Consider the following 243,793-nt stretch of genomic DNA (forward strand, 5'->3'; position numbering starts at 1 on the left):
ATCATATGGTATTTGTCTTTCTTTGACTCACTTATTTTACTTAGCATTATACCCTCTAGATCCATCCATGTTTTTGCAAATGGCAAAATTTCATTCTTTATGACTGACTAACATTCCATTGAGTATATGTACCATGTCTTCTTTATCCATGCGTTTATCAGTGGATACTTGGGCCGCCATGATTTGGCTATTGTAAATAATGCTGCAGGGGAATATTGCCTTAAAGTACGGAGTCACTGGATGCAGTGACCCCAAAAGCCAGAGCAGGGATTTTAGTAGTTTCCAATGATATATGTCCCTGTGTCTTATTCCTTTTGGGTTTCACTCTCCTCCTGCCCCCCCTTCCCTCATCTAGTGGGGAACCAGGAAGATAAAGCCATTTGCTGAGTAACTAATGTATGGCAGGAATTGGACTATGTATTTTATATGTCTTATTTCATTGTAATCCTCTAGCCAACCCTGTGAGAGAAAACAAGGAGTCTATTTTATAGATGAGAAAACCGAGGCTTAAAAGAGTTAAGTCTTTTTACCAAGAGGTTAATTAGTGAAAGAGCTGGAATTTAAACTGCAACCCATTTGATTTCAAAAACCATGCTTTTCTCAACACATCATACTCCATGATTAGTTTAGTATTGTCAGATGGCCCCTGATTGGAATGAATTAAAGATTCAGAAAAGATCATGTTTGAAGCCTCTTGTACTGGTAAGCAATCGATAACAGGCTCAACTAGTCGACTAGATGTGGAAAGAAGGGGGAGATTGGCGGTTTTCCACTCTATTAGGAAAATCCATAGCACCCTTTGGACAGCATTGTTCAAAAACAGGATCATACTCACAGGGGCACCAGACGCTTTTATGAAATCTCCAATGTCCTGTCCTACATCTTCATTCAACATAATAGGTACTCAGTAAATGAGTCTTGAACAAATGATATAAAATTTACATAGTACTTTTATTTTTTTTTTGAGGGAATCTTCAATAATTTCTTGATTTGTTTGTTTTCACCCTGAGAGTAAGAATAAGAATACTAGACATTTGCATAATCTATACTTAAAGAACTCTTCAGTAATTTGCCATTCAGCTTATTTTATCTTTAGATAAAAGGTGAATTAGTGTTAAGTATTTTAATCAGTTCCGAAAGACATCTTAAGCCTCCCTTTCTGAATGACGTAAAAAGTAGCTATTTGGCTGGAACACTATAGTTCTGAAGATTATGCTTATTTAAGAGCCTTACATAAGTCATCCTGTGGATGTTCAATAAATGTTTGCTGCCTGATTGACTTTGAGGAGTAGAAGGATTCTCTAACTAGTGGGAAGCATTAGAACTGATTGTCACAGACGCTGTGTTCTGCTCTTATTCCGTTTTAAGAGAAAAACCAAAACCTTGTATTTGCTAGTATCAGCAATCTAAGAAACACAGAAGTTCAGGTTTGGAAAGCTATTACTACTTAACATGCACATGAACGAAGTATTACTAAATTGCATACCATATGAATCTATGATAATGAGTCCAAATTGGTATAAATAGAACTGGTGAAAAAAATGTACTATATCACCTAGAACCTGGAAAATCTGGAGGATATCACTACTGATTAATAAATATATTCATGTGCCATCAGCTGTCTGAATAATTTGGTCAATCCTGCAATTTATGGATTGTTGTGGCATGTCAAACACTTCCCTAGGCTCAAAAATCCTATGTGAAGTATCAGCAAGGTTACAAATCTTAGCCAAAAGTAGCAATTATCAATGAACTAGTCTTGTGCTCTGGGTAGTTATTTAACATGTGAACATCTTAGTAGATGTCACAGTAGATCTCTGTTTCTAAGCAAGGATTCAGCATTGTTGATCCTTGACTTTATTTCTCCTAAACAAGAACTAATTTACTATTTACTTTCCTTCTTCTCTCTCTTTCCTTTCTCCTTTTCATTCTCCTCCCCCTTTTCCTCCTCCTTCCCACTACATCTCTCATTCCCTTACTGTCTTTCCATAAGAATTTCTTGAATCTCTGTAATAGGCCAGATCCATACTAAACGCTAAAGATACAATGATGAGCAGTACCCTGAATTTAAGATCCTTACAGAAAAATGAAGGTGGCATAACATAAAAAGAGATGGAATTCCAAGTAAAACTCACTGATTACCTAGGGAGGTTAAAGGAGGTTATAAAATATTACCAGAGTAGAAAAATTCAAGTCACAATGGTAGCAAAGAGTAAAGAAATTCCTTCTGAATTTGAAGTTAACAGGTGTTCAATAAATTGAAACTGATGAAAACTTATTGAAATTACTCAATTTCTAATACTTAACTACTTTATAATGGGAGAGATTCATAAAGCAGACATTTATGATATCCAGGTCCTTAATGCCCATTATATTTGATTATCAGGAATACTTTATTGCTTAGAGTATAGCAAAGGATTTTACTAATACTTTGTGTAGCCATATTTGAGCATTATTCATTGTATTAAACACTTTTTCTTGAACCTAAAAGGTACACTAAATTATTTTCTGGATTCTCAATTCTGCTTTTATCCTATCTGCAAGGAAAATTTTTTCCCACAGTTAATTCATCTAACAAATTGTTACTGAATACCTCCTATCTGCTAGGTACTATGTCTGTGATTAAAAAAAAAAAACAACAGACAGACAGACATGGTCCCTGCCCTCATAAAACTTACATACTGGTCAACGGTCTCAAATTGTGAAATACAAATCATTGGCAAAGTTAAGAGTTTCCTTCAGAAAAATGCACTCTATAACAAACTTGGCTAAAACACCACTCTCCCAGGAAATAGGAACTCTGAAACCACAGAGCATGGGTTTAAAGCAAAATGGAGCTCAGTTCAAATTCAGCTCTGCTCTTTCTTGGATCTCATGGCTCCATCCATAGAATTAGATTTGTAATTCCAACTTCACAGGCATATTGTGAAAATTAGATGGTGTGTGTACAGAGAGTAAGCAGGTACATAGTATGTGTGCGTGTAGTAAACACCCAGAAAGTGATAGCTTAGTACTGCTACTCCTTCCCTTTGTATCCTATTTTGTCACTAAACCAGTAGATTGAGTTGAGGTCCAGTAAAACCTCAATGCTTGAAAAATGGTATGTCCTGTTATGTTTGTGTATTTATGATTGACTGAGGGCTATCTGGAGTTTTTTATTTAAATACCTTTGTAAAGTCTTTCTGAATTATAAGAACCACCATTCTTGCTTTAACGCCCTAGGTATAGTCTGAGGATAATGCAGTGTTTTTCGAGCATAGAAATTCTGGACCCTAAATTGAAGGGTGCTAGATTAGTAAATATTTGAACCTATGATTTTTAAGGGGTGTGTGTGTGTGTGTGTGTTTGTGTGTGTGTGTGTGTTTGTGTATAAATATGTGAGTGTTTGAGAACATTTCAGCACCTTGCTGCCAGGCTTCTGAACATGAATTAACTGATCAGTAACGAAGTTGTTGAGGTAGACAAGTCAGAGTCAAGTTGAAAATGGATTGACTCCCAGGGACATATTCTGATATCAGTAATTGCTTTCGGAATTCATAGGAAGTGTTCCGTGTGTCCACTGGTGATGGTGAAATCCCTAATTTGGCTTTTCCCTATTCATTAAAGAAAACTGCAATCGATCACTAATTATGGATCACTGTATTCCAGTTGAGATTTCACACCACTGCTAAATGACTCTTGTAACAGCTTGCTTCTCCCCCTCCCTGATCTTTTGACTTGCCTCACCACATGTTTGATAGTGATAGATGGATCACTTAAAATTAGTCTTTGAGAGGGAATCATGTACTTGAAAAGAATTATAGTCTTAATGCATTTAAGTTATGAAGCTTATTTGGTAAAAGTCTAGGAAAGACTAATATGTGGTAATACTTTCACTATTGTTTACATTACAGAATTTGCTGCTTTTTATGTATATGCTCACATGTCCCTTTCTTTTTATTTCAATGAAATATTTGTGTTTAATATAACAAAATTTAGTCTGTTATAAAATTGATCAAAATGAAATTTCTAAAATGAATCTAGCATTTTCTTCCTAAGAACAAGTACTTAGTAACAAATCTTTAAAATCACATAAAAGAACCTATTTCCAAACAATAGGATTTCTTTTTCCATTCCACAGATGATACTCCTAGCCAGAGCAGCCCACATGTCAGCTTGATTCTTTGACATAAGATTCACATATCGTGAATGCTCTGGGACCCTTTTATTCCTAAATAAGCAGCTTTATTGAAAGATGTATTACTTGTAAATCTGTATCATAAAAAAACCTTTTCCCCTCTTAACCTGACCTTCTCCCACCTTCACTTCCTTCATAAAGAACTTACTTCAAGGAGAAAGGGTCACAGGAAATAGGAGGGGTGGGGAGTGCTGGGGGGTGATCTTCAAAGAATAAAAAAGTGGTTTATTTGGCAGATGCTGGCTACTAATCCGGCATCTAAGTGGCCACGTTCTATCTTGATGTTTTCTCTTACTGCTATCTATCACTTATAATAATTATAAGCAAGCACTTTATATGTGGAAGGCGTGATTACTAACTCTGAGCAGCTCATAGTGTTTAGCAGGGTTTTTATTTTTTTAATAAATAATTTTAAAAATATTCCTGCAAAAAAAAAAAAAAACTACAGGTGAGACATCTCTTTTTTTTAAAGGCTGAAAGAAAAAAAATGCAGAGGCCATGTCCAAGAATATGCTCACAGATTAAGCTCTGGAACTAGAATAGTGGTGTGTGTGTGTGTGTGTGTGTGTGTGTGTGTGTGTGTGTGTGTTTGAATGTTTCTCAATTTCTGTCCTTACATCTCTCAGTTTTAAGATTTCACTGTTTCTCTGCTTCTGTAACTGGTTTCCCGCCCTCAGTGGCTTCATCAACCAATCCTTGACAAAGCTCATTTTCCCTTCTCTTGCCGTATACTCCTGAATTGTTCTTTCCCAGTGTGTCTTACACAAGCCACAGGTTTCATTTCTTGTCTTGAATCTCGGGGTTGACTCTACTGAAATATGGCAAAGTTGGAGGAATGCATTTGATCTGATGATTCAGAATGCCTTGACATGCACGTCAGTTTAACAGTAACTCCAAAGAGCATAGTTGTAGGACAGATGAAAAAGAGGTTTGTGTGTGTAGTGGTTTTTATATAGAGACTCTGATAAGAAATGTCTAACTTCCACCATGTCCAAGACAAAGGGCAAAGCGATGGTAGTGCCGCCTCAACTCCTATACAGTCAACAAACCCTTACTGAGCACCATAAAAGCTCCAGATATGGTGCTGAACCATATATGGGATGCAGAAACAAATGAGGGCATGTTCTACTTTCTTGAATTTTGAACTCCCATCCAACAGAAAGGATAGGCATGTAAACATGCCTAACTATAAAGTGAAATGAGTCATAGTAAACTATAACTTTAAAAAAAAAAAGGTATGGGGGTCTGCAGAATAGAATATCCAATCCATTCATAAATGTGATTTATCCCCCTCACCCCATTTGAAAGGCACTTTGGCCCATGGCGTGATGGCTAGTGTTTCTCAAACCTGGAAACTCTCACTCGTAACTGGGTAGACTGGGCCAGCAGTGTCGTAGGTACATTCCTCTCAACACCATGACAAGTTTTTTTGCCTCTGAAAAACAAGGACAGAGATGAAGCACTAGCTCTGTGGGTCTGTAGGTTGGTAGTTCCCATCTTCAAGTAGTCATTTAATTGAAAATATTTTTTTTTATTTATTAGAGAAAAAAGTTGCAAAGTTTTTCAGGAATATATTCACATAAAATGTCAATTCGTTAAGTGGTAACATGGAAAGTGGCAAGTGATTAATTCCTGACATGGCGAGGGACACTCAAGTAATTAAAGGTTGGTAGACACTCTGAAATACCCACAGGTGGATGTTGGGGAATTTAACATCTCCCAGTGTTCTTGGAGTATTTTCACTGAGCTTGTGCATGTGTCAAACTGGTTGGCAATATCCCAAAATCAGAATGGACTTATACCAATAAAGTACTAAGAATGGAGATAGGGTTTCTTAGAGAGCAAAGATACCAATCTGGTATTGTTCAACTAGTAAGAGATGAATTTCAGCCAAAGGAAAGGAAATTTTATTGGCTCTTGCAAATTGTGGTTCCAAGATTAATGCTGGATAACTTTGATTTCATTCCTTTTCCAAAGAAGCTACTTTTTCAGATGCAAGTTTCAAGTTTTTTGGCTAAGTTCCTAATTCTGAATGTTCAAGAAGGATTCAAAAATGTAAAGTATCTACAGAAGGACAAAAAAAAAAAAAAAGCACCTGAGAGAAGTTTTTCTAGTAAAGAGTTTAATAAGTGGTCACTTTGATATCATAAGATGCAATAAATTACTATGGCCTTAAGTTTTTAAGCACTAGATAATATTACCCTAATCAATATAAAAATTAATTATTATCTTATGAGATGATCCAGCAATTCCACTAGTGGGTATTTACCCAAAGAAAATGAAAGCACTAACTCAAAAAGAGATATGCATCCCTGTGTTTATTGAAGCATCACTTACAATAGCCAAAATATGGAAGCAACCATGTGCCCATCTATAGATGAGTGGATAAAGAAGATGTATATACTATGGAATATTACTCAGAATGAAATCGTGCCATTTGCAACAACGTGGATGAACCTAGAGGGTATAATGCTAAGCAAAATAAGTCAATCAGAGAAACCATATGATTTCACTCACATGTGGAATTTAAGAAACAAAACAAATGAACAAAGAATGAAAAGAGACAACCAAATGAAAAAACAGGGGCTCCTGGCTGGATCAGTCAATAAACCATGCAGCTCTTGATCTTGGAGTCATGAATTCAAGCCCCACATTGAGAGGTAGAATCTACCTTAAAAACAAAACAAAACGAAACAACAACAACAAAAAAAAACAGACTTAAGTATAGAGAATAAACTGGTGGATGCCAGAGCGGGGTGGGTAGGGGGATAGGGAAAATAGATAAGAGGGATTAAGAGTACACTTATCTTGACAAGCACTGAGAAATGTATAGAATTATTGAATCATTATATTGTACACCTGAAACTAATACAACACTGTATGTTAATTATACTTAAATAAAAAATCTACTGAATAATTATTCCATAAATTCTTCTTGAATTCCCACATGTTCATTATAGCAATAGTGAGAAGGCACTCCTTGTTTTGACATTAAAATCACCCTAATCAACCTAAGAGCTATAATCATGTGACACCCTTGCCCTATTCTACGCAAGTCTGAGAACCACACGCTTGCTTGCAGCTTGTCTCTTTGAGTCATTAGTCCAATCAGCTGCAAGAAAAAAATTCACAATATGACTAGAGCAAAATACACACACACACACACACACACACACACACACACACACCTAGCTTGTTGAATGTAAGTTGGCCCTAACGAGATAAGTAACTTTCGTACCTTTGAGTCTTTCACTAATAAATACTTTAAACACCAATCAAACCCTTGCTAAAATCCATTTGCCGCATTATAAATACATGTATGAAGGACATTACATACTCATTGATCTAGGTTTTCTTCCTTTTTAGAGTTTATCTAATGATCAGAATTTCATAATCCTAATCATTAAATAGTCTGCTCTCTCAGTGGTTATCAATCTATACAAGAGGGTGAAAATTCAGCAAGTCGTGGTGTATTAGGATTCTCCATAGAAACAGAACCAATAGGAGATATCTATATCCATATATATAGCTGAAAATGAATAGATATAGATAGATATAGATACAGATATCTTGGGACTTCTCAGCCTCCAAAATCATGTGAGCCAATTCATATATATATATATATATATATATATATATATATATATATATATATATATATATATATATGGTTGAGAAGTCCCACAATCTGCCATCTGCAAGCGAGAGAACCAGGAAAGCCTGTAGCATAATTTGGTCTGAGTCCAAAGTCCCGAGAACCAGAAGCACAGATGTCTGAGAAGGAGAAAATGATGTCCCAGCTCAAGCAGAGAACAAATTCTCCCTTCCTCCACTTCTGTGTTCTATTCGGGCCCTCGATTGGATGATGCCCACTCACGCTGGTGAAGGCAACCTTCTTTACTCTGTCTGCTGATTCGAATGCTGCTGTCTTCTGCAAACAACCTCACAGACACACTCAGAAATGTTTTCCTAGCTCTTCAGGTATTCCTTAGACCAGTGAGGTTGACACAAATCAAGTTGACACCCCTCACAGGTGGTGGTGTCAGCTTCAGTAACAGCATCACCTCTGACATTCATTTATAGCCTTTTATGTGCCTGGCACGGTGCTAAGCATTTTATTTGCACGATCTCAGTTAGTCCTCTCAACATAATGTGACAGGTGAGGTATAATAATTATCTCCATTCTCCAGATGACGAAACTGAGGCTTAGGGAAATTCAGCAACTTGCCCAAGATCCTAGGGTAAGAGGCAGAGTGGAAATTGAAGACACAGTTCTCTCTGATACCAGAAGACCACACCCAAAGCCCTAATCCTCTAATTATCCATTTCCAACTTGAAAACAGGTCCTTGGCTCTTTCAAACCATTCTATATAAAACAAATAGGAAAGTCAAGGGATATTAATGTAATTGGTTAAGTAAACAATGTAATTTATAGACTTTCTTGAATTGAGAGTTTTCATTTATTTACTTATTATGTATTTCCTACTTTGTTTTAGAGATGAAATGGAGATTTAATAAAAAGAAAATATCTTCATGAAAAGCAGTTGGTCAGAAAAGCCATCTGGCAAAAATAGAAAACGTTCAAACGAGAATTACACTGGCTGCCATGAAGGCATGTCACTCTACACCTTCTTTCTTCCCAGGGCCTAATAGGAAAGCATTAAATTGACCTCAGCTCCAAGTTTCCCAGGGTTTGGCAGGCCGTCTCTTACTGAGGGGTGGTATGACCACACAGGCCGTCCAAAGAGCTGCTCTGGGACCAGGCCACTCAGGGTGTGGCCATTTGGACCGCTGTGGATGGTAGCAGTGAGCAGACCACAAAGCCAGGTTCTTGCAGCAGTCTTCTCGGCATCCAGGTAGTCAAGGGAGGTCTCGGTATTCTCTTTCAGCCCTCTCATCTACAACCCCCTCTTATCCAGAAAGGTTGGTTGGATAAAGGTAGGTTTCCACTCCAACTAGGAGAACGGTTGAGGAGGCAAAATTGCACCCAGTGTGGGGGAGTGCCCGGCTTCCAAGCAGCCATGGGCCTATTTGCGGGAGCACTTGAGTACGAAACAGGCCTGTCAATATCCATGTCAGCGTTCATCCCACTGATGTGACTCAGCTGGGAGCTCACTCTGCTGTGGGGGTGGGCCTGTCCTTTTTATTCCTCTCAGGATTTCCTGTGAGTTGAAGGATCACGAGGAGCTGCCAGAATGAGCATGTGCGGATGGCAGGTAAAGTTGCAGGGCAGCAAAGAACGAGCACTTCGGGGTTTTTTCGGGAGTGGCAAGTCAAAATCCAGCTATTAACACAGGAGGTTCACCAGGGAAGTCACAAAGAAAAGCACACTGGCGTTCACATTAGGCAGAAAAGGACCCACGGAGCAGTTAGAAGACCCGGAGGGAAATAGAAGCTGAAGAACTTTTCCTACTTACACACTAATGATGTTTATCTGCACAGAGCCTGCTTTTGTGCTAGTGCTTTATATACTATTTAGGGGCCATTAAATTTTAATTCAAGATAATTCGTTAGAAATGTATTTTCTATTGGAAGTTTCAGAATAGTAACTGAAACATTTCAGAAACCTCTGTTTTTACTTACACTGTGTTTTGCCTCTACCACGGAGCCAACGGCTCAGATACAGTAACCCACCCAAAATAATTGACTCCTACCTCCGACCTTGCCTCCGAATATTCAGACACACAGCTGTGGGAGTGAAGTGAGAGGCAGGAAACCTGACAGTGAAGAAAATCTCTCTGTTTTACATAAACTCAGGCACACTGAGGTTGGGAGATGTGTTTCCCAGGGTGTTAGACACACTTCTTCAGTCCCAATTGAGAACGTTGTTATCAGCATCCTGTAATTGCCAATGCCAAATTTAAATATTCAATTTAAATCAAATAGGAATGAACAAAGAGAAAAAACTCAAAAACCCTCTAATAAAAATCTTCCATTTCTTAGATTATCCATAAATTGATCCCTGCCCGGATATTGCATCTTCGATATGAAATAAAGGAATCACATCGATGTAATGATGTGAATGAACATCATTGGGAATGAACATTAGAATCATAAAGATTCCAGTCAAATCCAGACCCTGTCCATTCATATGACATTGGACAAATCACTTACATACTCTAAGCCTTGGGTCCTCATCTGAAAACTGAGGATAAATAATACCTACATAATACATGTAATAGGGAATGTAAGTCTCCACCAGTTTGTAAGCTTCAGAGGCGTAAAGAATCTGAGATTTTTGTGTTTTTCCCCTCAATTGCTATATATTCAGTACCTAAGACTTTGTCTGGCACTCCAATATCTGTTGAATGGAGATGCCATATGTGAAATGTCTATCTCACAGTTAATTCATAAAAGTTTATTCCTTTGATAACCTCTACCTTACTCCATCTTCATTCCCACCATCTTAATTCAAATCTTTAAGGATGAATTCTTCTGACTCAATTCATATAATAGGTTCTTTTTCAAATATCCTTACACGTATACACTAAGAATTATCTTTAAGCCCTTCGTTTCTCTTTCCTGATCAAAGCCATTAGCAAGTACTTTTAATTCAACCTCCACAATATATCTCAGATCCGTTCACTTCTGTCCGCGTCCACTAAGCCATGATTCCCTAAATGGACCCTAGCAATAACCTCCCAACTTGTCTTTCCAATTCCACTGTGCTTCTACAATCCATAGCTGAATTGCCAGTCTGGTCTTGTACCATTTTCTTGCTTGCCCATGTTCCACCCATCCAGACTTTCTTTCTGTTCCTCACATATCAGTCTCTTTCTGTTCTTAAGCCTTCATGCTTGTTGTTCACTCTGTCTAGGAATATTTCTACCTTGGCTTTTCTGTACATGGTTCCTGTATGCCTACCAGGTTTCTGCTTAAACAACCCTCTTCAGAGACGCTTTCCCTCTTTACCACATTTTCTCTACCAATTATTTCCTGTAACACTTGGAATAAAATCCAGACTCCTTGCTGATAGCCCGAGGCGTGATCTACCTACTGCCTGCCTGACTCTTTCAACTCATCTACCACTCTGTTCCCTGGTGCCACCTACGTGCCTGACCCCCTCCCTACCAGCCTCACTCCTGCTGCTCCAGTCAGGAGAGAAGTAGAATTTACAAATCATATTAGAAATCAATATAAAATTGGAATGATAGCAAAAATATAGTAAAAGGTATCGAGATAAGAAAGCAAACAAAACGAATGAAAATAAAGGATAAAAAAGTAGTAGCGAGAAAACAGGAAAAATGGAGACTGACAGAGGAGATGCAACATTTGCATAGACAGAGTACCCAAAAAGAAAAAGAAAAAAATTTAACAAAACAAATATATAAAGTTACAATTTAGGAAAATTTTCCTTAAATATAAACTTGAATGTCTATGTTTCAAGGGCACACTGTGCTATGACAGAAAAAAAACTGATTCACCATAGTTAATGATTAGTCTTACGTTGTTAGTATAATTATTAAATACTCCAAATACAGAAAGAAATGGACAACCAGGCAAAAATATCAAGTTACTTACAAAGGAAGGAAATTATGTTGGCTTCAGAAATCTTCATAGCAATTATAAATACCAGAAACAGTGGAGCAATTCCTGCAAAATATTCCACAAAGAGAGGGTACATCAAGAGTCCTATATTCAGCCAACGTGTCCCTAAAGAATAAAAATTTCAGACGTTTTAAGTGTTCAAGAATTCATGGAGTATTGTTCTTAGGGACACTTCACAGGCAAACTACCAGAGGAAAAACTTCAGTCAACCAAGATATAATGGAGGAAACTAAAACAAACAAACAAACAAACAAAAACCAACACTGGTAGTGACCCTTGAATATATTTAACTGTACAATTAAAACAATTACACAAATTGCAGTTTATGGCGAAGGAACATAATGTAAGTTGTATATTGTCTGACAAAAAAAGAACTCAACTTTTTTTTTTTAATGGGAGGTAAAAGAGAAAGAATGTGAGTGGAATAGTCTTCCATCTATAACTGCCAAGAGTCAAACAGTATAATTTAAAATGGACTTACAAGCATATATAACTCTTTAAAAGAGAACATTAGGAAAGATAATTGAATAAAGTTGGGGAGTGAAAGAGCAAGGAAACAGAGTAGTAAACAAGTTACCTTCATCATTGTTCATAAAGGGAAACTAATAAATTCTGTTTAAAGATTAGGACTAATGGCATTATATAAAGATATAATTATGAAAATATTAAAAAACGTGAACCTCCCTAAATCCCAGCCAGATTTCTCACTGAAAACAATAAGCAGACAAAGCAAACAGGTCATGTGGTAACAGGCTTTTTTAAAAAAGTTATAAAAGAGAGGGACACCTGGGTGGCTCAGTCGGTTGTGTCTGACTCTTAATTTTGGCTCAGGTCACGATCTCAGAGTCCTGAGATGGAGCCCCACATAGGGCTCTTTGCTGAGTGTGGAGCCTGCTTAAGACTTTTCTCTCTCCGTCTCCCTCTGCCCCTCACCCCCACACGCACACGCACTCTCTCGTTCTCTCAAAAAAATAAAACAATGAAATAAAAGTTATAAAAGAGAAACATGATATAAGAGAATAACAAAATTAAGACCAAGCATTTTTGCCTATCAATAAGTGTAACTTGTCTTGATTCATCAATTTAAAGGAAAATTTTTACAAAATGACTCACAAAGTAAAACCAACTTCGTGCCAAATACAATGAAAAGAATCAAAGATAAAGGCTTACAATGAGTGGTCAAAGATCTCCCAAACCAAAACAAATAATATAAAGCAGAAGTCATCATCTTTATATCAAACAAGGTGGAAATCAGAACAAATAGCTAAATTAACACAGAAGAGAACCTAATAATGCCAAAGTGTTCAATTCCCTATAAAGATATAGCAATTATGTATATCTATGCACCAAAAAACATCAACATGTGAAGAACAGAAATTACAGGGGTGATAAAGGGGAATAAGCACAATGCTAATCTTGGAGGACTTCATTTCACCTCTCCACTGCATGACCAATCAGATGGCAAACCACCAGCAAAACCTAGCGCTGGGAATAGCATCCGGAGACTAGGTAATCCGTGGCCATGGTGAGCACCGTTTGCAAAGGGAGTGGTAACATATACAGCCACTTCCGGTTCAGTTTAAATTTCAATCTGCACTTGAACAGCATCATGCTGACACAACACAGTCATAAGAAGAGGGGAGCTTCCTCTTCTTTTGATGAAGCTTTGTAACCTTGGTTTCTGGGACTCCTTGTTTTGGAAAAAAAAAATCACTTCCTGATGATTTCTCTGCTGAAGAAAAATCTGATTAAAAACATAATTAGGAAATGAACATGCTTTAAATAAAGTTAGGCAAGTGATCTTTTTTTTTTTTTTTTTGCTTTGAATTCAACTTTAAATTCGAACACGCATTGTTTTTCTCTATAAGTATGCACAAGGAAAAAAGTAAAACACTGTTGCTTCCCGGGTGCTTCTAATAGGTGCTCAGTATCACAAAGACCACACAAACTACATGATTGTGACAATTACTATGGCAACTAATCCAGTTTTCAAATTGAAATACCCACTGTGAAGCCTGCCCACACAGAGCTCTGAGCTCTGGCATCCACTTCCACTTCGATGTACAGTGTGCAAATCTGGAAGCCCCTGCCATCTTGGAACCACAGTGAAGAAAACTGCCTACATGAACTCTGCTGCTTTATTTTCAGTTGACTGTTTCACATGTCAGTACTCCATTCAAAACTGGAGACCAAGGACTTGGATGCCCAGTCAGGAATACTGCATCTAGAGCCTGAAGCAAACATGATATTAAATTAGCAATCCCATCCATATGTTTTCTCCTCTGTGCACTCAGAGCCATGAAAATAAGTTCATTAAAAATAACTCTTCTATCACATAGTGGATTTTTTTTTCTTCTCCTGAATCAGATTGTCATTTCAATCTGTGTGATTTAATTTTCTAAAATCAAGTCCCTCGTCTCCAGAGGGCCTTTTCTCAAATAAATGCCACGCAGGAGAGTGGATCCATGATAAAACTGTAAAAGGTTCTGTTCAAATTTGGTCGGAATGTCCCTGTTTTGTTTTCAGAAACAACAGAACTTCAGGAATCTTTCAGCTCGTCATCATTTGCTGAGAAGGAGAGTCTCAGTGTGGAGATCTGGCTATTTGGGAAACGCTGGAAAGATGGGAAAAGTGAAAAAGAACACTCCTTGCCCTGGCAACACACCCCTCTAATTGAGGAAAAAAGAAGTCACTGCACTGATTCCTGATGCGTTCAGCAAACATCACTATGTAATTTTTTTCTTCCTGCTTCTGCCTCAGAAGAAACAGGAACTTCTAGGGCAAGAAAACCAGGGGAAGTGACCTGCATCTTCTTAGCAGGACAGGCACACGAAAAAGGCAAACTAAGGTCTCTTCTGCTAGGACATACGGAGTTAGGATGTATGAATTCACTATTGAGATAGAAATTTTCCTATCTGGCAGCAAAGATATCATCATCACCATAACAGTTAACCACCCAACATTCACTGAGTGCTTCTATGTACCAGGCATTGTTAAAAGTGTTTTTCATAGACTCATTTAATCCTCACTTTCAGTGTACTGCTCTTGTCTGCATTGTACAGATGAGAAAACTAAAGCCCAGAGGCAAGGCAACTCATAAGGTGTAGGGTAGAGCCACTGTTAAACCGAGGCAGTCTGCTTTCAGATTTTAGATCCTAAAGAGATAATAGGTGTCTAGGAAAGTATACAGTATTTCCCCTGAGAGTCCATTGGCTTACGAGGTCTGTAAACAAGGAAAAAAACATAATTTATCACAGGGATGTTTGATGGAACTAGTGTTGAATGAGGGGCTAATTCTACAGTCAGTGGAAAATGTCTCCTGTGTGTGGCCAGACTAGGGGACCAGGAGAGTTAAGTTCCCACAGCTGGTGGCCGCCTTGCACCTGAGTGGCCAGAGCAGCAGTTTAAAAGGTGAGGAAGCCTGAGTTTGCAAGACGGAAGGACGTGGCAATCAGAGGCAAAATACAGTCAGCTCATGATTAATTCTGATTTATGGCAGGGAAACACAGACCATTCAGACAGCACCATTGCCAGTAAATTCAGCTTTCTGTCCATGGAAACCTTCTGTATTCATTTTCTATTACTGCTGTAACACGGCAAACTTAGCTGCGTGAAACCAGTTGAGCACCTTTTAGTTCAGTCATTCAGCAGTCTGGTATACGTCTCACCAGATGAAAAAAGCAAGCTGTCCGCAGACTGCATTCTTCCCAGAGATTCAAAGGGAGAATTCATTCCTTGCTCATTTGGGTTATTACAGAATTTAGTTCTTTATGGTAGTAAGACTGAAACCCTTGTCTTCTTGCTTCCTGTAATGGAGGTCCCTTCCCAGCTTCTGGAAGCTGCCACAGTCCTTGTCTCCAGGCCCCCTTCCTCCATCTTCAGAGCCGCAATAGCAGTCGAATCCTTCAAATCTCTCCCACTTCTGTTTCATCTCTCTGACCCAAGTGGGAAAGTCTCTTCCTTTTTAAAGACTTGTGTGAATAGATTGGGACAATGTAACAAACTCAAGATAATCTCCGGAACTCAAGATGATATGTTTGATTACATCTGCAAAGTTCCTTTGTCATGTAAGGTAAAATATTCACATTCCTACAGAGCTCTACATATTTATATCTCCAGGTTATGTCTCCAGGCCCAAAGATAAAAACATGAATGTCTTTGGGACACATTCTACTACCACACTTAGGAATAGGAAGCACAACTGGAAGGTTTTATTTTTTTCCCTTTAACAGCTTTATTGAGGTATAATTGATGTACATTAAACTGAACATCTTTAAAATGTTCAATTTTATGAGTTTTGACATATGTATATAGTATATATCCATAAATCCATCACCACCATCAAGATAATGAATATATCCATTATCCCTCAAAGTTTCCCCATGCCCCTTTGTAATCCATCCCTCCCTCCCTCATCTCATCCCCAGGCAACCAATGATCTGCTTTCTGTCATTATAGATGATTATTCATTTTCTAGAATTTCATATAAATGAAATTACCCAGTGAGTACTTTTTTTTGGGGGGGGGGTCTGGCTTCTTTCATTCAGCATAGTTATTTTAAGATTCATCTGTATTGTGGCATGAATCAATAATACTCTATGACCTAGCCATTCCACTCCCAAATGCTACTTCTAGTGTTTCTGCCTGAGACAATGTGTTAGCAAGAGAAAAGAGACTAAGAAAAAACAGAGCTCTTCTGATCTCCAGTCCAGCTCAAAGAAAAGTACAAATCCCGGGATAACTTAGACACTTGAAATCTCTGACACTCAAACAAGATCCTGTTCTATCAGTTAGTTTTTGCTGTGTAATAAACAAACTGCCTGAAATTGAGTGGCTTAAAACAACAGTCCTTTTTCTGTGGATCGGTGATTTAGGCTGGTCTCTGCGGGGCAGTTTTTCTGCTAGAATTGGCTAGGCTCACTCTGTGGCTCAAGTCAGCAGGGGAATTGGCTAGGGGCTGACTCAATGTCTCACTCAATGTCTGTTGGTTGCGGCTGGCTGTCGGTTGATGCTGGCTCCCAGTGGGATGACACAGATGAGTGGTCCCAGGTCTCCAGCAAATTTGTCCAGGTTTATATTCACTTGGTGGCAGTCGCGGGGTTCCCCAGAGCAGCAAGAAAGGCAAGCCCCAATGTGCAAGGGCTTTTCAGGTTTCTGTTCGCATCACATTTGCTAATGTCCCAATGGTCATAGCAAGTCACATGACCAAGCCCAGATTGAAGCGTGAAGAAATCCACTCCACTTCTTGAAGGGAGTAACTATAAAGAATCACTGCAAAGAGTCATGCACACAGGTATGGGAAAATTCCCAACCATTTCTGCAATCTACCACATCGTGTCTCTTCTTCCTTCATTACCTCCACTTCCTCACTACCCATTCATGCCTCAAGCCATTTTTCAAATTCAATGTCCTTACCCATCACTCAGCAGAATCGAGTCTCTCCTAAGCTACTGATGACCTTCTTGCTTCTCACTAAATCTAGGGAACCCATTTCACTCACCATCTCACTTGGCATCCTGGCATCATTTGACATAATCTATTCCTTAGGCTTCGATGATATTACTCTTTTTCTGATAGTCCTCTTAGCTATTTCTCCACAGGTTCCTTTATGTAACATAATGCCTGGCATAAGACATACATTTAAAATTGGTTTGTTGAATGAATGATTAAATGAATAAATAAATAAACAAATAAAACGGGATTGTGTTCCTTTACCCACCAATTAAATGTTGCAGTTTGCCAAGCTACAGTTACTGTGTCTTTGCTGATGACTTCCAGTTTTATGACTCCAGCCCAGATCTCTTTCCGGGACTTCAGGCGTGGATATGGAACCTCTCACTGGACTTCTTCCCACTGGCACTCCAAACTCATCCTATCCAAATCTGATCTCACTAACCTCACTGCCAGACCTACTTTTCTTCCACATTCTTCCACAATCAGCCCAATCACCAAAGCTGAATATCTGAGTGTCATCCTGTTAGTTACCAAATCCTATTGTTTCCTCCTTTTGAAATTCGCCCCCTTATCTCCAACCAGACTGTTTCTAGTACTTTTGTTTAGGGCCTCATTAGTCCTCACCTAGATGCCTACCACCACCTCACTCAGTGTTTGCAAAATCTCCCTGAAGGCACGAAGTATATTTTACCAAGCCTGCCCCAAATCTTCCAAGTCAGAATCTCTCAGGAAGGGGCCTGAGAATCTATATGCTTAAGAAGCACCCCACATAATTCTCATCATTGGAAAACTGGGGGAAACACTGCCCTGATTTGCCTCCCTGACTCCAGAACTGCCTCCCACCCTACAATCCACTCTCCACAGCATTCCCAGAATGACCTGTTTAAAATACAAATCTACTCTTTTTTTTTTAAAGGTTTTATTTATTTATTCATTCGACAGAGATAGAGACAGCCAGCGAGAGAGGGAACACAAGCAGGGGGAGTGGGAGAAGAAGAAGCAGGCTCACAGCAGAGGAGCCTGATGTGGGGCTCGATCCCACAACGCCGGGATCACGCCCTGAGCTGAAGGCAGAAGCTTAACCGCTGTGCCACCCAAGCGCCCCTAAAATACAAATCTACTCTTATCACATCTTTGCTTAAAATATTTCCATGGTTCTTCATGGTGTATAGGATAATATTCACATTCTTTAACAGAACCTTCCTATCTCTCCAGCCTTATCTTTCAGTCCTCCCCAGGGATGGCCCCCAAACCTTATTCTTAACTCTTTCCTAAATGCAGCATGTATGCCTTTCAGGCCACTGCACCAGGTACTCCAGCTACCTAGGTCACGCGTCGCCCAACGCCTTTCTTCGTCACACGCTTCGGTAACACTGAAGTGAGAAAGGCACTCCTTTAAGCTGTTTGGAAATAACAACTCATATATTCATCCTTACAACCCTGGAATGGGTAAGTGGTGGGTACTGTTATGATCCCCACTCATGGAAGAAAGTGAGGGACATTTGCCTGGAGTCATGCAAGTTTCTGGCAAAATCAAGACTTGAGCCCAGACAGCCTGACTGTAGAATCTATGCATTTAACAACCCGGCTCTAGTGCCTCTCCTTCATCTGGTTAAACCCATTCTTATTCAAAGCTCACTTCACGCATTAATGCTTTCTGGAAGCCTCCTGAGATCCTCCAGTCTGAATTAGCTTTCTGGTTTTATTTTTGTCATAGCACTTATAGCACTACACCGTTAAAGTCTCTTTTCTTGTCTTACAAACCAGACTGTACATTTCTTAACAGAGGGAGACGCATTTTTTGTGTCCCTAAACGCTAGCATAAGGCCCAGCATGAAGTAAGTACTAAGTGTAGGATGAATTAAAAAAAAAAAAAAAAACAAAAGAATAAATGAATGAGTGAATAAATGCATATATTAACTGATCAGGAAGCAGCAGGGACTATCAACTACAGACAATCTGGACATTCTGCCCCTGAATCATCAAGTCATCTGTACATGAGTTCATGGGGCTTTTCAGTTTGGGGCATATGAGGTGGCCTACCTTGTATCAAAAATAAACTCTGGAGTCTTCTTACAAATTCTACAAATTTTCGTGGGAATTCAAATTAAATGCATGGTTGGACATTTATTTGTTTGATCTACTCAGTAGATGTCTTTTTTTTTTTCCCCTCTGTGTCAAGCATGAAAGTTAAAACTATTTCTAGACCTTTCATCTTAGCTCAGCTTTCCCCTTAATTTCTTCACTCCAAAATGTTGAACAAAACAGATCCCTTTTTGTGGTTGGAAAGTTTGGCTTTACATAGAACCTTTCAACACACAACTGTCAGCACCTGATTATGGGTCATTTTTTAGCCTCTGACTTTCACTTCCTTCCTTAAATAGGTCTTTCAGATGAATCATCTTCGGCTACTCTGTGATTATGCAGTGAACGGTATATAAATGAACAGAATGCCCTCAGCTCCTTCCTACATTTATCCTTGTGGGCTGGGATTTTGGGGGTTCATTTTCATTCAGTAAAAAGTTGAGTGACTACTGGGTGCTGGGTTTTGTGCGAGCCATCAGTTCATTAGCACTTCCAACAAGAGTGCGAGGAAACAAAAAAGTGGAGAAAGCTCACATTCACTAGTTTTCGGCCGTTTAGCGTTCCTGGTTTGAAGAAGAATTTAGTGGGAAAGAGCTTAGATGAGCTCTTACAATAGTTGTGCAATTCGTTTTCTATACTCCATGTCATTATTAAAACAGTTGTGTGTGTGTGTGTGTGTGTGTGTGTGTGTGTGTTATCACTCAACCAGCACAGTAGCAGAGCCCCAAGGCTATTCAAAAATTTCTCTCTCAGCCTATATCCATGAATACCTCATCAAAGTCATTGCTATAATATACATGCCAACAGTTGGAGCTATCTACTTATTGAATCAATTTTGGAAAACAATATATTTTGGTAAATAATCTCTTTAGTGATGGCTTATTGGTTGTTATAATCCGTATACATGTCCATAAATACTAATGTGAAAGAATCCACTTTTTTTCTGTATGAGAACAAGAAAAGTCAAAGGACCAAGACCTACGATAATGGAAAATACTAGAATGGATTAAGGAAAGAGGAAACTTACAATAGGAAATCTTGTCTTTTACCTTCCATATGAATGACACCCACATATGTATGGTCCTGACCTCCATTTCTGCCGTGGAAGGCTGTTTGCTGCGCGAATCACAGCTGCAGTGTCGTGTGCTGCAACAGGGCATATGAGGTGTGTGGACAACAGCACCCTGAATTCAACAGGCCAGAGATTAAAGCAATCATGTGCAGAACCTCGGATTTGGTAGGTTTTAAGAGTGATTTTGTACCTCCATAAAGGTGCAGAAACTACTCCTGTAAGTCTTTCCATCCCACTAAAGAAGATTCTGGCTTTGTGCAGCTTCTTCACTTTCCTCTACGTTGTGAGAAGAGAAAAGGATAAATGTCAAAGAAAGAAATGTTTTGGGCCATTAGTAATGGAGAACCATCTGAAATGGACAGAGAAAGCGTTGCCTCTGAGGTGGTAGGAAGAAGGAAGGACTTAAAGAGTCGGTTCTGATAGAGAGCAGGAGGGGGCAGGTGGGCAGAGGAAATGAGGACAGCCCAAACTAGGGGAGAGGAAATGGTTCAGAAAAGAAGCTGGGAGAGAGAATAGCTGTGGGGCGTGAAGGCAGCCTATGGGAAAGAGAAGAGGGGAATTTTGAGGAAGTTTCCGAGACCTACGTGTACCCTTTGTAATATATACAGTGATTCATTTTGTGCCATTGGTAGCTGATCTCCTTTGCACACGATAATGCCCCAAAGTTCATGGCTCATGACTTTATAAACATTACACATCTTTCCGTGCGGTGTTGCGAAAATCACCTTCGCCAGCATCTGGCCAGCAGGGCTTGCTGCCTCTGGATGACTTGATAAGAACCCCTTGCAGCGTTCAGGCTGACTCATCCTACACAGAGCACTTTGCCCTTGCTCCTTCCCCTATCTTCATTAACTGTTCTCTTGTCCCTCTTGGTAGACAAATGACATACTAGGTTGTAATGTCCTGGATGCCAGGAAGTGTATCTTTTTTATCTTTGTGTTTTGTGTTGTATCAGGCAGAACACCTGAGGTGTGATTGGATATTTAGTTAACTAATCAGTTAATTCTAGGGTACCTGTAAAGTTTTGCTAAATAAAATGAGTTAAAAGGTGTGAAGAGAAAGCCAAGGAGCTTTGTTTTTGTTGGTGGCATTTCTCCATCACCACTTTCTGATTGATCTCATCAAATACTCTGATTCTGCCGTATATGCGGAATCTAAGAACGATCATGGGCACATGTCACTGATGATTTAATTGCCACCACTTTCCTTACTGACCTTACCGAAGTATTCCCATTTCAGCATTACATTTAGAATTCAGTGGCTATTACTACATTTTAACACCTCAGAACATACCACTAACTTAAAACACTCTCCTGCCAGGAAGTAGTTATATAAATAGCATTAAAAACACATGCACTTCCACCATTCTTGTCTAAAACGTAACTATAAAATAGGCCAATTTTAATTCTCTTAATTTTATGAAGGTGACCATGAGATCACAGCTAGGTGGCCACACTACTTGTTTTCATCGTCGGGAAATCTTTGCTATCTTCCTAGCTGTTACCCATCTACAGAAGAACCCTACCACGCTGACATGCGGCAAGCCGTCTCTGGTGTCCAGCTAGTGGTGCGCTGCGGGCAGTAGACAGTGCTGAGACCTCATGGCTAGACAGGAGCAGCGGTTGAGAATCCTGATTGAGAGCCCTGGGGTCTGGTAAACGTAGGGAGTTAAAAAGAAGTAAAACCATTTGTTCTCTGACAACAATGAACTTACATACAACATGCACAAGGTAACTCGCTGTGATATGAAATGGCAGTCATTTCTTTAAATGTACATCCACACACCTTTCTGTCGTGCATTCCCAGACTTGTGTTTTCAGCGGTGTGGTTGCTAAGTGAACATACATGGCCAGATAGAGTTGTTTATGACCAAGTAAAGTGGGGGAGGCGATTTGAGCTGCCCTGGCTCAGGGCATGGTCTCATGGGGTTGTAGGATCAAGCCCCGCATTAGGCTCTGCACTCAGCTTGGGGTTCTCTCTCCTATCCCTCTGCCCCTCCCCTCTTTGTCTCTAAAATAAGTAAATAAATCTTCAAAAAAAATTTTTTTTCTGAAATCATGCTTTTTAATGGCTGCCTGTTATCCATAAGATACATGTATCATTACTCTGAATTTTGCCACTTACCTATTATTAGTCATTTATATTGATCCAGATTTTTCACTTTTAGCAGAATTTTACCTGATGAGAATGATGTATTTTAGTTAAAAGTAACATTTTTGACCAACATGACACACACCTTACAGAATGGACAATGAGGAGAAAGAGATGAAGGGGAACAGCTCAGAATAGAAAGCCAGCATGGAATTATGTTATCTTTAATATGCTGTCAGAACATATAACAATTCAATTGTACTTCTAAGTAAGTTAAAAACATCTTAAAGAAGTCAGAGAGCATTTACTTACACCAAGGAATAGATAGGAATTAAACAGTGAAAAAGGTTATGTTCTTTCCCAAACACTGATGAATGTGAGACTTGAACTGACTTTTGCTGTCATACTTGGTCTCTGGAAAGTGTCCTCTGTAATAGCAAGGTGCCATATTTAACAAACATCAAATGGCAGAATGACATCTGGGTAATAAAACAGATAAGGAGTCTATCTCATGCACAGGTTGACCTCAAGTGAACTCTGGCATGACCATCAAAAAGTGTGAGGAGGGTAGGCAAGGGGAGAGGGGCAGAAGAGAGGATTTCTTCCATTCCAAGCCATGCAGTTCCATCTAGCTGAGTCTTTCCTGGTTGTCGTCTTCTCCAATGTCTCCCTTCATCACAAGCTCTACACACTGTAGGTGTGCATACACCATCAGTTCAGAGACTCAACTAAGTTATAACAGGACAAGGACACTTTGAAGGACAAATTCAGTATTCATGGTTGTCATGCCTCCTTCCTCTTTTGTGAAACTGGACAGTCCCTTCTGGTGTAGAACCAAAAGATTGAGATGACTGTATTGGGTTTGGTAAAATAGCACCCCTTTCGACTTCCTGAAGCCCAGCAACTAATCTGTCCTTGAGGTTGGGGTTCTCCTATCTGCCCAGTCTCCTATTCACCAGTCTTATAGCAGGCAGGTCAGGCTCCCTTTTTATTTTTTTTTTAAGATTTATATATTATTTTTGAGAGAGAGAAAGAGAGAGCGCTCACAAGAGGGAGAAGAGAGACTCTCAAGCAGACTCACCTGATGTGGGGCTTGATTTCGTGGCCATGAGATCTCGACCTGAGCCAAAACCAAGGGTCGGATGCTTACCCAACTATGCCATCCAGGCACCCCTCAGGCTCCCTTTTGATCAATGACTTTGGCATAAGCTACATTCCTATGTAGGGTCCCCTGGTTTCTGGTTGAATCTGCTGTCTGTAGAGCCACCTCCTTCATCCATGAAGGAGACGTCTTGCTCCTTTCTGTGGGGAAGGGACACATGCAAGGCTATAGGGAGAGAACTGTCCTGGAACAAGACCTATATGTCCTCAGCTCATTTTAGACAAAAACAGATGCCCTTGCCATCCTTTCCCAGGGACGGGAGTGTGGGGAGAGCTTGAGCTATTCAAACCCTTCTTGCTATTTCCTTGGAGTTGAGGGAGAAGAGGATACAGGAAACAATATGGAGAAGCCAGTGCCCCTGGAACATCCGAAAGCACAGAAAGCTCCTTCCAAGAAATGCCTGTGTCCCCAGGCAGGAGGACTGCACAGCCCTGCATCAGCCCCAGGACCCTGGGACCCACCACATGCATGAGTGTCCCCTCTCTCTATAATACTTCTCAGGGGCTCAGAACCTGATCCGCTCATTCTTCCTCTAGCTTTTTAGTTACCGCAAAACACTTTGGAGCTCTTTCTGTTCTCCAGGCATAACTGAGGCTTTCCTCCTCATACCATATATTTTTATTTTTTAAAAAATTCTCATTTTGTGGATTCACAAAACATGTTTACTTGTGAAAGATAACCTCAAGAGGATTTTGGTACATTTACAACTCTTGAAGTATTTACGGCTTAGCATGAATAATAATGTAGTGCGTACTTAATGAGTCCTTAACTAGATGCCAGAAATTCTAAGTGCCTTATATTATATATTATATACTTTTTATACATTATATAATTGATTTATCCCAGTATTTCCAACATAGCAAGATTCCTTCTAACATACCTTATTCCCATTTCACAGAAGAGAAAATTGAGGATTACAAAGAATACATAATGGAGTCAGGACTGAAGCCCAAGCCCACGTGACCCCAACATCCATGCCCTGGCCCCTATTCTATATAGTTTCTTGCTCTGGATAACTCTGGTATTGCTGTCTTTGGCATTTCCCTGTCGGGGAGGGTGGCATTTTCTGACATCCTGCAATGAGGACTTAGCCACTGCACAATATGAGACTGTAGTCACAATAATTTAGCAGCTCTGAAATGGTTGTTTAGAAGCCTGGCTAGACTAAATTTTTGTGCTGGTCACCTTTTTTAAGTGGGCGTGGAAAGGGAAAACTGTAAAACCATCCCTTGACGGCCATCCTGGGAAGTAAAATGGCATTTTGAGTAGTCTTTCAATTTCCTTCAAAGCCTTTGTCCCAGGAATGAAAGGTGCTGTTTCCATCGAAAACCTCCTTTCACTTCACTGCCCCATTTCCAGATCCTCTAACATATACAATTAAAGCCATGCCCCTTGGCAGGACCTCAGGATGCTGCAAGCTCCTCTTACAGCCCTCACTGCCTTTCTCCCAAGTTGTGAGTTCTCACTGCTCCTGGGGCGCCTGCTGTCCCTCACACTTCGCTTCACTCCTCTCCACCACCTCCATCCCGGACACCCTTATCAGCCCTCACTCAGCACCCTCTTCAGTCCTACGCACTTCACCAGCATGCCACTTTGTAAATCATCTGAAGCCCCATTTTAAATTCATGGATTGCACGTCTCCCCAGCCAAAAAGTAAGGACAGTGGGGATAAACATTATAGTCTTCATATAATGCAGGTATTAGCTACAAGGATGCTGATTCAGGAAATAGAGATTATTTGGTGCCTGGCATAAGTAAACATCTGTATATTATAACTTTCATACTAATTTTAGCAATTCTTATTTTTGGTGTTTTTTTTTTTTTCATAAAAATATATACACGTGCTTAAAAGGTATTGAACCATGACAACTCTGGTACATCAGGCATGAGTTAAGACAAGCCAGAGAAGACTAGCTCACGTTAAAGCAGTGATTCTCAACTGGGGACAAATATCTGGAGACATTTTTTGGGGGGCCGGGTGCAGGGATCTAGGGGACAGAGACCAGGAAGTCTATTAAACATCCTAAAATGCACAAGAGACACCCTCCTCCCAACAAGGACATATCCATCTCAAAATGTCAGGCATGCTGAGGTTGAGAAACCCTGGTTCAGAAAGAAGAGGGTTATCCCGAGGACAGGTTATCAGCATTGCCTGACTTTGGGGCAGTTTACTGTCCCGAAGCAGAGAATGTTGCTTTTATTTTTAAAACTGAAAACGCCACCATTGGATTCTCAGTCATTTTAACTCAAGACACTTGTGGTGCAACTTGTTTCATCTTTATGTCCAAAATTACGATCTCAACTTTCAAAATTATTTTTAATAATATTTTTGTATGCAATATAGATCAGTTTTCCAATTCTTAAGTATAATCCTCAGGTTAGAAGAGTCCTTAGAAATGATCTAGTTCAGCCCATTTACTTTGCATGTGGAAAAAGTGAGGCCCAGACTGGTCCCGGGGACTTTCTAATGGAAGAGGCAGGACCGGATCCTAAGTCCCCTGACCCACATTCCAGTACTCTTTGCAGTATCACAGGATGCAGCCATTATGTAAGTGAGGAGCGCATTCTTCTTTGGGAGATTATTTCTTTCCGAGCTCAGATTTTAGACTCTGTATCCAGCGACTTTGCTCTGTTAACTCGATTCACTAATCTTAAGTCGGAAAATAATGTCCGCAGTAATATATGCTGAAACATTTGTCTTCTGAAGAAACAAGATCACACACTAAAATTCCTTTTTGGAAATGAAAATTCTAAAGCCATCTGGCATTTTTGACTTTTAAACTCATTTAGGTAATACATTTCAGAATACTACCGTGTTTGCTTCAAATAATTATGTTTTTAGCCTTTATCTTTGTTAGATGTTAGTGAATATTTTCTTGGCAAATGGATTATTATAAACATTTAGGTGAGGAAATCTTAATAAAAGTATTTCAAGAATAATCTGAAAAATTGTGTTCTAGGTAATTAACTCTGGTTTTCACTTCATCACCGAGGGAATTACTGGAATGGAGAGGTTAATTAACTTATTTATAATCATGCAGTATATTAGTGGTAGAGAAAGGATTAAAGTACTCATTTTTCTGGTTTGGTTTGATTTCTTTTGTTTTGTTTAACAAACTAAACTGCCCTTAAATTATGTGTTGGATGGAATTCCCAGTTTGCTGTTCAGCCTACACCTTGTCTGAGGGGTGTGAGCCTCTGAGCTCTCAGACAAATGTGAAAAAAAAAATGAGTAATAAAAATTGATCTCACTATTTCTTAATACTTGCTACTGAGCTAAGTTAATTGAAATATTTATGATGTGAGGGTTACAGATCAAGTTATACCTTTATTCCCCACATTCATATTTAAACTTGTGCCATTTGTCCCAAAGAAGACTCAGTGGAAATGCATGGAGAGATTAGTTTCAGGCAAACACTTCAACTCAAGGAACAACACAAAAAGGCTCCACTAATCAAGGAAAATGTCACTAGTTCCTATTTTGTTTCAAAATAAGGAACAGAAAGGAGGGTGAGCAGACTGGAACTTCTTGCAATGACTCGGTTGGGATTTATAGCAGAAGGAGGAAGTTACTTTCCAGAAGTTATGTTTGAAGTATAAAGAAATGTGTCGCTGGCATATGAATATCAGACAGGATGACAGCGCTATTAGAGGTAGAAATGATGTACAGAATAAATAGCCACTAAATGTAGTGACAATTTTGAGTGACAGATGAAGAATAAAAATGAACAATTTTTCTGATAACATGTCAGGAGACAAATGCCTCCTTCCTTCAGAAGAAAAGGATATGTATGGTTGTGAATTCAGGCAGCCTCCCATCTGGTGAACTTTTTTTGCCCTTACAGAGTTATAATTTGGGCCCAAAATGGAGCAGTCCCTTTGTAGAAATTGTTACCTCTTCACTTCATTGAAGGTTTACAACAGTTTATTCTGACTGTTTCTGTTCAATTTTAACAATGTGTTTTATACTAACATTGTCCTGTCTGGTGCATAATAAGAAATCCAAGAATAGGCTAGGCATTTTATCTTCGGGTAGGCTGGTGACCATCGTAAGTCCAGATGTACTAGTCAGAGCCAATTCGTATGAGTTCTTGCATCAAAGATATGTAACGTTTTAGAAGTCAACTGCCGATAAAATGGTAAGAGAATAAACTTTTGTATCAATTTAACTTTGTCCAAAATAAGTCAAGGAGATGATATGGAAAAACTTAGAATATATACACATCTGTCAGACAATCGATAAAGTCTTGCCTTTGCCAACAAAATGAACTTGAATAAATATTATTTAAACTTCCCCCAAGAAATTTCTGGTGTGGATCAAAGAGCAGAAAAGAAAATAATGGGCCTGTACCTCAGGCTACTATGCGCGTAGGTCCCCTGGATAATGGAAATCCTGTGGTGACAGCCTGTCATCATGGCTGGTCTTTTCAGAGATACATTCCTATAGAGGTCCCTCTGACCTTGGGAAAGAAAATATTAATTAGATAGTATGATGTACCGTGATCACTTTTAATTATCCCATGCTATCTGCGAAAACTTGAATCCAGTATTAGACCAATACTTGGTTTCAGCTAAGGAGAAATGGAATCTATTGTATATCACAAAGATCTATGAGTCCAAACAAAGGAAAGGAGGCCTATTACGGAGTTATCCGCCCAGTTATGGGAATTCTCGAGCTCTACAGAAGACAATTTTGATAAATATCTCTCAGGGGGCCTTTTCTATTTTTTTAAATAATTGATTATGGCCATGTTAACATATACTGTTATTGAGGGGATTCTCACTTCTGCCAAGAAATTCCAAGAAATAAGTTGAAGTGTTACTTTCATATGCTATTAAAGTCCACTATTTCTGCATTGAGGTTTCCTATTATGCATCATGGCAATTACTGTTCCACTTAGTGAAATGATTAGAAATGCACTTTGCCCAAATTTCAGTTTTGATATTGGCACAAGGTCAAAACTTCTCTTTGAGAAAACAACACAGCAACTGATGGTTGTTCTTTTAGGTTTAATATTCGAGTTAAGAGCATACAATGGACGAGACAGAGCCCTTGCCAAAAACTCACCTCTTTGTCCTCAGAGCTTCCCCTTCCCTTCTCATCTCCTCAGCAGGGTGATTTCTCTTTGATCCTTCCTCAGCTCCCACCTACTCTTGCCTGCTTAGCATTTGGAAGGACAGATTTGTTGCATGACCGTTCATCCTCTTCCTGACCTTTGGAGTTCACTCGCAGAACCTACATTATGATGTCTTCAAGTCTAGAGCTCAGTGTGGCTGTAATTTATTGAGCATATCCCACAAGCTGGCCACCGTGATAAACATTCGATAGACACCATTTCATTCAAATGTCATCATAACCCTCTGAGCTATGTTATTCCCTTTGGCCTATGAAGAAACCGAAGTTTAGAAAGGAAGGGAACATGCAAGTAGAAATTCAAAGTCTGGATTCAAACCCAGATCTGCTCATTTTTGCAAGAGAAAAGATAAACTACTCTCTCCCTTCCACAAGGTAAACACTGTAAGAAGAACAAAGGACTGGTTCAGAATGGAGTTGAGTATGTGCCAACTTGGGGTCTTTAAGGTTCCATTTGTGTGACCAGTGAAAGTGAGGCCTTAGGGGAAACGGAGCCAGCAAAATGACCCTTCTTTCAATCTCTGCAAGCATAAAGAGAAAAGAGGATGGGAAACAAAGAAGGATTCGACTTTACAAAACATTGAGAATTACTGATTCTACAGAGGGAGAAACCATTTGAAATGTTAAAAATTTACTAAGTAAACACAAAATATGTCAGCTACTGTTCTATGTACTTCATAAATATTTGCCCATTGACTTCTTATAATAACCTATGAAATGGGTATTATTATTATCTTCACAGATGAGAAAACTGAAATATGAAAGTGTTAAATTCCTTGCCCCAGACATGCAGTTAGTAAAGACAAAATTAAGATTTAAACCCAAGCCATTTGGCTCTAGGCCAAGCACATAAGCACGGTAGTATACTGCCCTTGACAGTTAGAAAAATATTTTCTTCCTTTTTATGGGCTTAGACCAGTGTTTCTCAACCTGGGGCCCAAGATCCCCTGGGACCCTCAAAATTTTCAAAGAGGCTCTCAGGTTCTCGTCAAGAACTTTAAAATTTTATGTTTAGTTCTCTGGTTAAGTGAGGTTTATGCTATAACCAACATGGTTTTCCCATTCTTTGGAAAGGTTGGTTGTTAAGAGCGACCTCGTGTTCAGAGGGGCCTCAAATTCAGGATCTGCCAGCCAGAAAGAAAGGAACAGACGGGACTGGGGTAGGCATCAGGATCTGATACACTACCCACCCTCCAGGTTCTCCTCAGTTGGTGTCCTTTTCATAAAGGCATTCCCCAGTATTCCCAACTGCATTTGCTCTCTGACCACGCATTGTCCTATGTGTGTACCTCTCTCGTGGTCCTTCACTCATGATGACCAGTGTTACCAATCTCTTCATATTGACCAACCGACTTCTCTACTGGAACTGCTTTCAGAGTGCTGGATAGACTGCTGGTCATCCACTCTCCCCTTTTATTGTAACAGAACCTCGAATTTTAGCTGGGTACATTGCCCGGCAGCTAAAAGACCACATTTCTCGGTCTTCCATGCATATATGAGCGACCCATAGGACTAAGCTCTGGCCAAATGAGAAGCAAGCAGAAATGTTGAATGAGACTTACAGAAACTTTCCTTTAAAATGGGACATATTGATAAAGGGGACTAATTCATGTGCTGGGCCAGAATTTATGTGAGAAGCCTCTGTGCCCCCCACTCAATTTTGCTGTGAGCCTAAAACTGCTCTTTAAAAGAAATTCTAATCATAAAAATTTTTAAATGAAAGGTGTGCGCATCTTTTCCTCCTCTCCCCTTCCTGCTGCTGACACAGATGGGATTGCAAAGTTCCTGAACCTATCATGGACCATGAGGTAGCCCAGGGAACAGAAGCCATATGCAGCAGAAAAGCAAGGGAGAAGAAGCTGGAACCCTTCATCAGGCCTGCACTACTCTCCTCCATCCAGACTGCTTTATAAATGGGAGGGAAATATATTTCTTTCTCATTTAACTTGAGGCTACTTTGGATTTTCCTGCGGCGTACACCTGGACTTGATCTTCCGTGGTGTGGAAATAAAGAGAGATGACATTTATTGGTTCTTCACTGAAATATGCAACATGGTTTCAATAGGGAAGATCCAATGGAAAAGCATATTTATTGAATTGAACCTCAAAAACCACTCAGTTCTCCACTGAGATATGCACCAAAGTTCCCTCTAGCCTTCTTGCCCACATCTAATTAAACTCATTCAAAATAAATTCTGTAATTGTTTTTTTTTCCAATCTTTTTTGATTGTAGGTTGCATAATAGGAAAAGATTTAATTAAAATGCTTTATGAATATTCTGTATGCTTAAATATAATTTATTAGCTTTAGAATAAAAGGTGTTATTAAAGTATTGTTTTCTGTCTTTTATTGAAAACATAAGATTTTTAGCTCAGATTAAATCAGCTTTGGAAAGAAGGGCTAACCTGAAAACAAGCCAGCATTTGCAAGACATTTTCTGTAAGAAAATTCTATCCAAGTCTCAAACTTGAGAGTTACAAGGAAATTTTTAGAAGACAACATATTTGTAAACTGGTGGGTAGGGCTACCTATAGACAAATCAGCACGGTAGTTTTTGGATTTTGGGGGGACTATGAAACCTTAGGCTATTCGACTCACTAATTGTTTTACTTTTATCAATTTTAATTAGTGAGTTTTCATCCTGTTAAAACACTGACCATTGTTTTAGCGTTCTTAAATAAACTCTGAGTGAAATCCTATACATATTTTAGACTTCCATATTATACAGGTTAAAAAAAAGTCTTTATATATGTTTAAATTTATAGAATGGAATATTTATAAAACCTCTGCATTCAAATAGAAAATGTTCATTAGTTCGGTAATATTTCTTTTGCATCCCTCACAGAATGATCTAAAAACATGTATTTTCAAGTTTTAACCAGTGTTGTCTAGCGCAAGCTTTAATCGATAATGATCATTGTTCAGAATAACAGTAGTTAATATTCGTTGAATATTTACTATGAAGTAGAAAGCATTTGAAGAACTTTACATATTTCACAAATAGAATACCGAAATTCAAAAATAATAGCAATATGCTCCAAATGATACAAATAAAAAATAGAAGAACTGTGATTCAAATCCAAGTCAGTCTGACTGAATCCAGTGCCTTTCCACAAGCATACACTAGGCTGCCTTCTGTTAATGACAAGGGGACTATAATTCCATTCTTTCTGTCCTTACATTTGTTTTCAAGTAGGAGTTAATCATATTAGTGCCAAAAGATTTGGCAGCCAATTTCCCAGAATTATGAGAAGTTTTAAGTCTTACCAGCATATGGGTAGTACAGTCAATTTGTCCATGTAAGTGAGTATAAAAGCTTGCATGACCCAAATATTGGGTTCTGCCTGATTTGACTACTTTTATATAGATGGAAAAACAAATTACTTCATTATATAAAGGCTGTACTGTCGCTATCATTATTTATCTTTGAGCTTCCTGAGAGCCAAGGCAATTCAAAGCAAATATGATGGGATGTATAATTCTTGTATCAAGACTTTGAGATGAAAAAATTTCTCTGATACCGAACTCTAAAATAAATGTATTATATTGGGTTCATGGAGAAATAAAATCAACACTGTCTTAAATACCAGTTTCACAGCAAAAAGAGAAGTGATATTGTCTGCCTGGCTTTGGGGTCATGCCTCTGTGAGAGCCCACAAGGCAACACTAAAGTGTGACATATCACAGTTAATATCTACAAATATTCTATGGGAATCAAATTTTCATTTCGCAGACAGTTACACTGTATGTGTAAGAGGTCGAAATACCAAGTTAACTCAGTCAAGCCATAAAATAATGTAGTCATCCAGATGTTTTCCATGATGTCTACTATCCAAATTGGCTCAGCATTTCTTTGAGTCGTATAGTATGGTACAAAATTACACAACGTCTGTGTATCCGATCTTTCCTTTCAGCTCAAAAACCTTACCAGCTACTTATACATCTAAACAAAGCATTCTTTGGCCACCCGGTGCCCTATTCCCTTCACGTAGCTGACACCCCCGAACATGCAGGTACAAATCATTATGTCTCCACGTCCATTGGCGCTTGCCAGCTCCCAGCTCCTCCCTAGGCCACAATCCCAGAGACTGGCAGCTGTAAAGTGCAAGCGCAAAGCCACTGAATTGACCTATTTGTGGAAAGCGCTCGCTCTCCCGGCTTCCAGCCGCAGGGCCCTGAGAGCACACAGAAACCGTCCTCCTGGACGGCTGTGCTAAGAGCGGCCTTTGCCTGCGCGTTTGCTCTGTGAACGAGGTCACTTGAACAAGCCCAGTGGAAGTGCCGTGATGAAGAGTTGTGGTCAGTTTCCTCATTAACACATCACATAAAACACAGAATTATATACGGTCCCTTCTGAGGAGACTTAATTAGACATTTTAAATTCAAAGCTGTCATTACATATTCGACGATCAGCAGCCCCAGACTTAGCTTGGAGAGATTGAGGCCCAAAGGGAAGACAGAGCATAGGACATGGCTTACCTAGTTCACATAGGTACTGAGAAGCTTAACGCTTCGGAAGCACTTGGACTGAAGACAGAAAGCTTTATCTTCTTACCACGACACTGTTAACAGACGTCCGTATGGTCCCATCTTCCGTTAACTGGATATAGATGTCATATGCATTTGATGATTATGATAATGGGTGATGTGATTATAGGAGCCTCTCCATAGGGCATTTTGTCCACAAGTAAAGTTGTCTATATCCTATAGGAGAAAATGTTTCTCGGCTTGAAATAATTGAATTTTGCCATCAGTGCGTTACAAACTGTGCCTTAGGCTTGTGGTGTGCAAAAATGTCTTTGAGCCTACTGCTTGTCTTAAGAGGTTTCTTTAAAAAAAAAGAATGAAGCTTCCATTTGTACCACATGACACTATCTTATCTATTGTCTAGACTGTGTTACCAGTTCAGATCCTTTACTGTTGGGTGAATTGAGTTTAAAGGCAGATAAAACAAAGCTACAGTTACACTATGTAAGCTGATCTGGAAAAAAAAAAATTTAACAAGCAGTTTACCTACCATGACATTATACACAGTACTTGTGTTCATTTTGCTTAGTTCTAGAAATCGTATATAATTGACGCTCAGCGTGAATGTGAGAATTTTTAAATCACTCCTTTTTTTTTTGAGAACAACAAAGAATCAAAATTTTATGAAGCTTGTTATAGAAGTCCCAGATTATGAAGTAAATAGAAAGGTCAAGTTTTTAGTGCTTTTTTTTTTTTTTACCTGTCAGTAAGGGGGGAAAATGTACAATACCTTATGACTTTGCAATTTTCCTATTAAATTTTTTATTAAAATCTGAGAAAAAATCGAAGTAAAAAATCTGCATTGCTTGCAAATCAATTTCCCTGTAAGAACTATACACCATTCAACCTTTTCGTTGCAACCTGCTATTATCGCTGAAGTATTTCTGTTTGAACGTTGAGCATGGAGCAGCATTTGGCTTCCCCAGTGCCACAGCCATTCTAATAGGAGGTTAAGAGATGAATTTAGGTCTCCCTTTAAACAGAGCGGGTATCGATGCTGTCCCATATATCTCAATGAATAACTGATGTAAAACCTCCTTGACTCCTTTTCCTGGCCACTTTTGAAAAGTGGAAGTCAGCCCCTTCAGAAAAGGTGATCCATTATCTTTGCACTGTAAGCAAAAGACAGATACAGAAACTCTCACAGCTCTCTCTTCACCCATCAAAAGAGAGATGAAAGATCAAGAAGATTGATATTATCTACAGCCTGTTCGATTTTCCTCAAAATGAAAAATACACAGCAGCTCAAAATGAGAAAAGGGTAAATCCTATTACTTTCCAACAAAGTAGCACACCACAAAAGGAAGTGGAAGGGTTTTTTGTTGTTGTTGGAAAAATATCTGCATAAATCCAATAAGGTTTTTCCAAAGAAAATTTGAAAAACTCAAGCTAACACAATAATTAAAAGATATCAGACCTTGACATATATGTAACTGAGGGTGGATACTTAGATTTTTCAGTGACAGAGTCATAACTTTGCCTAAACTTTTTTTTTTTAATCTCACTTAAATATTCTGAAAGGAATCATGGGGTTGGATTGGAAAGGAAAGATTAAAATTGTGAAAGGAAAAATCCTCATTTCTTTCAAAACACCCTTGACCTGTGTACAGTGCAGGTGGAATCTGCTTCCTGGTACTAGTCATCAGTTGTCTCTCATTGCTTTTCAAAACATAGCTGTGGTATCATTCTTAAAATGTTTTTTATAGCTATGGAGTCTCCGTCTGTTTTATACCTCTCAGCTAACTCAACTTTAGTATTTACCGTAGGTGGGTCCATAACTCATGGAACACTTCATCCTTTGCGATGTTTTCTTTTTTTACCTTTATCTCCTATTCCCAACTTTATTTAAAAATCCATTCATCCGACATTGTACTTACGCAGACACCCACGGCCTGGCTAACCAACAGATCCCATTGTGTTGCTGTAGCAGGGGGGTTTTAGGATTTATTTATTTAGGATTTATTAATGTTCCAGATCCTGCAGATGAGGATTGTTTTACTTCTGGAAGGATCAATCAGTGCAGTCCTTATGTGTCATGTTTAATGAAAGTGAAAGCTCCAATCATTTAAAAAGGAATAAACTGAGTTTGGGATCCTAGATTATTTTCTTACCCATCAAAACAGACCACTGTGATCTGCAAATCTAAGAAAATGATTCAAAAATGACTGTTTAATATTAAGTTTCGTTTTCTACAGTAATCCACCATCCATCATATACTTTCGGGTTTTTAATCTTATCGTGGGTCCCATAGGGCTGTCACACCATTTGGATAGCAAGCAAACAGAGCTATTGTTTTGTCAAATTACTCAATTAATATTAGTACCACAGATAAAGAAGCAATGGTGAAAAAGGAGATAAACTTCAGTATCTACTGGTATACTTCTGTTACATGCACCATCAATTATTTCAATCTTCATTAATTAGTTATATGAGACACAAACATGTGTTCTTCAAGGAGTTGGCCTCATTCTAATTAGATAAGTATGGCTTCATAGGGACCTACTCAGCATATTATATGACTCACATGCAGGGTAGTTTGTAATAACTCCATTCTTTATTATAACCTCACTGTATTGCTAAACCTGAATCTCATTAGGAGGGAAATGACAACGGAATAAAGTTTTCTCAGTATCAGATAGATCATTTTTGGAACAAAGAGAAATAGAAGAATCCTGGGAGAAAGTTCAGAATAAAAGACCATCAAATGTGATCATTTTTCATATGATCTAATGACTTAGTTATACATTAAGCTGGACACTAACAAAGCTTTAAACCTGATGGCAGGTAGTTTTTATTCAGCCTTCAGAGTGATAAGCTGGAGTCATTGCTCTTTTTCACTCTATTAAATATACTCCAGATGTAGGTAAATGAGTTTTTAACTTGTCCAAGCACCCTTTTAGCTTTCAAACAAACAAACAAAAAAATCTTAGGTCTTGCTCCAATTACTATTTAATTTTGGAATCATTACATTATAAGTGTTACTAGTTAATAGAAAAGGCAACCAATATTTTTTAATGGGGGGGGTGCTACTTAAGAAAATAAGACTTGTCTAGCTATTTCTCAAGTCACTCTTTGAAATCTAGAGTCTACTCACAACTTGTATTTAGAACCCTGCCACAGTCAAACTCCTAGTGGTCCAGGCTACATCATGAGACCCAACATCTTCCTGCACCAAAGGGAATGAAACTTTATCTCAGAGTCTGGGCTGTAAATGATATGAGCCTCCCTGACTTAGGATACAGCTCTACTGAATTGTTTTCTCTGTTGAGTATGACACACACTGAAGGATAAAATTGATTGGTAGCTTCCAGGAGAGAGATATAAATTTCAGATTGCTTAACCAAACCTCAGAAATTCTCTCTGGAAGTCAAATCCCCCTTCAAAGTCTCAGCTACCGATGATTAGCTGGAAGATTAAGACGCTAATAAGTTGATCCTAGAAGACCAATTAAAATGGTATTTATTTTTCCTTTTTTGTCAAAAAGATAAAAATGAAACCAAAAGATAAAATGGCCCGTTTTAGACTCTTTTTCCACAGAAAGATTCATTACAGTCATTCTCAATTTATTTTAAATTTTAAGGTAGTACCCAAGGAAATATGTATGTGGTATATACTATATACATATCAGATAAGTCACATAAAACAACACCCGTGTAACCATGTTAAAAGCACACTGCAACCTGTCTCCAAAGAGCAAATGGAAACAACATCCAAACTTTTTAGCAGTTTTTGGCTTTTGTCTTTGCAGTTTTGTGCTTTACTTCCTGCTTTATTCCTCCTTACCCTGCAAAATCCAGCCCATTGCTCTCTCGTTCCTGCAACCATATGTAACCCTCTTTTCACCCTTCCCTCTTCCTGGAACGCTCACCTTTCTTCTCTTTGGTGGGTTACTCACCTCTTGGAACTCGGCCTCAGTACCACCTTCCCAGTCGGGCCCTTCCTGATAATTCGTCAAAAGTGGGAACCCTCCTTGTTAGCTTCCATTCAGCCTCTTGTTTGTGTTTCTCTTAACACTTACCATAACATGTCGCTTTTCCATTTATTTGCCCTTCATCCGATCACATGCTCCATGGGAAAGGAATCGAAACGTCTTGTTCTATACTGTATCATGGTTACCTATCACTGCCCAGGCCCTTGGAAAATTTGTAATAAACATTTGTTCAGTGATGCCAAAAAAGAGGTCATAAGAGGAAAATACCTTATTTCTTTATGTTGAGATGCCATTTCTTTTTTAACGCGAATACTAACTGGTAAATCGTGCCCTCTTTTACTACCATAAAAAACGAAGTCCTTCTGAAGTAGTTCATTCCATAAAGTTAGTTTAAACTGTTCCAGGGACTCCCTATCACCAGTGAAGGGAAGTTGGAATTCCTGAGACCGACACAGAAGGCCTCCAGAACCAGCCTCCGCTGCCCGGCCCGGTGCTGTCTCCCTCCATTCCCCGCTGCCCTCATCATGCTCTCGCAATGGCAGGCTGTGCCAAGCCCTGTGCCTGGGACAGAGTGGGCACTGCGCAAATATTTGATGAATCAACTGCTGGCAGGCTCCCTGCACACACCTGCCTGTTTTGGTGGTGTCAGCTGAACTGGAGAGCTAGGCAGAGACCAGATCTAAAAAGATCTCCGTATGACGTGTTAGGAATTAAAGTCTTTCAAGCGAGGAGAAGCTGGAGGGGCTCCGAGCAAGGCAGTGACCTCAGGGAGGGACCGCTCAGAGGAGTGTGCCTTGTGCGTCCTTCCCGTGTCGGCATCACTTCGCATGTCTCTGAAGAGGTGACTTAGCCCACTACGAGGGTCAGGAGCAGACTCTGGAAAGGAGTTCTGGTTGGCAGTTTCCCCTTGTACCTCTGGTACACTCTCGGTTCTGTCTTTTATGGAGCACGTAAGTTTTGAGTAACTTCCAAAGCCACCCAAGTAAAAATAAATCAAGAAGGATTGTGTTTTACACTCCACTTCCCTGTGTGTCCTGAGGCAGGAAAAAAAGCCAGCTCGGGGGTCTGTATCTTTCCAAGTCATTTGTCTGTGAAACCCCACTGAACTCACAGGGCTTTTCATTAAGATATATTTTCCAAAGTAAAATAAACATAGGAACAAACAAACAAACCTCCCCTTTTGGGTACAAGTAGTTCTGAACTTACGGTGTTTGTTGAAGTATTGTATACTGATAGCGTATTGCTAATGTTTGTGTTGGTAATGGTTACATGTATTTGAATAAGAAATGCCAGGGTAAATTTTATTATCATCATCAAAGAACTCAGGAAGAAACTTTTCTGAGAGTCTTTTGATAACTTCTTGATAATAAATATGCACTAAATTAATCACGGATTGCTTATTTCCTCTGTGGTAAGGCGTGTTACCTGATGTCTGGGCTGCTTTTTTAATAGCTTAGGTATTAAAACTTCTTTGCGACTGAGTGTCAGCTGGGATCAGTTTTACTCATTTGTCAAAATAATCTCAAGCTAATTTGACAGCATAAACACAGTGTGTAAAAAAGAGGAAGGTACATTGTTCTTTAGAGATATCAGGCAGCTATGCAGCGGTGAGGCATTACATTTCTATTTTTTTCTAAAATGAATTCCTACAACTTTCATAAAATCTGAATTAAAAATCAGAGCTTTCCAAAACTTCATGAAATAATCTGCAGGCACGGACGTGTTGATAGCCTCTGAGCCAAGGAGAACAAAGTTATCATCAAAACAGGTTACATTTTGGAATATTCTAACATCTGGGCATCCAGTTGGACATAGTATCGGTACACCTCAGCTCTGCACACTCAGTGCTCGGAAGCGGACCAGTATGAACGAGAACTAGAAGCAATCAGAAGTTTGCAGGAGCGGGCCAGGCACCATCTGGGCTCTGTAGGAGGACTGGTGGGGGAAGAGGAACATGATGGCATATGCTATGAAAGTACAGATTGTAAAGAAGGGTAGCACCCTTGTTTTGCAGACGAGTTACTACATTTATGTTGCAAAACAGCCCTCTAAGATTTTGGGAGAAAGAAAACACTGTGGTTTCAGGTTAGCTGCGTGGCAATACTTTCTTAACACCCAAGGGGTAGGGATGGGAGAGGGAGTGTGCATCTATTATAGCCCGGGAGGTATAAATCAGTGTTCATGGGTGTAAATCTCTTAGCCGTTGAGTAACTCTTCAGGGAGGAACCATGTCTAAAATGTCTCCTCATTCCCCGCAGAAATGCAATGCTGGGCATGTGAGAGGGGCAGAAGCACTGTATTTGGGGCTCAACATCTGGGTTTAATTACCATCTGTGTTTTTCTAAGAAAGTCGACCTCTCAGCCTAACTTCTCATCTGCAGAAGAGAAAAGGGGTGGGGGGTGGGGGCTGTTAATGGCAGTCCAGCCTGGTTTTTTTTAGGGTTTTTGTCAGAATTCATAGATTAATGCATGTGAAGATGCTGCATGAGCTCGTAAAAGCTGATGGTGTTACACCTGGAGCACAAGAGCAGCAAAAACTTGTTGATACACTGCTTTCTTGATTAGGATTTATTCATGACTCATCTATGGAAGGATTCCTTTCCATTTACTTCAGAGTTTCACAACCTCAGCCCTATTGACATTTCAAACTAGATAATTCCTCGCTTGGGGGGGACGAGAATGGGAGGGTTACAGGTGCCGATTCCCAAAGTTTACAAATGAAACATCCTACTACCTCTACCCATTAGATGCCAGTAGCAACCTCTCCGCCCCACCCCCAACCCCTGCCATGAGTTGGGACGACCAAAAATGTCTCCAGTCATGGCCAAATGTCTTCAGGAATAAGGGTGAGAGTGTCCCCCAGTTGAGACCCACTGATTTAATTGAGAGACAAAAATCTGAAAAAGCCATATGAGTTTTGTTTGATCGTAAATGATAACCAGTGGTAGTTACCTGTGATTACCCTATAGAAAGCACTCTGTTAAGCTATTTACCTGTATTAACGCATTTAATCCTAGAACAATGAGGTGGTTCAACCCATCTTCACTTTACTGATTGAGGCTTAAAGGTTTTAGGTGACTTGCCCAGGTTCAAAGTTATGTAAAGGACGGCTTTGTGTCTGGATCCTGCTCTGTAGGATTCCAGAGTCTCTGCTCTTAACCATTCCTGCTATGCTTTCTCACAAGAGATAAGACGATCAAAACAGCCTCACTCTCTGCCGAACGTTTGACAACACTTGCTGGGCAAACCTGACTTTAGACCTCAGTAGGATTAAGCATGCAGCCAGCGAAGGGCTATCGCGCTTGGTAAGTATTATTTACGTGAGCCACAGAACTAGACAAGGCATAAAAAAGTCAGGAACGTCTGAAGGAAGAGAGGCAGCAAGTCCTAACATATTCGTGCTTAACCATGTAATTCCATAGAAACTAGTTTTTGTGGGGAAATTATATTTCTTTGTAAATACTTACATTTTTTACTTCAGTGACCTAGAAAGAGATGAAGCTGTCCAAAAGGAGGCAAAATTGGTAAGGATAAGTTGACTAAGGTACACATTGCTTGACAGATACGAGTGCCCAAAGCTTTTCTATGGGATTAGTAAACTTAGGCCGAGTGCTGTTACTCATGAAGCACCTACGGGGTTACGTCTTGCCAAGTACTTAACAAAAAGTTCACGACCAATGACTTAATATCTGGAATCCAAACTCTTTCAAAATACAGAAGCTGCTGCTATTAGTCCCAGTTTCTGGACCCGAAAATGTATACATGATAAGCAATATGTGTCAAGTCGCAGAAGTCAAGAGAGGGCAAAAGGAAATTTTAATTACAGAACGATGGACAACTCGGACCATCCCACATGGCCTGTCAAGCCTTGACGCCACTGAAAGGAACCTGGATAGCCAAGGTATTCCATTGCTTAAGAGATCCAACACTAGGGGATGATTCCTTCTCAGCTGACCGGAGACGAGATTGCAACTGCTAATTCACTCCAAGGAAGCCTGATTTCATTTCCCTCCGACTTCTACTCTGCTCCCCAAAACCAACCAGAATTCCCAACTCCTACAATTTGATACACATATGTCTTTCCTCAAATAATCATCTGGACTCTTACTAATGGGAGAAGCATTTCTTTCTACCAATCATAACACACAGTGTTCCCACCAGGGGCAGCAGACCTGGTACTGAACCCATCAGAGGTTTAGTCTGAGCACAGCCGGGCAGGGCACAGTTACAGTCTTGTTCTCAGCGTCAGCAGTTAGCCTCCCATTGTCCAGTGGGCGCACACCGCACCGCCTCCCTTGTACCTTGAGAGAGATTTTGGGAAAGCGCCTGACTCTGTGTCTGCTCCCCAAAAGACGTTCTACATGTGGTAGTTTTATTGGGCCATGTTGCCAATAAACATCTGATTCAGGCCAAGCATCAGGTGCTGAGTCAGGATTTTTTCCCTTACAAAAGACAGAACCCAACCCCATTTGTTTAGGCAAAACAGACAAGTTATTATCTTCCCTACATGAAAAACTTCAGGCAGGAGCAGGACTAAAGTACATTCGGATTCTGGGACCCTCCCAAACCAACTACACAGCCCTTTTGAGTTACAAAGAAACTTCTCATGTATTGGATTGTTTTTAAAAAAAAAAAATTTTTTTTTGAACCCTAAGAGGTAGGCAAGACAGGTGTTCTCTTCATTTTCTGGATGCTAATTAAATGATGTCCGCAAGGTCTCTCAGCTAGTAAGTTATATGGCTGATGACTAATTGGCCCCAGGAATCCTGAATCCTAAACACAGTGCATCTCCCAATATAGTGTATCTTGAAAGTAAACTACCAGACAAGCTCCTTATCCTCAAGACACCCAATTAATAGTGAAAAGGGACAAAAAGAATCTGATGTCCTTAAAAGCACTTTTTTGTGAAGAATTATTCAGTGTTTTAATAGTACTACTTCATTTTCTTTTTTTAAAAAAGATTTTGTTTATTTATTTTAGAGAGAGAGAAAGAGGGAGCAGGGGGGCATGGGTTGAGGGGGTTGAGGAGCAGAGGGGGAAGGAGGGGGAGGGAGAAAGAATCTCAAGCAGACTCCATGCTAAGCACAGAGCCTGACACCAGACTCGATCTCATGACCCAGAGCTCATGACCTGAGCCGAAACTAAGCGCCAGGTGCTTAACTGACTGAGCCACACAGGTACCCCTACTTCATTTTCATAAGAGGAATTCTACAGGACTGTTTCCTGGAACTCCTACTAAAAGTGTGCGCAAAGGAGAATTTGACACTTTATTTTGTCCCAATCATACTAAGCAGACAAATGGACTAAGGACCATGTCATTATCCTCAGTGTATTACTGTCAGGAGCTACCTGCAGCAGTACTCACGGGTACCTACCTAGGCCTAGGCCAGTGTGCAGCGAGAAGCCCCGCGTGTCTCAAAAGAAGGAACTCCATTTTGCTCACCATCATATCCCCGACAATAAGCATAATTTTGGTTGAATTAATGGAAAACAAGTTCTAATGAGTCATAAAATCTGAGGAATGAGTAGAGAAAAAATGGAACTCTGTAGACTTTTATGAGAGCCATGGCTATAGATATTATTCTTTTTTGAAAGTATAAATGAAAATCATTTCTTGAAATTCTGATTAGATATAAATGAAGATTACTAACTGATGAAGGACACATATGAATTATCCTACTATTGTGGAGCTGTATAAAGTTTCAATAGAACTAACATGGAAAGGTACTGCTCCTATCACCTTTGCTATGGATCCCATCCCCCCTCCCACACCTGGGGCTTTCTGCCATCAACTATCCACTCTTCACTTATAGGTTTGCTCAACAGAAAATTATAGATGTCAGTTCCCATAATAAAACAATTCTGCCTCCTTCGTGTGTCCCCCTATAAATAACTACTGCTTTCCTTCCTCCCTCTCAGAACCCGAAGTCTAAACTCATGGTCTCCCAATTCTTTTCCCTCATTCATTTTTCATACTGACTCAGTTTTAACCACCTCTGTTCTGATCAACTTGTCTTGATACCATATACCAATTTCAGATTCCGAAGCATTCTTTTTATTCCTTATCTTACTTGACCTCTCTCTGGCATTTGACATTGTAAACTAGTTCTTCCTTAAAACTCTCCCCTCTGAAGGCCACATTCTCTGGATTTTCCCTGTGTACCCATTCTCACGTAGATTAGCTCCCTCCCTACCATTCTCCCTCCTAAAAGCTACTATTCCTCAAGGTTCCATTGTCAACAACCTTTCCTATCTACATACTTTTTAAGCAAATCTTATCTATACTTATGCCTTCAATGACTATCAATGATTTAATGTCTCCCAAATCTTTGTCTCCACATTCCTGAACTTTAGATCAATGAATCCAGCAACAATTCAGCTGCCCACAGACATTACAATTTCAATGTGTCCCAAATCAACTGTACTGGATCAAATCCCACCAACCTTCACCTCACTTACTCCCTATCCCCATGAAAACCAGTATTATCCACTCCATTGCCCAAGTTGGAAACCTTAATCATTCCAGAGAGCTCTGCCAAATTCTCTCTCAATTCAACTTTCTAAACGTTTCTTGTATTTGGCCCATTTTTCCCATGCTCACTGACACTCTCAAAATATTTCTCCCAGTTGTTATGAAAAAACTCCTTACCTGGTCTGTGTGCAATCCTATCAGCTTACCTGCCCCTGTTTCCCCATCACCACCATAGATTCATCTCTTAAGTAGCTGTCAGAGTCCATTCCAAAAACCACATCTGATCAAGATATTTCTGTGCCTAAAATGTTTCAATGGTTCCCCATTGTCTTCAGGATGAAATTTTAACTCCACACCATGTCTCTCTTACAAGGCCCTTCATTGTCTGCCTCCAGACAACTTCTCCTGCCTCATCTCACAGACACTTCAGTTTATCTCTGTATCGATAACTTTAATATGAAACAGACCTTTGACAGGCACCTACTGAATGAGTAAATGAATGAATGAACTCTGAGAAGGATGTCTTTAGATCTTAAAAAATGTTATATGGCTTCTTTTTATCTTCAACAAATAATAATTTTTATATAAAAATTAATTCCATACCTCCTTTGTTTTGAAGCTTAACATGTATCATCCAGAAAATAAGGCCTTAAATTTGCTACTCTTTTTAGGAAATACATCTTCTAAAGAGAGCTTTAATAAGATATTTTAGAATACCCTCCCAAATATATGTGGAATTCCTTAACTTGTAAAAGAGTTTTGTTCCAAAAATTCTTTTATAACTTGGTTCTGTGAAGCTTGGAATGCATTTTGTCATAGAAACAATGTTTTATATATTTTATTTAATTTAGGTTTAAACTATTTTAAAAATGATTTAAGTAGTATATAATAAAATACACATGTCATAAGCTTTTAAAATAATGAAAGAAGGCCTATAGCAACATATATGGCCTACGGAAAGTAATTATATTATAAATCCCATAAACCTACACTAACCCAAAACCAAGTAGAAATTTAACTGAGAATCCTATCAGCTAATGCAATACAAAAGAGAGAAAATATAATGAAGGCTTTTTCTTCTTTTTTACCTCATTTTTACTTTTTTTAAGCTTCTTTTTTGCTTCTCATTGTCTAATAAGATGGCATATACTAATTCAGCAGAAGACTTTTTTTTTTTAAGATTTTATTTATTTATTTGACAGAGAGAGAGACAGCCAGTGAGAGAGGGAACACAAGCAGGGGGAGTGGGAGAGGAAGAAGCAGGCTCCTTAGCAGAGGAGTCTGATGTGGGGCTCGATCCCAGAACGCTGGGATCACGCCCTGAGCCGAAGGCAGACGCTTAATGACTGCGCCACCCAGGCGCCCCAGCAGAAGACATTTTTGTACGAAACTCTCAGAAGAAATTTTTGACATGGAATCTTATAAAAGGAATATTTAATAACCTAGTAGGCAGAGCTGGTTTAATAGAAAAGCAAAGATATCATGCATATGACCCATTCTCAGAGAAACCATTGATGAAACTGGTAAGACATTTAATTATATTCCAAAGGAGGCTTTTCCATAAGTAAATCAAGTAATATATACCTATCTTTCTGATGCTCTAACTTGATATGGAATCAACACTAATCATAACCAACACATATCACTTAGAGTGTGTTCACATGCATTATCTCATTTAACCTTCAAAAAAAACCGTAGAGGTCAGTATAATCACCGCCATCTCCATTTTACAGATCAGAAAACTGAGGCAAAGAAGTGAATGACTTACAGAGTTCACACAGCTACATTCCCTTTTTCTTTCTCAGATATTAATGATCTCATTCGGGATTTTAAAGGGAGTTGAATAGGACAGATTTTGAGTTTGAGCTCTCTGTTGACCTTAAAATGAGTTGGTCTACTCTTACCTTTTCAATGTTACCCTACTCTATTTTCTTCAATGCTCACTGAATTTCTTTATATGCATCTAACCAACCAAATTTGTTCCCCACATTAGGGTTTTACACTTGAGAAAAACCCTCTCCCAAGAAAATATTTTACCTCTTAACGCTACGTAGGACACATTTCCAAAAATCTTTATGTGACTGATGCTTTCATATAAATCAGGTCTCAGCTCAAAAGTCACACAAGTCCCTCCTGGCCACCTAATCTAGAGAAGCCTACTCCGACACTATCGCTAGATTTTATTTTTAATCATTTATTAGGAGTTCATTTATTCTCTTTGCCTGACCTTCAGAGCCGTGCTGTCTAATAGAAATATTACATGAATCAAGCCACAAGTGTAATTTTAAACTTCCTAGTTGCCTCACTAAAAAATGTGAAGAGAAACAAAGCTAATTTTATAAATTGTATTTAACTCGATATATCTAAATATTAACATATCACTGTGAAAACAATAGAAGATTAATGAGATATCTTGCATTCCTTTTTTCATGTTGAGGATTCAAAATCTGGTATGTATTTTACACTGGCAGCACACTACATATCAAATGAGACACATTTCAGGTGCTCAGTATCTTCGCGTGGCTAGTGGCCACCATACTGGACAGCACAATTTAAAATATAAACTGTTGCTCACTGGTGTATTTCCAGAACCTAGCCCGACAGTGCTGGGCTCTTCATGTATTCAATACGTTTTTTGAATAAGTGAATATTGAATGTATGGGCTATATCCTATTGGTGCCAAATTTGCAGGTGACAAAGATTAACATTTTCTTGTATTATTTTAGGTGAATCAGGCCAACTTTACTTAGCTTTTTTTTTTTTTTTTTGAACAAGGAAACAAATACGTGATGCTAGATAGCTGGACACTATCTCACAAGTACATCCCTTACGGTGGTCATCCAAAAGATATCTACATCCTGACCTGAGAAACCTATAAATGTTGCCTTATATACTAGAACAAAAGGACTTGGCAGATGTAATTAAGTCTTAAGACTTCAATGCAGTCCTATCTTGAGATGGAGAAATGATCCTGAATTATCTAGGTGAACCTAAACATGATCATAAGTACCCTTATAAGAGAGAAGCAAGGGAAATCTAACCATAAAAGAGGAGAAGGTAATGTGACCACGGAGGCAGAGCTCAGAGTAATGTAGCTACAAATCACTGAACACCAGTAGCCACCAGAAGGTGGGAGAGGGAAGGAACTGACTCCCCTGCGGCCTCTAGAAAGAATACAGCTCTGCTGACATGTTAATTCAACCAGGGAAACCGATTTCAGATGTCCGGCCTTCAGAATTGTAAGAGTCAATATGTGTTGCTTTAAGTTACTGATAATTTGTTACAGCAGTCATAGGAAACAAATATACCCACTGATTTTTTTCAAGCTACCTCCATAGGAGATATAATTCTCTGACACCTTGCAAAAATAGCCCCAATCTCCACTCCCTTCTGTATACCTGTCCCTTTGCAATGTGAATTAGCAGCTGTTCTCATTAAGAGGTTATAGTTGGTTTCTCCACCCTATCTGTGCTTTGACTAATAGAATGCCACAGAAGCAATGTTCTGCCAGCTCCTAGTCTAGGCCTCAGGAGGTCTTGCAGGCTTTCTCCTTCTTACCTGGAACTCTTTGCACTTCCATGTGAATAAGCCTGTTCTAGCCTGCTGGATGAACCCAGGTGTCTCCCATTGCCCAACCTTACAGAGAACCATCTGTTGGACATGCAAATGAATCATTTTAGGCCAGCCAACTCCCCATTCAGCTGCCAGCAGCTGACTGTAGACAAATGAGCAATCTTTATATAGACCAAAGGAACTTCCTAACTGAGCCTCGCCCAGATTGCCAAACTGTAGAATTGGGAGCCTGATAAATCCTTGTTGTTCAAAGCTACTAACTGTTGATTGAGGTAGCTTGTTACGCACCAGTAATTAACAAATATATTCCCATAAAGCGTATTCCTTCTACATGTGTTCAACTCTGCCATACAAATTCAGAGGAGTTTGTCAAAAAAAGAGCTATTTATAGTCTCACTTAGGGCCAGCACCAACTACTCCATTTCCTACTGGAACTCTACAGAGCTAAAATTTTCTTACAGAAGCAACATTTCATCATATTGAGTATCTCAGGGAATACTTGACGAAGTTCAACTGCTCATCGTACGTGACAGTAGGGGTAATACAGCCCTAGAATTTCAAGGTGGGTGTAGCTGACCTAAACATTTATTAAATACCTTGTTTCCTGCCAAATAAAATTTTGAGTGATATTAAATCCTTTTTGCCCAGGACAAACGAATTACTTGTAAAAGATGCCTCTGATAACTATAAGAACTAAACTGTTGAATAGGTAATTAGTCTGATCAATCTGAATCCTGAAGAATAGCTATCAAAAATCACGATTCTAATTTTGGCACAGCTGATATGAAATTGCATTTTCTGACAATAATCAACCACTCATTTCAGTTAGTTCTTATTCTTAGTCCTGAATAAGAATAAAACATGTCACCAGAATAGAAGAGGATGCTAGTAGTATCCCCTTTTTCTAAGGCTGGGAGATATGCACTCACTTTATCGGGGTGATATTCAGATAGGCAGTTAAGAGATACCAGGATATGACTTGTATACCAATGCTTAAAACTGAAATCCAGTGAAAAACTGACACTTGACTAGCAGCCCAGGCTGCAGACTGTCCCAAACGGCTTGCTAAAATACCTATGAAGGCAAAAGAAAGACAAAAATTGATGACAACAAAAACTATAACTGACAGCTATCCCACCACCAGAAACAGAAAATTCCATTAACTGCGGGAATGAGGGAGATGAATTGTAAATCGTAATCAGCAGCCACTTTAAATAGAGAAAGTTGACAACATAAAGAATATAGGATGAGCTTTCTTTCACTGTGTATCATGCAGATCAAAGACTCAGGATCAGTACTTGCCAGAATGCCAGGCAATGGATGCTATTCGGGACTCAAATAACCTTTGGAAGGAGAGATTGTGCTATACCCCAACCAGGCCCTCATCATTACCTTCATTTCTTTGGAGAATGAGACTCCCAAAACACAAAAAGTGTGTGTGTGTGTGTGTGTGGACAAAGAGGAGGAGGAGGTTGTGGTAACAATTGATACACTGCATGCTTGAAAACATCGCTTCAACAAGTAAGGTACTATGGGCAGAAATGAAAATAAGAACAATCCTGGGGGCGCCTGGGTGGCTCAGGTGGTTGGGCCTCTGACTGTGATTTTTGGCTCAGGTCATGATCTCATGGATCCTGGGATCTGGCTCTGCGCTCCGCAGGGAGTCTGCTCAAGAGTCCCCCTCTGCCCTTCCTCCAACTCGCGCACGAGCTCACTCTCTCTCTCTCAAATAAATAAATCTTAAAAAAAAAAAGAAAAAAGAAAAAAAAGAACAATCCTGTTAGTGAAATATGGGGAGTCTAGTTTTGCTTTTCCTCCCTGTGTTCAAACAACAAGTATCAAACAATAGATACTTTGAGGGGCATAGAATGCATCTCAATCCAGTCAACTTGCAGCACTTAAAAGAGTCTAGGACTTGCGAACATTAATTTGCTCCCCAACTGGAGATCTAAAAAGACAACAGTACTGACAAGCAATAAGCCATAAATCAGATAAGAAGCCAGCCAAAGACCCTATCTATTGGCAAACACCTTGTAATAGGATGAGTAAGCAGAAAACAAACACGAGGGCATATGTCATTCTTTAGCACAAGGGAAATCCTTGTCACAATGGAAGAAAAAGAAAACTTCTACAAGTGTTTTCAATAGGATTCACAGAAGATTAAAAAAAAAACCTTTGAATTAGGATTAGAATTCAAAAGGGGTGATAAAAAGAGAATTGGGATCAGGTCATATTTAAATGATACTAGAAATGAAAAGCCTAAATTAAAATAGAAGGCTGTAATAAACCTTCATTACCAAAACCGAGACAAAAAAGATACTGAATTAGTGACCTGAAGGTCAAAATTTAGAAGCCTTTTTCAAAAATGAAAAGAAAAAAATGTAAAAGATGATAATGATAAAGTCCAGAGAATAGAAATTCCATGAATGGCTAAATCAGTATTATTGAAGAATCCTGAACCAAAAGAGCAAAATCAAAATTGAAAATGTAATAGAAGAAAATTTTAGTGACTGAAATGAAGAAGTCAGTCTTTAAATTTAAAGGGTTTTCTTTATATTATAAAAATAATGGAAAAGGAACCATAACAAGACACACTGTAGCAAATTTTTATTATAAAGTTGAATAAATCCCTATAATTGTTCACATAGAAAGAAACAGATTTACAAAAATGGAATAAAATAATTTGGCTTCAGAGTTCTGTGCAATATTGAATATCTTAAGACAGCAATGTGATATTTGTAGTTTTAAGTGGCAAACTTTGTATCAGCCAAGGACTCATTCATGTGTGGAAGCAACAGAGGAAATATAGAAAATATAGAAGCCACATGGCTTAATTTATTTTTTATTTTTTTTATTTTTTTTTAAAGATTTTATTTATTTATTCGACAGAGATAGAGACAGCCAGCGAGAGAGGGAACACAAGCAGGGGGAGTGGGAGAGGAAGAAGCAGCCTCATAGCAGAGGAGCCTGACGTGGGGCTCGATCCCATAACGGCGGGATCATGCCCTGAGCCGAAGGCAGACGCTTAACCACTGTGCCACCCAGGCGCCCCACACATGGCTTAATTTAAAAACCCAAAAGACAAAACAATAAACAAACAAAAACAGAGTGGGTACTAGCAATGAGCTTAAGTCAAATTAAACATGAATTTATTTAAATAATTACAATTATTGCATAAAAGTAGAAGCAAAAAATCAAAAATAATTATTAACAGAAAACTAGTAATATTTAATAATCTATTTTTTTATTCTAAAAAAAACTGGGCAAGTTACAAATATATATCCAGAGATACTCACAAGATTATTGTTTATAAAACCAAAATATCTGAATCAACCTAAATAGTCATCAGTAAACATGAGTTTACATAAATTGTAATATATCCATGTATTAAATATGAATGTATTAAATAGTTTAAAAGAAAATATAGGTCTGTGTGTTTATTGAAATAGACATGTGCATTAAATATTACACGTACATGATTCCATTTCTTCATTTAAAAAATATGTGTGTGTGTAAGAACATAGGAAGCTATCTTAGCATGTGTATCCCTAAGTGTTGACAGTATTTAGGTAGAATATGGATGATCTTTGTTTTCTTAGTCATTTTCTGCTTTCTCAGAATTTTATATACTGCACAGCAAAGCTACATAGACAAAATTCTTGAGAGTATCAAGAAGATCTCTTAGAATTTTTTCAAGACTTTGTTTACCACATCATGTATTTTGTAATATCTACTTTTTCTGAACTGCCAGCATCAGATTAAAACTTTCTTATTTAAAATTTTAAAAAGAGACTGTACTAAGAAGCAACCCACAACTTAAACAAATAGACACTTGGTAAATAACGACAATGAGAACCCCCTGAATCAAAAACATCAGATGCTTTCCACAGTGTCATGTAAGAGGCAAGTTTACTATTGTAATTTATTATTTAATTAAAAAAAATAACTAAGCATTAAGTTCAAGAAGTTAGAGCATAGAAATCAGAAAAAATAAATTAATAATTGATTCAAAAGTATTTGAAAAATAAACTAATTTCTTGTGAATATAATAAAAGAAGTATACAAATTGACAAAATTAGAAATGCAAATAAGATACTCTAATTGCAGAGAATTTTTGAAACTGTATTATAGCACGTACAACTCTGCACTAGTTACTTATAAAATCTTGATAAAGTGAATTATTTTTGTGAAAATTTTAAATTCCAAGGTTGACCCAAGTTCACGGAGAAATCTCACCTAGAAGCAAAAGAAAGAAAACGCTTGAGGAACAGTTGATTTCCCAACAACTTTGCTTGCTTGCTTTTTTTTTTTTTTTTTAGAAAAAGCTATCGCCATGTTATACAAGCTGCTTCAAATCATAGAAAAGTCTGGACCCACTTCATCTTATGGTAGCATAACTGTCCTCGTAGAGTGTCAGTTTGTGAGCAGTTATTGTGAGTCATCAATAAATATGTGTGCCCGCACAATTCCTCTCTGTCACATCGTACTCTGGTCTCAAGTGACGAAAAATTGACATTCATTAGTAGTTATATCAAACCCAAAGTCATCATGGAGATTTATTATAATCCTTTTAAAAAAATAAATAAATGATGTATTTCTTCTACAGCTGGATTTGGGTGATACTTTCATAACTGTATAAATTACTAAAATTCATTGATTTGCAATGGATGAATTTTATATCTCAACATATAGTCTGCCTAAGAGAATCAAGCTAAATAAAGAAACTCCTTTTTTTAAGTTTTTTATTTTAATTCCAGTACAGTTAACATACTGTATTATATTAGTTTCAGGTGTACAATCTAGTGATTCAACAGTTCTATACATGACCCAGTGCTCATCATGACAAGTGTGCTCTTTAATCCCCTTCACCTACTTCACCCATCCCCCACCCACCTCCATTCTGTTAACCATCTTTTGTTCTCTATAGTTAAGAGTCTGTTTCTTGGTTTGTCTCTCTCCTTTTTTTTTTCCTTTGCTCATTTGTTTTGTTTCTTAAATTCCACATGTAAGTGAAATCATACAATATTTGTCTTTCTCTTGCTTATTTCACTTAGACTATACCCTCTAAATCCATCCATACTGTTGCAAATGGCAAGATTTCATTCTTTCTTATGGCTGAATAAAATTCCATTGTGTATCTATATCACAAATTCTTTATCCATTCATTTACCAATGGACACTTGAGCTGCTTTCGTAATTTGGATATTGTAAATAATGCTGCAATAAATATAAGGGCACATATATCCTTTTGTATTAGTGTTTTTATATTCTTTGGGTAAATATCCAGTAATGCAGTTCCTGAACTGTAGGGTCGTTCTCTTTTTAATTTTTTGAGGAACCTCCATACTGTTTTCCACTGACTGCATCAGTTTGCGTTTCTACCAACAGTGCAATAGGGTACCTTTTTCTCCACATCCTCACCAACACTTGTTGTTTCTTGTGTTTTTTATTTTAGACATTCTGACAGGTGTGAGGTGGTATCTCATTGTGGTTTTGATTTGCATTTCTCTGATGATGAGTGATGTTGAACATCTTTTCATGTGTCTGTTGGCCATCTGTATGTCTTCTTTGGAGAAACATGTGTTCATGTCTTCTGCCCATTTTTAAATCAGATTATTTGTTTTCTGGGTGTTGAGCTGTGTAAGTTCTTTACATATTTTGGATACTAACCCTTTATCAAATACATTGTTTGCAAGTATTTTCTCCCATTCCGTAGGCTGCCTTTTAATTTTACTGATTGTTTCCCTCGCTATGCAGAAGCTTTTTATTTTGGTGTAGTCCCAATAGTTTATTTTTGCTTTTGTTTCCCTGGCCTCAGGAGACAATTTTTTGTTGTTTTTTGTTTGTTTGTTTGTTTGTTTTGTTTTTAGTAAAAATTTTCACATGTTTCAGTATGTTGGTCTACTCAGGCTGTAATAACAAAATACCGTAGACCAGTGGTTTACACACCAGAAATATATTTTCTCTCAGTTCTGCAAGCTAGAAATCCAGCATCAAGCTGTGACAGGGTTCATTTCTGGTGGGACCATTTTTCCCAGTTTTGCAGATGGTTAGCCATTTCCTGGCAGTGTCCCCAGTTGTCCTTTCCACTGTGTGTGCTTGAAGAGAGCAAGCTCTTTGTCTCTTTCTCCTCTTATAAGGCTACCAATCCTATCAGGTTAGGCCCCAGCCTATGACCTCATGTAATCTCCCTCAATACCCAATCTCCAAATACAGTCACACTGAGTGTTAGGGTTTCAATGTATGAATTTGGTAGCGGGGAGAGGCACAGTTCAGTTTGTAACGCCGGGTAACTTCCTCAAAGTGCGATTTTGCATAATAGTTTTCTTCTGCCTTCTCAGTGTTCTTTACCAAACTAAGAGATAATGATGGACAGTCTTAGTAGACCCTGAGGCAGCTAGGAATCCATAGTACTGGCTTAGCAGAGAGTACTCTCCCCCAAAGTTTCTATGAGTAACATATTACTCCCTGTTTGCAGAGAGTGACTCCTTACAAGCCCCTCCTGCCATCTCAGCTTCCTCAGTCCCCCAGATCTGATCATGCCAGTTATGGGTAGTTTATATTAAGCAATGGTTCTCTTAAGGAAAGAAGAGTAAAGAGAAATGGGACTAACTTCAGAGAAGTTTTCTGTATCAAAAAAAAAAAGAAGATAATTAAAGGATTCTTCATTAAATAATAATATCAACCCTGTTGTTATACCTAGGGCCTGAGAATTCATAAATGTTAGGCGCGACTGGGTGGTGCAGTCAGTTAAGCATCAGACTCTTGGTTTCAGCTCAAGTCGTGATCTCATGGTCATTTTCTCATGGTCATGATCTCATGGTCATGAGACTGAGCCCCGCATCAGTTCCATGCTCAGTGCAGAGTTGGCCTGAGATTCTCTCTGCCCCTCCCCCCACTTGTGCTCACTCTCTCTCTCTCTAAAAAATAATAAATCTTTAAAAAAAATAGTTAATTTTATAATTCTGCTTTTCAGAATTTATCCTGAGGACATCACCAGAAATTTGGCCATAAATTTATGTAAAGCTGTCCATTTTTGCATTATATGTAACAACAAAAATATCAGTAACTTAAGGGAATGGCTAAGTCAATTGTGATATCATCCAACCCTTAAGTACTACATACACATTAAATATAATGAATGCCTGAGAACTTTGCATGAGCCAAGAACACATTCACAAAACAGTGTAAACAGGCATGTGTGGAGGTTGTTGGTTAACCAATTCATGATTTCAAGAATTAGTAAAGGAAAATGCATTTTTTCTCATTTTCCTGCATTTCCTACTCTAAATGTATTTTTGGTTAACTAACTATTGACGAAGGAAAGTTCTTCATAGAAGAATTCTAGCTAACAAATGCAAAAGGAATGACAGAATCAGAAAATCCCCATTTTGCAACTACTGGCACTCCTGGCTGGCTCAGTCAGTAGAGCATGTGACTCTTGGTCTTGGAGCCATGAGTTCAAGCCTCATGTTGGGTATAGAGATTATTTAAAAAAAAAAAAAAAAGACAAGGAAAGAAAGAAAACAAGCAAGAAAGCAAGCAAGCTCAAGGTTGATGAAACTATTAAGGGAGATTTAAAACTGGTAGATCAGGCTATCACCATGAAAAGAACTGATCAAGCTCAGCATCATTAAAGTGGGACAATCAGACATGTGCTTCATGCAGTAATGTAATTGGGATTACACACTGCTACCTATGAAGTATTTCATCAAAAATAAGTAATAATAACAATAAGTGAAATTGGACTCAAATCCAATCAAGTTTCTAGATCCAACTACCAATTATAAGAAAATATGGGCAATAAAGGAACAGTTAAATGACATGATGAGGAAGCAATCAGTCAAATTCAGATTGTGGAGTACTCTTCAAAACCAATGACAGGTTTTTCCTCAAACAAATGGCATTTTTAAAAAGGAGGAGGAGGAACTATTGTTGACTAAATTAGACATAGGACATACCAACCAAATGCAACGTACGGACTTTATTTGGATCTTGATTAACAAACCCCACTACAAAAAGTAGCTTTGGGATGTCTGGGTGGCTCAGTTGGTTAAGCGTCTGCCTTCGGCTCAGGTTCATGATTCTGAGGTCCTGGGATCAAGCCCCATGTCTGGCTGTCTGCTCAACAGGGAGCCTGCTTCTCCCTTTCCCCTGCTTGTGCGCTCTCTCTCTCTCTCTAATAAATAAAATCTTTTTAAAAAATTTTTTATTACATTATCTTAGTCACCATACAGTACATCCTTAGTTTTTGATGTAGTGTTCCATGATTCATTATTTGCATATAATACCCAGTGCACCATGCAATATGTGCCCTCCTTAATACCCATCACCAGCCTATCTCAATCCCCCACTCTCCTCCCCTCTGAAGCCCTCAGTTTGTTTCCCAGAATCCATAGTCTTTCATGGTTCATTCCCCCTTCTGTTTACCCTCCTTCATTCTTCCCTTCCTTCTCCTACCAATCTCCCTGCCATTCTTATGTTCCATAAAGGAGTGAAACCATCTGATAATTGTCTTTCTCTGCTTGACTTATTTCACTTAGCATAATCTCCTCCAGCCCCATCCATGTTGCTGCAAATGTTGAGTAATTTTTCTTTCTGACGGCTGAGTAATATTCCATTGTATATATGGACCACATCTTCTTTATCCATTCATCTGTTGAAGGGCATCTCGGCTCCTTCCACAATTTAGCTGTTGTGGACAATGCTGCTATGAACATTGGGGTGCATGTGGCCCTTCTCTTCACTACGTCTGTATCTTTGGGGTAAATACCCAGTAGTGTAATTGCTGGGTCATAGTGTAGCTCTATTTTTAACTTTCTGAGGGACCTCCACACTGTTTTCCAAAGTGGCTATACCATCTTACATTCCCACCAACAGTGTAAGAGGGTTCCCTTTTCTCCACATCCTCTCCAACACTCGTTGTTTCTTGCCTTGTCAATTTTTGTCATTCTAACTGGCGTAAGGTGGTATCTCAGTGTGGTTTTGATTCGAATTTCCCTGATGGCTAATGATTGTGAACATTTTTTTATGTGTCTGTTGGCCATTTGTATGTCCTCATTGGAAAAGTGTCTGTTCATATCTTCTGCCCATTTTATGATTTGTTTATTTGTTTCTTGTGTATTGAGTTTGAGAAGTTTTTCGTAGATCTTGGATACCAGTCTTTTATCTGTAGTGTCATTTGCAAATATCTTCTCCCATCCCATGGGCTGCCTCTTAGGGTTGTTTTTGACTGTTTCCTTTGCTGTGAAGAAGGTTTTTATCTTGATGAAGTCCCACAAGTTCATTTTTTCTTTTGTTTCTCTTGCTTTTGGAGATGTGTCATGAAAGAAGTTGCTGTGGCCGATGTCAACGACGTTGCTGCCTGTGTTCTCCTCTATGATTTTGAAGGATTCCTGTCTCACATCGAGGTCTTTCATCCATTTGGAGTTTATCTTTGTGTATGGTGTGAGCAAGTGGTCAAGTTTCATTCTTTTGCATATAGCTGTCCAATTTTCCCAGCACCATTTATTGAAAAGACTGTCTTTTTTCCACTGGATGTTTTTTCCTACTTTGTCAAAGATTAGTTGCCCATAGAGCTGAGGGTCCATTTCTGGAGTCTCTATTCTGTTCCATTGGTCTATGTGTCTGTTTTTGTGCCAGTACCATGCTGTCTTGGTGATCACAGCTTTGTAGTATAGCTTAAAATCAGGCAATGTGATGCCTCCAGCTTTGTTTTTCCTTTTCAACATTTCCTTGGTGATTCGAGGCCTTTTCTGGTTCCACACAAATTTAAGGGCTGTTTGTTCCAGCTCTTTGAAAAATGTCATTGGTATTTTGATCGGTATGGCATTGAAAGTGTAGATTGCTCTGGGTAGCATGGACATTTTAACTATGTTTATTCTTCCAATCCATGAGCATGGAATGTTTTTCCCTCTTCTTGTGTCTTCTTCAATGTCTTTCAACAGTGATCTGTAGTTTCTAGAATATAAATCCTTTGCCTCTCTGGTTAAGTTAATTCCAAGATATCGTATGACTTTTGGTGCTATTATAAATGGAATGGATTCCCTAATTTCTCTTTCTTCAGTCTCATTGTTCATGTATAGAAATGCTACTGATTTCTGAGCATTGATTTTGTATCCTGCCACATTACTGAATTGTTCTGTAAGTTCTAGTAATTTGGGGGTGGTGTCTTTTGGGTTTTCCATATAGAGTATCATGTCATCTGCAAAGAGAGACAGTTTGACTTCTTCTTTGCAGATTTGAATACCTTTTATTTCTTTTTGTTGTCTGATTGCTGTTGCAAGGACTTCTAGTGCTATGTTGAATAATAGTGGCGAGAGTGGACATCCTTGTCGTGTTCCTGATCTTAAGGGAAAGGCTCTCAGCTTTTCCCCATTGAGAATATTTGCTGTAGGCTTTTCATACATGGTTTTTATGAAATTCAGGAATGTACCCTCTATGCCTACACTCTGAAGGGTTTTAATCAGGAAAGGATGCTGTATTTTGTCAAATGTTTTTTCTGCATCAATTGAGAGGATCATATCATTCTTGACTCTTTTCTTGTTGTTGTGATCTATCACACTGATCGATTTGTAAATGTTTAACCACCCGTGCATCCCAGGGATGAATCCCACTTGATCGTGATGGATAATCCTTTTAACGTACTGTTGGATCCTATTAGCTAGGATCTTGTTGAGAATTTCGGCATCCATATTCAGCAGGGATATCAGTCTGTAATTCTCCTTTTTGATGGGGTCTTTGTGGTTTGGGGATCAAGGTAATACTGGCCTCATAGAATGAGTTTGGTAGTTTTCCTTCTGTTTCTATTTTTTGAAACAGCTTCAGGAGAATAGGTATTATTTCTTCTTTGAATGTTTGGTAGAATTCCCCAGGGAATCCTTCAGGCCCTGGACTCTTGTTTTGGGGGAGGTTTTTGATCACTGGTTCAATCTCTTCATAATTAATTGGTCTGTTTAAATAATAAGTTTCTTCCTGTTTCAGACTTGATAGTTTATAGGTTTCCAGGATGGCATCCATTTCTTCCAGGTTGTTTAATTTATTGGCATAGTTGTTGATAATAGTTTCTAATGATTCTTCCTATTTCTTTGGTGTTGGTCATGATCTCTCCCGTTTCACTCATAATTTTATTAATTTGGGTCATCTCTATTCTTTTGAATAAGTCTAAATAAAATCTTTTTTAAAAAAAATTTAAGTAAAAAGCAGTAGTCAAAGAACTTCCAATTAAATATGCCAAATAATAGATATGATTTACCTCCTTCCAACTCCCCAAACCTCCCTAAATAAAGGGAATAGAAGGGCATAAATCTATAAGAACAAAGACAGCAGGAAAGCAGCACAAAATTTTAATAACTGAAGCACATGGATAAGTGGTTATTGAGTTAGAAGAGTAGAAAAATCCAGCAATACATACTTCAGGATCCCAGAAGGACTCAGAAATTTTATATCTTTATATCTCTGAAAAAGAGGATATAGGTAGGGCTGAAAAGAAAATTGGTTGAAAATCTGTATAAGAAGTATATCTTCTCCCCAACTCCAACTATCCACAGAACCACCCCTTCCTGACTCCAGGAGATAAATAGAGTTTTACTGTCTAGAGAGGTTAATTAAAAAAACCCAAGTGTGGGGGTGGGGGACCAGGTACACCTGAGGACTGGGATACAAGGGATTGAATAAAACTCTAATTAACAAATGTGAGTTTAGAATTTGACACCCAGCTAAACTATCATTCAATCATATCATTCAAATGAAAGTGTACAGCAAAGAAATGTAAGGTCTCCCCAAATATGTTTATCTCAAAAAGCAACTGGAGGAAATGTTTCACCAAAATGAAGGAATAAACCAAGAAAACTGAAAATGTAAGTTCCAGGAATGCAGAATAGGAGAGAGCTACAGAAGACAGCTATGTGGCATGCCTATTCCAGACTAGGGCACCAGGCTTGAGAAAGGATGTCTTACCCAGGAGTGGGGGAAAGAGAAAAGGAAACTAAAAACTGATCTGATATGTTCTAATATCTTAAGGAAAATGTATACTGCTGGCAGAGAATTTGTGGATAAATTAACAAAGAGGTACGTGGAAAACTAAGCAAAAGGAAAAGTAAGATAATTGTTACCTCTAGGGAATATAGTCAATGACATTGTGATAGCATTGTACGGTGACGGATGGTAGCCACACTTGTGGTGAGCATAGCTTAGCATATAGAACAGTGTGTTGGTCCTTAGCATGTTTGCCCTCGTGTTCACTCCTCACTTGTCCCCTCTTCTGCTCTGCTCTGTATGCAGAGGGTCTCACCAACAGGCTGTTTTTCTCAGACTCTTGTTGGAGTTGACCAATGAGAAGTGTTTCTCAGAGATGCAGACAGAAGAGAGAAGGGAGGACGTGTCCCCTTCTCTGCCTTGAGCATCATTTCTTGCAGCAACTCTATCTCCTCCTTGACTCCAGCTACCACTAAAAAGCTCATCCTGGTTCCAGCTTCCCTCTGGTAACCCAGGCCACCAGGCTCTGATAACATCACCTCCTCCTTCTGTCCCTCCAGCAGTTGCTAATCTCCTACTTGACAATTTTTATTTTCTTGATTGGACTCTGACTGATAAAATCAGTGCAGAAATTCTTTTGTGTTCATCTGCAGTTCTCCTTGGAGCAAGAGATAGTTGATACTTGGCCTGTGAGTCTTCGGAGGTAATCAGCTTTATTAATTTTTTAAAACTTAAGTTTATTAATTTTTCCTAGGGAGATAGTATAGAGGGGGCAAGGAGTTCATTTGAAGTGTGAAAAAGAATTTTTTTTTAAAGATTTTATTTATTTATTTGACAGAGAGAGACAGCCAGTGAGAGAGGGAACACAAGCAGGGGGAGTGGGAGAGGAAGAAGCAGGCTCCCAGCAGAGGAACCCGGTGTGGGGCTCGATCCCAGAACGCCGGGATCACGCCCTGAGCCGAAGGCAGACGCTTAACGACTGAGCTACCCAGGTGCCCCTGAAAAAGAATTTTTCATTGAGATAATAAAAGGACCTCTGTAAGTATTTAATCAGGAGGTAGAAGCCAGCCACCCTCTTCTGTTTAGGACAGTGGTCTTCAACCTGGTTGTCCATCAGAATCATCTGGGGAGTCTTAAAAATCACCCCCACCTTGGAGATTCTGATTTAAATAGTCTAGGATGAATATGTTTTAGAGCAGTGGTTCCCAGACCAGCAGCATCAGTATCACCTGGAAACTAGTTAGAAATGCAAAATTTGGGGCCTTACTCTAGAATTACTGAATCAGAAACGTGAAATGGGCCCAAGCCTACCAGATAACCTGATGTACAGTGAACTTTAAGAACTGCTATTTCAAAACTACCCAGGCAAGTCTAACATGCAGCCAAGTTTGAGAACCACTAGTTTAGGCCTAGACTATCAATAAAATCATGAGTTTTATTAAATATATATTTATTAAATACCTACTGTTTTTTAATTTCCTATTACTCAACAAAAGACAAAAGTTGACATCATTAATAAAATTTGAAACTATGCAGAAAGATGATATGGTAAAAGGGAAAATTTAAAAGCCACAAATCTTCAACCATGCAGAACACAAAAAGAAAAATGAATCAAGAAAAGTTCCTCTTTCTGAATTAAAAATAGCTAATTAGATAATCAACGTACTTCAACTATAAGGCTGAGATCCACTGCAGGATGCCTGTCCAGTCAGCTCATATTTCTCCGACTTGCTTTCCATTACACTTCCTATTACCAGTAATAGAACAAAATCCTTACCGTCAGAAATGACCTTACATATCATGTAAGCCAGCATTTTGGAATCAGTAATTCATAGACTCTAGGGCTCACAGAGGTTCTCTGCAGTGTAGCAATTAGGATCATTTCAGATGCAATCACAGCAACTCCAACTCGAACTAGCATAAATAATCAAATATACTTTGTGTTCATTTAAGGTCCACAAGTAGTGACAGCTTCAGGTGCAACTTGATCCTGTGGACTCCAAATCCATTTCCCTGTGATTTTTTTTTTTTTTAATTTATTCTCCTCCTTGCATCAACTTTGACTTCAGACTTGAGATCTCTCATTGTAGCAAAAAGGCTATAGCAATATCAAGCCTCACATCAGGATCCCATACCATCCAGAGAAAGTGTCTCTCCAGGTAAATCCTGAGAAAAAAAACAAGGATTTTTTTTTTTCTTTTCAGAAATCTATATCCTGTTTGTGTTTAGCCCAGGCTGGCTCATGGGACCTGATCCTGGTGGTCAGATGGATTCACCGGGCTTTGGTCAATCAAGGCCCATCCCTAGAGCTAGGGATGAAGCTGTTTTCTCCTGAGACAAATGGAAAACTAGGATACTGTTGCCATGGAAGAGTGCAATGAATGCCAAGAAGCCAAAAATGGCAAATGTCTGCTATGCGTGGGAGGAGTGTTTTTAAATTGATAAGTAAAATAATTGTCCAGATGTTTTGCCTTAATTAGAAGCATCTTAGAGCCTCTAAGAGTTTACTAAATGAACATTCATGACGCTCAATGGGAATCAGATGGATAGTCTCATGACTCATTCTGTCAGCTTACTATCCAGATCAATACTACTAGTTGAATGTTTTATTTGTTCTTCGGCTTAAATTATTTATATTCTTAATGACTTATTATATCATATCACACCTATAAAGGACCACTGATTAGAGACAGAAAGACATACATGTTAACATATGTTGTTCATGTTCACCCAGCCCCTTCTGAGGATAGCACCATAATTTCTTGTGGGAGAGCAGCTGTACCTCTTTCCTACATTCAAGATGCCTGTCTCTCCTAAAGCCAAGCAAGGGGCATGGGACCCAGATCAGGCCAATCCAGTTCCCTTTCCTTGGACTTTAAATCTCACTTCAGTGGCCAAGGACAGAAGAGAGTGACAGAAACTGATTCATATTTATGATGACACGTTGCTAGGACTGTTAAATAGCTATGATCACAAGATCGAAGAGCATCAGATACTCTTGCTCTTTCTCATACGTGGTCCTTGAGTCTCTTCTGATGTTTGAGTCACCGCAAAGCCTTCCAGTCAATTCTCTCTCTGCTTGAGTTTTCATGAATAGGTTTCTGTTGTTCGCATCATATAATCCTGATAGGAATTATTAAAATGATAATTCTGAAATTTTTCTTCAAGATGATCAACACTGAATTCGTAAATTTCATGTCTAATCGAATTTTTTAGATGCACATCAACATACCTCTAGTGCTTTAAAAACCATTATTGAAAAGGAAAATATAATATTGTATCCAGTTTGACTTATAATTTGTTAGGAATAAAGACCTTCTAAATTCTCAATGTGTTATTTGTGGGTAAGTGCTTAGAAATCACAGCTTGAAGCCTTTTCTTTTATCCCATCATTTAGAAACAAAGACAAAAATGACAAAAATAAACTAGCTCTTTTTTGAAGCAAAATGTAAGAATTCTAAGTATAGATACAAAAGCAATTTCTGATAAAGATGTGCTGCATAATGGGCAGTTGAATTTTGCTATAGGTTTCAATGTCCATTCACTCCCAAATAAAACATGACATAATATTGTTTTTTGTTGACTCATTAATAAATTATGCTTTTTCTCATACAATAAAATTCAGGAAAATTAAGCATTTTCTAAAGTCAGAAGATATATTTAAATATATAGTGACTAATCCACAATGTATATAAAAACAATATTAAGAAAAGGAATAGGAATTTATACAGTAATCTTTAAAGACAAACTGCTCTGAAATCTTTACATGCCTTTAAAATCATTTATCATATATTACACAACTAATATATATATTTTTTAATTTCTAAGGAACTTCAGTAGATTATATATTTAGCTGAAAAGTGCTTGAGTCAAAAGAAAGAAAAGAAAGAAAGAAGAAAGAAAGAAAGAAAGAAAGAAAGAAAGAAAGAAAGAAAGAAAGGACAAAAGAAAGAAAGAAAGAAAGAAAGAAAGAAAGAAAGAAAGAAAGAAAGAAAGAAAGAAAGAAAGAAAGAAAGAAAGAAAAGCTGGGAAACACTGATACACCTCTTTACTTGACAGAAACCAGAGAGGTCACACAGATAACCCTGAGAGGTGAGACAGAAACAGGGTTCCTTAGAGTCTCAATGCCCATCAGACATTCTTGCTTCCTGCCACCATAGATGCACTTTGGTATGGTAGACAGGTGAATTCTCATCAACTGCTAGGCAGTTACTATATCCATTCCCACGCCATATATTTCTATGTCATTATGTGTGTGATGGCTTGTGTGCCTCTGGATGAGTCTTGAATTGGACATTTCAAGGCTAAAATTTAGAGCAGTGTCCCAGGACCCACTGCCTGTAAATTGTTTTTGGACATTCTCATTGTTGAATGATATTGCTAAATTAAGGGTTCCTAGATCTGAGTTTACAGAGATTGAATATCTAATATTCAATAGAGGTGGAGTACTGACTCCCCTCCTTTAATTCTCTGCTAGAAGTTTGCTCTCCCCCAAGGCAGAGAGAATGGCCAAATACTAACTTTCATTGTGTTCCCTTCGTTGTTTCTGTTGCCCCGACTAGTCACTTTTGAACAATTCTGCTATCTCCAGCTGCCTCTCATGCCACTGATACGTAAATGTCCAAGAACCCAGGATCCCATGACATTGAAAGACTGTAAGTAACAAAGAATAATTCAAAGTCCCTGGACACAATTGTTCCCCTTATTAAATCATCTGCCCTGATAAGCAGGGGAGGAAGAGCATTAGAAGGTTGAAGAAACTATACTATCAGACCTTTAAGATACTTTGTAGAAGTTTTATGTTAGCTTGAACTAGGGCCTTATCTGACTCCCATAAACATGATAAATGTCATGTGGTTAAGAAAATCTCATTCTAGACAGAGTTTCCATGTTCCTTTAAATAACCCAAGAATCCTAAGATCTACGGCTACAGAAAAATAATTAAGCGAGTAGGCAAATAAGAAGGGGAAGAGTGTTTTAATCACTGTCATATCTGCCAATGTGCTCCAGCCATTTGGTTGGAATTCCTGATGTATGTTGTTTCTGGGATTACAGCCAGAAGATACACTTTTCTTGTAACACTCTGCAGCCTGGCCTGACACTGAAGTGAGCTCCTCCAAGCCCATGTCCTCTCCTGCAGTTGAGGAGTCGGGCCTCATGTCACCTCTCTACCTCCTCCCCTTCTGATCAATAATGGCTTTCATTTAAATTCCAGAGCACTGCAGCGGACAGTTTTTCACCCCTCAACAATTCCATCTTTGTTCTTCTGTCTGCATGCAGTTCAAAAGAAGCCACCAACATCCCCCTTTTGTGATTTATCGATGTTGTACCTGACAGTTAGGTCCTTATGGCATCTCACAAAAATCTGCTTAACAGGTAATATCCCTGAACTGTGGTATCAATACCAGCATGCCTCTACATGCAGAGTTCTAGTTCCAGGTGTCAGTCTCACATCTTCTTTGGCTACAGTGGAAACATGAAATTCAAAATCTTTATGAAAATACGCCTTCGATTCAGGCCCACTCTATAGGTTGCTGTCTCTCCACTGTGTAGTAAATACCATAGATTAAGTAAAATCTCCCAAGATTTTCCTGCTAAATAAGCTCTGGGTTAGCTTTCAGTTCCCTAAGACCACCAAAGAGCCATGACCATTAAAAGAAGTAGGGATGTGTATGGTCACCATGATATTTGCTGCTCATAGGGTGTTCATTCTTCAGTATTCCGATCTTGGTGACTTAGGCATGAACATTACATATTAATTGAACCCGCCTTAATCAGGGGATGCCTATGCTTACTTTTTTAACTCTTAAACTCAGCTCTCTGATCTTGGAAGCTAGAGTTTTTGTCAGAGAAAGCAATAGAACAGACCACGATTACTTATAAATATCGTGGACTATCTGGAAGGCTGAGTGGAGCATAGGTAATACAAACACCATTCTAGAAATGAAACCACATTTCTGGAAAAGGGAAGCTTTCAGGGAGCAGAAACTCACTAGAATACAGAAACTACAGAAAATAGAGCTAGAATATGCTTCAGACATCTGTGAATAGCAAAGTTAATGTCTGTGTATTAGAAGACATTTAGAATTACAGAATAAATACTCGTTTTCAGGCTTCTACTATTTGTCCAGTTTTTCTTTCTTCTTTCCTTTTTCTTCCTTCTTTTCCATAATACAGGATTAGATAATATTTTGTTGACTTTCATCCTTTTAAGTATGCTTATGTTCCCCTTTCCTTGACTCTATGGGTATCAAAAATGGATTGTCTTTCTGATCACTAAATGGAAACTTTTTTTTTAAATAAATGCAGAAACCTTTTGAGCGTGTGTGAATGTGTGTGTATATATCTATATATAGATATAGATTGTAACACTTATATATATCTATATATAGATATATACACACACACACATACACAGTCTTTCATGAAGTCCAAAGTAAATGAGTTGTTTTATTCACCTAAAAACACTTAAAATAATAATGCCATTGAAAATCTTAACAGATATTTTAAAATTACAATATACCTCTGCACAATGGAATGTAATTTTTTTATCAAATGTTTCAGGATAATCAATTTATGAATTCGCTCTATTGCATACTCTTTAATCAACATGATTATCAAATAAATAAAATTATTTACCTGGGCATTTTAGATTTACAAAGAGAAGAACAAGATATTCCTCGGCTGCAGTTGCTAGTAAATTGTTCTGGATACCCTGTGTCCTCAGTCCATTTTAGCCGATCAGGAGGCTGGCTGACGGAAGGTCTCTCTCTCTCTCTCTCTCAGACAGCCGGAGAGGCATACTGGAAAGGCACTGGACTAGGAGCCAGAAAATCAGAGACCAGCTCTGCTGTGTCCCTGGGAAAATCTCTCAGCCTTTATAACGCTCAGTTTTTTCATCTGTAAAATAGGATAAAAATGTCTTCTGGCCTGCTGGATTATTAGAAGAGTCAGAGAAGACAATGCACAGGAAAGCATTATGTAAAAGCAAGGCATTCGTAATATAATTTTAATTAACTAGTAATTGATATCCTCCTGCTTGTAAGCCACTTTTTCAGAAGCTAAAGCAATAAGTTGTGGCAGTTCACATATATCCCAAAGCTAAATTTGACACAAAAACATCAAGTTTAAAGGCCCAAACCATGTGTCCTGTCCTTAGGCCTGAAAATTATTCAATGTTTCCTAATGCTGGGGTCAGTCAGTTGGTGCCTCGGGATGGTAGCAGCAGCCTGCCAGTGACACTCAGCTCTATCTGGGGACCAGTTTTCCCCTGACCTCAATATCACAGTGTTTCAACTGTCACATGTTAAAAGCTGGTTGGTAAGAAAAATGAGGCAGGGTACAAAGACCTGGGGCTCAGATACTGTAGTCAGGTGAAGTCACTATTGGGAGTTGGGAAACATTTTCAGCTATGGTTCTCATGTTTATTTAAATTGATTTTAGCCTTAAGGTAAACCATTAACCTACTTTAGGAGGGGCCAAGTTAGAGTAGCAATGTAGTTTCTCAATTCAGTTATCCACTGGGCCCACTCTGTACCTAGTGCACGAATGAATGTGCTATCACTTTGTCACCTAGGCATTCAGTCTGGGCGGAAGTTATTTTGCAGAAAGTCATCTTATATTTGTCTCATCTTTGATGGATGCAGGGGTGCAGCTCTATGAGAACAGGCCTGATGGAATGGAACCGGCTTCAACATTGGCATCAGGACAGCATTCGCATTTTGAGTGGTTAAAATTTCAGCTTTCAATTTTCAGATCTCAAAACGTCAAGAGAGTTTTCTATTATGAACAGATACGTTTCCCTGCCCCTGCCACTTCACAGCCACATTATATCTAGAAGCGAAGATATGGGCACGGGACTTTCAGTGTTTCCATTAGCCTCATCTTATATTTGTCTCATCTTTGATGGATGCAGGGGTGCAGCTCTATGAGAACAGGCCTGATGGAATGGAACCGGCTTCAACATTGGCATCAGGACAGCATTCGCATTTTGAGTGGTTAAAATTTCAGCTTTCAATTTTCAGATCTCAAAACGTCAAGAGAGTTTTCTATTATGAACAGATACGTTTCCCTGCCCCTGCCACTTCACAGCCACATTATATCTAGAAGCGAAGATATGGGCACGGGACTTTCAGTGTTTCCATTAGCAGGTTGGTTTGCACGTCTAGATAGAGGTCTGGGGGAGTCCAAATCTCATTTACCACGAGGCTCCTTGTTATTTTTCCACTTGCCTTCTGTATTGTATAACACAAGACAGGTGAACAGCATAGATTCCCAGGCCGAGAGTGAGCAATAAACTAGCCCAAGTGGACAAGAAGTCAAGCCGTGGAGAAGCAGAAATTGTAATAAAACCCAGGGAGCAGGGATGTAAAAAATACTACCTTTTAATTAGCTCTACCTCTTTCAGCCTCCTGACGTTTGTCCACTTACCCTCTACTTCATTACCAAGAGCTTGTTCAAGTAAAACAATTAAGAAAATATTAGACTGACTGACTCTCCTCCCAACAATTTAAAAAACATACCTGCGAGCAGAATTGATACATCTATCTATTCAGCCATTTAAAAAAAGATAGGATAGTAGTATTAGCAGATTGAGACGTAGTGATGCGGTGACTTGTCCAAGCACTTTTCTTTTTTTTTTTTTTTAAAGATTTTATTTATTTATTCGACAGAGATAGAGACAGCCAGCGAGAGAGGGAACACAAGCAGGGAGAGTGGAAGAAGCAGGCTCTAGCAGAAGAGCCTGATGTGGGGCTCGATCCCATAACGCCAGGATCACGCCCTGAGCCAAAGGCAGATGCTTAACCGCTGTGCCACCCAGGTGCCCCCACTTTTCTAATCTATAAATCACAGTTGAATCATTTCTAGGTCCCTTAAAGCACAAATATTCTATGCTTCTACCTCAAATGGTAAATGGAAGCATTTACAGCTCTCAAATTAATCGGGGCAAAATTAGTATACCTATTATAATGTAACTGATAATTCTAAAAATTAATTTTATCAGCTTATTTCAGGCTCTTCTCCTAAATGTTTTCTCTTATTCCTGGTTATTCTTTGTAAGTGACCAAATAGCAAAGAAACATCAAATCAATAAATCAAATAGCATAGACAAAAAGAGATGTAGGACAACGGGGACAAACTTTCAGTTATAAGAAGAATAAGTTCTGAGGATCTAAGGTACAACGTGGTGATTATAATTAACAATGCGGTATTGTGTGCTTGAGAGTTGCTGAGAGATCTTAACCATTCCCATCACCCATAAAAAAACAAAAAGTTAACTATGTGAGGTGAGGGATGTGTTAATTATCTTGATGTTGATAAGCATTCTATAATATATATGTATATCAAATCATCACAGTATACACTTTAAATATACATAATTATATTTGTCCGTTAATCATCAGTAAAATGAGGGTGGGGTTGGGGGTAATACAGTCACCCCCAGCTAACCTCTCAATATTAAAGCACTGACCATAATCACAACTCTACACAATTGCTTATAAAATCTATTGAAAATTTGTCCTATACCTATCTTTACTTTAAATGCATTGGGCCTTAAAACATTCTAAGTGAGATCCGAGATGTTGCTTGCCTTCCAACTAATGAATTTATTTAACATCTTTGATGGGTGTTGGTTTTTTTAATTCCACAGAATAGGGGAAACACAGCAGTGACAGTTTTGTTCCAGTACATTGTGCTACTAGTTGGCCTCAATCCTGACCTAGACAGAACATCTAAAAGCTGAAAATTAATTTACAGTCTATTCCAGGTCAGTCCTTGGCATCTTTGCTGAGAAGACCTATTAATGCCAACTTCAACAGAAATAAACACAAGCCCATTAAGAATTGGACTAAGACCATCAGTCATTTAACATAAGACAAATAGCAAAGCCTATCAAATCACAAACCTACCAACTCAAAACTGAGTACAAGTAGCAAGTCCAAAATGCCATGGTGGGTAATGATCCATTAAAAGGTATAGAGCTCACACATGACCAACAAACAAGTTAATATGCTATAAAAACAACAGACTAGAAAACTCTAAAAGTAATGATTTTATGATACAATTTGAACCAAAAGTGCTTCAAAGTAACGTTGTAATTTAGGACATTTCACTAAAAACTATCCTTTGTACTTGGCACAATTTAAGATATTCACAAAGGCACATTTCTCGATTATGTGAAAATGTTATTATCCTAAGAACAACAGTAAACTAAAAACATTACTTAATTTTTTGAACACCTTCAAATATATTCATAGATGGAGAAATGTATAAAGTTATCAAGTAAATACAGGATTTTCTCTGACAGCAAATCCTAGCAGAATGAAGCTCATTTATACTTATTTTTTAATATCTAAATACCAATTTAAATTAGCAAACTATATTATAGAATCATAATGCAGGCATGTCCTTCATGGTTTATAAATAAATATTTTAGACATATCTTTGCATCCACAGGAGAACTGGATTAGAAGACTACTTTTCTGGGGTCTGTCCTACCTTCAGAAGGGGCAGGTCCAGACTAAAAGTCTGTCTCATGCAGCTTACAGATAGGGAGACTAGTGTTTTCACTTGAACAAGTGTTGCTTCTGCTGCTAGGCATACTGATATTTCAACGTGTGAGTAAATGATAAGGGGAATGAGGCCAGAACTGGGCAGGGACAAAGCTGGGAGAAACTGACCCAGCTATAGGACTGGTGCCCAAGGAAGTAGTCTACAGTCAAATGACCAGTCCAAAAGGGCACAGTGATCCTCGTGCTTGGCTGCAGCAGTCATCAGTATCTGAGATCCACTGAGCAGGTAATGTCTGGCAAAATGAGGTTTTAGGCACTAGGTGATCTGCTGAGAGAGATGGGTCTGTCACCATAGAACCTGCATCAGTCAGGGTTCAAGAGGAATCAGTCATATGTCATACTCGGGATAATTCAAGAAGGTTTGATAAAGGGACTATTCTAAAGGTGTAGGACTAAACCACAAGGGAAAATGCAATACCCCAATACCCAGCAAGGCTGTAACCATCATAGGCCAGAAAGGGTGAGGAGTGGGAGTAGTTTCTGGAATCTGGAAGCAGAGGATCACCTGGAGAAGATCTCTGACCTTTGCCGGAAGGAGGTGGACAGCTAAAGGTAACCCCAGAGGGAAAGAACTGGTAACACAACTGCCCCTATCTCATCCGGTCACACCCTGAGATCTCCTACCAGGGCTCCCCCTCTCGTCAAACCCAGCTAGAAGCTGGAAGACAAGGATCAGTGGGTCTACATACGTCAGTATGTAAGTGGGGGAAGGGGAGAGATTCAAAGTGGAAAAGGGTGAAGAGGGGTCTGGCAGGGCAAACAGAAGAACGAAGCACACCTGGCAGGGCATTCTATTTCAAACAGCATCCCCCAAAAGATGTGGGAGTCTGGGGATGAGAGTCCAGATTCTGGAGAAAGAGGCCAGCAGAGTGAAACAGGATACTGGAGCTTGAGTAAAAAAAAAAAAGAGAGAGAGAGAGAGAGAAAGGTCAGAAGAGGACTCCACCCCCATAGGCAGTCAGGATGCTAAGCAGAAAACCAAGGCAGAAGTATGCTGGCACAAGTTATGCCAGGGGCGTGGGAGTAAGGAGAAGTCTCCAGGCATGCTGCTGGAGGACTGCCTGCAGAGCAGAAAAGCTCATTCTACATTGAATTCACTGATGTCTTTGGCATCAAATGTCCATCCTTCCTGGGTCAGGATGGACATAAGGACAAGTCAGGACTAAGGCTGTCTGCACCTGAGAAAACATGGGGAAGAAAGGAAGTGACAGCACAATTGAAGACTGTATCACAAGGGTCCTTGTAGGCAATGGATGGCACTTTCAAATTGGAAAAGGTGAGGAGAGTAAACAAAGATGTGGGAAGAACGTAGGAAACATAGCGACAGCGCAAGGGATGTTTGCTCCACTCCTCGGCTTGAGGCAACAAGGGTGCGGTTACAAAACCCCAAGTTGCAGCCTGAAGATGCCCTGACCTTCAGTTGAGGAACAGCACCTGTCACAGGGGAGGCAACCAAGGGGACATGTTCCTGGACCTCACCCTCTGACCTTCTCAGATCTCCTGCAGGATTCCCCATTGAGCAAACCCAGCCAGAAACCAAAGGACCAGGTTGGCGTGGACCACACTGGTCAATTTTGTAGGCCGTAAAGCAGGATGGAGAAGGGCTAGCTAGGAATGTGGCAGGGTTAACGGAAGATATCCAGCCCTGACTTACAATGGTGATAATCCTGGTGAAAAACGATGAGGGCCTCCCCATGAGATACTTGTTAATGACAAAGGGAAAAAAATCATAATTTCACAGTAGAGAAACCAGCAGACTCCACCTTGACAAGGTAATCAAGTTGATATCACTGCTAACGGGGCCGACTGACAGCACGTGCCTCCCTACACGATTCACTGCGAAGAACACACATCACATCCCTGTATGCCTGCCGGAGACGCATACCGGAATCTGATCGTGAAGAATCTGCAGACAAGCCCGAATTGAGGGACAGTCTACAAAATAATAGGCCTGTCCGTGTCAAAAATGTTAATGTCATGAAAGGCAAGGAAAGACTGAGGAATTGTCCCAGTGAAAGTTGGCTAGAAAGACAGGACAACTGTGTGCTGTATGTAATACAGGATTTTCTTCTGCTGTGAGCATATTAGAGGACAAACTCATGAAATCTGAATTAGGTATTAAATCAGATAACAGTATTATATCGATGTTAATGTCTGATTTTGATTCTTGAACTGTGGTTCTGTAATAAAAAAATTTTTTTTAAAAAGCCCTTGACTTTAGAAAATATACCATGAGGTATTGAGGGGTAAAGATGCCTCATGTCTGCTTTCAAACAGTGCAGAAAAAAATACATAGAAAGGAAGGAAAAAATATCATAAAACATTAACATTTGGGGAATGTGGGTGAAGGGTATGTGGGAGTTCTTTTACTATTTTTTGCATTTTTTCTTTAAGTCTGAATTATGTCAAAATACAAGAAAAAGTAAAAATGATGAGAACTCCAACTGGACCAATAGCAGTGGGGCTAGAGAGAGGGCCATACACAAGGAATACGTGGGAGGTAAATTGGATAAGATATAAGTGATGAATTATATGTGAGGAGTCCACAGTGACCATGAGATTGATGGTTTTGACCACTGCATGGTGTAGATGTCGTGATTTTGATACTCTTAATGTGCCCTAGCCAAAGAATCCAAATATCTATTTCTATAACGTATTTATTATATTTCTATTGCATTGACATTGGATTGGCATGGTCATTTAAATAGTAGTAGACCCAAAACAAGATCCTAAATTTCTATCTCATCAATAGTAATAAGAGATTAATTCCTTTCGCAGGAGAAGCAAGCAATTGTAGATTCGCCCAGCACAGAAAGAAAGAATGCCCCTGGCAAACCAGTATTTCTTCTCCAGCCTTCCCTGGGATATAGGAGTCAGAGATCTTTCAAAATAGCATATGAACATTTAGAATCCAAATGCAACTCAGACCTATGAGAGAGTGGTTAGCTGGAACCGATGGGGGAAGCAAGCTGTGAGAGAGAACATTCCAAACTCTTCTACCCTTATGGAAAACATTTTCTTCCAGTCCAGAGTTGAAAAAGAAAACACATCTTATAGGCTTCCATCAATCACTATTGGTCATTGATATAAGCAATTAGTACCATTTCTCTGATTCTCCCGTGTGTCCTATTGCAGCACACAACAAACGTATACATTCAACAAATGTATACTGAACACTACCATTAACATCAGCCTTATAACCAGTGTCAGATAACCCACCCTCTGCAGGAAATAGCATCAAGCATATAACATTTCTGCCGTATTTCTCAATTTGGCATAAGCTTTGTGGGACTAATTATGAATATGGATTTAAATGTTTAATGGATGTGAGTTATAACATGTCTGTTTTTATTACTCACAGCCCTAATAAGATGTTAATTATAGCTAGAATATCCCAAGTATTGGTGGATTCTATCAAACAACTAGCAACTAGTGCCTAGGAAGCTTGGCCACCCCCACAGTCGGCGATGGGGCTGGGAAGGGAACAATATTGAGGTGAAATAGGCAACCGGTTACTAACTGATGTTGTTTTGAGAAGCTCCAAGAAAGCATCGTTACCTATAAATTCTGCAGCGTTACCATTAAAAATCCCTACCTTTGAAATAACCACACCCCCCAAGGTCTCCATTAAAATGCCACTACCCAGGTGCCTGGGTGGTTCAGTTGGTTAAGCAACTGCCTTCGGCTCATGTCATGATCCCAGGGTCTCGAGATTAAGTCCCACAGCTCCCTGCTCAGCGGGGAGTCTGCTTCTTCCTCTGCCTCTGCCCCTCGCTTGTGTTCCCGCTGGCACTCTCTCTCCCTCTCTCTCTTCTCTCTCTCTCTTTCTTTTGCTCCCTCGCAAAAATAAATAAATAAAATCTTTTTTAAAAAATTTTAAAAATGTTGGGGGCGCCTGGGTGGCACAGCGGTTAAGCGTCTGCCTTCGGCTCAGGGCGTGATCCCGACGTTGTGGGATCGAGCCCCGCATCAGGCTCCTCTGCTATGAGCCTGCTTCTTCCTCTCCCACTCCTCCTGCTTGTGTTCCCTCTCTCGCTGGCTGTCTCTATCCTGTCGAATAAATAAATAAAATCTTTAAAAAAAATTTTTTTTTAAATGCAACTACCCTTAGGTATGTCAATAATACACGGTAAAACAGTTCTAGTATTTTATATTTATTTTATTTAATATTTAGTCGATATTCAATATTGTTAAGGGGGAGGGTAACAGAGTATTTGGGGGACTGAGAGTAGAAGATTTTGAGATGGAGGAAAGAGCCAAGAATAGGGAAGTGCAAAGTCGTAGGAAAGAGGAAATCTGTCTACTTCACCGCTTTCACTCGGGCCAGCCCTGCAACTAAGGTCATGAGTGTACGGGTGTGTTTTCTTTAACTTTGTCCAGCAATTTGTTTTCCAAGGCCACAATCTACATCCCCAAACTTAACACAAACACATTGTATCAGAAAGAGAATTGAGGAACAAGAATGTGGAGACTCAAATAATTACTAAAAAATTCAGAGCACATGCCCACTGACATCATCCTTTAAATGCGGAAAATAGCACCCAAATCATTAAGTAACCCAGGACATTTGCTTACCTTCCTATGACCTGCCATTTCCAGCATTCTCTGTCTATCAAACACAAAGTTTTTTTTTCTGACTGCATAAAAGAACATCACTGAAGTCTGCGACAGTTTGTAAGAATATCTCCAAGCGTGGGGCTGAACATCTTCAATTAATTTTCAAAGGACATTTTCTTCCATGGAGATATGTTTGGGATTTCAGGACTCAAAGCATTATACCTCAAGCCTCATTTTCAAACTGAGCATTCTTCTTCAATTTCTCTCATCACACAGAGTGTGCATATGACAGGCAGCTCCCTGGGACCTGTGTCTGATCACAGCCCGCAGTCCAGCAGGAGGGATCTTCCAAGCCGAGATCCAAAGGTAAACCGTGCATGTTCTCAGGAATGCCGCTCTGGAAAAGAGCTCATATGTAATCACTTTCAAGTGCTGCAACTCTTGCTCTCTGATAACTTCCATTTTAATTTTCTTCTTTAGTGGCCAAAAAAGAGCAAAGAACTTACAATCATTTTCTCCTCCTACTTTGCCACTGGAACTGTATTTCTAAACTTTTCCCACCTTGACTTTTTCCTGAGAGCAGATAAACCCTTAGAAATATAAATCTTACCTGAAACTAATGTAAGGCTATATGCCAATTATACCGGAATAAAAAAGGTTTTAACTTTAAAAAAATAAAAAAGAGAAATGTAAATCTTATAAAATCCAGCAGGGTCCATTTCCGGTCAGGCCCCACATATATAAAATGGTGTGATGCTTTCTATCTCATAGGGTCATGGTACCAGGGAAATTATATCACCCATGTCGGTTATCTTGCACATAGTAGGTGCTCAGTAAATGCTAGCTAAACTTGGCTAGCATTTCTAAACTTGGCAATTCAAAAGCAGGATCGAGCCTGATGATGCTGAAAACATCACTGAAGATAGCGAGACTGTGGGTGCTGCCTTACAATGTACAATGCATTTTTATACACGTGATCACGCAACACCCCTGTGAGGTAGCTGGAGTAGTATTGTCGTATTACCTTTCTAAGGTTGCATAACAAATTGCCACAAATTTAGTGAATGAAACAACACAAATGTATTATCTTACAGTTCTGTGGGGCAGAAACCCCAAAAGGGTTTCATCAGGCTGAAGCAACACGTCAGTCAGCAGGGCTGTGTTTCTTTCTGGAGGCTCTGGGGAAGACTCGGTTTCCTTGCTTATGCAGGTTGTTGGCAGAATTTCCTTCCTTGCAGTTGCAAGACTAAGGTCCCCATTTCCTTACTGGCTGTCATCTGAGAGCCATTCTAGCTTCTATAGGCTGCCCCATTCCTTGGCTCATGCCTTTCCCCTCCTCACAGCCAGCAACATTAGGGTGAGTCCCTCTCATATTTCCTCCTGCCTCATCTGTCATTTTTCTGATTTCATCCAGGAAAAGTTTTCTGCGTTAAAGGTGTGTGTGATTAGATTGAACCCACTTGAATAACCCAGGATAATCTCCCCATCTCAAGGGACATATCTTTAATCACATCTGCAAAGCCCTTTTTATCATGTAAGGTAACATATATACAGGTTCCAGGGATTAGGACATGGACATCTTGGCGAGGGGTAGGGGGTTGGTCATTAATTTACCTTCTACAGTCATCATGACCCACATTTTACAGAGAAGAATGAAGATCAAACAGTTAGATAAGAGACTTGCAAGGACACACAGTAAGTAGCAAAGAATGGACTCAAATCCCAAAATTATTTTACTCCAAATCCAAGTCAGTGTTCTTCCAATAGACTATCTTCTTTCTGAAAAGCAACTCAGCATTTACCCTCTTGCATTTTCTCCCCCTTCCCCACCCACATGTAAACCCACACTTCCATTAATTATATTTTAGGCTGGCATTCTTGAGGAATTAACGCACTTTCCAAAACTTCATGGAGAAGCCAAAGTTCAGATGCATTCCAACTCATTTTGTTGTAATTTTTTCCAAGGCTTATACCATGTGGAAAGTATTATTTGCCATCAATTGGACACTTTCATTTACAACTGTAAAGTGTTTCCTGATTGGTTGAATGTAAAATGTTTCCTGATCGGAAGTTCTTATCATGGTACATATGGGTTATTTCACAACAATTTTTCTCAAAAGATATACTTATAAGTTTGATAACAAAATGTTTAATATTCATTTAAGACAGTACCAGTCACTTTGCATTTCCTAGAAAATATCTCTAGCCTTTTTTCTTATTAGTGGAATTTAGAAGCGTAATTTAAATGTATTATAAGGGCACCTGGGTGGCTCAGTCGGTTAAGCTTCCGACTCTTGGTTTTGGCTCAGGTCATGATCTCTGGGTCCTGGGATCAAGCCCCACATCAAGCTCCACACTCAGTATGGAGTCTACTTGTCCCTTCACCTCCCCCTTTGCCCGTCTTCCCACTCATGCTCTCCTCTTTCTCAACCTCTCTCTCAAATAAATAAATAAATAAAATCTTTTTAAAAAATAAAAATAAATAGGTTTTAGTGTGATTTCAGTCAACTAGTGAGTGTGTATTAAGCCCATTAATAAATACAGAATGTCAGTCAGTGAGCAATTCAAGGCAATATGTAATTAAGTGGCAAATTGTGGGGCCCAGACTGTACTTTGAGAATAATTGTGTTCCTGAAATACAAGGAGACTCTTCTGATTAGAAGAGAAGATGCTCACTAAAGAAAGATGGACAATAAGTTCAAGTTCGTTGTATGCAGAAATCATAAAGGACTCTTAAAGCCTGGCCACCATCAAACGTATACAAGAATAATCATAAAATGAATGTTTTTATCAAAAAATCCTGAGAAGTAAAAGTCATTAACTTAACACATTTTGAAAGAATTATAAATAATTACAAAATAAAATCAGTAAAACTTAGTTTTTAAAAGGACCAGGCCTAAGAGTAGATGGAGAACGAAGAGGCTTTAAGATTTTTGAGACTTTGAGGAGGAAAGTGGGGCTTACGAAAAATTAGTCTGACAGCAGTACCTCGTCTGAGCTGTAAGGGAAAGAAAATAAGGACAGGTAAACAGCCAGAAGCTTTCCTGCTATCTAAGTCTATGATAATGAAGGCAGTGTAATCTTACAGTTGATGAGCTCTGGGAGCACACAGATGATTTAAATCCTGGCTTTGCCATACGTACCAGCTGTTTGTCTTTGGACAAGACACTCAATTACTATAAAACTCAGTTTTCTCATCTGTAAAATGGGGATGACAATCCACCTCATGGAATTGTCATGAGAATTAAGTGATATGATATATAAGAAGTACATAGCATCTGGCACATAGAAAACACTCAGTTTTCTTGCAGCTGTCATGAGCATCATGACTATTAAGAAGGGTAGCAATGGAAATGGAAAGAGAAGGACAGAGGTCATTTTGAATGCAGTGTGATGTGGACACAGTAAAAGACTCCAAACTTTCTAACTGATCACGGAAGCTGAATTATTCAGGAAGTTGATGGGGCCTAAAACCTGGCTCAAACTAGACCTTCACTCCAAATGCATCACCTTCAATCGGTTCTATCCTCTTGAGGCAAAATATAGTCAGAACCATACTCGGAAGACTTTGGACTTAACAGCATTGTCCAATAGAACTTTCCCCAGTGAAAGAAGTGGTCTTTATCTGAACTGTCCAATATGGTAGACACCAGCCACACAAGCCACATGTAGCTATTGAGCCCTGGAAGTGTAGCTAGTGCAACTGAGAAACTGATTTTTTAAGTTTAATTTCATCTTATTATTGTAATTAACAAATCTAATTATAATTCTATTTAAATGGCTACATGTGGCTATCATATCGCAGACAGTGTGAAGGCACACTGGGTATCACTGGCCACTGGCTGTGAGTACAGAAGATATATTTGAAGGATCTTGTCAAAAGTAGGAGTAGATCAGAACAAAAATTGAGTTTATGATCAACTTAGGGCTAGGAAGTTCAACTCCTCGTTTGACAATTCAAAGATAACTATTGAATATACTCACATTACCCAATAGTTTACACAAATTTGAAGGATGGGTAGAGAAAAGGAACTGAGTTAGGAGATAAGACAACATATGGGAGACACTGAAGACAAAAGACCACCTTCCAATCAGAAGAAGTTTGGGTCCATCTGCTCCTCTCAGTCCCTGGGTAGAAATAGAGCTAATGGTGAAGGAAAAGGGAAGTAGGTTGATTTCACTTCCACTTTTTGCCTTCCCTATCTATTCTTCTACTTCACTTCCAAATTTAACCCTTTAGCTAATGGCTTCCCTCTCCTACCTCCTTCCACAGTAGTGATAACACAGAAAGAAACACAGGCATTCTGGGAAGCTTCTTTAGTCTTTCCTAAGTAAAGTAGAAGAAACAGAACTAGAGAAATTGAACTGTGATTGGCAGTTGAAACAAAGGCTTTAGCTGATCTTTGGGGGAGCACTTCAGCTTGGAATGGCCCTGCCTCCTGAATTGAGGCAGAAAGTTTGGTCCTTTGAATTACCCCTGGCATCAGTCAGTCACTGAATGTAGGCTGTCCCTAGGGAGGAGTCATAGACTTGGACAAGGCAGCTGCCTTTGGCAGGGGACAATGCCCAGATGAAGAGGGATTCCTGGGGAAGAAACTGGCTGTTCGTCTCAGCAACCAACACTTCCACCAGCCAAAAGACAGCATGAGACCATAGGGTAGGGTGGGGTGGGGGGTCCATCTGGGCAGTGTGCCACAGGAGTCACCGGGGGTCTATCCCTGGCTTTGTCATCAGCCAGTGAACATGAATAATCCGCTGAGCTTTCTTAAGCTCTCATTTCCGTATCTGGATGCAAGGGAAGTGGAAGAGCTGAGTTCTAACTGATATATTTGGCACTCTGGCTTTTTATTTTGAGATTTATTCTGATTTTCTATTTTATTTACAAATTTGCAGTTTTTAAAGTGATATTTTCAAGGCAGGGCAAAGAGGGGAGATTTATATGGAAATTTTTTTTTCTGATTTTCATAGAAACAGATGGTTCTATCAATATACTGCTTCATTTAAAATAACTTCAAAGTCAGTACTTAGTTTCCATAAACTGAGGATTTCTGACTTTCTTTCATCACTCTGTGCCTTCACAAGGTATCTGCGTTGTGCTGTGCCACCTAGCTTTGTCCCTGTACTGTGGACTCCATCCCTTTATTTTGTGATCATGAGTTGTATCTATTCACCTTTAAACAGTGAATGCGTACACACACATACACACAAAAGCCAGCTTTCACTGATGAATCTAAAAAGGTCTTAAAAATACAGCCTTATCAGTGTCACTGTGATTGGGTGAGACTGCTTTTAAACCATCCCTTGGGAAAAAGTTTATATCCCATTCTTCAATGCCTCCAAGGAGCTCTTTAAGTTTGTGATATATCCTTTATTCAGTGATCGGCAGTCCTCACAGTGAGGAAGTTCTTTTTGATATCTAACCCAAATCTCTTCTACTGCAATTTCAAACCACTTCCTTTTCCATCCTTACTGAATTAGGAAAAGAGCTGGTAATCATTGTCACCTGCTTCTTATAATTTTCATATGTTTAACTTCATTAGAATTTATTTATACCTAAACATTCTCCCCATGTGACATTTTATCCCACTTAGCTAATGTCTGCTTTTTAACTCTTGAGAAAAATCATTTAATCTTTTCAGTGTATTTTCTAGCTTTATATATTCCATAAACTGTGGAGACCAAATTTAATGAGTCTTTAAAACACCATGAATGATGAAGTCTTTGTTATTTTGGCGTTTTGGCATTGTTACAATCTAACATGGGTTAGTTTTCACATTGCCTTACACTATCCCTACATTAAAAATGTATATCAGATTGTTTAACCTCAAGGAAGAAGCAGTTTTCCCACTAGACCTATTTATAAAGTAGGATAGTATCTTCCCTTGTATGGGAAGCTAATGTAAACTATTAATGACATGTATCAGGTGCAAAATGTTCTCAGTGCTAACTCTTTCCAAATAATCTTTAAAGTAACAAGACTCATTTGGTCCTATCAGAGTTTGGTTTTGAAAGACAAACATTTAAGTCTTACTAGTTCAACAATCACTACTAGGCAAGTAACTGTTTTCTCTGAATGCAGTCTTCATGACATCATTGGCTACTGTGGATTTCTTCACATGGTTCTTTGCATGCAACAGTCTGTTACATGTAACGTCTTTCCTGATATCTACAAAATCAGAAGAAAAAGATGAACGGAGCTGCTTAGCAGATTTTGCTTTTAGCGTATAAAGTTAAAAAAGAATTATCCACACAAAGGTGAAACAAATCTCAAATTGTTTTTGAAGAACATACGAAGAAAGTATAAAAAATTATAATTTACTTTCTACCTGATATGTCAAATGTAAAGACAGTGTAAACATTTGCAGTGGTTTCCATATTTTATGTAAAGCATAAATTATATAGTTTCATGAGAGTAAGTATATTATATATGCTGGGTCTTAGGATACAGTCCCATTTTATAGACCTCTGCTTGGTAACTTTATCACCACCTTCTAAAAGTTGGCTACCAACAAAGTCATGTCAGCATGAGGGTCTCATGACAGTGTAATTCAGGTAACCTCTGGTTAGTAGGTGTGATAACTGGCATCTCTGCCTCTAGGATTCGTATCACCGGACCTTCTCCTAGTTCTGACTGATGGGCACTGGGCTAACCCATCTGCTGCTGCTGTTACAAGCATTCCACATGTGCCTGCTCTGTATACTGGTTGGGAAGGGCAGCTGAGTGATTAGGCAAAATCCCTTTGCACAAAATTATCATTCCCATTTCCAACCAGTTGTACATTCCGACACTGAAGAATGCTTTATACTTTGGTGGTAGGTGTCTATATGCATTAATTTATTTAATTCTATGATAAACTTTTGATGTAAGTACTACTGTCACTCTTCTACATCTTAGAAAATTAATTTCAGAGAGTCACACACCCAGAAAGGGGCAGAGACAGAATTTAAAAGGGATTTCTGCCTCCAGGGCATAGGTGTCTCCCATAATTCTCTGAATATCTCCCCACCCCCATGTTTAGGGAGGATAGTTCCGTGGTTCAGAGCAAGGATTGTGAGGAGTTAAACAGTCTGGTTTCACGAGAGACTATGGACTATGAGAAACAAACTGAGGGCCTCAGAGGGGAGGGGGGTGGGGGAATGGGATAGACAGGTGATGGGTAGTAAGGAGGGCACGTATTGCATGGTGCATTGGGTGTTATACACAACTAATGAATCATCGAGCCTTACATCGGAAACCAGGGATGTACTGTATGGTGACTAACATAATATAATAAAAAAGCATTAAAAAAAAAAAAACACTTTTCAGTTTATGACCCACTTGGCATCTCTAAGCTTCACTTCATTTATAAAGTAGATATAATGATAGTATATAACTCATAGAGTTGGTATAAGCATTAAATGCACCAGTATGTGTGAAGTGTTTAGAATAATGCTTGCCATGCAGTAAATGCCATTAAATTAGCTATTATTATTTTATTTTTACCATACGATAAAAAGAGTCTACTGAAAAGCAAATGAGATACAAGGAGGAAGAAGGGTAGTAATACACTAACTCAATAGTCCATTGTACAGTCTCAAAATTGGTAACTAGTCACTCAGTAAGTAGATCCACAGGGAAATGGAGACACTGGGCAAGTGTGTTTGACTATTGGGCAAGGAGATGGAGAAGTGCTACAGTGGACAATCACTGCGGAGCAAAGGACACTTGAAGCCTAGGGAAGGTTGAATCAACGAAAAGAAAGCACACAGATTCTGCTTTGAAATTGTGCTGAAAGTCAGCTCTGATTGTATTTTATAGTATGCTGTCATTGGCAGTTTTATAGCACCATTTTGGTCCCCCCATTTTAGATATAACAATTGTCTATGTTGATTCCCCCTACTCTCCCAGAATGCCTATTTAGTAAAAACAAAACAAAAAAACCCCAAACTCTTGAACTCAGACACACTAATGGAATTTTGGAAATCACTGTTCATTTGTATTTAACATTAAATATGTGGGGGAATAATTATAAAACTACTTGGAGTTATAAATGGGACCTCTATTAAATCTAGGCCTTAAATATTCACTAGTTCCTAATTTGGGTCAAGACCTGGTGTCTAATAAAGCCCATAGTATGTTTGACGGCATTCCAAATAACCTTTTTTCTTCTTGATTTGACTTTCAGCTTCTTTATTTAACATTCTACTTCTTTGTCAGTTAGTGCCTCAGAGGACAGTATTCTGCCTAAATAGCAGACTTCAGGACAGCTTTCAACTCTGTATTGTGCCTGGTACTAAGATCTTAGCACACTCTAATCATCTTGTCACATTTTAAAAATTAACATGTTGGTGGCATGATCAAAGGCTGGGATTCCATTGAGAACTCTACCCAGGATTTAATCCGACTCTGACTCTCTATACGTACTAGTCGCAAACATCACAAATTTTATTGGTTTGCCATTCATGTTTATGCAAAGAATTGTATTATGCAGAAGAAAGGGTCATGAAAGTTACTAAATCATCTGAGTAAAGATAAATCCATTTATACCTTTACTCCTCCAACTGTTGCACAGAGAAATTCAGATTTCCCGCTACCATGGGAACGACTATGTTAGAACAGTGGGAACCTGAATGCCTGCTTCACAACACAAGACCAATGGGAGTATGCCGTATTGTTATAAATGTTTCCGTGAATTTTTAACGGTGTCTACTATGCACTCCTTTGTATCCTTCCAATAAAATAAATCCTAATACTGAGTATGCTATAATTACATGTGTGTTTGTTAGTGTATCAAAGATACAATATTAATTTAATCCAATTTTTTTGAGTTTATAGTAAGCCTCACTCAGTGGTTATCATTGTGCTAGCACTTTGGTAGATGCAAAGAAATAAAAAGTAAGATATTTCAAGTCTGTGTGGCTATTACCATTTACAAAGCATTTTCAGTAAAAAATGTTTCATTTATCATACATAATAATCCCGTGTGCTAGTTTGAATAGGATCAATAGTAGTTTCCTCATTTTAGAGATTAAAAATCAAAACCAACTAACCAAGGGGGAAAAAGTTACAACAATTTACCTAGAGTCACAGCTAGTAAGCTGCAGAGCTGAGACCCAAACTTTGGTCTTCTGTCTCAAAAAAATAACATGTTTTCTGCTTTTAATTGGCCTATAGGTTCATTGCTGTGGCGAGAGGTTCACAGAAATGTTGCCTTACAACCTCTTGAAACAAGACAGACAATAAATACAACATAGTTGCCTGAATGAGAAGAAAAGACAACAGACATTCATCAAGTTAGTAAGTAAGAAAAATCCTTGTGGCTTCTTTTGGTGGGAAAGAAACACCTTCCTAAGAGTTGGAATTTCATGGGTTCCAAGGCTTCATGTGACCCTAAAATGTGTAGAGACAGATGAGGAAAAGCCTGGATTCCACATGTGGCCAGGACGGATGAAGTCGTAGCTTTAGGCATCTCTTTGTGGCTAGGAGATACTGACCAGGCTGGCATGCCAGGGGAGTAGAAGGTACATATTAGAGAGTAACAGGCAGTAGTGGGAGATAAAGCAGAAGAGATGAAAAGGTTTTAGAGAGCTTTATGTCAGGCAGGAAGTTTGGCCCAGATCCAGCAAATCACACTGAGTTGGAATAAAGAAAAAGATAATCCAGCGGCATGGTGTCAGATGAATTAGAAGAGCCATCAGAATAAGGTAGGCACAGTGAAGCTTCACATTAGGGATAACACTGAGTCATTGATAAAGAAACCAAAGACTATTTGGTACATGGTGATCGGTAGGTGCTAAATGCAAAAAACAAAGACAAAAGTGATCCCAATGATTATAGTTACGTGTATCGATGATGGTGCCATTGACTACATAGGAAAGCTAGTTTGTAAAGCTACGTTTGAGTGTATTTGGGAGTAAAGGGGAGTGCATTGATAAGGTTTATAAAATGACTTCCCTTTTACTGAAAACAGGCTACATCCTGTTTCTAAGGTAGTTTCTTTAAATTGAAGACAGAGGAATGACTGAGCCATGATTAGTTTGATCTTTTACGAAACATCATACTTCCTACTATATCTTTAAGAGACAACCCTCGGGCATATTTTGAAAGTTTTAAAATTTGCAAATGGCAATGGTTTCAAGAACACAGGCACCAGACCAAGTACCCAGAGGCTCTGGATGGAACTATATTTCTAAGGATTTCTTCTTGCAGAAGAAAGAAGGAAAGACATTCACAGATATCAGGGACTAATATGCCAAGCATTATGTATGCGGGGTATCTGAATTTTTCTTCCTTTCCACAGCCCTAGGGAACCCTTATAATCACCATCAATAAGGATGCTAATGGTGTGGAAATGGAACCTCAGAGAGGCTGAGTAGAACATAAGAACTAGGAAGATCGGTAGGGGAAGAAAGGGATAAAGAAAGGGGGGGTAATCAGAAGGGGGAATGAAGCATGAGAGACTATGGACTCTGAGAAACAAACTGAGGGCTTCAGAGGGGAGGGAGAGGGGGGAATGGGATAGGCGGTGATGGGTAGTAAGGAGGGCACGTACTGCATGGTGCACCGGGTGTTATACGCAACTAATGAATCATCGAACTTTACATCAGAAACCAGGGATGTACTGTATGGTGACTAACATAATATAATAAAAAAAATTAAAAAAAAAAAGGCTCATGAGCAGAGGGATGAAATAATGAAACCATCAGCTCAGTCAGGCAATCTTTATATGCAGAGGAAAGTCCGGAGGCAGGGAGGCCAAGGAGGAGGCTTGAGAGAGAAGGTGGGCTAGGAGGAGGCAAAGAACACCCTTCTCTACTCATCAAAGTCCCATTCACCTTGCACTTTGGGAGAGGCTGGTCGGGTGTTTAAGAGCCTGCACTCTGGAGTTAGAGTAGCTGGGGTTTGAATCCCAGCTGAGTGTGCATGAGAGAGTCACCTAGGCTCTCAGAGCCTCTCTTTGTCTATGAAATGACGACAGGGTTGGCAACATAATTTTAGGGCCCAGTGCAAAATGTAAATGTGGAGCCCCTGTCTAAAAAATGGGGGGGGGGGGAATGTGCCATGGAAGGTACTAAAATAGAAAGCTTTTCCTTTCTTCTGCAGTCTCTGTTTTACTGGTCATGATGGAGTTTTTTATTTGCTATTTACTCTTCTAAGTAAAGAAAAATGCAAAATTAAAAAAAAAAGAGGCTGAGTAAAGTCAGTGTGGATGGAAGAGTGTGGATTCAAACCTCAGTCTTCTGCTTTTTTTTTTTTTTTTTTGGTATTTGGAAAAGAGTGTGGTTCTTCCTTAAATTCATAGTGATAAAAGGAAAAGAACCTGCTATAAAGTGTCCTCATGAAAGACAAAAGGAGGAAAAGGTACAAGATAGAAAAGGACACCACTATTTTTAAAGAGCAAAATCATATGTAGAAAATAAGATTAATTTTTAGGTAAAATAATAAAATATAAGCTGGATACGTTTACATTAAAAGGATATAAAAGAAAGATGCATTCAGTGGTATAACGTTGTTTTTAATCTATTATGTGTTGACACAGAATCTAAAAATGATCTCGTATCCCGTGATAACATTAAGAGTACTTCCTGAGGTTTAAAAAAAAAAGATTAAAGTAAGTGATAACATGTTTTAATCTGAAATTTCAGTATTTCCCATATTATATAGAAATCGGGTACGATTTTTTCCATCTTGGAGCGTCACACACCGTGTTTTGCCTCTCTACCTCAGTAGCCGTGTTGCTCTCCAGCACGGACCTCAGTCTAGAGCCATCATCCACTCACAGCTTAGTCAGGAGGTTGAAGAACGGAAGCTCAGGGAACTGTCCACACAAATGAACACGCTTGACCCATCCAGCACTCCAGAACAAAAAATGTTTCTTTCTAATGGATGAATCACAACATAATAGGGGCCTTCCCACAAAAGAGCCGGACTCTTTTCTAACTTGCAATTTTTTTTTTTAACTTGCAATTTTAAAGTGATTTCATAAGCACAAAAGATTTCAGTTAATGTTGGATGTAGGAGAAGAAATACTTCACAATAAAATCCCTCCTTGGAACTTGACTCAGTTTCAGCGGCCCTCCACTTTGGCCATGCATCAGAATCACCTGCGAAGTGTTATAAACACGCCTGCTGAATCAGAAACTCTGAAGGTAGAGCCCGGGCTTCTGGGCCTGGGGGAAAAAAGCTCCCCAAGTGATTCTAATGCGCAAGCAAGATTGAGAATCTGATATAAGTGATACGTAAATACTTCTTGGTGAGCTTTCTCTGGAAGGAATTAGTTAAGATATGGCCATACAAACTTCAAAAAAAAAAAAAAGTGCCCCCTGATAAGGAGAATCTGACCAGTAAGAGTGACCTCGGTTTCCTTGCTCCTCGAAACAGCTGTGGCTCTGCAACGTGCCCACCTCCAGGCTATTCCCCTTTCAGCAGCTGCAGTAAATTCCAAGCATATTTCCACTGCAAACCAACCCAACCTTTGAATCTAACTCCCTCCAAGTCTCTCCTAAAGTTTAACTGTAAATGTTCACTTCGGATTAACTTTCCATTTGCCTTGTATTAGTCAGCTGGTATGGTTTAAACATTTGTAGATAGAAAAGTGCAGATAGGATCCATATTTTATTGCAAACGTTAACTGGGTTGCTCATGCTCTCCAGTATTTGACAACTATGGACAGTTGAAAATAATTGCTGTCAGTGAATCTTGGCTCTTTTTCTTTAAAAACATGACAGTGGAACATATTCAATATTTGTTGGGACTCTACTGTTGCTAGACACTGTGATATGCACTGGGGATACAATAACGGCCTTGATTTGCTCATACTCTAGCAGGAAAGCATTCATTTGACAAATGTTGATTGAATGGGAGCAAAGTTGAACAGGATGAAATCTCTGCCTTCTGGGGCACCACAGTCTCCAAGAAGAGGCAGACATAAACAAACACTTGCCCTACGGTGTGTTAGGTGTCAGGATGGAAGTAGTTACAAAGTGCCACGTGGTCACAAAGGAAGAGCAACCTATATGGGGAAAATGAGTACAGGTCTTTGAGAGAAAGGCACTTCTGCACTGGAAGAATGCATGGAATTTTCCAAGCAGAGAAGAGAAGGAAGAGGATTCCAAACAGAAGTAGCACGTGCAGGTCTCAGAAACAACAAAATCATGGCACATTCAGGGAAGAATGAAAACGTCATGAAACATTAACACAAGAATCACTGACTGGCTCTCTGTCACCACCCTTGTCACCACTCTTGAGGACTTCACCAGACCTGTAGCTACCTGTCCAGTTGCCTGGCCTCTAAGGCAATTCACTGGCAATCACCCAACAAAAAGGCAGAGTGAGAGAGAATTTGCTCTCTCTGCCTGCCTGTCTTCAAGCTGAAACATCAGGTCTTCTGCCTTCGGGCTCTGACTGAACTTCCACCGTCAGCTCTCATGGTTCTCAGGCCTTGACACATGAACTGGGATGACACCGTCAATTCTTCTGGATCTCCAGCTTGCTGACCTCTGCGCTTGGGACTGAGCCTCCATAACTGTGTAAGCCCATGTCTTACAGTAAACATACATATACATGTATACATGTGTATGCATGTCCTATTGATTCTATTCCTGTTCAAGACCCAGAGTAATACAGTAAGCAATCAATAAACAAAATGGATGAATTAAAAATGCTATGTGTAGCTAAAATATGGCAGGGGAATTAGAACATGAAGCTGAAGAGACATCAATAATAATAACAAGAGGGGCGCCTGGGCGGCTCAGTCAGTTAAGCGGCTGCCTTTGGCTCAGGTGATGATCTCAGGGTCTTGGGATCAAGCCCTGGGTCAGACTCCCTACTCAGCTGGGAGTCTGCTTCTCCCTCTGCCTGTGCCCCTCCCCCCACCCCTGCTTATGTGATCAAACTCTTCCTCCCAAATAAATAAAATCTTTAAAATAATAATAATAATAAGAGTTAAATATCCTATACCTTAATTATATGCAAAATTCTCTGTCAAGCACTTTATTTTTTTCTTTAAGACTTTATTTATTTATTTGACAGAGAGAGAGAACACAAGCAAGGGGAGCGACAGGCAGAGAGAGAGAGAAGCAGGCTCCCCGGGAGTGAGGGGCAGGATGCGGGGTTCAGTCCCAGGACCCCAGGATCATGACTGAGCTGAGGGCAGACACCCAACCGACTGAGCCACCCAGATGCCCTGTCAGATACTGTAAATGGACCATCTCATTTAATCCTCAAAACCCTGTGAGATGAGTACTTTTATTATCTCCATTCTACGGACAAAGTAACTGAAGCCAGAGAGATGAGGTAACTTTCTAAAATCACATTATAAATGCTTTGTTTTAATTCATTTCCCAAACAGAAATATATTTTTCATTATTTCTGTCCTTTTAAATCAATCAATTAATCAATTAAACAACAAGAATATATTGAGCTTGCTCCTATGTGCCCTGGGTGATTTCCTTTAAGGAAATGAAGCCCCTGATGGTAAACATGGGAACCCTCCTGGCTTCGAGAAACACAAGGTCAAAAACATTCCAAACACATGATGCCTTTGGACAACCATTTCATTTGTCAGTTCTGTAACTAGTTATTTGCAATAGAAAAAAGTAATTATAAAAGCAAAATAACTACTAATCACAAGCAACTGTAAATAAGGAAAACTGAGTTCAATGAAGCATTTTAAACCATGTGTGCCAGTTCAGAAATGTGGAGTCTGGGTCATTAGTAATGTGGGAATTATGTTTTACACCACAAACGAAGAAATCTGTCCCTGGTAGACTTAATTTAAATACATATATATTTTTCCCCCTCACACAAGCCATCTAGATTAGCAATTTGGCAAACTTGTCCTATAAAAAGCCAGGTAGTAAATATTTTAGGCTTTGTGGGTTGTATAGTCTCTGTCACAACTGTTCAGCCCTGCTGCCGTGGCATGAAAACAGCCATAGACAATAACAAATGAATGGATGTGCTGGGATCCCATAAAACCGTGTTTCCATAAACAGCTGGTGGGCTGGCTTTAGCCTGATGATTGTGATTGCCCAATCCCTCATCCAGAATCTTAGGTATCATATTCCCAAAGTAGGAAACATAAGCATAGGAAGATAATCTACTTGCTCTGAAGCAAATTACTTTTAATCAGGTCTAACCTGGTGAATGCTAGTACTTACAAAGAAGAATAGGTTGAGAAAGGTAGATGCGTGCCGTAGTGACAAGATTGGGTCTTTACCGACACCTACCATAAATAAGTAACTGCAAAAGAACGGGTACCATTACAGAATCAGAGCAGTTACCACTTCAAGACAGGAATCCGCCAGTTTGCATATCATCATCCTCCATCGGCCAGCTCTTGAACATCATTGTTTCCCTCACGTAAATTCCATTTTGCTACAGATATCTGCCTGCCCTAAGCAAAGCAGATATGTTACTTCCAGACAATTACGGTGGCTAGTAAGCTGAGGCATAGATAACCAGTAGATAAAACTACCTGCTAATTACTTCTTAGGTTATTTCTAATTATTTACCCAATTCCTAGCCAAAACAATTCATTCAATGGGAAGTTTTCACAGCCAAAAATTTCAAGTTTGTTGATCCCAATTGAGTTCCAAATCATAATAAAGTGCTTTGGGGGATCTATAGTACAAATCTGTCAGATTGTCTTCCCAGTACCAATTTCTGAGAATCAATCTCCACCCACCTTCATGGTCCCCATGGTGCTACATAATCCCATTCAAGCCACCATTAAATGGTTTTGTGTTAGTTTGCTAGGGCAGCTGTGACAAAGTATCACAAAACGGATGGCTTAAACAACAGAAATGTATTGTCTCATAGTACTGGGGGCTAAAAGTTTAAGATCAAGGTGTCAGCAGGATTGGTTCCTTCTGAGGCTGTGAGGGAGAATCTGCGACATGCCTCTCTCTTTTGGCTGTTTGCTGGCAATCTTTGCATTCCTTGGCTTGTAGATACATCACTCCATCTCTGCTTTCATGTTCACATGGTGCTCTCCCTATATGCCCATGTTTCTCTGTGTCTAAATTTCCCCTTTGTATAAGGACACTAGTCCTTTTGGATTAGGTCCATCCTGATGACCTCATCTTAACTTGATTATCTGCAAAGACCTTATTTCCAAATAAAGTCACATTCACCAGTACTGGGGATAAGGACTTTAACATCTTTTATGAGGACACAATTCAACAAATAACAGGTCCCAATGTGTCCCAAGCTGGGCCAACAAGAGTCCTTTCTGGGGATTTTTCAACTAATCTAGAAATAGAGTTTAGACAGTCTGGATGGCTGAAGGGATCATACGTAAAATTCAAGAGCTATTGGCAAACATATTTTCCACTACACAGAAAAATCTCCGCAGCAGCAAGAGATAATAAAACTAACATGCACAGGAGGTGCCTGGGTGGCTCAGTTGGTTAAGCCTCTGACTCTTGATTTCAGCTCAGGTCATGATCTCAGGGTTGTGAGATAGAGCCCCATGTCAGCTCCCCACTGGGCGTGGAGCCTGCTTAAGATTCTCTCTCTCCCTCTCGCTCTGCCCCTCCCCACTTACTCTCTCTTGCATGTATGCTATCTCTCTCCTTAATAAAATGAAAACAAAAACTAACTTGCACAAGAAATGAAACACATGGAGTTGATGGCATCTGAGTCCCTAGTGCCAGCTGTGTCTCTGGTTCAACCTCAGACCCATCTACCGGATATCCATATAGGTTCTGGGGATCCAAATTCTTGTTCTCAAGTTGGAACTGTTATATTTTCATATGACAATATATTTTAATAGAGCTCCAGGCTTGACTATAAGGTAGTTTCATCCTAGGATTCAGGTGTATCTGGACATACCTAGAGAACTTGGAGGGCAGAAATTCTAGAGGATTATTTATTTGAGAAGTGAGAAGTTTTGGGGAAAAGAAATCAACCCAAGAGCAGAGAAAATCAAGACCAAGCAGATAGCAGTGCTCCCTAACACTTTTCCTCCAGGTCAGCCCCACAGAGTCCTGAATACGGTGAAGGGTAAAAACTAAAAAGAAGAGGCATTTCATTAACCGAAATCTCTACAGGTCATTGAGAGTACTGATCAACCTCACTGTGGTTGTTGGTGGCTTTGGCAACAGGAGGACAACACAGCCATCGCTATCCACATTGAACAACAACAACATTGAGCAACCCAAATAGGATGGTAAGGTTTCAACACCAGTGACTTTATGAGTAGGGGTGACATAATTGCCACTTTTGGTGTCACCATCCCAGTGAGCCCAGAAGAGAGAAAATGGAGTACCCCACATGGCAGTCAGGAGGACTAGTTCCCAGTATCACGTGAAAACATTTCCTGGGGATGCCCAGGACTATTTGAAGAAATGTGTGAGGACTGGAATTCTACAAAGAAGGAAGGGGAAAAAAAAACCAGACGACTCCTGTTCTATGACTATTATTGTCATCTCACTCTTGTCCTTGGGTTCGTTTAACCCAGGCAACAAGAGTTGATGGGAAAAAATGCATCTTTTTCTAAGAAATACTGAAATAATTTTTTTTATATTTTCAACTAATCTAGATCATTTATGCCCTTCCCAGCTCCTTGTATATTTTGATTACATAGTGAACCTATTTTGGCATCTGATTATAAAAAAGTCACAATAATATTTGTTAATGTTTCATTTGAGTGGTACCACAGATTTCAAAGGTAAGATCTAGACATCAGAACATCTGCAATGGCAGGTTTTGACCTTTGTTGTTTTTTTATTACAAAAGACTACAAAAGAATGCTTTTAAAAATTATAATCAAAACATGAGTCATAAACCCAATAAATATTTAGTTTATAATAAAATATTCTTTCAATTTAAAATGTCATTTTAAACCATATGATAAAATGCCATGTAGCTAAAACTCATCGTTTTAATTCCCCTTAAAATTGCACTTACATTAGTAAACAACACATTTATTTTTTTTTCATTTTATACATTTATAAAATCTATAATGTTTTGTTAACACTTCAGGTTGAATATGAGATCTTGTTAACACATTATACTGGAGTTTTATTGTTATAAGAATTGAAAGAACCTTCAAAAGCTATCTGGTTTAGGACTTAACCCCCAATATAGAGTCATTAAATTTTAATTTCCCAAGTGTATTTGCAGAATACAAGTGCCGCTATTTAAAAAAAAAAACACACATGCTTTTTGTAGTTTTGATTTATTCAGTAAGAGGAATAATTTCCAGGGTCAACTAAATTTGGAAAATCTTGGTTAATCTTTCAAAGCTGATTTTCAGATAACCTATTCTTCTGAAATATAATTTATTCTATTTGCCCAAATTTCTAGCGGCAGAAGGTTTATGTAGGGAATGGGTTAACATTTGGAAGAAAGCAACATTCCTTGTCTGGAAAAACTACATACAGATGCAGGGCCAATGATGTCCTTATAGGGCAGAGCAAACATCTCCCACAGCTCTCTTTCCAAACTACTGACAGAGATCCACAGGCAGGTACATTGGGAGCTGCCAGTGCAGAAGATCTTCTCCCATCCCTGCGCATAAGCCTCAGCCTCATCCCTAACTTCGTTTCAGAGAATTGAGTTTAAAATCATATGAATCAATAAAATTATGTTTATCAACTTGAAACTACGCCATACACTATAGTAGTGTTATTATTATTTTGAGTTATAAATTATTCAGGAAAGAATTTCTGGAACCTCTGGGATTTTTAAAAATAATAGTTAAAGCACACTGAGGGGAAAAAAACGAAATCTTTACTCTGTTTAAATTATGGAGTGGATCATTAAAATAATCTTTGAACAACCATAGGGCTGTTTGTGGGACAGGTAAGTGGATTAGAGAAAAACCTATTTGTGCGTCTTGCCATAGGAACTTCATGTTTGGAAAGTTAAATATACATTTTCTCAAATGTTTCACTCATTTCCATCCCTTATAAGCATGGCTTCTGTACACAACAACACTTGTCAGTTGATTATCAACAACTGCTTACATGAAAGCACTGTGTAAAAATGTGGTTAGAAATTATCAAGAAAACATGAAAAAAAACTTCCTATTTTTCAGTTTTATAAGAGAAAGAGTGTGATTAACAAAATAATGTATTCTAAAGTAACCAGAATATTGTTGAGACAACTAAATCCATCAGTGGCTGTTTGAGAATGTACTATAATATTTTTTTAAATGAGGATCTTCTAAAATCAGGTATTTTATTATATGAAGAGTTGAACCTCTGGCATTGTTATGTCATAATTTAAAACTGCTTTCTAATTTCTGAATCCCTCTCTCTACCTAGAAGAATAGGAGGGATAGACCAACTGGAAGGAAAGGGTAGAGACTGATCAATTGGAAGAGGCAAATTGAGAAAATAAAAAATTCAGAAAGAAATTTAAAGCAGATTTTTAAAAAGAAGAAGGCTTCTAGAGAGAAGAGAAGAGAAAATAAGGAGGAAGAAAAGGAAGGAGGATAGAGAAAGTAAAGAGATTAAAAATAGATCTTTATCAAATATATGTTGTCTTAACTCTTTTTTCTTCAAGAAAGAAAGAAAGACAGAAAGACAGAAAAAGAAACCATTTTGAAGAAAAAGTTGGCTACATTATGTAAAACACAAACTGTAACCACTCAAGAATTACAGAACTGAAACTTTTCTGTCACCAAAGTAACCCTTCTGCTTCACAGTAATATGCCCTGCAAGGCACTTCTAGAACATGGTGATCACCCTATCTGCTATCTGATCTGCTCTGTGATCCCATGGCTCACTTCCTGCTCCTTCCATCATTTCATGGCCCATGTGTACAGGGAAATATACTGGACAGAGTGGTCTCCAAATACTGGAAATACAGCTTCAGGAGTAGAAGAGTCCAGGTCTATAGGTAGCAGAGGGAGAAAATGGGAGTTCTGTAGCCATCAGTGTAATAATTAATGTAGGCAGGTATCAGTGATGGAGGCTAAAGCCTTGGTCTCAAAGTAACACTCCACAGATCACTTGCTAATTAAAAAGCAGAAATTTCATCTTTACTGTGGAGAAATCTGGCAGTCGCCATCTTAGTCCAGTAATTGAACGAAGCATCTCTGACAGTGGAGCAAGCTGACATTTACCTCTGTACTATTTCTGCCCCAAATATTTTAACCTAAATCCAGTTGTGAGGAAACAATTAAACAAATAGAGAATTTGGGGCACTCTGCATGACAAGTGACCTGACTTTTCAAAAAAGATAATGACATGAGAAACAAAAAGTGGGAAAACTGTCCTGTGCAAAGAGAGGACGTATACAATCCTCAAATGTTAGGCATGATCCCTAGCTCAGTTCCTAGACAGAAAAAACAAAAACAAAAAACCAGAGCTATAAAAATATTGGGGGGGGGGGCGGTTACATAAATGTAGGTGTAGCTGTTATGTTAGATGATGTTATTTCTTAGGTGTGAAAGATTTGTTACATGGGAGAATGTCCTTATTGTTAAGAAATGCAGGTTCAATATAGTTGGAGGTGACAGAATTCTGCAATTTGCTTTCAGAATAGGTCACCAAAATCTGTGTGTGTGTGTGTGTGTGTGTGTGTGTGTGCATGTGCGTTTAAGACATAAATCAAATGTGGCAAAATAACAATTGGTAGAGTAGGTAAATGGTATACAAGTGTTCATTGCACTATTATAAAATTTTTGGAGGTTTAAAAATATTCTAAGTAAAAAAGGGCGGGGGGGAATTGGAAAATTGTTGGCCTTGAAGTCAGAGAACCTAGAATCTCAGGCTGGTGTTTTCACCTTGGGCAAATTATTCCAAGCATGAGAAGGGTAAACTTACTGATCTACCCTATAAGATAGTTGTAAGGATGAATAATGTACACAAAGGGGTGTGTGTAAACTATAAAGCACTTCAGGGTTCTTACCCTGAGTCCAGGGATAGAAGACAGGGTTCCATGAATTTGTGGAGGAAAAACTACACCTTTACATTCAGGAGGCTCTAACTGAATGTAACGTTTCCTCCAAATCTCCACATAAGCATGAGTGAATATGCCATGTGTCTAATGCATGGTAAGAACTCAACAAATGTTAGCTCTGTTATCATTATGGTTAATTTTTTTTAAGTTGCACAAATGAAGGTCATGAGAAGTGTGAGTCAGTCACAGAGCTCTTACAATCCTGCATCCGCTTTTTCCTTCCACATCCAAAAAGACACACCTACTCTGAGCCAATACTATGGGACAGATGCTCTATCAGTGATTCATGCTTTCCGTGGCTCTCATCTGTGCAACTTAAAAATATAGATTGTAACGATAACACAGCTAATTCAATGTATCCAAAACGGAACTCCTGGTCTCCCACCAGGACTAAAAAAAAAAAAGTCTGCTTACTTAAAGCCTCTCCCATAATGGTGTTCTCTCTGTCCAGGTTCTCAGGTCAAACACATTGGAATCATCCTTGACTCCTCTTTTCTCCACTCCATCTCTGCTCCTGCAGGAAATTCTGTTGGCTCTCACCTTAAAATACATCTGAAAATCTAGGCACTCTGGCCGAAGCCACAATCCCGTTCGACGCAGACACTGACACAGCGGCCCCCTAACAGGTCTCCTTGCACCTCCTCCTGCCCCGAGTTCTCCTTTTACATATGTTACATCATGTCATTCCTCTCCTTAAAATCTTGCAGTGGTTTCCATTTCCCTCAGAGTAAACACCAAAGTCTTTCAAATAGTTTCAAGAACATACATGATCAGACGTCCCCTCACTTCTTTGACCTCAATTCCTACCACTCTCTCCCACCACCCCCACCCACTCACGTTGTCCTAGATACACTGGCTTCCTCGTGGTCCCTTCAACATACCAGGCGTGCTCCCACCTTGGGACTTTTGCATTGGCTGTTCCCACTGCCCTGGAATGCTTTTTCCCCAGATATTCATGTGGCTAATTCCATCATCCACATCTCTGCTCAAGTCACTTCCTTAGTAAAGCCTACTCTGACGATCCTACTTAAAATAGCAACCCAGCTCGTGTTGCCTAACCCCCCTTACCCTGTTCTACTTTTTGTGTCTATAGTGCTTATCACCTTCTAACATAGGAATAATTTAATTATATGTTGGCCAGCTCTCCCTGCTGGATTATAAGCTCCATAGAGGCAAAGTTTTTTTGTTGTTTGCTCATATATTTTTTAAAGATATGTTTTCATTTTTTATTTTTGTTGGGTTTTTTAAATTTTACTGTGATAAATCCACATAACACACAATTCACTATCTTAACCATTTTTAAATGTACAGTTCAGTCATATTAACTACCTTCCTATTGTTATACAACCATTGCTAACCTAAAGTAAGAAAAGGTCAAAATGTCTAAAATCTATCCTGTGATACCTGTTAATAGTAGGGAGGAAGAAAACTGTTTAGAAAGACATAGGATTGTGTCATTCAAAATTACTTCCTCCCAGTCTCTAGGAAGGGCTCCAGATTCTTTGGCAGAAGTGCTCATAAGCTAAGAGTCAGGCTACACTGGGGTTCAGAACAGAGCTATGAGCAGTGGTGAAGAGGGACCCCTCCACACCCATGAGAACAGAAGCCTAGCAGCTGGGTGAGGGGAGAGGTGGAAGGACCAGAGCCAGCTGGGAATGAGAGCTGCAACAGGAGCAAATCTCAATCAGCCCCTGGGGACATGGCATGAGCCAAGTATTTATTCGAGACAGAACACAAGGGGTAGGGGTGGGGAGGGGTGGGCAGCGGAGCTGCAGAGGGAGAGAGGGAGAAGCAGTCTCCCAGTTGGTCAGGGAGCCCAGCCCCAGGGCTCAATCCCAGGACCCCGGGATCATGACCTGAGCTGAAGGCAGATGCTTAACCCACTGAGCCACCCAGGCATCCCGACATAGGTGGACTTTTAAGTCAGACACTGGAAGCCCTTATTTATCTCTCCTACTCTCCAGGGCCATTATTCCAAGGAAAGAGGAAGCACAATTAGATCAATTCAATGAACTGTCTCTACTTTGAATTAAAGTTCTAGCCACAAAACGGGTCCTAGAAGGTCTATGTGTCCTAACTCATAGATATTCTGTATTCCAAAATCTCACACTGGTTGAATCTTTCATCAGACTGTGGGTTAAGTCTCTCCATATGATTAGATCTGAAAAGTTCAAACTGATTTCCGATGGCTGTTGAACAAAGTGATACTGTCTCCTTCATGTCCCAGACCCTTATTCCCTGTCCAGTGCTTCTATTTTTTAAAAGCTTCTCTTGTGACACCTAGATGAAAAGCTGTAGGATTTTGGAGGTAAAGGAATAGGAAATTATGTGGTGAGAACAATGTTTCTGCTCTCATAGGCTCTTTCAGCTGGCCACAGCCCAAACTCACAAGAAGTGCACAAAGATTCAGAACCTGAACACCATGGAGCTCAGAAAATTTATCCAGTATCCCCCCTCTTTCAACTGTTTCAACCCTTCTGAAAGATTGATACCTCTTCTTCCCTAGAATGTGCTGGTGTATCTTCTAATTGCTTACCGATAGCTCTGGGAGACACTTGTCTCTCAAGTTCCTTCGTTATCTTTGAGGACAGCAGCCTACACTCTGCAATTATGTGGTTAAGTAGGTTTTAGACTTTGAGCAAATCAGGGAACTTCTCTAAGATTTAACATTATGATCTGTAAAATCAGATCAATGTTTACCCATATGATATGCTAAGGAAACGTTGGTTTTGTGAGATGATTAACAGAGATATTTCACAAAGCAAGATTTCACAGTAAATGAAACTCAGTATATATTTGACACAGCACATCAGTTAGGACCAGCCTCAGTAGTAGCCCTGGTGTTCAGTAGCTACTTCCCACAATGGATAGAGCAATTCTAGAACAATCACGGTCCATCACCTGGGGCAGAGCTCGTTGCCAGCCCAATGAAATCAGGTTTTGTTAACAGGGGAGAAGAGAGGTTGCAATGGATATGAATAGAGGCAACTAGCAATGACTATTACATCAATGCAATTACTGAAATTATTATTGATTATCTTGAATTGTCAAATAAAAGTGAAATCAGATGGTTTCTGTTTAAGAATGTAGGGAAGTCCACAAACTAAAAGTTTTCTGTACAATTAAACTAAAAGTTTTTCTGTGTTCTTCAGAAAACTCAGCATAACAGATGGACTCATATCCCCAGACTGTATCATTTAACAAATGTTTACTGATAGCCTTACAGTATTTTTTTTTTCAATTTCTTCAGTGGCCTTTCTCTGTGACCTCTGGGTCTTTGCACATGCTATCTGCTCTGAATGGAATATTCTCCCCTCCAATCCTTCTTTCCCATCCCTAAATCTGTCTGACTCTAAGTCATCTTTCAGGTTTCGGATTAAATATTATTGCCTGAGGAAACCCTTTTTCTAACCCTATGTAATTATATTATATATTTTCATGGCTGCCTGTCATCCACCTATCATTATGTTCATTGTACATTACTATAATTATTTCTTTTATTGTCCATCTCCCTCACTCTATTATATGCCCCACAGGGTCTAAGATCATGTCTGTTTTTGCATAGCAAGATCTAGCAGACTGCCTGCCCTATGTTTAATATATACATTCAAATGGATAAATGGAATACTGTGTAAGCTGTGAAAAAAGAAAATACTACAGTGTGACTAAGGATACTACAGAAGCATGAGTAAAATGCTAAGGAATACAAAAAAGATGAGGTTAGCCTGAGTCTTAAAAAATATGTTCACCAGGTAGTCAAGGTGAGTAAGAGCATTTCAAGCAGAAGGGATAATACTCTGGCAAAACAAAAACAAACAAAACAAAACAAAAAACTAATAAAATCCTGAATCAAGGCAATTATAGTGGAAGAGGGTGATTGGAAATTCAAGATATACTTTGAAAGTAGAATCAACAAGATTTGTTGAGAGATCGGTTATGAATGTTGAGGAAGCAGAAGGTGTTAGAGACGACTTCTACAACTAGGTTGGTGATAATACTATTTATTAAGTAGGGATTAAAAGAGAAGTAAATGTTTCAGAAGACTAGAAATTTAGCTAAGCTTAGTAGAAACAGAGTTTTAGGATTGGGGAAACTTTTGGGTATAGGGGTAGGAAACTAGAAGTTTGAAGCGGAAGATATATTTGAGAGAATCTATGAAAACAAAGATGGTTGAAAACATGGGCACAAATGAAATCAGGCTCAACTTAATGAACATCCACAAGAACATGGCCTGACTATAAAGTAATACGATCGCTTCTTCAAAAAAAACCAGCATCACTTAAATATCCAAATGAATGATGCTTCCTTCAAATGAGTCACCTCAGGAGGCCCTGCACTCATGCTGGCTCCGCTTCTACTGTTGCTAAAAATATTTTCAACATTCCTTTTTTGGCCCATCCTTTAGAAAGTGAACAAGATATTCTTTTGAATATCCTCAGTATTGGCAAGTCTTCAATGTTTCAGGATAAATTTGAGGGGGGGAGCAAAACAAAATTCAGGGCCAACTCTGATGAATAAGGGGAATGAATGATCATATTATATAAAATCATTTGGGCTCAAACGAGAAGAGTAGCAAGTAGCAAGAAAGATTCTTACAGGACTTAGACCTGTATCTTGAAGCAATTTTAATTCAACAAATATTTCCTGCAGCATCTCTGGGCCAGGCACTGTGCTCCTACTTGCACAATAGCAAAAGGGAAGCTTCTGATGGGTTTTGAGCAATAGCACATTCGAATAAGCATCATTTGAATAAGTATTCAGTTTCCACAGTTGACTCCTTTGAAAAACGTATTACTTAAAAAAGTATTCTATCTCCCTGTGCCTCCAAAGCTCCACATGCATGTCTCTTTGGCAGCATATTCGTGGGATGCTGTTCGTCACTCCCCATGTCTGTTTGCCTCACAAGACACTAGGATTGTCTTATTCAGCACTTAGCACAATGCCTGACACAAAGTACTGGTTCATCATTGCCTGTTTTTTGAAGAGGTAGACAGGTTAATGAGTGACTGAGTGAATGCATAATTTTAACACTTCAAATTTCTGTTCGAATGAACTGTCCTCTGAGAGACCCTTCCTAATCAGCCTACCTAAATAGCCACACACACCGACCCCTGTCAGTCTCCTTTTTTTTCTTCTGTTTTATTTTTTCTCCGTAGTATTTGTATGCATCTGAAATTATATATATATACTTACCTGTTCGTGTTTTGTCGTGTGTCTCCCTCAGTAGAATGTAACCTCCGTGAGAGTAGCAGCCTCACCTCGGTTGTTCATAGACGCATTCCCCAGTGCCTAGAACAGGGGCTAGTATAATAGTTTCTTTTTAAATAAATAAATACATGTTTCAGCTACATATTGCTATGTAATAAATTACCTCCAAACGTAATGGCTTAAAACAACGATCCTTGTATTACGATTTTGTGATTTTGTGGCTCAGGAATTAGGGCAGGGCTCAGCTGGGAGATTCTTCTGACGACTGAGGAGCTTCACTGATACTCAGCGGGTGGTTGGCCTGGTCTGGAGTGTCTAAGACAGCTTTATTTACACTTCTGACTCCTTGGCAGGGATGACTGGAAGATCGGGCTTATGTTGGGCATGATGACTGGAGTGCCTACCCGTGACCTCTCCAACATGGAGGTGCCAAGGCCGTCAGGCTTCTTACTTGCTAGTTGAGAGGTTCCAAAGTGAGCGTTCAAAGAAGGACAGGCAGAAGATATAAGACTTCCTATTACTTGGTTTCAAAAGTCCCGCTCTGTCCTATTCTATTCACCAAGCATGTTGCTAAGTCTCGCCTATGTTCAAGATAAGGAGAATTAGACTCCATTTCTCAAAGAGAGGCTTAGCAAGGAATTTATGGCCATGTTTTCATCTTCTATATTGCATGAAGGAAAAAAATTAATATGTAAAATTGGGTAAGGATCTAAAACAAAACACTGATTACCAAATGAACCAGACATAAGTAGCCAAGAAGAAATTACAGCCCTGACTTCTTTTCTCTACCCACAGAAAGATCAAACTCCTGGAAAACAGTATCTATTAAACCTTGCAATGAATCGACCACTCTGCTGAGAGTTTTATGTGCATTCTTATACACAAACCACACTACTGAATGGATATTATTGTAATCACCCCATTTTTACATATGAAGAAACTGAGACACAGAGACAACAAGTAAGTGGTCAAAATTACACAATTAGTGAGTGATAGGAACCCTGGTAGTTCAACTCCAAAGCCCACAATCTTATCCCTCAAACTAGAGGGTTCTTGAAGTAGGCATCATAATATGTTGCAAGGCTGATATTTCTCCCTAAGAATGAAAAGGAGGGAACTATTTTAAGAAAGTGAAAGAGACATGAGCTTTAGAATCAACCATGTCATAACCCTACTTTTTACTACTAATAACTGTGCAACTCTGGGCAAGTTATTTAACCCTCATTACTCATCTGTAAAATAGGACTGATGATGTCTAGTTTGTAGGATACAGTGAAGATGAAAGTGAATATTTTAAAGTACCTAGAATAGAGCCATCACTTAGAAAGACTTTAAAAGTGTTAGTTCCTTTCTCAGCTACATAACACGTGCCCTACTTATAGGGGAATCAATCCCATCGTGTGTCGCAATTTTTCAGAATTTCTCCTGGCATAATTAAATATTTATACCAAGAGGGGAAAAAAAGAGATACTCCAGAAATTTAGATTTATCTATCTCCCTTAGTTGGTGCAGTCTCTGCCCTATCTAGTTTGGACAATAGAATCAATTCTAACAAAAGCAAGGTTACCACTGACAAAGTAGTAGGGAGCTGTCAACACAATTTTTCACTGGTAATAGAAATAGTTTTGGAAAAGGCTGACTTTTTAGTTAAAATTAGAATTAGAATGGCCTATAAAATAATACTGGAAAGAAAAATGCTCTAGATTTAGTATCCAGTTCCATGTTCTGCTGAGGTATCACGGGGTGGGGGGGGCGGAGGATGGTGATATTAAGGGCATCAACATTTCTAACTTTTCCAATCTTACCACGATAGTTAGCACGAATGTATTTTATTACCAATAGTATATAGTCACAGTTTTGTAAGAAAATTTTCTTCTTCACAGCTAAAAGCACAAGATTGGCACTCAGCCACTTACAACGGTTACCTATAATAATTTACAATACTATTTTAAGGCTTACATTAGCTACTTGCCTGACAAATAACAAAGAAAATCGATTGCATTTACCGTGCTCAAATTCCATATTCTCTGAAAAACTTTGAGAAATAAGCTTGGGTGCAAGCACCCCACCCCAGTATACAGAACATAAGTGCACCATTAGAGTACGGAAGAAGTAGAACAGCTTGTGGTAACCTATGGGAAAAGCTTGTAACTATTAGAAGGAAGAGGAGGGAAAGTTAGCTGGAGGTCAAGTGCAGAATAGTTTAGCATAGAGCCTGGACAAATGCATGGCAAACACAAAAGATGAAGACATTCTTGAACTCTAATAATGCTATATTTACAAGCACCTCATTTGAAGACCAGAACTATTCTCTAGCTTCCATTTTATAATGGCCTAAGAGACAAAATAAGAGTTTTGAATCTTGGGGTAGGAGGATTACTGTAAAGCAGTAAGATATGATAATTGTAGAAGTAAGAGAAATGGGTGGGGAAAAACGTCTGATTATTCCAATCTTCTTGAAAATTCTGAAGCTACTTTTTTACAAATGAGGAGACCAGTAGAAGCCCTGGGATCTTGAAGAGAACAGATTTCAGAGATAACCTGAAGAGAATACACGGATGATCAAGGACACTGCTTTGACTCAGAGAAAGCAGTCTCTGAAGGTGAGACTGTCTGTTGACAGCAATAGGATGGGTGACAGGCAATTAGGAAATGAAGGCTCCCATGGTCAATGACTTCCAAAGGCGGCACAGATCTCTGTTAATTATACAATAAGTGCATTTCTTTTTTTTTTTTTAAGATTTTTATTTATTTAATTGACAGAGAGACAGCCTAGGAGACAGGGAACACAAGCAGGGGGAGTGGAAGAGGAAGAAGCAAGCTCTCAGCAGAGGAGCCTGACGCGGGGCTCAATCCCAGAACACCGGGATCACGCTCTGAGCCGAAGGCAGACGTTTAAGGACTGCGCCACCCAGGCGCCCCAATAAGTGCGTTTCTAAAAGCCTCCTATGAATTAACCAGTGGAGACCAGTTAAAGCGATAATCGTTTACTCTTTGCCCATTAAGTCGCTATCACTAAGTTTGGCAGCCAAACAAGAAAATAAAAATCAGAAGAAATTGGACTTTTTATCATGGATGGTATTCAAATGCTATAAAACTCTATGACTCTTTACAGTCATGGAAAATTTTACAAATGATTGCACTAAGAATTTTTGTGATTAGCTCACACGCTAAATGAGATACAGTGGAAAAGTGACAGGGGGAAAGTCTGAAAGTCACATGTGTATCCATACCCTGAGTCATCATTGTGGCAAGAACGTAAGCCAGCTGATTGCTACACATCCTGGTGGGGTTCTGCTGTTGTTGTTTTTCTTCTTTTTATGGGGCCAGGAGAGTGACACATGTTTGCACAGGGGCAAATAATGAATGGCAACTCAGGTGTAATATTATAGCAGGCAGTTTTGAAAGGGAAGTGTTTTTTGTTTTTTTTTTAAGATTTTATTTATTTATGTGACAGAGAGACAGCCAGCCAGAGAGGGAACACAGCAGGGGAGTGGGAGAGGAAGAAGCAGGCTCCCAGCGGAGGAGCCTGATGTGGGGCTCGATCCCGGAACTCACGCCCTGAGCCGAAGGCAGACGCTTAAAGACTGAGCCACCCAGGCGCCCCTGAGAGGGAAGTGTTTTGAATGTAAACGTCTGCAGCTCCCTGAGTGCTCTGTGATTTGAAACCCACCTGCTCTCTGACCAAAACTGTCTCCAACTTATTGAGATGTGTACAGTCCACACCATCACTTACCACTTCAGGTTTACAGGCGGAAGGGAGGACCCTAGGTCTGTGGGTAAGTGAAGAAAGGGCGGAACACCGGGAAGAGGGAGTCTGGGCAGCACAGAGGGCTTTGGATGCAAGATGATACAGAAGGGTCAGCAGGCAGGAATGGAAGGGTACCCCAAACAGTTCTTCCTAATATTGTCCAAGAATTTGGTCCAAAGGGAATAAGAGTTTGATATTTTCTCTCTCTTTTTTTTTTTTTTGAGGTAAATTTACATTATCTTATTTATTTATTATTATTTTACCCATTGCAGGAGTTTGGAATTTTTTTTTGGCTTTTTATCTTACTCACTGAATTGGCCATTTTGGCCTCAATTATTTTTACTGCCAGAGTTGTGTTTTGTATATTTATTATGAAGGTTTTGTTTCTTTTTGGAAAGTGATTTTGCAGTTTGGCTCCTTTCCAGATCAATTCTTTCGAATTGCCATTAATAGCTATTGACTTTGACAACTTTCAGCTTTAGATGGAGTAAATGCTTTAATCCACAGAGATTTATATCAAATCCACAATATATTTTTATCTAACTCTTTGGAGTTCAGTTCACAGAGAGTGATATTAGAACCATGTGTATATACTATAGAAAATTTTATAGACGTAGAACTTTCAAAATTTGTTTTATGAATATATGTATATGTGTGAGATAGAAAGAGACAAAGACATGCATATGTACATTTTGAAATTTAATTTAACATCTTACGACAATCTGCCTAGATGGCTACTCTTGTCTAGATGAGGACTTATACCTACAGGATTATTGAAAAATCCCCATGGGCCTGTGTAAGTTACTAAAGAGATATGGGGAAACCTATAGATTTCATTTTTAGAGAAATTATTCATTTAACATGATTCTCTGATAGTTTAACTTTCTAGTAATACAAATGTAAATAAGACTTTAAGTTCTAAGGGTCCTTAGAGATCATGGAATTCCGAGTACCCACTGAGTGCAAAAGTCTCTGACATAATCATGCAGATTTTGCTTGAAGGATTCTCATTTCTAGAGATGAGGAACTCCCTGTTTTGTAAGCAGATGCATTCCAAGCCTAACTAGGAATGAGTTTGAATCCTTCTGTTATTTTTCTACCCCTCCAATTCAATTGATTTCAGAGTACTATAGAGTCCAGCTCCTTAATATTTCCCCTCATCTCCATCCCCATCACCACTTTCCTGGTTTGTGTTCTCATCACTTCCACTTGTGTTCCTGAAATGGTCCAGCCTTCTGGGAGAGTTGTCTCCACTCCTTGCAACCATTAACCCATAATGCTGTCAGAGTAACTTCTTAAAACACAAATCTGATCCTGTCACCCACTGCTTAAAACTAGACTTCTTGGCATCATATTGAAGGCTCTGATCCCAGCCAACCTCATTCTCATATCCAACTCCAGCCATTATGAATAACCTGTAATTTGTAAAGAGTAGCATTTCCTCACACTTCCCTATCTTTGTATGTGTTATTCCTTCTACCTGGAAAGCCTTCTCCTCTTGCCTCCTATGGCCAAGCTAATTTTTAAAAATTCGGCTTGGGCTTCATTTCATTTGTGAAGCCCCCACAGCACACATTCATACCTGATACATACCACACTGAATTCAAATTGTTTTCTGCTTTATTTTTCCCACTAGACCGTGAGCCTTATATCCCCGGTATCCATGTGACTGGTATAGTGCCTGAAATATAACTAGGTACTCAGTGTGAATGTGCATGAGAGATGCTTCTATTACACACACACACACACACACACACACACACACACACACACACACAAAACAGAAACAAAAACAAAAACAAAAAACACCTGTGCATGGGTCTCCTACATTTTCCAGATAATAACCTTAATATTTGAAGATAGTTGCAATGTCTAAATGTATCTTCTTATTCTCAACCTCACCAGTATCCACGTCCTGATCATCTTTACCTTGGTGAAACTCCTTTTGAACAGATTTCCTATCTAATCTCATCTTGCTTTCTGACCTTCCACTTGCAAAAATTCTTAACATACCATCTAAACTCTATCCAATTCATTTCCTAAGAGTAAAACTAGATATCTTCTGAACAACTCACTTCCTCCGTCACCTCTTACTCCTAAAGCTATTTCCACCAAGAAAAAATGCTGATATTGCATTTTATCAAGTCATCAAATCTTTGCCTCAGAGCCTTCTTCCGAACTACATCCTAAATGTGGCAAGACATTTAGCTCAACGGGCTCCAACAATAGTAGAGGGACGAGGGGAGGAGCTTACCATGGTGTCTTACCAAGGGAGTATCTGGCTTGGATGAGCTGTAAGATGATATTTGTAAAATTCCATGTCTTAGCTCAAAAAGTTTAGATGGCTGGAAAATCTACCAAGCTAATAAACTTTCTCTTTGTTTTACTTTAATTAGCTTTTCTTGCAAATTACCAACTCTCACAAAGGTCTTTCATTCCTGCTTAGGATTATTTAGGAAGGTATTTGGAGGATCTAGGGAGGAAATCAACTATTTGATCAAAGTATGGAACTCCTATAGCAGAGTCAGATTTGTTCCTCCATCTAGAAAGTAATATTCTGGTAGAACCTGTATGGAACAATAAGATCAGATACGTATACGTGCTTTTTAAAGAAGTCCTATAAGTCAACCCTGTTAACGAGGTTGCCATCAGATTTCCTTTGCCTCCCCAGTTTCAAAGCTGATATGGTACATAGGTACCCGTGATATTATTTTCTATATTTATCTGTATGCTCAAAATTTTCATAATCCAAAATGAAAACTAAAAATAATTTTTAAAAGATATGTAGAAAATTTCCCTCACATTGCCCTACTGCTTTCCTTAATTCATTATGCATCGATTGAATTTATAAATAGGAGTATATATTGTATGGAGGTTCATTTATTTGTTAGTATGAAGCGTCTCCCTAGGCTCCTGTTGGTTTTTTTCAGATTGAGTTTTACCTGTTACATCATAGATACGCAAACTATTTAGCTACTCAAAAGCTGTTATTTTGTTACAACACCGAAAGGAATGTAAAGTAAGTGCTCCTCTCTCCATTTTAGACTGGAGCGATAGGGTTGTAATGAATTCAGACTTGTTCCGTGTCTTCTTAAATCGCGACAATAAGGTGCCTGAAATGATGTAACAGATTTTATGGCCTCCAAAAAGTTTCCGGTCATTAAATGTCTCCATACCTTACTTCTACGCTTACTGCCCACATGTAATAACTTAAATAATGACAGCTTTCAAAATGTACTGATAAAGTAGTACTTCTGTTTATTATTTAGGTTTCTAGATATAAATTTTAAAGCCCAGTTATGAAGATTAATTAGAAGGAAAGTATTCTACTTTACAGTAAAATATTTAAATAAACTATTCTTTTCTTACAAATTCCAATTATTACTGATTTATTTCTGAGTTACTGAAGTACGGAATTGCTACATATTTTAGATACCTATCTAGCTGTTAGCTCCCAGTGTATTAGTGGTCACCAATCTGTCTTTTAGAATCTTAGAAATCATCATATAGAATATAAATTTATTTTTGAAAGTGCTCTCAGGCTATCTACAGTGCTATTTTTGGATTTAATGTCAGAGTGCCATAGCCTCATTATTTTGCTTAGAAATTTGTGGCTTAGTTTTTGCATCTATACGAAGGATCTCGTAGGCTCCATCTGTAATAAGCGGCTTATCCAGTATGTTAATTTTTTAAATGCTGCTCAAAAAAAGAGGCTGCCTTCTTCTGATAAACCCCAGACTTTAATAACATGTCCTCTGAATTAATTCTGTAAATGCAGTACTAAAGTTCAGCGCAGCGGTCTGGGCTTTTTAATTAGCTCGCAGCTGCACGGCCGGGATAACATTTCTTGTTGAGGAGGTAGCTTGGTATTCATTATTTGGGCTCTGGTTCAGAGTTCAGTGGTCATTTTAAGCTTTCTTAAAGAATTGCTTGTCTTTGTTTTCAGGGAAAGACCATATGTCTTTGCTTAATCATTACCCAGAAACACTTACAGTGTTCTTGCCATGACTGTGTAGCCATTGATTTGGCCTTAACATAACAAATGGTGGCAATCTTCTAGGCATGGAGGGATTCTGTATGATCCAAAAAAATCATCTGAGCTATTTAACTAGTATATAAGTCACACAAATAAAACCAAAATCTGAGCTCTTTTACTAAGCATTTCAAAGTTCTTTACATTTTTAAAATCTCCTTTTTGATGATGAATATCATTAAATGATGGCTTATAAAATTTAAAAATTCTTTTGAAGCTGTATAAATTTTAACTATATTTTCTACATTTGCTAGTAAATTGTATTATTTTTGTATACCCTAGAGAATATGAAGACTTAATAGAAAGTGTAGCAGATTATGTGGGACAATGAAGACTATTAAACACCCATTCATTGAGTGAATACTATGAAAAACCATATGATCTAATTTCATCCTCATGGCAACACTAAAAGATAATCCCCATTTTACATAGGGGGAAAACAAAAGAATCAGAGCAGTTAAGGAACTTGCCCAAGATCACACAGCTGGTAAAATTCAGAACTGGGGTTTGAATCCAGGCCTGCCTTACAACAAAGCTTGGGCATTTTCTAAATGTTATATCACCTCCTCCTCAAAGCCAAGTTTAAGATTAATCTTTCCTATAATAATCTTTCCAGTGAATTTTAATTCCTTCAGCATGAATTTATGCAGTGTGTACTATACCATCACATGTTTATATATTTCTTTGGAATTATTTTTCTTGCTATTTCACAGCTTGTCCAGTCTACTAGATGTCTGTATTCCCTAAGTCCAGGCACTGTATCCTCTACTTCCTTTTATGCCCTCACAGCAAGAACGACTCTGGACAAATTATACAACTTTTTACACTGGTTATGTCAGGGTGTGATTACACAATCTTTCACTTTTTTTTTTTAAGATTTTATTTATTTATTTGAGGGGGAAGGGGCAAAGGGAGAGGGAGAAGTAGGCTCCCCACTGAGCAAGGAGCCCGATGAGGGGCTAGATCTCAGGACCCTGGGATCATTACCTGAGTCAAAGGCAGTTGCTTAACTGATTGAGCCACCCAGGTGTCCCTCTTTCACTTTTTATACTATACTTATCCTTATTGCTTGAATTAGAAGGAAATATACAGGGGTGCCTGGGTGACTCAGTCCCTTAAGTGTCCAACTCAATCTTAGCTCAGGTCTTGATCTCAGGGTCATATGTTGAAGCCCCATATTGGGCTCCGTGCTGATGTGGAGCCTACTGTATTTTTTTTAAAGATTTTATTTATTTATTTGATTCATCTTAACCTACTGAGCCACCCTGGGACCGCTGTGGAGCCTACTTTAAAAGTAAGAGAGAAAGAAAGGAAGAAAGGAACCTGTAGATAATTATCTATACCTAGTATTAGAAAAATCTAATGGTAAATGTCCAATATTGAAGATATTAGGCAAAAAAATATAAAGAATATACACATTTATAGGACACTACATCTGGTTTTCCTTTTGAATTCTTACAGATTAGAAAGAGTTGAATGGGAGAAGCAGCTTAATTATTTTTCTGTTTATAATAGTAATGCATAAGGTTCCAAATAACTGGGAAAATCTGACTAAGGCTTGAAACAGGAAGAATATGAAGCTATTAAATATCTAACACTCTATTTTTAAAGATATGAAGAGGAACTGTAAAGGATAATGACAATATGTATCACCGAAAGGGATAGCAAGATGTATGGAAAATAAGCATTAACAGGATGATGGGAAACAAAGATACATCATATTTAAGAAAATGGGAGAACTAAAAGTGTTACAATCTGTAGTTAGACTAGAACTACCCCCCAAAATACTATCATAAATGCAAGTCATACATGGATGCTATTTTATCAGTAGAATAATGGTGGCTCAAAGAGAATTTAACATGACCAGATCAAAATGATTAAATCTTCATCCTTTTTTGGCAGATTTAGTGTAGACATGTTCTTGAGGTCCTATAAACAAGGTACTATTACTTGGGAAAAACAACTTTGCTCTAATAAACTCTGTTCAGTGGTGGCGTGAACTCATATAGCTTACATTGAAACAAGGAAATGTAAAAAAAAATTAGGTGACTAAAATAAGAAATAAAATGATAGTGGACAAACACACTGAACTCTAAATGCTGGGATTCTGTATGATAGAAGCAAAGCAATGAAGGGGTTAGAATTTGGAACTGGGAAAGTCAAAATTGCAGACGAGTTGAGAATCTTGACAAGACAAGGGAATCAGCCGTTAGGACATTTTTTTTTTTTTTTTTCCAGAAACAGGCATAATTAAAGTTCAAGATGAGCTGGTGAGGTCAGAAACTAAGCAACAAGCAAGCAGAAGTGAGTATAAATAGATGTGAGAAGTAAGTCTAATCATTGGGTCAGAAATTAGTAGGCAAACAGCAGATTAAGAGGACACAGTTACTAGAGTTCAGGGCAAAGAGTGAGAACCTTGAGCACGTAAGTTCCAAGAGAGAAAGGCAAAGCAATTAGTCTGCATGTGGTTGGTAGTCTGGAACCAGAAAAGTTGCAATAACCAGGCAAGTAGAGTAGAAAGAACAATTTGATTCCGTGTCAAGTTGTCTCCAGAAGTTTCTCCATCATTACCATAAAGAAATTTCATAAAGATCTAAGTATTTCTAGGTCTCAAGAGTAGAAATAGGAAGATGCATCTGACCAGATGCGGCTTGTTGCCAAGTTTTCATGGTGATAATAATTTAGCAGTTTTATCTACAAAATTTCAAAGTTGGTGCTCCCTCCCTGTCTCCACCCCAAAACAACTCCTTACCTGTCACCTCAGGCCTATATCTTGGAAAACAACCTAAGCTATTTTTCATTTCCTTTAACTACGATTTGAACTTGCTTTCTCTCTTTCAACTCCCTCACTTGATTATTCTTATTCTGATGACATTTGCCTACCTACTCAATTATGGCCTCAACTCAACTCAATGAGGTATTTTTCTTGAACTAATTTCAACCGTGATCTAATGAATCCCCCATACCTATTCCTAAATAATATCTGAGGCAGATTTTTAAAACTTTCGGGGGGAACTTTCAACTATAAACACTTAGTCCACTACCATTACAAAGTTGAATCTCCATCTGAGTCAAAGGTATTTTCCCTCTCCCCAACTCTGTGCACTTTTACTCCCCTCTTGTCTCCCTTCTCCAAGCTATGGCTCTTTCAGTGTTGAGGACAGGAGGAAGGAGGAGAAGGAAAGGACAAAATCTTTTTTCTTGGCTGGACTCCACTGCAAGCCTCTTTGGCAGCTGATGCCTTTAGCATGGCAGGTATCCAAATACTGGCTCTCTTTAGGTTCATGTGGGAGTTTTTGGAAAAGCCCAGCAAGGCCAGTGGTAGGAACTAGTACTAGCACATCACTGTCTAGAAGGCAGGATTTGGGGCTTTACATAGGGTTCAATTCCAGTTCCCTGCCTCACTCAGGTCTAGCCATATCTCCTATCATTAAAACGTCACACTAACTGTGATGACTTATTTCCAGGTTGAGTAGTCCCCATGGGCTGACATCTGCTTATTGCATACTCTCCGTTCTACCTATGAGTTCTCTATTTCCAGCACTGTAGATTTCTTTCCTCCTCCCCTCCTCCTCCTCCTTTTTCTTCTTTTGGTACTTTCTGGTATTCTTTTATTTTTTGTACTTGTTTTGTACTGTATATTAACATTGTTGGCTATATTTCCCCCAGCATTGGTTGGCTATATCCACCCCCTGCCATGCATACACATACACACACATTTGAGGAGTGGGGTTGTGTAACACAGGAAATCTGATCCAGTAGATCTGAAGAAAGACCCTGAGATGTGAATTCTGAAAAATGCTCACCAGATGAGTCTGTGTTATGAACTGACTTGTGTCCCCTCCTAATTCCTCTGTTGAAGCCCCAGCCCCTAAGGTGATTGGATTTGGAGAGGGCATTTAGGGAGGTAATTAAGATATTAAGAGTAGGGCCCTAATCCCATGGGACTAGAGTCACTATTAGAAAAGGATAAAACACCAAAGATCTTTTTCTCCATGTATATGCACAGAAGAAATGCTATGTAAAAACATAGCAAGAAGGTGGCTGTCTACAAGTCAGAAAGGGAGGCCTCACCAGAAACCAATCCTTAAAGCACCTTGATCTTGGACTTCTGGACTTCAGCACTGTGAGAAGATAAAGTTTTGTTGTTTAAGCCAACCAGGCTGTGGTATTTGTTATGGCAGCCCCAGAGGACTAATACAGTGTGGGTATCAGTGCCATGTCCATCCCTACTGAGAAGCTCTGTGCCAGATTCTCTTGAATTCTTAACAACTGTAACCGCAATGGGAAACCCCAACTCTGAGTCACCAGACAATATCATACAAACCTCAATTGCTGTAAAATCATACTCTACATTTATTGGGGCCTTGGATAACATTTTCTCTATCCTTTGCTCATCCTTTAGTTTCTTTAATCTCCCCAATCCAGTCCTTAGTCTTACTCAATTCTGGCTGATCACCATAAGCACCTATTATATAAGGAATATTAAGATGCCATTTATATGCCTATGTCATCCTTCCTCAAACTTCAATTTTTACCTTTCCTTCACACTTTTTTTTATGCCTTCTTCTATATCAGAGAAAGAGATGTTCTTTTTATTTTTAAGGCAAATTGCCTCTATTCACTTTAGATCCTACCTTCATCTGACCTCTGTACCCACTCCCCAGCATTTTCATCTTATCTCCCTTGCCGTCCTTTTCTCTGCCATAAAATATACATAAGTCAAAAAAAAAATTGACTTTCAGTAACTTGGTTTTTGATGACTGATAAATTGGCTTCTTTCCAACATTTCTATCAGTAAGAGAAAAAAAATGACACTGAAAGAAGTTCCCTGGGGTCACCGGAATAAAAGAGCAAGGCAGTGGATTTAAATTTAGAATTCATCATTGGAGAGGTGATAGTTCACTTGTTCATTCATTCATGTCGATGTTTTTATTTTAAGCACCTATTATGTGCCAGGTTCTGTGAGTTTGTTTGTACACGTGGGTAGGTGAGCTATCACCTTGATGCCAATGCCTCCTAAATAGACATCTTCCTTGTTTTCCTACTTTAGTAAGCTGAGCGGGCATTTGCCAGGATCAACAACTGGTTAATGAATTAATGAATAAGTGACATTAGTCTTGTCTTCAAGGGGCTGAAGTCATGAAAATAGGTGAGCTTGATAGAAGTTAGGATACAGAAAAATGCTCACGTACAGGAATTTAGTATTGGAACTAGCCAGGGAAAGAGAAAGAAGAATTAATGAAGGACACAACAAAAGAACATTGTAACAATGGAGAGAAAGAGATGATAAGGGGCTTCAAAAGCCCCCAAAGGAACTGTCCATATTGTGTTTTCACTGGATCCACTCTGAACAGATTTAGTCAGAAGGTCTGTGAGTATGGCCCTGGGAATCTGCATTGTTAAGCTCCTACAGGTGACTCTTCTGCACATTCTAATGTCACAAAAAACAAGAGTGTCTAAGAAAAGGTGAGCAACAATGAAAAATTGTAGAAAATAAGCACTAAAAAACTGAAAAATGTAAGATTCTCCCTGAATGTGAAAAAATCCAACTGATTTTCCTATTGTTGGCATAAAAATAAAGTGAAGTAAGAATACACCAGGGATAGTAGAGCAGAAAGCTGTGAGCCTGGATCCTTGATGGCTGTGTTGGACTGCTGAATCAGTCACACCATCATATACCTCTGGACTTCTCATGTGAGAATAATAAACCCCTATTCATCAAAGTAAAGTAAGTAAAGTGAAAATGTACATTTTAATTTGTATTACATTTATTTAGTAGTAAGGGATAAAGAATGAATGCTCATGAGTAATAATGACAACATTTGTTGGGCATTGGCTATGCATAAGCATTCCGTGGAGAGCTTTGTATAAATATCTCACCAAAACCTCACAACAGCACTATGATACACCATAACTCACCACTATTAATGGAAAAATAAATGAGTTCCTTATATGGAGGTAAATAATATCAAAGGTAGTAAATATATGTGTCATGGGCAATGAAAGGATAGGAAAATGGATGTAGTGAACTTGTTAACTGCCAGGTACTTTTCTGGATATTTCTCCTGCCCATCTTCTTTTGCATTAATTTAAATCCTATATGTCTTTTGTGGCACCAGTCAAGTCAAAATCCTCTTTTAGGAAAACTTCCTCGACATTTAAGTATGAGCTTTCCCTCTTGATTCTCTGGAATTTAAATTTAGGACCATACACTATGACCTAGATTATACAATATTTGGGGTAGAAAAAATCCTTATACCTAAAAGAGTACAGGGTGTTAAATAATTCCTGTCAGGGCTCCTGGGTGGCTCAGTCAGTTAAGCATCTGCCTTTGGCTCAGGTCATGATCCCAGGATCCTGGGATCAATCCCCACATCAGGCTCCCTGCTCAATGGGGAGCCTGCTTCTCCCTCTGCCTCTCCCCCTGCTTGGCTCTCTCTGTCAAATATATAAATAAAATCTTTAAAAAATAACAATTCCTGTCAAATGATGACAACTAACCATTTTCCATTTTTCACCTATGAAAATTTTCCATTATGTGACTTGAAAATGCTTGTTTTAGGCATACCCAAAATCATACTTCATTTAATTCAGCAAATGTAATTAATTTGTTACTAACAGATGACAGTTCTCTGTGGTTTTCAGCTAAGTAATGTTTCTCTCGACATCTCTCTGGTGATCCAGGTTAATGGACATTTGAGAATATACACAACTACTTTTTATGAAGTATTGAATATTTCTTTCCTGCCTCTTTACATGTGTCAATTGTCTTTAGCATTTTGCAATGATCGGAACTGATATATTCACATATGTATAAATTGGGGAAATTATATGGTTTTAAATATATGCTGGTGTTGGTATGTCTTTATTTTGTCCTACTGCTAGATGCATGTGACAGAATTCTTGAGGATAAAGATCTTAATGTTTCCTTTTACACATAATTACATTGAAGATTTTAGAAAACTGTCTCAGTGGATTATACTTGATTAGTTCATGTTGAATCGGTCAACTTATCAGAAAATAATCAATAGTTTAGATTTGCTCCACTAAATGGAATACACTTGAATAGTTTGCAAAATACACTATTTTGAATACATGGCCTATCTTCAAATAATGTTAATATCCCAAATAGTAACTTGCCATAGAATTTAAATACCTTTATAAATTTTGCGTTGTAACTAAAAAAAAAAAAGATATTTAGATATTCAAAGTGTATTAAAAGAACTTTGTAAAAGTACTTCAACAAAAATTGCATTATTTTATTGTTATTATGCACTGATATATCTCTAGTTCAATTAAATCCATGGGACAAGTAAGGTCCAAGATTAGAGAATATGGCTCTATCTTGTACAGTAGCATTTTTGAATTCCAAGTCGTTCCATTTTTAGGAAGTGCTAATTAAGCAATATTTTCTTGATTTTTACATTGAGAATTGTAATTAAGGTGGTTTCAGTAATAAACCTTTTGGAGAAAAAATGAATTTCCTTATGTAATGTGTGCAGTTATTTCTATATTGTTTTCAGGCTTTGCTATTTGAAGAATGAAAATATAAAAACCAAACTACACAGTACAATCGTCTTGACTATGACAGTGAAAGTATATCAGTGTGTGTGACTCACATTTCATTAAAATGCATGTAAATATGTTCTAGGATATATATGTATATAATCTCCATAAATGAAAACTCTATTGAAATCATGTCTTAAAATGAAGATGCTGAGTAATTTTTCATGACCACAGCACTTTAAAAGCATATATTTTATTATTTGGAATTGCAACAAACCCACAAAGTAAACAGATTCTAGTTTAATCTATTATCCATTTTGCTAGTGTACTGTACCAATGATTCATATATTACTTTAATATCAAATTCTTGATTAAAGTAGGATACATAATTCAATTTTCTACTGCAACTTCCTTGGAGGAAAAGTTGGACAAAAGCCAATGATTCTTAAATTTCTCCAAGCCATTTTGAAAACTTAATCTGTTCTTCTGTTAAGAAGTCTAGAAATAGTGTCAGGAAGGGCTATTGGTACCACACCAACCAATTCCTTAACAGTGATTAAAGGGAGGAAAAATTGTGTCATTTTGCCCAAGTGCTAATTTTGCATGTGAAGGGCACAGCTCAAAAGGTAATGTCTAACCTGGTAAGATATATAAATTGATGAAAAAAATATTTTTAACAGGGTTAACTTGGAGTTTTTTGCTTTTGAAACTTTTTATGTATTTTGTTTCTAAGCCTTTAAAATATTTCAAAATAAATGCTACCAGAGAGTGAACATAAGTAATAAAGTCTTTTGCATCGCCTGTCTGCTTTTAAGAAGACATTACAAATATTAATTTTTCCAGTCCTGGAATTTAGAGAAGGGAGGAGACTCTTCAGAACTTTTCTTTTTGTTCTGATTAAGTGATACTGAAAATAACACGAATAAGGTTTCTGAACGAGCGTCGATGCTTAGTTCAAGTAGAGGCGATTGGAGGAAGATGGAACACGGTGTCTTAGGCAGCAACCAAATCTTTACATCCATGTGCGCATGTTTGTGAAGAAGAAAAACACCTTTTATTTTTTAAGTAGATGTCTCTACGGATAGTTTCTTTTTTATTAACTTGCAAAAGCTCTCGAAGTTTGGAGCAAAGCAGGTTACCTTTTAGCATCTAAATCCCGCACGTTACTCCGTATTTTTTTCTTTTTTTTTTTTCACCCACACGAAAGAAGGGTGCAGGGTCGAGATGCTACGAAGTGAACTAAAAGAGCCAACGGCTGGTTATAGGAAGAAAAAGCAAACCCAAAACGAAAACATGGGGATTTTAAGCGTGGATCCTAAGGCACACCAGCGTTAACCCTTTGGGCGCTGCAGTGGGGATCCCCGCTGTCTCGGGCCCCACGGACAAGAACACAGGCGCCCCGCCCCCGTCGGGGGGAGTGGGCTCTCCTCCTCAAGGAGGGAGTAAGCTGAGGCACTTTTGTCGTCCGGCGCGTGCGTCACGATCCGGGACAGGCAGCGAGTCCAGTACGGAGTGGAACCGAGACGCACGAGGAGCCGCTCAAACGTCCGCTGGCGCAGGGTCAGCCTCAACCTGTCCTCGCCAGGAGCGCTTGCCCTCGCCCGTCCGCCGGCCCAGCTCCCAGGCTCTGGAGGGGCGCAGGCCTGAGGATGGTTCGGGCGGGGCCCCCAGGTGAAGAGTGCCCGCGTCCGCCTGCGGCAGTCATCGTTGTCCTGCCTCCACACTCGCGGCAGCCTCACGGCCCCGCGCCCAAACGGCAGCTGTGACTGACGGAGTCACCGCCCCGCGCGCCCGAGCCACCCCCTCCTCCCCCGCCGCCCCTCCCCCGCCCCGATACGTCATGGAAACACGGACGTCAGAGCTTCTCAGCCAATCGCAGGCAGCAGCAGGAGGAAAGGAGCGAGCGGGAGGGGGCGGGGGCAGAGGCGAACCGAGGCTCTCGGGGAAGGAAGAGAGGGAGGGGCGCGTGGAGGCGCGAGTCCCCCGCCCCTCACTCCGGACACCCTTTCCCGACCGCGCGGCAAGTTCTAATCGCCGGGCGCGCGCTCGCCAGCTGGGGACGCGCTCGCCGGGTCCTCCCCTTAAACGCCCTCTCCACGGCGCTCGGCTCCTAGTCCCCGTCCGAGCCGCGCTTCCTCCGCGCGCGCGCTTGCCCGCCCCCAGGCTCCCCGCGGGCTGCGTCACGTGACCGCGCCCAGCCAAGGCGGCAGCAGCGGCGGCGCGAGCTACGGCGGCGGCGGCGGCGGCAGTGGCAGTGGGAGCAGCTGCGCCGCCAGCGTGGAGCGGGAGGCGTGTGGGTGTGGAAAGAAGGGAGCGCCAGACCAGAACGGGTGAGCGTTCGCCTACCCCGGCAATCTTGCGGGCCACCCGGTGCAAACGGGGCCCCTGCCCCGAAGCTTTGCGCATCCCCCTCGTGCTCGGCCGTCCGCTCTCGGGTGGCCGCGGCCCCGCCCGGAGCGGACCGTGCTGCGGTGCTCACTAAGGGGTCTGCACCCCGCCCGCCGCTGCTGTTGAGGACGGCGGCGTGAGGCTGGCGGAGCTGCCCGTGCTGAGCGCGGCGCGCCCTGTGTGCGGCTCTGCGGATCCGAGGAGGCGGGTCCTGCGGGGACGCGGGCGGCCACTCGGCGGCTGCCGGGCTCTGGGCGGGGGCCGGGCTGGGCGCCGCCTCCTCCTCCGCCGCCGCCTCCTCGCAGTGCAGCGTGAGTAGGGAGCCCCGGCTGGTGGACGCCGAGCCTCTGGGCTCTGCGGCCGCCTCATCCTCGAGGTGTAGCCGCACCTCCGCGTGGCGCCCCGAGCCCTGCGAGTCGGCTGCGGACGATCGGAGGACCGAGCCCCCATTCTCCGTGCTTCCCGCTGCCCCTCACCGCTCCCCCCACCCCCTGACCCTCCTGCAGCCTCCCTTACCTTCCCCCCCCCTCGGAAAATGGTTCCTGCTGCCGGGCGAGGTGAGTGGCGGCTGCCGCCCGCCCGCGGCGGTGGCGGCGGGTCAGGTCACCTGCGGGGGAGGCCGGGTGGAACGCCGAGGTCGGGGCGTCGCGGCGGGGGTCCTGACCGCTGGGTGCTCAGTGGACTGCGGCGCAGTCCGAAGAAGTTGGCGGGGGCGTTCGGGGCACCCCTCGCAGGTTGTCTCCTGCCGCGCCCGCCCTGGGAGAGCATAAAGGTGAGCGGGTTCCTCGGCGTGCGCCTCAGCGCCGGGTCCGGCCGGGAGTCCCCGCCCAGAGACCAGGGCACTGGGCTCGGTGGGGCTTCGTGTCTACACCCGCAGCTCTTCGGCTTCTTCCAGCCGCCTCGGCCGCGCCATAGCCCATCCTGCCGCTGGCCGCCCCCGCCCCGGCGTGTGGTGACCTTGAGGGCAGCGGTGCCCGGCACTCTTTCCCCGCGCCCCGGGAGGGTCACCCTCTAATCCCCGACTTCGGCCCCACTGGAGCTTCGCGGGCTGAGGGCGGGGGCCCCTCGTCGGCCCCTGGCCGGGGCTGGTTGATTGATGCGTTGTCACACCGGACGGTGATTCCGCGGGAGTTAGTCGCCTCGCTTTTCTCCGGTGTCTCCTGCCTGGCCCCCCAGGATGTTCACGGTTGCTTCCGATTCAGATTTGTGGACTTAGTTGAAAAGGAAAAAAAAAAACAAAACCAGAAAACCGTGCGGTCCTCCACTGCCTCTTTGGAAAGGGTCAATAAGAAAGAACCGCATTCTAGTTGCGGGGGCGGGGGGTGTGCTCTTTATCCCATCCTGCTGGAGAATCTTGTGGCTAAGCTAGTTAGCGACCCCTGGTTCTGCGCCGCGGTCACTAGCCAGGTTGGTCTCCGTGCGCATTTCATTCACCAGTTTTTTGCGGGACTCGGCAGCGCTGGGAATGCTCGCATCCTGTGCGGTGCCGCGGTGCTTGGCACTGAGCGGGGGGCAGGGGGTACTAAGAGAGGGCTGAGGGGGTCTCTAAGTCTGGGGAGGGCTGGATCCTACTCCACACGCTTATTTTTACCTTTTCCTGGGGTTACAGCGCAGCAAACAATCACCTTTAGCTGTTATGCATGCTACTTTTATGGGTTTATTAATAATCTAACGGCTCCTGTTGGTATCGATTGCTATTCATGATGAATTAGTTATATGGATGTTTTTTTCTTATGTGTGTAGGTATATGGATATATCTGGACTGCCTTTCAACATGGAAGCCTTTGTTGTGTATAACCTCCCCCACCTGAGGACAGTCTTATTTTAAAATAAAGCTCTTGCTCAACGTGGGTGTATTTTATAATAAGAAGTACTTTTAAGGATCTGCTTTGTATGAGGCTGTCCTCGAGCAGAGGGTGTGTAACCCTTTGGATGGTGGCCCACGTGAGTCAATAAAGGGCCTTTACCGCTTGCCCTGCTGCTAGCCTTCCCCAGACTCCCTGTCCTTGTGTGTGGCAGAGGCGGATTGGGGGAATTAGAGGGATTGGAGGAGAGTCTGCTTTTTGTACTTGTGTGTTTCATTGGGGTACCCCCCCTTTTTTCTTTTTCATCTGGTGCGTTCAGATTTGAAGTAGATAGAAACGTTTTTCTTACAGGGAACCTTTAAAAACTAGTGTGTGAAATGGGCTTATTTAGCCATGATTTCAGGGGGACGTTTTAGTTTCTACCTTGCTTTGGATGAGACAGTTAAATTGCTGTAATTAAGGGTGGATCTCTGTCCTGATTTTGGTTTGGGTGTAACTGCAAAGATCTTTGAAAAGTAACTGTTATTTCCTACCATATAGTCTGCAAAAGTGAGTCACAATCGGGTGAGTTGAGGACAGAGCGCCACCTTTAATTTAAAATTTCGTGATTTTTTTTTATTAAAATGGTAAAAATTCAGAGTATGCCTTCTTGATTTTAATGGCAGCGGCTATCATTATGACATCCCCGTTTAGACATATAAGGTGAAATTGTCTGTTTTTCTGTATTAATGGGGAATTCCTGCAATTATGTAGGAAGTCTTGGTTTTTTCATTAAAGTTTGAGATTTAATGTAGGATTCTGAGATGAGGTGGGAAACTAGTTTTGATTTGTGCTTATGATAATGGGAGTAATGTTAGTCTGGACCTACTTAGGAAAAGAAATAAGGAAGTAGCTGCATTGTAAATAGATATTTAAAACTATGTACTGCCGCCAAATCAAGGTACCTACTGGCATGAGAGTGGTTTTACAGTTTGTTTTTAGCTTTTGTGCTATTAACAGATTCTACAGGAAACATGCAAAATATCCAAAATTATTAACCTTGAGTAAGGTTATAGTAATTTGGTTTGTTTTTCATCTTCCAACAGCTTTCCTTTTATGGCTTTACTGCGAGTTTTATAATTACTTGTTTTTAGATGATACAAATGAGGACTTGCAGCAGGAGTAGGTACATTCAAAGTTATTAAAGACCACGTTGGGAAAGGTGGTTTCTATATATGGCTCCTCTCAAATGCATCTCATACAAAAATAAATGGAGTTTTTAATGCTTAGAAAATAAATGCTGTAGTGACAGCTGAATTTCTTCCCTGCCCACATGCTGCCTCCTGTCCCCCTCTCTCCCAAATAAAAAAATTTAAGGTACACTATCTCTTTAGGCACAGGATGCTTTTTGATAATTGTGACTACAGATGTAACATGAAGAATCAAAGATTTAGCTCTCAAGGAATGAATGAATGAATGTGTCCAAGTTACCAAATACAGTTTTCATTACTGACCACAAGATAGTATTTCCCTTCTGTCTGCATTTACGTTTTAATTGAACACTTGCGATTTCTTCATAGACCACTGTAAAGCATAAGCTACTACGTTATGGATGTTTTACTAAGTTAAAATTGAATAAAAAATTTGCTTGGGGCGCCTGGGTGGCACAGCGGTTAAGCGTCTGCCTTCGGCTCAGGGCGCGATCCCGACGTTGTGGGATCGAGCCCCACATCAGGCTCCTCCGTTATGAGCCTGCTTCTTCCTCTCCCACTCCCCCTGCTTGTGTTCCCTCTCTCGCTGGCTGTCTCTATCTCTGTCAAATAAATAAATAAATTCTTAAAAAAAAAATTTGCTTGAGATGAAAGAGTGGCTTATGCTTTTTCAGTCTGTGGAATATGGCCCCATGTTAAGGACATTATTTGATTTTAGGTTTGAATTAGGTTGATGTATGCAGAGTAATTATACATTGTTATGCATAATTGATAGAATCTTTGATTTGGGGGTTAAATTTACTAAATGCCTTTTTCTGACACACATGTTAACTTCGTATTGGATGAAACAGTCTCTTACCATGTGAACAGAGTTGTATTAGATCAACAGGTTTTAAGAGGAATGGCCAATTACAGCTATCAGTGTTTTATGTACTGCCAACAACAAAAGTATTTGCCCCTTTTTTTCTTACTTTGTTACATATACAAGCAGTTTAAATTGGTTGTTTTCACTTTTTAATTCTTGAATTTTGTAATGAATGAGCAACACAATAAAGGAGTAAAAATATCAGGAAGCAGAAACTTAAGAATTAAATTTTTGCACCTTGATTAAAACATTACTTGTCCAGTTGGAGGGGAATATTATTTTCTAGTAGGTATCGTGATATAAAAAAGGGTACTGTGAGTAGGTTATTTTGGAATATATAGAATCTGTGGTAACATTGAAGGCAAATGATTCAGTGGTTGTTATGGGAAAAATTTTTTTTAAGAAAAAAACTTTTAAAAGATTCATTTTTTAGCTTTTACAGATGTTTTACATAAACACACACATACATTGTTTTGTTAAAAATTTTTATTTATGGAAATTAAGAGAATAGTATACTTAGTGACTAGTTTTTGACAGTTATCAGTTGGTGGCCCATCTGATTTCATTTCTGTCTTTATGCGTGAAATAGGTCTGTTATAAATGGGAACATTGGTCAGGTAACTGAAGTGAATTCATGTGTATTTTATTTGTAATTTACAAGTACGCGGTAATGTCTAATATGTAATTGACTCTGAAAGGTAATTTTTATGTTCTTCATTGTTTCTATAATAGTCTGTTTTACAGCAGGCTCCTAAAGATAGTGTCTCTCAAATTTTGCTCTCTTAGTAATAATGCTTTTGATTTATAAAGTGCTTTGCAATATTTCGGAATATATCACATACTACCTCATTTGAGTCTCACAGTAAATAGGACCTGTGAGATTAGTAAAATAGGTAGTTGTACCTTCCCCTATCCATCCCAGATAGGTAAAATGATTTTAGGCCCTAAGGTCACAGAGCTAGCAGCTAGATTAGCCAGTACTGGACTCTAGGTGGCTTCTTGTTTTTACTCCATTGCTCTTTCCATTATGCATGTTTTTATGTGCATTTGTGAAAGTTATGTAATTTTATGAAAAATCAGTTTCTGACCAGGGTAAATTTTATACTGGAATATAAACAGATTTGTTTGGGTTTAACTGTGTAAATATAATCTAGTGCTTATATTTGGTGTAATGTAAACAGTTCATACCCTGATCTACTTATTAACAGCTGAGTAAAATGAATTTGAACATATTTGAAATACTATATTTTTAATATCGTGGATTGGATTATCTTTAAGGAATTTTGTTTGCAAAGACCTGTTGGTCTTTGAAATGACTGGGGTTGTCTTAAATCTTGTGTCAAAAAGGCCTATCCTAAAAGTTTCTTCTTTTCATTTCGGCTATAATTTTTTTAATGCACTTGTTTTTCTGCCAAACATATGTATTCCATCAATCTTTTTGAAATGTTAATTTGTAATGACATTTAGTTTACAAAGGTCCCAAACGAGGAGATTTTAGTTCCTGAAATTCAAAAGCTTTTTATAAATCTCACAAGGAAGGTAGCGGTTCCTCCCCGTTTGTCTGCCTGAGGGTCACCTGGGGGAGTTACTGACCGGGCAGAGTCCCTGGCATGGCCCCGGCAACTCTGATTCAGCAGATTTGGGGTGGGGCCCAGCTGTCTGCATTTTGAGAAACATGTTAAATTTATAACTAGGTTAAAATTATATTATGTAGTAGAGATGCCTTTATAACAGCGTTGATTTATTTGACTTCGAGCATAGCAGAGTTAGTGCTTTTCAAATAGTTTTGACTCAAATCAAGCCACGCTTGATTTGTGGATTGGTGGTTTTTGTGACAGTTGTAAACCTGGTAAATTGAAAATACTTCTGTTATCTGTGTTCACTGTCTTCTTTCAGAACATCCATCTGTGGTTACTTATTAAGTGTCATGAACTAGACAAAGAATTTTCTTCTCTTTTTGTTTTCATGCCCGTGTCTGCCATTTCCAAATGACTTGAACATGGGGACTTACTTTGGTAAAAATAATGCGTTCTATGTCAGTACAGCACTGAGTATTTATGCTTTACTCTAGCTCTTATTTTTTGTTAGAAGGAAAAACTTGGGATATTCCTTCAGACTAAAAGGACATAAATTGTTGGATAAGTGGTGGTCCTTACCAATTTCAGTTAACAAGCAGCTGTTCCTTCAAAAGCAGCAGGTTAGTGCCTAATGATTTTTCAATAATATTAATGATCTAAGACTAATTGCTAATTTACTACTCTGTGTGTTGAAACAGAAGTTACTGCTCTTTTACTTACATGCTAAATAACAGTTTGTATAACAGTCTTCTATAAGGTCCAGTTGATGCGAACTGGTTTGACTTTTTAAACTATTTTATTTAATACTCTATGCTGCATATAGATTATTTAAGACCAGTTTTTGCTTCATTATAACAGGATACTAAATAGCCTGTATTGTGTTTAAAATACATTTTATGATGAAATTAATTTCGAAGTAAATCCATTTCAAGACTGTGTTGAACATTTTTTTGTTGTTTGTTCCAAAAGCTTTGGCTTGTTGGCTGTGCTTTAGGATATATTTAGGACTCCTGGGTTATAATTTACAAATGACTATGGAAATCGAAACTAATAAAGATTTCTGGCAGAGAGATCCAGATACACTATGGGTAAAATTTTCAGCATGTTCTTTTGAAATATTTTTTATTAAATTTTTCCTGGGATAGTGTTAACTGTTTTAAACAGTATGCAGTGTCTTTAGTTAACTCTTTGGTAGAAACATTATTTGGTATTTCTAAGTGCAATAACTTCCAAGAATATGGTATCTCAGCCTCTGGGATAGCTGCTTTGTATTAATATTATTGTCACCTGGGCCTCTGGGGGAAAGAATAAAGATGGTTTTGAATGGACCAGTGCTTGCTTACATTGTGAAATCTGAGATTGTACTGCCTAACTGTAAGCTGGTATGACTACTGTAAAGACCTGGTAACGTCAGAAGGAAAAGTTGTACTTTCTGAAAAATAGATCTGAAAAAGGATTTGATTGTTTAAAAGATGCTTTTTAAATAACTTGATTATTAACAGTGTGGATTTATTGTTCACTGTACTAACTCAGTGAATTTGCTCCCAGAAGGATATTAAACAGTCTTTTACTCTCATAATGCTCAGATCTGCTGCTTTAATCTGTTTTTCATATTTGTGCCAGAACTTTTTCTTTTGTTTTTAAATTGCTTTCCTGCTGTCATTTCTTCACTAAAACTTTTAACGGTTCCTCATTTTTCTCTTTATCAACATGCAACTTGACTCTGAAGGCCTTTTATAAAGTAGCTCAGTATTTTCCAAAGTGTGTTTTAGAACACCGGCTTCAAGAAATATTAATAGGGGATTCTTTAGGGGAAGACGGGCAAAACTAAAATCCAAGATTGCTGGTTTATGCAGTTTTCCCATTTGGTTCTTCTCCCATCCTTTGATAACAGTAATATGGGTGGAATCTATGTAAATGTGTTTAGTGTTTTGCTCCCTTATTTCACAGAAGCCCCTTTCTTGGATCATCCCACCTGTTACTTTTCTATATTACCTAACAGGATCACCACTTTTCTATATTACTTAATGGGGTCACCACTTTGCACACCTCCAGGGGGTGCTATTCACGTCGGTCAAACTGTGAATTGCGGTTCCTGGAGTTGAGAGCAGTGCTGTAGTACCTTCGTGCCGGTGACTGCCCGCTGCATGACAGTCTTCTGTATGCACTCTCCTCATTCCCTTTGCTGTGACTTCATTATTTTTTTCCTCTCGCCTGATAGGACCCTTGATCTTGTCTGTCTTTGTAAGTGGTCCCATCCTTCAAAACTTACCATTAGTCTACATTTCTCAGTCATCACTCATTAACTTCCTTGTCTGAATTTCTCTGTATTTGTAGTCTGGGTCATACACTTCCATTTATTATAAATCTTTTTTTCTTAGTCATTAATTTCATTTGGAGATAATATAGTAGAGTTGAGATAAGCACGTGGGTTCTTGAGGGTATATAGAACTTTATCTAGCAAATGTCCAGTCAGTGTTTTTTGGCGTATTGATTTAGGACTTAGATATTGTATGGCTTGGTTGTTAAGGTAAAGCAGATAAGGTTGAGGAGTTTTTCTTGATGAATTTCTGAAGCCTTTTTACCTTGGCAGTTTTAACTTATATGGACTCATAGGACAACCTGTTTTACTTTTGGAAGACAACTGTATTCCATAGAATGTTGCTAGGACAGTAGAATTTAGCTTCTGTATAGGAAGTCTTCCATTTGTTAATTTCAGTTTAGTAATTAATTTGTCTCTTAGGTTCTGTTCTGATTGTAATGAGTCATTGTACTAGCTAAAATTTATTATACTAGCTAAAATTTATATCTTAAAGTGACCAATTTCATTTTTCTGTTAGTTCTGTGACATCTTTTCTTCCGTCAGGATGGAGGTTCTTAAGATGCGTTTGTTGGATCTGTAGTCCGTTAACGTATTGCATGATGTAAAATGCCGTGATTTGAAACATATTACGGTTTAAAATTTAAGCTGTGATGTTCTTGTTGTTGCTCTTTATTGATAGAAATACTGTTGGAACTAAGTTCTTAAATGTTTGTTTGCTGAAGGTTCTAATTTTTCCAAGAGAGCTTTTCCGTGGACTGAGAATGAACTGTTTGCTCACGTCGTGGTGTGGGATCATTGCAGGCGTCAGGAAGAAGTGTAGATATATGGTCTCTGTTAAAGTTTAAAGCGTAGTATGATGTGGTTATTCTTCTAACTGCCTTTCTTAGGTCAAGAAAGGAAAGCCTGTACTTGACTTTATCATATATATTAAATGCTCATGTAATACATGAGTCATAATTTCAAACATTCAAGCAATTAATGATTTACATAGATTTTGTATATAAGCTGTTATGTTAAAAAAACACTTGAGAAAAGTTGCTCTCCAAAGCTCATTCATTTTCCAGTGATTGTTCTTCCAGCTCTTCTAAACTGTATGGACTTAACTGTTGGTAAGGTATTACTGCAGAAGGAATTCTAAGACTTGCTTCTGCTTTAACATGGCAGTAGTAATCATGCTAAAATTTCTGATCAAAAGAGGAGCGTAGAATGGCTTTGGCAGTGAAAAAAATAAAAGGAAATCTGTGAAGGCAGAAATCCATGAAACCAGTAAAAGTTGAAATGGGTTAGGGCATGATCTTTTCCTGCTGGGACACAATGTGGATGACACTGGCACATACTCCGTGCTGCCCTGCTAACACCGAGACGTATGCGAGATTTTCGGTTTCTTTGCTGTCATTCTTCCTTATTTAGTCCTAAAGTTAAGTGAGTGATGCTCGAAGTACTCTTTGTTTACAAAGTGAATCACAAACCAGGGTCTTTAGACGGTCCTGACAACTGATACCTGGTGGAGAGCTATAGAGTTTAAGGGTGGCAGTGCAAGTACAGGACTGAATACAAGGAAGATCAGTCAGTGCCGTGGGAAAGAGATGATGGCGATGTCTAGGAAAAGGAGATCCCCTAGAATCGAACTCTCTGAATGTCTGGTATCCGAAAAACGAGCATCAATCCGGCAGCCCTTCCCTTTGTGCAGAGTGGATTTAGGGTTAAGTTTCAATTCACCTGCATTTGGGCTTAAACTGTGCTGTATTTTTATATGTAATTGAATGATGGAACCTACCTGATCCGCTTTTGCTTCTGGACCTCTTGCTGCCTCACTCCTTTTGCTAGGAATACCTGCCTTTCTCAGAGCCTGTGTGTCTGGGTTTGTGTGTTTTATTTTTCTTATTTTATTTTTTTTTGTTTTAAGATTTTATTCATTTATATGAGAGACAGAGAGAGCATGAGGTGGAGGAGGCAGAGGGAGAGGGAGAAGGAGACTCCCTGCTGAGCAGGGAGGCAGGGAGCCTAACGTGGAACTCGATCCCAGGACTCTGGAGCTGAAGGCCGATGCTCAGCCAGCCGAGCCACCCAGGAGCTGTGTGTCTTGTGGTACGGTATTCCTATGTCTTTATGCTATGTGTGACTGGACCCAAATTTTCTGATTTGGGTTTTTATTCTATGATGTTTTGTTCAGATTTCTCCAGATTTAAATTTGAGTTTTACCTTGAGTTTTTACCTTCCCCAAGTGGCCTTGGGTTAATCACTGGGTTTGTTACCTCCTCAAAAAAGTGCAAAATACAAGGTTGAGGACTTTTATTAATTTTTTTTTCTTGGAAGTTTTGACTTAAAAAAATTTTGTGGCTGTTGTAGATCTTCTTTCCCCGCTCTGCCACCAAATTTTCAGCCATTTAATTCTTTTCGGTTTGCTTTCTAATTTCGTCTTTTAACTAGTTTATCATCATTTGATGTTTCATCTGTGATATGCTGTGTTTCATTCATGAAAATAATCTAAAGCTTTTCAATAAATGTATTTATTTAAGACTTCCAGGTAAAGAAGTGGAATATAACTGGCATTTAACTCTGCTCCCCACCAAAAGTATACTAGAATGTGAGAATGTGTTGAGTTTAAAGATTCCCAGCTGCCTTCCCTCTCTTAGCTTTCAGTCTCCAGAGTTGAAGTGTCTTCTCTGAGGACTCTGACCAGCTCAGGGAAAAGGACCTGAAGATTCTGGCCTTGGCTCTGTGTTTGTGTGAGGGGTTTGTCCAAAAGGAAAAAAAAAAAAAGTCCCAGTCTGATCACTCTACGGTGAACTCCATAGTCAGAAAGGCTCACATGTGAGTTCAGAACTCCTATTTAGTTTGTGTCCTATTTTTTTCTTTCATAATTAAAAAAAAATCGTTACAGCCCTATTAAGGAGTGATTGACGTGCGGTAAAATGCAGAAATTTAAAGTGAAAAACTTGTTACGTGAAAATATCGCCATGGTCAGGTTAATGAGCACAGCCATTCCCCTAAAAATTTTCTTGTGCCTTTGTGTAATCTTCCCTCCCTTCCCCTTTTCTATCTACTCCTTTCCCCAGGCAATCGCTCATCTGCTCTCTGTCATTAGAGATTAATTTGAATTTTCTAGTACACGGAATCATGCAGTATGCGTTCTTTTTGGGCTGGCTCTCATTGAGCATAGTTATGTGGAATTTACCCATGCTGTATATCTTAATAGCTCAGCTTTTGTTATCACTGATACAAGGATTTGCTTGTATGGCTATACCACACTATCTTTGTCCATTTACGTGTTGATGGACATTTTGGGTTCCAGTAATGTATAGTGTCCATTCAGATCTTCTGTTCACTTTTTAATTAGGTTGTTTGCCTTTCTTATTGAGTCGTAGTTTCTTTATATATTCTAGATAAAAGTTCTTCAGGAAATATTACTGTTTGTGTTGGGAGTGGGAGGAAGAATGGTATTGATTGCCAGTGATAACACCTGAAAGTGAAGAAGCAAGTTGGAGCATTGCAGTATTATTTGTGGAGGTGGGCTTAGGAACTAAAACGAATGATACCTATTCCCCAGTGCCTCCGAGTGGAGAGTGGAGTAGGGGAGCTAAAACAGATGCTAATATTAAAAAGGAAAAAAAAAAAAAGTCTTGTAGATCTCTTTCTCTACATGGATGTTACACACATACATGTTTGTCAAAACTAAAAACGAATACGTACATGGACTAAGTTTATGTGTGTGGATACCCCAGGTGTGCCACCTGTAATTCAGTTCTTGTGTCTGTTCACCATCTTGTGTGGCTTAGATGCAGAATTCAGTATTACTTTGGGTAAAAGAAGCAATTTTTACGAAAACATAAGTGAGCAGTGTGGACTTGACTGAAAAGAAAACAGGGGCCTTTATTTCTCCTGCAAGTCTTCCTCTACTTTGCAAGTTCAAATTTCTTCTCATTCCTTTATTATGTAGAGTAGTCGGTCGCCATCTTTGGTTTCTTGAGTTTTCCTGGGATCTTCCACACCACCACCACTCCTCCACACACACCCCAAGCAGCTCGTAAAAACCTGTAAAGACATTTTTTCCCCCAAATAATTACATATAGTGCTCTCCCTAATAAGAGTCTGGTATGTGATTTCTCCATTTCTTGGTCTGGATAAATATATGTTCTTCTTAGTGTTGAGAGTGCAATCCCATGAAATGTTGACGTGTGAGAGACTCTTTAATAAAATCTGTTAAGAAGTACACTTTTGTAGGTGTGTCTTAAGAATTAACCATGTTTCAGAATTCTGCCCCCTTCCTTAATTTCCTGTCTTCCCTTTGAGGAACTCGATATTTGACTGAATTTCTTCCTCTTGCTCTTTTTGGGGAAGGAAGTAGAATCTCAGAGGGAGATAGCAATCGTCTCTTAAGAGATGTTAGAATTCAGAAAGAAAGAAAGAAAAAAGAAAACCAAAAAGCTAATGTTCTTTTGCTGGGGTGCCATGAAAAATAGACCAGCTCTAAAACACAGTAGTGACTTTGACTTAGATAAAGGGAATTTAAAATTATGGAATAAAATGAACACCTGTGTAATTGCTTTCTACCCACCAGGTATTATTCTACACAATTTATAAAAATTAACCTGTTTAAATGCTTGGGTTCTGTGGGATTTGGGGGCAAGGTATTCCCTACTGAAAATGGAAAGGGTTATTAATGGTTTTAAAGGGAAATCCTAAAATACAGTGACTTATTAGCAATTTAACTTTTACCAATTTAAGATGTAACAACACTGAGGTGTAATGTCTGGGGAGTATAGACTAATGCAAAAATGAAACAGAATCACTTCTGATCTACTTCTGTTTAATTTTGATCCTTTAAAAAATTTGTACACATATTAACATGCTTGAGATAATGTAAGTATAATTGTGTGCTTTTAAGAAAACTATATAATTTTCTCATGTCATTATATTTTTTTCATTCATATCATTTTAATGACTGTGATATTCCATTCTCTGTCTAATTTCCTTGTTATTAGATGTTTGGGTTTTGAGATTTTTCTCTTATGTTAAATAATTCTCCAATAGGGGCACCTGGGTGGTTCAGTCCTTAAGCCTCTGCCTTCGGCTCAGGGCGTGGTCCCAGAGTCCTAGGATCGAGCCCCACATCAGGCTCCTCCCCTGGGAGCCTGCTTCTTCCTCTCCCACTCCCCCTGCTTGTGTTCCCTCTCACTGGCTGTCTCTCTCTCTGTCAAATAAGTAAATAAAATCTTTTAAAAAAAATTCTCCAATAAACACCTTTATCTTCATCCATCATTATATCCTTTGTAATTACTGGGTTTAAAGGATTCTGGTAGTTTGTTATCTCTTCATTAAAATTTTTCTTCTAGCCTCCTTTCTGTGAGGCTGGTTGGGTATCTGGGATTCTTTGTCTTTTCTTACTATGCGTACAGTTAATGCCATTGACTCCTAGGTCTCTGCTTTACTTTTTGAAATTCTCGTAACACTTTAAAAAATTCATATTTTGCTGTTGTTTCCTTTTTGACACCTCTCTGTGATGTTCGGTGTGCGAGCAGGAACTGTTAACTTCCTGTTGCTCGCTCTCGCACAGTACCTTCCACCTGTGAGGCTCATCGTGACTCTTGAATGAGCGCCTCGTGTCTACTCTGGAGCTCCAGTCCACCGACATTGGGCTCCAGCAAAATGCTTGTTTTGTTTCTCCTTAGAAACTGTAATATGCTTGTGGTGAGATTTTATCACAAGACACTCGTTCTTTTAAGTTCAGCAAAATAATATGTCAGCTGAATGACACTGTTGAAGATGAGAAATATTTTGTTGTAACTGTACTATATAAATTAATTCTTTCTGAAACAGTTCGACCGTCCCTGCTTTTAAAGAGTAGGATAGATAGATTTTACTAAGTGGAATAGAATACTAAGAAGCCCATAGAAATGGATGTTACTTCTATTTCAAAATGCCATTGATACATAAACTTTTTCTAAAAGGCTTCTTTACAGATTAGTGTATCTTTTTTTTAATAGAGGAGAAAACTACAGAAGTTTAACCTTAAAGTTTTAAGTGCAAATGGGTGTTGAGTTAATCCCCAGCAGTGAAGGTTCTGTAGTGTTTGGGAGGGCGTCCTAGCAAGCTCAAGTTATGACGTTGTATCTGACTTTTTTTTTAAATCTCAGATTTTGAGTGGAAAATTTAAGATTTTGGATGAATATATTCTTTCAAAAAATATCTATGTGATCGCTGTGCTAGATAATAACAACTGTGACCTGCCAAGAAGAGAGGCTGTTATGCAGAGCTTTAAGTCAGCCTCAGTCAGTGTCCAGTGTTCCTTCTTGGTTTCTTTTTTTATGCGGTGATTCATCAGGTGCCGTGTGCTTCCAAGGAACCCATGTAAGTGTGTGCACATGTCTCCTTCCTGGTCTTTGATCTCTTCCTATAATGAATGGGGATATATTGTTTCCAGTCATTCTTATACAAAGAAGAAAGGCATTTTGGAGCCCGCTGTCATGTTTTCAAACCTCAGTAGTTTTGCTGCCATCATGGGCTATTTTTAGAACTCTTGCTAGCGATCTCTGTCCTGGTGTCACTATCACTTTTGGAGGTTTTTTTGAGTTGTGCTGAGCTCTGCTTGTAATTCTACATACAGCCAGGCTATCAGTTTTGAGTTGTGTCATAATCTTGGACTTGCCCTCACTGTCTCCATTCTTGATGGGTATCTGTACATTCAGATGGAATGTTTCACCAAGGGAGGCTGTATTGGTGAAGGTCTTTGTCCTGAAAAGCGGGAAACCGTTTTTTGACATTTTTTTGGCCATGCCTCTCCAGTGTTCTCAACACCAGGTAGCCCCATAAAGCAGATGCCCCAGGGAGTTAAAAAGGAAGACATTTTGAGTGGTTTTGGGGGTCTAAACAGATGATAGTTTAGCTGAAAGTTGTATCTGTACACAAAGAATTTTGGAGTCATCATTAAAAGATGCTAGATTATGGTGGTGTTAAGAACTTTAAGATGACAGCTACAGAAGTCTACAGAGGAGGGAGAATAGGACAGTCGATTGTAACTTTTAAATGTTTAGTAGTTATACATCTGTCTATATGTATTTGAGTATTAAAAGCAGGTGTTATTTTTTTTTTCTTTTAAGTACTATCTCTTAATTACTTGGAAAAGTTACTGGTGTAAAAGGATAAAATGTACCAAAATAACTTTATCATGGCATTCTATAGTGTCGAGTTCCATGAGTAATGGCAGTCTTGTTGTGGAATGCAAATCACTGGGCTAATTGCTGTCCGGAATGCCTCTGAGAGGGGAAGGAATGAAAGAGGAAGGAGACTAGAAGAATGGGGAGAGGTGTGGAGTCATTTCCCTCCTAGCCTGAAGGCTATTATTTATCTGGCTTCCTGAACCATGTAAAACAAGTGGAGAACCAGGAAATTGGCAGGGACTTCGTGGTAGAAGCCAGAAGTCCCTGCATCAAAACTCCCAGTGCCTCACCTCCCTTGTAGGTGTTTACTAGGTGTGTTCCCTAGCATTTTACATATATTCCTGTAACATTTTGATAACTGGTTTCCCAGAACACTGCAAATGAGAACAAAATTGGAGAAACGGGAAAGGTTGTTCAGAGGCAGGAGCAAGTATCTCAGGAAAGAATTGAAAATTGACATTTGATGGTGGAAAGGAGATTTTTAAAATCAAAGATAAGAATTCACAAAACTTATGAAAAAAGAGTCATGGAAAATTTGGTTCAAAAACAATAGCTCTGTGCTGCTCTTCCCATCTTTTAGGACTCCTCATGAAACTCCTTTATGAAGCCTTCCCAACCTGCCCAGAAAATTAGATGCTTCTTTCCTGGCACCTGCTGAATTCATGTGTGTCCAGTAGGACTCGGAGCCCTTATGCTGCCCCATCTCTGCTGTCAGAGTGGTCACGTTCAGTCATCCCAGCAGTTCTTACTGTATTACAGATATGCCCAGCCTGCACATTATTCTGTGACATACTTTGGACATCATGTTCCCCTTGCCTAAATTCCTCACTTTATAAAATACTGCTCTTCCTTCAGGACACACTTCAGTCAGTTCTTTGATGAAGCATTCCCCCAGCTTCCCTAGGCAAGGTCCTTTCCATGTCTGTGGCCATTACTTTGTACTAAGTAAATGTTTCCTTGATTCTGAAACACGGGTTAGGAAATAAATTGATTTAATAATAGTTGTGGGGAGTAAAATGAAAAATACACAGAAACACCTTTACTTACTGACGGAAGCATATTATAGGAATATTGCACTTTATTCAATATAGAAAAATTTGAGCTCCAGCCTTTTCTGAGTTACAAGTCATGTAAATCATTTTAGCCATTGCTTAAGAATAACAATATGGTGGCGGCACCTGGGTGGCTCAGTCAGGTAAGCATCCAACTCTTGGTTTCAGCTCAGGTCATGATCTCAGGGTGGTGAGGTGGAGCCTTTTGGGCTCGTCGACGGGCATGGAGCCTGCTTAAGATTCTCTCTCTCTTTAAAAAAGTAAAACTAACTAACTAACTAACTAACTAACAGCATGGTCACATGTTGCTTTTTATAACCTGTGTTCTAAGATCTTAGCCTCCTTAACATCTTTGCAATTGACCTGTAACTTTGAGACTTAGTATATAGGTTTTGTTTGCATTTCCTATTGATTAAACTCAAGATTTTTTTTTAATGGTCTTTATGTTTTTTAATTTTTTTTGGCCTTCATGTAATAGTAACTTGGAGTGCTAATGCATAAAAAAGAAACATTACCCTTTCTTTGATAATTGTGTGATTTTTCTGAGAGGTGGCAAATTCTGTTCCTTTTAATTGCTCTGCCTGGTGTGTGACAAGCAGTCTGTATAAACTAGCTTTTGGTTTCAGCGTTACTTTTTAATTATAGAACTTTGAAAGATCTTTTAAAAAAGCAAAAATTAGAGATTCAAATTCCCATCAACTCAACATGGAAAAAAGGGTGGAATTATCTATTTTATGGGCTAAAAATGCTGGGAAGTGGAAAGCATGATTCCCGAAATATATTTGAGCCAGGAAAATATGGCATTTTTTTTTAAAGATTTTCTTTATTTATTTGACAGAGAGAGAGACAGCCAGCAAGAGAGGGAACACAAGCAGGGGGAGTGGGAGAGGAAGAAGCAGAACCCTGGGATCACGCCCTGAGCCGAAGGCAGATGCTTAACAACTGAGCCACCCAGGTGCCCCGAAAATATGGCACTTCTAAAGTATTATTTATTATCTATATCTGTTTGCAAGTCCATAGATAGAGTTCCTCAAGGAAACAAGGTCTGGGTTAGTTCCTTCCCAGCACTAGTGCCTGGTACATTGCAGGTCTTAAAAAAAATGAACAGTACTCTTCAGTGATTACTTGCCAGTTTAATTATGTTTGACTTTTTAAAGTTGTCCAAGATAATTTTGTGGTATGTTGTTGGAAGGTTTTATGTAAAATATTTCAAGTTTTTTCTTTCTAAGGCTAAGTTTCCGCTTAGGGCAAGTATCTCATAACCTGATTCTGCTGCATAATTAAGGGCTTTTGACATGAAGCGTGTGAGCACCCAGAACAGTCACAGACTTGAGACCACTGCATTAGTTAAGGAAAATGGATTTGGCTTACTGGCTTTGTATTTGAAGTCATGAAAGTAAAGCATCTTGGGGGTGCCTGGTGGCTCTGTCGGTTAAGCAGCTGCCTTCAGCTCAGGTCATGATCCCAGGGTCCTGGGATTGAGCCCCGCATCTGGCTCCCTGCTCAGTGGGGAACCTGCTTCTCCCTCTCCCTCTGTCCCTCCCCCTCTGCTTGTGCTCTGTCTCTCGCTTTCTTTCTCAAATAAATAAATAAAATCTTAAAAAAAAAAAAAACAGCATCTGATTTCGTTTCATAGTTAAGTGGATAGATTGTGTCAGAAGTGTGCTGCGTGTAGCATGGTATCATTTACTTTGAATAGCAGCCCTCCAGATAAGGTGGTGACTCCCTGTAAGGTAGAGACGTGAGTCAATTTACCTTCCGAAATGCTGATGACCAAGAAGGTATGTGGGCCCAGCTCCAGCTCCCTGGTCCCCTCTTTTTCTGCTGTAACGCACTCTTGGGCCTCTGACTTATTACCAGAAGTTTAAAGTGACATCAAGAGGTACATTTGGGGGAGGGGGTTAAATTTTTTTGGATGAATCTTGAAGTGCTTATCTGTTCACCTAAGGTTTGATGAAAAATGTACAGGAGGCTAGGCATTTGATTTCTTCATACTCTAAATACTGACAGCAAAAAGCCACATTTAAATCTAGTTTGCTTAAGTTGTGGGAAGGTTGTGCCACGTATTTAAAGTGACAAACAATGAAGACTTGATATCATCCTGACCTTAACAGGAGATTTTATGCTGCCAGCAATAGTAGGAGGAAAGAGTAACTATTGGTGGAATGTGGTATTTCTGATCTGTTTAGGGGAAAAAGTGATGGTCTGTAGTAGAAAAGCATTAACACTCAAGATCCAAGAAAGTGCTGATGTCAGAACTAATAAGTGATAAATAATAAGTGGCAAAATACATGTTTACTCATTTTTTAAAAAGCATAGTTCTGTTGAATTTGTCTTATGAATTTGAGGAACTCATTGGGGCTCAGGATGTTGACATTCTGAATTGATACTGGAAATTCCATGTTAAAAAATAACTTTCATGGACACTTGCCTCAATAGACAAGTTTCTGTGATACAAGTTTTCAACCAGTATCCCTAGAACAAACACTGTGTGAGCCATCCACCTTATTAATGAAATTTATTACAAAGTTATTCTTGATGATAGATCTTCAAAAAAATAAAGATTTGCTGCCATTGAGGATATTTTCTTTAACGAGTGACCTAGGCTCTAAAGGACATTTCAGAATAAGAGTGCTTGAAATGTTTTTAGCATTGGCAGCCTTATTAGGATGAGATAAGGTTATTAAATCTTGGTACAAAAATAAATATTTTTAGGCTATATGTGTTCTGATACGTATTTTGACATATCAGTTATTTTATAGGCATACTGAATAGTAAACAGTATTTAGGGCAGAGTCTGGTTTTATTAGATTTTCAGTAAATGCTTACGAGAAAAAAATCCACGTATTCACAAAGTTCATAACTGGAATTCCTAGCCATTTTATGCTTATACTGTAGAAAGTCAAGTAGCCAATATGAATTTAAGTCAAAAAGTGAATTCCGGGTTTGTCATAGGATTGGTACAAATGCAGTGCAGACTGTCACAACTTCTGTATTTATACTACTCTACAGTGGCACTTAATATTTAGAAAACACTTGCTTAACTTCTGTGTGCATAACGCTGTGTACACTACAGGAGAAAGGGTAGGAGATGAAGATGAGGATCAAAAGAAGTATCTCCTTAACTGGTTTATGAACAGCTAGGTAAGACAGATGAATTTAAGTACAAATATAGTAGAGTAATAGGTGAGGATTAAAATTATGTTGTGTCAGCATAGTTTCAAGTATTGCAGTGGGTGCAGGGGTCAGTGTTGGTTAAAGTAGGTAGCCTCGGTCCTATATAAATGGAAATGTATTGTCTTTCCATTTATTTATTGTAAATAGTGATACTAAATGAGCAAGACTTAGGATTAAATGCTTTCATGAATTTGAGTAGTCCAGAGCTTGACCTCTGACCTCTGATCCTTGTAGGTCAGTTCTCTGTTCTGCAGTTTGTAATAGTTGTGCAAAAACTCATGTCAACCTCCAGATATTTTATAATCTAAAGGATTTGTGCAACTGATAGGCCTTAACTGTTCCTTTATGGGTCACTCAGTTATCCTCAGTAATGAAGAAGAACATAAAATGATAGCTCGGTGGTTAAATGAAAGAAAGTGCTAGAAGTTCATCCTCTGGTACAATAAACATACAGAAATGACCTTGTCTGAGGGCCTCATCTTCTCCTTGGATTAGATGCTTGCCAAAGATTTTGATCTGATCATGTCTAATTTATAAGAAGGTGGGTGCCTTTGGGGGCTAATATCGGAGCTTCTCAATTGGTCAGCAGTTTGGTCCTTGTTTTCTTCTCCTAATACTTGGAAGAACAGTGTTCTTACAGGTTTTTAAACTTTTTTTTTTTTAACACATCTCACTTAGTATTCTCACATGACTAAATTGATACAAAGAATGATCTTGCATGCACTGTATGAGTTTTACCTCCTTATTTTGACATCTTTCAGTGACTTCCAGATACATGAAGCATTTTTGTTTAAACGTTGTAAAAGCAATTATTATGATAACTTACAAAATCTAGCGAATGAAATTGCGAGGTAACATTTATTTCAATCCCTTGTTGAAATTTATCCCCAAAATATTAATATTTTTCTCTCTCGGCAGATAGAGTGTATGGGATAAAACTGAACATTTCTTTTATTCGGGTACCCCAGTTTTATAATTTTTACCATCAAGTCTTCATCGGATCATGTACATTAAGAGGAAGAATGAGCTGAATTTATGCTTTTCAAGAATATTTGGACTGTATTTTTAAAGGAGGTCTCATTTATAAACTTGACTGCTTCTTTAAATTGGAGCAGAAATTTTTTCATTAAGTAAATATTCAGGTTAAGTTTTAGTTAATGAGAGTTTTATATCATTTTAGAAAGGCATTCTGTGTAGTAGTGTCTTTATAGGAAAATGGTGCTGTTCGTATTATGTAGATGGGGAAGGGACTAGGTGATTAGATTGGCCACTTTGTTGACCTCACTGCCTAATATGTTCAGAGGCTAATTTGTATTTCTAGAAAACATAAGTAACCCCAAAGGATATAATGTTAAAGTACTTAGGGATATTAGGGACCTATGGTAGCGAGGGTTATGTTTTTATTTGGATATTCAGTTGTTTTATCTTAGTATCTGTGCAGCCGCTAGAGTGACACTTACTGTCAGTTCAGCTAATGTACATCTGCTACATGCATCTGCGCGCTCACGCACACCTCCCACGCACATCACACGCTTGGAACACGAAACCCTTCCCAATCATGTAGTTTTGTGTTGGGATTGAACGCACATACGCTGTGCATTAGTGTAGGCGTAGTAAAGCCCGTGGAAGTGGCCTGTGCCTGGAGAGTGTTCTTAGTCTGGTTAGGTGTCGATGAATGTGATCGGTAAGCTAATGTTCCTTTATTACATGTCAGTAGTTCTTAATAAAGAATGTATTCAGTGTAGCACCATTTTTGCTAAAGTTTCCTTTTAGGAGATTATTTGGAAGGTTTAATTATGTGCTCCGTTACATTGGATAAAAGAGGAAATACAGTTGTGATTTTTATATCCTTAATTACAAACTAAAAGTGAATGTCCTCAAAAGCATATGAGTTATCAGGCGTTCAGGGGGAGAATAGGGGGCAAGAGAAAGGGGTCCAGTAAAGAGTAGACCAAAGTCAAACTGGGATGGATTGTAGATCTTGGAAGGCACACCATTTTGTACTTAGAAATAGACTTCTAACAGCTTAAGCGGGTATATGCCTCTGGTTTATCTTCTCAGGAGAGTTAGGGTATAAAATAATCCTTATCATCTAAAAAGGGTGAAAGATTGAGTTGAAAAATGAGTTTTACAGATGCTTAAGGGAATTTCAGGGAATTTTCTAACAGTGGCCGGTGTTTTCAGTTCATACCTAGAGAGAAAAAGCATTAAAATTAAATATTGCTTGAAGTAAAAGAGAATATATTAGTCTGCTAGGGCTCCTAGAACAATATGCCACAGGCCGGACGACTTAAGAAACATTTCCCCCCTCAAAGTTCTGGATGCGAGCAGTCCAAGATCAAGGTGTCGGCAGGTTTGGTTTTCTCCTGAGGCCTCTTTTCTTGGTTTGTAGATAGCCGAGTTGCTGTTTCCTCTCGTGGCTTTTCCTCTGTGCTCACATCCCTGGTGTCTGTTCCTCTTATAAGGATACCAGTCCTATTGGAATAGGTTCCCACCTTTATGACCTCATTTAACCTTAATTATCTCTTTAAAAGCCCTATCTCCAAAGACTGTCACACTGGGGGTTAGTGAGTCAACATAATGAATTTTGAGGAGGCACAATTCCGTCCCTAACAGGGAACACAAATAAATTGACAGTTAAGTGTTATTTTAGTCAAAGAGGACATGGTTGTCAGACTTCAGCATGCATCAGAATCACCTGGAAAGCTTGTTCAAACGCATTGCTGGGCCCCACCCCCAGGATTTCTGATTTAATAGGTCTGGAGTGGGTCTGAGAATTTGCATTTCTAACAAGCTCTTAGGGATGCTGATGATGCTGGTCTGGGGACGGTACTTTGAGAATCTCTGATGTCCTATCTTCTGTTTGGGTTGAGAGAAATTGCTGAAGAATGCCCCTGAGATAGAGGGAGCAATCTCCTTGGGGATGGGAGTGATGAGATGGGGCTGCAGGGGGAAATAGAAGACAGTGAGAATGTTGAGGAAGTATTGTTGGTTTTGCTTATCTGCTATTCTATTTGCTCTCAATTCAGTGAGTTAAAGAGATGGTATTTGATTGGAGGTTGAAAGCGAGTACTTCGTTGTTTGTTATTGGAGGCAAACTGACTTCAGACTTCGTTAGTAAGAAATTCAATTCCCAGAATATTTATCATCTCCTTCAAATCTTTGCTGAAATGTCTCTCTCTTGATGAGGCATTCCTTACCTATTAAATTTTATCTATGAATTTGGAGGACTATCCCAAAAGAGGGCAGACACTATGATGAAAAATCGAAATTAGGTAGAGTGGTGCCTGGAGCTCAAAATTTAATGTTTACTTACTTTAAACAAGCTTTTGTGTTAAAATGTAGGCAGTGAGGAAAATTGTGTTATGCTTCAAAAGTTCATTTTTGTTGATTTAGAACTTGAAACAAACTTTCCCATAGAAATGGGGTTATAACCAGTTGGTCATCAGAATTCTGAGATGAAGCTCAGGTGCTAGTACTGCGCGTCTGAGACGTGGGAGCCCCTTACATTAATGCAGGGTAGCAAGCAAGAAGGAGAGAGGGTGGGACACCAAGTTCGTTCTCCCGTCCAGTCTCAAAGGGACTGACAGAAGATGAGGCTCTGCGGAACGAACACCACTCTATCATTAGGTGCTACAAAATCGCCAGTTTCTTTGAAAACGTGCTCTCCTCTTGGTGTTGATTTTTGCTGGATATCAAAAACAGCCCTCATTCATTTTATAGTTCTTATGTGAATGATCAGTGTTTCCCTCATGCTTAGAGATTCTTGTATTTTAAGAAGTGTATAAACATGTACACGTTATTGGTGTATTTCATATATATGAATACGTATGTGTATATATGTACGAAATTCATACTGATAGCTCCCGTTCCAGTCCAGTCCACATTGTTCTTCTTTGCCTTCCCCCATTCCTTTTTTTTTTTTTTTCCTCCTTTGGTCTCTCTTTCCACAGTGAGAACTGTAGCTTTCGATATTAACACTTTGCTTAGTCTTGTCGTACACATGATATAATTGGAGAACTTCTATCTTCATGCCACGATGATAAAAAGAGCTACTAAGAGAAGTTTAAGGTTTGTTTATATTCCCGTTCCCCCAAGACTCTAAGGCTGTATAGTAAAAATAAAACTTTGTCTAAAAGTTATTTGCATTAGGTTCTCCCCCATCCCCTTCAGTGTGGCCATTTTATTCATTTGAAATACAGTTGGGTGGGGGCGCCTGGGTGGCACAGCGGTTAAGCGTCTGCCTTCGGCTCAGGGCGTGATCCTGGCGTTATGGGATCGAGCCCCACATCAGGCTCCTCCTCTATGAGCCTGCTTCTTCCTCTCCCACTCCCCCTGCTTGTGTTCCCTCTCTCACTGGCTGTCTCTATCTCTGTCGAATAAATAAATAAAATCTTAAAAAAAAAAAAAAATAGAGTTGGGTGCTCCTTAATTACGTTTCCAGTTTTAGCTTCTCCCCCCAACCCTTTTTGTTTCAATTTTATAGTTTGAATATGTAGAACGTCCGTGTGACTTCAGAAGTCAACACTACACATAAACAATGTATACTCAGGGGGCACTTGGGTGGCTCAGTCAGTTAAGCCTCTGCCTTTGGCTCAGGTCATGATCCTGGGGTCCTGGGATCGAGCCCCACATTTGGCTCCCTGCTCAGCGAAGAGTCTGCTTCTCCCTCTCCCCCTGCTCCTCCCCCTGCTCGTGCTCTCTTGCTCTCTCACTCTCTCTCAAATAAATAAATAAAATCTTGGGGGGGGTATACTCAGAATTGTCCCTTCTTTTTTTCCTTTCAGCCCTCCCAACCCTGCCCTTTTTGCAGGTAATTAATTTTCTTGTTTTCTGGTGTATTCTTTGTTTGTTTCTTTTCCCAAAATTAACAGACTTATGTATGTTTTCTTATTTCTTCTTTCTTAATACAAAACATTTTGTATGTTTTGCACTCTGCTTTTTTCCCCTTCTTGATAGATCTTGCACATCCATATTGCTTACAGAAATCTTCCTCTTTTTTTTTTTTTTTTAAAATAGTTGCATGATATTCTGCTGTATGTGCTCTTCTCTATGCAACCACTCTCCTATGTTTGAACATTTAGGTAGTTTCCAGCATTTTGAAGTTACAATTAATGCTGCAGTGAGTAGTTTTTTGTGTATGTATTTTCCTGTTGTTAAGATATATCTTCAAAGTAAACTCCTGGAAGCGAGATTTGCTGAGATGGAGGGTAAATAATAGTAGTTTTATTAGCTATTATCAGATTCCCTTCCATAGGGATATGCTGGTTATTTATTACTGTTTAACAAACTCACACCAAATTTAATTGTATAGAACAATCCTTTTATTATATTCCTAGATTCTGGATGAGAAATTTGGGCAGGGGAGAACGGGGTATCTTGGCTCTTGCCCACGGTGTCTGGAGGGTCCACTGGGGCGGGGGAGGGGGTCTCACATCACTGGGAGATAGGGACTACGATTATATGGCAGCACCTTCACTCAGCCCTGACTGAGATGACTGAGGCTGGGCTTAGTTCAGACTGTCCGCCAAAATCTGTACACGTGGTCTCTCAATGCAGTTGTAGCTGCTTCACAGAATTGGCAGCCTGGGTTCTCAGAGGGTATGTCACGAGAGTGAGTGTTGCAGACAGCCGCAGAAGCTTACATGGGCTTTTATGACCTAGCTTTGAGTCCACTGATGTTACTTTGGTGGTACTCTATTAGTGGAAGCAGTCCCAAAGTCTGCCCTCTGTTCAAGGGTAGGAATGTAGACCCCACTTCTCCGTGGGACTAGTGTTAGAAATTTGTAACTGCGTTTTAGAACTGCCCCATGACATTTTGCATACATTGCTGGTGAATCCATTGTTTCCCCAAAGCCTGACTAAATAGTATATTTTCCAGCTTTTGAATTTTTGTTAATATGTTCGGTAAGAGATGGTATTTCACAAGAGTTTTCATTTGCATTTCTCTAGAAGTGACATTTTCCTGTTTTTTACAGGCTCTTTTTATATTTTTGGGAATTGTCTCTGACTTTTGCTTATTTTTCTATAGGACTATTTTTGTCTTCCACTTAAAACATTTCTTTTAGGGGAAGTAGGCCTTTTTCTGTGATGTTGCAGAAACTTTCTCCATATTTATTATTTATGTCTTGACTTTGCTTAAGTTGTGTTTTGCCATGTAGAAGTTTAATTTTGTGGTCGTATTTATCATTCTTATTTTAATGCCTCTGACTTTTAAGTCATAGTCAGAAAACTTTTCCTTACATTCCAGTTGTGGAGGGATTCACTTATGTTTTTTCTAGTTTTTGTATAGTTTTATGTCTTTGATTCATTTGGAGTTTATTTTTATATGGTATTAGGGATGGATAGATACAGTTTCACATTTGTCTAAATAACTGTCCAGTTGTCCCAATACAATTTATGAAACAGCTCATCTCGGCTTCCCCTCCCTGTCAAGTAATCTGAGTTACTACCATTATTATATACTAATTTCAGTGTGTAGTTAGGCCTCTTTCTGGACTTTGTATTCTAGTCCTTTGGGCTTTTCATGTATCGGTACCACACTCTTTATTCATAGAGGCTTTGCAGTACGTTTTACTATCTGGTAGAGCTGATCTCCCCATCATAGTTCTTCCTTAGCTGTAGTTTCCTGACTAATCTTGTGCGTTTATTTTTCCATATAAACTTTAGCATCAGTTTGTCTAGTTCCAGAAAAAAGCTTGCTGTTTTTATTTGGATCACATTACATTTACAAATTGATTTAGGGAAAACTGACGTCTTGATGATGTTGAGATGTCCTAATCATAAATAAGGGATGTCTCTCCAGTTCAAGTCTACACTGCTGTCTTTCAGGAGTGTTTTAACAGGATTTTTTTTTTTAATGTAGATTTTGAACATTTCTTAAGTTTATTTGTAAATATTTTCAATCTTTTTTGGTTGCTATTGTAACGGGGCTTGCATCTTCTCCTTGATTATTAGTTATGTATGTGGAGGGCATTGATTTTAACCCTTAAACCATATCCATTTGTTTCACTGTTAGGTTTTTTTAAAGATTTTATTTATTTGAGAGAGAGAGAGAGAGACAGCATCAGCAGGGGAAGGGGTAGAGGCAGAGGGAGAAGCAGGCTCCCCACTGAGCAGGGAGCCTGAAAGGGGGCTCGATCCCAGGACACTGGGATCATAACCTGAGCTAAAGGGCAGATGCTTAACTGACTGAGCCACCCAGGTGCCCCATTAAGTTAGTTTTCATTGATTCTTAGTTCTGGAGTCTAGGGTCTTCCCGATATATTGTCATGTAATCTATAGGGATTTGTTTTATTTTTCTTTTCTCGTTGTTTGGTTATTTTGTCTAAATCATTGGCTGATAACCTTCAAAATAATGTTAAATAGTAATGGATGTGGTGGGCATTTGTTTTTGACCATATATTGAATGACTCTAGTATTTCCCTATCAATTAACTGACCTTAGAATCTATATATATAATATGTTAATTATGCATTTGTTTCTACTTACTATTAGCTTTTCTAATATTGTACTATTCTTGCATTGGGTATAAATATCATTTTATCTTGGTGTATTTTTTCCCTTAATGTGGAGTTGGAGTCTGTTCGAAGAAGTCCTAAATCAAATACTAGAATCAGGGGCGCCTGAGTGGCTCAGTTGGTTAAAGCGTGATTTTGGCTCAGGTCATGACCTCAGGGTCATAAGATAGAGCCCTGCATTGGGCTCAGCGCTGGGCATGGAGCTTACTTAAGATTCTCTCTCTCCTCCTCCTGCCCGTCCTCCCTATGCATTCACCTGCTCTCTTTCTCAAAAAAAAAAAAAAAAAAATAGAATCAGTTTTTGTGATATTAGTGTGTGGTCTTATTCTGTCTTTATTAGGTTTAGATATCAGTGTTACACTTGCTTCATAAGAAACTTGAAAGTTTTATTTTGTATTCTCTGAAACAATTTACGTAGTATTGGGATCCTGATCTCCGAAAGTTTAGTGGGATTGCTCTGTGAAACCCTCCAGACCTGGTGCTGTTTTGTGCAAGGTTTTTTTTGGTAACTTTCTGTTTCATTATGTCTGCTGTGGTCAGTTTTGGTAAGCTGTGTTTTCTTGAGAAAGTATCCATTTCATCTAGGTTTTAAGATTGTTTCCTTTTTTGTCATTTTATTTAGTGTATTTGTGCATTTTTTTCTACTTCGTCAGCATGTGTAACACATACATTCTGTTATATTAACCATGTTCTTAACCTTTGTCTTTGTTCTACAGTTAAATCTGTTGAACGCTCACCATTAGTTCTTTTGTTAAAACTCCTCCAGTTATCTCTTGGATGAAGTTCCATCTTCTAGTAAATTCTTCAGTAAGGACATGTGTGTATAGTATTCCTGGGTTCTTCTACAATTAAAATTGTTTTTTTTTTTCTTTCTGTTGGCTTAATATTTGAAGGAAAGCTTGGCTCCCACATTGTTAAATTTCTTGAAAATGTTTCTCCACTGTTTATTTTTTGTACATTGTTTTTGAAGTCTAATTTTATTACTTTTTAAAGTAATTTGATCCCCCCCCCCAAGGATTTTTCCTTTGTCTTTAAACTTGAGTATTTTTACCAAGACATGTCTTGAAGTAGATTGTTCTGGGTCAGATTTCCCAGGTATACATTGAATGCCTTCTATATACAGATTTAGATTTTTTTTTTAAATTTCCGGAAAGATTTTTTGAATTATAATTTTAAATATTAATTTTGCTCCTTTCTTTTCTTAAATGACTCCGGTTACACAGTGTCGGATCTCTTGCATGTGTTATGTTTAAGACACTTTCTTTTGACGCTTTTTACTCCTTCATCTCATTTTCATTCTCTTATTTTCCTGCCTTTCTTCAGTGTCTCTTGTTAGATTTTCATTCACATCCATTCTTCCTTGAACATTTTGTAACTTATTAATTTCAAAAATTGGTCCTCTTTTCTTTATTCCTTCTGAGAGTGATCAGTTGTCATTGCATTTCTTACTGGATTTTTGTTTCATTTCTGTCTGTAGTTTTTGTGTTTTTCGTTCTAGGTAATATTTGTTTTTAATATCTCCAGATACTTGGTTGAGGGTATTTAACTCAATTTGAGGTATTGCTTTGCAGTTTTCTAATGTTTCGCGGTTTTTTGGTGTGTGTTGTCATTGTTGCTTTATGGAGAGAATGTTTGTCAATGGAAATGTTGTGATTTGCATTTTCTGTTTTCCTTCTCCAGTAGCTTTGTATGGAATTGGTTTGATTTTTTTTTTCCCCCTCCCTATTCCTAGGCATTTTGTGGACAGGGTTCTTAGTTCATAAATGCCTTCAAGTCAAAATAGTGAAATTTTGTTTTTGGGGTTTTTTTTTGGGTTTTTTGTTGTTGTTGTTTTTAATGGATGATGGCAGTAGTGGAGAAATTAGGTGGGAATTTATATGTCTTTTTCTCTGGTTTCTGCAGGATCCTTAATTTTCCCTTCTTTTCCTTCATTGCCATCTCTCTGTGATGCACTTCCCTTCTCTGTTCTCTGCCTCATCCTCGGAAGCACTGCTTGCTTGAGTCTGTATTTCCATTGCTGGTCCCATTCAGTCTCCTCCTGGGTAGCTGATGATGTTGGGCATTCTTTTTCTCTGGGTGGTTTTTTTCTGTACTTCATCTGTGTCCTCTGGTCCCTTTTCTTTCCCGTTGAGTCTCTTAAGCGTCTTCTGTCCTGTGCAGTGCAGCTCTAGATGTGCAAGGCAGTGGGAGCTCTGTTGGACTTGGTGTTTATTTTTTTACTTTGTAGGTAATTTGAAGTTTGTGGTATTCTGTCTCCTAGTAATGCTGGGGGTCATGTGTGGTTTTATTTGCACTATGTGATTTTTGTATTTTGAGAGAGAGAGAGATTGGTATTCAGGCTGCTACCATTATCCTCCTGACTCAGAAATTCTAGTGGAGCTTTTAAAATTAAGGTTCTTAGTCCTGGAGACTCTGATTCTCTTGGTATGGAGTGAGGCCTAGGACTCTGTATTTATTTTGAAGTTCTTTATATTATTTGGTTACACAGCTAGTTTTGGGAACAGCTTGCTTTAGACCACGGATCAAGAAATGTGTTCTGTAAAGGGTTAGATGTGAAATATTTTAGACTTTTGAGAGCATGACTAGTCTTTATGGCATATTCTTTTTTTTTTCTTTTCTTTTTTTCTTAAACCCCTTAAACCTATTTAAAAAGATAGAATTCTTAGCCTTAGACCTTGCGAAAATAGGCTGTGGGCAATTTAGGCTACCTCCAGTTTAAGAACATCTTCAAATGCGTTTTTCTGAACTTGGCTTGAAAGTTCGCGTAATGTTTATCTTTTTCTGAGAGCCTGAAACAAGGAGTTTTTTTAATGCTGTAAGCAGCTTTGGATCTACTCAGGAGTGTAAACCAAGATAGGGGCTGAAGTGCAAGCCTTCCCGTGGAAGTAACAACGTGCCGTGGGACGTGTCACTGTAGGTGGTGCTGGGTAGCTGCTTCACCAGTGAAAGAACTTTATATAATCTCTGTAAAACACCTGGTTTGGCAAAATACTGCACTTTGATAGGTGCCTGGTGTACTGACGACCACAACGTGTGTAAGTATGGGAATGAGGAGCCTCTGAAGAATACGTAAATTGCAAATGTTTTTCCAGAGTTACTTGAATTTTAAGAATTGATGCCAAAATTATTTTGACTTTTTGCACGGCTGATATTGAGCTTTGCTGGCAGTATACAGGTTCAGTGGCTTGTTAAGGCAGTTCTAGATTTGTGTTAGTAAGACAGACGCAAAGTAGCTTCCTATTTCCCATGACTGGAGGGCATGTTCTTAGTCTTACGGCTGTTACCATATTGTCTAAATGTATTGGAGAAGATGCATGAAATCTTACTGTATCCTCACCACTTGTGATTCCCCAGCAGTACTTTTAAACAGGCTTTGCTGTGTAAGATGCACTGAAGGAGCAAAGAGATCATTCTGGAAGGTAAATAATATGAATAACAGCATGGAGGTGAGGAGGAGTAGGGCTTAATTAGCAGGCTCATTATTCATTGAGCCATTTCTGAATGTCAGTCACTGACAGGTTCTTTTTCCACTCACTAGAAGGAAACATGAAATGGAGGTCAAACGGCCACTTTTTTAAAAAAAATGGCTTTGTTAAACCTCTTGAGTCACATCATTTAATCCTTCTGTGTTCCATGAAGGGATTGATTTCCATTGTAGAATCACTTTGGTTTGAAACATGGGGTTAAAAAAAAAAAAGGCACTCCTTTTAGTCACCTTTATTTTTGGTCACAAGTCACCCTATTTATCTACATTATTCACTGATGAAGTCACTGTTTAAAAGTCTTTCACATAAACTCTTACTTTGTGCAGGAAGGTGGGGCAGTTAGTAAGTTAGTAATTTTGCCTAATGCAATGTCCTTCACTCCCCTGCTGTTTTAGAGATGTTCTGATTTTCATTTTCTTACCTGACAAGAAAAATGGGTAAAACTAGTTAACAGCTTCATTCCCTCTCCCTGCACCAGGGTCCGTTTTTCATAGATGCGAGACTAATCTCAAAACACAAATCAAACCATCGCACATTGTAATCCATCATCAGATTCTTTGCCATGGCCTGTAGGGCCCTCGCTCCTGTCTGGCCCTTTCCAGCTCTCCTAGCTTATCCACCACGGGTCTCTGCTTCATACTGTGTGCGTAAGCTGCGCTGGCCTTCCCTCTCTCTCTTTTGGGCCTTTCAACCCTGCTCCTACCTCAGGACCTTCCTGTTCCCTCCTCGAGGGATGTTCTTCCTCCACGTTGAATTGAAGCTGCTGCCTTGTCATTGTTGAGGACACTCTCAGATACCACTTGCTATCCACACTAAAATAATGCCCCTTCCTCGCACACTTTCTTTCAGGTATCTGTCATTCTTAGAAGACAGAGGAGACAGATAATTGCTAGAATTCAAGGTTCATTAGGGCAGGAACATGGTACGCACCACTGAGTTCTGGGTTCCTAAAATATTGCCTGGCACTCAGTAAACACTTATTTGAAGGAATGAATGAAAGTGTTTGCCAGTCTGTATAATTTTTATTTCAGTTATAATCTCTTTCATTATTAATATGAACAGTAGTGTAAGTCCCCCACCCCACTCCACTCCTCTCAGCGTTCGTTAAGGGCTAATTCAGTTGGACTTGGAAATGTAGCTGGTGGCACCTCTTACCTACTGGGTCTCTGACCGTGGGTTGTAGAAGTCAAGTTTTTTAAAGGAGGAACATTTCAGCGTAAGGATCAGTACATAAAAGTCTCTCTGTCACTGTGACTAGGAAAATTGTTTTCTAATCCGTTACCTTTTTAAAATAAATTTTTAATGTTCAGTCCTCTGAACTAGGTAATGAAGAGTTGGCGTTTACCTGTGCTTTTGTTTGATTGCCAGAAAACATGAAGATGCCTTTTGTTTTTTGTTTTAATAGGATGGTTTGTGTGCTTTCCCATAAGAGTGTCTGAATTTAGATTTCTTTAGAAATGACTTCACCATGAAGTTTCCTTGGCTGTTGACCCACACAGAGGGAGCTCTTCTGGTGCTTTCAGTCTTGCACTGAACCCCCAATGTCCCATGAATATATAATCAAGTGTTCTAAAACTGGCCGCTTCTTCAGTATCAAAGACCTATTCAGGCAAATAATGCTTTTCCTCAATTAGTTTCTCCAGGAAACTTTGAAGATCCGCTGCTGCCTTCCCGAATGACTTAATGTCATGGAGCCAGGCAAAGTTAGGATGTTCTGTACTTATATATGGCATTTTCCCCCCTAAAGAAATCTAAGCACAGGATCTAACATTTATACAATTTCACCTTGTTTCCCTTTTCTGTCCCATGCATCGAACGTGTAGTCTGCCATCTAGTATGAGATCTCCCCTAGTTGTGGCATTTGAAAATTGTGTGTCTTTTATGTTTTCATTTAGGTTTTTGATGGAAAAACAATGAACAGGATGCACATATAATTTAATTGGTAGTCTCCTCCTGGTGAAATTATGAATAGCCACATGTGATTTTCTGATATTGTAGAGAAGAAGAAATGAACACTGGTGCGGTTTGGTACCAGGAGAAATAAACAAGTTCAAAAAGAATTGAAGGAACCGCTTCATGTATTTTCAAGGAAGTGTAAATAGTATTCATTCCAGTAGAGTTTTCCTTTGAAGATAGTGGAGGAAGTACATTTGTTCCGTGGCATTTTCAGTCTTAAAATGAATAAAGCGTAAGTTTCATTATAAGCTGGGTTGTGTGTTCTTCCGTTTAAGGTATGGTGAATCAGATATTGCCATTAGTGAGTTAGGAGGAGAATATTTGAAGGACAAATTAATCTCAGTTGGAAACTCTTTCTTAAAATGTTCATTAGTGTGCTAGAAAGATTTGGGGAGGGTATAATCACTGCCTCCCACTTCCCAGCACACAATTGAAATTAAACTCCTGTGGATAAATCACTCAAAACAGCTGGGCTCTGCATAGGAGTACCTCAGAAGCTGGGCCCTGAGTCCATGAAAAATACAAGGTGTTTAATATCCTGCGGGGTCTGTATTCAGTATCATTTGGCAGTGATGAAGAAAGCTTCTCTCTGCTGGTTCTTGTGCTGCTTTCCTGGCACTATTGGGTATATGAAGTAGTTATTACTCTTCAAAATGATGAAATACTTTCGGACTAGCGCTGTGATTGGGGGGTTTGGTTTGGTGGTGGTGGTGGTGGTGGTTGGTGTTGAGAGGGGTGCTTCTGAATATTTTTTTGATCCATAATGGATACTAGTTCCTATGGAGTTTTCTTCTAAGGAGAGATCGTGATTCAAAACTGTAAAAAAACAAAACAAAACACTTTTGTGTTCTATAATAATAATGATTTAAAATGACTACTTTGTAAGCCTGGGAATTATAATTGCTTTAAAATGTGAATTTAGAATGGTAATTACCTTAAAAATGAGGGAGCCAGAAAATTCTGTTTTATCTGAATGTGGCAACAGGTATAAAAATGAGTGAGCTGCATGTGTTTGCAACTTTATACCTCTGGTTAACTAAAGTGGTGTCTTAGAGAAGACTGTGTTCCCCAAACTTTGCATACCACCTTGTTATTCTCTTGATGTAAATCACATCTACAAAAACAGCAAAGTAGAAACACTCTTCTCACTTAAAGATTGAAGTGTAATAAATGCTTATTTTCCAGGTCTTTTCTAGAACATCATAATTTTTAAATGAGTGTCCTAGGTCATATGCACTTATATCTGATGCTGACACATGCAGTCTAACAAAACAGATGACCAGTCATTCTGCCGACCAGGAGTTGTATAAACCGTGTCTGTATTTCTTTTGCAGTGCTTTCTATGGTTCTGCACATCCCAGGTGAATTCAGGAAATATTTGTCTTTGAGCGTCAATGGAACACCTTTGGTTTTAGCCTTTTATTCGGTACTTCCTGGAACCTCCTGAGAGCTCCTGCGGTGGGAGAGGGGAGATTGGGTGGTTTCTCCATCCCTGTCCTCCTCTCTCTGTATCCCCAGTAGACACCCACAAGCAATGGGTTAGCTGCCTTAGAAGTCACCACCACTCTATTAATTAACCCCCTCCCTGCAGTGAAGAAACATTTTGATGACAGTAAATCTCTGAGGTGTAAAAATAATTATTTTAGCCTGTATAGATTTAAGTGTTCTTCAAGTAACATTATTTTCTGAGGACCTTTTATCATTTGTGAGATAATTATACCTAAAAATGAGTCCTGGCTAGTTAGGGCTTCTGAGGTAAAAGTAGGATCCTCCCCTGGAAGATAAATAGTATACCCACCACCACTGGAATGGTAATGGAGTCTGGGCAGCCTAGAAAGGACTCTTTTCTTACCTGTTCGTAATATTGGTGGTCAGTGGTTGGACCATGTGATATATTTTGATGATCACAAACCTGAGTTGTGGTGGCCGCTTGTCTGGAATGTAGTGAAAAGTACTTCATTGCTTCAGTTGTAAATTGTCTAACAGTGGTTGGGGAGGGCTATCAGTTAAATATTTGCAAACTTTTCCTAGCATTATAGTTAAATAGTACTCTGTTCATTTAGTGCACATTTAAGCACCTACCTTGTGCCACACTGCACACTCCGCTCTATAGGTAAAAGATGCATGCCCTTCTTAGAAGGCTCGTTGTTAATATAACAGTAATACATATATTCTCAGAGTTCAAAATAACATCTTCAAAAGAGTGGGTTCCTAGTAATGCTCCTTTTGGAATAGAAGTATGTCATCCTTCAGAATAAATGGGTTGGATATTTTGACTCTGAAAGAGATAAATTGGCATTTTTGTGTAATAGGATTCCCCGTATGCTGTTACATATATCTCTTAATTGTGAAAAGTGAGAACATAAGCCTAATTGCTGGAATAAGTTGAGGTTTTCTAGTCTTGTTTGAAGAATTACCCTCTTGGTAGGTAATCTGGACATTTCCTTTTCCCTTTTTTAAGCCTGTTTTTATATTTTTATAACATAATAGAATGCTTTTCATATAATGAGCTTCAGTGAATATTGATTATAATGAAAATTCCTGATCTGTTAAACATAGGATCCTTCAGAATTAAAATTCCCAGAGAATTTTAATGACAGATAATTGTGCTGAATTTTATTTTTTTAGATTTTATTTATTTATTTGACAGAGAGAGAGACAGCCAGTGAGAGAGGGAACACAAGCAGGGGGAGTGGGAGAGGAAGAAGCAGGCTCCTAGCGGAGGAGCCTGATGTGGGGCTCGATCAGGGGCTGGGATCACGCCCTGAGCCGAAGGCAGACGCTTAACGACTGCACCACCCAGGCGCCCCTTGTGCTGAGTTTTTGAGTGGGTGAACATCTCAGAGAAGTCAGGTACCATGCCTGGGATCACGCCCTGAGCTGAAGGCAGACGCTTAACGACTGCACCACCCAGGCGCCCCTTGTGCTGAGTTTTTGAGTGGGTGAACATCTCAGAGAAGTCAGGTACCATGCCTCCATGAATATATATGCAAAAACAGTGTAGAGTGGTGAGAAGCAAACCACACTGGCTGGGTGTGAATTCCATCTTTGTTGTACAAATTACTTAATCTGCTTCGCTTCAGTTTACTCAGCTGAAAAATGGAAAGTAATAGTACCGATCTCATAGGATCACGTAGTAAACCAAAACACTATGGAAATATTAGTTGTTATTGTTACTGTCTTCATGATAATCATTCAACTTCATGTAAAACTGATAGCACAATGTTCTCTATATAGTAAACATTCAGAACTAGGTGATTTTTCTTTTACATTTGGCAACAAGCCAAAGAGGCAATACTTTGAAATGTTTTTGCTCTCAGTTACACTTTTCAAAGTATTTGCTTTTAATGCTACCTTGTGGCCAAAGGTTCCCTTCCACCCTTGACCATCCCTTCTTGTCTTCCCCCAAATACTTTATGTTCATTTTGCATTTTCTGGCCAGTTCTGAAAGTTTCTAATGAGACATGCAGTTTAAACCCTGTATAAGCTTAATGCTCCCTTTTTTCCCTCCTTCCTACCAAATTATGAATAACCAAAGGTTCAAAAAGAATCAAATGATGTATATTTATGACAATTATAATTAAATAATTGTACAATTATATTTTCATATATATCTCCTGCAGAAGAATGTGTTCTGTGGACAAAGGGATGATTCTGTCTTGTCCTCTACTGTGTCCTCAACTCGTATCACTTAGAATCACCTTGAATGAGGAAACAGTGTTGAGTGTCTGTTCTTTTCATGCTAATCTCAGTAAGGGATTACAAGTAAATGTACTTGAATAATGGTCACTAGGCTCATTGAGGAGTTATGCAGTTTATGGATAACAGAGTTAGAAAGACCCAACTTGGAGTGCTTGAATAAATGAGAAACTAGGTATAAGCTGTTACCTGTTCTGTACCTCCTAGTTATATTTCCAAGGGCATGGCGGTCCAGTGCTAGATACGACACCCACCGTGCCACTGTTGTTACTCGTGCCGTATTCATACTACTCGCAGTTCTTACACGTGTCATTTAGAAGTTCCCAATCATTTATACTGAGCAGAATAAGTCAGAGAAAGAGAAATACCGTATGATTCCATTCATATTTGAAATTTAAGAAACAAAACAAATGGGAAAAGAAGAGGCAAACCAAGAAACAGACTCAACACCAGAGAACAAAACTGATGGTCACCAGAGGGGAGGTGGTGGGGGGATGGGAGAAATAGGTGAGGGGGATGAAGGAGTGCACTTGTTGTGATGAGCACCAGGTGTTGTACGGAAGTGTTGAATCACTATATTGTACATCTGAAACTAATATTACCCTGTATGTTAACTGGAATTTAAATAAAAACTTTTTTAAAAAGTTCCCAATCATGGCTGATACTTACGAGGCCGGTTCTGCCCTTAATCGTGGAGATGGATTTCCTTAAGCTTTGAATTAAAATTTACCATAATAAAGACCAAATTCCCACTAACTTTTAGGGAGAAATGTGTAATGCTTATGAAAGATGTGTTTTGCAGGATGTTACATTCATTCTTCTTCAGTCCTCATGGCAGCCTTAAGGAGTTGATAGCAACATATCTAATATTTATTTCTAGACATGATCTGACTCTTATGTATGACAGAGTCTCCTATCCAGTGTTATAGAGGGAATAGAAAGGATAAATAGGATAAGATTTGGAAGGAAAAAAAATAGCTACTGATTGGATATTGGGGAGAGAGTAAGAATCAGAGGTGCTTTTGAGCTTAAGTGTTTGACACTTTGAAACAGGAAAGAATAGAACAGTGTTTCCTAAAGTATTCTGTGAAACACTGGTTCCAGGAGATATTAATAGGTGCTCCATGGAAAAAAAGAGTAGTTAAAAATAAGTTCAGGAAATGCTACATATAATATTTCCCTCTTGTAAATTCACAAATGTGCAAGGCTCTGAAAAGTCTGACTAAAGAAACTTATGTACTGTGTTGACCTTTTCACATCATAACTATTAACATACTATAAATTAACCTTCCCTAAGACACCAGTTTGGGAAAGGCTTGTCTAGAGGAATTTGGTGTTTGGTATTAGGAATGGAGTTTTGAGGTTTGAGCTTGAGGTTAGAACTAAAATTAAATTACCATCAAGGTTTTGGAGATGAGAGAGAAATGAGATTTGAAAGTATAGTTTCATACGCACATTGAGTGGAAGCAGGAGACAAAACTTGGAAAAGAAAACACTAGTAACCAGTTGTAATCCTGACCCTCAGACTGTTGCATTTCATGAGGGCCTTTCAGATAACAGCACAGCTTTTCAATATATCAGGTATATACAAGTATCATACTAGATTCTATATAATCCATAGTAATCAGATAACGAGGACACAGGCAGTGTTCATAATTACAGATCTATAGTCATAACTGTGAGTATTGGTGAGATAAGAAGAGTATTGACCCCAGACTTTGCTGGGATGGGTGCAGAAGCAGAAAGTGAATGGCAGAGCCGGTCAGAGCAGAAGACAGAGAGAGAGAGAGAGAGAAAACTAAAAATTGATAGGCAGCCATAGGTGTTAGTAAGAAAGGAATAAGATCATAACAACTCTATTTATACATAAGAAAAATGAGCCCACGAAATGAGAGAAGTGATTTGCTCAGGATTAAATGTTATCACAGCAGAGTTGGGGTTAGACTCTTGTCCCTTCCTTTTTGCCTCTTTGTACTCTAGAGATTTCAAAAAGGAAGAGACTGCTAATGATGATGGTGAGGTATCTCCTCCTGGGAGAATGAGGATTGACTGTCCCCCAAAGGGCCCTCCCAGAATGGAGACTGTATCCTTTAGTAGTTTTACCATGGCAAAGAGTCTGAGAGTCTCAGACTTTGAAACCCAGTTCATCTAAACTCTAATAATTGATTTTTTGGTCAGGCTCATGAGAGTGATACAAAAATCACAGTGTCGATTTATTTAATTTACAGTAAAACAAAACAAAACCTGCCTTGGCAAACAGACTCCCGAGTCCTGGCTGGCACGTTCCCTTCCCTATAGATTTGCCACATGGGAAGCCACATTATAATTAGAAGGTTGCTTAGTGAGTATATAGGCAGCACAAGGAGTATAGGATGTTTGGAATGTTGAATGGAGTCAGGCTTTTCTTAACCTCTCACAGACCGGTTACTTCATCTGGCCATTGGGGGCAATAATAGTACCTTGTTCAGACGGTTTTGGGAGGATTAGGTAGAGTTATTCTGTAAATTACTTAGCTCGGTACCTAGCACGGGTGTTCTACTCTTAACTATGATCGCTAATATCAATGTTGTAATTCTTCACAGGATACAAATGCTACTAGAATTTCATTGTGGCTTAGAATATTCTCTCCTAAACAGTGCTTAATGAGAAAGGCCACATTTTCTTTTTCTGCTCTGATGACTGTCCTTTGCCTGTGCTTTCCTGGTTGACCAGTCCGTTTCTGACTGTTCTGTTGTTTTTGTTTTTGTTTTTTTCCTGCATTAAGTGAAATTGACTCATTCTGTCTAGCTAATGTCAGATCTTGAGTTCTGGGTTCCATTTTGCTCTTTTTAGGATATTTGATGTGGATGCTCAGCTTGATCAATTATATTAGGTTGATCTATATGAACTTGCTGATACTCTACTGGTTTTCATCCATAAAAATAGCAGTCTTATATGGCTTAATCTAATCTACTAGTTTTAAAATTTAATTCCTCCCAGATGGTCCCAACAGTTCCTGTTATGAGAGGCTAAGTCTGTTGACAATGCATGAAGCCTTTCCTTTGAGTGCAAAGGGCTATACCAGAAGGCTCCTTTTCTGGTGATCAAGTTCTGAGAAAGTTCTTCTATTGTATGTGTGCTTGTATCTTTTGTGTAGTGTGCCATTTTTCCTCTTCTCTTTGCATTTAGGCTTTTTTTTTTTTTTTTTTTTTTTTGCTCAGGCCAGCCCTGAAAGTATGAGAATGATCATTTGTACTTGATGGATCGTTTTCATAGTGCATTTTTAAATTAAAGTCATTGAGATTATTAAACCAGTGTTTGCTACTCAGTATACATTCTGTGCATGATATATCCTAGATCATAGGTATTAACTTTAAAAGCTATTCCTAGTTTTGGTAAGGACATTGTGTGTCAGTATCAGAGTTGGCAAATTCTTTTGTTGCCCTGGAATTTCAGTATAATGCTGGTAGATCAAAGTCAGAATGCCTAATAGTTGAAGAGAAATTCTTCAGTTTCATATTCTTAAATAACACCTGAAGCATTTAGGAAAGAAAATAATCTGTAGGGGTGCCTGGGTGGCACAGCGATTAAGCATCTGCCTTCGGCTCAGGGCGTGATCCCCGCGTTACGGGATCGAGCCCCACATCAGGCTCCTCCGCTATGAGCCTGCTTCTTCCTCTCCCACTCCCCCTGCTTGTGTTCCCTCTCTCGCTGGCTGTCTATCTCTGTCAAATAAATAAATAAAAAAAAAATAATAATAATCTGTAGGTTACTCTGACAAATTAGCTCATTTTCTCTTCTTGTTTTCTGGTTCATGTCTATTTACAGTATGTGAATTCTGCATGTTTATAATAACGGGATAGATGTGTATTTTTGTGTTTCTCCATGAATATTGTGTCACAAAGAGTTTTCCAGATTGGTGTTTAATTTTCTTAATTGTTACTTTTAAGTCTGTAAGAATCTTCAACAGTTAATCATCTAATTTTAATTATAAGAAGAAAACCATTTTCTCTCTGGGGTGTCCCTGTCCTATTCTTTTTAAAAAAAGACCAATCTAGTTTGTAGATCAGCTGTTATAAAATTCTGGATGTGTGATACAGCCCTCTTGCTTTTTAATTCTTAAATACCATTAGGTGTCATTATATATAAGGATATCACATTGAAATATTGAATTAAATGTCATTGTTCATTTAACAGATATCTGTTATGTGTCTTCTGTATTGGTAGGCTAATTTAAATATTGTATAATACGTGCTGAATATGACAGTTTATTGGAAACTAATTTAAAATCTCTTACTGCTAATTATAACAAATAGTTATAGTTTATTGAGTGTTTACTATTAAGTGCCAGGTATTAAGACACAGGGATGATTTTAAGATATTTCATATATTAATTAATTTAAAGCTCTAAAAAATTAGAAGGGTAGATGGTATTATCCCCATTGACAAATGAGGAAGCTGAAACAGTGGGTAAATTGCCCAGGGTCACTCAGCAAGGACAGGAAAGTGCTGGAATGAATATCTTAGGCATTATGGACCTGCTGAATAGTTACTGTTTGGTGGTGGGTTGGGCATCCACTTGAGTGCTGGCAGAATCTCTGCTTCTCTGGAATGGACATTCTCATTTGCTGGCGCCCACATGGGCCTTCCTAAAGGACCACTCTCTTCAGTGCAGTGCTGCGTGTGCCCAGTCTAGTTACTTATCCTGCAGGAGTAGTTTCCATGGCAAGGTGCTGTTGCCTTAGTGTGGTCATCAGGAGATACAGAAATGAGCAAGACCATCCTGTCCTCAGAGCTTACCGTGCAGTCAGAAGGAAAGCTATGCACACAAGCAATTGTGATAGTACATACTGAATGCTGTAGGATCCGAAAAAGACTGCAGATGCAGAGAGAAATAGTCTAATTTCATGTAATGGGATCAGAGTAGAGAGGGCATTTTAACTGTTCCTTGAAGGAGAAGTTCATAGAAAGGCCAAGGAAAGAGGCCAGCTTTTATTAGGGAAAATTCATTAGGGAAAATAACAGTAAGAGACTGCTATTTGAAACCTGTCCAAAGAAAAAAGGAGGTAGGGAGTGTGAGGGCAGTCCCACAACAAATGGTGAGAGGAGGTTTGCAGACCTGGTACATGACAGCCGTGCTGAAGCTGTCGCCTTCCACGCCTCTTCTTTTGAGGACCTTTGCAGAGGGGAGATGCTCACAGACTAAATGCCGTCCGGGATCTGTCACTGTCTTGAAAGTACTCCTTCCTTCTAATCTCCTCCTTCATTCCTTCATTTTGCTTTTTGCAGTTGCTACAAAAGAAAATTAAACATGTTTCCCACCCCGGCCCCATTCTGCCTCAATTTAGATGTATGCTAGACAGTATAGCCTTTCTTGAGGACACATACCCATTTAACACTTATCCTTTGTGTGTTCACCAAATCTTTTGTGATGCTCTCTATAACACTTAATTGTATTTGCTTGTATACTTGTCTTTATCCCTCATTTAGTTTGTAAACTCCTTGAACAAAGAGCCTTGGACATAGGGCTTACTGAGACATGTTTGGGACTGATGGGAACTCCACAGAGAAGAACAACAGGTTTGGGAGGGACTGTGATAAGTTTAATATTGGTGGTTGAGTTTGTGCTGTAAGATATTCAGATAGAGATGTCTGTTAACAGGTGAAAACATAGGCCGAGAGCTTGATCAAGGCCTTAGATGTAGGTCATGGTATCAGCTGCCGAGAGGGAAGAAAGGTCTCAGATGGATCCCTGCCTGATAACCTCACTTAGGGCATAGTAGTGATTTTAAAAAGCCAAGGAGGGACCTTTGTCTTGGGCCTTTGTCTTTGTCTAGATCCCTGCCTGATAACCTCACTTAAGGCATAGTAGTGATTTTAAAAAGCCAAGGACAGACCTTTGTCTTGGGACCTTTGTCTTTGGGCAGGGGACTGGGGAACACAGGACAGCTGACTTAGTGAGCAGCAGGGCCCCTCATCCTGAACCCGTGGTCTGGAAACTCCCCTGGAAAGTGAGAGAATCTGTTTTTCACACTCATGGAGATCCCTCCCCTAACCACCTGTGGCAGGTGTGGCTCCCAGCTGACCTTCACTCCAGAGTCCAGAAGGCCCAGGGCACCTCCAATTTCAGCAGAGAGAAAGAGATCAAGGAACGATGAGAAGGAATTAAAAGAGAGGAAAGGAAACTGAGGCACAGAAAGAGGCTCCCCCCCATCACAGCAAGTTGCAGCTAGAGGAGCCCCTATAAGTGAGCGCATCTTGGACTGAGGCTCAGAAGAGACTTTTGAGGACACAGCTCTTGAGAGACAGCTGTCCATAAGCCAGGAAGAGGGTCCTCCACCAGGAACCAAATGCTGGCACCTTGATCTTGGACTTCCCAGGCTCCAGAACTGTGAGAAATCAATTTCTGTCGCTTAAGCCCCCCAGTCTGTGGCATTTTGTTCTGGCAGCGGGAACGGCCTTTTTCTTCCTTCTCAACTAATCACAGTCTTTGAAAATTTCACACCCGAGTTTGGGTGCAGTTCTGGCCTATAGTCATTCACTGGATGTGTCGTCCATGCCAGGCTCTGTTTGGGGTGCTGAGTATCCAGAGGTAAAAAGTGCCCCCGGTTCCCTGCTGGGAGGAGTCACCTCCTGGCGAGACAACAGGCAAGTTGATAACAAGGGTGTCACAGGTGGTGGGCTGGATGAGCCTTCCTAGCTCAGTGAGTGCCCTGCCCTTAGTCTTGTCAGGGCACTGATCCTGGGAAGGATTCTGTCTCCCAAACTGCCATGGCTTGAGTCTCCCATAGCTTGAAACATCAGCCTGCCATCATGGCCCCATCTCATGGCACTGGCCTTTTGGCCAGACTTGAACCAGCAGTAGATGAGGAGATCTGGCCTAATTTTTCTGCACAGAAAAGACTAATCATTCATCCAGCCATTGGGAAAAAAAGAAAGCCAGGGAATGTGGGCTGAGGAGTATTTCTTAGGGGCCTGAGAGAGCTAAGTAAGCAACAGAAGGGACAAGGGTGAAGAGTACTAGCAAATGACACAAAGCTGTGTAGGAGGTTGAGGACTGAGAGGAAGCCAGAGATCTAGTCACCACAGGCAGCCAGCTGAGGACTGTGAGGATGGATTCCGTTTGCCCGGTTTCAAGGTGAAAGGGTGACCAGGAAGCAGTAAGAATGGACCTTATCAAGAGGTGTGGCAAGGGGATGGGGCGGGGAAGGATAACTTGCTTGGTTAACAGAATCCAGGAGAGGCTTATTTGGGGGATGAGGAGGGAAGAGCCTTTGATGTGGTCAGATGTATCTGAATATTGGTTAGGGTAAGTGAAGGAACCGGTGCAAAGTGGTGGCCACGGCTTGCAAAGACAAGGAGACAGGGTGTTGGAGGAGACCTCTGGTAGCCTGGCTAGAGACAAGAGCTGGGGTAATTGAGGAGACTTGGAATAGAAAGAGGAACATACAGGATGCCTGCGTGGCTCAGTCCTTAAACGTCTGTCTTTGGCTCAGGTCATGATCTCAGGGTCGTGGGATCAAGTCCTGCATCAGGCTCCCTGCTCAGCGGGGAGCCTGCTTCTCTCTCTCCCACTCCCCGTGCTTGTGTTCCCTCTCTCGCTGTCTCTCTCTCTGTCAAATAAGTAAAATTAAAAAAAAAAAAAAAGGAATATGCTAGGAAGACAGAGGATCGGATCGTATGTGATTGAGAAAGTAAGTTTCCAATGGAACTAAGAGCTCAGTTTTAAAAATTTCAAGCAGCATTGTTCAGCCAGACAGTATGTCTGTTCAGTGGTAGCTAATTAACTGAATGGGAGTAGTGGGAGGATAAAAGAACAAGTGAGACATGAGAGCAAAACTGGAGTCACTGACCATCGGGAACTTAGCTTTTTTAGGGAGGCAAGTATGATCAGAAGGGGTCTTGAGTGCCTTTGAGCCTGGAAGTCAGAATGTATACAGAAGGTTCTGTGTAAATGAAGAGAAATAGAGATAAGTTGTACTAGAGAAGAATCTTGAAAATAGAACAATTCCAGACGATGATGATTTTTAATATGTGGCTCTACCCTTGAAGAGCAGTCACAGAGTACAAATCAAAGTCTTGGAATGAAGGTCAGGAACTGTGTGAAACCAGTTTGAAGGATCATGAGCGTGATGGGATGGAGTGGTTATGGTTCAGCACACTCCCTGATGTCCATTATTCTTTGCACTTTGGTGAATTAACTCTAAGACAGATTCTGGCCTAACATCCTCTTAAAATATAGCTTACCTTATTTTCAGCCAGAATCTTTGAATGCATTGCGGAAATGGGTATTGATCTACTGCACTGTTCTTTGGTAACCATAGCTGGAAATTGCAAAAGACCGTCAGCCGTCAAACCATGTAAATAAAGAGAAAGAAGATAAAGAAATGGGAAAGTGTTGTCTCTCCTTTATTTCTGCATTCAGTTGTTTAAATATTGGGATAAAAAAATCCTTGAAATTTACAGTTTTTAATTAAGAAAACAGAAAGCTCATGTTAAATTTACAGACAAGAGTTCTGCCTCCCTAAATATTGCCGACTTTATTTTTGTGAGCTCGTTCAGTGACATAATGAGCATCCTGTCTCCTTAAGCATTTAGTGTAGGTTCTTGTGAACTGACAGGATAGAAGCTCTTAAGGACTGAGTAGGCTGATAGAGCAGCTGGTGTGACATGCAAGTGTTCATACTGCCTTCTCGCTCCTGAACAGAAGGGGGGGGGCAGTGTTTTAATTTAGAAATCTCTTCCATGACTATAGCTCAGATTCTCAAAACCAGTGAAACTAGAAAATGATAGAACATATCGTTCTCATATGTAACTGGAGATATAATATGTTCTTACATTTGATGGTAAGCTGTACAGGATTATGGAAAATTAACTTTCCTTAATTTTGAGCTTTTCAAAGGCTTACCTTTACTAGGAAACTGTCACTGTTGGGATGAGAGTTCTTGAAATGCCTAAATCGAACAGTAGAATAGGAGAAAACAAAGGATAGTTTATTTTGGAGGACATTGGAAGGTAGGTATGTAAATTATACTTCTCTGTTAGGTTTCTTAAAATCTAATACTTTTAGGTGTTTAAAATCATTTTACATGTTCCAAATGAAACTATAAGTCTCCATATTTCTCTGAATGAAAGAAATTATTTTTAGTGTTTGTCAGTATACTTGGTATTAAAAATCAAAGCAATTTAAAGTAACAGCTCCCAGAATATTTTTAGAGTATGGTCTGCTTTCAATTATTCATGCAAATTGAGAATAACATAATGAGGAGCTATGAATAATTTGCTTATATAATTGACAGGGAACTTTGGATGAAGGTGATAATCCAGCAGTTTGTTCCTTAGCCAAACTTCAGGGCACATTGATCCACAGCAGTGGTTCTCCCCAGCAATAGCGGTAGCATAGTATCCTTGTCGCCTGGAAAGCTACTAGAAATGTAAATTCTTGGGCCCTACCCCAATACACTATTGAATTGAAACTCTGCAGGTGGAGTCCAGCAAATCGTGTTTTACCCAGTCCTTCGTGGGATTCTGATGCATGCTGAAGTTTGAGAACCACTGATCTGAAGTCTGTGGAATTAGTATATAAATGATTTTAATAATCCAATATGTGACCCAGCACTTTTCAGTTTATCCTGGTTGTGGTACATTCCAGAAGGATTGTGGTTTTGGACTGTGGAAGTACAACTTTGCAAATCTAGAACAACCTTTTAAGAAATACGGATATCATCAGAGTTTGGGATAAGATGACTCCCAACGGACTTGACCATAAAGCAAAAATGCCTAGAGTGAACTTCAAGATATCTGTGTTTGGCATCATTCACATTAACATTTTATCATATACTCTGTTTAATTAAGTACTTTGTTGGCATAAACAAATAATCCGTGCTATCAAAAGCAGGAGTAATTGTCTTACAGCCCCAGGGAGGGAGATGAATCATCAATTTATAGATTCTCTTCTGCTTTGGGCTGACATATTTCTTTATAAACTAAAGGCTGTGGGGAATAGGAGCTATGTTTCAGGCTAGGAAAAGGAAACGAGGTGATTTTATTCACACTTGCACTGAGCCAGACGGCTATAGTGTGGTTTTACCATTTTAATTGAATTGTGAAATTCTAAAATATGAGAGAGACAGAAAAAAATAAACCTTGTAAATGCACATGCAAATAAATTTTAACTATTATCTGTAAACTGATCTAATGCTCTCACTAAAAACAGATGAAAACAATTATGGTCAGGCTCACAGTGCCACCCAGCCCCTCCCCACTGACTCCCTTGACAATTGTTCGAGAATAGGAACAAGCAGTGGAAAATGAAAACAAGCAGCCAGAGATGGCGGTGTGGTGGGGGCATCAGAGAAATGAAGGCCCCAGAACATTTCCAGAGTGAGGGAGTGGTTAGGGGTGGCAAAGGTTTGTTGGTAGGTTAGGTCAGAAGGACAAAATATGCCCCTTAGATTTAAAATAAGAGGAGTTAGTGGTCACCTTTCAGTGCAGCCCAGGAGAAGAAGCTCCTGGTTGATCTTTGAGTTGAAGATGAAGTAGAAATAGCAAATTTCAGAACCGATGGTAGATTCGGAGTTGAGGATTTTCTTATCCAGTGACCCTAACTGGGTAAGATTTTTATGGATTAGTTAGATCTAGTTGCTAACCTGATTTACCATATTGATTTGGTATAACTTTAACTTAGCATGCGTAATCCTGACTATTTCTCAAGTAAATGTATCATTTACTCCAGGCTTTATGAAATATTGAAACTCAGCATTATTACTTTTCATAGCCTCGAGGATCTAGGACCTTGGTTAAAAGTCATTGCTATGTAGCAGTCATTGTATAGCTCATTTGAAAATCTTAAATACCTTTTAACTAATATTGTCTGAGGGGATTTAAAGGAAAGTTACGTTGTATATGTTACGTATCAAGGTGGTTTGAAAAGTCCTTGAATGCTGTGACTTTCTCTTGACTAGCCCTGCGTGCCTATCGTATCATTTTAAACATAGGGTTATGAGGTTTTATTTTGCTCTATTTAAATTGTCCTCGTTTACTGTTACAGAACCTGTTTTTCGAATTGATGTTTAGCTTGAGGATCAAACACAGACATTAAGCACCTACTATATTGCAGACAGTGCTAGGGGTTAAAATTAAACGCCCCAAACCCTGCCTTGAGGTCACAGTTCATTGGGAGGACAGAGAGGTAAACAGATCATTGCTCCTGTGCAGTAAAAGCTGTAACAGAAGAACAAATTAGTGCCCCCACTATTCTGATCTACTTGTGGCCCACCCGAGAGGTTTGCCACGGTGGTGGTGCTGCATTTATCACGGGCAGCAGCTGTGGCTCGCCCTTCAAAGTGCTGTACTGAGTCTCTGCCTGTGCAAGAGTCTAGTAGATGGTAAGTCATTTACTGAGGGGAGAGAGACTAATTTTAGTCAATGCAGATAGATACAGCGACGGTATTTATGAATCCTGTGAGACTAATAAATCAGATATTGTAGACGATGTTTATTTTCTGTTTTATCAGCTCTATAAAACTGAAATCATGTTTGGTGAATTTAGTCTTGTTCATGTATCATTCTTTACTCACCTGATATAAATTACTTTTCTAAACAGGCTTTATAGTCTTTATGTTCCTTTGTGTAGTGTGTATGCTTTCTTTAAGCCTCTTAAAAAATAAAAAATGTGAGTTCAGAGAATATTCAAATTGAGTTATCCCTTGGTTCTTTGGAGCGTTTTAACGAAATAACTTGAGCATAAAACTTTGTGAAAGAAATCTGACCATTCATATCTTGAGGTATCTGCTCTTTGACATGCATGGTATTGAGAGCCCATCCTCTTTTTCTGCCATTAATCTGATATTACACGTCAGCACTTTAATGTTTAGTAGCTTACATTTTTATCATTTCTAATTAAAAATTGTTTTAATTGTTGGAAGACTTTACATTTGTGGGATGTGAATTAGGATAATGTTTTTCTTTCTTTCTTTTTTTTCTGTAGAAAGTGACTGTTTTGAATGATCATAGCACCTCTTGGTAAGCTACAGGGATCAAAGATGAATAAGGCACGGTTTTTGTCTTTAAGTAAATTTAAGTTTAATGGGCCTAAATTTAGGCTTAGTTATGTAGTGGTTACACTGTTGAACCTTCCAGGGGACATTTAAGGTGGCGAGTTTTAGGTTGTCCTGCCTGAGGACTGAAGGTCACTGCTATTATCTAATGGGGTAGGGTGGGGCAGTGTGGGCCCGGCTGGATTTCTTAATTTATGAGATAGTGCTGACAATAGAAGGCTAATAGCAGCCACAGTGAGAAACAGCTATGAAAGTTAGTTATCCCTCGCCTCACGACTACTTGTGTACAAAGGAAGTTGGGTTAATTTTTATGTTAAAAGAAAAAAAGAAACTAAGAAAATAGAGATTCTTGAGTGTTGTTTTGTGAAAGGCTGCAGTTAAAAGCAATTTTTTAGCTTTTTGACAGTCCGATGTTGTCTACTTTGAAGTGCAGTGACATCTTTGGATTAGTAGCCTCTTTACAACCTGTACGTTATGATTTATCCCATGACTTAAATTTTGGTCTTCTCCTCTTCTTTTTAATGATTTTGTAAGTATTTAATATTTGCTTTCTTTTATTATAAGCATCTTTATTCTTTTTGGAAGTAGGTGATTATGTATGTTTGGTTTCATTGGCTATAAAATGAGCAATTGGATTTGATCGACTTCCCTTTCAGCCATTCAGTTCTATGATTCTTTCCTTTGTAACCATTTTTTAACAGAATGTTAGCTTTTTAAAATTTATTTATGGTTAGTTTTTTTTTTTTTACTTAGAAATTTTTAAACAGTTATTCTAAGTGAATGAAAATAATGTTTTCAGCTTTAGTTTTTTTTTTAAACCCCAGATCCATAATTTATGTTCCTATAAAATCAGCTGTTAAGAACCTTTGTAAATATTTATTTTTCAAAATTTACTGAGATGTATTAGAGCTAGTAAACAGAAATTTGACTTAACATTTAAGTTATTTTAGTATATCAAATGAAAACGCAAAGACATTTCATTGAGCCATTTCAGTATGGATACCTTAAGAAAACTGAGTATGTTGGGGAAAGAGTATATGAAATCAAAAGTAACTTCATGTACTGAAGTAGTTACAAAATCTGTAAGTATTAGAAAAGAGTAAGATTTAGGACTGCGACTTTTTATGTTTTGAAATATCATTGTGAATTGAGAGTGATTTGAAAAAAATTAAGATTACTTGGGAATCTGTAGCTAGTTGATTCAAAGGACATTTTAAGAGACGAATGAAAGTTTAAACAAAAGGATTGGCTACTAACAAATACGTTTCTTTTGATTTATAACCAATTTGTTTAAATTTAGGGTTGAAATTAATCACATGACTTTCCTAAGCTTATGACCACAGTTAGCAGATCTTCAAATTAGATGGTATCTTTCATAAGTTACATACAAGGAAGAACCCCCCCCCCTCCCCGGGGTTTGTTGTCTTTGAAGTAATCTTGCCTAAAAGGAGTCTTTATTTTTAAAAGCTAAACAGAGTCAATGGAGAATGGAGTGCTGAACCGGAAGTCAGTTGTGTATGTGTATAAAGCATGCTTACTGCATTAGACCAGTGGAGTCACCTTTTAAAGTAGGAATGGGATTTTAAAGATTGCTGTTGTCACAAAAAGGGCATGGACTGTCTTCAGGTATTGAGCACTCTTCCTTATAATTCCTTTAGTATCTTGCGTGATCACCTCCAGAGCTAGGCAGTTCTCGCTGACCCAGAGGCCCTTTATTAGTCAGGGTTCTCCAGAGACACAGAACCAATCGGAAATAAGATACATACAGTGATTTATTATGAGGAATTTTCTCAGGCATTTATGGAGGCTGAGAGGTCCCACAATCTGCCTTCTGCAAACTAAAGCCCCTGGAAAGCCAATGGTGTCACTTTTTCAGTCTGGGGGCAGAAGATTGATGTCTCAGCCCAGAGGTGGTATGAATTCCCTCTTCGTGTTTTGTTCTGTTCAGGTCCTGTATGGATTGGGCAATGCCCACCCTGGGGAGGGCAGTCGGCTTCACTTAGTTCACCTGTTCCAATGCTAATCTCATTCAGAAACACCCTCCCAGGTACACACAGAAATAATGTTTAACCAGATATCTGAGCGCCCTGTGATCCAGTCATGTTACCTTAAAATTAACTGTTACACACCTATTCCAAATTTTGATAACTTGTTACAGAGTCTGCTTTATGTAGCCAAAACTACCTCTCTGCAGCTTTCTTTCCTTTCATTCTACTTGTGTCCTTCAGTACACCACAAAATACATCTAGTGCTTTGTCTACACTATAAAACTTCAAATGTCTTAAGTTTGCTATCCCAAGTCATTCCTCCCCCAGACTAAATTTCCTCCATTCCTTCAATGTATTCGTTTCCAGGCTCTTCAACATTCTATTATTAACTGTTTGCAGTACATAGTCCGTGTGGTTCACACCAGACCAATGCAAAGCCTAGTAGGACTGTTATGTGTAATGCAAATAAAAGTATTTCATTCATCACTCTCTTTGATACATTCAGTCATCATATGTTTTATCTGTATAGCAGAGCTTCTTTTATATTAGACTATGATCAGAATCCTCTTTTCCTCCAGGCTTAGAAAACTTCTTTAAAGATTCCTCATCTGAAATGGCTGGGCAGTCCTTATCTGAGGAGAGTAGGGTTATTCTCCGCAGAATGTATCTGCAAATATTCTTACAATAAAAAACGGCTAAAGTGTTTACCATTAACTGTGTGCCAGGCTAAGTTCAAATGGTTTCACATAGATTAACACACTTACAGAGGTGGGTACTGTTTTGTATCTGTATTTATAGATGAGCCGGTAATCTTTTTGCTGTGTTTGTCCAAGGCAAAGCAGAGTAGTCTTGTTACCTATCTTTATAGGTGTTAGACTCCTGTCACTGCTGCCTAAGAACATACTCTCTTTGCAGGCTCAGTGGAAAGCACTTATATCATGTTAGCATCAGGTTAGTGCATTTTGTAACAATTAAGTGTATCCTCTCATTCCTACCTGTCTTTCTGGACCCTGATTCTGTCATCTTAACATTTGCTGGCTTACCTAGCTACAAGCCATCTACAGATTGGAGAAACATAACCTCTGTGTTTATAAATCACCAACAGTGGTTAGAAGTCAGGAATTAGGAACCAAGTAATGTCTTCCAGGTTGTCGTTCTTTGTTATAATATGTTTAGTTATAGGAGCGTATATTTTGTATCTTGTCCGCAAGAATCTCATGTTACTACGTAATATTTTTAGAACTCTGAATTTCATCCAGCTTCGTATTTCATCCCATAATTTACTTAACTGTTGCCCTGCATTTCTTTGAGTTTTTCTGATATGCAGTTTTTTGTGGTTATCATTGTTGAGTCTAGATAACGTCCATACAACCATTTCATGATCTACAAGTCATGTGTTCTTGTGAAAGAAGGAATCGAAATTGTAATTAACCAGACTGTCTTGTTAGGAGCTTCACTCATTGCTGGGACCTTGCAGTCATTTTTTGGTCTTCTGTGGAGGGCTCATTCCTAGTAAAGCTTATGTGTCCGTTGGAATCCATCTTAATCCTTCTTCTGGAAGACTGTAACTGTTTTTGCCTAACTCCAGTCTGAAACTACCTCTTTGTTTTTCTGTAATCCCTCAAAGACTACCAGAGATGTCATGTAGGGATTCAGGGGTATGTTACGTAGACCAAGAGGCCTCCATAGAATAGCTGTGTGTTTTCTTTAAAATCCCCCTCTTCAGGGGGGCTCAGCTTCTACATAACAAGATTAATTCTAAACTTTTCAAATGGAAGATCCAAATCTTTTCGACAACACAGAGAAGCAAAAACATCCACTTTCTGTTATATTTCAGTCCCAAATAGTGTGTCCCCATCTTGATTGTCATTCTGTGGCTAACAAATAAAAAACAAAACCTTTTATTGTCCTAAGCATTTTTGTGAATCCACTAGTTCAGTGAATGGAGGGGTGAAAGTGGATAGGGAGGAAAATAGTGGAGGAGGCCATAGACAATCCAGAAACACACAACAGCCTGATGTATAACTTGTAGGTAATTGTAAATTCAAATAGTCCACTTTTGGAAAGTGGCTCGTTTGCATTTGGTGCTTTTGCTTGGACTTCTCTTTCTTTAAACAGTGGGGCAACTGAACATAATTGGTAATCATGTGCTTATCAGAACTGTGTGGCTTGCAAAGTGGTAGAAAACTCAGCCCCAAAAGGGAATTTATCGATAAATTACCAAGAAAATCAAGGGATAGGACAGACTTGAGACTCCGATTTACCAAGGGACTCAAGTGATCCAGCACTGACGACACATTCCTTGCCTCTCTCCTTTCCTCCCTCTGTCTCTCCTTCCCTTTTGGATCCATTCGCAGAGGATTTCCACATCTCAGATTTAAATTCAGTAAGAAGAGACAGGTCTCTGCCCCAGAGTCACAGCGGGAGCCACCTTCCTGCCTCTTGGCCTTTGTTGGGTCATATGCACATTCCTGAACCAGTTATCATTATGGCCAGGGGAATGCTTGGATGTGGAGGGAACCTCACGTGGACTACATTGAGAGTCAGAGAAGGGCAGGTCCCTAAACAAAAACTGGGGGCCGTTGCTGAAAAGTGGGGGAAGGGATGCTGAGTTGGCAAATAACAAATATCCACTAGAGTGTCTTGAATTCTGCTTTTACTATATAAATTGGCACATTTGGTATTATTTGACTGTTTTCTGACCTATGGCACTTTCTGTTTGAACCTAATAAACATGAAGACATCAAGTAGAGGCAGTACAGTGGAAGGAGCATGGCTTTTGAGTCACAAACAGAAATTCAGATCCTAGCTCTGTTATGTATCCTATGTTGAGAAATTGAAGAGAACTCCATAAGTAACACCCGTTTCTCCTGCTTGCATTCTATGAAGAGACAATGACTGGCAGAGAGGAATAAAAATACGAGTTTTAATATTGACAGAAGCTGAAATGGAGGATTTGGGTTTTTTGTGTGACAACAGTGAAGCTCTACAGTTGGACCCAAAACCAATTGGTTCTTTACCCCCACCCCAGGCACTTTGAACAGTAGCAGGTTGTTGTTGTTGTTAACCTGGGGGTCTTCTCCCACCCTAATAACTCAGACCAGAATGTACGAGTTTTGCAGAAATCTGGTTCCCAAAAGAAGGCAGAAAGGTGAAGAAACTACATGTGTCTAGTCGCTCTTGGAAAATCTGGGATGTTGCTTATTTTACCTCAGTGGTAATTGATGGGATAGGAAGCTACCATTGAGGAAAATTCCTCTTTCTGGAGGAAACCAGAAGACTGATGACATACACAAAGACTTAGTTAGGAATCTTAATTATTTTTTCTCTTGAACAATAATAACTTATTTTAGGATTGGTGAGATACTCAGATGCTAGCAAATTTTGGATGTGGAAACTCAGGGAAATTATCAAATAACCACCCTCTCTGGTTTTTGGAGTTAGGTTATTATAATAATTGATGTGTGAGTAGGAGGGAGCCCACTTTGCCTCGGAGATGAGTAAAATTGGTAATAATTGGGCAAGTAAGAGGAATTTGTGAAGTGGGAGGAAGCAGGCAATGAAAAAAAAATTACAGAATCTATAGCTATCACATCCTTGCACGTTTAACCCAAGGCACGCAAATTTTCCTCAACCACCTGGTATGAATTCAGAGTTTTTAACCCATTTTCCTATCCACTGATTCTCACAGTGTGCTCTCTGGACTGATAGCATCTGTATCACCTGGGAATTTGTTAGAAAAGCAAATAATGGAACCCATCCTAATCCTACTGAATTGAAACTAGAAGTGAGACCCAGCCGTCTGTATTTGAATCACATATAGGTGATCTTGATGCATATTGAAGTATGAGAACCACATACCATGATGTGCAAACATCCTCGTGACAGTTTAATAGATGAAGATTAATTGTGCTTGCCAGTAATCTATTCTAGTTTCCAGTCATTGAACGTTTTATTAAATATGGGGGACTGGGGTATTTGGGGAAGGAGAGAGGTTGAGTAGGTAAAATAGAGCTTGGGTTTGAGTGCTAAACAGGCATGAGCAATAGGACTGTTTTTTCACCCTGTAAGTTCAGGTGTCGTAGCATGATGCCTGTTTTAAAAACTAACTGTAACAGCAAAATGCACACCTTTGGATAAGGGAGAAATTAGAATGAGAGAGAACCTGGGGGTAGTGATTATAACTTGTGGAGGAGGGACTCGAAGATCAGAAAGAAGAACGTTATATATTTTCAAAGGAAGAATAAACTCAAATGATTGAAGCTGAAGTGGATGGCATCAGAGGTAACGTAGAATTTCAAGCCCAGGTGATTAGAATAATGGTGATTGAGGAAGAGGGTTCTCTACTTAGGGGATAAGATGAATCCAGTGTTGCTGGGGCACCTGGGTGGCTCAGTTGGTTAAGCGTCTGCCTTCGGCTTACGTCATAATACCGGGTCCTGGGATCGAGCCCCCGCATCCGGCTCACTGCTCAGGGGAAGCCTGCTTCTCCCTTCCTCTGTCACTCCCACATGTAAACATGTGTGCTCTTTCGCGCTCTCTCTGTCAAATAAATAAAATCTTTGAAAAGAAGATGAAACCAGTGTTGGGCGTGTTAACATTGAGGTGATTAAAGGACATAGATGGAGGTGAGAGTTGAATTCATCTTTAGGTGGCTCAGAGCACAAGGAGAACCTGGGAAAATTAAAGTAATGCATCCATTTATTAAAGTAATGATCACCTATATGTGATTCAAATACAGACGGCTGGGTCTTACCTCCAGTTTCAATTCAGTAGGATTAGGATGGGTTCCATTATTTGCTTTTCTTAAACACTGAATGTCTACCATGTGCCTGGCATGGTTCTAGATTCCCAGAATATACTAACAGGCAAACCTGGCAAATAAATGAACAAGGTAATTTTAGATAATACTAAAGGCCAGCAAAGAAATAGGGTAATGACAAAGAGTGATAAGGGGTAGAGAATTTCTTGGGATCAGTGGTCAAGGGAAGACCTTAGGTAATGACATATGACAGAAGTCATGGTGGAAGATAGTTTTAGAAAGCCAGAAAGGTGGTGGTGCTACAGAGTGGCCAAGGAGAATTACAGGAAAGCATATTGTTTGCTGTGTTTTTTGCCCTTTCAGGGTCTGTATCGTATGAAAGGTTTGGAGAGAAGGGTCTGTGCATTCAAAGGAACATGGGTTTGGAGATATCCCAGCTCATCCATTTTTTAGGCATTTGTTAGCTGTACAGAAGCTCCTCAAATTCTCTGAGGCTTATTCTCAGTAGAGTAAGGAGTAATAATACCTCATGGGATTAAATTGTGATGATTAAATGAGAGAATGAATTTAAAGAAATAGTGGTTGGACTATAAGTGCTTAGTGATAACTATTAATAACAGTGATACTGAATGGAACATAAAATTCAGTCATGTGAAATGCAGTTTCATTTAATAATGGTGAGATCTGATGTCTTGAAATACAATTTTATTTAGGAATTATACTTTGTTCTTTTGTCATGCAAAACACTTTGAAGCATGAGACTACCGTTAAAAATATTTTTATAATTAAATGATGTACTTGGATTCGCTACTAAACGATATTTAAAAAATACGCTTGTATGCCTAATGCTAGAAAAGAGGGATTTTATTAACTTGTAAATATTTTCTTACAGATGTGTACCTCTCACGACTGATAGGAAAAAACTAGTCATGGGCCAAAGGTCAAGATACTTCTCCGGGAAATGCTGCTGACGCTGCTCCACAAAGTCGTACAATGAGTGTCTCGTTTAAGAGAGATTTGCATATTTAAAAGATTTTCATCTTGGAAACACATCAAGTGAAAATTAGAGTCTTTTGGGAAACATTTTCCTCCTAATAAATTATACTTGTAATGGGCGACATGGCAAACAACTCACTTGCATATAGTGGAGTAAAAAACTCTTTGAAGGAAGCTAATCATGACGGAGACTTTGGAATCACGCTCGCAGAGCTGCGGGCTCTCATGGAGCTCAGGTCTACGGATGCATTACGAAAAATACAGGAAAGCTATGGAGACGTCTATGGAATTTGCAGCAGGTTGAAAACATCTCCCAATGAAGGTAAGTTGTATTATGTTTGTTTTTAGCTCCTTCTATGAAGAGCGCTGTAAATTTGGCTATAAAGAAAGCTGTATGTATTGTCTTGGTTATTGTATGATTATATCATAATTTTAGTGACATTAAGGTGGGGTAGCTATCAGATTGGTGCACTTCAAGTAACTCCAGATCAAGAAATAATATTGCAAATTTATGTATTTTAGGTTGGTGGGAGGAAATACTTTGTACTGTGGTGCATATTGTTGCTGCTTGTTTACAGTAACAAGATTGCTTTTCCACCGGAGGTATAGAGAATGGAACCAGGCTGGGTAGCCCCCAGGGGATTCAGTGGAACTAAACCCTGCTCACTTATCCTTCATTTTTATAAGGTGGCTTGAAATAGTTGTCAGTGCCAGTAGCTGACCAAGTTCTTTTTAACCTAAACTTTAATAATTAGTTCAGAAGGTCCTAAAGCAAATGGAGTAGATTAGATGGCAATTTTTTTTTTTTTTTACCTAGCAGACATTTCCTTTGATTAAAACTAATTTTCAGTCTTAGAATTATGTTCAATTTCCCTGTGTTCAAAGAAGTCTTTGGTTTCATAATTCTCAATTTGTAGTAAGTTTCTTTTTGAGAATCAAGAAAGGAAAAGTCATTATAACTTCATTGCATTATGGTCTTTGAAATGGTTTGAGATAGATGACCTTTTATACATTCATCATGTTGAATAGAAAATTACGGTTAGGAAATTTCAGAAAGGCTTTTCCAAATTACAAAGGAAGGAGGGGGATCCATGATGATGAATGTTTGGTGATTATACTTTATTTTAAAAGGATGGGAAATTATTAATGTTAAAAGTTAAAATATATTAGTATATATTCCAAAATGAGTTCCAGAGAAATTATGCAGAGATGGGTTTTTTTTAAGTTTATTTATTTATTTTTAAGTAATCTTTACACCGAACGTGTGGCTTGAACTGAAAACCCCGAGATCAAGAGTTTGCCTGCTCTTTTAACCAAGCCAGCCAGCTGCCCCCAAAAATGTTTTTCTTAAATTTTTTTTGAAACATCTTATACCATGCCATACTACTTCTGATAAAATTTAAAGTAATAGCAAAGAGATACTTCTGAAATCGTTAAAAAATTTTAAATCACATCAGAAATTCTGTAAACTTATATATATATACATATATGTATATATATAGTATCTTTTAACAGATAGTAATTTGACAAAATTTGTAGCTTGCTCATTATGCAAACCCCTTTTGAAATAATTAGCTCACTTTGTATCCCTTTTAGAGATTTGTACTTTGATAGGCTTTTCTCAGCTGGTAGATTCATTAATTCAACTGTGTGTACTTTCTACATTTAACCTAAAACCTAATTGTTGGATGTTTCATGCTCATCAAATTGTTAGGAAACAGTACCATTAAAAAGCCCTCAAAATAACAACATAGTTCGTTCATAAAAAGTGATACTGAACTTCAGCTTCAAATCACTTAACTGCGTTTCCCTCAACCGTGTCTTTGTATTGCTTTGGTACTAGTTAATCAAAATTCTTATCTTCTAATAACTAAATACCCCTATGATCTGTTCTTATTTTTAATAGACATGATTCTCATTAGTTTGCGCTGCAGTTTCTTTTGTGTTGGGCAGTACTGCTTACACTGATTTTGGTTTAATTAGTGAAGTTTATTAAGTTAACTGAAAATTTTTGCATTTACTACAGTACACTTTTAAAATTGGGGGAGGGGATGGTTTGAACCTTAGTTACAGCATGATGGAAGCTGCGGATAATCTTTAGAAATATTCTCTTACTGCTCAAAACTTGATATTCATTGTTGCTGCTTTGAGCTATCAAATAAATACATGAAGTATTTTTCTCTCTTTTATTCTTAGAAAATTCTTGCTCATCTTCTTCCTCGTATTATGAATTTTTGTTGAAATTTGTACAAACTTTTGTCTTCACTGGTTATAGGTGAACATTTTGTCATTTTGAAATATTCCTTTAAAGAACGCAATAAAGCCGTTTTAAGCATTATATTTGTCTTTACAATTGTAAGATTAAATAAAAACAGCCACAGTCTTCGTAGGAATATTGTTACCAGAGGAATAGTTTTAGTTTAATTTAGAAATAATTTACTCAGAAAGCTAATGAACATTTTGTCACTGATCAACTAGGCAAATGATAATAAATAAATCATCATCAGGGATAATCAGCTAGGAATTTGTATGCCCAAGAAAATGATCCAGACAATAAGTACTCTTTTGTTAGTATAACCTGCTTATAGCCAGGGAAAGTGAGATTGAAATGATTCTTTAACAAATGTACATTTTGATTAAAACTGAAGTTCATCTGTCTCTTTAATTCTTTCATTCATTAATTCATGCATTGACATATAGTCTTTCATCAGATCTAGGTTGTGAATTGCCATATGTTGTATATACCCTCTAAAAAAAAAAGAATTAGTATTGGCAGTTTTAATTGTAAGATAATTGTAAGTGTATAATTAAATTACATCCCGATTTCAACAGCGTTGATACAGCGTAAGAACATGTGCACCTTAGAATTGCGGGGATATTCTCTCTGCTCAGCAGCGGTTACTTTTCTCAGAAGGGCATGTACTTTAGTGAGTAAAACAACCCCTGACTTATTTTTACAAGGGGGAGACAAATTTACAGGACAACTAAATGAAATGTGTAAAATATTAGTGATGTGTGCTGAAGAGAAAAATGAGCAGAAAGGGAAATCAGAAATATTGGGGATGTGGCTGTTAGATTGCTGTGAAGTCTGGAGGAAGAACAACTTAGGACAGTTCTTAAAAGCAGCTACAACAAAAATAAGGTAACACATAGGTAACACTTTTTGGGTCCGATTGGTTGTTGGCTGGCACTTACAAATATTAACTCATTTTATCCTCACAACAACCTTACCCTTTTTTACAACCGAAGAATCCACAACACAGGAAGGTTAATCGGCTTACCCAGAGTGTCACAGCTCTTAAGGGCCAGAGTAGGGATTCAGACCTTGACATTCCAGCTACAGAGAACATACTTTTAACCCTTATATTGTACTGCCTGTTAGAAAAGTTCAGTTCATGCAACTTGCAAAAAAGTTGAGAATATTGAGAAAAAGGTACCTGTGTTATGTGCTGCTTGTCTTCCCACAGAGTACTCCCTTAAGTGGATTTGAAGTATACTTTATGTGTACTGATCAATAGAAGTGTTTTAAGCCAGATGTGATTTTCATATTAAAAACTTAACCATCTTTACTCTTAAAAGAACTGGAAGTCTAAATTTTGGGGTTAACTGAAATCGAGACTTGTCACTTCATATTTCATCTTTATCTGTTAGAGCAAGCACCTATCTTCGAGTCCTCAGAATCCAAGAGTATCCATGTCAGAATCCATGGCAAAATTACTTATAACATCCTAACTGCATGCAATTATCCCTGTGGTTTTTTTCTTCATTATCTTTATTGTTTTCCTATATTGACTTCCTTATTCCTGTTGTAAATCGTATTTCTTGATCCTTTTATTTCTAAACTAGCTTTTGGTATCTTTTCCATTTTAATGTGTTCCTGTGTTATCTATATTATGTTTTATATTGGATGGTAGAGCCGACTGTCTAATAATGAGATTTCTAGAATGCAGATCTCTACACTGGTATCATGTTTATCATTCAGTAGTACTGCACTAAATAGGGGATAACCATGAATGCATACCAATTAAAGACAGGTACCGAGTGGTATTCTGGAAGAGGCATGGATGGCTTCATGGCCTTCTAAAGGGGCAGGAAAGTAAATGAGACACCAAGCTTTTTAAGTGGTAGTTGCTAAAATTAGGTGCAAGAGGAAAAAAAGCAAAGGGAATAAGAAAAGGAAACAGTGGTAGAAAGAAACAAGAGTTATGTGGTAGGAAGCAGGGTAAAGTCAACAGTAATTGTCCCTGGCTGACTAATGTTTCCATAGTGTTTCATATGGCGGTTTATATTTGCACTCCTGGAAGTAAGGCTGTTAGTAATGGTGTGCCTTGACCAGGTCTTCATGATGTACTGTAAGAAAACTAATATTCACACATGGAAATATATTTTGACTCTGTAAAACAAAACAAAACAGCCCTTCGCCCAGCGTGAATCATTGTTGACTTAAAGGCTACCGCAAGAATCCTCTGATGTCCTGATGGATGTGCTTGGTTATACAGGTTGGCACAGATCTTTCAGGCACTCAGCAAGGATTTCCATCGCCACCGTATGCCGGCCACGTATATTTTAATACTTGTATAGAGTCACCAACAAGGGTTTTATATTGATAATCCTGCATGACCTTGTCCTAGAAATTTATTGTGCTGTAATAGAGAATTACACATTTAATTTAGTACCTGTTCAGGTCACTAGTTTTCATTGCTTATGAATTTTTTGAAGATGGTTGTTAACACTGACTGCTTCTCCTAACTTTGTTGCATATACTTAAAGTTGTACTTGATGGAATCTGAAGTAGCATAACGTTAGAGTTGAAGTTTGGTTTTCTGAGCGCAGTAGACATATTTCCTTTTTATTTTATTTTTTAAAAGCTTATTTATTTTAGTAATCTCTGTACCCGATGTGGGGCTTAAACACATGACCCCAAGATCAAGAGTTGCATGCTCTTCCGACTGAGCCAGCCAGGCACCCCTGTGATTCCTCTTTAAACTATTCCGCTCTGCCTTTCGTAGTACTAGATTCTTAGGGCTTTCTTTCTTCCTATCTGGACAGTTGTGTATCAGCCTTCGGTGCTTGCCGTTAGATGTTGGTGGGCCTCAGGTTTCAGTTCGTCTCCACACGCTCCTCTTCATCTGTGCTCCTTGGGTGATGCCATGTACTCCTAAGACTGCACACGTCGTCTGGATGCTGGTGGTTTCCAGATTTTTAGCTCCAGTCCAGATTCTTACCACCAACTTTGGGTCTGAAAACTTGATTGGTTATAGACATCTTATTTTCTCAACTTTTCCAGACTTTTCCGTTCTGAACGCATACTCTCTTTTTCCTGTTTCCATTGAAACCCTTATCCATCTTTTGGGTGGCCTGGGACTTTGAAAGGAAGCTTTCACCTGCTCTTATTCACCTGGAGATTCTAACTCCCAATTGGTCTTCGCCCAAGGGTATCTGCCTCTCGGCATCCCCACTGCCCTGTTTGAGGCCGCTGACTTATTTTATAGTAATTGAGGTAACAGCATACTCGCTGGTGTTTTTTTCCTGTCTCCCTGTATGTTGCCTGTCACTTTTCCTGCTTAAAGTTGGCAGTGTTTTTGCATTGGCTTTAGAGTGAAGTTCTGACCTCTTGCGTAGGTTAACAAATCTTTTGGGGATCTGACCCCTGCTTACTTCTCTTATCTCGTTTCTTCTTTCCAACTCTTCAATATTTGAGGCATGGCAGAATTTTCAGTTTTCTTAAATACTGTTGTGCCAAGGTCACTCTTACTTCTGGGTCTCTTTATATTATCTCTTCACCTAAAACACTGTACCTCATCCTTCCTGTGACTCTTTATCTCTTAATCATTCTTTTCTTTTCTTTCTTTTTTTTTTTTTTAAGAACAGAGGTGCAGAGTAGCCTAGTGGGGTTCTTACTACTCCATTTATTTAATTTTATTTATTATTATTTTTTTTTAGGTAGGCTTACATCCAGTAGGGGGGCTTGAACTCATGACTCTGAGATCAAGAGTCGCATGCTCTACCCACTGAGCCAGCCAGGTGCCTTATCTCTTAATCATTCTTAAGACCTCAAATTAGATACCTTAGAATTTCCTCATCTACCCTCACCCCCTAAATTTTGGATTCCAGTTCCCTTTGTATATTCCCATAATACCTCACCACCCCCATCATAATACTTAACACACCGAGCCATGATTAACTGGTTCCCTGTCAGCTTGCCCCACTAAACTATGAGTCCTTTGAGGGCAAGTGCCAGAGAAAGGCATGCTGTCTGACTCATTGCCTTTGTACGCTTACTAAGTGCCCATCACACTGGCCGTGGAAATGAATGCGTAAGTGATCCCTTTAGACCAGTGATCCCTAAATTGAGGAGGACCCTCCCCTTTTGAAATTGAGAGTGTTAGTTTGTTTCCCAAGAAGAATGTACAGAAACATAAATTTTCACATGCTTTCTAGGTCTGCATGTGTTCCCGCAGCCTTCACGTAGAACATTTAGGGTGGCTGTAGTACCACCAGCATTCTCGCCCTCTCTTGCCCACACCCACACATGCAGACAGAGGTACAGAACTTGGTAAGACTGCATTTGCTGTGTCATAGCCTTGATTTTCCGTTAAGCCCTCCTGCTTCCTTCATTCCAATATTTTCCCCTCTTTATTTCCTCAACTGAGACGTGATTTTATTAGTTGCAGCAGTTGTGGTGCTACATTTTCTTACACAGCATCAAGTTATTGGTAACATTTGAATTTTATGTCTTTTTCAAATATATAGACACTACTGTTAAGCCATTGTCTATTCATAGAAGGAAAATAGGCTCCCCTCCCCCTTACTACCTACAGTGGTGAATCCAGACCCCAAAAGCACATAATTCTGAGACTGTCAGCCTTAAATAAAACAAATGGTAGTTTAATTAAACAAAGATGAGTCTATTTGAGAGTGGCAGGAGAACTGCAATTTTGGACAACCAAACTATGGCAACCCATAGCCAAGTCTGAGAGGCAGAGGGGGAAGGCTAGCTGATACTAGGTTCTGGGAGGAAATTGAGGAGGGTTGTTTTGAATATAACTTCATTGGAGAAGAACAGGAGTTCGAGGTTGTGGTGGTTTCTCACTGGCTGCAAGTGGTGGACAGTTTGCTGTTCCTGAGGCATGTGGAAATCTTCCTCCTTCCTGCTGGTCATGTAAGTTGAGATGAGTGCTACGTGCATGAGAACTCTCCTTTCATGGCTTCCCGACTACATTTTAAATTAGATTTCTTTGATTCATTTTCATGTTTCCCCTTTTGATTAAGATCTTTCTCAGAAAGCGTCACTGATTAAGCATCAGGTTGTTCTTTTTGACTGAAATATTTTTGTCTGTTTGTGTCTTTTGGTGCTTGGAAGGACCATTTCCAGGCATCATGTCCCATATGGGAGTGGAGGAGTGGGGACTAAGTAGCAAGTGGAAACCATGGAGGCCACATTTGAGTAACAGGGAAGGTAGAAGGAGGGGCTCTCAGGTATTTCCCATTCATAAATTCATATCTTATCACGACTATAGACATTGGATCATCTCAAAGCCTTGAGCTAATGTTCTGTTTGCTACATTATTTTCATGGCCTTCAGAAATAGCAGGAAGGACTGAACTCAGAAAGGGGTTTGCGGGTACCACACCTGTATTTTTCATTGTCCCCAGAGCTGTTGGAAATCTCCTTTGGTCCTTCTGTCGCCACCAAATCTCCTAGTGCTGACTAGGAAATTCCAGGTTGGCTGGTCACCTTGCTTTTTAAGCCAAGTGGGTTGCTCAATGATCTTACGTAACTGAGTTTTAACTTCCCTAGAAGTGTTAATCCAGGTGCAGCAGGTGGTGTTGGCCACAGCACAGACACCTCCTTGCTCAGTTAAAAGATAATCAGGGACTGTCCTATTATCAACTTTGGCCAGAGAGTCTCTTTTTTGGGCAGATTTTGTCTTGGCTACTGATTCTGCAATATCTCCAAGAGTGAAGAAGAAGTTTCTGATCGTATTCTTGTTTACATTTACTCCTGACTGGGGAAGTATGGCCCTGCCAAAGGAAGTGAATCCTGAATCATGAAAGCCTCCTGCTAGGTCCTTCCTCATTTGACGATGTCAATACAGGGGATCTGGCCAAAGAAGGTGCCTTAGTTGGTTTGCGGAAAGTTAGCCGCTGGGTCAGAGAACTTAAAAGGCCTTGCCCTGATATGCACCAGATGCTGAGGCATTTGTAGGCCCAAGGACAATGATAACCACCACAGACAAACATAAATCCAGTTGGGGCACAAATCACTCTTACTCAGGTGACACCGTTAACAGGTAAGAGATTTTAATGGTAAGTCCACCAGTCTGAAAGGCAAACCCCTCCTTCAGCAGTGGCCTTGGAGAAATGGATGAAGGTGTTCTCTTTCCAGGCCAATGCCAGAGTAAAATAAAGAGAAGGGGGGGAAAGTTTCATGTTTAAACTGTGAAGTCTTGATTCGGCATCAGGGGAGGACGCAGTTAGCCTTTCTGTCAGCTACTTCTTTTTCTAGTCTGTTTGATTCAGAGGTCTCTAGCGTCTCTGCAGGACCAGATGTCAGATGGAGCCTTCTTCACCTGTGACATACATATTCAAGGTTGAAGTCCCTGAAGTTTGGCTGCCATCTGGGTAGCGAGGAGGACCTGGTGTAGTCCCTTCCAAGTACATTCATGGTCAGTCTTTGTTCTTACTGATTCCAAATCAAAAGCGTGAGAGAAAATTGGAGATGGTACTTTGGAGAATTGTAGCCAGATTTTTGAGGAAACCAGAATTCAGGATCCAGTCCAATTTACAGTTTATAACAGAAACTCAAAGACAGTTAGCAGGATTAGAATCTAAAGTAGACAAAGGGGTAAACATAATTTCTTCTCTCAGCGAGTACCCTCATTTTTTATAATAGAACTATTTCTTTGCATTAAACTTTGATTATTTACATTAGCGTGCAAGAATAGTGTTTAACCATCAAAGCTCTTTTTAAGACTGCTTTGCTGGAATTTTGTAAGCAAGGTACTGGGTTTTTTCTTTCGAAGGACTTTATTGGCTCTGTAAAGTGAGACTTCGCTCCTTAAAACTCTCTTGTTCTATCCGAATCTGTGCCCATTTCTCAAACATGATATTCCAGTCAAAGCTTTGGTAATATAACAAATGTTTCTCTGTCCTGATACAAGGAGAACAGATTCTTACTGAATTTATGCAGATAATTGTCATGAAGATAAAAATACTCAGTAAGAGTTTCCAAATTCTGGAGGGATCATGTGAAGAGAAAAAGCTAAGTGTTTTATCTTTATTGACAAAGGTGCGTATCACCAAATTGTTGATAGCTTAAGAGAAAGAGAAAAAGGTTTCCTAAAATCTGAAGAAACAAAACATTAGGAGAACCAATAATATTTTAAACAAGAAGTCATAAAAATTATAATCATCCTTCTCAGTTCATCCAGTCTCATGTTTTTAGTTCTTGTTCTGGTTGAATTCAGTTTGCCACTAGTTCTGGAAGTTCTTACCCAGTTCAGTTTTATTGTCTTAAAGTTATCCTTTCCTGAATCTCTTTGAAGATAAAGTACTTTCGCAGGAACTCTTTAAAAGCATCAGAGAGTAAAACTGTAACTGTCTGTAAATGACCAAAAGACTTAAAAATGGTCATGGCTAAAGACCTGGTGAGAGTTCATTATAATGCAGACAGAGAAAGAAAGTTGGTTATTTTTGTGACATACACTTTAAGGTAGTAACTAGAATTACAAGTGTTAACGTGATATACGGACATATGAGATCTTTAGAAATTTCACGCTATTTTTGCTTACGTTAATAACATATTTCCACACAAATATATTCTAAGAAGGTTTAATATCATCTGTTTGACAATACTTCCCATGTAATTTAACATGCCAAATAAGTCTGATTAGTTTAACATCTCTGTCTTTATAAGGAGAACAAATTCTTTGACATGTTCCAGGGCCATCTGTAAAAACCTTAAGTTAATTCGAGGTCTCAAAATACTTCCTTTAGAATTTGATTTTTGGGAAGTTTGTCAAAAATATCAAAAGGCATGGACACTTAGGATGATAGGTCACTGTGAAACAATACTTAGGTATCGATTTAACCAAAGTGACAAAGACTTTGCAGGAAAATACAGAAAGTTAAATAGTTGTAAAAAGCCGTAGCTTCTTTAATATTGAAAAGAGTCAACTTTTTTAAAAATGTAATCAAAGACCTGATGAGGGCAAAGCACACAATCTTTCTTTGTCTAGGCAGATTACATTGAAAATTTTAAAAAACCTTTGTTTACAATATCTTATTCAAGGCAGATCAATAATGTAAGGAAACATTTTTCTTTTAACAGAGGAAAAAATCTAATTTCGTACCACTGTACTTTTGATATTGAAACTCATTTTTTTAGGGCGCCTGGGTGGCACAGCGGTTAAGCGTCTGCCTTTGGCTCAGGGCGTGATCCCGGTGTTATGGGATCGAGCCCCACATCAGGCTCCTTCGCTATGAGCCTGCTTCTTCCTCTCCCACTCCCCCTGCTTGTGTTCCCTCTCTCGCTGGCTGTCTCCATCTCTGTTGAATAAATAAATAAAATCTTAAAAAAAATAAAATAAAATAAAACTCATTTTTTAAAAAGATTTATTTGAGAGAGGAGTGAGCACAAGCGGAGGGGAGGGGCAAAGGGAGAGGGACAAGCAGACTCTCTAATGAGCAGGGGCCTGACACAGGGCTGGATCCCAGGACCCTGAGATCATGACCTGAGCGGAAGTCAGATGCTTAACTGAGCCACCCGGGCGCCCCATGCTAAAACTCATTGTTTTTTTTTTAAGATTTTATTTATTTATTTGACAGAGACTGAGACAGCCAGCAAGAGAGAGAACACAAGCAAGGGGAGTGGGAGAAGAAGCAGCAGGCTCCTAGCGGAGGAGCCTGATGTGGGGCTCGATCCCAGGAGACTGGGATCACGCCCTGAGCTGAAGGCAGATGCTTAATGGCTGCGCCACCCAAGCGCTCCTGAAACTCATTTTTAAGTAAATTTATTTTAATCTTAACCACCTTGACCACACATTAAAATCTCCATTCAAAGATTCCTTTAACAAAAACGTACAACTTTCTTTGTTACATTCAGATTTTATCCTATCTTTGCTCTTTTCAAATAACCAGCCTCTTCTCTCTTTTTAAAAAACCGGTCTCACTTTATAACAAACTTTCCCTCAACAGAAGTGCATGTCTGGGCACCTGGGTGGCTAAGTCTGTTAAATGTCTGCCTTGGGCTCAGGTCATTATCCCAGGGTCCTGGGATCTAGGCCTGCCATCTGGCTGTTTCTCCTTCTCCCTGTGCCCCCCCCCCCCCCCCGTTCACTCTTTTACTCTCTGTCAAATAAATAAATAAAAATCTTTTTTAAAAAAAGTTCATGTCTGTTCCTCTCTACCTTCCTTTACCAAAAGCCCACATCCGAATTTTTTTCCATATGGAGATGTTTCCCTTATTAGTTCTAGTAGCTTTAAGCACACATATGAATTAGAATTTTTAACCCTTAGCAAGAAGTAAACCCTTAACCCTTAATTAAGAAGTAAGCAACTCTGAACTGGCCTTTACATTAGCATTCTGTGAATTGGCAGACTTAAAATACTTTTTATGATTGCTGGAAACTTTTTTTTTTCATAGAATATTTTTAAGCATGCCTAAAACATGTTTGTTATTAGACCCAAATATCTTTAGTTTCTCTGTAAAATGAAGCAAAAAAGCCTATATGTTCAGTAATCTGTGTTTCAATATTTTATCTTATTTGGAAATGATCTGTTTAATGAATTTAGCTTAACTCATCACATAACTTAGTAAAACTTTAAGGTTTCAGGTTACCAAAAGATTTGGGGAGAGTATTTGAGAAGTTCACCTAAAACCTTTTTATCCTACATACATCTATTTAGTTTACTCATTCTTAACACTTACGTATAGATTACCCTCAAAAGCTTCATGAGACAGTAGACAGAATCAGCCATTTTCCCAAGCTATTATTCTTGTTGACAAATTTTGTAACAGACATAACATGAATTTATTCGATTAGTAAAACCAGTGGAATAGAAGTTGTATGTCTACATTATATTTAATGCTGGTAACTCTGAAGACATGCCTGGTTTAGTGGAACCAAACTTAAGCTAGCTTTTATTTGCCACAGATTGTCCCAAATCATGGAAACCTGAGAAGCATATGGGTTACTTTCTGTTACATTTTTGAGAATTTCTATGAATACTTAATTCACATTTGAGTCAGTTAAATAAAACTCCTTTACAAATTAATTGTAATAGTACTATTGGAGGTAGAAAATGCTACATATATACAACACACATATAATATAGATATGCTTAAACATAAACAGACATAAACAGAGACCTCACGGTTTCTACTTTACTCATTGTAGAAGTCAGATCTAAGTTTTCTGGTAGATGGAGTAAGTTAAGGCTACCCGCTCAGATGGCTAAAGCTAAGTTTTAAACAGCCTTTCCCCCTTTTGTTTTTCTTCTGATAAGAATTACTTCCCTGAAGTTTGCACTTTAGCGTTTACACCCTCAGAGGCACAAGGAAGAATGCAAGTTACAAGCCTTTAAAGATTAATAGGGGAGGTTTGGGAATTGGTAAAAAGAATTGGGCAAACTTTCTCTAGAGTCGCTTCTAGAGTTGAATTTCTAGTTTTACAAAGATTTGTAAGATGCAAGTTACAAGCCTTTAAAGATTAATAGGGGAGGTTTTGGGATTGGTAAAAAGAATTGGGCAAACTTTCGAGTTGCTTTTAGAGTTGAATTTCTAGTTTTACAAAGATTTGTAAGATAAGGATAGTTGCTCTCAGTTCCTCAGAGAATTGGGTTGCAACTTAAATGACATCATAGCTTGATCCACCCATCCAACTACATTTTCCTTAGCATAGAGGAGAGTGCCTTAACAAAATTTCCTATCAGGCATTGACCAGTGCCTCTGGTCTTATTTTCTGCCCTTTTCTGTATCCACTAATCTCTGGAGTTAATCCAGTTATTAAAATGTTAGAGGATTTTCTCGGAGTTTAAGAAGGTAAATAACTATAGCCTTTAGTTTGGTCTTTAGTGTGGCCTTCAACCAAGAAATGAAAAATACCTGAGGAGAATTGCCTGTAGCTTCAGGTGGTCTTATTTGAAAAGGTAATTGTTTAATAGTCTCTTCAGACTGGAAAGGCAGTTGAGACAGAGGATTACTAGAATGAGTACTCAAAGGAAGAAAGAGGGAGCAGTATGAGTATTATGTCAGTCTTATAGCCTTTTGTTTTAGGTACCTCTTATAGCTTCACTTTTTCATTAGCCTTTTAAAACAGATCTGAAGTTTGGAGGCGTCTGCATGCCAATAAAAATAGGTATCTCTCTGATTTGATAGTCCTTGCTTTTAAGTTCATTTCTTAAATGATCTTATCTAACTGGAACATTTCTCATAATGGCCATTTGTGATTCTAGGTTGTCTTTTAGTGAGATTTTGCCATTTTTACAGATATTTATAGCTTCTGGAACCATAATTTTTAGACAGAAAATAGGCAGGTATCTCAGAAGGTGGCTTGCTTAACTTTTTGGATTTTAAGGATCCCATTACTCAAAGTAGAAGTACAGAAAACAAAAGAATACTCACCAAGAAGGGGTAATGCCTTAAAAGCAGAACCCAGATAAAGTCAGGGAGTTGAACCAAAAGGAGGGAGCTTGAATCCCAGAGGAAACTCACTGAGCCAAAAGGAAAAAAGACAACTTACAGAAATGAAGAGTGCAAGGGGCTCAAGTGGGACCCACAAAACAGTTGTGAGGGTCATTAGTTCCCTAGGGGTTCAGCGCCTTCCAATCCCACTTCTGACACCAGGTAATATCAACCTTAAATGAAACAAATGGTAATTTAATTAAACAAAGATAAGTTTATTCAGGAATAACAGTGGCATTGCAAGTCAGGGCAGGCAGACTATGGTGAACCATAGGCAAGTGTGAAGAGACAGTGGGGAGGCTAGCTTTTATTAGGTTCTGAGATGAGATGGGGCGAGTTGTTTTGAATATAGCTTCATTGAAGAAGAGCAAGAACTCAAGGCTGTGGCATTTTCTCATTGGCTGCAAATGGTGGGCAGTCTGTTGTTACCGAGGCATGTAGAAATCTTCTTCCTGTTGGTCATTTAAGTTGACATGAGTGCTACATGTATGAGAATTCTCCCTTTGTAGCTTCCCAGCTCCATTAAAAATCAGGTTTTCTTGATTCATTTTTATAGCTACTTTTGATGGTTTTTAAAAATGTATTTTCTGTTCGTGAAGCTAACTAGGCCATGAGGAGATCAAAGCTATATATTCCCTTTGCCTCTTTGCCACTACACTACCATCAACTGAGCCAATGGGCCTAGGCAGAAGATCTGTCATTATATTTATTCATAAGTTATACTTAATGATTTCATGTCATATGTACTCTATTTTTGAAACTGGGACCATGTAGTCTCATTACCAGTTTCATCAGCTTAGCTATCTCCCTTCCCCCAAGAGCTTTGCTTTCTCTCTCCCAACAGTGGAAGCCTCTTCCTGCACTTAACAGCAGGTTAAAACTTACACCCTGGGTTCCATTCCCCTTGGCTCTTCAAAGGCTTTACTCTAGTGTTAGCCTGTGTTTCCTGTGTTGTCTTCTCTATTTAATTATTTCCACTGGTGAATTACTTGCCTTAGTATCTATCAGTCATCTTTTAAAAAGGGTAATGGGTTTTATTTACCCACTTTAATTCACTTTCACTGCTTTATTTTTCTCTGCTCTGTCATACTCCTAGAAGAAGTTCTATGATCATAGTTTCCACTCACTTTCTAATTCTTACTCTCGCTTCAGTTCTTTCTGATCAGATTTTCTTCACAATACTCCACTGTAAGATTTCTTATCAAGGTCATCAGCCTCCATCTAGTGAAAGCCAGTTGTCCATTCTCTGTCTTCATCCTAATCATTTGATATAATGATCCACGTTGTCTTCATCTTTAAAACAAAACAAAGCTCTCCTTTTCTAGGCTTTCATAGTATTATATGAGCCTGTTTTTGAACGCCCCCCCCCCCAATCCCTGCCTATTTCTTTTGGGTTGCCTTTGCTTCCCCTGTCTGACCTTCAAATGTTGGGAGGGTTCCAAGGCTCTAGCCTCAGCCCTTCTCTCTTGTCTGTTTTCTCTGAGCTCTCATTGGGCCCATGGCTCCAGAATCATCTATACATTGATGATGTATAGACCTCTCTCTGAGTTCCGAATATGGCTAGCCAGCTGTCTACAGACAACTCCACTTAGTTATTTAATGGGCATCTCTTGTGTAAATCTAGAAAATGAAAACCATTAATTCTTGCCTCTTTTTTCCCACTTAACTCTGTAATTCCCAAAGCCTGCTCTATCTTGGTAAATGTCTTTACTATCCATCCATTTAAATGTATATGCCCCCCCCATCTGATACCGTTCTTTATTCTTTTTCTTTCATCCAAGTCCAGTCCTTTAGCAAGTTCTGTCTGATCTTTTTACAAGATAATTGGCAGAGCCACTTAAAAACTCAGAAACAAGCCACCGTCCTCTTACTTTGTACTGTAATGGCCTTCCTAATGGTCTTTTCCCTCCACTCTTGAACTCTTCAGTTTATACTTCACAGAACAATTAAAATGAGATCAGTTACTGCAGTGCTTTAAAACCATTCTGTTTTAGACAGGTTTCTGTTACCCTTAGAATAAATACTAATCTTCTTTATGTTACTTTGTTTCTTTGTTACCTTCCAGTATACGATAAGCTTGCTGAATGTATAACTTGTATTCACAGTGATTCCGCAGATGTAGAGTAGTCCCTTGAAGTAGTAAATACCTGGTGGGGAACTGTCTGTTGTTACAAAACTCTTGACTTCATTATATGTAGGTTATATAAGTTTACTGTTTTATGTTAATGGAAATTAATTGCCCCTCAAATAGAAGTAAAACCTATAGTGTTCAGTTTGTAACTTATCCCCTTACTTAACAGCTAGTACTCTATAGTTTATGATTTGATATTTTGTGCCTTCTTAGGCCCTTCCAAACAACTTCATAAGTTACACCAACAAATATTAATGCCCCTACCCAACTGCCACAGAAGTTAAGTCACCTGTGCAAAATTTCAGTAGGTGAACTGGAATCTAAGTCTTCTGGTTCCTAAACCAGATGACTTTATTGATGTTGCGTCCTAGGTGTGTGCTTCGTGGTGGTATAGAAGAATTACAGTAACCCTTAGGACCAGCTGCTTTTTTATTTTCTAAATTCCCTCCAATTACATTTTTAAGCTGTCTTTGGCTCTGTGGCCATTTTTATCAGCATTAACATAAAATATTGGCCTTTGTTCTAACCAATGTAAGTTTTGATCAGTTATTTTTATAGTTAATAATAGTGATCTTTAAAACTACTAGTTGTTAAATATATGTAATTAATGATCGGTTCTGTAAGTGTGAGTTAAACTGATAGAGCCAATATCTTCAGACGATTTCTGAGAAAAAAAAATTGGAGACTGACGCAGGGAAGAAATGCAATCTTTGGTTCTTGCTAGTAAGATCACTAAAATACATGACAAAAACAAACTTACTGTTTAATATCTTTTTATGAAAGAAGGGACACTTAATTCAAAAAGCAGCAAGCATATAATCTCAGAACATTGCAAGGTTTAGTTCTTCAAAACAAATTTTGTTTTGTGGAAAACGTCACTACATGGCTTGTCCTGTCCCTCAGTTAAACCATGGACCAGCGCTAACTGCTTGCAGCTAGCTGTGATTGGGGAGTATTGCCCTAGTCTGAAGAAACTGTGTAGATCCTAAATTATAATTTGCAAGTTTCTTCTCTCATACTGTTTTTCCCCTGGTCACAATTAGTACAATCCTTTGATTCCTTTCTTTCTGTTAAACTCTGTCTCAAAGCCTGGAGCTCTGTGGAAGCTTTCAGGTGGTGAGTTTTGTCATCAGAAAATCTAAAATGCTTTCTGCCCAGAATGGACTGACCTTGTTTAACAGTTGCTAATGAAAACGTCTCTGGAATCTTCTTGATACCTTTAACAAAGTAAATAATTACTTTAAAAAATTTATATTCATTCCTTGTTGTTTATTCTAGCAGTATACTTTCTTTGTTCTGTCTTCTACTCTCTGCCTCCCTCCACATTGAGATTCCTAGCTGAAACACTAAAAACCGAGAGCTTGGCTGTTTTCCTGTCTTGCTCCTTTGTTGTTCTCTTAGAATGAGCTCTTTCCCCACCCACCCGCAAGAGAAATTAACTAAATTAATTATAAATTTAAATTTATGATGATAAATTGAAAGTTGTATCATTCTGGCACCTTTGTCTTCTTTTTTGATATTTTTAAACAGACGAAGGAAACCAGTCATTTGTCACCGCTACCTGTGTTTTCATACGCCCCCCCCCCCAAATGTAAATGTGTAGATACTTTGCTTTCGCTAATGGGAACATATCTAGGTTTGATAGGATTGGCAGGGTTAAATGAGAGGAGGACCTGCTAGATGGGGTGAAGGCAAGGCGAAATTGATGTTCATCTCTTAACCTCCTCTCACGCGGCTGTCCGCTTCCACACTCCAGGCGATAAATGCTACGTCCTGCACTGCGCCTTTTCCCTTGCGGTGACAGTGGGTGCAGTCAGCACTACCTGTTTCCCAAGCTGGAACTAAACCCTAAAAATAAAATTCAAAAGAAAAGTCATCCTCAGTGTCCTGGTTTTTGTGACTTTCAAGTCTTTTATCAGTCCAAATAGAACAGACATTTTAGTAGAGACGTGTTAGAGTTTGTGATAAAGTAACTTTTCATTGTTCTTTGGTAAACAGGAGGGAAATCAAAGATTTTCACTCAAACCAAGATGCTGTAAGTAAATCAAATAAATACATAATTCCCCATTTTTGGAGGGAAAACACATAAATAAAGGTCAGGGAAATGTTCAATGCCAATGTAAAACCCATCCCGCTGTCCTGTCAGTTCTGGTCTCTGGCAGTCTACAAGATGGTATAAGGTAGTAAGATCAAAAATAAGCAGTGCGGGAAAGTGAAAATTCTTCATCCGGTCTTGAGCTATCGACCTGAAATGTCCTTTCAAAGTACTATACACGGTTTTCAGTGATTTAAATTCTGCACATTTGGTCTAATGCATAAAAATCCTATCAAAAGGATTTTACGAATTGAAATCTAAAGTGTAATGAATATGTTTTGAATAAAATAGGTATTTTCATTTGTAAATAGTGAAACTTTTCACTGAAATTTGTTTCTTTCCACTAGGTTTAAGTGGAAACCCTGCAGATATAGAGAGAAGAGAAGCAGTGTTTGGAAAGAATTTTATACCTCCTAAAAAGCCAAAAACCTTTCTTCAGTTAGTATGGGAAGCATTACAAGATGTCACTTTAATTATACTAGAAATCGCAGCCATAGTATCATTGGGCCTTTCTTTTTATCAACCTCCAGAAGGGGATAATGCACGTAAGTAAATTGGGGAGGGGGGAGAAAAAAGACTTTTATGTGTGATGTTAGTAAGTTCAGCTCATTCGCTTATTTAAAATGTAATAATAATAGGTTGGCATTTATTGACCATGCTAGACATCATTCTAGTAAGGCTTTTAATAGTTCTTTCCATATACCATCTCGGGTAATTTCACAGTAACCCTATGAGATAGTGGCACCTCCAAGTGAAATACAGAGGTGAAAAAACCTGCCAAAATGTGCATACCATGTGTTGGCAAGGAGCTAAGCCATATATACAATGGGGTTTGTGCCATCACAGTTCTTAAGGTCTTTTAACACTATATTGAAATAATTACAGTTTTAATTTTGGGTTTTTTTAAATTATTTTGGAAAGCATTATGAAAGCATAATTCTGTTCTTCTCCCTAATCCATTATTTTTCAAGTTCTTAAATTGTGTCATTATATGCATGATTTGGTAATTGCCTTGCCATTCCAGAAATGTTTCTACTACAGTGTATCTTGATCAGTGGAAAATACATTGTACTATGGTATATCTACTTTAACTTGTAGCTACAAATGGTTTTGTTTTTCTCTCACCTTTGTATGTTCTTCATTTCTTTTTTAAATTTCTTATTCTCTCTTTAATAAGTTTATTGTAAAATGGATATTCGTTGACAGTACATTCTATAAGTGCTAAGAAATCTAGCTTGGGTTTTGCTCATTATATTTAAATTCACTATATTTAAATAACTATTGAGTGAACCAATAGTAGTTTATATATCAGAAGAGTGATGCACCAATATTTCCGTTTGTAAAACTTTATTCTTATGCCTTTTAAGTTAGGAAGAGTTTGATAAATATTTGCTAACTCTCTAAACATTGGCTTAGGCAATGATTTAATTCCATTAAAGGTATGCCTGGAGCTTATGTGAGAGTTGTGTTGGTTTTTTAGGTTTTTTGTTTGTTTGGGACAGTTGGTCACAGAATAGGTCAGTTTATCTGAGACCAGTATAGATCAGGAATTTTCAGCAGCAGTACTGTTTTTGTTTTTCACGAGAACATTCTTTGTTGCCCTGCATCATACCACCTTCTAGTTGAAGCAACCAAAGTGCCTCTAGATATTGCCAGGTTTCTCTTAGGAGGCAAAATTGCCTGTGACTGAGAATCACTCATCTAAATAAAAGATTTAGGCAATATTCTTGTCAACATTGAGCCAAATTATTTTTGAGACTTGTATTTATTTTTATTAAATAAATAATACATATTTTGCTGTAGAAAGAGGAAGAGGGAAAAGTGACAATTCATAGGAAATAACATTCACCCAAAATCTCACTTCTTAGAGATTACTGCTATACCATTTTGATATGTGTTCTCCCAGATTTTAAAAGTATGTTTTGTGTGGGTTACTCTTGAAGGTATGTGTGTGCATGTGTGGGTAGGCCTGAAGGTGTGTAAATGTGTGTATCTTTTTATACGACAAAGGTTGTACCATATTCAGCAACATATAGCTGAGTTCTGGAGTGCTCAGTTTACCCACTTAGCATTATAGAATATTGGGAATTGGTATTCTAGAATTCAGTGAGTCGGCAGATTATTTTTTTACTTTTAACATTTTTTACCTCAAGATTATAAGAAGAATAAAGAAAAATATTTTCAGTGGGAGTGGATTTTGTTACAAGGACAAATCTTTTTGGAACTTGGACTGCTTTCATTTGTAGGATATTAGTGACAAGCCTTTCCCAAATTTGCTTAAGAAGAATACTGGCATTAGGTCCAACTTGGAAGATACTCTAGAGTTGTTGGTGTCATAAGACACTTCAAAAAAAAAAGAGTTAAAATCTACTAGAAGGTGGTGAAATGTTAGTGTTTGCATTTTTTTAACATTTATTAGTGTACTCCTGTATCTTTTCATCATGTTATGTTTTAACACTAAGTTAGGAAATCCATTAATTGTAAATCTACAGTCCTAGAAATCCAAATTCTGAAAATTTCTTACTAGTGCTCTTTGGTGTGAAAATAAGCACTATAACCCATACTGTAGACAAATCTTTAGTCACTAGTGTAATACCGATGGTTCTCAAACTTTCTGGTCTCAGGGCCTCTTTACACACTCATAGTATTAAGAACTCCAAAGAGCTTTTGATTATATGACTTATGTCTGTGGAAATTTACTGTATTCTTAATTAAAATTGAGAAATTTAGAAATATTATTGCATTTAAAAATTATAACTAAGTGCTATGTTGTTATAATAGAAAATTATAATTACTGAAATTATTATTAATGAGATGTTAAATGAAATAACGAAAAGACTAGTAGTAGTGTTCTTCATGTCCTTGTATCTCTTTAATGTCTGGCATAATTGAAGATAACGGGATTGTCTTCTGCTTCTGCACTTAGTGTGTTGTGTTAGCACATGTAATGTAGTCTTTGGGAAATTCCACTATGCATTCTGAAGTATAAGGCACATTACATCTTAGTATTATTATAAACATAGTTCTGACCTTGGGGGTTCCTCCTGGGGTTCCTAGACCACACTTTTGAGAACTGCTTCTTTAGACTGTTAATGTAAACACCTGATACACCACCCAAGAAGTAGCTCAAGTGGAGAATTTTTAAGAATGGAGTATTTGCCTTGCAGTAGAGAGCGAAGACGGAATTTAGACTGTACATCTCTCTCTAGTGAATATGTTTATAGGGAAACACTTTTGGTGAAATAGATTTTTATAATTATATTTGTACTTGGACCTTACTGAAAGCACTATTAAAATACTTTTATATATATATAACTGGTAAACTACAATCCTTTTGTAACTTTGATTTTGTAATTATTCTTTTCATTGCAGCTGCTCTAAAAATTTGTTATGATCATCAGTAGGAAAAGGATTTATTTTCTAGAAGTATTTTACTACCATCTGTTTCAAGATCGTTCTAACTTTATATAATCTAAAGTAGAACTATATATGAAATGAAATATGGCACGAACTTGTTTCATGTTCTCTTTTGAAATATTCAGTCATCTAGTTCTAAGTATGCATGTGAGATTTAAAGCTGAGAATGATATAATTGTCTCATAATTCCTTTCCTCTTAATCTCTGGCGTGTTGATCTTTAAACTTTTTGGTTACATACCTTATTGGGAAGATCTCTGAACATATATCTCCAAATGATGCATTTGTGAATTATATGTATTTAGAGCTGTCTACAGAATGTGTATATTTATAATGTATATACTGTATTTTTATAATGTGCATAGTCTTAAGCATGTGCAAAAATATACATTGATATATTAAAAAGATGAAATGAGGTTTAAAATTTTGATGTTACTTAATAACCATAAAATACCATTATTGATAGCATGATTGAGTATGCATTATTGTATTTTGTAGTTTTGATTTAACCTTGATTTCCCTTGATTTGGGTCTGAGTTTGGTTTATTTCAGAACTTGGTTTTAATGTTTCTCACAGCTGAAAAGAAACTTACAGTATTATGTAAATCCAAATGCAGGAAGTGTACTCACTAATGGTATTTATTTTCACTCCCATCTACCAGTTACATAAACGTTTCTGTTGACATTTGACTGGTAAATTCCATCTTCTGCTTTCAGTCTGTTGTTCTTGCACACTATTAATAACATATTGCATTTTTACATTTTTAACCAATGAGATAAAAATCCATTGAAATGCTTCATTTGGAAGATAATATTTTACCTGTATTTCAAGTTGGGAAAAGTGGTCAACATTGTATTTCAACCTTCATCTGTTCTTGAGTCCAGACTTGTTCCACCTAATTCAGAGAGCAAATCTATCTTCTGGACAAGGGGAAGGGGCAGGAGAAGCTGTCCTACTGCTTCTACTGTTTTGAACATTGTTAACCATAAATTCATTTAACTAGTTACTGTGTACAGTGATACAGGGTCATTTCTTCAGCTCAAATGTAATTCAAAGAGTAGTCTTAATATTTGGATGGGGAAGCCAGCACTCTCGATGGATTGTCCTGCCATCACCTTTGGAGAACATGCTTTTGTACCCATTGGTGGCTGAATCCTGTCGATGGTCCTTGGGATTTTTTTTTTTTTTAATTCTTCACATCATCTCTTCTATTTCACCACCACCAGTTGATTTCATTACAGTCTCTGTGTTCTCTCTCTTCATCTGTCCCACATACCCCTCCGGGATTAATTTTTATTCAGCATCTTTATACTTCAAATCATATCTTTGGTTCATGCTCTCTATTCTGGAATATGCTTTAATCATTGCTAGTATCATTCATTTACTCATTCTTTTCTTTGAATAATCTTTTTCCTGCTTTACCTGTCCTAAGAGAACCATTGATTTTTTTCAGATTTTTCAATTCAACCCTTAGAAGGAAGGAATTTATATAGGAATATACAGAAGAACATATTCCTTCATGTGAATTTATAAATAACCAAAGTAAACTTTTAAGAAACAATGTTTACTTTTACTCTGTGTATATCCTTTTTATTTTGTTGTGTTTCGTTTTTCTAAAATGCTGGTCATGAGCCACGGAATTGATTTTAGGCTCACAAATAGATTATAGCCCAAAGTCTAAACAGTACTGTTTCGTTGTTTTTTCTTCAATATTGTTGACCTTCAATTTTGAGCTTTTGGGGTTCTTTCCTCCCTCATTCTTTTATAACTTTCCTGTGCCATAGAGCCTTTGTCCTGATGTTAATCTTTCCCTGGAATGCTCTAAAGCCACTGTATGGCTAGTTCCCTTTTTATCATTTGGCTGCTGGCCTAAGTGTCATGGACACCTCAGCGGGGCCTTCTGTATTCACACAAACGGCAGTCAGCCCTTTCTTCACTTGATAGCACATCACCATTCTTTATATTCTTTATGCCATTTACTATATCTGAAATTAATTATTTGTTTTATTATCTGAATCCTTCATACACCATCTGCACCTGCCAATCTGAGTATGGGTTTCATGCGAAGAGAGAGCTTGTGTGTCTTATTTACTGCTATATCCCCAGCTCCTAAAGTAGTGTCTGGCACCTGGAGCAGGTGCCCCAATAGTTGGATTAATGAGTAGCACTTGGCTTACCTCTTCATGTTATGGAAACCAAGTTTTGCTTGTACTCCTGTAAAATTGATACAGTAAATTCATGATTCATGGGTAGCACATAGCATTTAAGTTTTCATGTATATCTTGTCTAATATATGTAATAATAGCATTAACCATTGGTCAAATGCAAAGGAATTCTCAGCCACTGCTCTGCCTATGTTACAGTGTTCTCTCATTTAATCCTCACAACTCTGGTGGACTAGGTGATGTTATCCTAATTTGGCAGATTAAGAAACGGAGTCTCAAAAACAAGTAACTTGCCTGGAGGCTGTGCTGTCTTCTCTAGTGTCCTTACTCTTAACTAGAACCCTAGACTGCCTCCCTGTCCTGAGGGTGCGAATCTTCAGTGGCAGGGAACTTGACCTAGTAAGCATTCTTCCCATTGCGGAATGCTTTGCATTCAGGAAGGTATTTAGACTAAAATTAACAAGGTATGTAAACATCATAATTAACTTATCGAATGTCCATTGTCATCAATTCAGAATCTTTTTTTTTTTTTTGGATAAGCATTTTCTTTCTTTCCATGTAGTTTGTGGAGAAGTTTCTGTTGGAGAGGAAGAAGGTGAAGGTGAAACCGGTTGGATTGAAGGCGCTGCCATCCTGTTGTCAGTAGTGTGTGTGGTATTAGTAACAGCTTTCAATGACTGGAGTAAAGAGAAACAGTTTCGAGGTTTGCAGAGTCGAATTGAACAAGAACAGAAGTTCACAGTCATCAGGGGTGGTCAGGTCATTCAGATACCTGTAGCTGACATCACCGTTGGAGATATTGCTCAGGTGAAATACGGTAAGTAGAAAGGAGCAATACCTCTTTGGCCAGAGGCAGAGTTACGGTCATTGTGGTTACCGTTGAGCGTACCATTGCTTTCTGTTTTAGGTGATCTTCTTCCAGCTGATGGCATTCTGATTCAAGGCAATGATCTTAAAATTGATGAAAGCTCATTGACTGGTGAATCTGATCATGTTAAGAAGTCGTTAGATAAGGATCCCTTACTGCTATCAGGTATGAACTTCTTTCTTATCTTTGCACTCTTTTCTCTTCCACGACTGTATACCGTGGTCAGCAAACACAGTTTCCCTAAGAGCCTACAGTGTGAAGGATTCTGTATTTTATGTTAGCTTCTACCCTTACAATCCTTAGGGACTTTTTTTTTTTTTTAAGTTGGCAGAGAGACTAGAGATCTTTGAATCCAGAGCCCTATTTTACAAATGAGGAGCCTCAGTCAAAAAAAAAAAAAAAAAAAAAAAAAAAAATTTTTTTTTGAGAGTCAGTGTTAGTGTTAGTGTAATGGTAAAACCAAAATATATGCCTAATGATTGCTACTTTTCTATTTTTCTGTCTTACGTTTATTCTTAAGGCCTGTTGATGTATAAAATTAAAGAATGATTCTCTATGATGAAGTACCAAGGATAGGTTTTTGGGTTTTGTTGTGTTTTTTTTTTAAGAACTGATAGAATCCTTAAAATTGATCTAATCCAACTCCCTCATTTAACTGCTGAGGAATAAATCTGGGACCTAAATTATTTATCAAAGATTACATGACTAATCAGCGGGAGGCCTAGCACTGGCACCACATCTGCTAGGGAGAATTGGATTTGCGCACAGGTGAGACATGTTCTGAGAATGAAGAGCAGGATTTGTTCGGGTGAGGGGACTGTTGGACATGGGGAGCTGGCTGTCTACCTGGGAGGCTCTTGTAACAATAACTGGGGTAGCTTGACCTGAGGTTAATTGGAAATAAAAGGGAAGGGATGATGGGAAAGTTTACACGCGGCCTTCTAAAATGCTGAATGAGACGAAGCCAGAGTACCACAACTTGACTCCAAAAGCATGCCAGTTCTTTCATGTTTGAGTTCCAGGTTTTTACTCTTAATTTTCTAGTATTCTTTATAGAATTTACAAAATTGCCTCTAAGACCATTGTTTACATATGTTTGTTAGACTGAATTATACCAGAGCTTGGAGCAAGCATAATGTTGCCTGTTTGTCTTCTGTTAGCATTTTCAGATGGTAATGGAATGCTAACATTTTACACATTGTAAGGACATTTCTGCTGATTTAACTATGTAATAACTTGGTGGTTTTAATTGTTCAGTTCTTCTCTGTGAACTTTATATTTTAACTGATTGAATATGGTTTTACTGAAACCAAAGTCAAACCTGTGACAAGTCAGTTGAGAGTCACAACTTCCGGGCATATACTTCAGTGTAACTATTACCTTTTTAAGATTTGCAAATGTGTGGCTAAAAAGCTGCTTGCAAAACATCGCAGCACTAAAGATCAGAGTAATTACGTATGTATGCATTTATAAACACCATTATTAAAGGGTGGAGGTCCCAAAAATAATACAGACTTAGTTCTTCAGAAAAATCTTGGGATCTATACACCTTCAAAATTCTACACTACCAAGAACATCCTGTTTGGCTTTTTCTTTACATGGATGTACTTGTAATTCATTCCAAATAGTCATATCTTAGATAAAGAAGTATGATGTGTTTAAGTACAACGTATACTTAACTTTACTTATTCCTTGCCATACTTCTGAGAAACCGTAATTGTTAACCGGATAAAATCTGTAGTCTTTCTGAGGAGGGGAAGGAGTCTAATCATACCTTAACCACCACAGACTGTCTGGGCCACGATATTTGGCCGACTGAGGTGGTATTCTCTTGCCTCTTTGCCGTGTATGCTGCATGGACTCTTGCGTACATCTAGCTGCTTTACCTAGTGCTTCGCTCTTCAGGTTGATGTCCTTTCACTGAACTTTGGTCCTTTTCTATTTTAACAGAGATTGCTAGTAAGCTTTATGTAGACTCAGGTCCCTAACACACCAAGTGTACCGCAAGAACTCTAAATTTTCCATGGTGAAGAAAAGACTGAAATAACTTTGCAGTGTCCCTTATCGTAATGTGGGTGGGAAAGTTTTTCTGCATTTATTTCCCTATTCCAAAAATGTACTAAAAAACATAAAATGCATTTATTTTTAAATGTATTCTCATGATGCCATCTCTCACTGCTGTTCTTGGCTTTTTAAATTTAGATTTTTAAAAGCAGTTATTCAGTTAGCAGTGGGGATGTGACCAGAACAAAAACTGTTTGCTTTGCCTGAGCACATTAACCGCCAGCATCTGATTACCTGTGGTGGGGAGGAATAGAACATAAAAAAAATTGGAATTTACCAAAAGCCAGAATCATTAAAGAAATTGCCTTTTATCTGTAGAAGTTGCTCAGTAAAGACTGTTTCACTCTCCTGAATTTCATTTCTTGTTTTCTTTGCCTTTTCACTGACAGAGAAGCTAATAATTAGTGAAATATTCAGAATATAGATTTTTTAAAAGCAAGAAAATCAGGGGCACCTGGGTAGTTCATTTGGTTAAGCATCCGTCTCTTGATCTCAGCTCAGGTCTTGATCTCAGGGTCATGAGTTCAAGCTCCGCGTTGGGCTCCATGCTGGGGCCAGGGCCTACTTACAACAACAACAACAAAATGAAGAATAAAAGCAAGAAAATTTAAGGCCTCAAATATTCACATTGGATAAGTTCGCCAGTAATTAGTAGACAAATATAAGCTTTTAACTACTGGAATAAGTACAGATGCTTTATGATTTTATTTAGCACCTAACCTTTGTGCATTGACTTGGTATATAAGATGGTAGGGGCAACAGAACGTGTCCCCCATATGGTTGTAAACTAAGAGATTGAATAAACATGATAACTGTAAAGAAGATTTTATTGAGAGTTCAGAAAAAAAGAGTTGCTTTTGAAAGCCACTTAAAATTCACAAAAATATTACAGTAGAGAGATGGGAAGCCTTTTAATCAGGAAAGGTGCAGAGATATGTATGTACAAGTTGGAGAACAGTCAGCAAACTTACTGACTTTGTATTTAAAGAAAAATATGCCCCTTGTCCCCTGACCAAGCTGGATTGAGTCTTCGTCTTGCCACTTAATTGTTGTGTAACCTTGGGCATATTTTTAGAAAATAAGAAAAAATAATGCCTACCAACTTGCACGATTGTTGTAAGGGACAGTCAGAATACAATGAGCGTTCCCATTTCTGTTCCATAGCTTTCTGTCATGGAATATTATGTTGGGGTAGTGGACGAAAAGTGTGAAGGGTTGGTTGATCTCGAGGTGAAGATGTTAGACTTGATCCAAGGCGGCAGGAGCAGAGAATCAGAGGTTTTTGAGCCATGAGGCACTTGTGAGAAAATTCACATTTTAGGAAGGACAAACTGGAAAGAGAGACTGGCTAGGAGGCGTTGCAGTAATCTAGGCCGGCTGGGATGAACCCTGGGTGAGGTAGAAATTTGGGTTTGGGTGTGGTAAGTGGGGCGTTTGTTGCTGTGGAATCCTTTTGGTTGTAAAGCACATTTCTTTTTTTTTAAGCCATGTGTTTCTCAGAAATGTCAATAAATGATCATGATAGTAATTTTTTAATTAAAATTAATGTGCATTCCTCAAACCCCCACAAATTTCAGGCAGTGTGCAAAGGCACTTTACATTTGTACCTTTATTTGAGTCTCATTGTTTTTATTAAGGGTAGGTACTGTTATCCTCATTTTATGGGTGAGGAATTGAGATGTTATAATTTGCCCAATATCACATGATAAATGAGTAGTGGAGTGAGCTTTGAATTCAGATGAGATAGATTACAGAATTAAAACCTTAAGGATAAGAATTTAGGTTATTTAATGTCTTACTGAATTTGTCTTATTAAGTACTGGATATTAAAGACAATATGGCTGAAGACTGAAATTTGAAGGTAGGAGGAAAAAGCCATAACAATTTTAAAAAACATATTTTCTGTTGTAGGTACCCATGTAATGGAAGGCTCCGGAAGAATGGTCGTTACTGCTGTAGGTGTTAATTCTCAAACTGGAATTATTTTTACCTTACTTGGAGCTGGAGGTGAAGAGGAAGAAAAGAAAGATGAAAAGAAAAAGGAAAAGAAAAGTAAGATCAGCAACTGTCTGTGAGAATTGGCATTTGCAAATTTGGCACCTGATTAAAAGAACTGACACAGAAAAATGCACTTCTTTTATGAGGTTCTGATATGAAACGTTCTACAGAAAGTTACTCAGTATGGTACTTTCAGGTGGTGAAATTAATGGAGTCCCTTCCATTTCCCAGTTTTTGTGGAGGTCACAGTCCACCGTAGCCAAATCCAGCATCTACTTGAGCGCTTGCAGTGGCTTTACTTACTCTGTTAATTCTTTAGTTTTAGCATCCTTCCGTTATCTGGCCAGCAAAGTGAATGAAACTCTCACTTCCTGTTTGCTTATCTCTTCTGCTGCTCCAGTCGTAGCTTTCTTTGTTCAGCATTTCACACTTTGGTCTACATTTTGGTCTCATTGAGCTTTCCATCTCCTTCAGGTTTTCTACTAGTCACATTTCCCAGTCTGTACTTAAGTAGTTGGTTTCTGGACATAAGATGAAGACTTTCCGTTGACAGCTATTCTGTCTATTACATTTAGCCCAGAGTATTCAATATCAAGATTTTAGAAATTTGATCTTGACCCATTGTATCTGCTGTCCCTAGAAGTGATCTATCCTCAGCAAAAATTGCTGACCGTAGTTTATCCACAAGGATCTTACCAGAAACTGTCATAGGTAGGGAGACAGCTCAGAATTACTTAGCTGGAAGCATGTTACTTTTTAAAAAAGCCCTCTCCACCCTGTTTCTCAGTATCCGCTGTACCACCCTTTTCTCCCGCTGGAGTTTGCCGCTCCACAGTTCTTTCTCTTTAGGGTGACAGTAGTTTACTGTGGTTTAACCACTTGGATTTACCTAATTTTACTTAGGAGAGTAAGCCCGTATTTCTCTCTTACCTGTAAGTATTTTGAGATCTTCTAAAATAAAAACCTTGCTAAAATCTTGGTTTGCTGTAACAACTACCATGTTTTTAATATTTGGTTGTTTTATTTTTTGGGTTTTGTCTTCAGTTGTTTTAGTTCAACCAAAAACATACTTGAAAAGTTCTGACTGTAAGTGAAGGTAGCAAGACCCCCATTCTAAGTTCTCCTGTCCCTGTCCTCCTCCCTCCCCGTGCTTCCTTAGGTTTCTTAAGGTGGAGTGGAAGGCAGTTTGAAAACCAATAATAATGATGCCCTTATTGAATGCTAGGTGAATTAGCCCCTTAATCCTTAAAATCTTAGGACATAAAGATGAGTAACCTGAGGCTTATGGAGATTATATATTTGCTCCAGGTCAAAGATCTAGCAAGTGGCAGATCAGACCTGCCTGTCTGACTCAAGAGTCTATGGTCTTAACCATACACTGTGCTGCATTCTAATTTATAGGAGTCCAAGGTCAGTGGACCCTATGTAAAAAGGAAGGGAAGTTTGCATCATGACTTTATTCTTGTTGACCCCACAGTGTCTTTTCTAACAAGCACTGTGTTTTCTAAGACCTTATACCTCTGTTTTTATTATTCCAGTCAAAAATATTCCCCGGAATGAACATCTAGCTCATTGTCTCTCATTTTTTATTCCGGGGTTATGTTTTTGTTTTGTTTTTTGTTTGTTTGTTTGTTTTCTTTGTAGAATGGGGCATTTTTCCATCTGTGGATTTCAGCCCTTCTCTCATTCCCTTGACTGCTTTGGCCGTTACCCAGAAGCAGTTCAGGGTAATCTTTCTCATTTCCTTCCTAGCCTAGAATGTAGCTGTCTGATGCCTCTGAACTCAGAGCCTGTTGAAAGTAGCTAGATACTCTTTTTACTCTCTCATCATCTATCTTGAGCATCTGTTCCTTCTTGACTCTGTTCCACGTTTCCCAGTTTGAAGATAGGTCTTCTAGATAGAGAAGGTGGAAGAAAAATTTGCTGTATGGCTCTGCCCCCGCTTTCTCATTTGCAGAATTATACTGCCTGCTCCAAACAATAGACTTAGTCCCTCCTTGATTACTTTATTGCTTTAGACATTCTCATCTTTGTTTCCTCCAAATTGAAACTAATTTGGTGAGTTATCTTAACTGGTAGTCCTACTGGCCCATTCTAATTCTAATTTTAGTCACTCGCCTCCTGTCTTCTCTACGTGGGTTTTGCTCCTTCCCAACACAGCTCTCCTGTGTGCCTGTTGTTTTTATGACATTTCTCCCCCCCTCCCTACCCCTGCCCCTTTCTCCTTTCTTAGAATTACATGTGTATTTAGTTTGAGAACCTCTTGTACCATATTTGGGCTCATTACAGCATATAAAAGAGTAAAGTCTTATGGAGAAATCAAATAAGTATAGACGCCCCAGATTATTTTGGAGTATTGCCCCTGGTGAAGACCTAGGGAATGATTGACCCAGCAGGTCGTTACAAGCCAGATGCTTTCTCATCTACACAGGCACACACCATTGTGGAACAGTTCTGTTACAGAAATGTGAGCTACGTCTGCATGATTTAGCATGGCCGTCTGTTTCTTTTGGAAAGCTTTAATTCCTATTTTGTTCCTACAGATAAGAAACAAGATGGAGCTATTGAGAATCGCAACAAAGGTAAGTTCACAAGGATAAACGTACAGTTAGCTTGTTTTCATTATATCCAAAAATATATCTCCTATGTACTGTATTCATCCAAAAGTAGGATACATGTAGCAGGGGAAATCAACAGTTTATGTTAACTTGGGTTAGCCTCTCTTCCTGCCAGTGCCTTAGTCATGCTGCCTTTACAATGGCAATAAGATTTGAACTACGATTTGTGCTAGTAAGCTAAGAAAAATCCAGATAGGTAACTTTCAGCTTAAGCACGTCACGTTTTTTAACACTGGTTACTATATTATTGCTAGGAAAAATGTGTAAGACACAATATACACTTTAAGTGGTTTTTTGCATTTATTTAGGTCTGTAAACATATGTACATTTTTCTATATGTATGGTTTACACATAATGAACTACATTATGGTCACATGCGGGAGGAATTTATAGTGTTTGGAAATGGATATTATCACACACAACATGGGGGGAGAGAAATGATTTGGTATTTAGTTCTTAGTTTAAGATCCCGTGTTTCTTCTGCCTCATCCCTATTACCTGGCACAACATTCTCAAATCTGGTACAAAGATTCACAACCTAGTGTCACTATTGTCTTATTCTTTGGCTAGACATAGACCAGTGCTCACACAAAGCTGAGTGTTTAAATCTTTTCTAGTTTCTATAAGAAACTGATTTGTGTCAAAAACCGTTTCAAAATACTAATAGTTTTGTGTGCCTTTAAAAATGTAGTGAGGTTTTATTTGCTCTTATATGTAGCAAAAGCCCAGGATGGTGCAGCCATGGAAATGCAGCCTTTGAAGAGTGAAGACGGTGGAGATGGTGATGAAAAAGACAAAAAGAAAGCAAATTTGCCAAAAAAGGAAAAATCTGTCTTACAAGGGAAACTCACAAAGCTGGCTGTTCAAATTGGCAAAGCAGGTATGACATACAGAAGAAAGTAAGGTGTTTTGCTTTTAAAATATGCTAATCTTCTGCTTGAAATGGCCTTTGACCCACTTAAGGCTGCAAATTGTTGCTTTGTGAGTGGAAGGGGGTTTAAAAATATTTTCAGTTTTATCCACAGTATACCAGGTCTTTGAGTTATTGCAGATCCTCATGATATCGTTGCAGCTTAGGGGCTCTTATCCCCATTGTACATGGAAGGAACTAGCTAGTAAGTGGTCAGGTTAGAATTGGTGCTAAAGACTGCCCAGTTCAGGGGGGGCGCTTGGGTGGCACAGCGGTTAAGCGTCTGCCTTCAGCTCAGGGCGTGATCCTGGCGTTATGGGATCGAGCCCCACATCAGGCTCTTCCGCTATGAGCCTGCTTCTTCCTCTCCCACTCCCCCTGCTTGTGTTCCCTCTCTCGCTGGCTGTCTCTGTCTCTGTCAAATAAATAAATAAAATCTTAAAAAAAAAAAAAAAGAAAGACCGCCCAGTTCACAAGCCCATACTCTCATCTCTGAATTTCTCAGGATTTCTGGGAGCAGTAGAGAGAGTGCCAGCAGTGTGGTTACTCAGAGCAGATTACCCAACTATATTTTATTTTATTTTATTTTTTTGAAAGATTTATTTATTTTAGGGAGAGAGAGAAGGAGAGAGAGAGTGCGTGCAAATGAGGGGGAGGGGCAGAGGGCGTGGAGGAGGGAGGGAATCCCTGAGCGGACTCCCTGCTGAGTGCAGAGCCTGCCCTGGGCTCCATTTCCGGACGCTGAGATCAGGACTGGAGCTAAAATCAAGAGCCGGGCACTTAATCAACTAAGCCACCCAGGCACCCCCCCCAGCTATATTTTAATATAAAAATTTCACCACACATTTTGCTCATCTTTTTACTGACTCTGAAGAAAATTAGGTATATGTTTTTCTAAAACTTACAGTTTACTTGAATTGAATGTATCAGTTGGAGCACCGTCCTGGTGAGCGGAAGTTACTAAGTTGCTCTTCTCACTAGAAAACACCTGTTACTGCAACCACTTCAGCGTGGAGAAAAGAAGCAGAGGTCTTAGCTAAAAAGAGTGTGCCCTCCAGCAGTATCATCTGTGTGAAAGAACACATGGGTGAATCAGCATATACTGTTAAAATCACTTAAATTATGTAATTCTACTTCTTAGGAGTATGTTGGAAAAAGTGAGGTTTTTGCTTCTGTTCTGAATAAGTTTATTTGCTATTGGATAAACTTATTTGCTTTTTGTAATATGTAGCCGGAGGGTAATACTGCCTCCGTGTTGGGGAAGGGGTGGATTTAAGATGGTTGGATTACTAGGTGCAGACATGTGGATTCGTCTTATTTTTCAATACTCATTTGTAAAAGGCTGACTAGTCGACAGAATAGGTAAATGGTTTGTAAAACAGGAAGCACTAAGGAAAGATGAAAAAAATAACAATTGAGAGAATTATTTTTTTAATAAAAAACATAGGCTTGAGTATTTAATTCCAAGTCTCCCCATTGATCAGATTTTTACCAGCTTCTCTTTCAGCAGTAAGCAGTTGCCAACGTATAAAGTACCCACTTATTCTAAGCTTTTCGTATTTCCTTGTCGTTGCCTGTTATTTTGTCTTAGTTTTAGTAGAAGGCTGAAGATACAATTAAGTCTAGGAAAGAATCATAAACACTTTTCTACCAGTTCTCCTGGGTACAGGGCTATACTCGGAAGCAGAAGTTAAATGTGACAATGCCAAATGATGAGCTAGGTGCAAAAAAAAAAAAAAAAAAAAGGTAACAGTTTCTCAGAGAAATTAAAAATGAAAGTAAGTATTCTCAAACCAGTGGTAACTTCTTCGGTGGCTAATATGTAACTGACAGTGGGTAGTGTCTGGACTACTGAAGTAATGACATTTTTTCTTTTTTTTTATATACGGAAAGGTTTGTTGATGTCTGCCATCACAGTTATCATTCTAGTATTATATTTTGTCATTGATACATTCTGGGTCCAGAAGAGACCGTGGCTTGCGGAGTGCACCCCGATTTACATACAATATTTTGTGAAGTTCTTCATCATTGGAGTCACGGTTCTGGTGGTTGCCGTACCAGAGGGTCTTCCCCTTGCCGTCACTATCTCCCTGGCTTACTCAGTCAAGGTAAGCGGGAAAGGGTCAAACCGATGTACGAAGTGTAAAGCTTTCGTTGGTGGAGAAAATTCACACCCGTGGTTTTACTCTTTTCTTTCTGGTTCTAAAAGTAGGAGTTTTTTCCAGAAATTCCTAGTTTCCTTTAGAAATGATGTCACAGGTTTCCTCCTCCTCTTCCCACACCCACCCCCCTCAAAGTTGCAGGTCTCTGTACATCAAGACGTATACCTTTCACGGGGCAGCCTTGACACAAAACCAAGCACAGCCCCGCCAGGCAAAGTTCTGGCTGAAGTTTTGTTGTATGGTCATTAGGTGACAAGTCACATCACCTCCATTTTCCCCATCTGTTAAATTAAAGCAGGAACGCTTGTCATTGACCCGTGGGAAGACCGCAGAGAGGCTTCTCTCAAGTGCAGTCTTCTCGGGCCTCCTTGTTTCCACTCTTCTACCCTCATGGCAGCACAGCCGAGCTTCCATACAGTGGGCAGACTCCTGTTCCTGAAATAGAATCTGGCTGTCTTATTTCCTTGTGTAAAACACCAGTGGCCTCTCATCACACTCAGAAAAAATCCAAGCTCCCCATGGTCTGCAGGGCGCGGCCAGTGTGGCCCTGCTGACCTCTCGGTGCTCTTCTGGTCCAGCCTCACCAGGCCCCCTGTAGCTTGTCACCTAATCCAGGGCCCACTCCCTCCTTCCTGTGAGTCATCTGCTCTTACTCTACTCAGTCTTTTCCAGTGTCACCTGTAAGTAGCTCAGTTCCCGGTTTTGGAGTAGAATGCTAAAAATGAGCTTCGATGCCTTTGCTCACTACTGTTTACCTAAAGTTGTAATCTGGTTGAAGATTATTAATTTACTTTAATTAATTTTATACGTTATATGGAAAAGGCGAATTGGATTTTTAAAAAGGTTTAGCTTGGGCGGTTTTGATCTTTCAAAAATGGCTTTGCAGATAAAATTGTACTTAATGGCAAGAGTGTGGCTCTTGTCAGTTTTCTGGTGTTAAGTAAATTAGCTGTTCTTAAGTAGTATTGCTGATGGTGGTGAGCAATATAGTCATACTTCCTGCTGGAGCCTTCTGATCCTCAGTATTCCAACGGATTTTACAATTAACCTATCATGATAAGAATATTTTTTGCTTGCTGTTTGAGTGTATTTTCTTTTCAGGCATTTAACATCTTTCATTTCTAATGGTGAATGTTTCAGTGTGATGAAATACAGTGTAATCACCTGTCTTTTTTTTATGTTTTGAAATAATTAGAAATAATTGGGGTAAACAAGTTTTAGACACTGATCATTTTATCAATACTGTCAGTTCATCTTGAATAGTCATCAGTAACATTAATTTTTCAGTTGATCAAAAAGATAGAGGCAGAATTAATTTACGTTAATGGAAAATGATTAAGAGCATTTTAACTACTGTTCTTTAAGCTTTTATTAAGTGTTTTGGCCAGATGTTACCAGTTACTGTTCTTTTTCATGGAGGTGTATAGTCTTTCGGATCCTTTTCTAGTACTTTGCGAAATTGAGCACCTTTTTTTTTCACTGTAGAACTTCATTCTTTTAATCTTCAATATTCGTGCAAATTGCAAGTAAGTTGGTGGGTAACCTCTTCCTCATATTTATTTCTTCAAGGAACCAATTTTTGCAGTAATTTTCATATTAGTAGTCACAGAACACTTTATAAAAAAGCTCTGTGTAGTTTTTAACCCATTCAACTTTTTTGATTTATCAAGCATTTTAACTCAAATGCCTTTTGGGGCTATTGTGAAAACTCTTTGTTTTTAAGAAACTGTTTTCGTTCTTGTAATTAAGAGAAAGAGATTATCCTAAGGATGAGAATGCCAGGTGTACCAGCATGTGGAAAAGATAAAAATGACCCATTCTGGTTTTGGTACGTTATCTGTTTATTAGTCAAAAAAAAAAAAAAAATCAGACAACTGTATGCCCACAAGCTCTGTATTTTCACTGATAAAAGCTACTTTTTCCTTGGTGATTTGTTTTCCACTTTATAAGGAGACTTAATCCTTAAATGTCATATACTTTTACAATGCTGTCAGTTCCTCTGTACTTAGAATACAGATTGTCATTGCTCTTATATAATTTGAAGACACTTACGGAGTCTGTTGGAGGCATATAGTCAACATGATTTGCAGATGAGTGCAGGTATCTCTGTTCATTTACTGGGTTATGTGATGCGTTGGTAAAAAAAAAAAAAAAATGTAACCACAGAAAGCTAGTATGTTCTTTCGCTTATTCAAATAGGTTCAAATATACTAAAATTCTTCCAGTATTAAATTGGTGCTTTATACTATGTATCTGTATATAGTTGGGAGTTTAATTCTTAATTTAAAGCACTTACAATTTTATATAATGAGGTGATTGGTTTTGTACGTAGTTTAACTACTTGGTTTTTGTTTTGTTTTGTTTTTTTTTGCACCATAGAAAATGATGAAAGATAATAACTTAGTAAGGCATCTGGACGCTTGTGAAACCATGGGAAACGCTACAGCTATTTGTTCAGATAAAACAGGGACATTGACAATGAACAGAATGACGGTGGTTCAAGCTTACATAAATGAAAAACACTATAAAAAGATTCCTGAACCAGAAGCTATTCCACCAAATATTTTATCCTATCTTGTAACAGGAATTTCTGTGAATTGTGCTTATACATCAAAAATATTGGTAAGGTTTCTTTAATAATTAATTTATATATGAAAGTTAATTTTTACATGTGTAATGATAGACTATACATAGCTCTTCAGACCTACCTTTATTATATGTAAATTGGAGAACTGGATGTGTTAAGTTTTTAAAAGTCATATAGTTAGATAATGTATGTAAGTTTCTTTAATACAATTTGTGTCAACAAGTAAGACCTGTTGATCAACTAATACCTTGTTGACTTGCATTTTCCTCCTCCTATATTTTGAATTTCCCATGTTTAGAAACTCTCAAGCCTTATAACAAGTTCTTAATTTTAAATTCTTATTAAGCTTATTTTGTGAAAGACCAGGCTATCTTACTGTAGAAAGTCAACTCTCCATTTTCTAGAGAAAATTTTGAAGCCACATTTCAACTTAAATGAATGTGTTCTTATATATGCTTGCTATATGCTCTGTTTGGTTTCTCAGTAGATCCTACCAATGAGGTCATCCTTAGACCTTTTGAAACTAACTCAATAAAGTAATTCTAGACTTTGTGCTGCCTTAGAATAAAATATTTTTAACTTTGTAAGTTAAAAGTCTTATTTGCAACATAAAGTATAGAATTGCTGGAATTGGTATGTGTTCTAGTGATTTATGGATGAAGACCATGAACAGAATTAATATTAACAGGTTGTCTAGTGAAAGTATGCATGAATTGGATTATTAGACTGAAAAGTTATGGGATCCTGGTTCTAGATCTAGCTTTGCCTTTTACTAGCTGAAAGTCTGAGCTTTACTTTCTTCAATTGTTAAGTAAAGATGATCACATCTGGCCTTATTACTGTAGTGATAATTATATATAAGATGGTATTTGTGAAGATATGATGAAGGAAATAAAGCTTTTATATATATTTAAGGCAACAGTGCTTTATTTTAATACATACACCTTTAAGTTTAAAAACTTGTATAGTAGATTTAATTTTGAATTAATTTAACATAAATGTTCAGTGAAAACAGGAAGAGCAAAGGAAAGGAATTAAAATTTATTAAATCTCACTATGTGTTAGGAACCAACTTTAAACTTTACATGCCTTATCTCACTTAATTCTTGGGTCATAAATGCACCTGTTTTCCAGATGCTGAAACCAAGGACCACAGCGGTGGGGTAACTTGCCAGAAATTCACGTAGCTAGTAACTGGCAGGGCTGAGATTGGAATCCATGTCATTCTCGCCCCCAGAGATCCTTCCTACCGTACCTTTTTGTGTCCCTCTTTGAAATGCTGATATTACTAGAAGTTTCCTATATAGTTTTGTTTTAGAATGTCGCATTCTATTTTACAGTATAAGTTAAACTGTCATAGAGAAACAAGATGATACTAGCTTCTAAACCTTTTTCTCTTATAGCCACCAGAGAAAGAGGGTGGATTACCTCGTCATGTTGGTAATAAAACTGAATGTGCCTTGTTGGGACTTCTTTTGGATTTAAAACGAGATTATCAGGATGTTAGAAATGAAATACCAGAAGAAGCACTGTACAAAGTCTACACCTTCAATTCTGTTAGGAAGTCCATGAGTACTGTCCTGAAAAATTCAGATGGAAGTTATCGAATATTCAGCAAGGGTGCATCTGAGATAATTCTGAAAAAGTAAGAGTAAAATGCTTAGATGAATAAATTGCTCACTATAGTTGCTTTACGGAATACCTACTATGTTGTTATTGTTGCTATTTCCTTTTTTGTGAACATCAGGCATCTGATAGGACCTCAGAGCTTTTCGGTATATTTTAATGGTATCTAGATATTTACCCATGGTATTCTGCCATTTTTGTACTTCCGCTGCTTTTATTTCATAGTGTTTTGCTGTAGGGAAAATGTGCCCATTACATTCAATCTGGTAGACTTAATAAAGTAAACCTTGATCTTTGCTTTTAGACATGTTGATTCCGTTGTTACAGAGGATCGTGAAAAATAAAGGCCTCCTGGGAAGAAAAGCTCAAGTCTAGATCTTCAACACTACGTTGTAGATAGTGAGCTCGAAAAATGTGATGAATGAATTATAGATAAGTTTTTAGACTAGCAGAGCATTAACACTAGGTCTTAAGAATTCTCCTTTTATATCAGAGTGAGGTTTTATGTCTATGCTGCAGCATTGTGGTATTTAAATATCTCCTGTCATTTTGAATGGTCGTCTTTCTCTTTTACTGTCCTCTTACAGACAGGTAGTTTCAATTTTGACATTACACACTTATGTATAATTTCCCTAATGTTTATGTTATTATAGGTGCTGAAATTATTTTGGTTTCCTTAATTCCAGTAGAGAATTTAAAAACACAATTTAAGAGCAGCCTTGGAGAATTAGAGCTCGTTTGAATTTCTAACATTTAAAGTATTTTTACTTTTAATTTGCTTACATGTAGATTATAATCCAGTGTTATCTTAATGAACACTTGACAGATTATATTCTAACAGCTTTAAGAGACAGGTCTATAAATAAATTACTGAAACGGCAGCACATGACAGATGGTTGCAGAGTTTTAAGATGAGATCATTGTCACATGAAAGATGTGGCACTTCAGATAGGTTTTGGTATAAAGTAAGAACATCAAGGTGAAGGAAGCCACATGAAAGGAAAGGAGATGGGAATACACGGGCCCTATCGGGGAGGTAGCTAGTTGCATAGCTTACTGGGTAGTAATGGGCCTTTGGGGTACACAGGCCACATAGAGCCTTCTTCCTTGTATTGAAAACTTGCTTATCTGATGTCAGTGTGAAAGATTAGAAATCCGCCTCATCCACCTCTTGCTGAATAGCAGATAGGTGATACAGGAAAGATTTTTGAATTAAACCAATCAAGGTTTCTGACCACGAACTCTGCGACAGTGAAATAAAATGATGCACGTGAAACATCGAGCTTGGAGTCGGATAGATAATAGTCCCACAGTAATATTTACATTTTGTTGTAGGGGTTCTTACACGTTAGGCTAAGCAGGAAAAATTAAGTGGGCCAGAGGCTGTAACTGGAGTATTTTTTTCATCAGGTAGTAGAATGATCAAATCTGTGATTGAAGATCATTCTTCCATCAGGAAGCAAGGTGGGTTGGAGGGAAAGAAAGGATGGACTGGAGACATAATAATTAAAAAAGCTGTTACAGTAGCTCTGGCTTGAAGTAAGCCAGGAGAAGGCAGTAGCAGGGGAACAGAAAGGAGAGGCAGGAGACTGTTAAGAGGACCACTCTGTGGGACCTAGGAGCTGATACCGTACAGGTGGTGTGGGACAAGGAAGTGTTCAGGTGAGATTGTTAGATTGCCATTGAAATTACCGGGGCTGATGCTGACGCTGAGGCCAAGGGGGCAGCGTTCAGAGTTGCACGCAGTAGGTCTCAGGCGTTGCTGCAGCATCCAGTGGAGCTCCTCAGCAGTGATGGAGAGCTTGGGAAAGGCATCAAAACAGGAGATGTGGATTTGGCCATCACCCGCCTAGAAGCAGGAGGAGCTGGCCTCACCAAGGGAGAGGAGCAGAGAAGGGAGTCATGAAAAGTAAACTTTAAATAGGGAAGTACATAGTGTGACTTTCATTTACCACATAATTAAAATTTCGTAGTTAGTGTCACTGAAAACAAAACTATTTTGGCATTATCTCTCTCATTTCAGTAGAATGCTAATTTTAACAAGAAGTTACGTTTTTTCTTTCATGGTTAAAACAATATATAGGTGATGAAACAGCATCTCAGGTAAGGGGTTGATTGCACTTGACTTTTTACTTGAAAAGAAGAATTTTGTGTTAAAGTTAATGCCTAATTCTGTACCAGAATGGACAGGTGTGTAGTTTATTCTCCTCTGCCATTGGGGGTTCTTTGTGAAAATTTAAGAACATTGCATTTCCGAAAGAGAAGGTTTAGAGAATATCTAGAGTAACTGATAAAGTGGAGAGGTATCAAATGAGAACCAGAAAAATTAGAACTGTTGTGTAAAGGGAAGGGTAAAAGCCACTGTGATTTAGGTCTGTGGAGATGCATGTAATTCACTAAATTCCGGATGTCAGATCCCATGATTTCTAGCCCTTCCAGATCACTTAAATGGCATTACCCATTATTTTTGTTAATTATTGATGTTTGGATTCAACATTTCCTTTTAGGTGTTTCAAAATCTTGAGTGCTAATGGTGAGGCAAAAGTATTCAGACCAAGGGACCGTGATGATATTGTAAAAACGGTGATTGAACCGATGGCATCAGAAGGCTTGAGAACCATATGTCTTGCATTCAGAGATTTCCCAGCAGGAGAGCCCGAACCAGAGTGGGATAATGAAAATGATATTGTCACCGGCCTTACGTGCATTGCTGTTGTGGGGATCGAAGACCCTGTGAGACCTGAGGTGGTGAAACGTTCTGTGCTCTGCATGTGCAGAATCTTAACCCTACAGGATCCAGGCACTGACTGGAGCCAGCTTTCTAGTAACATTCTTGGTGGCTGTGGGTTTTGTGTTTTTCCCCCCCCTGGGTGAATCTAAAACAGGTGAAAAAATCGTGCTTGGGATGTATATGCTATTTATTGGTGGTTTTTAATTAGGCCGCTTTTCTTTGGGATCTTGTGTCCTGATAGCACCATAACTAGCACAGTGCCTTGAGCTGGGTGGATTTTTCAGTTGATGTTTATATTAAATAATAGGTGTATTAAGTTACTCATTTTCATGGTCTCTAGAGCAGCACTGTTCAGTAGACCTTTCTTGTGATGATAGAAGTTTTCTGTATGTTGCTCACCACAGTAGCTCCTCACCACGTGTGACTACTGAGTTGTTAAGCGTGGCTAGTACAACTGAAAAATGAAATTTTTAAATTTTACTTAATTTGAATTTAAACATCCTGTTCCCATATTTAACAGTGTGCATCTATACACTTTGGTTGTTTTCTTTAAATTTTTAAAGTTTATTTAGCATCTGCTATGTGCCAGGCATTATACTAGGATACCATAGACCTAAAGATTTTTGAAATCTATTCCCTGGCCTCAAAGAGGTCACTCTTAGGTGGGAATGGACAAACATGTAAATATAACCCCGGATGTTAGTACGTTGTTAGATTGATCCAGAGAATGTTATATGGGCACAGAACATGAGCCCCCAACTTAGTTTAAAGCAGTAGCATCTTTTTTTTGAATTCTTACTGTGTGCCGGTTACTATGCCAACTGCCCTCATCTGTTATTTCATTTAATGTTCACCTCTGCGACTTGCTACTCTCACTTAACAGATGAAAAAAAAAATCGAGATGTATAGAGGTTAGCTCTAGACCAAAGAACTAAACTAGTGTGTTCAAATCCGGCTTTGTCTAAAACATGTGTACTTAAAAGACTGCTATGCTCTGTTAACCACTGAATGGGTCAAGTAAGACTTCTGGGAGGTTAATTACCTGATCTGAGTCTTAATGGATGCAATGTTAGCTGGACCTCAAGGGGCAGTTGTAAGCACATTCTGAGCAAAGAAGCAACATGAGTAAAAGCACAAAGGCAAAAGCAGCTTTTGTTCAATGACTATCAGCTAATTGATTCAACACCCAATGTGTGGTACCAGGTACTTTTTTAAGGAACTGGAAATACTGCAGTAGACAAAATCGTCATGAAGCTTATCTTCTAGAGAAGTAAGACAACCAAACTGACAAAATGATAGGTACTTGGACAGTATGCCAAGTGAAAATATATTCTGTAAGGAATAAGACTTGGTCCCTGCCCTCAGGGGCTTTACATTCTGGCTGGCATATGGGGGGAGTTGGGAGGGTGATACCAGATACGACAGTTACAAGCGTGAAAAGGGCTATGAAGGATATGCTCAGGGTGATGAAATTAGGTAACTTAGACCATATTAGGAGAACTCCAAGGATATGACATTTGACCTGAGATCTGATGGCTAAAAGGGAGCCAGCCATATAACAGTTACAAGAGAATATTCCAGGCAAATGGAACAAAAAATTCAGAGAGAGGGCTGAGGGTGAGAAAGTATTAGCTATTATAAAAGATAAAAAGGAGGCCAGTATGGTGTGGACAAGAAGGGGCAACAGATAAGATTATCTTTGGTCTTACAAAACAATAAGGGTTCTGAATTTTATTCTAAAACTCAGTGGGAAGTAATTAAACAAATTCAGGCTGGGAAGTAACAATTTGTGTTGTTAAACTACTGTTTTGGGTACTGTGTAAGAAATAGAAAGAGGAAGTAAAGCAGGGAAGCCAGGAGGTGATTGCAGTGATCCCAGGTCTTAGCCCTACATATAGTGTGGCAGGGAAGATGAAAAGGAGGGAATGATTTCAAAGTAAATGGAGGCAGAACCAATAGGAATGAATCTGTTGGGTTTGGAAATAACTATTCTTGACATTGTTGAAGTGTCTGAAACATCCAAATGTATGTCATGTAGGCATTTGGACTTAGTAGCCTGAAAGTGGCCTAGGCTGGTATACTCACCCAAGGGGCCCCAGGAGAGCTCTTGAGGAAAGAATAGCTCCACAATTAGATGTCTTACAGAGGAGGGACAGTCTCCTTGCATCACTAGGTGAGTGGTAGAGGATACTACCAATGGAATAAGAGAATCAGAAGCTGCAGCCTATTTAGAAATGATGAAATAGCCAGGTGGGTACTGTTTGCCAACCTTTGGTCAAAAGGAAGCCAAAGTTTTATACATTGATTTATGGCTTAACTCTTACCTAAATGTAGCATTAGGTCAGGGTGTCTACACCTTTGTCCTTTGGAAAATAGATTGCTGTTACCATGTTCTTGGCATTGAGATTGATGGAGAGTTTTGTCTTTTTTTAAACATGAAAGTGGCACTTAATTTTTTTACTATCACAAAATGAGATGGATGCCTTGAGACTAATGTGAGATAATGTAATACAAAGCAGCTTTCTCTGAGTCGGTATTCTGGACTGTGCATTTCTGATATAGAGAATTTTGATTAATTAGATATCTAGAACAAATCCAGCTTTATGGAATCTGCATAGGTACTTGAACAAGGTAATTGGGTTCTCCTCAATTTCTCATCTGTAAGAGGGGGGGCGGTTTGTGAGCTTTATCTGGAGGTATTTGATGGGGTTAGTGGGCCATTAATAAATGTTAAGTTGCCCTTTTTTTAATAATAATTTTTTAGTATGTTATGTTAGTCACCATACAGTACATCCTTTTAGTTTGTCCTTCTTAAATATTATTTGCCACATGGTTTGAACCTGAGACCAGTTTCCCCCTGTTACTCATCGTCTCTCTACCAAATGATCTCAGATACCACCCAGACAATGCGTGGGTGGACAATTTTGGGTTACTTTTAATCTCAAATGAGATACCAGGATATATATTACATTTATACAGCAAGCCAATGTTTTCAAAATCAAATACTGATTTTTTTAATAATAGACATATGTGCTATATGAAGACACAGTTTTGTCTAGATATGCCATGAAAGCTGCTTCCAGAGACATTACGTTTAAACTGTATTTACAGTAGAAGTTATAAACCATCAGCCTGCAAGGCCAAATTTAGCCTTCAGTCAAATTTTCCTTGGACCCTGTGGGGGGATGTGTGTGTGTTTAAAGCATTATGTATTGAGAGCACATACACAAATGTAGACTTCTGCTTTCTAAATCTTAAAGTGGTCGGTTCTGTCAACATTGGGCATTTATTCCACCATAGTAAAAAAAAAAAATAGGCTGAAGCCAAATAGCTTTCTCCATTAGTGTTGGGTTTGTAACTGTCAGTGTTTTTCTCATTTATGTTACCTGCATGGCCCTAAAGGCATTTGTGTTTGCAACCTCTGCTCCGGCAAAATCAGTAAGGATTTCCTGGTTAGAAAAGAGCAGGGAGTATTTTCTAGGCAAAGGGAATTGCCAGAAGCAGAGACACAGAAACAATATATAGATTATTCATCCATCAAGTTGTGTCATAGAGAAAAATTTCTCATAAATCTAGAAAACTATTTTGAAGTTCAGGTGTGATACTCTATTATACTAAGAATGTTGCGGCTTATAGTGTAACAGTAGAGGAATCGTCATGTATTCATAAGAAAATCTATTAGAAAAATAATTCTACCATCAGGTATTTCAGATGTTTTACAGGAGGAACAAACGTAAAGACAGGGATACCAATTACAAAGCTATTTCAGTAGTCAGGCAACAAGCAGGGGAGACAAGGTGCAGGGAAGGTTTGAGGTAGGATGCACAGGACTCATTGTCCTTTAAAGATGGATAGAGTAAGAGAGATTGGAAGAGGACAGATGACCCCTAGGTTTCTGTTAGGTAGGTTTTAAAAAACATAGTCCCCCTTTTGGACACCCAGATTCCACTGTCCACTTCTCTGATGGAATTATGAATCCAGCACTCACAATGAGGTAGGAGAAAGATGTAGGTTTGAAAATTATTAGCACTTACATGACAGTTAAAAGTACAAGAATAAGTGAAGTAATCCTTAAAAGATACGGAGTCGGGGGAAAGAAAAAGTGAGCCACCTATAATCCTAAGGAACACACCAACATTTTACTCCCGTGTTGTCTGGTCAGTGAACCCAGAAAGGTGGAAAGCCAACCAGAAAAGAATTGCATAATGGTTGGGGAGGGGGGCATTTTAAGAAGCCTTTGGTATATAAATAATGCAAACAAATTAAGTAGGATCACAACTGAAAATGAAGCCTGAACTAGGACTGTGGCTGTGGGAGAGGAAAGAAGAGATTATTGGGAGTAATTAAAGAAATATTGAATATCTTTAGATGAAATAAAATTGTCATTATTTGTGGGACTGTGCAGTAATGCGTTATTTGTTCAGTGGAGGTTTTTTCCCCCTTTGGAAATTCTTTCTTTCTTTCGTAATATGAATTTTTCTTTGTAAACCAGGTACCAGAGGCCATAAAGAAATGTCAGAGGGCTGGAATTACTGTGCGGATGGTCACTGGTGATAATATTAATACTGCTCGGGCGATTGCCACCAAATGTGGTATTTTACATCCCGGTGAAGATTTTCTGTGCCTCGAAGGTAAAGATTTCAACAGAAGAATACGAAATGAAAAAGGAGAGGTAAGGGTTTCTTTAGTTTTTTGTTGATCTATTTTTTGTATAACATTTAGAATATGCCCTGTGCGTTAGGCATCGCACATGAAGAAATGCGCTTGCAGCTAAGAAGCAGAAGCACTAACGTTATGGAAGTGAAAGAGACTAGTGATCAAGAAATGTGTTCTATAGGGAGTGAGCACTTCTTTTTTTTCCCCTCGTCTTGGCCGGTTTCAGCAGTAGAATACGTACAAGTGAGTGTGGGAGGAAGTTTGAAAAGGCTGATACAGACCATATTTTAGGGCTACTCAAACTGCGCTTTTTATACTACGTTAAGGAGTTTTTATTTTCACAGGCAGTGGGAAGATTTTTAAAATTTGATCTTATAATGATATGTGTATATAATAGTGGTTCTCAACCTTGAGTATGCATTAGAGTAACCTAAAGAGCCTTTTAAAACCGTTGATTGCTAGGCCCCCAACCCAGAGGACTTGATAAGATGATAGGCTTGGGGCCTTGCTAAAAAAAATTTGCATTTCTGACAAGTTCCCTCGAATTGCTGATGGTGCTGGTCTGTTCACCACGCTCTTGAGAACTGCTGATACATATGCCAGATAGCTACTTTGGGAATTATAAAACTAGGTTTGGATATATTTTAACTTTCACAAACATTTATAGATTGAGCAAGAGCGGATAGACAAGATTTGGCCAAAGCTTCGAGTACTTGCAAGATCATCTCCTACTGACAAACATACACTGGTTAAAGGTGAGTCGATTTTACAGTTACTTCACAATTTGTTGATACAGAAATGTGTTCTGTAATCTGAAGTAGTAATAGATATTAAATAATAGATTGGATCTTGGATATTATCTTTTCCAATAAAATCTAAATACATTTCCTTTTGATCTTGGATATTATCTTTTCCTATGAAATCTAAATACATTTCCTTTTGACACCTTCTGTGAACTGTGTTTATCTTCATTAAAACAGGATATTGTTCCTAGGGTAGCCTTAGTTTCTGGACTTGGTCCTTATCCAACATCTCAGCAGTTTCCATTTCTCTATATTTGTTTGTTTATTTTTAACCTCAAGTCTGTAAAACTGGCTGGTCAGGATACTCTGCAGAATCACCTTATTAATTAAAGGGGATATTTTTACAGCACAAATATTTACTTTTGTTTCAGGTATAATTGATAGCACTGTGTCAGAACAACGCCAGGTTGTAGCTGTAACTGGTGATGGTACAAATGATGGCCCAGCACTAAAGAAAGCTGATGTTGGATTTGCGATGGTAGGAACTTAACCTGTTAAGCATTCAGATGTCATTTACTGGCTGAATTGTTTGTTACTAGATTGCTATTGGCTTTTTTTTATTTGAGAGCCAGCGTGGGGGGGGAGGAGCAGAGGGAGAGGGAGAGGCAGACTCCCTGCTGAGCAAGGAGCCTGACACTAGGCTGGATCCCAGGACCCTGAGATGATGACCTGAGCCGAAGTCAGGCACTTAACCAACTGAACCACCCAGGCGCCCCACTATTGATTTTAAACACTGTCCTTCAAGATTTGAGTGAAAATATATGTGCTAAATCGGTTTGTAAGTCTGAGTAGTTTGTAACCATGTTCGTTTGATGCAGTGAAATCTGGCTAGAAGATGACTCCTGAAGAACTAGAACATCATACATTTACTTTGTACGCCACAGAATATATAAATATCTGTCATCTGATCTGAACCTTACAACAGTCCTCTTAAGCAGGAGACAGTCTTTTGAACGGGAGAGAAAATGTACGTGTGTGTGTGTGTGTGTGTGTGTGTGTGTGTGTGTGTTTAGTTAAAAATATAATTGAGAATCTTCTTTCAACTGAAGGTGTCTGTTAAGAGTGAACTGAAAGTCATCATTTTGTATATAATAGCTGTAATCCTTTTCTGATTGGAAAAAAAATCTACTCCCTCCCCCACAATTCTTCAGTTTAGATTTGATTACTTAAAGTGCTAGAAAATGTCAGCATTTCATTATTATATTCTTAAACTCTAGCCATAGTACTAATGAAGTATTTACTATAAAATTGATACCATGAAATACAGATGCTACATAAATGTTTAATGATTGAAATTAAATTGTTTTATATCTCTGAATCGATTCCTTACAGCTTTTCAGTGTTGGAATGAATCTTTGTACCTTCAGTGCCATAGAAAACTTAAGTCTTCTATTTAATTTTCACTTACTTTAATTTTTTGAAAACACAGGTCCATAATCACAATTTGAAATCTAAAAATCTGAAAACTGAAATTTCTTTCCTAAATTTGCAACAGACTCATTTGACTCCAAAACTTATTCCAAACGGATGTGAGGAAGTTATTTGTCCCACTCAACATGAACAATCATAGACATTGCATAGATATTAATATGTTTTTATGGTGCTAACTCCTCTGGGAAAATCTGTGATGGAAGATAAGTGCCTAATTATCTTTCTAAAATGTGGGAGACTTGAATTCTGAAACACAGTCCGGCCCCACAGGTTTCAGATACAAGAATACTTATGTATACCAATGTTTGTTCGTATAATTTGTCCCCTTGATATTGTGCTGCTAAAATAGGGGTTTAGCAGAACCGCCATGGTGGCAGCCTTTCAGCAGGCATGAGAGGGATGGAAAGAGGAAATTAGGTCGGTGAAGTGCTCCCAGCCAATAGCTGTGAACCCAGAGATCCCCGCCCTACCCTATTCCAGACTCATTATGGTTGGCAGCACACTTGTCTGAACTTCTGAAGACTTGTGAAAAGTAGCTGAAGGGAGAAGGAATATTTAAGTCCTGTTCCTTTGGCTGTGGGCAAATAGGATGGTTGTTCCTGGAGGAACACAAGATCACTCTCTGCTGCTCTGAGCATTAGCAGGACTCTGACTGTGACTTTCATCAGACAGCAGACCAGGAAGGCATTTACTTACAGTGCATTTTAAAAAATAAAAAGCTTGCTTCCCAAGACTTCAGTGTTTAAGGCAGATGCCAAGGGCTCTCAGTACACATAGGTAAACATAGTATCACAGATAGAAGCACAGTACAGTGGCTGCTTTGTTTCATTTTTAAGTCCTGAAGGTTTTAGGCCCATTGTACCACCTTTTTTTTAAGGTACACATCAAAAATCTAAATCTGTTTTAAAAGACCAAAGAATGATTTGAATTTCAAAGCACTTTTGTTCAGTCAGGCTTGAGTTTGCTTTGTTTATGTATTCAGTTTTCCAATTTCGTATTTTAAAACTGAAAAAATTATTTGGCTTGAGTTTTTAATAGATACCTGCAAGAAATTGCTATTGATTAGTCCTTGTTAAATTTGTCTCTTACTTTGCAGGCAGAAATAGCATTTTAGAATACTATCTATATATTCTCTATTCTCTCTCTCTATATATATATGTGTGTGTGTGTGTGTGTGTGTGTGTGTTTACACACACTCTATTTAGAAAAGTCAACATTAAAATAAAATTTACAACAATAAAATAAGATTTACAAAAGGACTCTAAGTACATTATTAGCTTGCGAAGAGGTCTGGCTTTCTCTCTGTATAGCCACTGTCCATAGAGTCCTTTCGATTGCAAGCCTCCATGGTACATTTAAAATATAATATTATCTTATGATATTACATTATTCGTACCAAAATTCAGCAAATCATAACATACAGATATCTCTGTCTTCAAAGCCTGAATGCCATGATGGATTTCTATAACCAAATACATCTTTGGTAGTCAAATCTTCCCTAAGATAATTAAGATACTGTCTTTTTAAAAAAAAAAAAAAAAACTTTAGGTTAATAAAGGATTTGTTTGTTTATTCTCCAAATATTAAGAGGCTGTTTTCAGTATTCTGGTCCAGAAACATTAGAAGTGAGTAGTTGTCTCCTAAAGGTTCGGCACACAGGGAAGTAAATAATCAGAGCGTAGTGGCCACCAGTGAAGGACCAAACACTACACAAGGTGTGGATCAAGGAGGAAGACTGCCTGGAGAGACTAGGAAAGGTTTTCTGAAAGAAATGGCCATTTGAGTTGTGGGACGGAGAAGAGGAGGTGGGGAAGGACAGTGCAGGGACCCTCATGAGCGACAAGAAGTTGAACTTGTCTGGAAGAGGGTGTGCTGTTGGAGGAGAATGGGCTGTGGAGCAGGGAGTATTGGTAGGCGGCACCTGCAAAGGGCCTTGAATACCGAGGCCTTCTTCCTCCATCCAGTAGATCAGCCCTTCCCAAGCTGACTTCCGAGGGCGTGAAAAGAAGTTTGGAGACTCACACGCATGGCAGCATCCAACTCAGAGCAGCTCATAAAAAAGCTGTTTAACTTTTCCTGTTGGAAGTTCCCCAAACTTACTTGACAATGGAACTCATTTTTATTTGGACACCAATTAACATCTCAAAATTACTTTTTAAACTTTGAAGGATTTTGAACAAGGGAGCAATGAGATTTGCATTTGAAAAAGACGGGGAATGATGAGAGGCAGGAAAACCTGTGAGGCTTAGATGTGTTAAATGTGGTGCACATTAAAAGTAAAATATTCCGATTAGAAGCTAGAGGCTAAAATTTTAAATTAAGATTGTTCTCTTGTTGAATATTTTTGAGAAAAACTTGATTGGAATTTTGTTTTTGTGTTTATCAACACAGTAAATGCATTTAAAAAGTCATGTCATTTTACATGACTTACTAAAGTCCCCTACCACAAATTACGTCTTCCAGCTCTTTTTTTTTTTTTTGACAAAAGGAAACCAGCTGTTTTAGCTGTTTGTTTCCCTTACTTGTTTGCCTCTATATATCTAAATGATATGGTGCTTTTTTATTTGTTTGATGTAAAGCACTTGCTACTGACTTCTCGCTGAGAAAGATAAGGATTTCACACTTTTACAGGCACACCCGACGCACACCACTGTCACCTCCATAATGCATACTGCACGCTACCTGTCCTGTCATTCTTCCCCCCAGAATTAGGTCATAATTTCGGGTAGACCAGTATACAGTCCTTATTGTGACTTTTGTTCTCAGCTGAGCTGTGTAGTCTGCCATCATGACTCTTACTTCCTTGAACAACTTTTTGTATTCCTTATAAATTGTCTTTTTCATTCACTTTTTAAGTCTTTTTTTTTAATTTTAAATCTATTTTTTTAAAATGCGTTCACGTTTGTGCTTAGTTTTTCTAGGTACTTAATAACAAATTCATCACCAGATTCTCTGTCCTTTACATCAGAATCCCCTGGCACTTTGACATTTTCACCTTCTTAGAGATACCTTTTCCCAGACCTTCCGACGTGCCTGAGTGTGGACTCTGCCAGGCCTGCTACCCAGCTGTCTCGTTCTCCATACCTAAGGAGTTCCTTTTCCTCTCTCATGTTGGACCTGGTATTTCCTGGACTCGGTGTCATCGTCTGTTTGGTTTACTCCCTCGTGGAGTAACACTGTCTTCTCCAGCAGCTTTCTGAGAAAAAAAGTTTATGAGAGTTAAACTGTTTCATGACTTTTATGACTGAAATCTCCACCCTCTTCTCACTCTTGAGTCTTAATCTGACTTGATACAAAAGTCTCATTTGAAAATCAGTTTTTCACTGAGAATTTTCAATTCATTCCTCCTTATTCCTCCATACCATTTTGGATTGTGAACCTCTTGTGGTGTGTGTGTGTTTGTTTTTTCCCTTTCTGGAGATAAATAACGTCTTTCCTTAGTTTCCAGTCTTCTGAAGTGTAATGATGTTTTGTCGTCGAACAGCTCTGTACTATGAAATAAACTCATACTCTTATTTTTTTATACTTGTCTTATTTCATCTCCTCCGTTTCTTTTGGAACATCCACCCCCCATCCCAGTTCTTGAACTGCTTGGACTTATTATCTTGTCTCTTTTTTTCCAATTTACCATATCTTTGTCATCTTGCTTTATTTTCAGGGATGTTGCCTCAGTTTCTGGGGTTTGGGTGTTTGTTTTTTTTTTTTCTAAGATCTCTAACTTCTTTGTCTTGTTTTAACATTCTATTCATGTTTCATTGATGCACCTTTTTTACCTCTCTAAGGATTTGACTTTTTAAAATAAGCTTTCGTCTCTGCAGAGTCTGTGTCTCCATCTGCCTTTTGGTTTAGTCTTTCCTCAGATGTCAGGGGATTGATTCTTGGTTGCCTCTGCATATCTACCGGTGGAAAGCTGGAAAGCATTGGGCCTTTGGGTGGGATTTTGTCAATCAGAAGCTTCTCAGTAAAGTGACCTGGCTTGGCTATTTTACTTCCTTAGTGTACCTTGAATTGAAGGATTTTTAGGTCTTTTCAGATGATCAGATTTCCCAGAAAAGAACCTTCATATCTGCTACCTAGAGGGCACTCCTGAATACTGGTGTTCTGAGAAACAAGTAGAGAAAAGAGGGTGGTGGTCTCAACACTCATTAAACAGAGTTACTCTTAATCCCTTTTTTTCAGTATAGCACCCCTATACTCAGCAGTGCTTGGTACCCCCCCAGTCTGGACTGTCTTTGTCATATCATCTTTGATAAATTAGCAGGCAGTCTTCTGCCAGGTCAGAGGGCATGGCAAATTGCCACTTGGTTGCATGGACTTGGGAAGAGGCCTTCAGGATCTAGCTGCCTTTTTTTTTTTTTTTTAAGATTTTGTTGATTTATTTGACAGAGAGAGAGACAGCCAGCGAGAGAGGGAACACAAGCAGGGGGAGTGGGAGAGGAAGAAGCAGACTCCCAGCGGAGGAGCCTGATGCGGGGCTCGATCCCAGAACGCCGGGATGACGCCCTGAGCCGAAGGCAGATGCTTAACGACTGCGCTACCCAGGCGCCCCTAGTTGCCTTTTCTTTTAATTTTGTTATTAACATATAACACACATACAGAAAAGCGCCTAAGCCATAAATGTACAACTGAATGGATTATCACAAGTTAGCAGACCTGTTCTATGCAAGGCGAGAAATAGATATTTACCTGTACCCCCAGATGCTTCAGTCACACTGTCTTCTAATCATTGCCCTGTCTCTCTGCAAAGATAACTAGTATTTTGAAGATTACTTTTGTCTGTTTCCAAACTGTGAACATACGAATCTTACATATGTATTTTGAGTCCAGCATCCTTTACTCATCATTATGCTTATGAGATTCATCTGTGTTATTGTGTATCTAGTTCACTCATTTTTGCTAATCCACAACTTGTTAATCCATCCCATTCTACTCTTCATGGACATAGTTGTTTTTGGTTTGGACCTTCTAGGTGCTTCTTTAAGTGTCTTTGGTAGACTTCCAAGAAATCCTTCTATTTTCGTTTACACCTTTACCCCTCCTTCCAGTGCTACCTGGTGCTGCCAAGTCCTAAGCCTTATGTAGGAGAGTCTGTTGTGCAAAAGAAGCTAATTCTCTGCTTTCCCTACTGTTAGCTTAGGATTCAGCACTCTGGGATCTGCCAGCCTACTTACTATTTGGTTGTCTCCTTTCCAGCCTCTTAAGATTTCCTTGCAGTATCTCCTTTGCCACTAACTTCGATTTTGTGAGTTTTTATTTTAATATATCTTTGTGTGTGACTTTTGGGGAGGAAGTTGGGTTATGCCTGTGTGCATTCTTCCTTTTGTTAAACCCGATTTGAACTTTATTTTCAGTCCCTTATTCTTTGATTTTTGCTTTGATGGAGTATCTCTCTGAGAAATATTGTAGGATAGCTATTTCCTTCTTTTACAGTAGATTTACGTCATTAGTCATTAAGTATAATGGTAAATTTTGGTTGATCGTATACTACCCTTTTGGATACTTAAAAGTTGTATTTTAGGGGTGCCTGGGTGGCGGAGTCGTTAAGCGTCTGCCTTCGGCTCAGGGCGTGATCCCGGCGTTCTGGGATCGAGTCCCACATCGGGCTCCTCCGCTGGGAGCCTGCTTCTTCCTCTCCCATTCCCCCTGCTTGTGTTCCCTCTCTCGCTGGCTGTCTCTCTCTCTGTCGAATAAGTAAATAAAATCTTTCAAAAAAAATTATATTTTAAACGTTTAGTCTAACTCACAGACTTTCTTTTATTAGGGTATCGCTGGAACTGACGTAGCTAAAGAGGCATCTGATATCATTCTCACAGACGACAACTTTACAAGCATTGTTAAAGCAGTTATGTGGGGACGAAATGTCTACGACAGCATCTCAAAATTTCTTCAGTTCCAGCTCACTGTTAATGTGGTAGCAGTGATAGTTGCTTTCACGGGCGCCTGTATTACTCAAGTAGGTTCACAGTTTTGTTTTTTTTGTATTAAAACATGTTTGTTTTAATAATGTTTTGTTTTAAAGCAAAAATGTGTGTATAATCTGCTGTTTTAAAGTACTTAGATATTTAGCCTGAAGCTTAAAATTGTAGGTTAATTAATATGAAAATGTAATCCTGTTCTGCTTTTTGAGTTTTTAAATACAAAGGGCTTCCTGAGAATTGCTGAGTCCCTGAATAGTTGTGAATGTCTATTAGGAAACCTATCTTTTCTAGGATTCACCGCTTAAGGCTGTGCAGATGCTGTGGGTAAACCTCATAATGGATACGCTCGCTTCCCTGGCTCTGGCAACCGAACCCCCCACTGAATCTCTCTTGCTTCGGAAGCCTTATGGTAGAAATAAGCCTCTCATCTCACGCACGATGATGAAGAATATTTTGGGTCATGCATTCTATCAACTTGTAGTAGTCTTTACACTCTTATTTGCTGGTAAGAATTCAATGCCTGATAAAGCTTCGGTTGTTTTTGTTCCAAGCTAGTATCATCCCAGATGTTATAATGTTGCAAATTCTCCAAGAACATAAGTTGTTCTGTTTCTGACTGCCCATTTATCTTTACTTTCTCCTGTTTGTCAGTGGATGTGGCTTAGGGAAGCACTGTGATAGATAGTGGGAGGAAGTCAAAAGAGTCCTGATTTTTTTGTCCTGGCTCGGCCACTGACTTAGATATCGCAATTTTGGGGTTTCAGTGTCTATGTCTATAAAAGAAGAAAGTCGTACTTGATAACCCCAGGTTTCTTCCAACTTTTCCTATGCTGTCATTCGCGATCAAATAAAGGTCTGGCTAGGTTGTACTATTGCATACTTTTTTTTTAGAAATGTTCAATTATTTTGTATGATAAGTACAAAGTAATACTTTTTCATTCTTTCAGGAGAAAAGTTTTTTGATATTGATAGTGGAAGAAATGCTCCTTTGCACGCTCCTCCTTCGGAACATTATACTATTGTTTTTAATACCTTTGTGCTGATGCAACTTTTCAACGAAATAAATGCCCGGAAAATTCACGGTGAAAGAAATGTGTTCGAAGGAATCTTTAATAATGCCATCTTCTGCACAATTGTTTTAGGCACTTTTGTGGTACAGGTGGGTAATTGGAAAAGATAGTTTCAAATTTGACGCTCATGTAGGAGATATTAGATAAACAGTTAGCTTGTTCCAGAAATTGTTCGACTGCTACGTGTGTGGGTCTTCTGTGTGCTGCCTCAATGACACCTAAAAAAAGAGTTTTAAATACCATACCTCAAGTGAAAATACGCTCTATTCTGAAGGTCCACATATGAGCAGAGTACATTCAGCTAGTACTATTTTAATTGCACTACTGATTGTTCATTCTATATCATTACCAAAACTATTATAATTTTAATGTTATTTAAGGTAAATCTTCCTGTTGACCAGTTTCTAGTCTAGCTAGAGTGATCACTTTAATGGCTTCAAGCAGTTGATAGTAATTGTATGTCTGTGGTTAATGTTATTAAAAATAATAGTCCGTGACGTGAATATTCTAAAATTCACGTGATTCTGAATGCTGCTTCCTGAGTTGGTACATGCCAGTTTTTGATTTTGTAATACAGTTGACTCTTGAACAACACAGAAGATAGGGGCACCAACTTCACCCTCTCCCCGCCCCAGCCCACCCCTGCACAGCCGAAGATCTGAGTATAACTTTTGAACTCCCCCCAATACTCTAATAGCCTACTCTAGACCAGAAGCCTTACCAGTGACATAGTCACACGTATTTTGCATGTTATATATATTCTGACAATAATGTAAGCTAGAGAAAAAAATGTTACTAAGAAATCATAAGGAGAAAATACATTTACAGTACTGTACGGTGTTTACTGAAAAAAATTCATGTATAGGTGGACCCAATTCAAGTCATGTTGTTCAGGAGTCACCTGTACCATCAAAACAAGATGTAAAATTAAACAGTGAGCTTTTTCAACAAAGGAATCAGACAGTGATGGAGCTTGTTTCGAAGTGAAGACTGAAGAATTTTAAACAGCTTATTCAGCCATAGCTAGTGTACTCTAGGTACCAAAACCCTAGACCTAATTGTTTCTGTAATCATTGTTTCTGTTTTAGCTCTCAGTTTCCATAAACTTTAGGAGAAAGGTTGCTTACTTGCAACAAGTATTTCTAGAAATATTTTATTCAGGTTTATAAAAAAGCATCGTTCATGACATGTTAAAATTTTAGCTTTTACTTGCTATAAAATTGGATTTATTTTATCTTTTTAATATACTAAGACTGCAGAAAACTTAACTGCTCTCTATCAAGCAAATCTGGTAACTTGGTTCCCAGCAGAGATTGATACACCCGAAACAGTTTAATGTCAGGTATCGTTCTTCAGTGCCTAATAAATAAGCCAGTACTGCTCCAAGTGTGGTCTGTGGACCAGCTTCTGGTCCATTTATTGCGAGTCCACGGTGAGATAAGGAGCACGTGTCAGGATATAAATCAACAGCGTCATTAGTCACACTGTTTCCGGGGAGGGTTTTTGTGTTGTTGCTGGAGGCGTGTGTGTGTGTAGTCGTAGCAGTGGTGATTCTGCTGTGCACACGTGCATTGATTTGTACCCTGGTACCTGCTCCGTACCTTCTCATCACGGAGCAGCGCTTGGAATAGCACTTCTATAGACCGTTTCAGCTGGGTAGGAAACCATGGCCCTTGATTTACACGTATCGCATTTTGTTTGTTTCTAAAGCAGTCTAGCTGAAGTCTTGATTGTAGAGCAGGAGTACCTGAAGGGTATAAATTGTGTTAAATTTAATTTCTGTCTCTTTCACTTATTAGCTGTTTTTTCTTCTTACCTTTTTTTTTTTTTGGACAGATCATGAAGTACATAATAATCCTTAATTCTTTGTAAATATTTTACCTCTCTTCTACTTTGTAGCAATTAACACAGCATCAGTGTTTTCAAAATAATGTTTCATGAAACATCGGTCCCCTCACTTGCTCTTACACCCTCAGATAAGTATAGGAAGTACTGCCTCTTTTACTACCTCTGGGAGATTCTTAAAGCAACATAACATCATAGTTACAAGTATAAACTTAGGACTCAGTCATCATGGGGTCAAACCATTGCCTCTAGTAGTTGTGTGACTCTGACAAGCTGCAGTTTCTTCATCTGTGACATTATAATACGAGGTCACATCACAGAATTACTGAAGCATTAAGAGGGACCATGCATCTGAAGCTCCGAGCTCACTCCCTGGAAGGGAAGTACTCAAATGCTGCTTTTCTTTTTTTTTCCTCTCTCTCTCTTTTTCTTTTTCTTTTTTCTCTTTCTTTTTTCTTTTTTTTTTTTAATTAACAACTCAAAGGCTTTGGGAAATCCTAGAATTAAGAAATTTGCTGAACCCTGTTTAATGCAGCTACTTCTAAATTTTAGAAGATAGCACCTAATTCAGGGTTCCCTCAGCACACGTTTTGGAAATGCATGTGTGCAGGTACACGGTTCCGTAGTAGCATGTTGCTCTAAGGTATCTATTAAAGGGTATGTGGAAACTTGGTCTCTTGTTCTTAGAAGTAAATGCTGCAAGTCATTAGACAGTTTTATTCCTCCCAACTGTAAAGTGAAAGATGATTATTTCTTACAAAACTGAATCAATCCAATCATGTTAATCATTGATTGTTCGCCCAGCATCTTAATATGCCTTTCACATTCTTATTATACCAAAATATAAAGTTTAAATTTAAATTAAAAAAAAAAAAAAAGGAAAACGTTCACAGAAATAAATGTTGAGTTTTCATGTTTGTTTTCTTGGTTTACCAAAGAAAATTATTTTAGTTCAATATCTCTATTAAAATCTAAGCAAGACTGCCAAATTAGTTACAATTGACTGGTTAGGTTACTGAAAGCACAGTTGGGATTCCATCTGTACAAGTGTACAAGTAATCTCGACTTTGAAGAACAGTGGAATTGACAAATACATTTCACTTGAATTTGAACCTAGTACAGCTACAAAGAACAGAGTTCATACCTTAAAAAGTTTTAAAATGTTAATACACATTGATTCTCTTTAACTTCAGTATTGGGCAGCTACTGACTGCCATATCAAAGAGAAACCTTTCAGACTCACAAGAAGGTGAATATTGATACTTAATTCCTAATATTCCTATGTACGGTTTTAGGTCCTTGAAAGACAGGAGAGAAGCATGAGCACTGGATTTTATTTATGCCGGTCATTGGACTTTTCTCTATTTATACGGGAGAGCAAATTCGTGAGGGTGTACCGCCTAAGTCAGCACCGCATCTCATAAAACTTGGCAAATTCCTTGTCTTCTGTTACTGTTCATACTCGTCCTGACATGTAAATGTGAACTAAGAACGAACACCTGTGTAGGAGGAAAACAAGGATTGAATATTATGTTCACTTTTCATAATATATGGTCTTTTCCACAAAAGTACGCTATCTCTTCTGGAAAGGCATAAATTACTCAAAGAGTGATCTAAATACAAGGGAATATAGTTACTTGGATCATATTGGAAACAGTGTAAAGTTATATTCCTGATCAGGAGAAATTTTTTTTTTTTTTTGGTTTTACTGAAGATAATTTAAACTTGAAATAGACATGCATTTTACATTTTGAGCAGAGATGTCAGTTTGTGTTCACTTGTCTCATTTTCAGCTGTGAATATGATAATACACATCACACCAGGATAATCGTTTTTCAGCTTGAGTTTTAAAGGATACAGATTTGGGTAATTTTTGAATTGTATGAAATGTAAAGTTTAAAAGATTTAAATAAATTTACTCTTGATTATTCCTCCAGATAATAATTGTGCAGTTTGGTGGAAAACCTTTCAGTTGTTCAGAACTTTCAATAGAACAGTGGCTATGGTCAATATTCCTAGGAATGGGAACGTTACTCTGGGGCCAGGTAAAAAGCTCATCATTTTTTGTTCAAACCTAAAGTGATTTTTTTTTTTTTTAATTTCCAGTGTTTATTTTCCTTCATCAGTTCTCTTACTCAATTCTAAGTCGTTGCCATTCTGGGTCAAGAAAGGGCGTTCAGGGATATGGGGGTTTTTTAAAATGTAGTATTCTCATGTTATTGTTTGTTATGGTTATGCCTATGTGATAAAACACTTTAAATTTCATACATAGTTTTCTAATTTGTTTTTTTAAAACAAGTTTTACAGCAGTTATTAAGAGGATACATTTTTAACTGGTTGAGACGCTGGTATCTGTATCTTTTGCTCTTTGACCTGTTTTTGCATTTTCAGATTAAATGTTTTTACAAAAATATTACAGAATTATGTACTTTAGACATTTCATCATTTTATTATGTACTTTAATTGAAAGTATAGCTAAGAAAAAAAGCTCAAGTTTCAGTTCACTTTGAGAATGTTTCCATAAAAAATCATGGTACCGGGATAAATGGGCCACAAAATGACATTTTCAGTTCTATGATTGGCTTTAACAATGTATGTATAAAATACAATGCCTGAAGAATGAGATAGATTTCATGTTTGGTATAGGCAGCTGACTTAACAAAGGCGTGTCATTAATTTAAAAAGATAAGTGGTGATGGTGTGTGCACTGTTCATTTTAAGTCCGTTACCATTACTGTAAAAGTAACTAATAGTCTGTACTAACATTTTCATGAATGAAAGTTAACATATGTTATGATGTGTAACCAGTGCGAGCTAATGTACTGTCGTTCTACAAGTTAGTCTAAGCAAAAGTCCAGGTTTTACTGAAACTTAACTCAGTCTTTATCTTACCTTTTTCTTAATTGTGTTTCTAGGTTCTGAGGTTTCTCTTACTCCTGTTGCATGACTCATTAATACAGATCTTCTTTTAAGTATTAGGATCCATACTCGGGCCACGTTTCTTTATTGATTACCATTCTAGTTATTTCCTGATGTTCCCTCATAGGCAAAATAGAACCCCACAACCTCCCAGACCATCTGGCTAATTTCAGGAAGAGGAAATTCAGTACAGCCAACATACCCAACGAGGACCAGCTCCTGGCTTTGGTTGACTTTCTCTATTGATTTTACGTGTGCCCTGGTAGAAGGAGCACTGATTTCGGTTGTCAGACCTGTCCCACCTCTGTGAAATGAGGTGGTTGGACTAGAAGATCCTTAAGCAGTTCTGACTGACCGCATGCTTGTTTCCTCCTTTATAAGCCTGACTTCCAGAAGGAACGGCTGTTAACACTTGTAGTTTAATACATATTTATTCCTATTTTTTTGTCCTCTTTGTGTTTCCTGGGGCATCTGTTCCTGTTTGGTGTCATAATCAGGCAGTATTAATCCAGTTTTAAAGAGTTTCATTTTGTAAAAATAAATACATTTAATAAACGAAAAACTATTTTCAGTTTAACCTTGACGATTTTTTGGATTTTGGTATGTTTTTTCTCATTGAACTCTTCCAGCACTAATGAAACTTGAACTTGTTTTGCATCCAATAAGACCACCTGCCATTTTTGTTTTATTTTAAATAAATGTAATTAGTGTGAGTTTAAGTTAATATGTCTTATCAGAGCACGTTTGTGTACTTTACGGTCTTGAATGTCTTACTTAAAATATGAAAGCCGTAATCAGGTTATTTCCCCTCAGGAGAACTTTTTTACCATTCAAACTTAAAATATTTTCTGTAGCTAAGGAAAGAGCATATTTTTGTTGTTGTTGTTGTTGTTGTTGTTGTTCTGAGAAAGGAAGCCTGACGGACAGGATCTCATTGCTTCGTTGGTGACAATAGTTGGGCACACTCGTGACTCCTTACCTTTTGTATGACAGTTGATTGGTTTAATTTTACTCGGTTTTGATTTATTTCTAAGCTCTTTCCCCTGTGTTGTAGCTTATTTCAACAATTCCAACTAGCCGTTTAAAATTCCTAAAAGAAGCTGGTCACGGAACACAAAAGGAGGAGATCCCGGAGGAGGAGCTCGCGGAGGACGTGGAGGAGATTGACCATGCGGAGAGGGAGCTGCGCCGCGGCCAGATCTTGTGGTTTAGAGGTCTGAACAGAATCCAAACGCAGGTATGCACCTGCTAGAGAGGTAGGAGCCGTGATGGGGGGGGGGTTGCCGAGGGCTCTGGGACCTGGGCAGGAGGTTTGAATGCGCTCCTTAACTTCCTTTCTAGCCTTCCCAACCCACAAAACTTACTCTTTTGAAAAATAATACCGGTGCCTGGAATGAGTGAAGGTTTTAACTGATGGTGAAGGAATGTCTATATGCCCCTCAGCTCCTTTTTTCCTAGCTTTCCCCCCCTTCATCTCAAAATGCTACTCTTGCCTATTTATCTGCTCTGTAAAAAGTGCCTTTTTCTTTACTTTTTGTATGTTGATAGATGGAATGGTCCTTTCTCTTGTTCTCTCTCTCTCTTGCTGAGCAAGCTGTCACAATCTCTGATTCCTTGCAGATGGATGTAGTGAATGCTTTCCAGAGTGGAAGTTCCATTCAGGGGGCTCTAAGGCGGCAACCCTCCATCGCCAGCCAGCATCATGATGTAACAAATATTTCTACCCCTACACATGTAGTGTTTTCCTCTTCTACTGCTTCTACTACTGTGGGGTGTGAGTGTGTGTTCCTAAGTGCATGAAATTAACATTTCCTACTTCACACACCTAACGTTTCTCATTTTCTCCTTAATGTTTAAATTCATTGTTCAGGCTTTTCATAAAGCTTTCTTTTCGTAAAGTGGATTGAGACCTCAAAGTGTTGTCGTTGTTGTTGTTTTATTTCTTAGAGGGCTAGATAACAGGTGGAACAATTGCAACCAAAGATTAGATAGGAGATACGTGAGCTTGTCTCTGTGCTAACTCTGATAGCTAATACGGGGAATAAAATTGTAGCTTAGAATCTGTGAAACTACTATAAATTTTTGAGTATATGCCTTTAAACATGTTCATAGTGCATGGTTTCCAAAAGCATGTGATTTGAAACTGATCTAACAGAACCAAGAAATTACATTTTTAAAGCTGAAAACGAATCTAACATTTTGACGTTTATCTTGTTCAGTTGGCAAAGTTAAGTTTGTACCATGAAGAAAAGAGCTTAGTATATAGCCAGTTGTTTGCCTTCTTAGCCTAGATTTTGTGGCCTTGCTTCGAATTTATTTATTTACTTATTTATTTTTGAGAAGGGGTCCCTGTGTAAGCTTCAAAGTTCTGTGGTATTTATGGTTTTTTTTTTTTCCATTTCTATAATGAGTGTAAAATTGCATCCTCAATAAGAAATGTTCTATTAAGTTTTCCAGGGAAGTAGGGAAAGTGTACCATTGATTAGTTCTTACACCATTACATGTCGTAATTTCTATTAATTGGCTAGAATAATACATTTTCTTTCAGGTTTTTAGTAAATGGTAAATTCCCCAAAAGCCTTTTAACCTCTTGTCATCCTTACTGTACGTTACAGTCTTGATTTCATGGTGGACTCTCAGAATATCGGAGGTACTAACGATATAAACCCACCCCATCATTCAGCCCATCCCTGAAATCGGCTGGAATACCTGTGCTTAATCTTATATTTGGGCAGAGACCCATCTTACCCATTTGGTCCTCTTCCAGTTAAGGACTAGGCAACATGAGAAAGCTGGAGAGAGGATGAACTGAAGAAGAAAACAGTGCTATTTTAAGGAGGACAGTTTACTCAGTGCCTGTTTGTTCACTGTTTGCTTAAGTAATTTTCATTTGTCATTTTTGACAGTGTTGTAAAACAGGCAGAACAGGAAGTATCCCATTTTGCAGGTGTGAAAACTGACTTGAAGTATAAATGACTTGTCCACGGCTAATAAGCAGAGGCAGCATGATATAGAGCGAAGAGTAAACAAGTACTGTAAGGACAAAACAACTCTTGTTAAGTTAGACAGGATGTTAAATTTACATACATGGACAGATAGGAATCTTTCATTTAAAAATTACCCTGGTTCTGCACCTACCTAAATGAAATGGTGTATGTAAATTGCCTGGCATTATACCTAGGACAGCTAATGTCAGTTACATCCCTTCCTCCCTGTATCTGTGGATTTTGCATCATTCCTGGCTCTTGAGGTCTTATTACCACTCATCCTTTCATCTCCTATATTAATTAATGTTTCTTTAGTAGCGATCTGTAAACACTTGAGGAAGACCTTCCGTATGCCAGGACTGTGCTAGAAGCTCCAGACTTTGCAGTCTAGTTCAGGAAACAAACAAGTAGTTGCAAATTTATACATGGTAACGAAGCATGGGATATTACAACAGAGTCCTTAACCCACTCTGGGAAGTCAGGAAAAATTATCCAAAGGAAGTAACTCTCAAGCTGACCTTTGATAGAAGTTTACCAGTTGAGGAAAGCAGGCCTCAGTGACAGGTACTAAAAGTAATAAAACGTCAGGTGTTGATGAGTCTGGAGTGGCAGGTAGGGATAGGAGGCTCTCTGTATCCTGTAAGAAGGATGCAAATGAGAATACCCTTCACCTGGATTTACCACTTCTTAATAGTTTATGATGTCTGCTTTATCTCTCTCTATATGTTTATATTAGTATATACATTTTTTCTTTTCCATTTGAAAGTGACGAATATCCTGACATTTCATCTCTTAATACTTCACGTACCTCCTAAAAATAAGTTTCCTATATAATCATACCGTATCATCACATCCAAGAAGTTTAATATTGATATTCTATTGTATACAGTCCCTATTTGGTTCTCCAGTTGCCCCCAAAATGTCCTGTATTATAGCATTTTTGATCCATTTTTGCTACAGTTATTTATTATGTTATGACGTTGACTTCCAAAACAAACAAAAAAAACAGGCCAGTTGTCTCATTTTACTTTATGGATCTGTCTACTTGTTTCCTCATGATTAGTTTCATGTTAAACTTTCTAGACAGATGTATATCGTGGGTGGTGTGTATTCATTTTTATTTCAGCAAAATTTTGAATAATTGACTCTTCATTTGGAGGTTGTCATATGACCTTCGGTATGCTATCTTTACTGTATTTCTGTATAATTGTGTTCCAGACTTTACATTAAATATCAGATCCACTGAAGGCCCCTCCTGACTCAGAATCTGCAGTTTAACAAGATCCCCAGGTGCTTTGCATGCACATTAAAGTGTGACAAGCCCTGGCATGACATTGATACTTGTGAACTAACACTGTTTTAAGTTTGCACATGTATTAACTCACTAATGAATCTCGCATAACAATCCTATAAGGCAGGCACCACTGTGATTTCCCAGTTTATAGTTGAGGAGATTGGTTTGTCTAGGGTTCCTCAGCTAGCAGGTGGCAGAGCTGGAATTCACACCCAGACCTTTAACCTGTGTCTTCCTGACTTCACCATGCTATACTCTTACAGAGCTAAGTGAGCCAGAAGTAAAGCAGCCTACAGCAGGCAGGGCTTGGTAAGTGCAGGAAGACAGCTTTGAGGAGAGAGATTTTAATCAGCTTTCATCAGAACTGAGCATATGTTGTTGCAAATGGCAGAATTCCCTTCTTCTTAAGGCTGAATAATATTTCCTTGTATGCAGAGACACCTGGGTGGCTCAGTCGGTTAAGCATCTGCCTTCGGCCCAGGTTGTGATCCCCAGGGTCCTGGGATCAAATCCCGCATCAGGCTCTTTGCGCAGTGGAGAGCCTGCTTCTCCCTCTGTGCTGTTCTCCCTGCTGGTGTGCTCTGTCTCTGACAAATAAATAAAAATTTTAAAAAAATTCCTCGTATGTATATATGCCACATTTTCTTTGTTCATCTGTCAGTGGACTATTAACCTCGTTTCCATATCTTGGCTATTTATAATGCCGGAAGGAATAAAGGAGTGCAGGTATCTCTTCAAGATCCTGATTTTAATCCTCTGGATAAATTCCCAGAAGTGGGAGTCTAAAATAGACTCCTAGAATGGAGAGTAGAATGGTGGTTAGGGGTAGGGAGAAATAGGGAAATGTTTGTGAAGGGGTACAAAGTTTCAGTTAATGCAAGAAGTTCTGGAGGTGTAATGCATAGCATGATGACTTTAGGTAACAGTACTGTACTTATATACCTGAAATTTGCTAAGAGGGTAGAATCCTAACTATTCTTACCACACACACGCAAATGTGACAGTGCGTGGTGATGCGTTATGTTAATTAGCTTGACTGTCATGATTATTTCACAGTGTGTATGTGTGTACCAGATCATCAGCTTGCACATCTTAGATGTATACAGTTAAAGAAATGGGCATGAATGTTACCTTTTTTAAAAATACATTCAGATTTCCATTTGAAGATTTATTAATTTTTTCATTATCATTGTTGTACGAGATGATTTCGGTGACTCTTTTTTCCTGTAATGTCAGTATTCGTGATTTCTCTTAACAGTATGATAAATGGTATCTTCATTACTAAACAGGATTCATTAGAATCAATGCAGAAGCAGATACTATGTTTGAATTGATATCGAGTAGATGCTCAACTATCTGGATTTTGTCCCCTTTTTTGTTTTGAAAGTCTGTACGACACTGGGTTAATAAGACCTAATGTCAATGTGTGCAGCAGTGTTTTTGCGTTCATTACCCATTAACCTCTTTTCATCTATACAGCAGATTTCTGTATAGGGGGGTGATTTGTTGGGCTGTATGTTTAAGGGCAAAAATACCAAAAAACCTTGTGTTTTGCGAAATTGTTGACAGAAGAATCCCAGAGGGTTTGGGTTTTTTGTTTTAAATCTGTTCTTCCCAGTGAATGATATACTTCCTAGTATATAAAGTGATTTAAGTTGTAATGTGTTATAGAGAAAAACACTAATGCTTTATAGACAAGTGGCATATACTCAAATATTTATAGCTGTTTAATGGCATTTTATAGATATTTATTTGGGTTTTGTCTTTTTTTATTTTTTAATCAAGGGAATAGTGGGGTAGATGTGAGTTCATTGTGGCATTCAGCTTATATTTGCTTGGCTTTTTCATAGTTGGTGACACCCTAATTCCTAGCATGATAAATAGTAACCCTCTGTGCTTGACTTTGTTTAACTTATTTGAATTGTTTTCAAAAATTACATTTTTTTATTTTAAAAATCAGCTAAAGCTTGTGTATGATTAAGTTTTTGTTTTGTTTGTTTGTTTTTGTTTTCTTAGGGAAAAATGTCCTAGAAAATGGCTATTAAATTTTTAGCCAGTGACAATGAGATTTTTTTCAGTATTACTTTGAATTCTATAACTCCTAATTCTTAGAGTATGTGGTTTTGTTCTGTAGTGTCCTACTAAAAATATTCATTTTTTTTACAGTGTATTGCAAGTTCCACTGCATTACATGCAAATATGATTCACTCATACCTAGCTGTTTGTGGATTCAAACTCATAAGTGAACCATTTTAAAATTAAGCTAACAGTATACTGACATCTTTCTGTGTTTTCTGATATTTACAGATTCGAGTGGTGAATGCATTTCGTAGTTCTTTGTATGAAGGGTTAGAGAAACCGGAATCAAGAAGTTCGATTCACAACTTTATGACACATCCTGAGTTTAGGATAGAAGATTCAGAGCCTCACATCCCCCTTATTGATGACACTGATGCTGAAGATGACGCTCCTACGAAACGTAACTCCAGCCCTCCCCCCTCTCCCAACAAAAATAACAACGCTGTGGACAGCGGGATTCACCTTACAATAGAAATGAACAAGTCTGCTACCTCTTCATCCCCAGGAAGCCCACTACATAGTTTGGAAACATCACTCTGATTGTAAGCCGAATGTTAACACACTAGCTGCATTGTAAAGAAACAAATTGAAACTGGGTCTTTTCACATATTGTGATGGACAAGATCATATTCTTGTCTTTGGACTTCAACAGAAGACACACTTGTACGAATGTAGATTTATTTTTTTAAAAAAAAAAAAAAGCAAAGCTTTCTGCCAGACTGAGGGTGCTTTTTGGGGGGTGGGAGAAATGAACTGACAGATAAACAGTAACTCAGCGTATGCTGACCTGTGGATCATCAGTAGTACTAAGAATGGTCCTGAACAGTGTATTAGCGGAGCTGTAGTTTATCTCAGTCCTTGATGGGAGAGGGGGAGGAGGACAGCTGGGCAAGCAAGCGAAGAGCCCTGGATCATTGAATTGATACTTTAATTTCTGCTGTTGGCTGTTAATAATTTGGATTATTTATGTTTATAAATGATACAGATCTGTTTACAAGGTTTGTAGATACTTTTTTTGTTCCTGTTCATAGATGGGAAGCTTCCTTATAACTGATGCAGAGAAAAATTAGTCCTTCAAATACTGCTGTATTTTCAGGAAAACAAAAAGGGGTGTTTCTATTGAAACTGTACTAAATTTTTGCCTACAATTTACCTTGTTAAATACTGTAGATAAATTGCTAATACTAATAGCCAAATAGATAACACTAATGCTTTGTTTAAAAAAAAAAAACAAAAAACAAAACAAAACAAAAAAACATGAGCAGTGGTGTTTAATGAAGTTATGGCATCTGTCCTAATTAGTTTCTTAAATACATTTACTACTTAATGGTTTTGAAACAACTGTTTAATTTTTAAAATTTTTGAAAACTTGCTAATAACCTTTGTTCAGAATTTAGTAGACTGTTTAATGTGGGACATCAACTACATAATGAAAGATGCTTGAAATGCTTTTGTTATTTCAGGCAAATCAAATTAAATCAAACTATCAAACTACAAGAGAACCTTAGTCCTTTTTGTTTTTGTCTAAACATGTTAGCTCAGTGATGTCTTGGTGAACTGTGAGTGAACTGTATTGATTTTTCTAATAAATCCTTAGAAACCTCCATACAGCATGAGGGCTGTTGGCATTTTGAAAAAGGTTAACAGGTAGAAGCATACATGTTTTCCTTTTGTTTTTGAAACTTGTTTGTAAACATAAATATGCCCTTTTATTAAATAAATACACGGCAATGTTTTTTTTAAAAAAGAAATTTCAGCTTCTTTACTTAATTCTGCATATACGGTACATCAGTCTGTTCTCTTTAACCACCATTGGAATAAGTTTCAAGATGGTAACAGCCCCATGAGGTACCGCTTTAATCCCCCGGGGGTAAACCCAATAGAATCACATTAAGAAAATCGTTGCAATTTCACCATTTGACATATTCTTCACAGAATTTGGTTTGTCTAAAATAGTCTCACAGTCTAAAAAATAATAATCACCATTATCTTTGATAACATTTATTTTAATTTGTAAGTGGCCGAATAACAAATTAGGTAAAATGAGATCCTATGAAAAGGTGGAAACGGTCCTAAAATACGTACATTTAGATATAATAATTAGCCGTATGCTTTCGGAATGCCCATCTCTAAGCGATTTGGATTATTTAAGTCTTTGTTTCTTTCTTTTGTCGAACTTCTCCCCTTTTTTGCCCTGTCTTTACCTTTTAGGAACTGGCAATGTGTAGGGCCCAGATTTCACCAGGCATACGCTCCTCAGGCTGACATGAAGTTTACGCGGACTACGACACCTGAGCACGCTGACCTAGCAGAGAAACGTTCAGTCGATGGTGCTTGATATTTTTGGTGGGTGGGGGAAGATCTTTTTCTCTCCATCGATCCTTTGCAGTAATCCTCTGCAAGTCTTAGGAACACATGGGCTCTGTCAGCGTTGGTAATTGTACATTTATTCATCAGGTATTTAGAGCAAATCATACTGTAAAAAGAGGTAGCATGATATGCTCGAAAGCATACGAGGCTAGGAGTCATGACCTGGTTTCTAGTCTTGGTTTTGCCATTAACGTGCTGCATGACCTTGGAAAAATCATTTACCCTTCATGAGGGTGGTGGACTAGACTATCTTGAAGAACCCTTTCAACTCTAAAAGTTGACCCTAGCAACTGGAGAAGCCTACAAGGCATAGGGAATAGAGAAAAGGGAAATGTTTTCAGTTTTCTTTTTTATTTTGGTTATGCTTAAATATGAATGTAATTTCCAAAAGATTTAGACGTGCATGTGCTTTGGAGGGTTTGTATCGAGCTTTTACAGTATTCATTTTTCAACTCAAGGCAATGGCTTTTTACACCAACTCTAATCCATAAACGGGTCTTACGACGTCCATGAAGTAGTAGCAAGACATGCTTAGTGTGTATTTCTCTCTTTGAGACACTGTAATTTCTACCAGAAATTTCCAGAGCATTATGTAAGTAGAAAAAAATGCAAGCAAGCTGTTAAAGATCTTGGACCCCATGATATAGTATGTATAGCTGAAATCAGCATCTGTAATTCAATCACTTTTTCTCTTTTATCCTCTAACCAAAAAATTGTTTAATTTTGCATCCCAAATGTTTTTAATCTTTGTATATTTTTTAAAAATCCTTTTCTCCTCATCATTGCCTTTTTTGTGGTTGTAAATAGACTTACTTGCACTTTGAAGATGAGTTACTCCTTGTCATCTTACAAATATGTGATATGGTAATTTTCATAACAGATGTCAGTTTTGAACCAAGAAATGGTGATTTGTTTATAAGAAAAAAAAAACTGGCTTCATTTCTGTGAAATTGCTCTTTGAAAATTTCTTTTTACACGTGTAAGCCAACTGAGATACCGTGATGGTGTTGATTTCTTTCAATGATGCTTACCATCTCTTTTAGCCACTGAGCCTTTTATTATTTGTCTATTTGTAAAGTTTATTTGTCTTAACTCATTTAATAAATATCCTGTTTATCTGTTTCTGAATGGGGACTGAACTTCTTGAATATTGAAGTTGATCAGAGCATCATATTTCAGAATTAGTTTTTTCTACTTGAAATTTTAAAAATCCGGTTGATGAAAATTCTATAATGTACTTGAAATGCTATGGCTGTGTTACAGTGACTTGGTGTTCTAATATGCATGATCCTGCCCCTAGACTGAAAGTGGGTATATTGTCCTCACTCTCCTACCCACAGTCTTCGATCTGTACAGCAACCCTAGATCATTTCAGCAGTCTGATGAGCATGTAATATTTTGGTCTTAGAAAAGATTAGTTTTTCACAATAACTGTTAGAACTTCTTTTTTTTTTTTCATCAAATGATCCAAACTTGTCAATAGCAATTATCTGAACTCTGTGGTAACAGAATTAGATTACCCTTAGTTGGTTTTTATAATAAATTATTAACATAAATTAGCAACTTTGTTGAAATACTGACTGAACTTTTAAGTGATTATGAGTACCGTATTTTTCCATTTCGTAAAAATTATTAGTAAGTTATTGAGTCTG

The 243,793-nt window shown here is 38.7% G+C and overlaps 1 protein-coding gene across 13 annotated transcripts; it reads left to right on the forward strand.

Annotated features, from left to right (window-relative positions):
* Positions 1-117,918: 117,918 nt before the first annotated feature.
* ATP2B1 (ATPase plasma membrane Ca2+ transporting 1) lies at positions 117,919-243,269 on the forward strand. Of its 13 annotated transcripts, none has more exons than XR_015727141.1 (23): positions 117,919-118,060; positions 173,608-174,033; positions 191,971-192,168; positions 197,768-198,022; positions 198,113-198,238; positions 202,049-202,189; positions 204,679-204,717; positions 205,472-205,633; positions 207,557-207,771; positions 210,205-210,447; positions 211,816-212,057; positions 214,546-214,783; positions 219,262-219,441; positions 220,093-220,180; positions 220,600-220,706; positions 227,421-227,612; positions 227,869-228,082; positions 228,525-228,736; positions 232,430-232,537; positions 234,466-234,648; positions 235,032-235,145; positions 237,617-237,688; positions 240,000-240,137. XR_015727141.1 is itself a non-coding variant. In XM_087868869.1 (23 exons), exons 2-22 carry the CDS (start codon positions 173,826-173,828, stop codon positions 240,309-240,311), a joined length of 3,777 nt encoding a protein of 1,258 aa, XP_087724995.1. In that variant the 5' UTR covers positions 117,919-118,060; positions 173,608-173,825; the 3' UTR covers positions 240,312-240,313; positions 241,983-243,269. The 13 variants fall into 13 exon arrangements, 11 of the variants coding, with proteins under 11 accessions (XP_087724995.1, XP_045635870.1, XP_087724990.1 ...); XR_006776510.2 differs by having other exon boundaries at positions 235,032-235,118; XM_087868869.1 differs by lacking the exon at positions 237,617-237,688 and adding an exon at positions 241,983-243,269 and having other exon boundaries at positions 240,000-240,313.
* Positions 243,270-243,793: the final 524 nt, after the last annotated feature.

Source organism: Ursus americanus, chromosome 17 (assembly GCF_024610735.1).
Source record: "Ursus americanus isolate L20-20 chromosome 17, mUrsAme1.1.p, whole genome shotgun sequence".
Classification (NCBI taxonomy): Eukaryota; Metazoa; Chordata; class Mammalia; order Carnivora; family Ursidae; genus Ursus; species Ursus americanus.

Bases quoted from the DNA above. Each gene is read 5' to 3' on its own strand.
- ATP2B1 (XM_087868864.1), top strand. From the start codon at position 173,826: ATGGGCGACATGGCAAACAACTCACTTGCATATAGTGGAGTAAAAAAC. The intron at 205,634-207,556 runs GTATGACATACA...ATATACGGAAAG, and splicing joins TGTTCAAATTGGCAAAGCAG to GTTTGTTGATGTCTGCCATC. The intron at 228,083-228,524 runs GTAAGAATTCAA...TCATTCTTTCAG, and splicing joins CTTTACACTCTTATTTGCTG to GAGAAAAGTTTTTTGATATT.